Source organism: Panthera pardus, unplaced genomic scaffold, assembly GCF_024362965.1.
Source record: "Panthera pardus isolate Hobbes unplaced genomic scaffold, ASM2436296v1 HiC_scaffold_20, whole genome shotgun sequence".
NCBI classification, from domain to species: domain Eukaryota; kingdom Metazoa; phylum Chordata; class Mammalia; order Carnivora; family Felidae; genus Panthera; species Panthera pardus.
The window spans coordinates 20,844,842-21,133,199 of record NW_026526766.1 but is presented as its reverse complement, the minus strand read 5'-3'; the positions used below and the strand labels follow the sequence as shown (position 1 = coordinate 21,133,199).

At 42.8% G+C, this 288,358-nt stretch overlaps 1 protein-coding gene across 14 annotated transcripts; it reads right to left on the bottom strand.

The window, feature by feature from the left end:
* Positions 1-65,599: 65,599 nt before the first annotated feature.
* Positions 65,600-206,592, bottom strand: TLE4 (TLE family member 4, transcriptional corepressor). Of its 14 annotated transcripts, none has more exons than XM_019463534.2 (20): positions 205,422-206,590; positions 204,459-204,556; positions 203,300-203,363; positions 202,052-202,096; positions 171,921-171,983; positions 160,115-160,189; positions 136,329-136,533; positions 135,047-135,063; positions 89,035-89,154; positions 87,317-87,370; positions 86,219-86,371; positions 84,810-84,942; positions 84,340-84,533; positions 83,751-83,827; positions 74,300-74,549; positions 72,971-73,218; positions 70,508-70,655; positions 69,969-70,119; positions 69,553-69,629; positions 65,600-67,289 (listed from the first exon to the last, which is right to left on the bottom strand). In XM_019463534.2, the coding sequence occupies exons 1-20, from the start codon at positions 205,464-205,466 to the stop codon at positions 67,182-67,184; spliced, it is 2,325 nt and encodes a 774-aa protein (XP_019319079.1). In that variant the 5' UTR covers positions 205,467-206,590; the 3' UTR covers positions 65,600-67,181. The 14 variants fall into 14 exon arrangements, 13 of the variants coding, with proteins under 13 accessions (XP_019319079.1, XP_019319080.1, XP_019319081.1 ...); XM_019463535.2 differs by having other exon boundaries at positions 136,329-136,530; positions 205,422-206,588; XM_019463536.2 differs by lacking the exon at positions 205,422-206,590 and adding an exon at positions 204,877-205,059.
* Positions 206,593-288,358: the final 81,766 nt, after the last annotated feature.

The following is a 288,358-nucleotide window of genomic DNA, read 5'->3' as shown; positions in this document are numbered from 1 at the left end:
TTAAGCGTCTGACTTCAGCTCAGGTCACGATCTCTCGGTCGGTGAGTTCAAGCCCCGCATCAGGCTCTGGGCTGATGGCTCAGAGCCTGGAGCCTGCTTCCGATTCTGTGTCTCCTTCTCTCTCTGCCCCTCCCCCGTTCATGCTCTGTCCCTCTCTGTCTCAAAAATAAATAAATGTTAAAAAAAAAAAAAGAAAATAGTCACTTTAAAAAAATCAATCAATCAATCAGGTTCATATAAAAGATTCAACTTTTTGTGTTTATGCCCTGCACTTTTCATTTAAATTGTTCTTTGAATGCTGTGAACTTATTTTGTATTTCTTTGTATCCCATATGACACAGATGATCATTCAATAATATACGAGATGTCAAATTAAAACCTAAGAAGGATTTACTTTCTCAGTGAATGACTATACCCTAGAGTTATTTATGGCTTGAAAGATTTATCAAAAACTTAACTAATTTTTTAAAAGTAATATATGGGGATTAAAGCATTTTTACTTAAAATATTCATGGATATCAACAAGTTCCGAAATACTGAAATAATAACTCTTTATTTTATAGATGATTCAAAATACAATCCTTATTTTTATCTTTATACAAATCAGTTTATATTTGAAATTACTGATAGATGTGGTGATCTTTGGGAAAAAAAATTAATCCAATATCTATTAGTTAAAAGTTCAGAAATTATAGTCAATAAAATGATCAGTGATCACATAATTCCATTTATTTCTTCAAATTAAGGCATTTTGCCATTAAAGTCCCATATTACCTAACTGACTACTCTTCAATTAAAAGAATGCATTTTTAATTGAGTAAACAAGAAATTCAGTTTCACCAACGTGCTCTATTAAATAGTAACACTATACACAAACAAAACAACAAGATGAAAGAAGTATTCATTAACCTTAAGTGTTACAATGAAGCAAATATTAGTTGGATTATTTTTAATATCATAACACCAAAAAAAGATTTATGTAGTTTTTTTAATTAACAAAACGGAAATGATAAAAGGACTATGTGTTGACAAAGCCTCTATTTGTAGAAAACTCTTCCTCTTAAATTCAGAAAAACTATGCACCAAGATGTTCACATCAGTCTTATTTATAATAATTTGACTACAACCTAAATATTAGCTGTGGCTTGAAACATTTAGCAAATTACTTAACATGGATGGAATGGAATTTAATGATAAAAAAAAATCTTAATTATATTCTAACCTACAAAACACAATCAGTGCTACATTTGTGGGATAACCTTCCTAAAACTCCCGGAACCTCTTTTCAGAATTACCAGGCTAAAGCAGCACTCTAGAACCTTCCATGACTTGGGAAAATGAGAAACTGATTTAGACCGGGTATTCTTTGCGGCCTGTCCATGTAGGAAAGCTTTGCTCTATAAATTCTCAGAGCAGGGAGAGTACAAATGCTCTCTTATCATAATAGGATCAAGGTCAGGATTATTAGTTCACACTGAAATAAGTAAAAATATTGAAAAAGAAGAAAGAAAATTTGTCAAGTAGACCCTAGGGAAGTTTTGCAAATTAAATAAATTTAGACTGTAGTCCAAAGAGTCAAAAGCTCGTCTTCCTTCTCATCTCTGTCCTCCTTGAGCCCTCTGCAGAGCAAGCAGCAATCAGTCGAGATGGGGAATTTTTGACATTCATTGGCAGGTAAAGCTTGTAAAATTGGCAAAGTCCAAGAAAGTTCTCTGAACTTCACTATTTCTATATCAAGGAGTAGTCTGTTCTGGAAAACACAGGAGATGGGGAGAGAGAATCCTTGAGGGCACCACAGATGAACCAGCTATGGGTTGGGGAAAGCAAAGGAGAGAAGGGGCAAACTCAGAGAAGAAAAGTACAGGGAACTGTGGAATGTTTTATTAGGTGCTGCCTTGAGGTGACACTTGCCTTTTGGTATTAAGACTGATGACCCAGATTGAATAGAAGCCAGCTATGTATTGACTCAGGTGACAAACATGTCAGAAGGTCCTTCTGGATCTGTGCATAACAAAAGATCAATTCACTCAAGGAATTTTCACTCTCTCCAATCCAGTCTTCCCACCTAGTGCTTTAGTTCTAGAGGTTCTTGTGTCATACAGGGTAACTAGATTAGGGTGTAATACTTGATTTACCATCCACCTTCATCCTGCCCCACTCAATCTCTACAGGGTTTCAGTAATTACTAACTAAATCACTGCTTTTGGGGAAATGCTGATAGAGGAAATATCTGGCCCATGGAGAAGAATGGTCCCCTTTCTCCATGGTAACAGATAGATGTTAACCACACCTGTGGAGAGGCATTAATTTCTGTGAAGACCTATGGTCTTCTGGGTGTTGAGAAGTCTCTATCCATGGTCGGTTGACAAACCCACAGCAAATACAGTAAATGCAACATTTCTGAACTCCTACTTATCACATCTTCATAACTCAATAGCTAGAAATAACCCTGAGGGACAAAAGGGGTTCAATGAATTACAAATGCCAACAAAACAAAATTCATACTGTTCAAAGACATCAGGTTCAATCAAATAGCACAATATGTTTATTTATAAGCATGGTATGTCTTCCCACATAAGAAAAGTATTTTCAGGTACACGCTTCCTGTATCAGTGCACAACTCACTCTCTTTTCTTTTGTGTAATGTCAGGCTACTCAGCTTCACGGTCAGTGCCACTGAGGAGATGCTGGGGGAGAAGATAGGACCCAGAGGCCTAATAGAATGTGTATATATCTTTGTTGACCTATATAACTAAATGGTTAGTTGGTTAGTTATGCCATTTCCCCTCAATTTCTTCTGAGTCTAAAGGTTGGGGAATAGGAGTACAGCAGCAGGGCTCCTGGGTGACTCAGTCGGTTGGGCATCCAACTTTGGCTCAGGTCATGATCTCACAGTTTGTGGGCTCAAGCCCCACTTCGGGCTCAGAGCCTGGAGCCCGCTTCAAATTCTGTGTGTGTGTGTCTCTCTCTCTCAGTCCCTCCCCCACTAGCATTCTATCTTTCTCTCTCTCAAAAACAAATAAACATTAAAAAAAATTTTTAAAAAGCACTGCAGCAGAATTGAATGTGATTTTCCAGTAGGTGAATTGCCACCTTCTCCCTTTATTTTAGTACTGGAGACAGATTAGGAACATAAAATAAATACAGCAGAATTGCAGGGAGCTCCTCACAATTTCACAATTTTTCCTCAAATGTTTTTTTTTTTTTTTTAAGTTTGTTCATTTTTTGAGAGAGAGACAGAGTGTGAGCTGGAGAGGGGCAGTGAGAGAGGGAGGCACAGAATCCAAAGCAGGTTCCAGGCTCTGAGCCATTAGCACAGAGCCTGATGCGGGGCTTGAACTCATGAACCGCGAGATCATGACCTGAGCTGAAGTAGGCCCTTCAGGTGCCCCTTTTTTACTTTTTAAACAAACCACTCTGTTTAAGTGTGAACAAGACATGAGCAAGAAGACAAAAAACAAATCTCAGAAGAACAATATGGCTCTACCTACATATTATTTTAAAATTCTGTACGTAGAAAGAAAAAAAGACTGGAAGGAAATACAACCAGATAACATTGGTTTTCTTTGGGGTTTTCTTTGTGTTTTAGGACTCTGGGTGACCTTTATGTCTTCTTTTCATTGTTCTATTTGTCCTAAATTCCCTATGATGAATAAGTCTTACTCAAAGCATTTAATATTTTTAATAAAATGTAATAAACACTTGTTTAGAAACTAGCCTATGTGGTGCTTTCCAGTCTTTTTAATCTTTTTTTTTTTTTTGAGAGAGAGAGAGAGAACATGTGTGAGCAGGGGAGAGGGGCAGATGGAGAGGGAGAGAGAATCTTAAGCAGGTTCCTTACTGAGTGTGGAGCCCAACGAAGAGCTCGATCCCACGACCCTGGTATCATGACCTAAGCTGAAATGAAAAGTCAGACGCTCAACCAGCTGAACCACCTAGGCACCTCTACAGTCTTTTAAAATTGGCATTTTTAAGACTGTTTTTCTTTCAGGTGCCTGGGTGGCTCAGTTGGTTAAGCATCCAACTCTTGGTTTTGGCTCATGTCATGATCTCATGGTCCATGAGATCAAGCCCCATGTGAGCCTCTGCACTGAGCACAGTGCCTGCTTGGGATTCCCTCTCACCCTCTGCCCCACCTCTCAAAAAAAATGTTTTTCTTTATTAATAAGCAATCTCATTTTCATCACAATTTCATACATGTACTCTGAGAAGAATTCTGCCTCTTGGAATGAACACCTTTGCAATTTAAACTGGGCGTTTCTAATGGAAAACACTGAAATTTTTTTTAGCAACCTTGTTCTATCTTGTATATATGTGTACAATATAGTGAAAGAGGAGTTCTTGGAATTACATGAGAAAGGGTCCTTTCTGAGAATGAAAGTGTAAGTGGGATTCTAATGGCCTTGTAGACCAATAGTGGCAGTGAACTATTCATGAAACGTCACAGCTTCACCATAGAATGTTCTTTTTTTTTTTTTTTGAGGGGGGGCAGAGGGGCACACAGAGATAGAGAGAGAGAATCTTAAGCAGATTCCACAACTCATAAACCAGGAGATCATGATCTGAGCCAAAATCAAGAGTCAGATGCTTAACCAACTGAGCCACCCAGAAGCCCCAGCCATAGAATGTTCTTAAGAGTGCAACCACCAGGAGTCCTGACCTATATGTTTCTCAAGTGTCACTGTTCATGGGAGCAAATGCTTTTTCACAGTTTGTTATAGGCAGCATATTAAATACCCAATCTCTGGAATACTAATTTAATACTGTGTGGCCCCGAGATTGTATATTGGCTTTGCCTTAAGTTTCTTTTTTGTTCTTCTTGGTGTAATTTTAATTCTCGGAGGTGTTAAGGGAATTCAATAAAGCCAAGGATATGTTTTTTTAATGGGAGAGAGAAAATATAATTGTTTTTAGAAAGATCCCAGAGACCTCCTGGAGCACAGCCTCTCCCTTTTTAGATGTAGATCCACAATCCCAAAGGCTGGAAAGACTAGCATACTCCCAGAAGTATCCAGAGCAGTGATTTTGGCACTATTGTCTTTATTTTGCAACATTCAGGAGGCAGAATGGAAGGATCCTCCAATTATCTTAAGTCATGTCATAGAATTTTCGATAAATTATCAGAAAAGTGCAATAGCTCAGAATGCATTTTTAAGAGGAGTGGTAAAAGGAACGCTCTAAATAGCCAGTACGAGACTAAATATACAAATGGAAAGTGGCCAGATCACATGTAAAAATGGTACTCTGAACTCTGACCTACAACCTTCAGAAACCCTGCCCAGGAAACCGAGCCCTCATCTTCAGAAAACAGCCCAGGAAACCAGCCTACTATGAGACTTGCCGGAAGTCGGACTGCTATCTCTAGTAACAATCCAGGAAGCTAAACAATAACTTCTGTAACAATCATCCCCAAATGGCCAGATATTGATTAATAACTGACAACTTCCCTAATTGCTGTCCCTGCTTCCAATTTAGGAACAACCAGAGAAAGTCAAATATGCACCCCTAACCGGTCACATAGGATGCCCACCTTCTGATTATCCTGCCTCTGGCTCCCCCATGCCAGCAGCCTCCAAGCAGGGCACACCCAAAGCCTTTTCTTTTTTCTGCTCTAAAGCGTTCCCACTCCTCTGCCTGCCTTTGAGTCTCTGCCAAACACAAGTGATGGTGGTTGACTTCCTTGCTAAAACATGCCCTAAATAAATAGCCTCAGCTCTTCTCATCTGATTGGTCTTCATTAATTTCCACACCATGAAAGAACAGGGAAAATGCCGTGACCAACTTGCAGAAGAATTCATAAAAAAGCAAAGCAAGTTAGTTACTGCAAAGTGTGTATCATGGAATTTATACCTAAATATGACATGCATGGCAATAAGCAGTCAAGCATTAAAGAGCACCCCCTTTGAGAACCTCCATGGCATTTTTTTTCTAATATACCCGCTCACACACAGTGATCTCCAAGCATTCTTAATTCTGTACACCATTAATAAATTTTTGCAAGCATTCCCAAAATATAGATACCTATTTGTGCATTTTATACATGTAGAAAATTTAGACAATTTGAAGGATGATATCAAGTGAAATAAAACTACTTTTAAATATTCTGCGAGGGGTGCCTGGGTGGCTCAGTTAGTTAAGCATCCAACTCTTGATTTCAGCTCAGGTCATGATCTCACAGTTCATGAGTTCGAGCTTCTGCACTGTCAGCACAGAGCCTGCTTAGGATTCTCTCTCTCCCTCTCTCTCTCTCTCTCTCTCTTCCCCTGCCCTGCTTATGCATGTGTTCTTTCTCTCTCAAAATAAATAAAATTTTTAAAAACTTCCGGAAATCATGATGACTTCACACTGTGAAGTAGCTAATCCCTATGTTGCGAATTCATATGTGAAAATTGGTAAGTTTCAAGCCTTATATCCACTAGTCACTTGAGTAGATTGCTATTGTTTTTACCTCTTGAATGGCTAACCACACACTCACATTAGGAGTAGGTCTGCTCTGCCATGTTCTTGATGTTTGTCTCAGCTTAATCATAGATACTGTTTTATCTGTAGTGTCTTTCCAGGAATCTTTTTAGTTCACTTTCCTTTGAAAGATCGAGATTCAAGCAAGATACTACCTTCTATAAAGCCACACAAACAGACCCATATAGGCTATAAAAAGTTTGCAGGAAGCTTGAAAACAAGCAAATGGTCAACCATCTATCAACGTCCAATCTTTTTGGAGTGGAACGCTCCAAAATAAGGATGCAGGGTCAATCAAATTAAATATTCATAAGGCTAATTTATTTCTCACTTTAGATAATATGTTTGTAGAATTAGAAAATTAATAAATAAATAGAATTTCTAATATTTTCCTCCCACACCTCAATAGATACTTCTGTGGAGACACGCTTTATAGACTAGACATTCTACTATATTATTTCACAGAGTTTGATCAACGAATGAACAATTATTTTTTTCTTTTCTGGAATTATTTGGAGGGGAATAAAGGTGAGGAGGAAATGAGGTGGTATGTGTGCTTACATTTTGTTATCTTAAATTTACATCAGATAAGGGATTGTGCACAGTTTTTTGTGACTACTGGCCTTCTGAGCTATAGGAGAAGGATGGCCAATCTGAAAAATAAAATCATAGAAACCTTAAATTCTTGTGATTCCAGTTTCCCTGCTTTCCTTCTTTGAAAAGTGGCAAGTCTAGAGTTCAGTGCATTTAGAGATTTAGTTCACGTTAAATCCGCACAATTATCTTATAAAAATTACGCATAAGTGGTTTGGTAAGCACATTAGCTGATCCTCACATACTCAAGAGGAGGCATGTCAACCAGATGTGCTGATATATATAACTTCAAATTTTCCAAGTACAGTCACTTACCTGCATTTTTAGTAGCCATGTTTGCAATTTTATTATTTATTAGTGATCTAAAATTCCCTTCTTTATTTCTCCTAGTAATGACAGTTTAAACACCAATATTTCAACCATTATAGAGTCATTCATAGGATGCCTATCTCTACTGATGACTGAACTTTTTAAAAACTTTTATCTACTTCTTCTCTGATATATTTGTGAAAGTCCCATTATCATTATCTCCCTCTGCCAACAAACTCCATTTGCTTTTTGGCTATTATCTTTTCCTTGTCAGTCATAACTAATGGGGCAGGATCTTGTTTAATTTTTTTTTCATCTGTTCTATTCCTGTCACGTTTTTATTTCCCCCTACATATAGATCTTAAAATAAGTCAAAGGAACCAGTTCATTAAAAAATTATTTGAATGCTTCTCACAGCACACAGCCTTTCATTTGGGTGTCAGTTTAAATTCCTCATTTCATTCTTATTCTCCCAACTGGATCTTTCTCCCAGCACAGAATACAAGGAAACTCTTTAAAATAATCATTCTTACAATCTGATATCCAATGTCATGATCTGTAAAACCAATTTGAATGATAGTCAGCCTTCAGTTGGCCATGGTAACTGGGGAAATGTTGGCCTGTTATAATTAATTGAAGGCCCTTGAAAGGAGCCAGAATTCATGGAAGGCACAGCTGTTCACCAAACCTGCTCCAAATTATATGCATTTGAGAGGAGATATCCCAAACTTTCCCATCTATTTTCAGCAGGCGTGATAATACACGTTAAGTTAATTGAAGGCAAAGAGTTAGCAACAATAGCCAACAGAGCAATACAGAAAACTGACACCAAGTCTTAAAAGTGATTACTTCTTGAAAGGCACGCATGCTGATTGGGGGAGAAAAAAGTTGAAGGGGCACTCCAGTTCTATGTATCCCCTTGTGTACCACCTTAATATTTTAGGGCAAAGCATGTACTTTCAACAGATTAAAATAATATAAAGAAAAAGAAGGAATCATATGAAAATTAAGCACCTGCTTGAGGGGCGCCTGGGCGGCTCAGTCAGTTAAGTGTCCGACTCTTGAGTTCAGCTCAGGTCATGAGCTCACAGTAGTGAGATCAGCCACGCTCAGCGTGGAGCCTGCTTAAGATTCTGTCTCCCTCTCCCTCTGCCCCTCCCCTGCTTGCACGTGCGCACACGCACACACACACACACTCTCTCTCAAAAAAAAAAAAAAAAAAATTAAAAAATCACCTATTTAAGTGAACTACTGTAAAAACACATTAATTAATTGCCTATATAATTAGCTATTTCCAGCAAACACAATATATTCTGAAGTTATGGTTAAAGTACAATTTGTTTCTGTGAATTAAATACAGCTATAATATATTTAAAATATATTAAATTTACATTTGTAATATGTAAAGTATACTTAAAATAATATATTAAAATGTATGTGTTTGTGAGGTGTTTTTTTTTTTTTTTTTAATTTATTTATTTTTGAGAGAGTGCAAGCAGAGGCGGGCAGGGAATCTGAAACAGACTCTGCACCATCAGCTCAAAGCGGGACTCAAGGCTCAGACCCACCAACCGTGAGATCGTGACCTGAGCCAAAGTCGAATGCTCAACGGACTGAGCCACCCAGCGCCCCTACAATGTATGTTTTTAAGTCAAATATATATTTTATATACATTGCATGTTATGTTTTAGGACCTTTTACGGTTGTAGTCTGAATAGGCAGTCGTCCGATTTCCAGATGCCCGTTCTAGACGTTCGATTCCCACCTGCTCCATCTGAGAAAGAATGGATAGGTTTATCCAGCTCATGTACACCAGAAGCTCTGGACTTAGAAGTCCCAGGCTGAGCTGATCACTGGGATCATGCAGGAAATTGAAAAGACGGAGATGACAGTGAAAATGTACAGACGAAACAGTGATCTTCTGGTTGCCTTTCAGAACGCTGGCAGGCAGACTCCTAACCTGCCCCCATGTTAGCAAACACTGGAGAAATTTAGATGACTCAGCGAAAAGAGTTGGAGAACAACCCCCTCCCCCCACCCCGCCCCGCCCCGCTGCGAGGGCCACCACTGACAAAGCCCCACCACACCTGCAAAGCTGCCATTGACATTGAGTGCCTTGTTCTCAAATATGACAGTTCAGCCAGAGATCACCAGGGTTCACCAAGAACAAATGTGAAAATCCAAGATCAATAAACAAATAAGAAAAAAAAATTTTTTTTTTCTGTCAAAAAGTGAAGAACCCTTAAATAATTATAATAAATTTTCAGGACATTAGAAAAATTCATAAACATAGAACAAAAACAGAAGACGCTTTTTAAAAAGGACATGGAGAGAACTTTTTTAATGTTACAAATTAAAAACATGACAGGAAAAAAAATGAATGATCTAAAAAACTTAACCTCCTGTGCTCATTTATTCAGAAATCAAGCAGATGATGTATTCCACCAAAATGAAGAAATAAACTAAAAATGAGAAATACCTGTCAGATCATTCATCTTTGTCCTGATTTACATGTATCTATCTATCCATCTATCTATATATCCCTCTATCTTCTATCATCTTATTTTACATACTCTCTTGTGGTAATGATGTTATACTTTCTATTCTGTTTTTTTTTTAATTTTTTTTTAACGTTTATTTATTTTTGAGACAGAGAGAGACAGAGCATGAATGGGGGAGGGTCAGAGAGAGGGAGACACAGAATCTGAAACAGGCTCCAGGCTCTGAGCGGTCAGCACAGAGCCTGACGCGGGGCTCGAACCCACGGACCGCGAGATCATGACCTGAGCCGAAGTCGGACGCTCAACCGACTGAGCCACCCAGGCGCCCCTCTATACTGTTTTAAAACTCATTCTCTCATTGGGGCGCCTGGGTGGCGCAGTCGGTTAAGCGTCCGACTTCAGCCAGGTCACGATCTCGCGGCCCGTGAGTTCGAGCCCCGCGTCAGGCTCTGGGCTGATGGCTCGGAGCCTGGAGCCTGTTTCCGATTCTGTGTCTCCCTCTCTCTCTGCCCCTCCCCCGTTCATGCTCTGTCTCTCTCTGTCCCAAAAATAAATAAAAAACGTTGGAAAAAAAAAATTTAATAAAAAAAATAAATAAATAAACATTAAAAAATATTTAAAAAAAAAAAAAAAACAAAAAAACTCATTCTCTCACAAAATAACACACCAACATCCTCTCGTGGCACTAAGTACAGATTTACAGGTTTTCATCATTATGTTAAACCCTGTCCAGTAAAGCCTATAAGCATCATTGCATTTTATGAATCCCAATTTCATCTATGCACAAGAAAAAATGATATCAATATACATCATGGAGATGTTTTTAATTGGGCCTCCTGATGGATGTGAATGTGTGGGGACACAGGAATCATGGCGATCCCTCTGCTCTGTGATCTCTATGGCCACACGTTGGAAACTACAACCTTGCCGGGAAAAACAAGCCCCTTAGCAATGGGTAGGGATAAAAGTGCGTACGCGATGAAAGCAGCGTTTGTCATGTCACTTACTCATTTATCAAATATTCACTGTGAACCTACTATGTGTCCCAGCACAGTGCACCTGAAGGTGGTCGGATCCACAGGACTGTCAGGTACCGTGAGCGGCTGGGGGCCGATGGAAGCGGCGGGAAAAGGAAGAGAAGAGTTAAAATAATAACCAAACTATAACTGCGTCAAACTTTTGTGATTTTGACATTTTACTAAGGGCCAGCTCTGCTTGAGACTGGCCACATGGCCACCCAAATGACGTGACATTTCCTAGACTTTCTCCCTTCCTCAGAGGAGACAGGCATACTTTGGGACCAAACCCAGTGGAACATGTGCTACTTGTTAACTTTTTCTAAATTTTTTTTACTGTTTATTTATTTATTTTTGAGAGACAGTGTATGTGTGTGTGAGAGAGAGAGAGAGAGAGAGCATGTGTGTGTGTGTGTGAGAGAGAGAGAAAGAGAGAGAAAGAGTGGGGGAGTGGCAGAGAAAGGGAGAGAGAGAATCCCAAGCGGCCCTGCACTGTCAGCACAGAACCCGACACAGAGACCAATCTCATGAACCACGAGATCATGACCTGAGTCTAAATCAAGAGTCAGACGCTGAACCGACTGAGCCACCCAGGCGCCCCCATGCTACTGCTTATCTTCATGAGACCCTGCACCTGCATGGACTCAAGTCAGGATGTCTACAGTTCTGGGAATATTTTACGGGCCGTTGGTATAACCACCAATATCCTAGAAGGAATTTTTTTTTAATATCATAGAAGGAATTTTTTAAATATTTCCCCAGATGTCACAATTCCCTTCTTCGGAAAAATTTTACAAAGCAAATTCAGCTGCGGGGAGACAATCAGGGGACAGGGGTGATCAGAGAACCTCTCCTACTGTTAGTTGAGTTTTTGGAAAATGTTGAGTCAGACCTGGCCACAGTCCCGAGACAACATGTTTTGCGTATTTCTCAGCAACATAAAATAACAAGAACAAAACCTAAGTCAGAAATATGTGGAGCAAAGAGGGAGGCACTCCTCCTTCACTCAAAAAAAAAAAAAAAAAGAAAAAAATTAAGTTCTGGCAATTCTGTAAATCCATCCTGAAAATGACATCCTTATTTTGATGAGTGACAAATAACATCTTATGACTTAGAGCAGAAATTTATGTATATGTTCCCAGGATTAAATCACTCAGGATAGAGCATTTGAGAATTAAAAAAATTGCATCTCAGCCCCGTGCTCCTTATTAATTACGCTGCTAAGTTTGACATCAGTGTGCCTTAATGTTCTTCAGTGATGAAGGGGAAATTACACTGAGGTACATCAGGAAAAGTGTTGGCCTACTCTGATGGATATCAAATAGAAACTAGAACAATGTCGTCCAAGCAGTAATCAAAAAAAAAAAAAAAAAAAAAAAATGCTGCCTTTCCAATTGAGTTTCCTGAGAAAAAGACACTCTGATGATGAGAGCAGTTATTTAAAGACTGACTGACTGGAGGGGTTGGGAGCAGATACTATTTGATCTTTTGAACTGAGACGATTCGAGTAAAAATATCTGGCCAACGGGATCTTAGCGTGGTGCCTGCGTTTCTGTTTTGGTCAATCGATCAGTCGGTCAACATACCCTATGCCAAGCGTTCCATTTAATCCTTACAAACGAACCTATAAGCCAGGTTTAGTATCCCCACTTGCAAAATGAGGAGAATAAAACCAGAGAAGTTAAATAAGTTATTGAATGGGACAAATTTAAGAAAGAGCCCTTAAATACTACCAACTTTTCCTTCCCTGACCCTTGACAATATCTGAGGCAGATTCCATAGCTTTCCAGTCATTTTTAGGCATTAAAAGAGTTTCGACTTCAGGTGTTAAGAAGTCCAACCCGGTCCAAATCAAAAGGTCAATACTCAGGCTCCCGGGTGGCTCAGACGGTTAAGCGTCGAACTTGGGCTCAGGTCATGATCTCACGGTTCGTGAGTTCGAGCCCCACATCAGGGTCTCTGGTGTCAGAGCAGAGCCTGCTTCAGATCCTTCGTCCTCCTCTCTCTCTGCTCCCTGCCCACCCCACCCCTGCTTCTTGTGCGCTCTCTCCCTCAAAAATAAGTAAACTTAAAAAAAAAATAAAAAGGTCAATATCTCAACTTTCAATCTCTCAGAATGTCCCTCCCCCGCCCCACAGAGATCACAGCAATGGTCATTTTACTTTTCATGCATTTTAAGTGAAAATTCTAAAACAGTGAAAGAAACCTGGCCATTGTAGGGAGGTGGGAAAGACTGAACTGTTTGGCAAACTTTTGGAGCAAATGCAGGCATGAAGCGGAGAGGTATTGGAGACATTTAAGAACTTCTCGCCTCCTGCACCACTAATCCTAACCCACGATTTTACAGACATGAGTGAAGAGGGAAGACAGCATACTCTCTTTTCCTCTCTTTAATCCAGCTCCTCACTTATTCGTGGTCACCTTACCTCCTCCAAGGTCAAGAGAACTAACTAGAATAAGTGGTAAGGGACTAAAAGCTTCTTTTTTTTTTTTTTTTTTTTTAAATTGGTGCTTTTTACAGTTGTCTTTTATGTCTAATGGTCTTTGCAAAGCAGTCATCAAATTCTGGCCCTTCTATGGGGTTCACCGTCAGTTTTTCCAGGTCCTTCTCGGAGGCCTCCCATTGGACCAATCCTCAGGGCGGGGAGTGAAATTTCAAGCTGACCTCCTTTACTCCAGCTCTATTCCAGCCTCTGTCGGTACACCTCCTGCGATCTCTTTCTGTCAGGGCCGCTTCACCCCAGCAGACCGTCCTCCAGGACGGTATCCTTCCAACAGGGTTCACTCCCGCCTATCCTGCTCTGAGTCAACGTGGCCTCCGGGAAACTCTGGATGCTTGTCTAGCAAACAATGGAAATACAAGTCCCTCCCTGTCTTAGCCTACGTTCCGCAAAAGTAGGGCCGGACCCAGAGGCTGGCATACGGGTAGTTCATGGACGGTCATGATGCCAGGGAGCCAGAGAGCTGGAGAACAAGAGAGCAACAGAGGGAGGAAATGCCTATACAGCTGCGGTTCATCAACTTGGCCCCCGCGAAAGACAAAGATGTGCCTCCTGTGAGGACAGACCACGGACCTTTATGAAATGCATCTCGGAGCTGGGGGTGGGGGAAACTGAGGAAAATAGGAAGCATCTATCCATTGTCTCTCATCACCCATTGGCCAAGTGTGACCCCACCGGTATCAACTCTCCAGTATTCCAAGATAAGCACAACGAATTCACGGCCATTATATCAGAGAAGCCCCAGGGCAGGAAGAGAAGGCTGTACAGGGCGGGCCTGAGGCCAGGCCTTATCTCCCGCTACCTGCAGAAAACAGAGGAGACTGAAGCTAGGGGAAAGTGGCCAAGACTATCCCAAAGGGATGCGGGAAAGGTGCTCAGCACGCGTCCTCTAGTGCTCTCTCTCCTTTCCTGGGCGTTAAAGGACAAAATCACCGCTCTTAACGCAAACCTAAAATGAACATTTGTCAAAAATGGTCCTTAACTCATTAATTAATGAGGGAACACTGAAGACATTAGAACCAGTTCATAGGAGTATCAAAAGTGCAGTTACATATGCAGCTCCCCAGAAATCTGGAATGAAAGGAATTTGCAGAATGGTTCTAAAACTGGTGTCTTTGGAGGAAAAGACCAGGGAGCCAATTGAATACCCGTCAGACAAAATTCACTTGCATCTTTATGGACAGAAATCATTTGTATTACTACTAGTCAGTTTCCTGTAATTGACAGAAACTATAGAATTAAATGAGAACACAAATATATAATACAAATTAAATTAGAAAGAGAAATTATCTCTTTATAACTTAAAGAGAATGAAAACTTCAGATCCCAGAGAATCACATAACCTGGGAGAGTGTTCCAGACGATGCCTGGCTTCCATTTCAAAAGACTCAGTTATCTTTTCTGCCCATTTCAAGTCTTCCACAACTTTTCCTAACCAGTCCATTATGGGATACTCTGGTCTTTATTTTCTCATATGCCCATCAGACACTCTACCAGAAATTCACTTGTGATCCAACCCAAACTAATAGGTAAATCTCTACATCAGGGTCCACACACTACAACCCACAGGCCAAATATGACCAGTAGATGTTTAAAGATGAAGTTTTATTGGAATACAGCCACATTTACCTATTGTCTAGGACTCCCGTCCCTCTATAATGGCAGAGTGGAATTGTTGCAACTGGGACCATGTGGCCCACAACGCCTAAAATATTTACTATTTGGTTCTGTGTAGAAAAAAACGTGCCCATCGCTGTTCTAGGTCATCAAGCAAATAGCAGGATTGTGAATGTCAATTTTCCTTTCCATCAGATGGCCCCTGTCTTTAACAACGATTTTCCAGGGTTTGAGGCCAAGAAGGAAGCCAGCATTTTCTAATGCCGCGTGGGGGAGAAAAACCCAGCATTTTCTAATCCCACGTGGACTCTTCAGAGAATTCTCCTGTTCTCTACCACATCAGCTCATTTTTCTCTTGCATAGACTGGAGCTGGGCAATGGGGACAGAGTTCAAAGACTAGTTTTACTACTTCCTAAAATATCTACAAAGAAATGTCTAGACCTTCCTTACAAAGCATGGGCACCCATCATCTTCAGTCCGTGAGCCTTAATTAAAATTCCGAGATCACAGGAAAGGTGATGCAGAACAAGTTCTGTCCTGTAAGTATCCAAAGACAAAACTGCTTATAAACCATTATGGCTGAGATTCAAATCCAGGTCTGACCCGGCCCCAACGTTTCTCTGCTCCTGGGATAGGCATGACTCACAAGCTTAGAGTCCACGCCATCTACTTCCAGAGCCATTTTGCTGTTATTTTAAAAGACACTGGATGTGGCAAGAGCATTGGGGTGAGAAAAAAATGTTTCAGGCAGAATGTTTGATATCTCCTCGCTGCTTCCCCCGCCGTTCAGATGGGGAAGGAAACACGGGTCGGCTTCCACACCAGCCTGGCGGTGCAAACGGACATCTGTCTCAGGACGGGATTTCTTACTCTTGATGGCAGCCAGGAGTGCTTTCTGATCCAAAAGAAAAACTGTGCCCGAGCTAAGAAATATGAGATTAAAATTCAAGCATATTGAAACTCAACTTTGAATTAAGTTTCTTTCTTTAAAAAGACAAAACACACACACACACACGCACACACACACACACAAAACCCTGCCTCACAACAACAGAAAAAAATCTTCATCTTGCTAAAGCACCAGGTGGGATGTTCCTAAGTAGGTGTTGGAGGGAAAGCATTCCGAAGCCAATGAGTGGAAGGTGAGAGGCGAACCATGCCATCGAGATGCCACATCCTTACAACCAGCCACTTTTTTCTTTCTTTTCATCCACGCAGAAACCCATGCCACGCTTCCTTGTTTCTCTAGTTCTACCAAGACAATAAGAGGCTCAGCTTTTCAGCTGGTTGTCTGATGCCACAGATGAGGACTGTCAATCTGTGTGTTAAGACTGTTTCTTGGGCTGTCTGGAGACCGTAAATGGTTTTCCTAATTTTCTGTGAAGGTCATTCATCCAAGTGTTTTCACTTAGGGAGGTGAGATGTTACATTGCCAGCAATTACAAGGACACTTTGGCCCACTCTTTCTTGACGCATCATGAAATCGAATAGTCAATGGGTAGCATGCATCATTTGGGATTCGTGGTGTGCTGGAAAAATGCAAGGCTTCTGGCTTCAGATTTGGGTTCAAATCCCGGCCCCGTCATTTACGAGCTGGGTGATCTGGTGCAGATTGTCTCACATCTTTGAACTTGCACTTTCTCATCTGTGAGTTAGGGATGATAATCACTCCCTAATTTTGTTGTGAGATGTGAATAAGAAAGGTTAGGAAAATCTTTGCACAGAGACTGACACATGCTAGGTGTTTTGATGTGTTCCCTCCTTCCTAGAAATTTTATGAGTTTTGATATCGCTCCTACCCAAACATGCCCTCCACTGTGTTAATTTCTCCTGCCTATTTTCTATCCCATCCCTATCACAGATGCATTTGTGTTTCTCATCGGTTTAACTGGAAGCTTCTTGACCAAGCAAAATAAAAGGAAACTCAAAGTAGCTGCCTGCAATAAAACCCGTCACTATGGTTGGGTGTGATTTAATAATTGGCCTAAAGGTCTTTGGTATTAAAATACCAGAGAGTACCTCAGGAGACACAGTTGAAGATGATTAGTCCTGACTGGCATTAGAGAACAGCAGAACGGGGATAGAAGAAGAGGATGGGAAGCTTTGTAAAAGTTAAGCACCTCTTTGTGTTTAACAGATCACCAGCTGCTTTGGTGGAAAACAATTTCAGAACAAGGCCGTTTGGTGTCTTGAGTTCAAAAGGAAGAAGAGTCCTAAACAGCATGCCAATAAAAGATAAAAAACAGAGGTGCCCGGGTCGCTCAGTCAGTTAAGCGTCTGACTCTTGATTTCAGCTCAGGTCATGATCTTACAGTTCGTGGGTTCAAGCCCCATATCAGGCTCTGTGCTGACAGCATGGAGTCTGCTTGAGATTCGCTCTCTCCCCCTCTCTCTGTCCCTCCTGCACATGCTCTCTTTCTCTCTCTCAAAATAAGTAAATAAACTCAAAAAAGAGAAAGAAAAAACACAAAGTCTAGAAGCAAATAGTCTAGGAAAAGATGTTGGCTGTTTGTTTTGATTTTGATGGACCTTTTTTTTTTTTTAAAGATGAACTGTTTTGCATTTCTTTAACTTCATGTTGATTTTTAAGCTCCTCAATGGATAGAAAGTAAAAACTACGTGACAATTTAAAATTTGCTTTTCCACGTCTTTCCAAACCAAATAATTTTGCAAATTACATTAGGGTTAGAATTCTGGAAGCCAAGAATGTCTTTATACATAACCCAAAATAAGGCACAGTCTCTCTGCCCAATATAAATATCACCAAAGATGTCTGCTTTCAACTGCATGAATGGTTTTATGCTATTTTTCCTAGTTATTCCTCTGGAAAGTCCCTATGAACATTACCAAATAACTCCAGTCCAAGAAAGAAGTCAATCAAGATAATCTAAAGTCCAGAAACCTGGCCCACAGGGATCTGGTACAATCCACAACGTGCGAGAGCCAAGTAGACCAGAGTAAAAGACGACACTTCCTAGTTCTTTCCCTCCTGGCATCTGCCTCAAACAGGTTTTCTGCCATTAATAGCTGTCATCACAGGGGACTTCCCAACTGCATCCTACCCAGTGCAATATGTGTCAAAAAGGGAAAATTATTTTCTCATCAATCATGCTACCTTAATACCAAGGATAAACAGATACTCTTTCCAAGTTAAGAGGTAGGAAAAAGTCTGCTGGCTCAAGCTGTTAACCAGTTTCTCAGTTTTTCCTAAACATTCGTCGTCTTCAGAACACATATTTTATGTTAATGTAAATTTATACAATAATATTTGAATTTCTGCGATGATCATTGCCAGTTGAAAATAAAATTCACAAGCATAAAACCACTAAAAATGTTAAGCTATAACTGTATCCCCGGCTCTCAGAAGAATGCCTGGCACACAGAAGGCACTCAATAAATGCTTGTGGAGTTAATGACAATCCACAAGAAATAGTAGTTAAGCCCAGAGAGAGGACAAGATCACCCTTGGAGCGTGGGGAGGGAGAAAGGGAAAATATGGGAAGAAAAAGGAATAAACAGGAAGGAAAAGAGGGCCTAGGGAGTAACCATGGAAACCAGCAATAAGTAAGGGATGGACAGAGCAAAAAATGGCAATAAAAAAACTGAGCCTGAGAAACCAGAGAGATAGAGAAAAGCCTCAAAACATAAGATTGTGGAGGGATAAACATTAACTTCATTTAGGACGGGGCACAACATTGCCCTTGTCCACCAGTCTTTTTCTTTCTGTACAGTCTTTTTTTGTCTTTTTTTTTTTTTAATGCTTATTTATTTTGATAGAGAGAGAGAGAGAATGGGGGAGGGGCAGAGAGAGACAGAGAATCCCAAGCAAGCTCAGCACTGTCCGCATAGAGCCTGACTCAGGGCTCCAACTCACGAACTGTGAGATCATGACCTGAGCGGAAATCAAGAGTCAGACACTTAACCAACTGAGCCGCCCAGGGGCCCCTGTGCAGTCTTCTTAATAAATAAACAGATCTATTTTCAACTTCAACTTTTATTTCTGACCCTGTGTATCAACAAATTTAACATATCCATAATGTGACTCTAATAGAAAAGAAAGAAAAAGAAAGAAAGAAAGAAAGAAAGAGTAAAATAGAACTAATGTAGAAACATTTTCTCTCATATTAAGAGAGATATATGATAGATGGATAGATGATTAGATAGATGATAGATAGATAGACAGATAATAGAGATCATCAGAGAGAAGAGATACATCAGTGGTTCATCCTTGGAGTATTGATGTTATTTTTTATGGAAAGTAGCCCGAATAAAGTAAAAGCGTCCCAGCAAACAATGCTGTCTACCTTTTTGCAACCAGTCCTGGAAATCACAGCATCCCTTTTAAATACTCTATTGTTTAAGGCACTCACAAGTTCACCCAAATTCCAGGGAAGAATTAGACTCAACCTCTCGATAGTGGAACAGAAGGTTCCTGTTAAGGAGCATGGGGAACAAAGGACATCGCTGTGGCCATCTCTGGAAAATACCATCTGCCACAATGACTGTCTGAAGCTTCAGGTGGGGGCAAAGGCTGGAGTCATCATTACCTCTAGAGGCTTTACCCCTCCTGCCTTTCACTGGGAGCGCCCCTTACACCCAGACCTTGAATTCCTCAATTGCCACAGACTTTCTTGCTCAGCTAGAGTGGCTGCGTTCAATACCATCAATTCAATTCCTCAATCACTCAGTTTCCTGACCACGGGGGAAACAAACACAGCAAAACCACTTACTCTTCTTTTTTTTTTTAAACATTTATTTATTATTGAGAGACAGAGAGAGACAGAGCATGAGAAGGGGAGGGGCAGAGAGAGGAGGAGACACAGAATTGGAAGCAGGCTCCAGGCTCTGAGCTGTCAGCGCAGAGCCCGGCGCAGGGCTGGAACTCACAGACTGAGTGATCATGACCTGAGCCCAAGTCAGACGGTTAAGCTTAACCGACTGAGCCACCCAGGTGCCCCAAACACTTCCTCCTCTACGTTCAGGCCTTGTGGAAGAGAAAAACTACCACGGACCGAAACTCCTTCTTGTCATGACGGGAGCTTACGCTCTTCCCCGCTCCCAATCCCGACAGAATTAGGCCCCCCTTCCCTTGCACCCTCATTCTGCAGCTCCTATCCTGGTCCTTACCAAACCGTACCGCAAAGCACGCTTTGATTTGTCTCCCAGTGAACTTCCCAACGAGCCCTGGAAAACAGGGATGATGTCTCATTCATCTTTGTGTATTCAGGCCTCACCCTAACTAACCACTTCTGTCTTAGAAGTCATAACGCTGTAACGTAAAAAGTCGGGACTTAGCGGCAGAAAACCTGGATTCCTATCCTACTTCTCCAATATACCAGGATGACACTGGCAAATTCACCCAACCTCTCTGAGCTTCAGTTTTCTCATCATGGACAGGGGGATATGGCTACCTCACTGCCTATATCACACAAGGGTTATTTTGAGAATCAACTAGATGATACGCTATAAAATTACAAGGCATTATTTTCCAATATTAGTTTCTAAATGAATATAGATCTTTACCCTTTATTGTCAAAGCTTACAAAATGTCATTACTTTGCACTACATAGTCTCTGACACGTTGTTGACTTTAAGTGTTTGGGGTCATAAGTCCAAGCTACGCAAAAACTCTTAGAAATGAATTTTAATGAACTGATCAGGAGGGTAATACAGATATATAAAGTGGTTTCTCCACAGAGTATTTCCATTTAAAGCAGGAAAAAGAAAAATAGATAAAGTATTTCTATCTATAAATAGATAAAGGATTTCTAAGGCGCACAGACAAAATGGAAAAGGTACAGTGAACCACTATGAACACACTGAAGAAATATGCAGCTTCTTCCCAAGAATTTGCTTGGCATTTTACATTTAGAGATAGTCTTTTGTTTTTTTAAAACGTTTATTTACTTTTGAGAGAGAGAGAGAGACAGAGCACTAGCAGGGGAAGGGAGAGAGGGAGGGAGACACAGAATCCGAAGCAGGCTCCAGGCTCTGAGCTGTCAGCGCAGAGCTCGATGCGGGGCTCAAACTCACAGACCGCGAGATCATGACCTGAGCCGAAGCCGGATGCTCAACCGACTGAGCCTCCCAGGCACCCCCAGAAATAGTCTTCTTAAGGGGCGCCTGGGTGGCTCAGTCGGTTGAGCGTCCGACTCCGGCTCAGGTCCTGATCTCACGATTCATGAGTTAGACACCGTGTCGGGCTCTGTGCTGACAGTTCAGAGCCTGGAGCCTGCTTCGGATTCTGTGTCTCCCTCTCTCTCTCCCCTCCTCCGCTGGTGCTCTGTCTCTCTGTCTCTCAAAACTAGATACTAAAAAAAAAAAAACTTGTTTTTGAAGAAAAGAAATAGTCTTCTTAAAAGTACTTGCCAAGAAAACACATCATCGGCCGTCACTCGTGTACTACAGTTTTTCAGAGAAATAAAATAATTTGTCTGCAAGTCAATGAACATTTGCTACTCCAAAAGCAATAAAATTAAATCATGCTAATAGCTACTCCCTCTTCTTCCAGTCCTCACATCGTACTGTTTTAACGAAACAAATACTTAAATATCAGAAAAATTCTGACTATTCCACACTAACACCAAACCGGTACACTATCTCTCTGGGGGAATGTGCAGAGGCAAAAATGTAAGCAAATATATGAAAAGTCAAACACAACTTTTGTAATCATTATCTCTAATGCAGAGAGATAGTGGCCATAAAATTAATGAAATACAGCTGAGAAAAAGAGTTTAAGAATTACGTGCAATTAGTTTTCACGGAGGGAGGTTTCCAGCCAATCTTAATTCCATCAAAGGGTATGATCCCACTAACACTGACGTGGAGAAAACCTGAGGAACTGGATTTCTGTCTCTAAGATTGATAAATACTAGGAGTCCCCAGTCCTCACAGGGACCTAAGGAATGTAGAATATCACCAGGTGATTCGGGTGGTTAAGCAGGCTTGGAAACCATGACCTGAGTTACAATCTCGTTGCCAGCTTCTTCCTGCCACCCCTTGGCTCTGTCTTCCAAAGTCTGTAGCCCCCATTTGGCTCTGTGCCTCTTTCTTCCCTCTCACTTGTCATTCTTACTCACCAGTGATCCTGGCACAATAATACCCTGATATTGTCAGAGTTCACAGTTACCGTTTTTGACTCTTTGGGACCAAAAGGGCCAAAAGTGATGAAATTCATCACGGTGCCAAAGCAGGACTTTGAATCATCTGTTTGCAAAGCTTTTGCGAGGGCAGGAGTCACTTTAGCAAGGGAGTATGGCCACTTACAAAGTCAATGTCAACTGTAAGCAATGCAGGTGAAGGGACCATGAGGGAGACCACTATAAATACGACTGTCCTTAGCCAGAAAGACAAAAGTTTATAGAAAAGCCCAGGGGGTAGGTTGGTTGCATTTCTAGCCATCCCTAGGTCCTTGCCCTTTGCCAGGTAACTGCAAGGCTTTCTGCTGTGGGCAGGGCGATCTGCCCTGCCCCTCCCCTTTGGGCTCAGCCACAGGACTTATCTGGGCCAGTAGAATGAAATATAGGGTTGCCAGATTTGGCAAATAAGAAACACAGGACGTCCAAGTTGAAAATAAGAGTGCCAGGAGCACCTGGGTGGCTCAGTCGGTTAAGCATCCGATGGGCTCAGGTCATGATCTCACCGTTCATCAGTTCGAGTCCCACATCAGGCTGTATGCTGACAATGCAGAGCCTGCTTGGGATTTCATGTCTCTTCCTCTCTCTTTCTGCCTCTGTCTCTGTCTCTGTCTCTCCCTCTCTCTGTCTCAAAAATAAATAAACTGAAAAGAAAAGAAAAGAAAAGAAAAGTGTGCCAGTTCCAAGAACTCGGCCTCAAGAGTTCCTGCAGATTTCCACCCACTTTTACACCTGTATCTGCCTGAGCTAGCCTGCTATAGGAGAAGATTTATGTGAAACAGAGCCAGATCTCCTGTCAATCCCAGACGAGGTGGGCCTAGATTGGCCAGCATTCACTCAACCTCCATTGAAGAGTGAGCCCAGCCAGATCAGCAGAACCATCTGGCCAATCCCCAGGAGAACTCTCTGACATATACATAAACAACAGACATTGCCTCATAGAGGCCCCGAGCTTGTGGTTGTTTGTAATGTAGCATGATGATGTTAACAGAGAGCACAGTAGCCCACAAAGTGAAGTATGCCACAGTGGGATTTGTGACCTGGCTGACTGCGGGTTGTGATTCGTTACCGGGGTGACCAGTGAGTTCCCTCTAAATGCCAAGGAATATGCACCTCTCCCTTCCCACCTCACCCTGTACCTTGAAACACCGGGGCCAAAAAAGATAAAAATTAATTTCTCTTCCTCCCCTCAATGAGCTGAAACCCCCTACCCGCCCATTACCCAACCTGTTAGAAGTGCTGGCATTGTCTAGGACAATATAAATATAAATAAAAAGGACTGGTCCCAACAGGCTTATTCTTCTGTGGCTCTGAGGCTGCCAGGCCCAAATCGTGTACCTCATGTCCCTGGGCAGGGGCAGAAAAGAGGCACATATCTAGTTGATCAGAGCTACTTGGGATAATACGCACGACAGCGTGTTAGCATTGAATTCTTCCAGCCTCTGCTTCTACAGGGTGATACAACTGATGTAATATGTCAAAGTGGAAGCAAGGTAAGACCTTCAGCTTCACATACAACCATTTGGAAAGGCCTCGAAAACTTGTCCCATGAATCTTGAAGCTTTCAGTCAGATCAAAAGTATAAAAGGAGACCAAGGAGATTAGCAAGGTTTTTCCTTCCCTTTCCATTTTTCTTTTCCTTTTCGCAAGAAGTGCTACAATCGTGTGAACGCCCATCCTCTTTATCTGGGAGAATGGCAGGGGTACCATCTTCCACCCTGAAGGGTGTAGAGCGAGAGGCTGCTAGAGAGTTTCAGGGACCCCTCAGAAAATTTGGAAATGGCAACGGCTATACACGAAGGACCAGTTTCCAACTCATGACTAAGAATGCCAGGATGAAGTGTCACCTAAGGCCTGCCTTCTGCAGGGGCAATGTGTCCAAAGAGCAAGGAGCTGCCTCACTCTTCTGGTGCTAACACTGGGAGAGTGCTCTGTGATGGGGTCAGCCCGCATCCTCAGGGCTGGCGGGGCAGAGGATCCGGCGAGGTGGTGTGAGCCATGCCAGAGAGAGACCCAGCCCATCTGGCTGCCTACGGTAAGAATATCCCAGCAGAGGAGTTCACTGGACAGCCAGCAGCTAAGGGGAGATTCCACATGGCCCACTGGAACAGAGGTGAATCCACACGGGGAACGGAAGCTATGGGAGAAGAGCTCAGCGGAGTACTTCAAAGAGCCCAAAGACGTAGCCACGGAGGAAAGGTCTGTGTTAATCATCGGCAACCTAATTAGGGACGGTAGCTTCAGGCCCAGGGATAACTAAGCTCCCCTCCCTCCCTCTCCTCTCTTTGATGTTCACAAAAGTATACATGGAGGAAGAGGTGAGCAAGGAGGGCAAGGTGAGCAAGGGAGGTGAGCAGGGAGGGGGTGAGAAGGAAGGGAGATGAAGAGGGAGGAGATAAGACTAGAGGAGAGCAGGGAGGGGAGCAGAGAGAGGGTCAGGAGGTAGGGGAGGAGGCAAGGAGTAAGTGGGGAGGAGGGGTGAGGAGGGAAAAAAATGAGGAGAGAGGAAGGAGGAGGGAGGGGTGAATGGGGGGTGAGGAGGGACAGGAGTGAGCAGGGAGGGGAGTGACCAGGGGGGTGAGGAAGGAGGGGTGAGGAGGGAGGGGAGTGACAAAGGGATAAACAGGGAGGGGGGAAGGAGGGAGAGAGTGAGGAGGGAGGAGAACGAGAAGGGAGGGAGGTGAGCAGGGGGGTGAGCAGGGAGGGGGTGAGTAAGGAGGGAATGGGAAGGGAGGGAGGTGAGCAGAGAGTGAGTAGGGAGGGGATGAAGGAAGGGGGGAGGGAAGAGAGGGAGGAAGGAGGTCTGGGAGGTGATCAGAGAGGTGAGTGAGCAGGAGGTTGAACAGGGAGGAGGTAAGGAGGGGAATGGGAAGGGAGGGGAGTGAGCAGGGGGTGAGTAGGGAGAGGAGGAAGGATGCGGGAGGGAGGGCTGGGAGGTGAGCAGAGAGATGAGTGGACAGAGGTTGAACAGGGAAGGGGTGAGGAGGGAGGGGAGTGAAGAACGAGGGGTGTGAGAGGTAGGGAAGTGAGCAGGGATGAGTAGAAAAGGGAGGGAGGAAGAAAGGGAAGGAGGAGGGAGGGAGTGAAGAGGGAGGAGAGGAAAGAGGGAGGGAGGTAAGCAGGGAGGGGAGTGAGTAGGGGCTTGAGCAAGGAGAGGGTGAGGAGGGAGGGGAGTGAGCAGGGGGTGAGGAGGGAGGAGAGGGGGGAGGGAGTGAACAGGGAGGGGTGGAGACAAGAGGACCACGCCTGAAGCAGGTCAGAACTGAAGGAAGTCAGACAATTGGATGCCTTCACGTTCAAAGTTTTGATTAACATCTGCGCCATGACATTCTAATTACTGAATGGAGACTGTGTTTGCAACCTAAAGTGACCTTGGAGTATCTTTTATATAAGATTGGAGGCAAAAGCAGTAAGATGTGCCAGAGTTCACATCCCCGGGCAGGAGACAATTAATCCCACTGAATCAAGCTTAAAGGTTTGTTGGGGGAAAGACTGTCATGCTGTGTTTTGTTTATGTCACAAGCAGTCTTGTTACGCTCACCAGTTACATATGGTTGAAGCTGTGTTTTCTACTCTTGATGATTTACACGTGCTCTTTCCAGTGTCTTGCCCGCGCTCAGGAGTAAGTGAAATTCCTTTGTTTCCAGTCATTGGATCCGGGCTGCGATCAGAAAGAGCCTGTAGAAGATGAGAATTGTTGGGATCTAAACTGCACCCAGTGGACTGTAAGGACGAGGGGACATCTCACACCTCCGCCCACGTCTTTACTGACCACGTGGACTGAATGAGTCGTATCCGCTCTGGCCACCTACTTCCAAAGACCTCTCTTCTTCTGTGTCTTCCACAACCCACGTGGCCCAGCTGGGTCCCCAGCAGCTGAAGAAAAACCCTTTCACCCAAGCCCTTATTTTTCATCTCCATGTGTTTTTATAAGATTTACGCACTACAAGAATTCCATTGAATAGGCAAAAGCCAGGCTTTCTTGAGAAGGCAGAGATGAAAATTAGTATCCAGATCTAGAGACTGCCATTTAACTAGGGCCCCTTCCATATATAGAACATCCCATAGATCTTAAAACAAATGGCCAGAAATAATGAGAATACTAAGATAGAAAGAGAAGAATCACTTATTTTTGAACTATTGAGTCTTACCCTTAACATATACCAACTGATCATAGGTTAGTATTCTAAAACAGCAATGAGGGATGCCTGGGTGGCTCAGTCAATTAAGTGTCAGACTTCAGCTCAAGTCATGATCTCATGTCCATGAGTTCAAGCCCCCCGTTGAGCTCTGTGCTGACAGCTCAGAGCCTGAAGCCGGCTTCAGGTTCTGTGCCTCTCTCTCTCTCTCTCACTCTTACTCCCCACCCTCGCTTGTGTTCTCTCTCAAAAATAAATCAATAAACTTAAAACAATTAAAGAAAACTTTTCCCCTGGAAATTGCCACCTTCAAGTCAATAACCACAAACCAAAAACAATTTCTAGCAAAGAGGACACAAAGAAAGCTACACCTCCCTTTGCCTCAGTGTCTCTGTTTGTGCAGCGGGGATAAAAGTGGTGCCTGCCTCTGGAGGTGCTGTGAGGAATTAATGAGCTCAGACCAGCAGAGCGCTAAAAAATACTGTGTGGCACACAATAGGCACTCGGTAAACGTGCACACAGGACGGCTGGATAAGAGGCCAGCCAGCCATCTCTCTGCGGCAGCCTCTGATTCAGAATTGACACCCAGAACGCTGCAGAATGGCCCGCCTGGGCGGCATGGGGGACGCTGCGTGGGACCCAATTCCCACCTCTCTGCTCCTAACCCAAAGCACACACCAAGAGAAACGGGAGGGCTTTCTAAAGAAGGAATTCCTCTGCAGTAACGCGTCAGCTCCCCTTTGCACCCACAGCCACCTCTGGGAGCCGTTGCAGTCGCGGTCACAGGTGTGGTCATGTGGCTTTGTAAATGACCACAGGTCGCACCGGTCTTCTCCTTGGCTTAACAGGCGCCTTAGGTGCGCCCACCTTGCCTGGGATCACAGTGGAGGAGTTTGGAGAAGCTGTATGTGGATCCCCTTGTGCACCTGCTGTGCTCACTCCTGAACAGAATGAGATCAGGGGGATTTAACTTTACCCTTTCTGCTTCAAGGGAACACATATCCAGAAGGCTGCTCTGTAAAGGAAAACCCATGGGGTGCCGGGGTGGCTCAGTCAGTTAAGCGTCCCACTTCAGCTCAGGCCATGATCTCACCGCTCGTGAGTTCGAGCCCCACATCGGGCTCTGTGCTGACAGCTCAGAGCCTGGAGCCTGCTTTGGATTCTGTGTGTGTGTCTCTCTCTGCCTCTCTCTCTCTCTCTCTCTTTCTCAAAAATAAATAAACAAACATTAAAAAAAAAAAAAAAAAAGGAAAGAAACCCAATATTCTGAATGCCTTCCTGGGCATTTGATACTTTTCACTTTCTCTTCCCTGGTTTCCTAGAAACTTCCGTACCAGATCTGGAGATGAAAATGTGTCCTAAGGAAGAGAGAAGAGGGCTCACCTGTGGGGCCTCCACCAGGCACCCAGCGCTGCTGAATTGTTTTCTATCAAGTAATTCAATTAAACTGCACAACACATTATTAGAAATTCTCTAGATCTTCATGTCAGCTTCAGTTTCTACTTTCTTTTTTTTTTTAAGTTTATTTATTTATTTTGAAAGAGAGACAGAGCAAGCAGGGGAGGGGCAAAGATAGAGGGAGAGAGAGAGAGAGAGAGAGAGAGAGAGAGAGAGAGAGAATCCCAAGCAGGCTCCACGCTGTCACCACGAAGCCGGAATCGGTGCCCAATCTCACGAACCGTGAGATCATGACCTGAGCTGAAATCAAGAGTCAGACGCTTACCCAACTGAGTCACCGAGGTTCCCCTATTTCTGCTTTTTTAAAGGAGTCTGGTTTTTAGCTCTTAAGCAGAATACATGCGATAAATCTTTAAAAAATATATATATATATATGGAGACTAGGTCTGAGGGGAAATCTCTGGGGAAGGAGTTTCTGTTGGCCCCTGGTGACTGAGCAGGAGCACGTGGATGTCCATGTTACAGATGAAGAAACTGAGTCTCAGTGAGGTCAAATGACAACTAAAGGTCACGCAGACACTAAGGCCTCAGGCCGGGAGGATTAGAACTGCTATGACTTCAAGTTCAGAGCTCTCTCCTTTCCACTCCACTGTTCTCCACTCTCAACCAGCGTCTACGGTGCGGGCAGGAAGTAAACAAAAGGCAGAACGGAAAGTGGCTACCGGAGCTCGTGTCCAGGGGTCCGCCAGGCAGAAGAATGCAGGCCGGAAGCACCTGGCCTGTGGTTAGGTGGTCACTCCTGAAGCAGAGAGAGGGACTGTTTGAATTTTTCTCGGGTCTGCTTTGTGCAGCGTAAAGATAGACGGAGACAGGAGGTGAGCCAGCAACTCAATGGCAAGACAAAACAGCAAAGTGACGCTTCAGCAGTGAATCTGAATGGGGGTTCTCCGCGTCTTTCCTCCAGGCGGAGTGCACTATAATTCAGCCAGCACCACGGGGAAGCCGGAAACCGGGCGAGCCAAAACCCCGAGGAGGACGTCCGCTGGAGTCTTGGAGAAGTCTCCAGAAGGTCCGGCCAGGATAAAGCTGAACGTGTAAACCCCCGAGTGAGGCAGCCTCGGATGAGGCCTGGAAAGAGGAGGGCCGCCTGCTGCCCAGAGGCAGAGTGAGGTGAACCGGCCTTACGGCAGATATTCTAGGCAGAAAAGAGCTTATAGGTGTAAGAGTTGTGGGTATAGTCCTACATCGTCTGTATCTACATATGGTTTTCCCTCTGCTAATTGAATTTCCTTCTGTAAACTTGCATTTAGAGTGCTGATACGTTTTCCCACCCCTGCTTATCTGTAGAAGATACTCCCTGGGAACGGGAGAGAAGATAATAAACCAGAGAGCGGTTCTGAACGGTTCACTTCTCCCGGCCTAATCCGGTGGAGCTGGTACTCAACGCTCTTTGCGAACTTTGATTTTCTTGCTTGGTGTGCGGCCTTGGACAGCTGCCAGGGCCTTCCCTCCCCCACGAAGAGGCAGCTGGAGCTGCAAATGGGAGCTGTGGCTCCAAAGCTGATGAGGGACATAATTGCTCACAACAAGTGGACTTCTCCAGGATTCATGAGTTTAAAAAAGATGCAGCCTTCACATCCAGAAAAGCGTGCTTCCTGGAGAAAAGTGAGATAATAGATCATTAAAGCAGGTTTTTGTTTCTTTTGTTGTTGTTATTGTTAAGTTTATTCCTTTATTTTGAAAGATAAAGAGGGAGGAGGAAGAGGAGGAGGAGGGAGAGGAGGGAACGAGTGGGGGAGGGGCAGAGGGAGAGAGAGAATCTTAAGCGGACTCCATGCTCAGAGCCAGACTCAGGGCTCAATCTCACAGCCCTGGGATCATGACCTGAGCAGAAATCAAGAGTTAGATGCTCAGCTGACTAAGCCACCCAGGCACCCTTAAAGCAGTTTTATATTTATATTTATATATATATATATATTTTTTTTTTTCTTTCTTTTCTAAAAACTCATAATGAGAGACAGCCCAGATGAAAATCTTGGTTTCCCCTTCCAGGCACTTTTTCTATTTATCTCCCTGTGTTATTGGAAGTTCAAGCTGTTGTGTATGAAGGCTGGAGGTCTTGCCTTAAAGGATCATAATTAAGTGAGTTCCACCCTTCTGTGGTATCATAGCTACAGCGTGAGAAGGGAAATTGCCTAGAGTTGAGACTTGTTAAATGACATTAAAAATATACACAGTATAAACTATCAAGTACAGACAGTATAAACTCTAAAAGGTAGTGGAGGGCGGGGAAAGTGCCCAAACTGTGATAAAACATAACGGGAAGAAATGTGAAGTCTTGTCTTGTATAGACTGGACCACCATCTTAATTCCTTCACTGTTAGGTAATAGCTCCTTACTGTTCCTTCCTGGTTTTCTTTCTTGCTGTTACTGCCAGAGCAGTAACATTGGAAAAACAATATCACATGGATGAATTTCCAACTCTTTTATTTGGACCCAACATGGCTGTTTGGGCTGGGTATCTCATTTTGCGTAACAGATGGATTATGTGAACATTCGAGGTAATTTGGACACAATATTATAAATGTGTAAGGAGGGGAGCCTGGGTGGCTCAGTCAGTTAAGCGCCTGACTTCGGCTCAGGTCATGATCTCACGGCTCGTGAGTTCGAGCCCCGCATCGGGCTCTGTGCTGACCGCTCAGAGCCCGGAGCCTGCTTCGGATTCTGTGTCTCCCTCTCTCTCTGCCCCTCCCCAGGTTACACTCTGTCTCTCTCTCAAAAATAAATGAAGATTAAAAAAAAAAATGTGTCAGGCAATGTCACTGTTTAAAAGTATTTAGATACTCAGCAAATTATTAGGTGGACCACCTCTGCTTATTTTATAAAGGAATCAATCTTTTTGTACAGGCATTATCACTTCAAATATATCTGAATTTTCACACACCGAGATTTCCTACAGCAAGGCAGGACTGTGTTTTATCATCTCGTTACTTCTGATTGGCCTGATATTGTTTAAGAGTCTTGTACAATTTGTATTGCTAGTACATATAAGATGTTAAGTATACGGGGCCTGACCCTGTAAGTGAGAAGAGAATAAATTGGAAGCCACTGGGGTACAATTTGGTATATTAACTCACCCCTGATCTAAATTTTAGCATAATAGAATGAAGTCACAGCTGGGTGGAGAGAATAGTCCCCCGCCAGTCAGGGTAGCGGCTCGTGAGAGAGGGACCGCTCACTCCCCGGGGGGTAATAATATGGGCAGAGGGTAAAAGTTTCTGCAGCTTACACGTGGCCACACTCAGGCACTCCAGCCCGATTGCATCCCTTAGGATATAGGTCTACTTATAGATAACAAAGATCCAAAATAATGCACATTTTAAGAAAGTAATTTATTTCTCACACCTAAATGGGTGATTCATGCCTGCCTGGTAGCTCTGGGGGCGCCCGGGTGGCTCAGTCGGTTAAGCATCCAACTTCGGCTTAGCTCACGATCTCACAGCTCGTGGGTTCGAGGCCCGCGTCGGGCTCTGGGCTGACAGCTCAGAGCCTGGAGCCTGCTTCGGATTCCGTGTCTCCCTCTCTCTCTCTCCTCTTCCCCTGCTCACAATGGCGCCATTACCCCAGCCTTGCACGGCCCATTAAGATTTTTACAGGAGACAGAAATAAATTTTCTAGCTTTCCAGCCTCTGTCACTGGAGTCTCTGTTAAATGCTGATGCCACTACAACCCACCTAATACCCGCATCTTACGGGAGCTTTCCTGGGGGCTGGGGCAAGGTCAGTATTTTAATTACTAAGGTTCAGCGATTAGCCCCGAAGCCTCACCACTGGCCCTTAGCATGTGCACATTCAATAGCTATTTATCTAGCCTCCCATCTTCCCAACGGGGCTCCAGGCCCTTAGGGCGATGCGAAATGAATGCGCTCTGCTCTTTCCCTCAAGGAACGTATCAAATTGAGGAAGGAATGAAGGGAGCAAATGTTACTGAATGCTACGAACATGCCAGGCAGGCTGTAGTTGTTTTCCCGTGTGGTAGATCACCTCACTTGCCCCCAACAAAATTTCTGTGGAGTTTCACATCGTAGATGTGGGTGCTGAAGCTGAGGGTTGTGGAATGTTGCCCAGAGCTGCGCTTAGAACAAGCAACGGGATGGAGATCTGGGTTTTGGCTCCTGACTCATGAGTCAAGCAGTCACCAGGCTGCTTCGGGGACATGCATATGTGGAGCAAGAATGCAAGGCTCTGTGTGACAAGGGCCAAGCACTTCAGGTGCTTGACCTGGCGTGTCCCTAACTCTTCTTGGGAGGCCGCCCGCCATTACAGTTTTCTCAAGGTTTCTACGGGGCCATGAATAAGCAAGGAAGAGTAAGCCTCTTAAACATGATGGTGTTTACACCTGCATCATGGGCACGAGAATGTCACCTTGCGGGTCTTATAACAATGACTACAATCCTCATTTTCTTTTCTTATTGGAAAAAAATATATATATTCGATGGACAACTTCCCTTCTGACCATCATCTTGCCTGCTTATCTACTCTGGACTCCAGCCTTTTTCACTCTGGGCATTTCCCTCTCCACATTCCACAAACATAAAGTAGCATTTGGAACCTGTATCCTCCTTCATTCAATGGGCTTATTATGCCTAACTGACCCTAAAGCATATAAAGTAGCCTGTCCAGAAATTTACAGAATTCTTATATCATCTCTTAAATCATATCACACCTTCTGCTAAAAAATACCCAGCTCTTAAATCATTTGCAGAGGTAAGCCAAGGTTCAAAATCCCAGACAACCATAAAGTCTGAATGGAAAGAAAAATTTAAAATCAGTTGAAGCATTTATATGTGCTCGAATTATAATTTTAACTCTGAATGATCACCTACACATGAGCAGGCCTGGCTTGCCTACCCATTTTGAGAGTAGTAAAAAAAAAAGATGGCAAGCCTCTCTTATATACCAGGAGAACTCATTCCAGAGAAGTATCTGAATTCAGCCCAGCAGAGGTCTTTGCCAGCAGTAGCTTTGCAGAAAGGGGCTGTGGTCCCTTACATTATTTATAGTGAAGGAACACTACCTGATGAAACTAAAAACCCCCAGATCCTACCGGCTTCACGAAATAAAGGCTTATTTATTTCTCATATCATCATCCTCTTGGGTTTTCAGCGGCCAGCCTTCACTGAGGTGATTTGAGGACCCAGGCTCCTGCCATCTGCTTGCTTCCTCAGAACGGTTCCTCTGCTTTGGGCCCAAAGCCAAGGGAAGTCACAAAGTATGAGATACTGTGCTGCTCTTTTACGGCCAGGTCTGGACATCACATCATGTCCACCAGGATCCAGAATCCAGAATCCAGATTCCCTGACCCAAACCTAACTGCAGGGGAAGCTGGGGAACTCTGTCCCACCCCTGGGGGCAAGAGTTTGGCAGCTGGCCTCACCACCCATGTCTCTTGGGTGATACGTATTTTCTCACGCCTCTGATTGCCTGGATGCAGGTGTGTCTGACATCTACGAGGCACTGGAATTCTGACACAAAGGAAGGGGCAGATCTTGGCCATGAATTTGTAACTACTAGTGGCTACCTTTTCAAATAAGCATGGATTTCTGTTGGTATCCCTACCCACCATCCTCTACCCACCTTTACTGCCACCACAGCCTGACTTTCCCCAGTTCTGGGAAGTGGACCACTGACTGTCTTTCCCTTCGGCCTCCACAACGAGCAGAGAAGGCCCACAGATAAGAAGTTTTACTCCAAGTATATTGCTTTTGTTTGGAATAAAAGCATCCTATCTCCAGAAGGGATTCTCTGTTAAGACCATCGAGAAAGACCCCTTTCCGGGGGCACTTGGGTGGTTTAGTCGGTTAAGGGTCCAACTTCAGCTCAGGTCATAATCTCACAGTTTACGAGTTCGAGCCCCACATCAGGTTCTGTGCCGACAGCCCAGCACCTGCTTCGGATCCTCTGTCCCTTTCTCCTTCTGCCGCTCCCCCCTCTCTAAAATAAATAAACATTTGGGGCACCAGGGTGGCTCAGTCGGTTAAGCATCCAACTCTTGATTTAGGCTCAGGTCATGATCTCACAGTTCGTGAGTTCGAGCCCCACGTCGGCATCTGTGCTGACAGTGTGGAGCCTGCTCGGGATTCTCTGTCTCCCTCTCTCCCTCTCTGCTCCTCCCCCACTTGTGCCCTCTCTCTCAAATAAATAAAAAATTTTGATAAGTAAATAAACGAACAAACATTAAAAAAAAAAAATGAAGGCAAGAAGCGTTCCCAATTCGGCACTTTGTATCCTCATCAGAGGGAGACTGGCAACCAGGCCTAACTGTGTGTTCTTCTGCGGCTCTGGACGGGAGAAACAGCGATGAACTCAAAATTTGGCCGTTGTCCTACGGAAGTCATTAGGGTCATTGGGTCTGTTCACGAACATTCAGGTGCTCTTTCCAGCGACCCGGTACGATTGCACTTTCCTAACCACTTCGGTGGGCGTTAGCAGGGCCGCAGGGGTTCGCTTGGTCAATAAAGATGTGTTACCTGCACACACCGCTTCCAGGTAGGAATTGGAGGAGCCAGGGCGGGACTCACTGTGTTCCTTTTCCCCTCCCCCCATCCCCTTAGTAGGCGATGATCGGGCGATAATTTTTCCCAAAGACATTACTCATGAGGCCCTTCCCATAGCAGCTCTGTCAGCCTGGGTCCCTCAGTCACCACAATAGTCAGGAGTATCTGATGACTCTTGTTGGACACATAGCTGTGAAAGAAAAATAAACCTTGCTTCACTAAGCCAGTGTGAATTAGAGATGGCTTGTTACCCAGAATAACCTAATGGGACCTAACAGATACAGCGCTCGTGATTTCTTTCTAGGACATACCCTTTTTCCGGTTACTTTTATGGTGTTATGAAAAATTTCATGCTTGCAAATGATATATATACCACCTCTGTCTGATTTTTCACATGCACTCGTGTAAACATCATCCAGTTTCAGAAATAAAACAAGACCAGTTCCTTCCAGCTCCACCAAGCGACTCTCCATTGATTACTCCCTTCTTCCACCACCCGCCCCCCGCCCCCCGAAAGACGACAGTTATCTTTTTCTTTCTGTTAATAATTCACTTGTGTTTCTTGATCATTTTATCTCTCATGCATATTGCTTAGCTTTGCATATTAGGTAACTTCATTCGACTGAAATCCTACTGTCAGAATTTTTCTGGAACTTGCTCTTTCGCCTAATGTTATGTGTTTAAGATTCATCCGTGCAGATGCGTGGAGCTCTATTTTACTCACTCTTGCTGCAGTTGTGTGCATATAACAATACGAATTCGCCCCTTCTCCCGGTAGATGGCTTCGAATGTCCCGTTGGGAATTTTTGCCGTTAGAAACTACGCTAATAAAAATGTTCTCGTGTATATCCCCGTGCACATGTGCGAGAATATCTGTAGGGTGTACACCAGGAAGGAGAATGCTCTATTTTACTCCATAAGATCACATTGTTTTCCAAAGTAGCTGTTGCAATTCATACCGCCACCAGCTTGTGTGAGAGCTCCGTGTCTGACATTCCCACCAACACTCGTTACTGATGGCCTTTTTCTTTGTTTCCCCACTGTGGTGGCTGTAAATGGTAACTTATCATGGTTTTAAATTTCTTTAAGGCATACTTTCATCACAGGTGAATTCAAGAAACCAAGATGAGAAACTGTTCAAAACAGCTTGTCATAGATATGTTTATATGTTTATATATATATATATAGAGAGAGAGAGAGAGAGAGAGAGAGATTTATTTTTTAAGTTTATTTATTTATTTGGGGTAGGGGGAAGTGCAGAGAGAGGCAGAGACAGAATCCCAAACAGGCTTCATGCTGTCAGCACAGAGCCCGACATGGGGCTCAATCCCACGAACCGAGAGATCATGACCTGAGCCAAAATCAAGACGGAGCTTAACTGACTGAGCCACCCAGGCGCCCCGCCATAGGTATGTAGAAAAATTGGATAAACTTCATACATTAGGTCCCTTCTTATAGAGGAGGTCAAATAGCTGGAAAAGGCCCCATCGTTCATTTTTGGACATCAGAAAAATACCAAAGGGTTTATGCTACTGTTTGCGTTGTAGGTTAAACAGCTATTTCTTAAATGGTTCCTTTTAGAGGGCTAACAGTATTATCTAAAGCCATGGGAGAAACAAATACATTTCAGGGAAATTATAAACATTTCTTTTATCTTACCAGATAAAGAGATTTAGTATAAATCCTAATGTACCCACTTGGCTGTACACAATTTATAGCAGATGAAGAGTTTGAAACACTTTTATGTAAACAATCATAAATTTTTTTTGAAGGTTGCTAAAAGGCTGTGTGACACTCTTTGTAAGTGGGGAGCATCTCAGAATAAGAGCCGGTTCTGGATAATATCAGAATTCATTTCCCGCTAGCAAAGCATCTCCATTAAGCACTTTCTTCATCTCTGAAACCTTTACTTTTATGTAATGTTTACATCATTGACACCTCCTCTTACTGAATCCCTAATATAAACAAGAGATGTAATAAGCCCTAATGTACTTTAACAAGATTTTAAGAGATGTGCCTATGAGATGACGATAACCAAATGGGGTGCAAAGTAAAGCGAAATTTTTATAACACCTCAAGCCCATCTGACATTGACAACTCTGAAAGTTAAGTCCAGGAGAGAAACATTGTCCCTGTGTTTACTCATCAGTTAGAATTTGACGAACTCCAAATGTTATCTGGCCAGCCAAGTTCTGTAACACAGCCTTTAAGCAGAAAATTAGAAACTCAGTCCTATTTGGAAGACAGATGTGAAAATAAATTTACTTTGCTCCATATCTATGTACTCAGGGCAACTGTGAGTTTCATGAACCACAACAGTAATGCATGAAAAGCAAACCTTTGTAATTCACCATCTTAATCCCATAATGTAAGAAGGCAATCCATCCAAGACTAAAATTTTGCCTGGTCTGTTTTAGCTGAAAAGCGTTCTTTGAAAGTGAGCTTAGTAACTGACCAGCCTAGGTAGAAGGGGTAGGGGTGGTGGGTGGGGGGGGGCGATGTCTGGTCAGCAATCATCTCTATGATTCTATTCTCTTCTTACAAGATTGGAGGTATTCCGTGGCAGAGGTCCGTAAGGTCCAGGCAGCAACAGCGATCGTTCCAGACTGAGGAAGGCCAGTGTACTGGCTTACATGAGTGACACTCAAAGCGTGGTCTGTGGACGGGTGCAACCCCATGCAGCCTCCAATAAGAAAGGTAGAGAAGTTGAGAGTAAGCATCTAAAACTCGTATAGCGATGGACGCCCCTGCAACAGCATAGCAGGGAGAGCTGAATTTGTCTTGCCGAACAAGATGTTTTACAAAATAATGGGCTAGTGACAAATTTCTAAAAGTAGGAAAACAAAACACTTGCCCTTCATCACGGGTAGTTTGAGAAGCACGGGTCTCAGGGTATGGTTAAAACTCAGACTCTCGATCGCCAATCCCAGAGATTCTGATTCAGGGATTCGAGGTGAGATCCGCGAACCTGCATTTCTAACAAGAACCGAGGTGGTGCCGATAGTGCTGGTCAGGACCACATTTTATGTGGCGATGGTCTAGATCAGTCTTAATACCAGCTGCTCCCCACTCTTCGTCACTGCTGACTCACAAACCTGGACATTTTAATTTTGTGGTCCCAGAAGGTAAGACCTTTCAGATGTTTCTATTTGGCACCTTCTGTGTGTTCAGGAGAGTGTGGGAGTTACCATTTGTCACGCTCCCAGTGTTCTGCTCTTCAAGACTTTTCCATGTCATCCCCTTCTACCCTCTCAGAACTGGCATTATGGTGACATTCTCCTGAATTTTTAGAGCTTCCTCTTTCACTGTTTGAAAGCTTTGCCAATGTGTTAACAGCATACACATGCTGGGTCTCATAACCAGAGCAGGCAATGCCTTCTGGAAATAGGGATTATAACTGGCATCAGTACTGACCTGAATTTTAAGACAGACTCATAAAAGAAAGGAAAGGCTTGCTCTCCGGGACTGAAAACCCACAGTGCCTACCACCCAAGCTCCTCAAGTAATCTTTGAAGACTCACCTGAGTCTCTTTGCTGCTGCTTCTAGAACATCAGCCAATCTAAGTTCTCTTCCGAATGAACAAAGCCTTAGCACTTAGGAAATTAACTGTCTCTGGAGGCAGTTAGTCACCTTTTCTCCTGTGAATTTATAAGAAGAACAACTGGGAGCCCTTCCTGGGCCCTTCAAGACTTCCATCAGCACCCCTGCCATAGAAATGCAGGGGCTTTCTGCAGTGCAATTCTACAGCTCAATTATCACAGGGTGTGGCAGGCTTTTAGAGAGATTAAACTACCCTTTCTACCGGAAGAAAATGATGAATTCTCAAATGAAACCCCTGTAATAATAATCCATTTGCTCAGCTACGTTTACTCCTATTGGCCAATTATCTAGCTCGATCCCCATTGTTTGAACAGATGCCTTGGAATTCTGGGAAAGATGCACAATTCGGAGAGCCGCTTGTGCGTGCAAAAGGGGGCTGCGTCCTTAGAAGAGAACGTTCTCCAGAGTCTGAGAGATTGAAAACAAATCTGTAAAGAGAAGCCATTTCAAGGAAGTTCTGAAAGAGCATGCTTTAAATTCTGAGTATATCCCAATTATGACAGTTTCTTTACTTTGACGTAGCTGCTACTAAATATCCACTGATGCCCCTCTGTGCTTCCACCTCATCTGTAAAATGGGGATAATGGTAGTACCTACACCATAGGGTTGTGGCAAGGACTAAGCGAATTCATACATGTCAAGGCTTGAAAATAGTCCTTGGTGCCAAGTAAAGGCTGCATAAACTTTCCCGGGATCTCACCGTTATCAAGGGTCTTAATAACTAGGTGCACTTGGACCTCAGCCCACCCCACCCCATACCCACTCCTGGTAACTTGCATCCCCTAGTCTAAATACTGATATTATCCAGGCTGGTATATACTGGTAAGACCATAAACCAACTCCGTCCAACAGAAATATAATATGAGTCCTACATGTAATGTTCATATTTTTTAAAAGCTAAAAGGGGTGGAATTCATTTTAACATTTAAATATATAATAGGGGCGCCTGGGTGGCTCAGTCGGTTGAGCGTCCGACCTCGGCTCAGGTCACAATCTTACGGCCCGTGAGTTCGAGCCCCGCATCGGGCTCTGTGCTGACAGCTCGGAGCCTGGAGCCTGCTTCGGATTCTGTGTCTCCCTCTCTCTCTACCCCTCCCCCGCTCACACTCTCTCTCTCTCTCAAAATTAAAAAATCTAAAAAAAATTTAACAATTTAAAAATATAACCCAATGTATCCAAAATATTATTATGTCAACATTCCATCAATACAAAAAATTAGTGAGATAGTTGATGTTTTTTGTTTGTTTGTTTTTTTACAGTAAGTCTTCAAAATGTGTCTACCTTTACACTTAAAGCATATTCCAGTTTGAACGCTGCATTTCCGTTGGGTGTATTTGCTAAGCAGGTAGAGCTCATCAAACGTTCAGTTGAAGAAGTAGTTTCACTGACCCGAGTTGTTACCAACATACTTGACACTTTTCCAGTATCTGAAGGGAGTTTTCCAATCGCTGAATTCAGTATCAGTTTTTTTAAGTTTAAACGGAATAAAATTATACATTCAGTTCCTCAGTCACACTAGCCGTATTTCAAATGCTCACAAGCTACCTGTGGTGAGTAGGGACCATCTTAGGTAACATGGGTGTAGACTTTGAAAACAAACAGGTCTTCCACTTCATGATACGGTCCTGGACAAGTTATAGGACTTTTCTTCTTTCTTATTTACAACTTAGAAATCTACTAATTTGCAATAGAAGAAAATATAATCGATAAGTATATTAATACATTTATTCTCTTTAGTGTTAGAGAGGTTAATATATCTAAAACGCATAGCACAGTGACAAACAGACTGTAATAGGGACTATCAGTGAATAGGGACTATTTTTTTCCTTAACATTTTATTAAGAAAAAATTGAAATGTCAGAAATGCTAAAATTGTACAGGGAATCCCCACATACCCACCCCCTCGATTCTATTAATTGTTAACATTTGGTTATGTTGCTTTATCACATGTTTATGATACCTCCATTTTGACCTCAAACTTTCTAATTGAGTAAGTTCTTTCCAGCTTATCTCTCAACTCAGGCAAAGACCTTACAGGCAAAAGCACACCCTGATGGGAACCAAAATTACTCCCTCCAGCAATAGGGACTGCCCTGAGCCAGCAAGATCCTGTGTTATTAACCCCAAGACAGTGATCGACCTGACCTTTACTACCTACACACTCACCAACCTTCGTCGCACAATCTCCTTAAGTAAACCCAGAAGTACCTTCAGTGCTTTGGAAACAGTCTTTGAAACATTAGTCTGTCTTCCCCGTGTTGGCCTCACTGAAATAAAGTCCTTTCCTGTTTCGCCGGCACTGTCTGTCTGCCTTTGGATTTTGTCAGCAGCGATTGGCCAAACCTGGTCTGTTTGGGACCCCAGGACCGGGTGCTCTTGCCCCCCTGTGCCCCAGCTACATCTAGCTATGCATTCGTCAGCCAGCCTTACTTCTCATGTATCTCAAAGCAAATGCAGACATCAGTATCGTCCATCCTACAGCTCCAGCTTGTGTGTCATTAACTAAAGTTCAATATTTTCTCTTTCCTCTCTCCCTCCCCACCCTTCCCGCCTCCCTTTTTCTGTGACTCCCTGTCTTCCTGCCTTATTTATTTTTAGGTGAAAATACACATAGTGAAATGCACCATTGAATGAATGCTGACAGTGCATATACCTGTGTAAACCAAATCACTATCAAGATACAGAACATGTACATTATTCCAGAAAGTTCCCTCACACCCCTTCCTCAATCCTAGCCCTTCCTGTCCTGCTCCCTTCCCCAGGCAATCATTGTTCTGCTTATCCCCTACAGATTAGTTTTGCCCAATCTAGAATTTCAATCATACAAGATGTAGTCTTGTGTAAGGCTGCTTTCATGTAGCATAATGTGTTTGAGATTCATCCGTGTTGTTATATATTTACTCCTTTTTATTATTGAGTACTAATTGTGGCTATTTTTTTTTTATTTTTTTAATGTTTTACTTATTTTTGCGACAGAGAGAGACAGAGCATAAGCAGGGGAGGAGCAGAGAGAGAGGGAGATACAGAATCCAATGCAGGCTCCAGGCTCTGAGCCATCAGCACAGAGCCCAACGCGGGGCTCGAAACCATAAACCACGAGATCATGACCTGAGACCAAATCGGATGCTCAACCGACCGAGCCACCCAGGTGCCCCTAATTGTGGCTATTTTTAATCAATAGAGCTCTTGACCTGACCCACTCCTCCAAGCAAATCATTCCATTCCTTTACAACTTAAAAAAAAAAGTCTGCATCCTGTCAATCCAACATGGACCTCTCTAAGGCTTTTAGTTTTTGATACTCAGCCCCTTAGACTTCATGAAAGAACGTCTTCTTCATATGACATCCTTTAAAATGTATGTATAGTTGGGAGGTCTGAGCCTTCTATGGAGAAGGCAAAACCTTCCTAATTCCTTCAATTCTATGTACAATGATGTGTTAGTTTCTTTCAATGTCCTGGCCATTCTCTTGTGTTCACTCTCTTGGCACCATTTGTAATTCATATGTATTTGTTTTCTTATTTATTGAATCTCTTCCCTAATGAGTTGTAAGTTCCACTGGACAACATCTTGTCTATTTTATGCACCTGGATACACCCAGCACCTGGTACAATACCTGGTATTTAGAAGGCCCTTGACAAATATTTTTTGAATGAGTAAGTGAATATATAAAGAAGGAATTCTCCCATAAGCATGTTTAATTTTTTCTATACGTTAAGTATATATGGGGACAGTAGACAGGTGTTATGGGGGGGGGGGGTGAACACTGGAGCTTGACGAAAACACAAATTTCCAAGAGCCATCCCTCAGGGAATGTGCCAGACAAGGGCACTGACTCCATTCCTGGCTGGAAGTATTGATGGGATTTTGGAGTGATGGGGGGGTTCGGAGGCAACTGGCCAAGAAAGAAGTCTTGAAGACATCTTTGGTACAAAAAGGTGATTTTATTAAAGCATGGGGACAAGACCCGTGGGTAGAAAGAGCTGCACTGGGGTTGTGAAGAGTGACTGCTTGTATACTGTGGAGTTGGGGGAGGTGAGGTCAAGAGGAAGTTTCTTAAAAGGATTTCCATATGCTAAAGAGGGTTTACAGATTACTGGAGGCCTAGCTATTGTCAAGCTAAGGTTGTTTTTCCCTCTAGCAAAGCATTATCATGAAGATAGTAGGGAATTCCTGGAGATTAGACTAGTGATAAGATTAGCCTTTTCTTGTAATATTACTAAGATATTTGTAAACTGATGGAGATTCTACAGTTTAACCATTTGTTTTCTGTTCTTTCCTTTGTTCTTAGGCAGCCAGGAGTGCCTGAGGAATGTCACACATATCCCATCTGGGTTGGGGTGGGGTGGGGGTGGTGATGGGTTGGGGGGTGGGTGCTAGCTTGTGCTTGGCCCTCAGCTTATGGCCCCTCATCAGTATGCCCTTGAGTCCCTGTCTCCATCTCTTCTCCAGTGAGCTGAATGGATAGCCTGAAACTCCCCTTAAAATCTAAACTCAGTCATAATTAGCTGGGCCCTTACTTTTATTTTCCAAGCCTCCGTAGGTCCCCAGCATTAAGCATATGCTGTGCTCTTTTCCTCATGCCCCAAGTCCAACTGTGTGAGATAATTTTTTAAAATATTAATTTGTTTTTGCCATTCTTGTATTTTTCTTTCCCCTCTTCCAAGCAGATAGCCAGGATGCTGTGTTCAGCTCCTTGCTTTAGAGGAGTTTGTGATTCATAAAAGCAGACATTGCCTTTAGACATCGTGATCCTCTGGCTTGTTTTTCCAGAAGCATAGGATTCCTGAAGGAGTCATCTGGGGGTGGGGAGAGAGGGGGGAATCTTGGACTGTTGCTAAAGGAAGCAGAGATGTTTCCCCCAGACTGGAAAGGGGTTGGGGTTGGTAGACCCCTCAAAGAGTATGACCCACACCCAGCTCTCCCAGCACCCTGGAGGGGGCAGCACCCCAGAAGGGAAAGGCTGTGGTGCCCTGGAGAGCCTAGACTCCAACCACCAGGCTCCCATGAGCAATGCTGACACTGGCTTCCTGCTTTGCAACGAAGAAGCTGCAGAACTGCCTGCCTAGCTTGGATCACCTAGCTTGGGTTACCAAACGTCAGTGGTCAATGTGATGTCTGAGCGAGAGGGCCCTCTGATGCTGTGTAAGCTTTCCTAGAGAAAGAGAAGGTGGGAGAACATTCCATCTTTACACCCTTCTCCATAATAACAAAGATTAGATTTCTTGCCAGTGAGGAGAGATGAAGATTCAGGCATGCATTTGATTTGCTCTCAAAAAAATAAAGACTGCACTTTTTAAGCACTTGAGATTGTGCATAAGATTTCTACAAAGAGGAGAGAAGAGAGGAATAAGAGGGAGAAATTAGGCTGTATCAAAGGGAGGAGAACAGAAAAGTAGGGAGAAAACGAGGGGACAGAAGGCAAAATATGGCAAGAGTTCAAATGGAAGCCCATATGCCATAGATCTCAATAATTGTAAGATATAAAGCAAGTTAACGAACTATTAGAGAATACATATTCTATCTTCTTCCTTGACAAGTAAGTATTCACAATGATAGAATGAAAATTCTTTTTTAAGCTATGGTTTTTACATGACTGAAAGTCAACAAACTCTCAAAGACTGGATTTAATTATATTGTACATGTCTGAGTGTTTCCTTGATGGGCTAGTGATGTTTGATAAGTAATAAAATAACTCTCATTAATTCACAAATATATTCCATACAAATTTGCTTTTCTTGCCTTTGTTTCGCTAAAACACTAATTATATTGTAATCCACACTTTCATGTATTTGTATTCTATTGACAGTAATGGTAAAATAGATACATTTCTTGAAATATTATAGTTCTAAGGTAATTTCTTTATTATTAATTTCTGTTTGGAGAACATTCACTCTGCTAAAGCAGTAATAACTGGAGTTGTTAACAAAATTCCTTAATCTATCATGCGCAACCATGATATTTGGATTGTGTCCAATAGATTATTGTTACTACAAAAATTAGAAATTTTTTTTAGCATTTATTTATTTTTGAGACAGAGAGAGACAGAGCATGAACAGGGGAGGGGCAGAGAGAGAGGGAGACACAGAATCCGAAGCAGGCTCCAGGCTCTCAGCTGTCAGCACAGAGCCCGATGCGGGGCTCGAACTCACAAACCGTGAAATCATGACCTGAGCCAAAGTCGGACGCTTAACTGACTGAGTCACCCAGGCACCCCAGAAAAAAAATTTTTTTAATATTTATTTCTGGGAGAGAGTAAGTCGGGGAGGGGCAGAGACAGAGGGGGACAGAGGATCCAAAGCAGGATCTGAGCTATCAAGCTGGCAGCAGCGAGCCCGACGTGGGGCTCGAACCCACGAACCATGAGATCATGACCTGAGCTGAAGTCGGTGGCTCAACGGACTCAGCCACCCAGGAGCCCCAAAACACTATATCATATTTTAATTTCAATATATTAATCATCATATCATGGTTTTCATCATCTTTTAAAGCAATATCTAGAACCATGTAATAATGTAAAGAAAAATACTTCTCACATTTTATCTACCTCTACATCTATACAGATGTAGTAGTAATTTGGATTATTTAACTTTCAGAAAATGTTCCACAGACTCTATGTGCTAGCGCTCTGAACACTGTGCTAATTTGTAAATACCTCTGGAACCACAAAGAGGAATAAGAGAGTGGATGCTCGGCACTAATGGGAAATGATATTTGATCGCACGAGACGCTATCACACTCATGCTATCAGAGAACAATAATTTGACAAGTGAATTAATTTGTCTTTTCTTTTACCTAAGTGCTTCTGCCATTCAAATCTTGTCACCAGGTGCAATGCAATGTTTGTTTCCGATGTATCAGCAGTACAGCCCGGAGGTCTTTATGGCATTTTGATGGAGTCCTCTTTATCATTTTAAGGGCATAGGGCAAAGATGGGAGGTATTTCCCCGGGGCCTGAATGGTGTTAATACTGAGGGTGGATGTTCAGGCTTACGCTGACCCAGCACTGGACACGGGATCCCAAATGACAGAGGTGCCCCCGTGTTCTTTAATTCACTTATGTCTCTTTGAGACAAGTAGGGCTTTCTAAAGGGCGAGGCCCGAGAAGGACCACTTTGGTCTGGTGTAAGCTCAGTACTGATAAGGAGAAGGGAGAATGAAGAGAAGGAAGGAGACACGAGAAAGAAAGGAAAACAGGTGAGAAAATAGATGAGGAGGCCACCTCTCCCATCTCCAAGAAATTAAAGCCTCCCTCTGACTCAGTCGAAAATACTCCTATGTGCTAAGGGCATCCAGTGAAAACTCTTCAGCTCACCTCCATTCAAGAGCCTCTCTAAATAAATGCACATAAATATGTAAATACATATTCTCTGTAATTTTTACAAAGTACATATAACACATGATGTATTTTCTTCTTGTTTTTCTACAGCAAGTGGGGTTATTTTCTTCTTCCCAATTTTTCTTCTGCTTTCCCCTTCCGTCTAAGACTCTCTCCACTGATGGAGTTTGGGAGATGCAGGTGTAGGGTGGTGGAGACAAAAAACATTGTATGTGGCGTTGCTGGTTTCCAGAATCAGGATTTGAGGGAACAGTAGGAATTTGACCATTTGCTGAGGGGGAAGGGTAAAATAGGCCTTTAAAAATAAATACCAGCCCTCTGTAATGTCCATCAATTCCTGAGAAAGACATTTCTTTTTTTGTAAGTTTGTTTAATGCTTATTTATTTTTGAGAAAGAGAGAGAGAGAGAGTGAGGGAGAGCACAAGTCGGGGAGGGGCAGAGAGAAAGGGAAACAGAGGATCTGAAGTGGGCTCTGTGCTGACAGCAACGAGCCCCACGTGGGGCTGGCACTCACCAAGTGCGAAATCATGACCCGAGCCGACATTGGAAGCTTAATCGACTAAGCCACCCAGGCGCCCCGAGAAAGACATTTCTAACACAGATACACACAGGCATGAAGAACATACACTTAGACGAAAGACTACATCTTTAAACTGGTTAGTTTTTTGTTTTTGTTTTTGTTTTAACTCATTTATTGCATCTGTGTATTCATCTGTGCGTGTGTTCAAGATGTGGTGAAAGCTTCTTCAGGAACATGAGCTGGTCCTCGGACTGACTTTCGGGATCCAGCACCCACATGTGTCCAAACGAGCCGAGTGAGAGAAGCCCTCGCAAGATCTCCGTCGAAAGACCCCACAGAGGGTCTGATACCGCAGGACGCATTGTTCGTGCCCAGGTTGGTGAGATTATTGCCAAACTGATCAAAGTCTGGAAACCACCCAATATTATTCCTGGCATTGGCTTCTAAACATCCCCATGATGGTGGTTCCTGGAACGTTAAGCCATGAAGATGCGTTTGGCTTATTGAGGCTTTAAGCATAAGAAAAACAGCAGTGTACCCATCTCAGTGGAACCAGAGACTAGGAAAGACACACACACACACACACACACACACACAGCGGTCGCTGTGAGAAATATGGCCAGGGGAATAGCACAAACTCTCGTCCTCTAAGGGCCTGAATGAGAGCTGGACGACGGCAGTCCCGGAAGAATAAACAAACACTTTTCGCCCACCCTGAAAATTGAAAGGCTCGGACAGCATTGACAAATGGCTTCCCTCCCCTCTGTAAAGCGGGTCTGGTGCCCAACTCTACAGCAGGTGGCTCTGGACAGAACTGCCAGCAGGTGGCTGGCCACAGACTCCACCGCTTCTCTGTACAGGTGCAGAGATGAAAGCCACACCCCCGGCTACGTGGCAAAGGCTCACTGGTCCCCTGGGATGATTAGACTCTTGGGGCAACCCACAGGTGTGCTGACCGTGGGCTGGTGAGCTCCAGTTGGGTAGACTGGTCACACCAGCTCCTGGCTACAAACTTCGGGCCGATCACGTCACTTCCCCGAAGCTCCATTTCCCGGCCTTTCCGTTGGGCTGATACCGCCTATATGACTATGTTACTGTGGGCATTAAGTAAAAGGTCGTAAATGCAGTAACTTCTTCAGCAGGCACTCCTCCCTCTTTTCTAATGACATTATTTTCCTACCTCACTGTGAGTATCCCACAATTCTCCCCAAATTTCTATCGGCCCATCATCCCATAAAACGGTTACCACCGTCCAAAAATAAGGAGGAGGAAGAGAATGCCTGTCATCTGGGAGGATGTGTTGTTGCCAAAAACTAACGGGGATGGCTCCGAAGCCCTGTGACATTCCAGAGCTCCCGGGCCTCCTCCCCGCGCACTCTCGCCAACCCCACAACCCTAGCCCAAGGATGAGGATTATTGCGATGGGCACATCCCCGCTCTTCAAGGAGCACGTTCAGAGGGTGGCTATTTGCTTGGCCCCTTCCTTCCTGCCGTCGCTACTTGCCAGCTCACGACAGCTGAGGTGTCCCGTCGAATACCCAGTGACCGCCTTCACACTCACGGGAAAAATCACACGGAAGCCCCCGCCTCTGCAGCATGAACCAGATTCCTTCTATTTATAAGCAGCAGCCCCACGGGCAGGCTTCATTCTGTAACTTGCGGTTCTCAGCAAGCTGCACCAGAATAGAGATGTGTTCATACTTTCCAGTCACCCAGATTGCCACTTCAAAAAGAGAGTGATAGACAAATATGGTGCAACCCGTTTATAACATTTTCCCATGTTTAACTTCCAAATCTGAGAGTCTTGAGCGCAGTTGCCAAAAGCGATTTTTTTTTCTAAATGCAATATATATATATTTTTTCTTGGGCTCTTAAATGGTAAATGAGCTTTCCCCCTCCCCACCCCCCCCCCCCCCAGCCCCCTACTGTTTCTTCTTAGAGGCCAAGAGTTTTTCAATCTCGGTCTGCAATACCTTGCCTGGGCTATCACCCAAATGGCTTTCACACTTAAAGCGAGAAAGAATTAAGTGCTTCTGCGGTTGAAAAATGGTTCTGTCTGCCTTGGAGTCACAGAGCTCTCTTTACTGAACTATCGCTTTGAGGCTCCAAAGCCGAGTGTGCCAGTGAGCCCACGACGGTGCCAAGAAAGTACCCAGAGAATAAAGACAATCCCATTGTTTGTCCATCCGGAGCACATCCGGGTAGGTTCACCTCATTTTCACCCCCCCGATGTGTAGAGAAAGGCATTGTTCACAGCTGTTCTTTGGTTTTCCTACAGGGAGTCTAGTGCAAAACTCAAAAGCTCCCGTCTTAACATCATTTCCACACAGTAAGGACAAGCTGGCTGCTGACCACATTTTCCTAGTGAGTTAGTTACAAGGAGATCTCACCTGTGCTTCTAACATGACGGTGAACTTATTATTTTTTTTTTTAATTTGATAGAGAGGCGGAGAGAGAGAGCATGTGAACACGCACTAGTGGTGGAGAGGAGCAGAGGGAAAGAGAGAGAGAGAGAGAGAGAAGAATCTTAATCAGACTCGATGCTCAGCGTGGAACCTGATAGACCCAGGGTCTATCCCACGACCCTGGGAATGCGACATGAACTGAAATCAAGAGTCAGACACTCACCTGACTGAACCATCCAGGCACCCCAACGCTGAACATATTTTAATGGCAGGAAAAAGCAGTCATACTGATCTCCATCAATGATTATTCCCTTTGGAAGGCTAAACCAGTCTCTTCATATCTCGAAAGTATATATTATCTGGTCATCCACGTATATCTTTTATGAAACAAGCTTGTCAAGGGGAATAATTATTTGAATCAATTGGCCTTAAAATCTTTAACTATTTCACTAAGTGTTACTTATTGTTATGCCCCTGTAATGGTAACCTTATAAATTCTAAGTTTTGTTTAAGGTCAACCTTAGGGCTGCAGAAGGTGCCTTGCTTGTAAGAAACTCCAAATTTCACTTCTTTGTTGCCGTGTTTTCTTTTTTAAAAATTAACTGTAAGTGTTCCGGTAATCATTTCCTTTAAGTGTTTCCCCTTCCATAACTACTAAGCAAGCTTAATGATGTTTTCCAAAAGCAACTCAAAAAATTCAACAGGGATTAGTGAGGCCATTAAACAGTAAAAGAAGAAGAACAAGAACAAGAACAAGAAGAAGAACAAGAAGAACAAGAATAAGAAGAACAAGAAGAACAAGAAGAAGAAGGAAAGAAAAAAAAAAGTAGAGATCAGATCTATATTTGAAACTGAGAAAGGGACAGCCCTGAAAATCATAGAGTAGTCAGCTTAGTGTTCATACCTGGAAAAATACTAGAACCAATCATCAAAAAATAAATTTGCAAACACCTATCCGATCACAGAATACTAGGTAATAATCAACATTGCTTTGTAAAGAACAGTCTTGTCAGAACCATCTAATTTCCTTCTAAAACAGAGTGACAGGCCTGTTGGATCAGAGGAATGAAACAGGTATAAGAGACCTTGAATTTCACAAAGCTCTTGATTCTGTCTTCCATGATACGCTCATCGACAGATGACTTCAAACCAGAAGAAATTTGCTGCACAGGTTTACTAAAAAAGCACAGCTCTTAGTGTTTCTGCACCAAATGGGGGGCGGGGGGGGGGGGGTGGTTGGGCAGGGGATGTTGGGCACAGGATTGAGTGGCTCCTGGACACTTTAATATGTTCACCCGTCCCAAACATAGCCCTAGCAACTCACAATGGAAGAAGGACGCGTCTCATGGCTGCTGCTTGGTGCATTATCATGACTCTCAAAGGAATGGATGGTCAGAGACCAGCGTATTAGAGAAGACCACCTCCCTCTCCCTACGAAGAGCCAGTTCCCTAAGAACAATATTAAGTAAGGGATTGACGTTGTTTGAGAAAGATTTCGTTACAAATGACTCTGAAGGTTTTATAAATATGCAAAAATAATGGCATACATTTCATTTTGGAGATCAAACTACATAAACTTAAACCTTAGAAAATGCAAAAGGAGTGGTCTATGAAATGCAGGGCAAGTGAAAAACATGTCATATTCTTAAAATATCTCTGGGGTAAAATTTTGAGGAAGATGAGGAGCCAGAACCCAGCAGTCAGGGTTTGAGAAGTGACTTGGCTATTTACTAATTATACAATGTTGGGTAAGTTATTGACTGTTTCTTGGACTTCCATGTCCTTCTATGTAAAACGGACCTCCTAAATCTTCCAGAGTTGAAATCATAAAGGAAATTTCATATCTTATATATTTATATATACAAGATATGAATATATAAATATATATTCATATATACAATGTGTTTAGATATTTAGGTATATAGGTACTTTCTCCAGAGTTAGGCATACCGGAGGCATGTAATAAATATTAGTTCTTCACTTCCATTCACATGTTGGATAATCCACCTCGAGAAACCAACTTATAGTGGTAGATTCAGTGAGATACATATCAACTTCTTATCTTCTGCCATCAATCTGAAGTGACCAATGGCCATTTGATGTTTACCCCATGATTCTCATACTTCACCCCCAGTTTCCATATTTTAGATAACATACTCCATCTAGTGTTTGGCTTATCATATGGAAAAAACCCCAAATTTCCAGGGGATATCTATGGAGTTGCCTGCCCAATCACTATACCCTTCCCCTTTCTCCAAAGCCACATGACCATGACAGAAATGTATTATATCCTTGGCATCTTGACCACACCAACTCATCTGAATTGGGTATATGCATCAATATAGGCTAATCCTTACCACTGCAATTGACGATTCCATTGGTGAGTTTCTGAATGGGCCTTCAGAGTCTTTCTGCAGAATTGGATTTGAACTAGAACTCAGAGAATTTCAGATTAGTCAGCCTCTTTGTTGATGATGTCTATTGGGCCAATGGAGGTGTTTCCCACCGCAAGAAAAATCCAGTCTGTCCTAAAATAAGAGAATACTCTGAGAACAGCAAAGAAGACTGACAGGACAAGACCCGTCAACATTTAAACCCTGATTCTGGTTGTTGCAGTTGTATCCCTGCCTTCCATAACTCAGTTCTTCTAACTTTTGGATTCCCTTAGCCAATAAGCTCTCTGTTTCTACTTATGCCTTTTTAGGTTGGGTTTCTTTCACTTTGTAACCAGATTTCAAAAATCACTGTAACTAAAATCCTTTTAAAAAATTTTATTATACTGTCAGATATTTATGTAGAGTAAAATCAAAGAAATTGTAGTTTTGAGTCAAGGTTTATATATACTATCAAGATTATTTAAGCACATTTCCAAAAAGTCTTTCAGAGAAACTTCATTAATTTCAACTCCCCAACATATGAGAATATGTTATCTATATGTTCCTGCCATTGGATTGAAAAAAACATATATAGTTTCCCAGTTTGAAAGGTGAAAAATGGCATCTTTGTTTCATTTTTATTTGTACAGTTATAAGTGCTAATGATAGCTATTCACTTCTCGTATTTGCAGAACGTTCATTTGCGTCATTTGCCCAATTTTCTATTAGTATGCTCTCTAACTGATTTGTAAAATCCATTTATATAGAGAGAGAAATATTAAAGCTTCGTCATCAATGTTGCAAACATGTCATGCTATTTTGTTATTTGCCTGGATACCTGTGCTTTTCTCCATTAAGGGTGAGTTGAAGGTTAAATAAAGACCTACAATACCCATTCCTTTTTTGAGAAATAGTACTATAATTGTTCTTTCAGGGGATCCTCCAAAGCAACGATACCCACCAAGTTTTACATATATTAATTAATTAATTTATTTATTTACTTATTTTTAATTTTTTTTTAAGTAGGCTTCACGCCCAGCATGGAGCCCAATATGAGGCTTGAACTCACGACTCTGAGATCAAGATCTGAGGCGAGATCAAGAGTCAGAGACTTAACCGACTGAGCCATCCAGGTGCCCCTACATATCTTTAAATCATTTGAATATGATCAGAATATAATCAACACCTTAAAGTTTTCATTAGCCACTTCAAATCTCCAGATTTCTTTTCACTTCCACCCTCCCAGGGAAAAATAATGCAGTTGCCTTTTAAGAGTTGACCATTTTTCCATAAAGGAAAAGCTCCCATACCATTAGCAGGTTCTAACCAATCTTGACATCTTTCCTTGCTGACAATTGTTCTTCTTTCTTTCTAGCAGGTCAATGTCTTTGGTCCTCTTTCTTTCTGCATTGTAACTAAAGAAGGTCTCGTTTGTATAGCTTAGTCCTTTGATGTTAAAAAATCTATTTAACCAATAAAAATTCTAAGAAGTTACAGCTATAGGACTACTACCGTTACAGAGAAAAAATAAATAAATTTGGCTAGAAATGAACAAGGGACCCTGAAAGTCACTATTGGTTTCATAACAGTTTGCAGGGCGATTAGAAATAAAATGCTATGTGAAGAAAACTGAATAATAGAGCTGAATTAATGTCAGAGGAAAAACATTGACAAGATCCAAGTTCCCCAACTCACACCTGTCAGAATGGCTGAAATCAAAAACACAAGAAACAGGAAGTGTTGGTGAGGATGCGGAGAAAAAGGAACCTTTCGTGCACTGTTGGTGGGAATGCAAACCGGTACAGCCACTTTAGAAAACAGTATGGGGGTTCCTCAAAAATATTAAAAACAGAGTTATCCTACAATCGAGTAATTCCACTACTGGGTATTTACCCAAAGGATACAGAAAACACTAATTCAAAAGGATATAAGCACTATTTTTATCGCAACATTATTCACAATAGCCAAATGATGGAAGCAACCCAAGTGTCCATCAACAGATGAATGGATAAAGATGTGATATAACATATCCAATGGAATATTACTCAGCCATAAAAAAGAATGAAATCTTGCCATTTGCTATAACATGGATGGAACTAGAGAACGTAATGCTAAGTCAAATAAGTCAGTCCGAGAAAGACAAAGGCCTTATGATTTCACTCATATGTAGACTTTAAGAAACAAAAGGGAAAGACAAAGGGACAAATCCCCAAACAGACTCTTAACTATAGAGAACAGATGGTTGCCAGAGGGGAGGGAAGTGGGGGGATGAGTGAAATAAGTGAAAGGGATTAAGACTATACTTACCTCGGGGTGCCTGGATGGTTCAGCGGGTTAAGTGCCTGACTCTTGGTTGTAGCTCAGGTCATGATCTCATGGTCCGTAAGTTCAAGCCCGCGTGGGGCTCTGTGCTGACAGCATGGAACCTGCTTGGGATTCTCTCTCTCCCTCTCTCTCTGCCCCTCCCCGTCTCGTGCTTCCTCTCAAAATAAATTAATAAACTTAAAAAAAAAAAGTACACTTACCTTGACAAGCACACCTGAAACTAACATAACACTGTAGGTTCACTATGCTGGAATTAAAATTTGTTTAAAAATCCAGGTTACAGAGAGCTTTGTGCTTAGTATCTCTTGCTGTACGACAGGTTACCTCAAAACTCTGTGGTTTAAAACAGCAAAAAGTTATTATCTCACCATATCTGTGGTCATGAATCTAGGAGCAGCTCAGCCCGGTGATTTTGCTTCGGGATCTGTCATGAATCCCCCAGCAATGTGTGACCTGGGGCTGTAGTCACCTGGGCTTACCCAGGACTGGCGCACCTGCCTCCAAGCTCGGTCACATGGCAGCTGGCCAAAGGCCTGAACTGCTCATCGCATGGGCCTCTCGATGGGGCACTCACAACATGTCAGTGGGCGGAGGGAGAGATCCACGAGGGAGGGAGAGAGCAAAACAAAAGCCACCGTGTCCTGTAACCTAAAATGCCATCCCGTCTGCACATTCTGTTGGTGACGCGCATCAATTCCAGTACCATGGGGGAGGGAGCCCACACACGGGTGTGAATACCAGGAGGTGGGGACCGCTGGCCGCCATCTCCAAGGCTGGCAACACCAGCCTGGGTCAAACTTATTTTACCTCTGTTTCCTCTTAGATCTGCCCGTGTTAATTCCGAAGATTCTGTCCAAGCTTGTCTTCCCTCTCCTACTACACACTCTCCTTATACCCTCTTCTCCATCCCCGTGGATTTACCACCATGTGAGTACCGAGGACTATCTCCTCAGCCTAGATATTGTTCTCTTGGTTCAGACATGGATTTTCACTCTCCTGCAGACCTCTTCATGTGTGTGTTTGATATGAAATGCCACTCCCCACTCCTCTCTTCAAACCTGCCCCTTTTCCTGTCTCAGGGGATGACGCCCTCATCCACCCAGTTGCCCAGGTTGCGGACCTGGGCCTAAAGTTTCACTCCTCTCCCTGCCCCCCTCCATACTGTTGGGGCTACTGCTATGGTTGGCCCTCCTCCTTCCAGGTCACTGGTAAAAGAATATACCAACCCTGGCTGCTTGGGTTTTAGAGATGGGCTCTATGCTGGCCCATTCAGATTTCCTTTCCTGAGACTCTGAATTCTTTTTTTTTTTTTTTAAATATAACTTATTGTCAAGTTGGCTAACATACAGCGTATACAGTGTGCTCTTGATTTTGGGGGTAGATTCCCATGATTCATCGCTTACATAAAATACCCAGTGCTCATCGCAACAAGTGCCCTCCTCAATGCCCATCACCCATTTTCCCCTCTCCCCTCCCCTCCCCATGAACCCTCAGTTTGTTCTCTGTATTTAAGAGTCTCATGATTTGCCTCCCTCTCTCTCTGTTTGTAACTATTTTGTGCCCCTTCCCTTCCCCTATGGTCTTCTGTTAAGTTTCTCAAGATTCACATATGAGTGGAAACATATGATATCTGTCTTTCTCTGACTGACTTATTTCACTTAGCATAATACCTTCCAGTTCCATCCACGTTGCTGCAAAAGGCAGAATTTCATTCTTTCTCATTGCCAAGTAGTATTCCATTGTATATATAAACCACAACTTCTTTATCCATTCATCAGTTGATGGACATTTAGGCTCTTTCCATAGTTTGGCTATTGTTGAAAGTGCTGCTATAAACATTGGGGTACATGTGCCCCTATGCATCAGCACTCCTGTGTTCCTTTAGATAAATACCTAGTAGTGCTATTGCTGGGTTGTAGGGTAATTCTATTTTTAATTTTTTGAGGAACCTCCACACTGTTTTCCAGAGCAACTGCACCAGTTTGCATTCCCACCAACAGCGCAAGAGGGCTCCCGTTTCTCCACATCCTCGCCAGCATCTGTTGTTTCCTGAGTTGTTAATTTTAGCCACTCTGACTGGTGTGAGGTGGTATCTCAGGGTGGTTTTGATTTCTATTTCCCTGATGAGGAGTGATGTTGAGCATCTTTTCATGTATCTGTTGGCCATCTGGATCTGAGACTTTGAATTCTAAGTGAATATACTTGATAAGTCAGAGATGATTGGAACCAACCCATTTTATGGCAGCACTCCAAAAAAAAAAAAAAAAAAAAAAAGGCTCCTTGGGCTTTTGAAGATTCTGAAGAGTCAAAGCGCTCTGTTTCTTGGATCCCCAGACTGCTTGTTTAGCTCGCTCTTCTTCTGGTGACCTACACTGAGAGCCTTCCCAGAAATCCCATTTTTGCTTTAGTTGGTCAAAGACACTTTCTGTCGCTTGCCCAGTAGAACAGAAAAACAAACATAAAGACCTCATTCAGCATGCATGAAGTCACCCAGTCCTGGCCAGCTCCATCAATTACATCTTCAATGTCTCCAGAGCCCATTCACATCTCCATTGTCACTCTCTCTGTTCAGGTCACCATTGTCTCTCCCTTGAATCGCCCCACTTTCCGAAGCAGTCCCTGACTACAGTCCACTGTCTTTCTTGTCTATTCTCTTCATTTCATAGATCCTCATTGCCTTTAGTGGAAAGTTGTAAGTGCTTACGTTGTTCACAAGGGGCTTCATGGTCTAACTGCCCTTGGATTTGAAGCACGGCAGCCATGCCAAAGGGCTTCTGAGTTCTTTGACGTCTCCATGATGTCACCTCTGGGGATTTCCACTTATTTCTTCTGCACTGAGTGTTCACTCATATATGTGAATTCCTTATCTGACCAATCCCTACGTGTTCTTCAGCTTTGGGCTTATATATCACTTTTTCTGGAAGCCTATGCTTATCCTAACTTCCAGAATCTTACCCTGACCCTGTAAGTCTGGGCTATGTTCCCTTCCATGTGGTCCTAGAGTGTTCTGAGTGTCCCCGGCATCCTATCCATCCAACTACGTGGTAACCACAGAATGACTTACTTGAAGTTCTATTTCATTCCTAAGCTCTGTGAGGTCAGGGACCATCTCTTTTCTGTCCATTTCTGTATCTCCAGGGTCTAGCTCAGTCCCTCAAAACGTGGTGCAGCTATGTAACAAACATTTGTTGAATAAATGCGCAATAAGATTTTAACAACTCAGTTTCAGCAAACTTTATGTTTTAAAGTAAGATGTAATTTGAGCCACAAACATAATGCTAAAAGAGAGAAGCATCTCTTGTAAAGATATGTAGCAAAGAGGGTGACTTCTGAGTGAAAGACGCAAGTTTTTCCATCAATATCCCTTTAATATTGGGAGCTACCCACATCTGATGGGGGGGGGGGGCGGGGTGCATTTGCTTGGACATCAAGGTATGATCCTAGTGGAATAAAACCCAAGGTTTCATTTTTTAAAAATTTGTTTAAAAAATGTTTGTTTTTTGAGGGAGAGAGAGAGAGTGTGTGTGCTAGCGGGGAAGGGGCACAGAGAGAGGGAGACAGAGAATCCAAAGCAGGCTCTGTGCCACCAGCGCAAAGCCCCAGGTGGGGCTTGAATTGCAAGATCATAACCTGAGCCGAAGTTGGACGCTCAACCGAGCCACCCGGGCGCCCCAACCCAAGTTTTCTTTTAAAAAACTCTCCTCCATCTGCATTATAAAAAGTTGTACAAATATATTTTTTTCAACACCGTTGCCAAACGGCTTGATTAGTGCCACATTTTGCGTGGTCACTTCTATACGTATGAGTTAATCAAATCATAGCCCTGAGAGCAAACATCCACCGAAAAGGCTGTCTTATCACAGCATGAGGGAAGGTGGGTGATGCAAGGGGAGAGCTAACATTTACTGCCTCCTGCTGTGCCTGTCACTGGCATGGGATGCGATACATCATCTCCAAAGAGAGAAGCGAGCAAGGCATCTGTGTTCAGTTCCGGACGTAGCAATACCTCCCTGGACTGTTGGAGATTTCAGGGAGGATTTTTCAGAGACCACAGATGAACGGGATTATAGTTTTGCCACATCCCTAAAAGACGATCCTGAAAATACTTAAAACACTCATAGCTGCCCCGTTCTCCTCCAGGGAACCAATTATGCCCTTATCCAAACAGCTGTGCGTTTCTGCACTGGCCCTCTGGCAGCTCTTGTTTTTCACCGGAAAGCAATTCGGAGAGTACCTTAACCGGTCCAAGTCCTGTGATGAAATCTTAATTAAAACTCTGCAAAATCATCTCCCCGAATTCCCCAAGAATTCCTTTCTTGGCGGTCGAGAGCATTGACCTTTTTAATACAGGTGTGTGATATCCAGCACTCAAGAGTACATAGTCAAACTGTCCCCAGACTAGAGCAATAGATCAAAATGCCTTTTTGGGTCCAGAATAGCGGCTCCTAGGATTTCAAGCAACGTGTGTCCTTTGCCCCGCAGTTCAATCTGTCCTGTGAGCACGACTCCTGTTATCTCAGTACAATTTTAACATGAACGTAAACAATTCTGCTTTAACTACCATGGTTGGGCCTTTATGAGCCCATGAATCAAAACACACACCGGTAATCAAAGAAAATCTTCCCATGTGGTCCATCTTTCAAACAAGACTATTGTGCATACCACAAAGTGCTTTCCAAAAATAAAAGAGGGGCACCTGGGTGGCTCAGTCGGTTAAGCCTCCGACTTCAGCTTAGGTCATGATGTCACAGTTCGTGAGTTCAAGTCCCATGTCGGGCTCTGTGCTGACAGTTCAGAGCCTGGAATCTGCTTCAGATTCTGTCTCCCTCTCTTTCTACCCCTCCCCTGCTCATTCTCTCTCTCTCTCAAAAATAAACATTTAAAAAATTTTTTAAAAATAAAAAAGGGGCGCCTGGGTGGCTCAGTCGGTTAAGTGTCTGACTTCAGCTCAGGTCATGATCTCACGGTCCAGGAGTTTGAGCCCCACATCGGGGCTCCCTCTCTCTCTGCCCCTCCCCTGTTCATGCTCTGTCTCTCTCTGTCTCAAAAATAAATAAACGTTAAAAAAAAATTAAAAAAAAATTAAAAGAAGGCAAAAAAAAAAAAAAAGGAAAAACCCACAATATTATATCAAGAGTAATACGTAAGAATAACATCAAAAGTAAAAAAAGAAAAGTTTAACGTTTGGAAGAGAAAAAAACCCAAACATGGTTTAGGACATTTCCAACCAGAAAATTTGAAAGGTGCTTTTGCCATCACATGCTTTTTGCTGATGCTTTTGTTACCATTAAAGTGGACCGCTTTTAACAATGCCTCTTGTCTAAAGATCAGACTTTTAGTCACATAGAAAATAGCATCAAAGCAAGAAGCAAACTTCTCAGAGCTGAGAGCACTAGAGCAAAGCCCAGGCCTCTCTCTACCCTTTTTGTTTTGTTGTGTTTTGTTTTGTTTTGTTTTTAAGAAAAAGTATGGGATTTTTCTTGGGCTTAATGAAAGTAGTTTTCAGTAACTGATCTGAAGAAAGGATGCAGAGAGCATGTAGAAGTAGCCTAACCCAGGGAACATTCTGGGCAACCTTGTTCCGGTCCCTGATGTGCTACCAGTGGGGAGACGTGAAGGACACTGGCTCTGGTGTCATTCAAGCCACTCAGCCTCTGTGGATCTGATTTCTCATCTGTGAAATGGGGATAATAGGCCCACAAATCCCTTATTTACAATTCCAAGATGGAACATTCAAAGAATATCAGAATTTTTTTGTGATGCATTTGGAGCAAAACTGCCGTGAACGGAGTTGTGGGTGTTCATAGTCCTCACTTAACTCCGCTTGGTAGGAACATTCATGTTATCCTTAGAACTATGAGTGGGCTTCACTATGGAGCGCTGCTCATATGATGTCCTATATGGTGCATGTAACATCTGACCTTTTCAAAATCCAAAACCAATCTCTATTCTCAAATATATGTGGACCCAAGGATTTCCAGGAAGTTTTGAGAACTCATGCCTTTGCTTCGTGGGGTTGTTCTGCAGATAAACATGGGGTTCTGTGAATAAAGCCGTTAGCTTCGTGGTTGGCCATGTGGTAAGAGATTGACGTCACTTGCTCTAGTTTTCAGTAAAGAAAATAACAAAAGCATAGGTGCTACATAGAGCACAGCAAGGTAAGTCTTCTTTTGACTTTCTGCCACCAGGAAAGTTTCTAGCATCTTTTGGGGCACCTGGGTGGCTCAGTCGGTTAAGTGTCGGACTCTCTCGTGGTTCGTGGGATGGAGCCCCACGTCGGGCTCTCTGCGGACAGCACAAAGCCTGCTTGGGATTCTCTGTGCCCCCCTCTCTTTGCCCCTCCCCGTTTACAACATGTGCACTTTCTCTCTCTCTCTCTCAAAATAAATAAACATTAAAAAAAAGTAAAGTTTATAGCATCTTTTGAAGGCAATTAAAGGCAAAAGAGAGGTTCAATAGTGTTGGACATCTGCCCGTCTAAAAGGTTTTTTCTTTTGAGTTTTGGTTCTTGAGTAAACTTTGAGTTATTTGGAAAATTAAATAGCACGGACTTTTTCATTTTCTAAAATGCCAGGTAAATCACGATGCATTAAATCACTCACAGCCCAAAATGGAGAAATGTTAAAGTTTTTGAAAAGATAAAGCTTGGGAGGGTGATGTCAGCGAGGTGGCCGAATAAGTCCCTGGCTTGTGTCCCACCCTCAACAACAATGGCTAGGCATCTATCCACAGACGGAAGTGCCTTTGTGGGGGCTTTGAGGTCCAGGTAGGAGCCTGGGAAACCCCGGAGCCGCCCAAGATCGAGGAGAGCCGTCTTGAGAAGGCAGGTTGGCACCCAGAGGACTGCCGGGCCCACGGGGAGTCCTGGCAGCAGAATCAGCGGCAGCTACGGCCCCATTTGGCTTTGGTTCTGTCCCAGCGCCACCCAGCGACCCGGGAGGAGTTACGCCCACCTGTGCATCGGGTGATAGGCACGTAGACCTCGGGAAGTGGCCTGCGAACCAGCTCCAGCCGCTTGGCTGGAGCCCAGGAACCCTTGGAGATAAGCCCACCCAACTTAGTAGAATCTGAAAGGGCCCTGTAACTGGGCTGCATGAATAGTTCGGCTGCACCCCTGAAGGGCCTCATACAAAACTACCATAGTATCCAGCAATCCTACTCCTGGGTATATGTCCAAAGGAGATGAGTCACTACATTTTTTTAATGTTTATTTTTGGGAGACAGAGAGACAGAGTATGAGAAGGGGAGGGGCACAGAGAGAGAGAGAGGGAGACACAGAATCCAAAGCACAACTCCAGGCTCTGAGCTGTCAGCACAGAATCTGATGCGGGGCTCAAACTCACGAACCATGAGATCATGACCTGAGCCGAAGTCAGATGCTTAACCGACTGAGCCACCCAGGTGCCCCGAGATGAATCACTGTCTTGAAGAGACATCTGCAACTCCATTTTTATTGCAGCATTATTTATAACACCCAAGAAATAGAAACAACCTAAATGTCTGTCCATCCACACATGAATGGATAAAAGATGTGGTTTATATACACAATGGAGTATTATTTGGCCTTTACCAAGAAGGAAATTCTGCCACTTGCAACAACATGGATGGGCCTCGAGGGCATTATTCTAAGTGAAACCAGTCAGATGGAGAAAGACATATGCTGAACGATCTCACCTATATGTGGAATTTCCAAAAGGCCAAACTCATGGAGAAGAGTATAGAATAATGGTTGCCAGGGGCTGAGGGCAGGGCGTTGGTGGAAATGGGGAGATACTGGTCAAAGGGTACAAACAACTAATTAAAAGGTGAAGAAGGTCTGGGGAACCTACTATTCAGCATGGTGACTATAGGTGACAACACTGTCACGTACTTGAAAATGTGTCAAGAGAGATCTTACGTGTTTTCATCACACACACACACACACACACGCACCCCATTGTAACTAGGTGAGGGTGATGTGTTAACTAACCTTATTGTGGTGGTCACCCCCTAATACATGCATGTATCAACTCATCAAGTTGTAGATCTTCAACGTACACAATGTTATAGGTCAATTATATTGCAACATAAGTCGGGGGGAGGGTAAGATGAACCTATATAAGCTCCAACACCAACCTGCCTTATCTTATTCGACCGCGCAGCTCTGGGGTCAGGTTACAAGCTCCTATGAGTCTTAAAAACCAAACGGCAATCAGTGTGGGAAAGACTCCATAATAACACTGTTCTCTGTTAACTCCCAGGAAAACGAATCTCCGGCGCGAAAAGCACAGATTCAAGCAAACACAAAATGCTGGGGGCTGGAGATGCCGTCTGCCAAAAGTCCGGAGCTCAAGTCCTTTTGTACTCCAGCTCAAAGCTGCCCGCATGGGGGGATGTCTGCAGAGCCACATGGGCCCAGACCAAGCACCTCAGCCAAGCCTCTCAAGGGGAAAAGCAAGTCCGCCCCTGAGGGATCATCGCCAAATCCTTCACTTTTAGTCAGCCTGAGTCACTAAAGCTCCCATTGGGGGCACTTTCTGCCTTGTTTTTGAAGACCACAGCTCGGGAACGAGTGTCCGTGAACCAGGGCCTTTGTCCTCAGAGCAACCTTCACAGCCGATTTGTGCCCAAGAGGCTGTTCGTGTTCCACTAAAACACTGAGGCCTGCGGATGTCGTGCGCAGTGGCATTGACTGATTCTCGGTGTGGAAACTTGTGACTTTGAATTTCCTGACTCGGCCGTAAAGCCTGAAATCACATTTCGTTAACAGTGACTGTCTACTTGGAGGAAAAACAAAAGGGGCTGTTAATATCTGGAGGAGATTTAAGAACAAAGTTGAACGGATGGTTTCTTCAATTACTCCAGAGACCATCTCGTCTTCGTTCACCTGGCAAAGACCAGCTGGCTCCGGGGGAAGGTGCTTCCTTCTCAGCAGCACTAGGCTTTTCTGCATTAGATGCATGATGCTAAACACTTGACTTCACAGACGTTGAAGTGAATAGTATTTGTTTAAGCTGAACTCTTGAGGCCAAGAGGCATCCAACTGAAGTTCTTCCAAAAACAGGAGGTTGTCCTAAGGAAAACTCCTTTGCTGGATGCCTGGCGGTCCAGGGGTCTCGCTCCAATCCCCGATGATGGTTCCTGCCGGTGTCTCTTCCTGTCCCTGTGCTGCTGGCCTTGCGAGGAGGAAGGGCACACGCTCGGCCTGTTTTCTGTGATGGAGCCCTCGAGAGAGGGCCAGCAGCCTTCTCTTTGACTAAGATCCCACCATGACTCATTCTCTTGCTACTTCTCAGCCTCCTGGGAACACAAAATCTCTAGTTCAACTCATGCTTCCGGCCACATGACACAAGGGAGAGCCAGCGTGTTACCTCTGGTAGTTTCTTTTAGAAGCAGCTGTGGAGGTATCTGGTAGGTTGAGAAAAAGCCAGTGAGGTCTACCTAGGTCTGTGGAGAAACGCTGGGCCACTGAAAACCATTTGGGCATTATTTGAACTCCACCTCAATAGAGTCCAAAAATTTACTGCCTAAATTCTCAAAATTCGAATAGAACTCACTGGTACCTTCTGGCGTGTGTGTTAGTGTTGCTGGGCTCAAGTCAGTTTACGTCTTCTTCCAAGGTAACATAAACCTTGTTAGTTATGAATGTTCTCATCAAGCCATGATGTCACCTTAATGGTGACACCCAGGCTCAACAAGGGCATGAGGGTTGCCCTTGGGAAAGTCTACTCAGCCACAAGTGGGTTTTTGTCTTGCATGTACCACTCTCCACAGTAGGCACACACGTCCTAGGGACTCCAAAGATGATTTATGATTAAGGTTTTTTTTAATGTTTATTTATTTTTTGAGAGACAGAGAGGGAGGGAGAGAGACACAGAGCATGAGTGAGGGAGGGGCAGGAAGAGAGAGGGAGACAGAATCTGAAGCAGGCTCCAGGCTCTGTCAGCACAGAGCCCGACACGGGGCCTGAACTCCCGAACCGTGAGATCATGACCTAAGCCCAAGTCAGATGCTTAACTGCTTAACAGACTGAGCCACCCAGGCACCCCTGTGATGAAGTTTTTAAGAGATTCTGCGATGCCTAAATCCCAAGCCAGCTAGCTTGCGGGAAACTTGAAGGGCAGAGAGCAGCAGGTGGGTGGAAGACTCCAAATCTGCCACGCTGGGCAAATGGCACAGACTTCCAACTCCACATCTGGAGCCTTGGGGGTGGAGGTCGGCTAGCCCTCCTTGGGAGACAGAGGATTTGGACAAATTGTCTTCTTCTGCTTCTCTGGGTACTTTTGTGTAAATCCCATACTCTGGCACCCAGCCTGTCGAGGCTGTTGTGAGATCAGAAGGGACAATTTTTGTGAAAACGCTTGTACTCTTGGTTCTCCTCTGGACTAAAGGCAGCCCTAGGAATTCTCCTTCCCTGCAGGCCAAACACGTAAGACCCAGCAGAGGATCTCCTTCCCGGGGGACCAGAGACATCCCCCTACTAATTCCTATCTGGGACCCAAAAGATTGTCACTTGCTGCCAAAAACCCAAACGAAACGGAAACTGAAGTTTTTGATAGCAGCTTATAACGAGAGTTGGTTCGCACCATCAGGATAGCACTGTTGTTAAAATGTTGTAACGCGTTAGTGAGAGGTTTTCTGATGTGCTCGGGTTACCAAGCCTAAACCATTTCCATGGTCAGTCCTGAATCAAAGCTGGCACCGAAAGGCAAATAAATACAATTAGCTCAGAAGAGGTATGGTTGGGCCCCGCTGCTTCTACTGCCGATGCCCCGGCGAGAAGTGACCCGGAGCTTGTGGGACGCCGCTCCACGGATTGCTCAGGAGCTGGAGGGCTACAGAAATGAGCCTCCAAAAGTATCGAGACTTTTGTTTTGCTTTGTTTTGGTACCAACGTCTTTATAACTGTAATTTCTCACTTAATGCTGGGCAAGGAACTCTACACATTTCCTTACAGCTGCCAAAAAGACCCAAAGACAAATACTCTAAGTCGCATCTTTTGTTTCTGGGTTATACAGCCCCAGGGGAAGATCATCCAGATTGAGGATGCATATGGCCCATGATAATGGAGGGGACCACCGATGGTCTAGCTGCTTACGTGGGCACGGCCTCTCTGCCCAGAATGCCACCGTCTGACCGTGGGGCATCAATTTCCCCTGCTCGTGGCTGTGACGTCCCGGGATTTCGTGGCTGCGTGAGACGGTTTAAAGCTGAGTTTCTTGAGATCTCATGGCTTACAGGGCTGCAAGTTAGTGTCGGCACACACCCTCCAGAACAAGGCTGGACCTTTAGCAGCTTGTTGGACACGAAACCGCCTTGCTAAGAAGTGGCCCAAGAGTGAGGTGTTTCTCTGTAAAAACTTGAAAGATCTTGGACTTTGTCACGGCACGCTTTATCTGCCAATCTCGGCACAAAGTCTTGATGGCTTCTTCAGTCTGAGTTTCTATTTCTTGCTATTTCTACGTGAGTCAGTCTTCCGGTCCCACACCACTGTTCTTTGGCTGAACCAAGTTTTCTCTGGTTCTGGGTGTTTCCTATCTCAGTAGTTCTTCAGACTGCCAGACCATACTCGGAGAGAAAACCAACGTAAACCAAGGTATAATTACAACATCAAGATTTTTGTGTAGATCAATCCAGGCCTGAGATTTCTATCGAAGACATAAAAATCTAATCTGATAAAACCTGGGCAAAGAGAGGAAGCTGATGTTCATTAAGTTTCAAAGGCTGAGTCTATATGTGTGCATCCACCTCCACTTTTAATCCAGTAGAGAACAAGCCAGTATTTTGGATCTCCCTAAAGAGACAAGTGACGGGCAGCAGAGACTTCACCACCCGACACCAAAGGGGAAATTCTACCTCCTTGAGGCAGTACTTTCTCCTTCTAGAGGCATAAACGTGGTATTGTCATAGTCCTTGTACTCGAGGGATTTTTTAAAAACTCCGGATCTCTATACTTTTAAAGAAAGCTTAGTAAGGCTACACAGAAATGGGAGCTAAGAATCCTTTAAAATGTCATCATCTGATGCGGTAGCACTCACAGTACCCACACTCCGAAGCAATGCTTCCAACCGCGTGGGGGAACACCGCTGAAATCTGGCACCTAAAGAGTCCGTCTGGGTCACAGCTGATCACTGAGCCCACTCCAGTCCACGGTGGGGCCTCCAACCCCAGCCTTCTTTCTACCCAGTGGATCCCTACAATGCCAGGTTTTTGAGCCTCAGGAATTTAGAATTCTCTAAGCCCCTCCTCATGTCCAATGTTCACATGACCCACTAGAGGCAGCCCGTAGGGCCTCATGCTTTCAACGACTCCCGTGTATTACACCGGAAATGTTTCCCAAACCCAAGTGGCTAGACATGGTATGTGGGGGCTAAATCGAACAGTCCAATATGGTAGCCGTTAGCCACATGCAGCTACTGGATCCTTCAAATGCAGTTAGTGTGACTAACAAACTTACTACCCCCCCCCCCCCCAGTTGATTTCAACGGAGTGAAATTTAGCCACAAACGGCTAGTGGAACCATACCGAACAGCGCAGCTCTAAAGCATTCGAGTAACAATGACAACGTTTCGAGAGACCGTATTTGTACAAACCAAGGAGACACTCAATAACTGTTTGGTAGCAACACGTCCTCGATAACGTCCATCTGCTCTCCCCTCCCGTTCTTGTCAAGTGAAAATAAAAACAGAACTAAGACGGCGGTAACAATAAAGCCCACGCGACCCCCGTCTCCCTTGAATAAAACTAGTAATTTTTAGCATACAGGAGTGGCAAAGTCACAGACAAAAAACAAACCAAAGTCAGCACAGCAAAGAATTAGAAATAAGCGTCCTAGAAGTTATTTTATGTTTAATGCTTAAAAGTCTGAATGCACAAACAATCTACCGTTATAGAAGTACTGGTGGTCAATACGATGCATTAGAACTATGTACAATGCACAGTTTAGTATCAAAATCTTTCTACACTGTAGAGTTTTACGAAACTGTTAATGACATCAAACACTAAGCACTTAAGACACCATTTTTTTTTTCTGCTACCACATTAGGAACGTCAATGGACAGTCCATTTCAACTTGCAGCATCCATCCATTTCTAGTATGAAATTAAGTAATTTTCTACTTGTACAATAAAGTTTATCTACACAGTTCTCTTGATTTTGATCCATAGCAGCAAAGGCACTGTACATCAGCAGATCCACAGACTTAAAAGATTTTTAAAGCATTCAAACAAAAAATAATAATAATAAAAAAAAAAAGGAGTCACATATCATAGTTGAACAGCAACAACAACAACATAAAAGATAACACAATGTTTCTGGCACAATGGCACAGCCCGCGTCCATTTCGGGGACATCCAACTAAGACAGGGAAAGAACCGGAGGTAAAGAAAGCAAGTCCTCCTCCCAGGTGAGAGTCCATTCTTTCTGGTTTTCAGAGGGAGGTCCTTGCAAATCTCCTCTGCTGTCCTCGTTTTGTAAAAGACTTGCCTTGCACAGCAGGAGGAATCCTCCCCTGAGTCTGTGCAGTTCCCGAAGAACATGCCAAAAAATAGCCCATAATTTCTCGTTAATGACAAAATTGCCCAAAGGTATACATCTCCCTTTGCAAAGAAACGTGGCAAAAATATCCGGAAGGGATTAAGTTCTCTCTTTAGGCCAGATTTAATTTGTTCATCTGTCTATAATACAATAAAAAAAGGAATTAAAAACTTATTACAAAGACACTTGTCAACGAGTCAAAAAAGAAAAAGGAGAAGTCCAATTACTTTTATCAAATAGAATCTAAAGCTATAGATATATTTGTTAAAGTTGTCCAAATAGACTCAAATGAATACGACGTGGCCTGTCAGGTTCTAATCGTTCAAATTTCCAAACATTTAAAGTAGAAAACAAAAACAAAAACAAAAACCTAACAACACAGCAACATATTGCTTCCATATGTAATTATACATTTCACGTCTCTATACAGTCCTTAGTCTACATTTAGTGACATTTTTAATCAATTATTTTAAACCTTCCTTTCCCCTCCTTTGCCAAAAAAAGGAGGGGAGGGGTATCAAATACAACGCATCTTCATTATCAATGCAGGAGCAGACAGCTTTATTCAGTCAAAGTTAGAAAGCCTTCTTTAAACAAAATAAATATATTACAGATATAATACATAATTCAAGATTCCGTCACGGTTAAGTATGGTTCTTCCATGTTCTTCCGAGTAGAGAGCTGAAGATTTGGTATCACAGGTTCTTAATGGGTATTCACAATTCAACAGCGAGGAGGAAGTGGGGGTAAGAGGCGGGATCAAACCCCACAGCTGTAGCCAGCGTGTGGAATCCTTGGTTTTAGATGCAGGGGAAGAGGAGGACAGAACAAAGTGCTACAGGGAGAAGGGGTCCAGTTCGCATGAAGATTTGTCCTTAATAAATAACTTCATAAACCGTGGCCTTCTTGTCCCCAGAGCCAGTGACAATGTATTTGTCATCCACAGAGATGTCACAGCTAAGCACCGATGAGGATTCTTTGGACTAGGAAGGAAACAGACACAAAGGTTAGGTACTCAAGGACAAACCCACGAGGCAGGACTAGAAAACACACGGGGGAAGAGTGTGACACGTCCCGCTATCCCAACGGGAGCACCAAGGCAGGAAAGACGGGCCGGGCACCTCCTTAAATGGCGGGGCCAGGGGCACTCCTCCGGACGCCGCCCCGAGCTAGGCTACGGGCTCCTGCACTGGGGCCGTGGGGCAGCAGGCAGGCGGGGCCGAAGAAGCCACGCCCGGTTCCCGATCCTGTGCTCCACAAGGTCAAGGGCGGGAAACCCTCAACCTCAGTCAGTCGGCTTGGACTCAGGTCGAGCTGTGGAACACCGGACAAGTCACTCGACCCGTCTGAGCCTCCTTCCCTGACAAGCAGGTAAAGACATCTTGCCTGCCCGCCACCTCAGAGGGTTGCCTCAGAGTTCAAGTGGAAAATGGCATCAAAAACACCACACCTTTTGACATCGGGAATGTAAAAATATTTGTAATAGAAAGTCTCATTTTGTCCTGTGTGAAAAAAGAATGCCAGCTGTACACACTTAAGAGTTCTGGATACCGTCTTCAACTACACTACCTTCAAGGAGTTCAATGTCAACTTTGAACTGAACTGTGCTAAACAAAACCCCACAAGATTTTATTTTATTTTTTAAGTTTATTTGAGAGAGAGAGAGAGAGAGAGAGAGCGCGAGCGAGCATGTGGGGGAGGTGAGAAGGAAGGGGCAGAGAAAGAAGGGATGGAGAGGGAGAATCCCAAGCAGGCTCTGTGCTGTCAGCGTGGAGCCCAACAAGGGGCTCAATCTCACGAACTGTGAGATCATGACCTGAGCTGAAATCAAGAGTCAGATGCCGAACCGACTGAGCCACCCAGGCGCCTCTAAACTTCACAGGATTTTAACCGGAACTCTGAAAACACACACACACACATACACACACACAAAATCTGACATGCAGATGCTAACCCATTATCAGTGTTTCTCAAACTTTTTGGACTATAATCTGTAATAAATCCGTTTTACTTCACAACCCATTATACACATAAGATATTCACACACTTGTAAAACATCCAGGCGCCTGGGCGGCTCAGTCGGTTAAGCATCCGACTCCGGCTCAGGTCATGATCTCGTGGTTCGTGAGTTCAAGCCCCGCGTCGGGTCTGTGCTGACAGCTCAGAGCCTGGAGCCTGTTTCAGATTCTGTGTCTCCCTCTCTCTCTCTGACCCTCCCCCGTTCATGCTCTGTCGCTCTCTGTCTCAAAAATAAATAAACGTTAAAAAAAAAAAAAAAAGATCCACTCTAAGATTTTATAGATACACACACACATATATACACACACATACATATACACATACATGTACATATATTTAAGTCCTGGTTGGGACCACCAGAAAGGGTTTAACCCATAATACAAAAAAAATACTGTATTAAATTATAAACTTCATGGCAGCAAGAACTAGCTGTTTTTGTCCTGTTGATTATCTTGCACAGTATTTTCACTCAATATATATATTTTTGGATTCAACTGCATTGATCTACTCTATGATGACTTAGTACTACTCATTCGAGAAAACTGCAAATCTGTTTCTATTCCTAAAAAAAAAAAAAAAATTCGAAGTACAGGTTAAAAAAAGGTGGTCTTCTTTAACTTGTCTATGAGATTCACACGTGACAGCCAGAGAGCAGCGAGACTGTGCGTGAGCACACGGGGTACCATGCCTACCGTCTGGTCCTCCTAGAAATAATTTCACACTCTACACCAAGGACCACTGATTCAGTAAGAATACACATTTATGAAATTAATCAAGATTTACTAAACTTTTCCGGAACACTCTTCTTTGGGGAAAAAAGCCCAAAGAAATAACAATCCTAATACAAGTATTCAAGCAATACGCTCAAACTTTTTAAATGTAAGCATTTTAAAGATGTAACCCCCACACGAAAATCACAGAAGACGTAAAACCTCTACTCTCGTGTATAAACGGGACTGAGGTGTGAAGAGCTAGCGTATCAGGCTCGGTGTCTCGGCTCTGGGCTCACAGAGAACTGGAGACCATCCCCGCCCTCCACGGCTTGTGGCTAGGACACGAGCCTCCCTCACGCAGGGTATTCTGGTCTGTACGACAGGTGAATCACAGCACCTGCCCCTTAGAACACTGGGGGCCTTATTAACCTGACAGAACGCACAGAGCGAGCTTGGGTGAACCACTGCCATGCAGCGAGCACACAGAAGTGGTAGCGAAACAAGTTAATGTTACCTGGAATATACTGGCTCCGTAAGGTGTTCTCCAGGCATTCAGAAGGTTGTCCTTTCCAGTGCTTACAAACCATTTGCCTACAGAAAGAGGGGTTTTGTTCGTGTGACGTCATCAGATACCGGAGATGTGCTTTATATAGAGCACCCAACCATGCACAGAAAACCCATCTCATTTGCAACAAAAGTTTCTCTTCACGGGAAAAATAAAGCTCACTCTCCTAGATTTAGTGAGTTATTTATACTTACAAGAAGGGTAAAGTGGATTAGTACACAGCGTTACAGACATAGCAAGTATGTGTAAGAAAGTAATGTAATTTTGAAGAGGGACACGGTAATAAACTAAAGGGGTGGAGTAAAACGCATCAGCAGGAGGGCAGAAGGAGGGATTCTGGCGGCGGACGGGAGGGGACTACTCACCACAATGGGCAAACTTGAGCGACAGCACACAGCTCTCATGGAGATGCAGCTGGTATTTGTCTGGCTTGGTGACATGTAGCACTTCCACGTTACTGTTCTCCATCCCCACTGCGAGCCACTCTCCAGTTGGGCAGTAGCCGAGAGAAAAGATCTGGAATTAAAACAGGCGATAGTGACGGTGACTAGGGAAGAGCACCTCCTTTAACCGGGAGGTACTGTTTCTTCTGGGGATAGATACTACTCCAATTATGAAAGACGTCAAGATAATTTGAATTGTATGGGAAGAAATCGCAGCCAAATCCTAAGGTAATGCGATACATCTCCACAACAGAATTTATTAGCCATTTATGTAAAATCCAATATATTAATCCTTTAATAAAATAAACACTATGCTATTTTGACAGAAAACAATGAAATTTTCAGTTATCTAACCTAGAGTCAAAAGTGACTTCATCACCTGGTAAACGACTTAAACCTTAAGCACGTCCTGTATTTCACAAGACCATGGCGTCTAAAAGGTCATGGGCACAAGACCAGACCTGTGAGGTGAAGTCATGCTGCTGTAGCTGCCGCCCTTCGCGCAGGTCCCAGGACCTGACCGTGTTGTCCAGGCCGCCCGTCCAGAGCTTGGTGCCGTCATTAGAAATGTCAATACAGCTGGCCCCATCTGTGTGGCCCTGGAATTGCCTGAAAATGTCAAAATGGAGTGAAAACCCCTGAAAAGTTAGTTTTTAGGTGAACTCAACTCAGAGTTTGAAAAGTTAGTTTTTAGGTGAACTCAACTCAGGAGTTCGTCAGTGCAGCCACCGTGGAAAACAGTACGGAGCTTCCTCAAAAAATTAGAAGTAGAAACAGCATATGATTCAGGACTTCTACTACTACTGGTATTTACCCAAGGAAACACCAATTCAAAAAGATGTATGCACCCCTATGTTGACTGCAGCATTATTTATAATAGCCAAGATACGGAAGCAGCCCAAGTGTCCACTGATAAATGGACACGACGTGGTATAGATACACAGTGGAGTATTACTCAGCCATAAAAAAGTCCTTACCATTTGCCACAGCATGGATAGAGCTAGAGTATTATGCTAAGTGAAATAAGTCAAAGAAAGATAAACACCATATGATTTCACTCATATGTAGAATTTAAGAAACAAATGAATGAACAAAGAAAAAAAAAGGATGAACAAAAAACCAGACTCCTAGAAAACAAACTGGTGGTTGCCAGAAGGGAGGTGGGAGAGGGGACAGATAAGCAAAGATGTTTAAGGGTACACCCACATGATAAGCACTTAGTAATTGGTGAATCATTATTTTGCATATTGAAACTAATATAACACTGAATGTTAATTATACTTCAATAAAAAAATTTAGAATTCCTCAGGGAGCAATATCATTGCCAGTCTTATAGATTTCATTTGGAATTACTGTATTTTCTAATTATTCAAAGTAATAATAAAGCATATACATAGATTGAAGTTTAGTTAAGATGTTGTATTTCCTGCACTTTTTATTTCTGAATACTTAGGAAGTACTCTTCATACCAAAAAACGATTAATATAACCAATGGGAAAAAAAAAATCTCCAACACAAGTAAACAAAAGAGAACACACAGCTACATGTATATGCACTAACCAAAAATACTTTAAGACCTATTATATCATTGTGATATGAAGGAAAGAATTAAAAAAATTTTTTTTAACATTTATTTATTTTTGAGAGAGAAAGAGAGCATGAGCAGGGGTAGGGGCAGAGAAATAGATAGGGAGACACAGAACCCAAAGCAGGCTCCAGGCTCTGAGCTGTCAGCACGGAGCCCAACGCGGGGGGGCTCGAACTCACAAACCATGAGATCGTGACCTGAGCTGAAAGCGAACGCTTAACTGACTGAGCCACCCAGGCGCCCCCGAAGGAAAGAATTTAAGAAGTCAGGAACATCTTCCCTTCTACAAAAGCTATGAGGAGGGCAAGGGAGCGGCAGAGCGAATTTTGCCAGGGCACAACAATGCAACTGTACGAGGCCACGTAAGACAAAACGGCCATGCTCTCAGGTAAGGCACATGGAAAGAAACGCAGTGTGGTTCAGCTGCCCCAGGAGCTGGTGGAATGTACAAAAGACACTGGGGGAAGGAGAGATCAGAAGCAATTTCTTGTAAGAGCCTTACCCAAGATGAAACAAATGACAACTACTTTGTTTTTGGAATCATACTTAGAGCTCAGTCCTGCAAAATATCTGACGGATGGACAGTGGAGGCCTCTTCTCCTGACACACTCCCTCGAACTCACAGCTAGGCTTGATTACAATCCTCTCACACCCTTCGGCGGATCACACCTCTTGCTTTCTGCTCTTGTGGGTGCTGACATCTGGAGACTCATTTCGGGGCTTTACCTATCAACGCCAACCCTATACAATTTCACTTCTTAAAACAGAAACAGACATCTCAGTGCATCTATCCATCCTCCAACGTGGGACTACAGATAATCTAGACCATTTCAGAGCAAGTAGCACAAAGCCTGGGCCCATGGTAGGTGTTCGATGGTTATCTGCTGAACGAATGAATGTGTGGGCTACACGTGGCACAAAGGACAGTGCCATGCGCTGTGAATCTTCTCAGTGAGTGTCTATCCACAATAATGGCTGGTTAGCAAGCACAGATGGCAAATTACAGATGTCTAACGAGCTCATGAGGTCATGGGAACATTATGTACATTAATTATGTAAAAATGACCTCATTTTTTAAAAACCCAAGTTGGTGATGCTCAGGATAACATCCAAAAAAAGCAAAGAAAGAAAACAAGCCCTCATTTTTTAAGATCAGAAGTGTAGAAAATAAGATTCTACATTACTAATTTGTTTCCAGCATCTTAAAAGAGGCCTGTTCCTAACACTTTTTAGTACGGTAATTGTTATTTCATCTTTTTAAACGCACACAGCTCTTTGGCCCAGAGTGGTAAAATCGGCTCCCCTCGTGCCCTGGTAAGGGATCTTGCCGACTCACCTCACCAGCGTCTGGTTGTGCAGGTCCCAGACCGCGATGTTGCCGTCACTGCAGCACGAGAAGCAGACCTTGGAGTCGGGGCTGATGGCCAGGGCGTAGCACGCAGGGGCCGAGGACGTCAGCTCCGCCTTGATGCGCGGGGTCGGAGCCGCCAGGTCCCAGATGGACAGAGTGCTGGCTTCCCCTCCCACGATGAGGGTGCGACCGTCAGGGAGCAATCGGCAGGAACGGATGTAGTTATCCCTGTTCTGTAGAGACAAAAACCATCAAGAGATCACTCATGAGGAAAGGAAAACAGCATTAACATGAGAGCAGAAATCCATAAAAGTATTGTGTTCCCTCCTGGTTTTAATGAGCCATTTTTACTTATGACAATGATAAAGTGGATTAATGCTAGAAAATTACATGAAATTAGGGAAGTACTTAAACTTGATCTACAAATTTAGTGCTGAGATATTTAATCTTAATTAGCATGAAAATGCAAAGATCTAGACCCAACTCCCACCACCACCAAATCACCCAGCTGCCTCCGTCATTTGCACACAAAGACACATACACACAACGCGGGCGCCCTCACAATCCCGGAGCAGCCACATCTGGGGACCTGGGTCCCCTGGCACACTCGACCTGGCCAGTGAAAGGTCCTCCTGCCACCGCCAGAGGGTCAGGGGTCAGAGACGTGGAGTCTCCTCCCTTCCGGCCTGCGTTAGCTGGCTGACGGGCGGCCGGGGCTGATCAAGCATCATCAACCGGGGGCAAGACCCCATCGAGGACTGTTAAGGGACAGGAAAAAAAAGGCCCCTTCCAGCTCGTTAGGCTCTGGGAATGCTGTGTGCGTCAGGCATGTGACGCGGACCTAACACTGCGCTGCGGCGAGAGCGCTACCGCCGGTCTAAGGAAGAACGTCCAAGTGAGGTTTCAAACACAACACAGGGGCAGGTGCCCAGGAGACAGCTAAGGGGGTACTCTAGTCTCGTCTCACAATGTGACAGACTGAGAGAGCCAGGAGCATGCTCACAGAAACCCTCCCGGGCTTCGACTTTTCCTCACCTCCCTTACCAGACAGGAAAGCAGGTGGCGGGTCGGTGCCCGTGCCCTGGGCCGGGTGAATGGAAGATGCCCTGGGGCACGTGCCACCAAGACCTGCTGACTGAACTGAAAGATGCCTCCCGGGGAACTGAAAGATGCCTCCTCAGCAGCACTCTGAACCTCCACGCGAAAGGCCACCAAGCGGTGAGGACAATTACCCACTCGAGATCAACTCCGTGTGCTGCTTGTACACCCAAGTCTCTCACTGTCCCATCCTATTTCTGCATCAAGTTCGCTCACCAGACAGTCGAGCTGAGACACGGGGCTCTTGTTGCCGGGGTGGCTGATGTCCCAGACCTTGACGCAGCCCTTCCCGCCCGTGTACACGTGTCTCGTGGGGTTGCTGATGGTCACCGCGCACACCACCTCCCCGTGGTTCAGGGTGTTGATCTGGCGCGCGTGGCGGGGGATGCCGGGTCCGATGAGGGCGTCGGGGGGGAAAGGGACGGGCTGCATCTGACCGTCCGCGGTGACGTGGAAGGAGTATGCTCTATGGTAGTGGGGAGGAGAAAAAAATAGGAAGAGGGGAATGCAAAAAATGTTACTTAACTGATCGTCGTAACGAGATGAAAAATAAAACATTTGTGGTGCTACTTGTGATTTGCAAAGAAATCAAATTTACCTACTATAGTAGAAAGAACATCATTTTCAGAGTCACAGAGCTAGCTCTATGCCGACCCTTCACTAGCTGCTGTGTGACCTAAGTAGTTACTTAGCCTTTCTGAACCTCAGTTTTAAACTTCAAAAGGGGGAGCATGCTACCCACACTTCCTGGAGAATTAAACAGGACAGCCAACGTCTAGCATAACACCTACTCCTTCAGGGTGCTCAGCAAACCTGCACCGCTTTCTGCTATGGGTCATTCAGAAGCCTGTGAGAAGATTCTGCCTGTCTCTCAATTCGATCAAGTGGTTTACTAATGGGGATCAATAAGCCCAAGTTATCAAGCTTTAAGGAGTTAAGAGCATCTAGGCCTACGTTGTGAAATGACTGACGTGCCCTACACACAAACCACAGACTTGACCATCACTAATTCAAGTAATTCCCAAGGGAGCTGGAACCTGAAAAGGCACCCTGTGTGACCACCACAGAGGCCGACCTTGTGAGCACCTATCGGCAGCTCCTTTTCTAGTTCATTTCCAGGAAAAGCTCTATATGGGAAAGCATTTGGTTCCAAAATGCAACTTAAGTTAGAACATCTCCCTCAACACACCCCTGTTTTTAGGGTGCAGAGGTTAGGAAGGGCGCCTCAGTGAGGCTACTGTGAAGCAGGGGCTGGGGGGAGAGGGCTGGACCCATCCTCTACCACAGGCGATAGCTCATTTTGGAAATTATGTCATTCTACTTTGGCGTGAAGCTTTGGAATGCGCTCTGTTTATAGAAAGAAGTTAACAAAAGACGTACCCGGGGAAAGCGTCTGTGGGTACACAAAGGATTGGAGCTTGGACCGATCAGGGAAGTTTTAGAATCAAGCCAGTTTATGGTTCCTCAATGCAAAAATCTACAGGCTAGTCACCTAAATTCATCAAAATGCAGCCCATTACTGAGGGGCCCTGAGTGTCCTCAGAAAGGATGATGCGAACATGTGGCCGTGGAAGATGTGGTGCCAGGTAGTGGAGGGCTTTTTCTTTCTCTGTAAACAACAGAGAAAGGCACAGGACTGGGTTGTAGAAGAAAAGTAGTAGGTCAGATTGCTGAGGGGGAAGGAAGCAAGAAACTAGGAAGACAAGAGACAGAAGACATTGCCTTGTCAAATCAAAAGGACTTGGGAGATACATAGGAGGTGCAACCCGAGAGAGAAGCACTGAGGAGGGCTCTAAAGCTTGGAAGCCAGATGACTTAGGTAGCCCACGATACATCAGTCAAGTGTCAGGGAATCATGACTGAAAGGTATGCACGCAGGGAGGAAAATGGTTTGGTTTTCTCTAACGTGAGGGCAGTCAGGAACCCTAACAACTCAGAAGGAAGTCAAGTAATGTGATTCAGGAGAGAGGTTAGGTTAGAAGGACAATGTGTTAAGTTTTTTTTTTTAGTGTTTATTTTTGAGAGAGAGAGAGAGAGAGACAGAGCGCAAGCAGGGCAGGAGCAGAGACAGAGGGAGACACAATCTGAAGCAGGCTCCAGGCTCTGAACTGTCAGCCCAGAGCCCTAAGTGGGGCTTGAACCCACGAACTGTGAGACCATGACCTGAGATGAAGTCAGACGCTTAACCAACTGAGCCACCAGAGCGCCCCTGTGCGTGCTTATCGACTAAAAGTGACAGTTGAAACTAAGGGAACAGAAACAATAATCTTGCGGCAGATTACGCAGTCAACAGACTACATGCAGGATCTAAGGGAATGCTTCCGTCTACAGAACCTTGACCAGCAAGAGCAGTCAGAGACGTGGATAACTGAGAGAGATGATCAAGGTCGGGGAGGAGAGGATGGTCAATCAAAGAGATTCAACCATTCAACACGGACTTTGTAAGTTTCTTTATTTTGAGAGAGACAAAATTCCAAGCAGGCTCTGTACCGTCAGCACGGAGCCTGACATGGGGCTCAAACTCAGGAACCACGACATCATGACCTAAGCTGAGACCAAGAGTTGGATGCTTAACCAACCGAGACGCCCAGGGGCCCCTCAACTCGTACTTCTTGCGTACCCCAGCACACCAAGCACCATGCTGGCCGGACTGGGGTTACAACAGAAAGAAAAAAGCCATATGCCCGGTTCTCCTGAGGTTACAGCCTGCGGAGAGTGGGCGGCAGGTAGGCAGAGGGGCAGGTTCATTAATGAGATATTCACATAGAGAAGTATTAAAATGTTAGATGGTCAAGGCTATGAACAGTGGAAGTGCATGGTACCGTGACAATCTGACAGAGTGAGGAAATGGTGTAAAGAAGACGGTGTGAGGAGGTGTGTGACAAACATGAAGGCCAGAGTGAGACCGAATGCTTATTATCTACTCGGAAACTATTAATTAAGTGCCTAGTATGAACCAGGTGCTATCAGGTGCTGGGGAATCAGAGGTGAATAAAGTAGACCAAGCCCTATCCTCCAGGCCCACATCTAGAATGGAAAGCAGACATCATATATAAGGAGATAAATCAGTAACCTCAGACTCCATCAGATGCCGACACACACACACACACACACACACACACACACACACGAGCTGCACAGGTCTGGGGCAGTGTACGAGCACAGACATGAAGGAAGGACACAGGCCCTGCACACATCGAGGGGGGAACGTGCCAGGAAGAGGAACAAGACACAGTGCCTGAAGCAGAACCAAGTGGGAATGCTCGCGTGTACTCAGTGGAGAGGGGCAGGCTGGAGACGGGAAGGCAGCGTTAAAAAGGGCCTGGCAGGCTGTGAAGAGGAGTGTGGGTGTTATTCTGGGCAGAAGGGGAAGTCACAGGAGACTCAGGGGCAGGAGTGGCAGGATTCAGTTAATGTTTTCAAGTGCCGTTCTGGCTGCTGGGTGAGGAGCGGATTGTAGGGGGCACAACAGAAAAAGGGAAACCAGACAGGAGTTCTGTGCAGTGATCTAAGGCACAAGCCAGTGGCTAGGGTTTGGGAGACAGTGAGACAGCTGGGAACAGATTTGCAATGCAAAAGATCACTCTGGCCAGGTGGAGGTAGAGAAGGGTGTGCTGGATGGGACACTGGGACTCTGGAGATGACACAGGGAGGGGCAGGGACGACATCTTCCTTGTGACCCTGTAAGTAGGTAACTGAACTCAAAGGGAGAAGCTAGAGGGGACATGGTCCAAGCCACGACACGAGATTACTGGGGGTTGACCTTGTGAACACCAGAGTCACCTGGGATGATGGCAGGTTCCGAGTGGAGGAAGACCCTAAGCCAAGGGTCCAGTCTTTAATAAACTGGGAAAATCCCCCAACAAGGTGGAAGGGGGGGAGGGTACAATCCAATGGCACAAGCCTGAAAGGGTTAGAGTTTTCCCAAAAAGGTAAAGGAGTTCGGTTCTAGAACACACTGCAAGGGGTGCAGGGTGATGACAGCCTTTATTACCCCACCACTGGCCCTGAGGATTTTGGGATATGAAACAAATGAAGGGGCATCCCCTCAGAGAGGCTCCCCTTGGGAGAGAGCTGGGTGTCAATCAGGCAAGGAGGGAAAGGCAGCAATACTTGGAGAGAAAGGCTGAGATTCTGAGGGATGACGAAGGAGGAAAAGGCTAATTGATTTAGCAATTAAAGAGGTCATGAAGACTAAATCTTAAAAGAAGGCAGGGGAAGGTTATTCCAAGTTTAGATGGTGTTATACATTCTTAATGATAATTTACTTGAAAAGCCATCCCTTCTCTCCTCTCTAGTATCACTAAATGGTTTTTAAAGAGCTTTGAGAATTAAAATAGTTAAGAAACTAGGCACACAACTTCTTTTGAGGTTTTTGATAGGACATTCTTCAACTCAACCGCGACCACTCTGTGAACACCTACTATGTTCCTGGAGATCCTTTAAGAAGAATTTCAAGAACCTACTTGTGTTAAGGATATAATGTGGTCCTCTGTTTGCTGTTAGCACACGTTAAGATACTCAAGACTGGAAACGATAAAACTCTAGTACACACTTATCAGATTTCAGCAAACTCTTTGATGTGTAGCTAGCAAGGTGTACTGAAATGTGTACTGAAAGCCAATCTTTCTAAAACTCAGAGAAACCCAGGCTTGAAGCACTATTCTTTCTCTGTCTCATTAATTTCATCAGTAAGGACCTTTTAGCCACATGCTTGGATACAGACATCATGCTAAGAATACAAAATCAGGGAAGGCACTGGTCTTGCCCACTAGGGGCTTCTAACCTAGGAAGTATGATGAGAAAAGCATAGAAGTGAGCACAATACCAGGCGGAAGATAAGAAATATAGGTTCTGTGGTGGTTCAAAAAGAAAAGACAAAGCTGACATTTCAATAGTGACACGGTAGTAGAGATGGGTTTTGTGGAATGGAAGGATCTCACCAAAGAGGGAGGAAGACAGAAAAACAATTCCAGGGGTGGAAACGGCAGAGAGCAAGGGCTCTAAAAGGAGAAGGTACAATGATGGAAATTGCTGGACTGGTTTTAATCCAAGGATTCATTTATTTAATAATGATTACACAGAGGAGTGGTTGAGGGAGCTGGCCCGAGTACAGTCTGATCAAATGTGTACATACATGTATATATATTGATATGTATCTATATGTATAGAAACTCAATGTATCGACACCTAACGCTATAAAGGGGAGGGCCTAGAATGCCAGCCTGACAACTCGACAAACAGAATTCACTAAATTCTTTTATTTATTTTTTTTTGAAGTTCATTTTTTATTTTGAGAGAGAGGGAAAGAGAAAATCCCAAGCAGGTTCCATGCTCTGCACTGGGCCCAACACAGGGCTTGCTCTCAACCACCGTGAGATCATGACCTGAGCCAAAATCAAGAGTTGGACACTTACCCGATGGGAGTCACCCAGGCGCCCCTCACCACAGGGTTTTTGGAGCGAGAACAGGTAGGACATCACTGGGGCAACTGACAGAATAAATTTGACAGCAAGGAACACATGGGTAGGAGAAGTAAGAGACAATTATTCCAATAATCTAGATGCAAGGCAGTGGGGGACCTGAACTAGGCTAGGCTAAGGAAGCCACACTAACAGTAACAGCGGATATAAAATTCTGTAGGACATAATGAATGAGATGTGAGGAGGGAGCCAATAACTGAGTTTCTGAGCTTAGGAAACAAGAACCAGAATGCCAGTAGTCCTGATGGGCAATTCGGGAGGAAGACCCAGTGTGGGGAAGCATCGTGATACGATGAACCTGACGTGCGAATAACACACTCAAGATGTCCGAGATGTCCGGCCATTTAGTAGCAACGTAGGGCCGGAGGGAGAGGGTACAGGGTACCAGAGAATACGGTGACCCGCACTCTTCCAAAACACACACACACGCATACGCACATGTGTGCGCAGCAGGCAAAAGCACTAAGAACTAAGAATGGCTAAGGAAGACTGTAAGGAGAACAGAAGCAGCTTGGACTTTCTGACAGAACTATATACCTCGAACAGTCAAGGCATCTGCAAGTGGCTCTTTTTAAAACTTGTGCGCTGAAGATGCTATTTAATCCGAATCACTACCTTTCTAGGAAAAAGCAGCATATTTAAAGAAGGTCCCTGGCCTTCCCACCCCCACCTCCCTGACCCTCTCTAAAAGGCCCAGTTTTGTAACGGCGCACTTATCTTTCTCATACTTTGCAACACTTCAAGTTTCCAAGGTCTCACAAGACAGGACTAGGCCTTGAATTCACAACAAAAGGTCTGGCCACTGAACTTTATGAAGTATGACAGAAAATCAGGTTCTAAGTAGCATATGAACCCACTAGTAGGTTAGCCGACCAACAAATACTTGTTGGTGGCTTACTGTGTGTCAAGCATTGTTCCTATCTTGAAAAAGCCCGCTTTTATAAAAACAAACAAATACAACAACAGGGAAAGATTTCTGAATTGTGAGCAGCCTAAAACCCATAAACCTGAGGTCTTCTGTCACAGCTACATTCACATGCCATAAACTCATGATATAATTAGTACTAGGGTTTTGACTGAATAGTTGTATATATTTACAGATGCCTCCTTCAAGTAGCAGGTGAGGGAAAAAGTCCGTTTTGGGCTTATGTTGAAATTAAACTATGTTGTCGTTCTAATTACATATTGAGTGGAACTCCTGCGAATTCACCAGAACAGACAAGACGACCCAATGTGAATTATTCGAGAAAAGCTACTTTATTCATTAGTTTGGAACATGCATTTAATTATAACTTTTGATAACATCTAGCAACTCATTCTGTAAAAATAATTAGGATAGAGATACACGACTGTTTTAAGTCTGTCTGGAGAAAGGCCATTTACTTTGTGTGTGTGGTAGGGGAAAAGCCTTTAGGTGATTTATTATGTTTTGTGCTCTAGCACAAAAATATGAGTTGCTTCTGTTGAAAAATAAGCACAAAACAAAGTTTCACAATTCTGTACCTTAAGATCTGAAGAGCCACCTAATTGTTACAATCATTTCTTCGGTAAAAAATCTGTAATAAAAATATATTATCTCTATATGCATACATGAACGTGAATTTACACGTCTTGACGCCCTCTTGTATAAAGAGGCACCAATTGACAGGGATGTGGAGTCTAATTTACTCAATCTAATCATCTTGGGCCACTTCTGCCCGCTACTACATGTTCTATTGCAGAAGCCGCTGAAAAACTGATAATACCTTGGGGCAAAGCTAACCAGGAAATGATGCCGCAACTGACTGAACTGCGGCCCTATACCAAACACGGTGCTAAACGTACAACATCTTATCTTATTCCATCCTGACGCCCTGCCTGTCAGGGAGGTGCCACCCCTGGTTTACAGATGAGCTCACAAAGTTAACCAACTATCCCAAGGTTGCCCACTGGCAGAGTAAGAATTCAAATTTTCATCTGTCACACTCCACAACTCGCTCTGCTGACCACACCTTGCTCTCTCTGGGACTCCTAATGTCATTTGCCAATTGCATTGGATGTGGCTCTATCACCCCCAGGAACAAAACTTCACAACCATCCTCAAAGCCATCAATCTGCCCCAAAGGATCCCAACAATTGTACAATGCTAAGAATCAAAATGAGGGGAAGGAAAGGAGCCCAGCTTAAGGCTCCGAAGTGCCTCCTCAATCAGATTAGCTCTAACTCGACAGTGGTTGCAACGGCCCAAACCTAAACCAAGACGGGCATCTTCTTTCTATACTCCTGACACACCTCTGTCTCCCCGCCATGGCCCCTGGGCAGCAGCTGAGCCAAGAAGAACCAGCTCTTCTGTTCCCACGGTGATACGCCAGCTCCGGTGCAACAGCTAGTTAACCAAGTGGTGACTGTGCGGTACTTGAACCTGGGATCACACCTTTTCCCTACAAAAACCTCTCCCATCTCCATGGGTTCATATGGAACTCACAGGTACTGGAGTTATTTGATTAATCCTATGACCTTGTTATTTAGTCACTGCTTGAAATACACCAAATTTTCACCTTCAAATACATCAGAGTTCTTAGTCAACAAGACTTGTAAGTCAATCAACAACTATTTGCAGAACACAGGCAGGCACACAGAATTTTATGGTAATGGGTATTTATACCTTCGATTCTCAGGGAACTCAAAGTCTAATTTGCTTTGCCTCCCTTATTAATCAGTCAAATATTTACGGAGCAACTTGGCTATGGAGCCAGCATTGTGTCTGATGCAACGGGGAAGTTTAGCACAGATCTGGACAGAAGTAAATTACGCATGGGAAACAACAAGGTGAAAACTAAGTGCCTGAGTGTACAGGAGTGAATAAAGAAGCAATGGGAGATCAGAGAAGAAAGAGACCGGCTGGCCCACTTGTGCTCTCTCTCTCCCCCGCACCCCCATTCATTCACTCATTTAAAAACTATATACTGTGAGCACCAACTAGGAACCAGGTACCATTTCAGGCACTGGAGCTACTTCCGTAACTGAAGAGTAAAGCGTTCTGCTCTGCTCTCACGGAACTTCCATTCAAGCAGGGAGAGGCAGATGATGCCTACAGACAAGCATAAAAAAGGCGAGCAGTTGAAAAGAACAGTGATGGGGAGAGTAAGGGAGCGATGGATGCTATTTTAGATAGGGCTGTCAGGGCAGAACGCTCTAATAAGTGACATTTCAGCAGACACTTGAAGTTGAGACCATAAGCCACAGAAAAAGCACTGCAGGCCTTCCAGTAAGAGCAAATGCCCCGAGGCAGGCAAGCCACCGGGAAAGCCTCTGGGAGAAGGGACTTAGCTGCAACGGAGGGTCACGTGTGGACAGGAGAGGGCTGTGAGAAAGCAGCAGCCCGGGGAAGCAGCGTGTGCACGGCGTGGAGCGTGAGAGAGGCGGCCAGCACAAAGAGCTGTGAGAGTAAATACACACATGTGACTAATAAGGCGGGGAGGGTCCGCGGGGATGCTTCCCCAAGAGAGGACGGAGGAAGCAGGCTGCGATTTTAAGGAAGGAGCCAGTGTTATTTCACAGTAAAGTCTTTGTACCCGGAAGACGAAGCCAGAGAGCAGAGAGAACCGTGCACAGGTAGTAAGAAAAAGGTAAGCTGGACTGAAATGAAGGACGTGGAATGAGATAAGGCGAGAGAGTGGCACATACAAGAGGCCAGAAAAACCGATGTGTGCGTTTTGCCTTCGTAACCCAAGGGGCCTGTGAATACGGATGCTACAAATACCTCGCTCACGGGACAAGAAGCCAAATGAGCAAGCCACCTTTTCCACAAACACAACTGAGCATAAGACCACACTTCTTTCTTTTCACAGCCTTTGAAGTTTGGCACATCTTTTCCCAACACGCTCAAATTGTGAGCATCCAGGTTTGCACATAAGACGCTTTTTTTCAAGGCAACAAAAGAATTCAGTAACAGACGTGGAGAAGACCTGACTGCTGGAGATGCTTCGGTAATTTGCATTTCCATATTAGAAGCTCCAGATTTTAAATTGAAAATACAAAACCCCACCTCATTACTGCTTTCCTTGGGTGAAGAGAAAATGGAAAATTCTTCGCAAGGCAAAAGCGTGAGCCTCAAGAACTCCCCCACACTGCCTAGCAGTGCTCAATCTGAAGGGCGGGCAGGGGCCCGGGGCCCAGTGGGCACGAGGCACAGGGGTACTCACGGTTTTCCTCCCGGAATGCCGGTCAGGTTTGGAGGTATTGCTGGCACGCGCATGTGATGATGTGGGTCAAACCCAACCTGCAATTTTCCCAGGCAAGACAACAAAAACAAGCACGGTTACATGAACTCATCTCAGCCTACCCGCTATCTCCCTAAATCCTGGGAGAACACAGCCTTTAAAATAGGATTTTAAAAATATATATGCAGCAACATCTACTGGGGAAAAGAGAGGACGTTTATGATTTTAGTGGTAATCTATTGGGGGGGCGGGGGGGGGGGTGAACCATACATGAAAAAAAATTATTTGTGTAAGTTTTGAAGCTTATGATGGAAACAAAGGGTTCACTGCATTCATTATTATTTGCTCTGCTCTTGGGGGTTTAAAATTAAAAGAAAACATAAAATAACAAAGACAGTTCCTCACCTTAGGAAAGAAAATGGATCTCACGACAGAACTGCATGCAGTTTAATTTACAAGTATGACAGGTCCCCTTACAAATACCTCCACTTATATAGACCACATTCACAAATCTGTCTGGCAATCCCACGGGCTGAGGAAGAGCCTGATTCTGTAAGGGCCACACGCGTACCACTGGGGATCTCCCGTAGGCGGCGGCGGCGGCGGCAGCAGCGGCCGCCGCGCTCATCTGCGGAGAAATGTTGTGCAGCCCAGCGTAGGCAGCGCCTGGGCTGGTCAGCTCCCCATTCATCCCAGCGTGGGGCACGATCCCAAACGGGGTTGGGTATGGACAAGGGACTGCCATCGGGGTCCTTAGGCTTGAGGCTACAGACCGAAACGGAAGGAGGGAAGAGAAAAACCAAGAACACAGATAATAGTAAGTTAGTAAAATGTTAATACACACGTTAAAGGAGCCAGGATTCAAATGAACTTATTGTAATATTCTCAAAAGCCAAAAGGCATCAAGGTTCAGATTAAATAATTCTAACAACCTTACAATGCTGGTCATTACTGCTCTGAAGGTACTGCACTCTTTAAATTGCTTTAACTTCTTTAAAAACAAGAAGCATAAATATACAGAAAACCTTTCTTCTTACTAACCCAGGGGGTCGACTCCTGGTGGTTTTCCAGGCACAGGCCTCAATCCGGGAGTGGAGTTACTGCCTGGTGTGGGTGCATCGGTTCGTGGAGTAGGGGTATTGGATTTTGAAACAGGAGTGGTAGATTTTTCATTCTAACAAGAGATGGAATAGAATATAGTGGCAATTAGAGCACAGTTTTAACAATGACGTTAAACATTTAAAAAGGCAAATCAGAAGGAAGAAAAAAATGGAAAAGGTTCTTCAGCTTGGGCCTTCACTTTCATAATTAAAAGGAGCAAACCAACAAACAAAACAAGTTCACCGAGTTCATAAAACCAATGTTCAGGAGGACATAAACTGAAGCCGAATTTAGGGCAGAGTAGATGATTTCTAGGAAACTGGTCTGAGCCAGACAGACGCTGACAAATTGTGATGTCCTGACTGTGACCGACTGCTTGCTGGTTGCTCTGATTTAAAGCTGGTTGAGCTGGGTTCCTGGTGGACTGCTCACGTCACAAGGTTTCCTGGCTAACGGGTCCCGTTAAAACAGACCCAAGCCTGAACTGTCACAGAGATCAGCACAGAGGAGTTGCCAATACAAGAAGGCCAGAAGGCCAGGAGGAAACAACAGAAAAAAAGAACTTAACATAGCCCTGTGCCAGACACATCCCCTAGGTTGCGGACACACTGAGGAATTTTCTTTCCTTTAGCTGTAAACTCAGAGGTTAGATGAAAACCGAATTGTCTTTTTTTTTTTTTTTTTAATGTTATGTTACAAGGAAAAAACTGGTGAGGAAAAAGGAAGACATACTACACAAAAAATGCAATTAACTACACAGCCACAGAAGAAGGGGGTATGGAGAGATTATCCTGACTTGCAAGCAGTTTCATTTTTGCATCCATGATTTGTGGTGTGAGTCAAGGTAGACTTTTGTAAATGACAGATTACTTCTTAGATAGGAAGGGAAAATTATTGCAGTCGTATATAGCTTGGTAATTCAAACAAAGCTAGCAACAAAATCACATCTAAGCCAAAAACGAAATTTACCGTAAACCATAGGTGACAAAACCATCCCTGTAACCCCAGAGTGTATTTCTTCATCTTCCCTAAGACACGTTTCACTCAATTTCCCCATATCCCTCCCCTATCCTTGCAAAAAGAGTCATAAAACACACATCTATCACTGGTAAGTCAGTAAACCCATTCTGCTCCAAAAGTACTTTTGTCGATTAAACTTGAATACCCGGTAGAAAAAAAAAAAACAAAAAAACAAAACTATGTATGTTTACACACACACACACATATATATATATATATTTAGAAATAAGAGTCCTATAGAAAAATATGAAAAATAGAAAATTTTCAATAATCAAAGCCAACCATCTCGAAAGAGGCAACGCCGAGAAAGATGACGAAGACCAGCTTACAAGGCTAAGCTCTTTGGATTTGGAGGAAGGGGTGCTGCTGGAGGATGCGATAGACGCTGGACTGATGGGGGCATCTTTCTTGAGCAGGCGCGTCTTGTCCAGACCATTCTCCCTCGGGGAATGTGCTGGGCTCCCTCGAGGGGAAGATGGATCCTACAAAGGAACGAAGGGCATTAATGCAGGACGGCACATTTACAAGGTTGGAGTACTTGGGTGTGGACGTCTCTAGCGGAGAGCGTGGGGAAGTGCACAATGTTCTGTAATAGATAATAAAAGACTCACCAAGTTGCTCAAGAAAATACCTGGAACTGAGCTCAAAGAAAATACAAGATTTATGGTACAGTCACCCCTTGAACAACATGGGGGCAGATCTGTGCAGGTCCACTTATATGCAGATTTTTTTTTTGATAAATTAACAGTACAGTACTATAAACACATTTTCTCTTCCTTACGATTTTCTTAACATTTTTTTCCTCTGGCTTCTTTATGGTAGGAATACAGTATGTAACACATATAACACACAAAATATGTGTCAATCGACTGTTTATGTTATCAGTAAGGCTGCAGGTCAAAAGCAGGCTAAGTTTTGGAGGAACCAAAGTTCTACACGGCAGCATGATGTGTAGACTAGCTGAATCACTACGTGGTACACCTGAAACTAATAGAACACTGTGGGCTAACTATATACTTAAATTAAAAAAAAAAAAAAAAAAAAAAAGGCAAGTTACATGTGGACTTTTAATATGCGGGAGGCTGGCGCCCCTAAACACCCCCTCCACCACCTGCATTGTCCCTGGGTCAGCTGTACTTATTTGAAAACAAGAATCAGTACCCTACACATCTGCAAGCTGCCTGTCCGCGAGACCTGCAGGCTGACCACAGAGGTCTGGTGTGCATTCATGGTGATAGCAAAAGGCACTGATACTTCATGGAAAAGAATATCAATACAAAAAGGATTAAGACAGAAAACTAGTAATGCATAAATTCTTCACGTAAACAAAAAGCGGGTCCCTTTAGAAACTAGGCACACACTCTGCACACTAACTGCTTGGGCACGAGTCACTGGGACAGCGGGTGAGAGCAGGAGGTTGAACGTACCTCATTGGAAACGTCAACCACCAAGTTGTCGTCGCTCTTCTCAGCGTCGCTGTCCTGCATTGACAATGGACAAGCATTACCTCCTTCCCCAGTGCACAGGCACAAAGGACAGATTTACCCTAGATGAGTCCAGACTAATTCCTCACATCTTACAGAAATGAACTGCGCCAAACGGGGCTAAACACTTAACGATGTACTATGTTCTTTAATCCTCATGGTGATGATAATTATAAGGGAGGTAATATGATAATTCCGCTTCACAGGTAAAAAAACAAACAAAACAAAACAACACACAACAAACTGAAGCTTATGGCTTGCTTGTTACTCCAGAGCAGAAGTTAGCACGGCCGGCTAAATCCAGCCTATAGTTGTGTGTGATTTGTTCTCTCAGTGTTTTTGTGGGTAAGTAGCTACTCTTTTAAAATTGGGATTTCATTCTTACTCATTGCCAAATAGTATTCCATCGTGTATATATACACATCTTCTTTATCCATTCATCAGCTGATGGACATTTGGGCTCTTTCCATAATTTGGCTATTGTTGAAAGCGCTGCTATAAACATTGGGGTACATATGCCCCTATGAATCAGCACTCCTGTATCCTCTGGATAAACTCCTAGTAGTGCTATTGCTGGGTCACAGGGTAGTTTTACTTTTAAGTTTTTGAGGAACCTCCACACTGTGGATGGAACTGGAGTATTATGCTGAGTGAAATAAGTCCGTCAGAAAAAGATATCAAATGTTTTCACTCATGTGGAACTTGAGAAACTTATCAGAAGACCATGGGGGAAGGGAAGGGGAAAAAATAGTTACAAACAGAGAGGAAGGCAAACAATAGGAGACTCTTAAATACAGAGAACAAACTGAGGGTTGATTGCGGGAGAGGGGGAAAATGGGTGATGGGAATGGAGGAGGGCACTTGTTGGGATGAGCACTGGGGGTTGTACCTAAGCGATGAATCACGGGAATCTACCCCCAAAATCAAGAGCACACTGTATACGCTGTATGTTAGCCAACTTGACAATAAATTATATTTAAATAAATAAATAAATAAATAAATAAATAAATAAATAAAATTGGGAGATGTCACATGGGAATTCAAGCTTGCAGCCTTGTTTTGAGGCCTACAGTCTTGCAGGGCAGCTCCACAGTGGGCAGAGAGGGGACTGCCTGCATCCTCCCCAGTGCCATCCAGCTTGTTCCCTTCACTATGTGCCCTGGAGGGCCAGTCACCGAAGAAAAATGAGCTTCACCCATGCTGGACACACATTTGGGTGCCTCTGCAAGTTATAGTCAACAAAACCTGCTTTATTCCTTAGCACAAATTCATTTTAGGCATTTTACCAGGTTTTCTATGATTTTATATTTTTCCTTAACATTTCTAGTTGACCAGAGAAAATCCAGCCACCTTGAAATACACAGAGGGAAGTAAATACATCTATAGAAATGATATTATGGAACACCTAAGATGTCTTCTATTAGCTTCCAGATAAAGCACTGTGTTCACTCACGACACGTGTGCACGGACCTGCACGCACAGAGGACTTCAGCTAGCCCACTGAGATCCAGCTATAAATGCAATCACTAGCTTCTTCTCCTAGTAGATGTTTTTTTTCTCTTGTGTTCTAATTGTGGTTGATAACAGTCAAAGGGTAAAATAGCTGCTGATAAAAAGCAGAATAAACTGGCCTCCCCCAAAGCAAAGGTGAATGAACCTACATAACGAGCTGCGATTTCCTTTTCTTCAGTTTTCTGCTTTTTGCTATCAGAGGAGTAGTCAGTGGAGTTTCTGTGCTTCTCGGCACCTCGGAAACTGGCTGATGGGGATACTGAAGAACTCTGGAGTTAGAAAAGAAAGCAGCATTGAGAAATGACCATCCCTTTAACAGTGAGTTCTTCAGTCACTTAAGACTTAATGTTCCTCTTCTTCATTAGTATACACTTGCAAAACTGTTTAGGAGGAGACAGGAGAGAAGGCAGGAGGTGAAAGGAAGAAGGCAACAGAGGTGTAGAGAGAAAACCAAGGAGAAATGGAAAAGGGAATGAGGGATAAAAGGAACGAACCGTGTAGAGACGTGGCAGAGGGAGCCAAGGAATAAAAAAGGAGGCAGGGACAGCAAATCCAGAAGACAGAAGGGGTCTGATCCAAAGGAGATGTTGATTACACTGGCAAAGCATCTTTAGAAAAGTGAGAAAGGAAGCGGATAGGGAAAAAAAAAAAAAAAAAAAAAAAAAAAAAAAAAGGAATGGGGTGCCTGGGTGGCTCAGTTGGTTAAGCATCTGACTCTTGATTTCAGCTCAGGTCATGATCTCACAGTTCCTGACTTTGAGCCCCACATCGGGCTCTGTGCTGACAGTTAGGAGCTTGCTTGAGATTCTCTGTCTGCCTCTCTGCCCCTCCCCTACTTGCACTCTCTTTCTCAAAATAAATAAACAAACACTAAAAAAAGAAGAAGAAGAAAAGGAAAGAAGAAAAAGGCAAGCCACCCCCCCACCCCCACCAAGTTTGCTGGCTGATGGGAAGCCAGTATCTTAAGCCATTATAGAAACACTAAATACATTAGAGTTCAACCTGGAGAAAAATTAGTAAATCTTCAAAGAAAAGGGAAGAGAGGTACTCTTTGGGAATTTGAGCACCCAAAAATGGCGATCATGTGACACTAAGGTCCTATTTACAGAATTTTGCTTCGTCCCTTGTCTTGTGGGCATGGAAGATTCAGAGTGGCAAGTAATAAGAACAGAAACAAAACATCCGCAAAAATTCACTTTGTTCCTTTCTGACTCCTACAGTTTTCATAAGCTTGCTTTTTTTTTTTTTTTTTTTTATCTCTGGAAACCCTGGAACCCCCATTAGGACCAGGTAACAGAAAAAAACAGTCCCTCCCTCTTGGGAACACGGTCGGGAGCGACCCGTATGGGTTCAGGTGATGTCCGTCATTTCTGCCCTTCCAAAGAGGTCCCAGGTGGAGGAGGCCCACACGTCAAAAATAAGCACTGAAAGCACAGAGAATGGATGTGTCTGCCATTGAGGCCAGGTGGCTACTGGTAGGCATATTTAGATAGTATGACTAGTAGGCATATTTAGATAGTACCTAAAACCAGATATGAAGAAATGAATAAAGTGTCAATGGAACCGGGAAGCAACCTTACAAACTGGCTAGTGACTCAGCTCCAGACAGACCAAACAGGAGCTAGCTAGACATGAAGGTGAGGTGTGAGAGAGGGAGCAGGGCTGACCTGTGGAGGGTAGGTCGTAAAGGCCAGAGAAGCCAAGTCCTTCATCAGGGCACCAGCACAGGGCTCTGTGGTCTGATGGTATTATAAAGATACACAACACTGGAGCGCCTGTCAGCATGGAGCCTGCTTGGGATTCTCTCTCTCTCCCTCTCTCTTTGCCCGTCCCCCAGCTCATGCACTCTCTCAAAATACATAAACTTAAAAAGAAAAAAAGATACACATTTATAAGGGCTTTTAAATTAACTATGGGGGAGGGAGTGTGATATCCAGAACTTGTGGCCCTGTATTCCATTTCACTTCTTCCGAACCTTAACGCCACATTCTCTTCTGTGGCTAAACTTCCAAAGTGTGTTGTTAGAGGAAAACCAATTAACTTCCTTCCCTCCCCCCGCTCCCCACCCCCAGCCCCGCCAGTATCTCTACCAAGACACCACCCCCTAGTGGTCAGCTGTGCTGATGGCAACTCCACCAACAGCTTCAAAGGCAGGAAGGAGAGGGGGTAGGGGTTTGGTGGCAAAGGAAGACGAGAAGGACAGTGAGTGGGTTCCCAACGACAGGGCTGGGTATCTCTAAACCCTTCCTTTGGCATTCTCTCTCAGCGCTTTCAATGAATGCAATAAATTGTAGGCATCAAACCCTGTAACTATCCCTATTCATTCACCCTTAAGCTTAATGGCAGAAAAGATGGCACGCGTTACTCAGTAAGGCGGAAGGCTGAAACAAAACATTAGAAGCCAGATAATTTTTAAAACTGGACTGCTTCATTTTCACGTATTTCCACGCAGTTCCAATCCTTGTTCCTAAGCTGTAAAGACTCGGTTCAATGCTTCTGCTTTATTTTCACACCATGACTAGGTTTTTATGACCATTACTCCACTAAAATCATGCCTGCAAACATCATCTGTGAGCCACTACCTACCATATTTAATGTCAGAACCCCATATCTAGTTCCCCTGTCTCCAGTCTATCCTCCACATTTCTGGGGTTCGTATTTCCCCAAAGAGAGATTCAACCACTTCTCAGTCTTCCTTAAAAACAACAAATGGTTTCCCACTATCCTTAGGGGAAAACAAGAATCCCATATCTGAGCGTGGCTGTTTCCAAAGCCCTTCAGTCCATGCCCTAAACCAGAGCCCTGGCCTTAGAGCTCAGCGCCACGAGCTTGGTGTTGCCCAGTGCTCTGTGCATTTTCATTGTATCTGTAGCCTTTTTTCCTGGTTTATGAGAATGCCCATTTTCCCTCGGTATCTTTCTGTTGAAATCCTCATTCTTAAGAACCAGCTCTAATGTCACCTTTTAAAGCTCGCTCACACTGGCAGGCAGAATTAATCACTCCATTCCTCTTTGTTCCCTTAACACTTTGTTCACCCAGTGAGTAGAGCCCTAGCAATCAATATGTGGCTATTTGTTTACAAGGTTACTTCCCACCACGGTCTGTGGCTTACTTGGGGGTGGGGGCCCCCGGCACAGTGAGCAGCAGAGAACTGCCCAGAAATGTTTTTGAACATCAATGAGCAAATATCACTTTTGTGCTCCTCAATCTTAACCTAAAATTCAAGTGACACATGCCCTTTCAGAAGACCACTAGGCTGGACGGTTCCACAAGAAACCATGCATTGCAGTGAGAGCTGAGCAGTGACGCCCCTTGGAATTAGCAGCAGGGAAGTTCTGTGTCTCCTTCATCTCTATTCCTCTACCTACTCCCACATGCCTTCATCCGACTCATGTGATATCCTACAAAAAAAAAGAAAGAAAAAAAACTCTACGTGTGCATGATTATCAACAATCTGAGTCTTTTGATTCTGACACCCTCTACTGATAAAGTCATTTCCACTTTGTCCGAAAGGAAAAATTGATTTTTAAACAATTATGAAATGCTTTCTTAAAGATCAATACTTAAATGGTAATGTTTATTTATCTTTATGCTTTATACTTACTTATTGACATACATGTACAGACAGCTTTACTTAACTGGCTGGTTTCTGGCTCTGTGGGCAGTATTTTATTTGTGAATTTTACTGCAGAACAGAGTTATATGTTGGAGTCTCCTGGTAGAAGGATAAAGTAGTTAATTATCACTAGCATTTAAAGGTTAAGCTACACAATGGGCACCGGAGCAATCCGCGATGTTCCAATAACATAATTGCTCTGGAATCAAATTGGACTTGGCACAGACTGCCATCACGAATCTTACACCACCGTTCTGCCACTGGAAGGCCTCTTGGATCTTTGCTGAGCATGTGAACAGGAGGAGTTAAATAAATACTTGTAAAGACAAAGTCATGCTTTCACTACGAAGTACTTCTATTTCTCTATCACTACTTTACAAGCTTACCTACATTAGATTTCCCCTAGCTTGCTACACAGGAAACTTACTGGAGCTGCATCATGACTCTGTATAAATCTACAAACTCAGAAACATTTTCTCATTACCGTTTGATCATGTGAACGTATCAACAAATTCATTAAGAAAGGAGGGTCATAACAATCAGAAAAAGTGGCCTTTTTGCCTCAAAGGCAAAAGACCTTAAATGTGAATGCTTACTAAAAAGCTCTGTATTTTTAATTTTTTTTTTTAAATCTCTATTTATTTTTGAGAGAGACAGAGCACAAGCGCGGGAGGAACAGAGAGAGAGACACAGAATCTGAAGCAGGCTCCAGGCTCCAAGCTGTCAGCACAGAGCCTGACGTGGGGCTTGAACTCATCAACTGTGAGATCATGACCCGAGCTGAAGTCAGACGCTTAACTGAATGAGCCACCCAGGCGTCCCAAAAGCTCTGTATTTTTAAAAACAAAACACTTGTGTTGGGATATTAAAAAGAACAAAGCAGATGTTTAAGGAAAGAAAAGGAAGGAGGCAGACAAAAGACCAGGGGAAAAAATAATAAAAATCTGTAAGTCTTATGATATGGAGATCCCAATTGCTTTGGAAGCAAAAGGTAAGCTTTACAAGAGTTACTCCTAACATCATAAATCATATTTTATCTTCAAATGAGAAAAATGATAGATCCTGGTTTGAAACCCAACCAAGACTTTACTAAGGTTATTACTGACCAAGTCAGATGGAAAACAGACACGTCCCTCAATTGAAATGGATGGCCCCGTCCCTTCACCTTTACTCCTCTGCCACTTCAAAGACGACCACGTATGACAAAGAGTTCTATAAAGCACACCATCGCCCCCCAAAAAACCCCAAGAAATAGTGTTGTTACAATTAGCTAATTTTAATAACAGGTAGCACAGATTTTACTAGCAGGCAATAGCATCTGTCTGGAGTCAGACTGCCTGTCTAGATTTGAGTCTAGAGTTTTCCACTTAATAGCTGTGTAGCCCTGGGGATGCTGCCCAGTTTGTCTCTCTGTGGTCTGGGACAAGAACACCCCGCCCATTTCCTCACTGGGCTGCGCTGAGGACTAGGAGAAAGAACCTACGTAAAGAAGTACAAGGCAAGGTCCCAGACACAGAACTGAGCCCCTCAGCAGCAGCAACTCGGCACTATGACGGAGAACTGCATGCTATTTACTACAGAGCTGGTGTGGACCTTCTATTTGGAGCCCCACATAAGGATTATTCTTGGCATCTGTGTAGCACTAGCCCTCAGCACAGATATACAGATGGTCTGTGATGACAGGGTTTCAATAGACTGCTACGAACCAAAACACATCTCCTTTCAACAAAGTAAAGGTTTTGGTTCGATACTGCAGGCAGGACTAGAAATACCACCTCCACGTCGGACTTTCTAATTTGATTTCAAACGCACATCAAGCTAAGGCTGCTTGCCATTCACGAGGTGCAGTGGGTGTATGTCCCTGCCCACTTCCAAGATTCCAACCAGAAGGAATGGTTGAAGAACCATGATCAAAAACTCTCAAACACATTTGATATGGTCTGTTCATTAGCTACAGCCTTCGAACACCCCATCTACTTGGTACCAAAGAGTAAAACCATCAGATAAAGGGGATAATGATGGGACAAGAGGGTACCATGAAAATCCGGCTGGGGTTTTGCCCCTACCTTACAACTGCTGTCCAGGCCTCCTCTATTCTCAAAACCAGCCCGGTTTAGACCATTAATTATACTGTCAATCTGACTGTAGTTCATTCAGTATGGGAATTAGTTTAGATCAGGGACAATTCAGAGGAAGTCTGTTAATGGCAGTGGGGGAGGGAAGGATGGAGAAGTCAGGCTCAAGAGGCTGGCTGACCCTTCACTGGTGCCATAACTAAAGTCCTCAAGCATCATTTCCTCTGCCAAAAACAAAAACAAAAAAACAAACCCTAGATGACTAAAACAGACATGAATATTGTTGACTTTCTTGAGTTCAGAAAGGCCAAGGTACTGCTGGAGATCAGCAGGGACTCTGCCCACCCTGCATCCTCAGCAGAAGGGCCTTCAGGAGGAGCCCTTCAATCATGAGTCACCCTGCCATCGATATGTTCACTAGTCCTCAAAGCATTTCAGAGTTATGAAATACTTTAAGTTCTGAAGTGAAAGTAGCATCCTGAATCACCTATATTTACCAAACACAGTAGCATACCCCAGTGCATTCCTGACTGAGGTTTTATTGTACAGTATTACACAAAATGCTTATTATTTACATTCATACAGCTCTTTAAAACGGATACAACATTGTAACATTGATTATCCCACCCATTAGAAAAACAACCAGAAGAGATGGAGAAAATAATCCTCAATTTGGAAAAATTAAAACATAAAACATATTTGGCTAAAATATATACATCTTACATACTGACTCATAACACATGCAAATTTATGTAAATTAGCTTAAAATTTATAGCATGCTGCTGGTGAAAGACCTGAATATGGTGGGGCTCTAAGCCAGTCACCGGTGTCAGTTTACTGCTCATTACAGTAAGACTTTTTTAAAATAACCTGCTTGATTAAGGAAGTCATTAAAAACACAATCTGTATATAACCCTCACAGAACTTGCTTTTTTCAAATTAGCATAAATCAAAATTCACCTTCAAAAATGACTGGGACTTTCTGAAGACCTGCCCTTGTTAAAGTATAATCTCCATATAAAGTAATGAGTCTGTTCTTAATAAATGTTTCACCTTCCACAACATGACAAGAGCAACACATTCCTTAAAATGTTCTATTGTTGTCTTTGCCTTTCTGCTTCTCTCCTGGTAAGAGATACCTGGGTCAAGATAAATGTCTCTGGCAGATAATCAAAACTCGACCAAACAAGAGGAGCTGAAAGAGGAAAGATTCACAAGAGAGGCAGTGTCCACAGTGGGTACGGAACGGGTCCTAGAGTCAGCGCAGGTGGGCCAAACTAGGCTGTACCGCCCGCTGTGTGACCTTGGACGAGTTAATGAACGTCTCTAAGCTTCAGTTTCCCAGTGGGCAAACCAAGGCTGAGTGGAGTCCTTGCTGGGAAGGCTGCTGCCAAGATGAAAGGAGAGTGCATGTTGTGAACGCAGTAGCTAGCCTGTGAAGAGCCGCTACTCCTATGCTAATGTGGAACCACCACACAAGGTCAGTGTGCTCATGGACTCTTTCGGCAAGTATCTGCTGAATACCCACTAAGCACGGACAAACAAAGATGGATGAAACCTACACCTTGCCCTCCAGTAAGGCCCCGGGAGTTAAAAATACTTAGAATACAAAAGTCCCACATATCTTTTCCTTCGTGCAGTAAAATACACAGCACTTGCATATTCAGTCATTCATGTTTTGTTTCCATGGCCTCAGCATTATGTATTACTTGGTCAGGATAAAACGCTATAATAATTTATAAGGTATCAATAGAATTGATTTTAAATTAGGACATTATCTTAATGTCCTCCTGGGTTTTCTTGAATGTTATTTCCTCTTCCTGGAATAAAGCTGTTGGCTCCACCCCAGAAATTTCATTAAACACAGTTACTTTAGCTGGCGAGCTGAGCTGCTGCTGCTGTGTGATGCTCTGACACCAAAGACACAGGTCTGGTCCTTGTGTGGCCACCTCAGCTTCCCTCTCCGGACAGCCACTGTCTGCCCGTGGGCCAAACTGTGGGTTACATGAGGAAGCAACTGGGAGAATGAGAGGGGACAGGAGAAGTGAGCCCACAGATACTGCTCAGAAGTCCCATCTCTGATCCGGACTGATCGCCCCAAAGCCGCCGCATGCCCTTCAATCCAATGGGCCTCCTTAAAGTCCACAAGACCTAACATTCTTACGTGTGTCTGTCCTCCGTCAAGAGTTCCCTTCCCTCGTAAACAGACAAGATTTATAATCTTGTACGCGCTCTGTAAACTACAGTCACGAGCACCTGCCACCTTCCTCTGGGAATTTTTTTTTTTTTTTTTTTTTTTTTTAGTACAGCACCCATAAAATACATCCTAGATCATTCATTCACTGCTGCCTTATAATCAATGTTACCAAGTCGCGCTGACAACTACGACACGATACGTGAGTCTGACTGCCCTAAAAACAAAAAGGGGGGACTGGCAAAAATTTCCTTCCTACATTTTCTGGGAAGGTGACTGACTTTGGACCTACACTTGCACTGTGTTCTGTTCCTGAATCCAAATATCAACCGACTTCTACCAGCTGCTTTGAAAGAAGCTGAAGTAGAGCAGCTGCTCCGAGAAAAGAAGTGACTCAGCTCGAAGACTTGGCAAAAGCTATGTCTTAATGGACCAGAATCCTCATTTTAGTAACTATTAAAATTTATTGGAAAAGAAAGCCTTTTCATGTTGCTATTTTTTCCAGTAAACTGTTTTAATCTATTTCAAAGACTAAACCTTTTTTTCTTCCAAAGAGTGTTAACTCCACAGAGCCTCCTATATATCCTTATGTATTACGGATGCAAATATTCTCTACAACATCGGAGGGTAGTTCCGCAGGAACACGGAAGGAAACAACAGTGTATCAATTCAAAGGCAGGCTGCCTTACAGTTTTGAGGGGGCTCATCGGAAACTCCAGGTCTTTGTCTGCCACCTCAATACGGCAAAACAGTTTTCAGTGATGACTCAATTTGGTCGTAAGGTCCTTCACTAAAACACTCAAGTGTGTGCTCTAGAACAGACCCAACAAACATAAACATCATGTGAGCCACATACGTATTTAGACCTTTTCTAGTAGCCAGATTTTTAAGAATTGGAAACAGTAAAATTAGTTTTAGTCATACACTTAAACCGCCGTATCCCCAAATACCATTCAACGTACAATCCATATCGAAACCAGCACTGAGACATTTTACGTGATTTTTTTAGTACGAGGTCTTCAAAATCTGGCACGCGTTTCACACTTGCAGCCAGTCTCGATTTGGACTGGCCACGTTTCCAGGGCTTTAACAGCCACGTGTGGCTTGTGGCTACCATACTGGATGACAGAGGTCTCAAAGATCCTAAAGCCACAATGGGAATCATGCCTATTAATGTAAGAATCTGGCACTTCACAGAAGTACAACAGGCCTGACCCGGCCACTGCCTCCCTTCTCCAATCTGAGCTCAGAGTCTCTTTGTCAGAGAGCCGGACATCCCATACTCTTTCATCCCACAGCATGGGCTTCTGCCAAGAACTCTTCCCCAGTCCAAGTGGCTAGCGTTTTTTACCTTTTATGTCTCAGCTTAAATGCCACTTTCTCTGAAAGGTCTTGTTGGTGATATTACCCAAGAAGATCTCTCCTGGAAATCTCTATCATAGCCCCTTATTTACTTCCATCCTAGCATTTATACTACAGCCATTATTTTATTATTTTCTTGTCCCTTGTATTTGACTCGAGTTCCACGAAGGCAGGGACCATAACCCTGGTTTGGTGCCTCAATGAATAGCTGCTGAACAAATCAGTGAGTACAAAACTTGATCTGTTCCTGTATCCACACGCATGCCTACGTTTGCTTGTTCCCATATTATTTTCGTGTTACCCGGAGAGAAGAAGTTGTGCGTTACCAAAGGGCAAAAGCTACTGTGCCTTATTACTTTGTGTTCTCAGCACTCAGTATAATGACTGTCACAGCCAGAAGAGCAGCTGCCTGGGGCCGGGGGGCGGGGGGACGCCAGTGCAGGTGTGGTGTGTGTAGGCACACCAAAGGAAGGAGGCAGCCTTCAAAAGTCAAAAGTGGTAATTCTGAAAGTGATACAGTGACAAGACAATCTTCAGGATTATGCCGTAAAGCTACTAAGAGGAAGCAGTACAAAAATTAAAACTGGGACAGAGGGCGGAATGACGCCAGGTGGAAAGAGGGTCAAAGGTGGTAGCTTTACCCTGGTTGTTCCCCACCAGCAAGGGCACAGGATCTGACCTCTGGGTGAACACACAGGAAGTATTTGTTGTTGCATAAACGTGACACTATCAAGGCCACCAATTTTTCTTATTCTGAAAGAGATAAATCTTCTACACAAGGGAGACATTTTTCAACTGGCTCTTCTTCGTCTTTCATCATGTACTCATCACCTGCCTGTGACCAGGGAGAAACAAATCTTATTCAAGTCTGACCACTGAAAAGGCAAGATTTAAATGAATCCTGCCTGACAGACCGACCACAAGAAGAATGCAGGCATCAGCAGTTTTTCTGTGGCTGCTCATTTAGAGAATAGTGATCCCTGGGGATCTCCTAGAAATGTTTATCTCCCAAGGAGGGATGTGGTAAAAGGAAGGGGAAAAAAAAACCACCTTCAGTCCTCATGTTTTTTTAATGGATAGTAAGTCACCACACACAGGTGATGAAAGAAACAGCCCCGTATAGGGCAGACAGACATAATACTTGTTTTTTTAAAAAGAGCTTTACAGTGGCTGATTGTTCAGTCACAGATGACTAGAGTTTTATGTAAATTTTTAGCATGTAAAGCAACATACAGCATGAGTATCAATCAGCTTAACAAAGTGATTTCAGTATACTGACGAATGAAAACAAAAGAGACACAGACACTCGGAGATACAATTTCCAATCTTTCCCAAGAAATGATTTCAAGCAGCGGCTTTCATTTGACAAGCAGATCTAAAGATGCAGGGCTGACAAAACACATAAAACACTGGAGAAACAGGTTGATTCGCCAAGTGTGTGCCAAGCAAGATGAGTCTGGTCTAACCAGGAAACCACACTCCTTCCACTAACCAGCGCCGACATGTTGGTCGAATCCCCTCCCCTCCCACCACTCGATCATAGGTCAGAGAGCGAAACTGTAAGGGGCCTTGCAGAACACGTCTCAGAGGCGTCCACTTGCCACCGCAAACAACTGTGGGTGCTGGTCCCCGGCTCCTGTTCTCTGACCTTGACTTTTCCTTCCCTCCCACTCCTCACCTGGTCCCTGCCCTGCCATCAACACCTCTGTCAACGCTTAAGTCTTGCTGGTGGCAGCGTGGGCTAAAGAGGTTGTTGACCCTTATTCTAACATGTCCTTTTAGGTTAATTACTTTTGTATACTCGGTGTACCCAGTGACATTTAATCACTACGGCACTACTCGAGTAAACAGAAGTGAATGGCGCCAACTGCAATTTGGCATCGAGCTAAATGGTGCGGTAATAGCAGCATGCTGAAAACGGACGGCGAGAAAATGCTCTCACTCACCACGGTGAGAAATGAGGTGGACACCATTTGATCAATCACTATTTTATTAAAAAGCAAGCACACTAGCCCAGTGGTAGGCTTTTGCTATTTAATACTAAATACGGCTTAAAGGAATCCTGCACTTTGTAACATATGGACGGTCCAGTAAGTGCCAGCTGACTGCCTGGATGACGACAAAAGTAACTCAGAGTGTGGGTGTGACTTTCACGGTGTGGATGTGTCCCCTGTCTCCCTCTCCACAGGCACCCACGCATACACTCAAGCACATGTGTCCCGTGGCAGGATAGCCCTCTGCTAACACAGTCAACCGTCTATCCTCTTGCTAGCGTTTGGGTGTGTAAATACCCGGGGCACAGAAGTTAGATGCAGAATGTCCTAGAACTCTGTATATACATCAAAGCATCCAGTACTAGATTAATCAAATGTCATGCCATAGACCGTGAGCCACTGAAAGTCTGCGAAAACACATGGCCAAGGACTTCTACTGGGAACGGAGAGTGGGTCAGAGAGGCCATCCACAGCCCTGAACGGAACCAGCCAGAGCAGAGGGACGGAGGGTGATTTTGTCGAAGTGCTTTCAATACTGGCTGGCAGATGAAAACATGAGGCCTTACTCCTCTATCTAAGGAACAACAAAGACTTCGCAAGCACAGTCTCATGTAGCGATGCCAGTAAAATCCCACAACGTTAACCAAATGCTCCTTCTGTACCGGCAGTGTGGTGAGACACTGGGGACACGAAGTGAAGACGGCACCAGTGCTTCGGTGCTGTCGAGTCTAGAGGGAAGGGGATGGAATGGAATAATCACGAGCTGGACAGAGAGAGTGCTCTGGTTTCAAATCTCAGCTCCAGCAACTTAGTAGCTGTGTGATTCTGGCAAACTAACCCCGAGGCCTCAATTTTCATCCCTGTAAAATAAAGATACCTGTCCTACCAGATTGTCATGAAGATGAAATGAGATAGCCACATGAAATGGCAAGCATACTGACCTTTCTTTCATGCATATTTCTGGCATCTGCCCGAGAAGCCACAGGCCAAGGCTTCGCCAGCAGCCCAAGCAGGCAACGGGAGGCCTGGAGCGCGGCCGCACTGTCTCCTACTGGCCTGCCTTTTTGACAGAGGCAAATGGGCAGTTCTTCAGGTTCTGGGCAAAGGCCACCCCACTACTTGCCCAGATTCAAACGTTTCAGCCAGCAGATTCTCTAGTTTGGGCATCTACCTGCCCTATTGGCTTGGTGCCCTCTTCAGAAATTCTGCTCTTTTCTCTCATTCGTAGGATTCACGTCGAGCACACCTTCTGACATGACGGTGAGCCGGGGTAGTAGAATAAAGTCTACGCTCGCAACCCCAACCTCACCGAAGTTTGACAAATGACCCTAAGGTGAGTAAGGCATCAGGACTGGTGGGGTGGGGTGGGCCAGGTGCTCTGCTGGGCTGTAAGGCACTGACTGAGCACACAGTACCCCTCAGAGCACCCCTGTTGTAGTAGGGGGCATCAAAATAAACTTACTGATATAGTAATAAAAAATTAGTAAGTGCCAACGGCAACATGTTACAAAGGAGATAAACAGGATGCTAACCTTCAGCGTCCTGACAGGGTGGCCAGGGACTGGTTCTCAGAGAGATGACATTCAGCTGACAGTGGGAGCAAAAGCTGGAGCCAACCAGGTGGACGGCCAGGAGAACGCTGTGGACAGAGAGGCAGGAGGCCTGGGTGCCGACCCTGGAGGGCCAGCATGAGGGGCTGGTGCCGGACAGCGGGAGGGCTGGGCTGTGCGGGGCTCAGCAGGCCATGGGGAAGTCTGTTTAATTCTGAGTGCCACTGAGGAGAATGGGGGGAAGACACATGTTCTCAAAATCGGTCAGATCTCTGGAAAGTTCTATGTTAGAGGGGGACCAGAGTTAAGACTTTTCAGAGCACTTAAAACCGGAAAAGACCACCTTGCTTACTTACCTCCACCCCCTGGTAATTAAAAATAAAAACAATACTAGGTGCACAACACAAACCTTGCAATTATACTAAAATTAAAACAACAGCATTTTGCTTCAGATCATCAAAACTGAGCTTTCATCACTTCTGTGTCCCTGCTTTTACCAGCCCAGTTAGCAGGGAGGCAGTGATCCAGGGCAGATGCAGGTGACTCGGACTGGAGGGGGCACTGGAGAAGGGGCGAAGAGGATGGATTCGAGAGATGGGGAGGTATGATCCGGCGACTCACTTCACGCGATCGTGTATGTGTCACACACAGAAGTATGTGTATGTTGCAGGGTGTGTGTAGGTATATATATGTGTTTATAGAATCAGAATGGAAATCCAGCTTGTCCACATACTTCACTCATCTTCACCGTGACATACGTTTGTACTGGAAAAACAAAGAGCTCCTGTCCTTTCCTAGGTATCCCACAAGAATGCGCTTAACCTTAAGGTGCTCATGGGACGACGGGGAAACATGTGAATGGCATCCTCCAGGTTGATCACGGAAGGGGGTGGGGTGGGAACACACAATTGATCTAATCAACCAGAATTACATTTCCACAAAGTGGTACACTAGATATTTGAGAGAGACGCTGCAGAATAAATGCTGATCGTTACTCAAAGAAACTTAGAAAGAAGGAAGGAAGACCTGTATCTGTGATAAACAGAAAACCGGGTTATAAGAGCATGTGAGACATTTTGGGGGGTGAGATCTACCCACTGAGACTCCTATGGGAGAGTAGGCCAGGCACTGCCTGGGAAGGAGGAGACAGTGCTGCCAGGGTCCACACCTGGGCTGAGGGGATTTCAGGCATGGGGGGGAAGGCGAGGCTAAGTCCAGGAGGAAGAGGAGGAGAGTAAGACACAGAGCAGCGAGGACAGAAAGGTGCCCTTTCTCTGGGATAGTGTCACAGGATGAGACAAGCAGGTGGGGGGCAATTCAAGGACTAGGCAGTGGTTCTCAGCCCTGGCCTCATGACCGACTTGCCCAAAGAACTTAAAAAAAAAAAAAAAGAAAAAGAAAAAAAGCCTCACCTGTGCCCTGCCCTGGAGCAAAAGAGTCAGAATGGGGAGTGGGCCTGGCCAATTTTGCAAGCCCCCGGGTGGGTGGCTCTATCTTTGAGAACCTCTGACCTCAGGCGTATTCAGATAATCAGCAGTGCTGCCACTGCTGTCAATTAGCACTCCTAATCAACTAGAACCACCTACCTATTAATACCAAGTCACCTCCAGCCCTTTCAGAGGGCACAATTAGCCCAGCAGCAGCAACAGCATCCCAGACTTTATCTCCCTGTGGCTGTTCTTGCCGGGATGACCCACATTTAACCGGTAAGAAATAACATATTTCAAAATCATAGTTTGGAGTTGGGAGAGAGAAAACAATCACAACTGTGTCACAAGATGAGGCGACATGCTCTTTACCCATTTCTGAACGCCTGAATGTGGTGTTCCCATGCATGACTCTACAATGCTGACAAAGTGATGTATTTTGAGTGCCATAATTAAAACGATAATCTCAATAAAGTGGGCATTATGAGATAATTGGCCATCCTCAGGTATTAAGTAAACTGTGGTAAAAGCCAAGGATACTCATCGCCAAGGTCAATTACAATAATTGCTAATCTGAATCACATTATGCTATTGTAAACCCCGCTTGATTTAAAACACACACACACACACACACACACACACACACACACACACACACACACACACACACACACACACACCAAAAACTGATTTAACACACACCACAGGGAAATGACCTGAGAAGGAGTTCTTGTTGTTCTTGTTGCCTGACTCCTGGTCACTGAAGAATTCGTATAATCAACTTTGTAGGGTCCCCACTTACATCCTATCCCTTTAAACCACACCTGTTTCCTCAGCTCTGCAGTCTGAGCTCATTAAGGAAATGTGCCTCTCAGACGTTAGGTGGCTCAGAACGGTAACATATAGGAAGACAGAGTGGCTCCAAATTGATAATAAAATTAGTCCAACAGAAAAACAAATACCCATTACTCCTTGAGAGTAATTTTCCCTGCCTCGGCACGTTACAGGAAGTCTTCACTGACTTCTGCAGAAACCGAGTCTCTCAGATATGATGGGTTTTAGCTTGTGGGAAGTTATTTCACCCTCCACATGCCACTGTCAGCTTGCCTAGTAGATCGACACTCAGGCTCAAGTAACCAATGGTCAACCAGAAGTCAGGAAAAGCCTGGAAGACAAGCGGGAAAACAGAATGTGTGACCTTCCTTCGGCTAATTGGAATGTGTTTGGCAATCGAAGAGTATAAAACTTCTTTTTTAAGCTGTGATTAAACATCAAGACTTTGATGTTTTATACGGCATTCTTCCCCAGTAATTAACTGCACTAATGAAGTTAATTAGTGGGGAAGAATGCCGTATAAAACATCAAAGTCTTGATGTTTAGTGTCACCATCAGTTCAACTAAACAGTAATAAAGAAATAATTTCTTAAAGCGCATTTATGCATGCTCAGCACTTCGGTTTACAAGCTCCGATTGTAGGATAGGAACATTTTTCAAAATATCCAAAGATGCTATCCACGATGCAATCCAACTGCACTGACAGCAACAACATACCATTTAATGTAGTGTAATTAAGTGGCCAAGAACGCCACATAAAGCAAAAGAATTGAGACATTTAATCATAGTTATGAGGACAGTTATAAATCTACCATTACTGTGAGATGAAGGAATGGGGAAACCCAAGGCGAACAGCCACACGAAGAACTATGCAACCTGAAGGCTGATGCTAATTAAGCAGTGGATAGTGGGTTTACACAAGGGATCAAGACCCCATGGAGAGTGGGTCTAGACAAGGGATCAAGCTATCAAACAAGACGTGCAGACAGCAGGTCCTTTCAAGCACTCCTGGATGGCACCTCGTGTCCTCTGCCCTTTGGTGGAACACAGTGAGCGGGGATAGCAATACTGGGATGTGAAGTCCACCGTGGGCCTCCTCCACGTGAGGCTAATGGCCGCGACAGGCTCTGCTGAACAAGGCTGGTAAGTGCTCCTCTTTAGGGGACAACATCTAGTCCCCTACTGTCTTAAGTATGGCCCACTGTCCAGCACCGTGGAGATCCCCTTTGAGAGTCTGTCCAAAATACACTCCTGACGGCCCTGCCCTGTATCTAACTAAATCTGCAGTTAACTCACATTGTCTGTTTATCCTCATTAAAATATTTGACAAGCACCTGTCTACTTCAGCCTCCCCCCCACCCCCTCCTTATACAGGAAGAAACTCGAATCCCTAAGATGAAGGAGCTCAAACTAACAGGGCAGATACTGAAAGACGACCCTCTGATTTTAATAGGAGGCCCAGGAAATGGTGCCTGTGTGCTGTGTCAAAAGAAACCATATACAGAGCAACAAGGCATCGTCAATAAAAGAGGACAGAAGGAATGACAAGAGAATGACAAAGGGGATTGCTTCATTAGGTAGGACAGGTCTGAGTTCAAATCTATTCTACTTGGGCCAAGCAGTCTATGAAACAAGTATGAAGTGAAAATTTACAAACTCTAGAAATATAAAAGATGAAAAGGACATTAAAATGTGTATTGAGAAAGAAAAGCTCTAGAGAAGGAAAAGCTGTGGAGTCTCCACTTTACTTTTTTGAAGGGCGATGGAGACACGAGAGGAAACGTGGCATCCGCGGGGCCACCGCACAGGACTGTGGAGAAAGCGGATGGACCACCCCGGGCACCATGAATTGTGCTCCTGCACAACCGTACGTCGCCACACAAACTCACGAGGCGATGACAAGGACGCGCAGATTGTCGCATCACCTAAGGCTGCATTCTAAAGGTCAATCAGGATTCTAGACAATGACAAAAAAAAAAAAAAAGAACAAGAAGGCAGGCTGCATAAAAGTCACTGAGGCAATTTCATCATTAATCATAGAATGAATGTCTCTCTCCCCAGTGAAATGTGAGCTCCGTGAGGGTAGACACTGGTCTTTTTCAATACTATATCCCCAGAGCCTAAGTACGGTGCCTGTCCTTGGCTAGCCACTGAAGAGCAAAATTTTAACAACACTTAACAAAGAACAGTCCTGAGGCTTATTATGTGGAGATGCTCACTGTATTAAGCATCATTTAGCAGTTGCTACACTGAGTGATGGGACAAAACTGACAGATAAACTTGACTCTTGGAGGCTACATTAGTTTCCTAAGGCTGCTGTACGAATTCCCACAAACTGGATGGCTTAAAACAACAGAAATGGGGGCGCCTGGGTGGCTCAGTCGGCTGAGCGTCCGACTTCGGCTCAGGTCATGATCTCGCGGTTCATGGGTTCGAGCCCCGCATCGGGCTCTGTGCTGACAGCTCAGAGCCTGGAGCCTGTTTCGGATTCTCCATCTCCCTCTCTTTCTGCCCCTCCCTCACTCATGCTCTGTCTCTCTCTGTCTCTAAAATAAACATTAAAAAAAAAAAAAAAAGAAAAAAGCCCCACCACCAACTGAAATGTCTTCTCTCATGGAGGGGGAGGCTAGAAGTCATGGTCAAGGTGTCAGCAGGGTCAAGCTCCCAATGAAGTCTCTAAGGAAGAATCCTTTGCCACTCCAGCTTCTGGTGGTTGCTGGCAATCCTTAGTACTGCTCTATCTGTGGCTGCGTAACTCCAATCTCTGCTCGTCTTCATATGGCCTTCTTCTCTCTGTTTTTGTACTTCCCTGCCCCCACCCTCTGGAACAGTGGCAATGTCACTGAAATGTCTCAGGAACTATCCTATCTAGATGACTTTCTCACCACATGCACGTGGTCTCAGTGTCAAGGCAGAGGCACTGGCTTTTTAAAGGTTTCCCACCTCCTCCTAATTTCTTTCAGAGTTTTGCCTCATCTCCAGCATTTTAAAGTACTAAGGAATTCAACCTGTAGCATTTCTCCAAAGGAACAATATTTATATTGCAAAATGATGAACTTGGCCCTCCAAAACATCCTCTTACTCAAGAACTTGAATGAATGAGGGCAGCAGCAGACAAGATGCAACAGACCCATAAAAACACTCCTCATGTGATGCAGACACAGGGCTACTGGGTTGAGGGTGAACTAAGAACGTATGAGCTTTTTCCTTTAAAAAAAGTTTTTAAAAGATTAATGATATGCCTAAATAACTGAGTGATATAGAAACTGCCTAACAACGTGGAAGCCAATAGCTCAAATCAATAAAGTCTCAATCTCTGAGATCCTCTGGACTTGAAAATACTTTTTGGTAAGTAATAAGCAAACTCATTTTTAATTCAAGCCAAAGAAGCAAAAAACCAGAAATCATGCTCCCTTACACCCTAATATGCTGCCAAGTAGTTAAGTGTGATAACTGACTTTCAGACATATGACCTTCTGTTCAATTCAAATAAGTTATCTTTAGATGTTTTGTGATGACTATTCTTGTGATTTAAGTACCTCATAATAAAATCCATCTTTCATTTTGCTTTTGTTTAGGAAAGGCTTGAATAATACCCTTACAACAGTGTTCTGGCAAACACTTTTAAATTATGTAATTCACCAGGTTCAACTCTGCTGGTACAATCACTTTCAAAGAAGATGGTTATAATACATTATCATTACAGCTATACAATCCAAGTTGAATTTTCCTTGGCTGAATTCCTAACATTTTAATGCTGAAATTGATCTGTTTTAAAAACATCATGTGAAGGGTTTTTAAATACCATACATGCCCAAGCTCTTTATTTTAAATGCTTTAGAAATGAGCTTGCATAAACAGAAGAAAAAAAAAATCTGTTCTCTAATCTAGCATTAAGCATATTTTAAAGAACAACAGGCATGTTTCCAAACAAACTACTGTAGTATACAAATTACCCAGCAGGGATGAGGATAACAATGCTTCTTATGTGGGTTTAGAACCTAGAGAAAGCTGACATTTCATCAAAGTTGTCTTGGAAACAATATTCTTTGTATTATTTAAAACACATGAGGTGCGCATTTGGGCGTGGGCTATTTCTTGCAAAGCAGATTGTGAGGCTGCCAAGTTTCTAGTACAGTGACGAGGAAGAGGAGTGTGTAAGCACTGAAATTATGTAAGAGGTTCACAAGAACACAGGACCGCCAGGACTCTCGCATGCTATACTCTCTGGTTCCCACTCGGGAAGATTTTCCTTCACCGCTGAGACCACTGTGCAGACGTGACTGCAGTACTGGCCATGGCTTTCATACCTCCTTGTATCCACATTTGGTAGTGCCTTGTCATACTGATGCTAGATTCGGTCGTGTGAATTGCTTTGGTCAAGAGCACAGTATCAAACTTGATGCAAAGAACCCTACTCCTGCCAGAAAAAGAAGAAGAAAAAAAAAAAAAAGAACAAGGCTTGGCTAGCCTCCTGGATGGCTACAGGCGACATATGGGGAGCACCAGGTTATCTCAGCTGAAGACATTCTGGACCACCCAGCTGACTTCAGACACAAGAGCAAATTTGGACAAGCTCAGCAGACCAGCCAAGCCCGGCCAGGGTGGAAGAACTTGCCCCACAGCTAACACAAAGACTAAATTAAAGAGAAATGACAAATAGTTTTCACTTTATACCAGTAAGTTTTGGAAAAGATTATTACGCAGCATTGCTAACTGATATAGCCATTTAATTAAGAATTAGCACCATAAGAATATATGCCCCTTTCACTCTTTAAGCTATATTAAAAATAGATGAAAATAATGTAAATTAAAAAGCAAGCTCATTCCTTTCTGGTTCCCAGCCTTATCACTTCTAACACCTCAAGAAACGAATCAACATATGTATCAATGGTAAACTCTCATAAATTCATTATTGCTTCACCAACACCAATCACTCTATAATTTTCAAATCATTTCCACATATATCATCGTATTTGCCCTCTCCAAAACTTTGTTAGGACAGTATTATCACCATCATGTTAGTGATGAGCAAACAGAACTCTAGTGAGATTAAGGGACTGCTTGAGGGCGCACAGCTAGACACAAGTACAGCTGGGGCCGGAATACAGGGCTTCTGACTCCAGACTGGAACTGATTTTCACTAATACCCTGACACGAAGTCAGGAGAATAGGACAAGGTCAATGAGATTACTCACACTTGATCAATTCATGGAGTAAAAAGGCAAGACACAAAAAACTAGATATTGAGGTAACTGAAATAATTTAGAAAAAAAAAAACAGAACAGCTCACGGTATAAATCCTAAATTACACTGATATTCCAAGATTACGTAAGTTAGATATGTATTCAAATGCCACTTCTTTTCACAGCAATAAATATTTTCCCAGGTCATTATTTTTGAAATAGTTCTCAGTATGTGCGCACAATTTTGTGAATCAAAGGAATTTCGAAGAGAAAGGGGCCACGGTAATGATACCTCCATAAAACTAGTCAGGACAGGCACTGTGGAAGCTCTATAATTGGTTCTCTCCACACCTGAATATTAAAACAACTCTCAACTTCAAGTTTATGCTCAGCTTACTTCTACATCTCATCTTCATTTAAATTTCCTCCTGAGGGGATTTTCAAAAGGAAATAAAATAACCTTTTAGAGTTATCATTTCACATACACAAAAAGTACCCCGTAAGCCCTAGGAAGAAGGACCGTGGAGTCCACGGACTCCTGAAACCAAAAAAGAAGAGGCAGAGAGAAGCAAAGGATTCATCTGAAAGACAGGGAACAGTGAGCTGGGAGTTAAATTAATGGTCTATATCAAAGGTTGGCCAGCTTTTTCTATAAAGGGCTTGCTCCCATCATTTTAGGCTTTGCGGACCACATAGCAAAGCCTATGCATGTTATTTGTTTACAACCCTTTAAAAATGTAAAAAAACAGTCTGAGTTCATAGGCCACAAAAAAGGAAAGGAAAAAGAAAAATAAGAAATGAATTTGGCCATAGTTTGCCTGTGTCCTCGTCTACATAACTGCAAGAGAATGTGGTGTATTCCTACATTTTTATATGACCTGAAGCATATGACCACAACAATCCTATCAAGTTTCCAGCATTCTCTCCCCAGGGAGAGAGATGGGGTCTGCATGGTATGACCAGCTGCTCCACCTGGGGCCGTCCCGCCACTCTGAGATGCCTGGGCATTTAGATTTTTGTTATTTTAAATGCAAGAAGAAGGTCACAGGTGGTCATGTTAATAACTTCAGTTACCAGTCAACTCAGTCGCATGGCTGCACTTACTATGCCTGGGGACCCTGGACGGAAGCCCCTGGCGGACCAGTCTGGAGGAGAAGGAGACCAGTTGCCTCCCTTCACTGGTTTATTTGAGACAGTAACAAAGAAAGGACTGCTGTGACAGAGGCACCCTGACAGCAATCCCGGAATGCTCAAAGCAGAAAAGGACAAGGTCTTCCCCCTCAGAGCATTCTGTCCCTGGAAAAGCTCGAGATAAGATAAGCACACAAGTTCTAAGGCTGCACTTGAGAGCCTGCAAGTCAGGAAACCCTTCGAGCCAGATGTGCTTTCAAAGTCAGTATTCGGGCAATTTGAGAAAGGCAGTATCATACACTTACTGTACATGCTCTGGGATAACAGCCCAAGGCCAAACATTAATATTTCTATCGTCAACTCAGTTTTGTTACCAAATGAGACGCAAAGAAACACTTTGTTTTCAGAGCTCTTTGGATTTCGGGGTAGTGGGTATGGAACTGTCGTGGATAAGGGTAAGATGAGGCCTAATCCCAGAAGAGTCTGTAAACTTACTTTTTCTTTCTCTTTCTTTGAAAATAAAGTTTTAACTTAAGAAAACCACAGAATATGGTGATTCCAGAGCCAAACTCGAAGCAGCCGTCAACTTCTTATTATACCAGCACAGCCTTCTTTATGGCACCAGATCTTAGCAAAGACAACAAGTTACCTGAGATGCACGTGAGGGGAGTTCAAGCTCATCAAGATTTTACTCTTAGTAATGTTTTCTTGCATACCCAAAATCTATTAAAAAAATCAGACCGAAAAAATACATAAAATATTCCCCAGGAGGTAGTTAAGGAAAGAATATAATTTTCTTAATAAATTATCCATCAAATCACTAAGTACCCGTGGCTATGTGGCTAGAAAAGATAATACACTTCTAGAATGGGGCCACTGTAATGTGGACATTCGATCTTCAATTTCCAAGAGAACATGCTCCAAAACCCAATAATATGAAAGCTAGAGATCTTCTGACCTTCTCAGTATGTGTGTCCTGTCATTCTATGAGGAAAGAGCCTATGCCCAAATGACCTTTGCTTCCGCTACAGTGCCCTGTATGAAGCAAGCCCTTTGTCAAAACCTAACAAATCTATCCAAGCGATTTTCATTTGTACATCTAAACATGAAAAACAAACTATATTGTTCATTAAACCGGCAGACTTGGTAAGTTCTTTTCACCACAGTGGACGGAGTATATCCAAGACTCATTTGAATACATCAATACATTATTTTCCCCAGATTGAATCTGGTTTTTTAAATGCAGACAACAGATTTAGAGAACTCCCGGTCCAACTACTTTGGTTTTAATACTGAAATAAAAGCAGGGAGAAGGACTTGTCTGAGGGCCTATAACCAGTAAGAGGAGAAGCTCGGGCAGAATGAGGTCTGCATGTGGTTTCTGATTCAGGTAATGAAAATCTGCTGATAAACAAGGATGTTTACCCAAGACAATGTGTACAGATTAAAGCCTACACATTAGTTCTGGTCGTACTGCATTAGGCTCACAGAGGCAAGATTATGAGGAAACAAAGCTTCTAATTATCAAGGAGGCAGGTCCACACACAACTGGATGAAGCTCGTCACCCCTGAACTGAAGCATCCTGATCCTGGGCAAAGGCTGTGCCCAATTTCTTTCCTGCCTTATTTCATGTATTTCAGAATATGGCTAACATGATTTCCTGCTAATTTCTCTAACAAATACGCGGACTTTATACAATGTAAAACAGCTCTCTGAACTTGTGCAGCAAGTGCATCCCACTCACTACTTGCTTTGCCAACAAGCTTCTGATTTGATCTTCACCTTTATATACAAACAGGCATTCAAAAGAGAAGAAAGAAATTTTACCAAGAGCACCTGATAAGGTTAATCTCTCATTAATCTTCCTCCTTAAGTTTCCGAGTTTGGCAAACGTAAGGATCCTCCTCCTACACTGCCCACTTCCGATTGTATAGGCAAAAGAGTGCCCACCACTGGACCACATCGATACAGAGGTGAAATTAAGGACAAAATTAAATTCAAAACCCAGAGGGAGTTTAATTGTGAGGATGCCACATCTTAAAAGTTTGGGAGAGTAGAGGCTGGGTGTAAGTTTGTTTCCAGAAAACAAAGTAAAAAATTAAATCTGGCACTGGTCATATATAAATTCAAAATACAGAAGTGTCTTACAAAAAGCTTAATGAAGAAATCAGGTTATCAGGACCTGTGATTATCAACCTCAAATATTTTTTTTTAATTCCTGCCATGTCATCTTGTCTCTGCTATTACCATCGTCTAGTCCTTATAGGTAATTAAAATTAACATCTTGAAGGAAAAGAAAGGACACCCTAAAACGAGATAAAGCAGGAGAAGCACGTGGCCCACTAGTAAACTAAACTGGGGCTTCTGCACCATGGAGTACTGCCAGCAAATTGAATAAACAAATTTGAATAAACAAAATACTTCCACATATACAATACACAAACTTCACAATACTTCATTACACTTATCATATAATACTCCATAAACGCTAGGTCTTCAAGAACCCAAGCAGTCATGCAATGTGATGGCAAAACTGAGGCTGAGAGAGAATAGAGGACACCCCCAAGGTCAGATAACAGGAGCAGAATCCCTGAATCTCAGCCCAGTGCTCTTTCTACTGTATCACCAGTTGGCTTTTTTTTTTTCTTTCTACGTATTTTATTTTAAAAAATAATAAAGTATACTCAAGGAGTTAGACTTCTGAACCAAAATAGTTTCAGCAGTGACAAAAGCAATAATTTATTTACTTTATCTGTTGTATCCTTTGCTGGAAAAGACCTTGGGGAGCAAAAACAGTGAAGAATCCCATTAATTAGAGTCTCTAAAACAAACATCAGTGGCAATTAACAGGCCATCAAATATGGCAGTAGAATAAAACAGTATAAAATAGTGTTCCTTCACTGCCACTCTACCAGGGAAAACTAGCTTTAAGCATCTTGCAAGATGCCTGGGACCCAATCACATCAAAGTGGCCGGTGTAGGACGCTCAGGCACCATCTATCTCTCCTCACTGCAGTTCCCTAATGTAAAGCCAAGATTTGTGTTTAAAAGAAAAGCAGAATGACTAATCAGGGTGGCATAGACAGTGCTTCATAAACAAAAGAGGGATCCTGAAAATGATTCAAGCCCCCAGTCATAAATAGCTGTTAATGATGGGGCGCCTGGGTGGCTCAGACAGTAAAGCGTCCGACTTCGGCTCAGGTCATGATCTTGCAGTTTGTGGGTTCAAGCCCTACGTCGGGCTCTGTGCTGACAGCTCAGAGCCTGGAGCCTGCTTAGGCTTCTGTGTGTCCCTCTCTCTGCCCCTCCCACGCTCATGCTCTGTCTCTCAATAATAAATAAACGTTAAAAAAAAAAAAAACACAAAAACTGCCCATAAATAGCTGTTAATGAGTCCTCCACTGTGGACTGACAGGATAGTCTTGTATCATGCTTTATTTTCATTTTAAATAAATAAATGTAGAATAAAGGAGATTCCATTTCTGTTAATTCTTTTCAAGTGGATCCACAAATCGACACAAAATTGCTCTTGTCAGGCCGTGGGCCCCCTCCACCCCCCGCCCCCCACCCCGGGGTTTGGTATTTAAAAGCAGAAATCACCAGCATATGCAGCCCCTAACTTAATTCTCCGCATTATCCTCAACAAACTGATACAGCACTGCAATAAAGCATTCACTGCCCCGTGGTTCCTACCTAAGTGTCCCATGTGTTCTGTCCCGAAGGTACCAAGTCATCCTTTCCTGGAGGGGGGAGAGGCAGCAGCAGAGAGAAGGAAAGGACTGGAAAGGAAAACGCAGAACAGTCCAAAGAGGCCAAAGGGGCCTCTGAGTTATGAAATACAAGTGGTCCTTCCTCAATTTGTGTCATAAATCTCCAAGTCAGCTGATGAAAATAACAGCCAAAACAGTAAAAGCTTGAGCATTTGTGCATCAATTAAGGAGGAGAAGTAAGCATAAATAGATTTAAAAATTACAAATTATTGGGGTGCCTGAGTGGCTCAGTCACTTAAGCAATCCGACTTCGACTCAGGTCATGATCTCATGGTTCATGAGTTCAAGCCCTTCGTTGGGCTCTGTGCTGACAGCTCGGAGCCTGGAGCCTGCTTTGGATTCTGTGTCTCCCTCTCTCTCTGCCCCTCCCCTGCTCGTGCTCTGTCTCCCTTTCAAAAATAAACAAACATTAAAAAAAAATTACAAATTATTACAGACATTTAAGTTAGGAAGTACTGTATCATCACTAAATGCAGTTAGTGGTTATGTTAAAAAAAAAAAAAAAAGGCAAAACAACCCTTGCTTCTCCATGAAAGAAAAATGACAACAAACTATAAAACCCAAATTAGGGAATTCTATGACTGCAAGAGTATTCCTGTTAACCCCCAACAAGAGGATGAGGTGACAAGTTAAACTCTTTCTCCGATTTTCATCTGCATAAATTTTAATTAGTCAGATAACAGATTCTGAGCTGTAAGAGGAGGAGGATACATCTGCTGAATATGAGAAATTTAACAGAAAAACACACACAGGATTGTGTGATAACATTCCAAAATGTTGAGAAACAAAAATGGCCTCAAATCACCATTATTAAAAGCACATACCTTCCCCTGGTGAAGAGCTTCCACTCCTAAGGACATATGACAGCTAAGCCACACAGGCGAACACATCACAACAGCATCATTACACATGCACAAAATCACATCTATTTAGTGTGGATTTCCGTGCATGTGACAGACAAGAAAGGGAAGAAGCTCGGGAAGAAGCTCAGGTAGGAGCCCGGCTGTCTTCCTAAGGGGCGGGCACCGTGCCGGGTCTCCTCGAAAGCGTCTCTAATCCTCATACTAAAATCCTACACCAAGAAAGGTACACTCAGATGAGACTGAAACTGACCCTAGTGCAGAGACGAACAGGATGGGCCCTGGACACTAACCTGATTCTAATCAGCTCATCGGACAGATTACATTCCAGGTGACCACGGGCAAGTCTCTTAGCCTCGCTGTGTCCCACTTTCCTCAGCCTGTTAGGACTAAAGCAAAGGATGGGCGCAAGGTAAGGACTCGGCCAGCACGGAATAAATACACCCTCAGTGCTCATTATTTTTATTATTATTGTCCAAGCTCACAAAGCTGACAGGTGGCAGAGTTGCCTCTAGAACCAATGACAGTGGCTACAAAGCCCGGGTCGCTTCGCTCTATACTAAGCAGCTTTCCGGCAATTTTCATAAACATGGAGAAGAGCAAAAGGCCACCTCCCTCAACAGGAAGGGAAGCCTGAGGCATGTGTCCTATGAGGGGACTAGACAAGGTGAGGGCAATTAAGAGGAAGATTCCAGGGGTGATGGGCACAGGGACAGCCAGAGGCAAGAGCCAGAGCAACCAGAACTGCCCAGTCTCCAAGGCCATCTCACTGAGGAAGGCATAGCATACCTGGCCGGGATTGGAAGCAACGGCCACCAGGGCTCAGGGGCAAAACCCACTCATGTGTGACGATGACCATGCGCCCTAACTACATTTTGAGTCTATGTTTTGTTTCACATTTACTACTTTGGAGCAAGATGCAGCCTGTGGTTTTGGTGGCTGACAATGAGTAAAACATGAATTATACTGCAACTTTAATTTTTGTACGGGGAAGTTATTCATGAAAACTTTTCTAGATATAAAAATAAAAAAAACCTAAAATATGCAAAGTAGGAAATCAGACAGAAACATTTCACTTGAGGTGGAATCCTCCCACAAAAGCAAATACTTTGATATGGACCTTGCATAAAGTTATCTGAAAGGGAAACCACACTTTAAAAAATCATGTAGTATATTCTAAAGGCAAACAAACATTTCTGAAGTCACTCACTGCCAATTTACATACATGGGATTCCAGGAGGTAAATCATGAAGGAAAAACCTCTAAGACTTACCCACATTATTTTGCCTTAATGGAACTGGGTTACATTTAATATTGTTTTAAGTAAGTGGACTATTGGTTGGGGTCTAGAAATTGTTTGGTTGTAAGGATATTTTTGTTGTAATGGTATTTGTTATCATCAGATCTGATTAGCACATCTCCCAAAACAAATGTTGTGACAACCACCAAAAAAAAAAAAAAAAAAAAAAAATCAGGATCTCAGGCCAACAAAACCAGCACTTTAAAAATTTCCTTCCTTGTTGGATGCAAAGACTGTACAATTCTGATATTTATTCTGAATATTTCAGTGATGTATCCTGCACGTATTTGAAAGCCAAAGGCACATAATTTATAGCAGGGTTTCTGAAACCGTGCCCTTTTCACTGGTTGCTGGCATTTAAAGCATGTTTTCACACATCTTGCAATGTTCTAAGACTATCCAAATTGATTGGAATTACATTTTTAAAGCATTTTTAATTGAGTTCCTGGGCTGAGAGTGTTCTACACCCCACCTGCCCTCACTCGCACTTGTTTCTATAACAGAAGTCGAATGTGGCTGTAGAAAGTTTCCACTTAATCGAGTCCTTCTTCGCCGAGTATATTCCATTTTCTTATCTTTTAAATAAAATAAATCTCTACAGAGAAACATGGTTGCTGTTCAGTTTTGATAACCAGAAAAATATGAATTCTTCTTAATCAAATTTCAAACCTGAGCTAATAAGCACTCAAAAGTGGCATTTCAGGGAGCAAAAGGTAAAAAGACCCAAGAATTCTTGAGCATAGCTGATTCTTGAGCCTTCGCGGAGACATGACTTTCCTAAAAACAAAGGTTTGGTAATTAGGAAGAATGGACTGCCTCAACTTTGGCCTGATGGCTCCCAAATCCTCTGTCTCACAGGAAACAGATTATCCAAGAAAATGGCTCTAAACATCCAGATGGGGTAATTCTCTAGAAAGAGTCATCTGAAAGACACCTTCTAAAGCTTTGTGAGACCAGCTGTGACCCCTGTGGGGAGCTAAAGTCCTGTCTGCTCAGGGGCCCCTCACCTCCATCCCCAGTGGGAGACCTGCCTAGGCCAAAACTCTCCCCACCAGGGCAAGCACCACGCAATGCCCAGTTGTTACCTTGCTTTCCAAAACTCTGGCCCTTTTGTCATTCCTATTAAGAAAATTCAGAATTCCCTTGAATCCCGGTAGGACTCTCTGAGTAATGTGAATTCACAGTCTGGGCGCCCTCTCCCCACAACAGGAGGGGTCCCTCATTTTTGCAGGCTCTGGAGGACACGGGACACGCATAGCATCACGGAAACGGCACGTACCAAAAAATAAACAGGGAAGGTAAATACTGTTTCAACTGCCTAAAAAGCACAGGCTATACAAAAGCTTCTAGACTAACGTTCCAGAGAAACTGAGGTGAATCTATCTACTCTCTCTACTGAAGACACGGCAACCAGGTAGCATACTGAGCCTCTCTCTTCTCAACATTTGCCATTATGAGAGCACTTCTCAGATACGGGTGGTGGCAGTCCTGGGCCTCCCTCGCTGGACCCAGGCCCGCCGTCCGTCATCCCCCAGCACTCCGAATGCCGCTAACATCCTTTTTCCCCCTCAGATGCACCCCTGCCAAAGCCCTTACCAAGACTGACTCTTGTTGCCTCGTGAGATTTCTCTGTTAACTCAGCCTGCAGACAAGGAGCTGCAAATAAATCAGCATTATAGTGCAGGGATGTGTGTTCCTTCCCCGAACAGTCAACCTTATTGACAGGGATTAGGTGTATGAGTAGTAAAATAATGAAAAGCAGCAAGAGTCTCTCCTGCTCCACAAGCATCCACTGGGTATACTCCCTCTCCCCACACAATTAGAGGAACGCCGGAATTGTTACGGTTTACAACACTGGAGGGAGAGGTCCATTTTACAGATAATCTGACATGAAAGTAAAAAGAGGCTCTCTATAAAACGCAAGGTAAACCTCGGGACCACCGTCCTCAGGCCAGCCCTTCAGTGCTTGGAAGGCTGGTCAGGAATACCAGCAGAGTCACGTTGCGCTGGGACAGTAAGGGAATGCCTCTTAAAATGAGGATTCAGGCTGAGAGGAACCCACGAGGTTCTCCCCACTTGGTCTCCAATTTCATCTATTATGAGTGGCAAGAGGTTTTTGCTGTGAAATACATAAAAGTCACGCTCTCAGCTGAGGCTGAACTATACCGAAACACGAAATCCCCTTTGGAATTAAATGTGTGCTCAGATCAGCTAAAGTTAATTCTCAACCATCTGCACGTACAAGATCCATTTTGTAGATTTTTTTGCAGCAAAATTTTAATCCCAGAATAATTTCCCCCACAGCCTAACACATTTCTAGTTTGCTGCTTTCTGCTGTCAGTCTAGTGTTTGCTTGCGAAATGCAAGTTGATTTAAATATTAAATCCCAAAAGAATAAATGAAACTGAGTCATTTTCAAATTTTCCGTATTGTGCGCTAAAAAAATACTAACAGTAAGATTCACTGGGTGCCTACCAAGTGTTAAGCACCCATGAACCTTTACCACTACATTCACTTCTGTGTCCCAGGAACTGGAAGACAGAGAAAGAGGTTGCAGAGAGGTCACAAGGTTGGTAAATGGCAGAGGGCAGTGTTTGAAGCCAGGGTATCTGACCCCAGAGCTTAAGTTTCTAACCGGTATCCCTAACACTGCTTTTCACCAGTGGGATGGTTAGAGGTCACAGTGTGTCACACGCACAGATGTGGACAGGTCCCAACATACACCAGCTTCCCGACACGAAGAGATGTGGTTCAAACAGTGTACAAAGAGTCACCCTTTACGAGGATGTTATTTCAGCTTTAAGAGCACAGCAGACATGAACGAGGGGTGGGAAAGGAAGAGGAGGAGGGAAGACTGAGGCAGAGCTGACTGTAAAAAATGTCTCTTCCCAAATACGCTTACCCCTGCGGCCCCTCGGCCACTGCCTGAGGGATGCAGTGTACCAACCTACTTGTCTCAGCCTAAGTCAATTTCTCTTGAACTCCTTTCACTTCACTTGTGAGTCTTTTATGGTGTTTCTGCCCAGGTCTCTTATAATTTTGGAGTCCTGTTGAGTCAAGTCTGTGGAGTCTAGGTCTCTCTCTTTTCTTCTTCCAGCTTGTGAACGATGGTAAACTTCTTGCCTTCTTGTCTTTTCAAGTTTTCTAACCTGCATGAAGTCCCTGCCTCCTCCCTGGAGGACTAACCTCTGTCAGAAACCTCAACTGCTCAGGTTGGAGCATTTCCCCATTTCAGGGGAGGCATGTATCCCCACTCGATACCAATCCTTTCAGGCATTTCTTCCTTGCGAATTTCACATCTAGGTCCCTGCCCTTGATCATCTCTATTGAAATAACCAAATATCCAGGAGGTGAAACCTGGAGAGCATCTTGCAGTTCTTTTTCGTCAACTGCAGAGCACCATCACGTAATGCACTCCATTTTCCTCTACTCACAAAGTCCCCTCCGCTTCTCAAGTGACCAGACACGCTGCAAAGACAGAAGCAACCTGACATTCTCCCTTTTAACGTAAACTCGGTACTTGCCTAGTCTTTCCCACCAGAATTCCTTATGATTTGATCATGAGGTACTGGAACAATTACACAAAGGTGCAATCCATTCTTTCTGTCACTAGTAGGGGAGGGAAATCAGGAGAAGAGAACCCAGAAGAGGAAGCACCATTCTCCTTGCCCCAATAGCGGGTGAAGCAGTATCAACAAAAGGAGGTCTTAACTCAAGGTGCCCAGAGCACTTCGGACCAAAATGAAGGACCAGACACACAAAGGCATGGGTTAGTTTTTCTGGCCATTCACACACACTTTTAGCGAACTTTTCAATTATCCTACTGCTGAAATGCACTGCCCCAGAGGGCATCTGAACTTCCTATATACAGTTTCTGTCTCTCCCTGCTCAGGTTTTATAGACACTTTTCTGGCCTATGTATTCCAAACCCTCTGCTTGCCAGGGAAGGCAAGTTCGGCAGCGTCATCCGTCAACCATATTGCGGTCAAGTTTGCTGGTTGGTGCTTTTAGACAACTCCCACGGACCTATTTAGAGAGACCTTTCTCCCAAGCACACCCACCTCGACTGACCATCTGGCCACTGAAAACAGTCCACAGCTTTTGAATCAATACTCAAAGGGAACCTTCCCTTCCAGATATTTTTAGGGGAGAAGATGCATACAATCCTCAGCCAAGAAGATTTTGTATTTTGGTTTGTGACAGGGAAAATACATGCACAAATGAAGCCTGAGGAAGACTAAATGCAAAATGAAATCATCGAGCAGAAGGACAGCGGCTTCTCCAACACTCAATCATTTCCAGTCACACTATGTTGTCCAGTAACCTGCACTGATAATTCCTCATGAATAAAATGCCAACATTATCATCTGCAGCTATGTTGTTGACATGCTTTTGCTATTTCACTAAAAATACCATTAATTTTCTGGCTTCACAACAGCTGAGCTACTCCCCATTTGAATATACAAAAGAGTATTTTGTTTAAACCAAATTAAAAGCGTTCCAGTAAATGACTTCCATTTTGCTGGCTATACTATTTTAGCGTATACTGTGCTTCTTAATCCTCCCCACCTCAACGTCATGTCTGTCATCTCCCCAATCCAATATACTTCCACTATTAAAAGTGTCGTTTTTTTTTTTTTCAAGTTGGGAAACGGGGAGTCTAGAAACTATTTGGGTTACGGCATTCCTGACCAGCAAAACGGCTGAAGGGCAGTGGTCTAGTGTGGTTTTTTTAGGGTTTTCTAAAACATGGGGGCCTCCTTAAATCTCTCACCTCTGTGAGCCAAGGTACATAAACAGCAAACTATTTTCCTGTTTGGGATGTGAAAAGAAAACTACACACACACACACACACACACACACACCTTCCATTTCGCATCTAGATAAGTTCCGACAGCCCCGACAGCCCCCATTTAAGTCGGAATGAAAACCTCTACTCCTGCCAAGCCCTCCTGGCATCTCACCACTTTATTTGTTCCCATTTGTATCTAATGCTTTTGTCAACAGTTCAACAAAAGTCAAAGCAAACAACCCACTGCAAACACTGGGGGTAACAGCAACAAGCATGAATCCTTCACAATTATCCAGCCCAGCTGCTCCAAAGCTCTTCCGGGCCGCTTTCATTTACAACAATGTCAACAAAAGGCTGAAACCCAATAACCAGATGGGTCAATATGGCCACTGTGTACCCTCTGGAGGAGGAGACTGAGCTCCTCCTTTGCTGCTTCGGCAAACATGTAGAATAATTCAGTTAGATGGACAAGTGCTTGTCTAATCATTTGTTATGTGAATTATTCAATGACTTTCCACGTAAACTACTAAACAGGGCTCTTCAAATATTTCCACGGCGCCTCCAGCTGTCCGATGCAGAGGCACATAAAGGAACAAAAGCGGATGAAAACAGAAATCATGACCCGAGTGAGTTCCCAGTGATAATCTCTAGTCTAAGAAAGCCAAGTCTTTACAACTAATCCTTTTGGGTCTAACCTTGCCTGGCATTGTCACTGGAGGCCTAAGCTTCACTAGGACCCAGCCTGGGGGTAGAGCTGAGCAGAAAGCCACTTAACTCAGCCATTCAGGGCAACCCACGACCGACCATCTATCTTTGACCTTGTCCAACTTTAGAAGTTTCCCCCTGCCTTTCAGAACCACTGCCGAAAGGTACAACATGCATTTATGGTTTCTAATGGGGTATTTTAAAAGCATAATTAGAAATGTATTAACAAGCTGCAAAGCATAGTTTAAAAGTACCTGTTCCTAAAGACTGCATTTTAGAACATCAATGCCCTGGACTAATTTTGATAAAAATGTTGATGTTTATTTAACAAAGAATGACTCTGAGATGTAACTGTTCCAAATCCCCACTTTTCCTTTCTTTCATCTTAAATGTATGGCTTATAAAATCACACAAAAACCAAACAGCCTGGCAAGAGCGAACCCTGACTTGGGGTCTGGGCCCTAATCCAGCTGAACACCTCCCTCAGGACCAAAGGGACACACCCCCCCCCCCCCACTCTCTTACCTCCTCCCCCCTCCCCCGGCATGGGCCCTGAGCTGGGCACTAGGACCCCGAAATTCCTGACCCTCATACAGGGTTTACCAAAGTGTTCTTCTTGGAGCCTCTCAAGGGTAGACTAAATTGTCGGTCTGAGCATACCTGGACCTGAGGGCAGCCACTGAGGTGCAACGTTTTGAAGTGACAGCTGGGGTGTCTACTAGAAAAGCACATGTGAGGGGCCCATGTGGTTCCAGCATTGAACTCCAGGGGGCCTGAGAACTTTAAATTCAATGCTGGCCTTTCACATAATCATGAAGGTGTATTTATTAACTGGATTTATAACTCTTAAATATTTAGACACGTATTAGACATTTGCACCCTTTCCCAGGCCCGACAAATGTTCGGGGCAGGCCCAACAGGAAGTTGGCATGTAGTCTGGGGAACCCCATCTTTTGATGAGATCACTTCTACCACCAAACATTTCACTGCAATGCACCGAAAAACCATGCGAGAATTTTTTTCCCTTAAAAACCTTTCGATGTTTACAGATCCAGACACAATCCACAAGTGGAAGGAAAGTACTGATATTATTTCTATAAACGCTTTAAAAACACAAAAAGCTGAAGAGTTAAAAATTCAAGGATTATGTTGTTTGCTGGGCTAGTCCATACAGTAAGGAGGCCTTTTCCCTTCTAGATTATTTGTATTTGCTTTCCTTTTCCAGCCTTCAAATACCCAAGTTATAAAATTACTGCTTTTAACACACTTGGTTAAACACAGGTGAAGGGAACAAGAGATTCAAACTCGTGTCTTCTGCTCCCAACAGCCAGAGGACTCACTGCCATTTATTACTCTACTGTGGGATTCTCACTTCTTACCAGAAGTGTCTAAGAATTTTTAGTTCTCGGCATAAACAATTGTGCTTTCAAAAAATAAATACTAGTCTGGAATATGAAAAACAACTTGAGAATTCTACTTCCTTCTAAAGATCTTTAATAACCCCCATAACTGTTGTATTTCTGAGGCTGGCTTCCACGTATCAACTAGAAAGTTGGTAACTTTAAAAGATTCCTGAAAGAAGACCATTTCACCTGACCTGAAATGGAGCTATTTACTGGGAGCAGCAACAGAAAACCTCTTTTTTTTTTTTTTTTTTAATCAGAGAAACCACCTGAAAAGCAAGTTGAGGGGGCTCAAACACCATGAGTCTAACGATATAATGTTTTAGCCCTACAGTCCAATTGCTTTGCTGATTCCTACAAAACTATCGAAATACCGATAAAAAGGCACCATCATCAAGGCTGGGAGTCTACAGAATATTGCCACTGGCAATGCTGTCAGTGTCTGCGGGAAGGTTCCAGGTTTGCATGTGTTTGCACATCAGCCCTGGCAGTTTCCTGGGAAGAATGCCTTCAAAAGCTGTCCTCCAATCATTGTAGACTAGTTTTATATGTACATTTTAAAAGAATTCAGGACCAACCAGAAGCTCAGAAAAACGAAGGGGAACTGTCCAGTAATATATTTTATTCTACTCAGAAGGCAGCATATCTGTCCCATACTTTAATAGGAAAACAACTGGAGGGGAAGGGATTGTATCTAATCTCCACCACACACCCCCAAAGGCGCAGTGCAGGTCTATTTGCCCTCCAGCTGCCAAATCAATACCTACCAACAAACTTTCAATATTTTATTTTGACCGCATTGCTCAATTTTCAAGCTCATCTATCAACACCAACACCAACACAGGTTTCAAAGTCAGGAACCATTAAGATAATAATTTGGGGTAAGCTGGGTAAGCTGTCAAAAGAAAATCAGGAAAACTGTCCAGCTACAGAAGTTCAGCTGTGTGTTTTTAATATCCAAAGGCAAACATACCCAATGACAGTTCTTTCTACTTAGATGACCCTCAATATGAATGACAATCAAGCAAATCATATGGACTAGCAGGTACCATGGACTTTTATCTTTTTTTTTTTTTTAAGTTTATTTATTTATTTTTGACAGAAACAGTGGGAGCATGAGCTAGGAAGGGGCAGAGAGAGAGAGGGAGACACAGAATCCGAAGCAGGCTCCAGGCTCCAAGCTGTCAGCACAGAGCCCGACACGGGGCTCGAACCCACGAACCGCGAGATCATGACCTGGGCCAAAGTCGGACGCTTAATCGACTGAGCCACCCAGGCGCCCCACCATGGACTTATATCTTAACACACTTATTAAAGCAATTCCTCACCCTACATACTAAGCACAGACTACATCCAACCTGGGACACCTTTCATATGTAGTATTCTTTCATTCCTCCCCAGGAAGGAAACAGGTGGAGCCACAAAGAAGAATGGAGGGAGACCAAAATGAGGGAGAATAAGGAAAAAAGGAAGAGAAGAAGGGAATTGAAAACGACAAGGGTGAGCCAAACAGTTCACAAGTGAGCATCTGTCACTGACAGGAGGAACTGAGCACAGAGTCTGCGGAACGTGCTACAATCTGTAAGGAGGGCGCCAGTTTGAAAATGGGAAGAACTGAAGATAATCCTGTTAGGATTGGGGGTGTAACTTATCTAACCAAAGTATTATTGCTGGACGCCCCACTCTCTAATTCTCTATTAGTCATAGTTTGCTCGATGTTCCCAAGGGCAAAAATGTCACGAGCTCAGTTTAAAATTTCCTAAATAGGGGCAGACTAGGTTACTACCAGATTTTATTATGAAAACAGATTCCAGCCTAAGCACCCAATTCGGGAGCCTCCCTCTGACTAGCCCAATATGGTTTGGTTATAATCCCCGGGCAGAGGCTCGGCCTGAGGCTAGGGCAAGGGTGTGGGGGGTAACTCAGAGGCCGGTCAAGTCCTGATCACTGTGGTATAAACACAAGCGATTATTTCAATTTTCTCCAAAGATTATTTTTTCAGGGCAGCCCAATAAACCCAATAATGCCCAGATTTACTAGAAAATTTTTTATTCATTTCCCCATGCACCAGAAAGTAAGCTAATAACATCCCACCGAGAGTGCTGTCAGGCCAAATCCCTCTGCTGCTGAATGCACTGGCAGGATCAATCTCCCTTCGCTGGCCATCCCACCATCCACTTTAGGGCAAGACCCTGGGGACCGCTCCAGATTACCCCTCCACACACAGTGTCACAGGCACAAGCCAGAGTGGCCCAATCAGTGCCAAGAAAAGAACAAACTAAAAAAGATTAATTCACAGATGTTCATGCATTTCACATACACTGTGCCCCATGGTCCGTTGCTAGGGCAACGGGAGACCACCAGTGCGAGCTTTATTGGCTTTATGAAGTGCGTCTCGGGGACTATAGTCCGAGAAATGCTGCATAATAATAGTGTGGCTTTTCTGAAGCCTTGTTTTGTGCTTATCCACATTTAACCTTCTGAGCATTATGAAGAGGCATCGTTATGCACAGCCTTCAAACCCTCCCACCACCACCACCAAACTGCCCCAACTTTCTACCTAGAAGCATTAAAATGTATCTCCTGGGGGTCCATTTTGGGAAGATCCACGTTAAACTGCTCAACCAGTTGCACTAGGGAAAAAAAGACCTACAACCATTTAAAAATCCCTCTATTCGTAGTGCCGCCGACCACACCAACGATTTCTGAGCAGCACAGAAGCTACTACAAAAACCAAAACGTGCATATGCCCCCGACTTCCTATGCTCGGGAAAGACCCTTGCTGCTGAATATCACAGTTGGTTTTAACCAGCAGGACCAGCAAGCCTTGTCAGGCCAAAGTCTCTTCCCAGGGGAGAGAACTTTCTGTAATGATGGGACTGTTCCACACCTGCACTGGAAAGGCAGTCGCGGCAGCCACATACGCTACTGAGCACACGGAAGCGTGGCTAGCTGCTGCCACGAAGCTAGTTTTTAAAATTTTATTTCATTTCAACAAATTTAAATTTGTAATGCTTCACGTGGCCAGTGGCTACCGTTTTCAGGCAGTTTTAGAGGCTTACCGAAACAACTAGGTAGGTTTTCAAAAGTTCACGAAGTGCTGTCTCTTCACGCTTTTAGTTTCTGCTTAATTAACACAAATGTGACTCCAAGTAAACGTACACAGCACAGCATTCAGGGCTGGCCATGGCTCACCGTGCTGGCTCCAAACAGCCGCTGGCGGCGGCCTAATCAGCCCGGTTCTTTGTCCAACGGGCCCGGGATGGAGACTGACGTCCCCTCCCCCCACACCCCACCCCAGGGCGGGAGGTTAAAATCACAAATGTCACAACTCTCAGGGCAGTAGCACAGATCAAGTGTTAATCTAAAGGGAAGGGGTGGGTGAGGGGGAGAATACAGGCTGGCTGGGCGAGGGAGGATCTGGAATGAAGAGGAGAAAAATAAAGCCAGTGAATAGATCAATAGAAGCAACAGCTTACATTCAGATTCACAGGAGAAAGAACACACCGAGACAATCATTTCCTGGGAAAAGCTCAAGCCTAATGAGAATTTACTCTGCTCCTTTATGTGACAACCAGCCCTTTTGTGGCACGGGCTTCCTGACTGACAGGAACCCAGGGCCCCTTAATAGGATTTCCATATTATTTCCAACACCTGCCCAGAAGTTATTTGTTTACATTGAAGGAGGCAAGATTCTCAAATCAGACATCTGCTTCTAGTTCAGGCATATCTTAGGAAACCATCTAGAAAGCAGCTTTGTTACCATGGTGACATTTTTATTTTCCGCCTTTAGTTGGCTCAAAACATTAGCATTTCCAATTTTATTTTGTTGTTCAAAAGGCCAAATGTCGCTCAAGAAAACAGAAGTTTAAAGAAAGATAAATGAAGAGACTACTCAAAAATTTCTAGAATTAAAATGACCATAGGAAAGAGTAAATCAAAACAAGGCGTCATTACATTGCCTACTAGCTTCTCTCATTGGGTGGCATCGCTAAACCTGTTTACCTTCCCCCTCCCCTCTCCTCTTCCCCTTAAAAATCTGAATACTCAGCAACTTGGAAAACACCAATTTTGAAAGACAAATTCAAGAATCCTTAGGGTGTGATACAATTAAATAATGAGGCCATTTCCATGAAAAAGAATTCCCCTCGCTCGACCCTATCACCGTCTTAAGAAAGCTCACTTACAACAATAATGCTTAAGACATTTTAACTTCCACCTCACTGCAATTCAGTACGGGGGCGAGGGGTGTGAAGGAAAGGAAAGTGTAAGCTTTTCTTGAACATTCAGAGGTTGAGGAGGGGATGGAATATTAAACAGCGAGGGAAGAAAGGTAGATGACGCAGGGGTGGGTTTCGTGCAAGGGCATGCTGTTGTTCGCAGCCTGCGGCTGAAGCTGCACGGCTACGGGAGGCACTGGACCCGGGGGTGGGGGGGACCGTGTTTATCCACCACCTTCAGCCATCGCAAAGAAACAGGAATCTAACTAACTTACGGGACTAGTGCTGGAAGCCGGACATGCTTTCTAAAGCATACAGAAACAACTGGATTGGTTCCGAGTAATGCATCTGATAAAGCTAAAGTAACGGTACTTTTGTTCACTTTTTAGATTCAAAGGAAAACAAGGAAGCAGTTCAACGCTAACATTTAAACTTCCGATCTGGCAGATCTAAGCAGCATTTATTGAGTCTCAAAATACGATTTTATTACTGTCATTTAATGACAAGCTTATTTAAAGGAATCTAAAATTCTTGCAGAAAGCGCTTCTCAGCCCTCAGCACCCTTCCTTTCTACTCCTCTGTCACGACACCAGAATGGTGTTCAATCCTGCCCCAACGTGGCTGGCATGGCCATAATTAGATAAGACTCCTCTCTACACCTGACATTACAACCCTTAGTAGTGATGGCCCTCAGGCGTAGGGAGTCTTGAACTCCAGACACACATGAATTACTTTAAACCACCACAGAGTAAAATACGGAAGTTGGATACAAGTAAATACAATGATTTCCAGCAAAAATGATCCAACAAAGCATGAGAGGCACGAATGCACAGCCACCCTGAGTGGTTTTATAATTTTGCCAGAGTAGGTTATGGGTGTTACTGTAAAACACAAAAAAGATGGTGAACAATTCTTTGGAATACTTTTTTTGCAAGAACTATCTACATTTGAAGAAACAAACACTTTTGAAATTCAAGGGCCAGTAAAATTAATCTCAGGCCCTTCCACAAAACTGAAATGTTAGATATTAACTTTTCAAGAGATGAAATGCATTCTAAGTAAGCAAATTAGACACGTTAAACATCAGGATGAAAATGTCTAATAACGAAGAGGGATGGTTCATGGAGATAAAGAAACCACCCTTGCCAAAAATCAGCTGGGGAAGAAGCCCCCCACCCCCACCCCCCGTAATTATTCCTTCTGCCTGGGTGATCGGGGGAGGAGGGCACAGCAAAGGAGCGGCACCTCTCCCCCAGTCACATCATTAATCCATTTGTGCCTGCCACCTGAGGACCAGCTATGCCCTAAAGATATTTATTCATCCGTTCGACAAACAAACAATTACAACATATTTTCTGGAATTAGGGCACCTGTTACATTTCACACAGCTTACACGCCTGGAGGCAGGTATCAATTAATACTGAACAAATTACTGCATCATAAACCCACAGAACAAAAGTTCCCAGTTGTCCCTCGATAAGGTAACTCTACATAGTAAAATGCACATTAGAAACAAATACTTCTACAAAGAACAGAAAAGCAACAATGATACTCAAACATTTCATTACAAATTACCATCTTATTTTGGAAAACTGAAGAGTTAAACATTAAATGCTTGAGAAGCCTACTTTAAAACACTAAACTATCCCCTAGGCACCCCACTCCCAAAATGAAATAAAACTGCCACTTGTATTTATTTGGCTAATGGTGTGGCCAACTTTATTAATGAAACATACCCTATGGTATAAGATTTTTATTGTAAAGTTCACTTGTAGGGCAGAATTAAATTACCTAAGAAAACATCTACATTCCAAATGCTTGAAAAAAATACCTAGCAGAATAGCTTTGCGATCCAGGGACCTGCCACTGTGACACAGCTTAACCTAGAGGGAGAGAGGATTCCTAGCAGGGTCAGGATTTTCCTAACTCTATTACAATTCCCTTCTTAACTAATCCTTGATGTGTCATCCTATACAGTTCCACAAAGAAGATTAAGATTTTTGCCCTCAAGGAGCTAAAAATTTAGTGGGAGAGAACTTTATTCTGTTGGAGCACAGGGCATGTAGGACACCACGCACAAGGAAACAGATGTACTTAACATATTTTAAAAATCGTACTTAAAAACCTATTTTTGAAAGCCCATCTTGAGTCATATTTATGTTGGGAAAGTGGAGTTGGATTTCAAATACATCACAGTGTGTGTGTGAAGGTTAAGGGACACAAAGAGAATTCCATTTATCAACGATCAGCATCATTTGTAATACACCTTTGTGTATTAATAAACCTCATTAGATTGGTCATCGCCAACACGTACACGCAAACCAAGGGGTCATTCTTCTACCCATTCTCCCATCGTAAGAAAAAGACATTTCCCGGTACGATTCAGCAGAAAGTATTCTTGCCACCACCAGGAAGCACAAAGAGACATTTAGAATATGGACCGTTCTACAGGAAGCCCAGGCCAGGTTCGTCAACCAGTCAGTGGCAGAGGGAAAATTTTAAAAGTGAAGGAAACACCTAGATTAAAAGAAACCTGAGGGTATTACAACAAAATGAAATTGATCCTGTTTGGACCCCATTTCAAGCAAATAAATTATTGGAAATCATCAAAGAAGTTTGCTTGTAGGCTGGATATTAGAAGCTATCAAATAATTATTTTTACCGAGTGATTAAAGGCATTACGGTTACCAAAAAAATGCCCATTATTTAAAGAAATCCACCGTATTTTTCCCTACGTTAGAGCGGATAAGCTGCAGTGTCCGAGTTACAGCCCTTATTTAGATACATCCTTTTCTCAGAGTACTGATGCCTGAGGGGAAAAGAGGAGACAATGCAGGCTCCGGGAGAGTTTGGTTTAGTGCTGGTGGTGTTTTGTTTATACCGTCTCGCTAGTGTTTTATAGATTTCATCTACTCCTCTTTTTAATCTAGTCTCCTATCACTTTATGCCTTTGTCTTTCTATAACATGTCCTTCTAAAGTCTACAGTAATGAAAGATGGGAATCAATCCCATCAAGCTTTCTCCCACACGGTAATATGCCAAACATTCCCATCTTAAACAGGTGCATAGGGGCGGGGAGGGGGGGCAGCGTTAAAAACAAAACTGACTGGGCCATTGGGTTATCCCCTCTCGCACTGGTCCCCCTTTCTTCTTTCTCAAGTGGCTTCTTCTCCACTTTCCCCCACACGAGACATGCCAAAGGGTTAAACGTATAAAAGGCACGCTTTTTTCAGACTGATACTCCTTTGAGACAGGAAAAAAAAACATCATCAAATCATATAGGTCACACAAGATCCTGGAACAGAACCTTAACCATTAAGTCTTGGTGTACCAAGTAAAGTGGCAAACAGAAGTAATCATTCTGTTAATTCAAGCTAAAAGCCCACTTTCACCTGTAACACCCAACTAATGAGGTAAAAGTGCTTTCTTGGCCTGAATCATACACTTTAATTTTTATATAAAAACAGTCTTAGTCTAATTCTCCATTGACAAACCTTTACTGCCAACAGGAAAGAATTGGAAGCAAGAAGAAAAGCAACGTATGATGTTTTAATCATCTACATAGAATGAACACCAAAATAGAGCAGAGGCAGAATACACAAGCACTGCTTAGATACGACTAATGAGCAGATCATTCTGAAAACCGTGAAACAAACAAACAAAAAGAATTCACGTAGGAAATGGAGGGAAAACACAGTATATGCGCTCACCGAAAAGCATTTTGGTTGAAAAATAACTACGTGTAAGTTTAGAAAAATAAAGTGCACCACCCATACTTATGCTAGCAAGACTTACAAAAATTGTAAGTGCCATATTGGCGGACTGTGTGGAAACATAAACACGGCATTTTACGATGGCATGCTGTTTCTGGAGATTAATCTGGCAGTGTACAAGTCACTAAAGATGATCATACTCTCAAGATGAACATGGCATTTTGGGGAAAACAATCCAGTGAAAATAGTAAGATAAAACCACCACCACTTTGGAGGAAACAAATGTACTTGTGCTGTATTTTACCAAAAAACATGGCAAATCCTTCACAGGTCTGACTCGAGGAGGTTACTGCATTTGGGATACATAATATGTATTAAAAGGACTAATGAAATCACCAAGTTTGCACAATACCAATTTGAGAGGGGCCACGGACTTTACCAATAGTTGGTGAGAGTGAATTTTGCTATTTTTCTATTTCTATTTAAGCTGGTCTTGATTTGGGTATCTGTCATTTGCGAGACGGTAGCAGAGTTGTATAGACATTTGGGGGTAATAAGACTAATTGCTCAACCTCAAATTCCTACCAAGTGTTGGGTAACTTGGCCTTCATACCTCTGATTCATCATCCTCACCATCAGCCGCTCAGAGAAAAATGGGAGAGTGATGTGAGGAGCCTAATGATTTCTCTTCATGAACTGGTGCCACCAGCAACTGGGCAGCTCCTGGCAGTATACGGGAATGCCACTTTGGAGCCAACCAACTTTTACCCCTTTACCCTCAGGAGGCACGGGCAGTGCGAGGTTCCACCACACTAGAGAATGTTCCCTTGGTTTCGCTTATGATGCTTCAAGGCATGAGAGAAATGGTACCGTATGTGCCGGAAGATGGTGAGAAAGCCCCCGGTCAGGAGAGAGAAGTGGGAGCCCCACTGCGGGAGCTTCTTGGAGAGCTAAATTTGGGCCTTCCAACCTACCACTAAGGATAAGAGTGGATCACGGTCTGTGTTTCTGGGACCCAGGCTTGGGCATATGGAGTTAAAGAGAGCCAAACGAAAAGCAGGTGCCCTGGGCCCTCGCGTCAACAGCCCTACAATACACCCCGTTCTGGTTTCTCGTCACCAAATAAACCGATTCTTGGGCTTCTACAGTGCTTTCTCGTTTAGGTCCATATTTACCTTCTCCACCCTTGTTGAAAAACTTCAGATACAGATCTGTAAATAAAAGGCTTAGGAATGAACTTGGCTACTGGAGCTATAGAAAACAAGATCAATAAAGCCAATAGCATAGGTTTAGTGGCCACAGAACCTCCAAGAAGAGAAAGGAAAAGGAAGAAAAAGGCCCAACACTTTCACAAGTGAATTTTTCTCATTTTACTCGACATCTAAAAAGGTAAGGCACCTTAATTATCTGAATCTTTACAGTAAGTTTAAATTACATTTTATGAGCTATTCTGAAATCTGCCCTGTTTAATAATCTGTAACGTCAAGAAAACATTTTAAAGTGTCTCTCACAATTAAACCCATCCACAACCTTGTATAAATCAAAATTTTGCTACCATATCAAAATGTTACACTGGGGCTGTATAACATTGCCCACATCCTCATTACATGCAACACTAATTACTACCAGCAGATTCAGAATTTTCTGCACATTAGAGGCTTTTAGAGGAGCTATAAAAAATTTCAGGCACCATTAATTTAAATTTGTATTGAAATTTCCTTTTGACAGATGGCCAAAAATTACTTATTATTTAGAGCACCAGAGCTGCCTGTTTGCACATTAGAAGAGGAAAGGGAAAAATTAAAAGCAAGAAGGAAATTTATGTCACGTTCATTACCTGTTAAATGTTAAGGAGCATTATCCTGCATGAATAAATTATTTCATACAAGCCTGACTCCAGCTGCAGGCAACTGGCACGCTCCGGCTGATAAAAAACCATCTCGAGTCACACAGCAGACAATCATAAAAAGCCCCTCTTAACCAGGAGCCACTTAAGGGAGGATGAGGACGATCAATGGAACAAGCAACTAACTTTCCCTGAGCATCACAGAACACACTGCCGAAAATCAGCAAACTTGTTTCACCTTGCAAAGCCACAGCACAACCCCAAAGCTGACACAACTTCCAATTTGAGAACGGTAACCGACAAGAAACATCTATTTATAGCTACCATTCCATAATAAATCAAGGAAAATCATCCACTTCTATTTGCTTTTTGTTTTCCCCCTGGCTGCTGGCTATATAGACACTCACTCCCAGACTCATCCCGAATGATTATAGATGATTTCAAAATACACCCTACTCTGGCACAAGGGAATATAAAATGTAATTGACGCAAAAGTGTGCACTGGAGTATAAATATTTTCATAGTCTTCTGAGAGTGGGGCAGGACAGGAGCTTTTGTTTAGTTCACTGGCCTGCCTGAAGGTATGTATTTATCATAAGAAGGCAGGGAGTGTTTATATGCCTGGCCTCAGAGTAACTAGACAGGCTTTCCAAGGGCTGCTATCAGCTAATGCTGGTGGATGCATTTACTCACTACTTCTAAGTACACGTGTGTGGAACACTTACCACACTCAGATTAAAACTGCTCTTTTAAAAAATCTACATACTGATATGCATATTCTACAACAAAATACACAACTGTAAAAGCGTAAGTAAATAGTTCAGTGTGTGCAGTTTCAATTGTAAATGTTGACATTTCTATGGGTGTGCAGATGCCCTTTCAAATTACAAAGACTCTTGAAGGGTAAAATAGATACACTTAATTTTTATTTTCCATTATGTAAGGGTTTTGGAAAAAAGGACAAGGAGTCAAGAGGCGTTCAAAGGGAGAGCACATGTGGTTTCAGGGGAAGATTTTAGTCTTCATAAACATAACTTCATTAAAAACTACAAGAGACAGAGCTGCTTATAATCCACAACAATCAACTGTTGCAAAATATAAGGAAAAGAACTGACAGCATCTGTGCATTGGCCGATGCTTGAGAACTATGCTTTCCTTCTAATCTGTACAAAATACAGTACATATTACATATATAATTATGCATAACACACGGGCATATTTACACCGTGGCTGGCTCAAAAGTGATCGAACAATTTTCATATTTTCCTCATGTCCTGCCGTGGTGGCCTGTTTTTCTTGTTTGCTTACTATATAAATTCAGGCATCCTGAGTACATCCCATTCTGGGGTTACACAACCACATCCAAATTATTAGGCCCCCAATACTTTTCCTCTTTCCCTACAACTTGTCTATAAAGAGATATAGAGGCAGATAAGAGAGATGCAAAACTTAAGGAGAATACCTTATTATACCAGGAAACAAGATGTTATTAATGGGGTCATGCCTTTTAGATCCAAACAAAATTTTTTAAGTTTATTTATTTATTTTGAGAGAGAAAGAGAAAGAGAAAGAGAAAGAGAAAGAGAAAGAGAAAGAGAAAGAGAAAGAGGGAGAGAGAGAGAATCCCAAGCAGGCTCCACGCTCAGAGCAGAGTCCAAACGGGGCTCGATCCCACAACCCTGGGATCGTGACATGAGCCAATATTAAGAATTGGACGCTTAACCGACTGAGCTACTTCCGGCGCCCCGAAGAAAAACGCTTTAAAACAAATGTTTTGTTAAGGAGTTTTGTAGGATGGAATTGTTTTCTAAAATGAGACTAAGGTACATTTCTCATAAATCAATTTATTTACTCTTCATTATTATTTATCTTACAGCCAAAGCCTAAGTGAAAAGAAGTAGTTATTCTTCGTCACACAGCAAGACGTAATAAAATGAGCACTGCAAGCCAGATCTCCTGTAGGACAATCTTGGTCTATAAATCAGATTGTGACAGAAAAGTAAGACTGAGATTTTCAAAAACCTCCCACACACAACTGAAAACAGTCAAAAAATGCAGCTGACCACTATTTGGTAAAGCCCACCAAATCATTCTGTACATTTTGAAGACTCCATTTCTAGATTTATTCAAATCATTCAGAGACCTAGTAAGCCATTCCTTAATCTGTGGGTTTGAGTCCTACCTTGATGGAGTCTCTGTCTACAGGCAAAACGGCAGCAACACAGGTGGTGGGAAGAAGGGAAAAGAAAAGTACCAGTTAGTTTACATAAGATTATCCATTTATCAAACTTGATCTCTGCTAAATAATAAATGGCACAGATGGCAACTTTGCACTCAAGTTCATTATTAATGCCATTCGACCAGATCCACACGCAAAGTGCCAATCTACCTTTAACACAATTTAAGAGGCCAAAGCTGGATACTCAGATTATTTATACTCCTTATTGACTTGTCCACTTATAAAGATGTTTATAGTCACGCTTCAGCTCTGCATCACAGCATTTAGGTAACTGGATGACAATATTACAGTGTTTCCAACATCAGAGATGGGAAATTTATGTTTAGGTGATAAAAATCATTTACCCAAGATTGTAATTCATGGTAATGACACTGAAAGAGGAGTAGATATGAAGTTTTAATTACAACCACACCCTTCTAACGAATGAACCACCCTTGTGCTAACTAAATTCCCACAAAGGAATGCTGGGAGAAATCTCCTCGTTTACTTTTCTGCCACTGAATAATAAAAATTATCGGTAAGCACCATACAAACAGACGGTCACATCAAAATATCTCATATACTTTAACGGAGGGAAGAAACCAATCTAGAAGGAGCACAACTGTCCTTTAAATCAATTATTTGCATAAACAATTGTGCTGTTCTTCTAGGAAGAGATGAGTTCATTTCATGCTTCCAGACAGCCTGTGTGAGAGAGGTAGTTAAATCAACAGATTTAATTTGGGCTGCACTTTCTCAAGTACTAAGACTACTAAAATTGTTTTCTCACCTGCAAGATTTTTATCGCACCAGATAGGCTGATCTGATTTATAAATAATAATTGGCTCTGTTAAATTATCAAGTAGTTTCTATCAGTAAGTCTTTTCCCAAAACAGAGGAGGTCAAAATGAGCTATTAATGCCACTCACTATTTCAAACATGGAGCACTGTGGGATTTCATTACTGATCTAGACTTGGGGAACATAGGAGGTAGCACGGGGTCAAACGCAGTAACCAGGAAACAGGAGCCCTTGCCTTTGGGGACTGCATTAACTCTTGCTAACCGCTAGGGTATCATTTGGAAAAAGACTGCTTCCAATCATTAATTTCCCTTCCAGCAGAAATCCTGTGTCGAGTCAGTCACTGGTAAAGTTAAATCCAGAGCCAGAATGCACCACGGTATCCAGAACCCACCCTCAGTGGCAGGCAGGTAACAGCAGATTGACATCTTGAGGGAATCACTCACCTCTTTGGTGATCATTGTCATGGTGCTTCTTCTCATCTTTAATTGGAAGGTGGGACTGGCCTCCCAGGGCACTGGAGAGGGCCAGGAGGCCAGCGCTGCTCCCAATGGGAGGAATGGCAGGGGGCTGAAGGCCGGAAGGGTGTGGGGTCAGAGGCACCGGCAGACCATGTCCATGTGACAAATGCTGGGCCTGGAGTTGTTGCTGCTGTGAGAAATGAGACACAGATATTGAACTTGTTCCCCACCTCCACGTCCCCCCACCCCCCGCCAAAAGAAAAGAGGTGCAAACAGATCATGGAAAACCCAGCACCCATGAAGGAAAGGTTCCTCTTTTGTATACCTATTTTTTAGAAGGGGAGGGAGGGAGATGTATAATGGAGAAATGCCCTTAGATGTGGGGATTTTGCACTTCACTGTGAAGAACTTAATTCTCACTGAAATTAGCTAAGTAACTTTTAATAGCCCAAAGTCAGATTTCTTCAAAATGTTCATATTTTGTTCTCCAAAACATAAGGCCTTGCTATCATACATTTCTAATCAAAACATATACGTGACTAACTGTTAGAGCAGTTATGGCGAACCAAAAAAAAGCTGAAAATTGAGAAAATTAGCGTTAAACAGTTCTCCCAGAACCGCTGCACAGCATGCAGCAAGAGTTAATTTGAAAGAGAAAACCTGAATTAACAACCCAGAAAAGGAAACTGGTTGCAGCCACCGTTTTAAGCCCTTTAAGTGTCCTCAGCGGTACTTGAGCAAATTACTAAAGAAAATCTAATGTAGCAAGGCCTGGGTCCTCCTGTAGGCTTGCTCAATAATGCTGAAATAATTGGGCACTCTGTGCACGTTTAGTGATGCTCGAATGGAAAGCTAGAGGCCTGCCCTTGTACTCTTCTCTAGCGGCCGCCTCTGTGTTGTGACAGGTTTATCTGAGGGGGACTGTGATGCATGCACCAGTAACTGCGCTGACAAGAGTTTAAAGTCATTTTTACCAGCACACTGGCAACACATGGAGAAAGCCCTCGAGAGGCTGGAATGGGAGTGCTTGACCTCAGCAGAGGCCACATCAAGCTCAGCTACAGGAACTGCTCTGGGCAGGCCTTGCTGCCTCCCAGGAGTGGGCAGGAGGAGGGGGAGGTGACAGGAGGGCGTGAAGTTAAACATGTCCCTCAACAGGAACCCCCTTCCACTGGAGACCCTGCTTAACAGTGCTGGAGGAGAACAAGCGCTGAGAAATTCTCAGACTGACTTCTGTAGTGATTACATTTTAATTAATGCCTCTAAATAAATCACTTGTCAGGTCTATCCTATGACAGCCAAAGAGGCTTCTATAATCTTTCCAAGTAGGACTGCACAAAATAGCTTTTAAAAAAATATGTGGGGCGGTGTATGCTGCTGCCCTTCGCTGGCAAAAAGGATCCTGAAATGCTTTTTTTAAAATGTGTATGTAGGGGCGCCTGGGTGGCTCAGTCAGGAAGGCATCCGACTCCGGCTCAGGTCATGATCTCGCAGTTCACGAGTTCGAGCCTCGCGTCGGGCTCTGTGCTGACAGCTCGGAGCCTGGAGCCTGCTTCGGATTCTGTGTCTCCCTCTCTCTGCGCCTCCTCTGCTTGTGCTCTGCCTCTGTCTCTCTCTCAAATAAATAGATACTAAAAAATTAAAATTACGTATATTTATATGTAAAAAAATATTTCAATGAAAAAAGTATTTTTTTCTCCTCCCCAAGTGGCTTTTATTTCCTTCCTCTTCCCCTCTACGTGTCTTCCTGTGTCTGACTATAAAAGTCAAAGTATAGCACTAATTAGCTCTTTTCTCCAATTGACCCACAACTATTTTCTGGCTACATGCAGTTAAGATACAATCAATAAAGTAATGACACTTTCAAAGCAAGTTTACGTGTATAAAACAGAAAAGCTGGAGCAGCATTCCAGACTTTCCACCAACTCACACCCACCCTGTGGTCTTGCAAAGCACGGACTGTCTGGACAGTTCAAAGTTCAAAGTAATGTATTTTTTCATGTGAGTAGCCAAAATCATGTTCATGACTCTTTATGTACTGTCACTTAGTTGTGACCAAAAAAGTATGAGCACACGATCATATGTTCTAGATGTGCACGAAATAATGTCTATGATGAAAACAAGGCCTTTAGGTAAATATATGGCAAATTTATTTCAAAACCTCATTCCACTGAAATAACCACACAATGCTCCAATTCCCTTTCTCCTCTAAATCGCCTAATACTTCGTGGGTATGGGTCGGGCGTGTAGCCACTTTCTACCTCAGATCAGAGTTCAACTGGCAAGCATTTATTAAGAGCCTGCAAATGTGTCTCTCTTCTCACCTTCCCTCGACTCTAAACTCTGGGAGTCTACATCTGACTCAAACCCTAGCTCACTGCAGGCACCCAGACTCAGAATATCTGGGCAACTTCAAAATATATATGTCTATTTCATTAGACCAAAAAAAAAAAAAAAAAAAAGCAAAAGCAAAAGCAAAGAAAAAAAGCCCTCAGTCAAAAACAAACCTTCAAAGGTGCAGGTGTTTCACTGTTATTTTTTTTCTTGCAGGACAAAATAGAAACACTATCATCCTCATGTTTCCAGTCAACCAGGAACTTTTCAAAGGCAGAAAACACAGCCCTAGAGGCTGGTGCGCAATATGCACTCACTATTCTACCTCAAAGCAGCTCTGATACCACCTGATCCTCCCTCCTCCATGTCCACCTGTGAGGAAGGAGGGGCCCTTTTCCCTTCCAAGGCTGAGACCCTTCCCCACCTCCCCAGGCCATCAGGTTGTGGTCGGCCCCTCTTCCCTTCCATTGCTGTCGATTCTCCAGCTCCCTCCCCTACTCCTGCTCTGGTGGTTCTCTCACCCATCTTGTCCTTCTGCTAGCAAGCCGGGTACCAGCAACCCTAGCATTTGATTTAAGATGAACTGCCCGGTGAACGCTAAAAGAACCCGAGGTAGCGCTTTTTCAGGAGGGAAAAAAAACACTCTATTTTAATCACTTTTTGTGGCCTCCATTGCCCCTAACACAGTGCCCTGCACATAACTGGCATTTGATAAATGTTTGTTAAATTTAATTAAAATAACCTTCTTTTGCCCTCTTCAGCTGCTGGCCTGTATAGATATATCCTTGATTTTGCACAGCCAAACTTTTCTAAAAACTAGTGTAAATTTGCTCTCTCCACTTCTCAGCAACCCCCTCCTGTACACACATACACACACGCCCTCTTCCTCCTTAACCCCTATAATTTGGATTCCAGGCCCACCCTTCTCATACAACTGACCACCTAGACAGCAATTATTTCAGGATTTTACAATTTTCTTTCTCTCTGACACACATGCAGCCACAGACCGCACACCCTCCTTGCCGAAACCTTCCTTTACCTGCTTCAGGAATACTGTAATGACCCCACGGCCTCTCTTCACCTCTCTCAATGCTCAGCCGTTAGATTTCCTTTTCAGCTTTTTCTTTTCCTGCTCACTAAAGAGAACAGTCCACAACTGTCTGCTCCTCTCCCATACTCTAGTAGCCCAGGTCTAACTTCTTGCTAGACAACTCTACCTGACAGCCCAATATTCCTGGAAAATAAAAATGTTCAACACAAACGCCCTAGGTAACTTCCGCTGGCTCAAGTTCATCAACCACCATCGATTTGTTTTTCTTCTGCGCTCCTATATCCATTATCACCAAATCCTATCAATTCTCAAATAATTCCTTAAATTTCTACCACCACCATGCCCGGCAGACCCTTATCATACTTTGATGACAGCAAGCCTCCATTAGCTCACTTGAATTCATCCTGCATCACCACTGGGATGTTCTTCCCCTCAATTCCTGTCATCTCCCATCTCTTAAAACCACCTCACCCTGATTTCACCAAGTTGTAGTCAGTCACCCATCCCAGCTCACCTCCTGTTTCACCTGTTCTGCAAGGGCCTCTCAAATGTTCCGTGTCTACTATCTCACAAGGCTCCCTGCATCATTCACTGCGTGGGCTGCCTCGTAAAGGTACTGTCATTCACCTTTTTATGGCTAAGAAGACCTTGGGCTTGCCAGTGAGACTGAGAAGTTCTGCAGAGAAGAGACCAACCTCAAGCCTCTGTACCCCTGGCACCTAAACTCACCCCTGTTGAGTCACAGGACCATACATTTAAAGCTTTGGATAATTAGATTTCCACTACATACGAAAAGAGTTCCTACATACCTTTGACCTGGCTTCCATTAAAGTTGATAACTTACATAAACCACAGAAATGATCAAAACTAAAAACTTAACGCAGTAGTACCGCGTTACTATTAAGTAATTACCATGGTACTCCTGTTACTATCACGGACTTGGTTCAGATTGCTCTGGTTTTCCCACTAAATGCCATTGTTGTGTCCTAGGATGTCACATTGCACTGAGAAGTTGTGACTTTTCACATGTCAGCATACCAAAATTACAAAGCCCTTTCAAATATCCTAAGAATGGCAACATTCAAATTACAGTCACGTTGTTGACTAGAATATGCCTGGAGAGTAGGAGAGAAAAAAAAGAATGAGAAGGGGCTACCATGAACCCATTTCACAAGTCATCCACTATCCACACAAAATATCAAACAAAAAAGCACACTCAGTAGGGTACCCTGTAGAAAGGTGTGATTTTAAGCAAGTGTTTAAAATACAAAATTTTAAGTCAAAAAGGAAATTAAATAAGTCACCCAAAGATATACGACAAAAATGTAAAACATATGCAGAAATAATACAGTACGCTTGAAAATGTTTGCATCGATGAACAGACCACTTTCTGTATTAAGCGGTCACGTTTAGGCTTCTTTCTCAGTTCACACTTAGAAACTACCCTACAAGGAAGTGGAGTGGCAGTGCACACTGACACGAGTCAATAAAACAAACATACAAGACACCGTCTTCTTTAAATAAAAGCACTGAGTCACCAACCAACCAACGGAACCACACCCTTTCCTCGATTAAAAATAAAATGGCTTCAATCTGTCAAATTTCAAATAACATTCAAGAATTCAATACAAAAAAGAATCTCTTGTCAAGTCTTCTCATCAACAGAGGAAAACTCAAAGCAGGTTCCCAGGAAGAGGCCGCAGGTTTCACTGGATATTATTCCAGATCTGAGAGTTGCATAACCTAATGGCCTGCCCTACAACCTGAGCAAAGCTTGCTGATGGGGAATCCATGGCGTCCTCTGTCCTCTGATCTCTGCCCCATCCGTGCTAATTACAGAGCAATTAACCTGCAAAGGTTTACTACTTTATCCTACAGTCATGCTAAGAAACGTAAAACTTCCTTATTAAAGACAGAATGAAAAGAAATGTATGTAGAGTACATAGTTCAACACTGACCTGTCGCTAAAATAATTTAAGATAAATCACCATTCTAATTACAAACAAAAGTTGAAAAATAATGACTTGTAAGATAAAAAACAGTCAAAAATCAAAGAGAAGGGCATAGACTATAGTACCAATTAAACATTAAAAGAAAATATACTCTGTGTAACCATTAACTGAGAAAAAGGTACTGAGAAAGATACATACCTTGGAAAAATTCCTCTCATAGAGCTCTCTAGACTGTTACTATCTTTACGTTGCTTATTTAAAAGGGGGGTGGGGGTGGCGGAGAGGAAAAAAACAAACCCAAAACACTCTTATCTCAACCACAATACAAAATAAAAATCCTCCCCCCCTTCCCTTGATGGGCCATTGAAGAGAATAAACGTTAAAATGGAGTGAACTTTAAACTTAGACAAGTAAGCATTCCATTAAGATAATTAATTTAATTTTGAAAAATAGCCAGTAATTACTTCTGAAAATATACAGCAATGAGGTGGTAGACACAGCCTCAATTCCGTTAATAGCTTTTTACTGGAGTTTCTGTAACAAAGAATTATTTCCCTGCAGTTTCAAGTTTGGAACCAAGGGTAGAAAGGGACTTGCGAGGGAATCAAGTTCACAGGAAATGTCTTTTGAAATGTTGTCCTACTGCAAAAAAGGAGTTATTTTAATCAAATGACACCAGCTGCGGGAGCACCAGGGCCCGACAGGCCAGTGACCAAGTAGGAGCAGGTAAGTCAGAGCCTCCGTGCAACACAGATCCCTGGCAATCCTGGACAGCTCCAACTGGACACCAGACAGTTTTCTTATCCACCACCCCAGCGGCAATGAGCGTACTTAGTGCCTTCATTTCTTTAAAAAAAGAAAAAAAAAAAGTGCCTGGCGAGCCCACTATAGAGCGTTAAGAAAGCTACCTAAATTAATGGGGAGTGATAACTGGGACAATGAGCCAACTAGGAGGTTTTGTTGGGCTGGCGAAACTTGAGGCACGTAAAGCATTATGAAGAATAATAATTGTAATAGATTATAACACATCTTAAAAAACAAGTTTCCAGGAGTGGGATCCTCGGCACCCAAAGAAAGGTGGGGCTGGGGGTCATTCTGGGGCCCAGGACTAGGGAACGGCTTCCAAATTCACAACATCCTTCCTCCGGCTGGCCAAGGTGTGTGCAACGGAGCGGGTGTGACTTGAGCCAACCAGGAGCCACTGTGCTGACAGAGAAGCAACAGGGGACCCAGTGACCTTAAGAGAAGCCTGGGAAGGGGAGGCAGCAGACTGAAATGGAGCGAGTCCAGGGAGGGGCCCAAGACTGGGCTGGTGTCTACATTCTGTGAACTGTGAAGACGCCCTTCTGTGAGGACACTGCCTTGGGGGCTGGGCTGAGTCTGGGAAAAGAGATCCGGAATGGCACTCAGGGATGTACCACAACGAGGAGGCATCAGAGCCACCCAGCTGGGATCACTGCCATCTATGGAGGCAAGGGCCAGCCACTTAACATTTCTGAGCCTTAGTTTCTTCACGTAAAAAGTGGGAACAGTTTTAAAATCTATCCCCTGAGGGTGCTGGGAGAATTCTATGAGGTCACGCACATAAAACCTTTAGCACAGTGCTTGGCAAGTAATAAACACTCAATAAATGGTGACTGCTATCACTGGAAAAAGGTACCCAGAAGTACACACACACACACACACACACACACACACACACACACACACACGGTGGGGTGGGGGGATTCTTTTTTACAGAATATTAACTTACAAGGAGAAAGAATTTAAAATTTACCATTTTGCCGCTCCAAATGTGTTAACAGCATCAACAGAGGCTAAAGCCAATGGGTAAAAAATTGTTGGGGGGCCCAGTGATTCAAGTGTCAAGTATCAGCCCACAGATTACTGAGCTTCCCCAATAAAGTGATACAACTGTAAATATACAAGAGCACCTAGGTAGTATTTTTACGAAAAATACTTAACCTGAATCTACACATGAGGAAACAATCAGACAAATCCAGATTAGGAGACATGCCATTAAGACTGGTCTAGAATCTTCCAAAATGTCAAAGTCACAAAGTAAATGGTTCAGGGACTGCTGTACCTTAGAGAAGATGGTAACAAAGACAGCTGTGAGTATTGAGCCATAGACTGGGGGGAAACTGCTAGGAAGAAAATGTGCTACCACAGACATTTTGTGATGACTGAGAATTAGGAATACAAACAATACACTAGATATATACAGACGTGTGAACTGTATCGCCCTTCTATAGGAAAATATCCTTGTTCATACAAGATGCACGCTGACGTATCACAAGGCAAACCGCCCTTGTGACTTTCGGCACACACAAAAAGGCAAAATGTTAACTACCGAGTCTACGCGATGAGTATACGGTGTTGACTCAACTATTCTTTCCACTTCCCTGTAGTTGTTGGGGGGGGACAGTAAGATGTGCCCTCCTGGCCAAAAGATGGGGAGTTCTTGCTTCCAACAAGTATCTTTAGCAAAAGCTTGTAAGTGAATACGTGGAAAGAAACAAGAATAAAAAGAACAAAAGAAAAGAACTTTTCAACCGGAGTTTATCTGTAACTGACTCCAACAACTTAAAACATGAATGAGACTTACTGCCCTGGAAAGAACCTGCATTGAGAGCAACCCAAGGAAGATTATCACTGTGAGGTGGCTGTTTCTCACGGTCCCTGGGCTGGTCTTTAAGGGGAAGACATGTAACAAGCAAAGCAAGTAATCTTGTGACTCCTGTGCCAAGGACTCTATTGGATTACCTTGTAGTTTCATTCACAGAGTGATAACGGCAAGAAAAGCAGGGGAAAAAATCCCCCAAATCCGATTTATTATGTTAAATTTCCCATCTGAGATCCTGTCAGAATTTTTTCTGAATTGGTCCAAAGTTTACCAGGAAAGGTAATTCTAAGCAAATTAATAAGAGAAATATAATTTCCTGGAGACTTCTTTAAGCTTTTGAAAGAATTTTTTTTAGAGATTTTTTAATGTATTATCTCAATGAAACCAATGATTCTATTTTGTGTTTTAGTCATTAAAGTCACCAAGCTAGGGTGTCTTGCTCAGAGAAGTTTTCTTTAGTTATTTCAGAGTCCTTTTAAAAAGTCAAGCTGTGTTTAAAAAGCGATACGCATTAGGTTCTTCAAATAATCATGCAATTGACCTTCAAAAGTAGAATGAATCGCAGAAGATACCGAGATGTGCTGCTCTCCAAGATCTTGACCAAAGCTCCTATGTGTGCTATTTACATGTGTACACACGTGTATGTGCAGGGAATATACACATAAACAAAAGAAAATTTTAACAAACAATATCAAATAGTATGTGTAGCTCACTGTAATATTTTCTGTTCTCTTCTACTTCTTAATAGAAAATGTTGACTATGGTTCACTGAATTGATTTCACTGCACACTCAGTCTGACTCACAATTCGAAAAACACTGAACCAGGTTCTGTGATATGTGTGATATTGTGATTATAATAAGAATTATATATTTGGTCTCTGTCCACTATTTCTGGCACAGAGAATCCTTGAGAGATTTCCTAAGCAAGGAGACTGGAGCCAAGGTGTCTTTTGTTACGTTAATTAGGTGACTTTGGGAAACCACCTAAAGATGGATAGGGGTGGCTGCTAGGAGAACCAACCATGTGATCAGAAGATTAGAACTTTCAGCCTCACTCTCTGACCCCAAGGGAGAGGAGGGGGCTAGAGATGGAGTCACATCACCAGGGGCCAATGGTCTAATCAATCAGATTACAGATTACAGAGACCAAGCCTCTGTAAAAAGTCAAAAGGATAGGGGTAGGGAAACTTCCCAGTTGATGAACACATGGAGAGTTGGAGAGAATGTGCACTAGGAGAGGGCATGGAACCTCCACACGCTTTCCTCATACTTCGTCTTATGAATCTCTTCTATCTTTCTGTCCCTGAGTTATATCCTTTTATAATGCATATGGGTAATCTGGTTAGGTAAAATGTTTCTCTGAGTTCTGTGAGCTGCTGCAACAAATGAACAGAACCCAAGAAGGGAACTATCAGAAACACAGGTGACAACCTGGAGAGGGCAGTGGCGGAGGGAAGATGTCTTACGGGGCTGCGGCGGGAAGCTATGTCCAGGTAGACAGTGTCAGAAATGAGTTGGACTGCTGGAGAATCGCTTGGTGGAGTGGGAATCCTCCCACCCCACCGAATGGGGTATAGAATTTTATAGGCCAACACCCACACATGTGAGGCCCAAGGTAAGTGTCAGTAGACTTTAGTGACCAAGGAAGAAAATGAAGTCTGGTGGGGAAGCCCAGTGAGCAAGGGAGAAGTAGGATAGAATGTAAATATGGGAATCAGATCATGGACAGAAAGGACTTCAGACTTTCACGTAAAAATAAGGAGAACTTGAGGCTGTGATGAGTTTTTTTTTGGTTTTGTTTTGTCTTTCACATTGAACTTTTAGTTTTCCTTAATGAGCATAAGCTGGCTTGTAATCATTTGGTGGCTGCATGTGCTGGCCAGTACCTTCTCTCAGTTTCTGGGCTTGGCTTTCCATTTTAAGATACCTTTTAATACACAGATGTTTTTAATTTTAACTGGGTAACATTATCAATCTTTTTTTCTTACGGTTTGAGCTTTCTGTGACCCATTAAGAAATACTTCTCTACCCCAAGATAAAGATTCTTCTTGTTTTTTTCCCGAAAGTCATCAAGTTCTGTCTCTAATAAGCTTTTTGGATCGACACTGCAAATGATAAGTAGATCCAAGTTCACTTCTTGCACAAGAATAACCAACTATCCCCCCTCAGTAATAGTTACTAGTGGCCATCTTTCCCCTCATGGATCCGCGTGGCCCTCTGACGTATATGAATGGATCGATTTCTGAGTACTTTATTCCACTAGTCTAAAACAAAGACGAATCAGTATTGTGAGCCAGAGTATTAAATAATTTGAAAATGTTAGAAGTGCAGAATGCTTCTGTGAGACTGTGAGAGTGGCCACAATGAAAGAAGAGAGACGAGCTGGGAGGTAATACAGGGATTCAGATCAAAAAGCAAAAAGCGTTGCAGCAGTGTCAGCTGCCAGGAGTAGGAGTGAAGATAAGGTGAGGCAGCACTGCAAAGACACGGTTTTGGAAGGAGAAGGGATAACGGAGTCCAGAATCCCTTGTTAACACCAGGCCCCCAGTAACTGGGTGGAAGATTGGCCTGTTCACTCAGATGGGGCGGAAGTGACGAAGGGCGGGCCTACAGATACAATTTTATGACGTACTTTTTTCTTTTTTAATTACCTCATTTTCATAAAGCAATTTTAGGTTCACAGAAGTTATAACTTCTTTAGATTAGAACAGTTTTGTGCATGAGGAAGACAAGCAGAATATAAAAAAAATTAAAAGTCATGCAAAATCCTACCAGCCAAATTATGGCTAATGTAATCATGAGTCCGAGTATTTCTGTGAATGCACATATAAGCATTTTAAAACACAAATAACACCATGCTATCTGGAAGTTTAAAGTTCTTCTTTTCCTATTTAGTGTGAATCAAACAACTTTTTCCCATATTCCTACTTACTGTTTTGACTGCATCACTCGTAACGGCCGCATAGTATATGTCACTGCATAGCTATAGGAGAGTTCACTTCAGGGATCCTCATTTGTTTGGTTAAAATTTAGGTTGTTTTCGATTTTGATGTATATATGGAGTCACCATGGTGTTACAATGTATCAGTTAAGGCAGTTCCTCTGCAAGTCATGGAATACCCAAATCAAAGTGGTCTGAATAACAGAGGTTTTTATTTCTCACTTAACAAGTCCAGGGTTAGCTGATCACCTGGCAATATCAAGGTTTTGAGTCAACATGTCTCTGGTTCTCACGGCCTCTCTCATATCCCATTTCCACACCAAGATGACTGCCAAAGCTCCAAGTGTTATCTCATCCTCACACAACCATGTTCAAACGCAGAAAGAGGGCAGTTTTCTCTTTCTGGGTCCTTCTGTTAAGGAGAAAAAGGTATCTCCTTATATCTCACGGCTGGACTTGGACAGGGTCACTGGCCCACAGCTGGACAGAGCACCTAGATGGTGTAGCCTCCACAGCAGGAGGCAGGCTGAGCCTTCAAGAAACAACCAACAAAACCCGCCTTGACATCTATCTTTACTCACAAGCCGGTCTGTGCCTATTTGCTGAAAGAGACCCCAAACCGCCCAGGTAGACAGCAGCTGAAACTTCTCCTTGCAACGGTTCTTTCTCCCAGATATTCGTTTGTACAGATGCGTCTACAACCAAGAAACACCAGGGGTGAAAATGCACGACTGCCACTTTGCTTCGGAGCCACAGCGGCACTGCCCCTGCTGGTCAGAGAAGATAATTCGGGTGCCTGTGTGAACTGTCACCTTTTCATAAACCCGCCAAGGGAAAAAGATGTATAAAAATCACAAGGGACATAGAACAGCTGTGGAGCTGCCTTAAAAAGGGTTCAAGAATGTACCATTTTGAGTTTTCCTTAAAAGGTTTGTAAGGGTCAGTGCTAACGGTTGCTTATTAGAGCAACACGATTATTTCAGTGTGTAGTATTACGATACCTCATGAAGCCGTTACTGTTCACAAGCAGAATGGACAAGATTTTCTCCAGATGGAGAAATGGAAGCAGAAAAAAAAGTACACGGTTTATCCTAAGACAATAAAAAAATTTCAAAAATAGGACTCCCCCAAATATACTGGCAATCCCTATAGATTCTTACGTCCCTCTGCCTGGCCCTCCTCTGCCAGTATCCCCTTCCTTTTTCACTCACCCACGGCTGCCTATAGTTCACTTAGCCTCACACATCTGCTTTCACTGGGTAACTGCTACCCCGATGCTTGGTTCATTACCCAAGATTAACATGATTTATCCATCTTTGGATATACCCCTCCCATGAAATCATGAGCACCGAAGAGGCAGGGACCAATTTTTAATCGTCACTGTGTCCCCAGAACTTGAAAGGGTGCTTCTATGAACAGGAAACAAATACAGTATTCTGAAGGAATATTTACTTGCCTGTATTTTTTTAATAGGACTATATGAAGGGAGCTGCTAGCTCCAGTTAATGCCTCTTAATATAAACAATATTCCAGGCAGTCATTATCATTAACTGTCTGTTAAAGCTAAAATGTTAACGTGGCTAACTTATTTTCCATATCTGTGATGATATCAACAAAATGTAGCTTTGTTTTCTGTTGTTGTTTTGTTTTTGTCTTTAAATTTGAGTGAGAGGAAAAAAAAAACCATGAGCGGGGGAGGGGGAGAAAAGAAGGCGGGGTGGGGGGCGGAGAGAGAGAGAGAGAAAGAGAGAATCCCAACTAGGCGCCGTGCTCAGTGTGGAGCCCGTCACAGGGCTCAATCCCACGAACCGTGAGATCGTGACCTGAACCAAATCGAGAGGCAGGCACTCAAGTGACTGAGACACCCAGGTGCCCCTTTTTGCTTGTTTTTTTAAACCATCAACAGTTCAAAAAAATTCCCCCACCCCCTGGGCAATATGAGAAACAAATCCAGTAGAAGCTAGCTCCTGCTCTCCAGGCTTCTGAACAATTGTCTAGCAATGTCTCCTTTTATGTCTCCCGCTACAGACAACTGCTTTGTAGCTGCATGCATTCTGCCAGGTATTTTACTATTTCACATCAGGATTCTGCATGGCTCCACTCCCATTAAAACATAGGCTCATACATTTTTTGTGTCATGGGACCTTCCGGGAAAATAAGTCCAAAACTTCTCCTCTAGAGAATGTACACATATCCCATCCACCCACCCAGAACTGTGTCAAAATTTCAGGGAGCTAATGGACAGCCCATATCCAAGAAGATCCAAGGACCGGGTTTAAAATACCTGATTTGGTAGTGGTGTTTATAACAACTTTGATTCTTACGTGTGAGAGTACGTTACAAACAGACAGGGAGAAACACCGGATGAGTCAGGAGTAGCCAAATAATTTGTGCAACTCATACACTTCGGACAACTTAGACTAACCAATTAGCATGTGCATCAGGCACACCCCATTTCCATTTCCCTCGCTGAGCTCCGGGCACTGAACACTGGACAACCCTATAGTGGATCCTGGGATAAAGAGACCATTGATCCTAGTGTAAAAGAAAGAAGAACACAGAGTTGAGGGAACAAATAAGGGACAAGGTCAGATGTGTGAGCTCTGAAGTTGGTCTAAGTTTGGAGCCCAGTCCCACCACTTCCTCTCCTGTGCGGCCTGCAGAAAATGACTTATCCCTTCAGAGCCTTGGTTTCACTTTTGGTAAAGCTGAGAGGGTAATACTATCTTCCGCATGGGGTTGATGTGAAGATTAAACAAAATAATCCATGTGAATCCTTAACACAGTGTTAACCCAAGACAAATAAGAAACACTTGCTATTTTTTACTTATCTGTCTGGGGAAAAGAATATAAGCCTAGGGATGTAAATCTAGAGAAATAACTATGACTCAAAAGGCCTTCTAGTTTTAAAATAAAAAATTCAGTTACCAAAAAATAAGCTTAGAAACCATACATTAGAAAACCAGATAGTGTTTTAGTGGCTATCTGCTCCAGCCATGCAGCCTACAGGTGAGAAAACTGTTAAATGAAATTCCTAAGAGCAAATTACGAGTGACACTCAGGATTGTGTATTTTCTACCAGTCGGAGAGACAGGGGTCAAAACACAAAAACTGCTCAAAATGGAGTATTTGTTCACTTAACAAATATTTATTAACCAGATATTTATTAAACATAATAAACTGCTGCGTGTTTAGTGAACAAATAGTTACTGAGTACTTACTGTGCAAATATTTATTGAACACGATGAGCTACATTTGTTCTAGGCAACACGGCAGGAAAAGTGAACAAGATCTCACTTGCTAGTGAAGGGAGAGTGATGCATTCATGAACAAATAAACAGTAAATGCCGTGACAAAAATAGAACCGGCTAACGGGCCAGAAGATGAACTGGGTAAAAGAGCTAGTACAGCCTGCTGGCCAGGCAAGGCCTTTTGCAGGAGATGTCTGAGCTAGGACTTTAAGGCGCACGAGGACGACCATGTCAGGACGTGGAGGGCAGGCCTTCTAGGGGGTAAAAGAGCTGATGCACAAACCCTCAGTCACGAAGCAGCTGGGGTGACCCAGGGACAGACAAGGCCAACGTGGAAATGCGGGTGGAAGACAGTCAAATGAAGAGAATGAGCGCTATGTGAAGTCACAGAGGTGGGCGAAGAGTCAGCTCACACAGAGCTTTGTAGGCCACGGGAAGACACTTAGACTTCGTTCTAAGACAACCAGCAGCCCTCCCAGACACGTTTTAAGCAGGGGGCAGCACAGGATCCAAGCTGTATTTCCAAAGATCACTCCGGCTGCTGCAGGAAGAATGAAGTATAGACAGACAGATATGCAAACGAGAAGCCCTACTAGCAGGAAGCTGCAGGAGTCTAGGAGAGGGATACTTGGGACCAGGGGAGGGCAGCGAGCGCGGTCATCCTTGACAGGACAGTCTGGAGGTAGAATAGACACCATTTTTGACAGGAGAGGTTTTTTACTGAGCTTCGATTCTTTCCATTCTTCCCTCGGCCAGTCTCGAGGACACAGATAATAAAGACCTGAGTTCTGAGGGGTACTGGAAAGAGGGCAAACAAGAACAGCAAAGAACAGGCACAAAATGGAATGGCGAATATCAATAATGAAAGCTACAGACATCAAGATAGTATGTCATTGGTAAAAGAACAGACAGTTTAACGGAACAAAAGAGTCTAGAAGTGGACCCATGCACATATAGTCAGTAGATCTTCTATAATGGTGCAATGGCAATTTGATGGAGAAAAGAGTTATTTTAACAAATGTACTAGAACAACTGAATCAAATGTCCATCAGAAAGAAACAAACAAACTCGACCTATATCTCATACCATAAACAAAATTAACTCAAACTGGATCATAGGCCTAAACATGTAACTTCTAGAAGATAACCTACAACATTTTTGTGGTCTTGGGTGAGACAAAGATTACTGAGAGACAACACCAAAAGTTAAGAGTCATGAAAAAAAAAAATCATAAACCAGACTTCACCAGTGTTAAAAATTTCCACTCTTCAAAAGATACTGTTGAAAAAGATGAAAGGATGATTGCAGATTGGGAGAAAATATTTGCAAAATATATAAAGGACGTATATCCAGAGAACTTTTTTAAACACTCTCACAGCTTACTACTAATAAAAACCCAGACTCAAGGAAAAAGTGTGGCAAGGTATGAGCAGAAACTCCTCAAGGAAGATACAGAGATGGCAAGTGAGCACCCAGGCCCTCAAACAGCAGTGGCAGTTACGGAGATTCATGAAAACATGAGGCCACCATCACTTTTCGGAAATGGCTAACAGGCTCCGAAGCCTACAGTTCCTCGTGCTGCTCAAGAGGCAGAGCAAAAGTTCTCTCACATGTACTCGTGGGACTGCAAGACTGCACGGTCACTCTGGAAAGCCCTAGTCCAGTTACTTTGAAAATACACGAACCGTGTAACTCCACAATCCCGCTTCTAGGGATTACCCAGAAGAGAGGAAAGCTTCTATTCACTTACAAAAACTTTAAAAAGTCAGTATGTTATTACTAATTGGAACCTTGTTCACAGTCACCAAAAACCACAGCTAACTGAACTGTCCTTCAAGGAGTAAATGGCTAAGCAAACTAGTCCACCGGTACACTAGAGTATCGTTGGGCCATGCGAAGGGAACTATGGACACGGCAAGCACACGGACCAACCTCCAACGCGTTATGCTACATGAAGACGAAAATGGAGAAGACCACATGGTGTACCTACATAATTCCATTGATAGGACCTTCTCAAAAGGTTCGCTTTGGGGGAAAAAATATCATGGGCACGTGCCAAGGGCTGGGGTACGGAAAAGAACTGGCTATCCATACAGAACAAGGGAATCTGGGCAGCAGGGCAGTAGGGAAATATTCTCTATTTCAATAGTGGTGGTAGTTCCATGACTGTATTCGGCTGTCCGAACCCACAGAAGTGTATGTAAATTAGTGAAAAGATTCATCAATAATGAATGTGGATTGCTAGATTCCTAATTCCAAACATAAAAAATATAAACTTACAGATGTACGCAGCCTCATTTTTATTATGTTTTCTCCTATGTTTCTCTTTATTCTGTTGTCCTTGGAAACTCAAGTGTCATTAAAATTAAAATGTGTAAATTAAAAGTTGATTCTGTGTAGTAAAATGTAAAACCAGAAAGCTTACAACTACCAAAACCTTCTTAATAAGGGTGATTGATTCAAATGTAATTTGAGGACCATTTCAAAATACACTTCAGAAAACGTTTAACACTATCATTCAAAGAGAACATAAAATGTGCTCCTTTGATACGATGTGGTGAAGGTACTCAGCTGTTCGCTGAATGAATGGGGGAGCAGATGTAATCATTAAATTATTCTCACCATTCAATAAAAGGTTCTAACCTTTAGAAGAACGCTTAAGTTCACAAAGGCATTCTCAGGTAGAAGGTTCCGAAACGGAGTTCCTAGGGAGCTCTGAGGAGGACACAGAGCAATAGTCCTTTGAAGTCTAAGTCCTTAAGCCCTTGAGGTGCCTGTTTGGGGGGAGCCTGCCTCCTCTCCCCCCAGCTCTGAAGGCACAAGTTCTGGCTACACAGGAGTTGATGACGCTACTTGTAGGGTTGCTACCGGAAAGACGGAAAGACGTCAGTAAGAGAATCAGAAAAAGGGATGCAAAACAGCAAAACAAAACAAACTGCTGGCCAATAAACAGGGAAACCCAAATGTAAGCTTGTAAGCCGCCTCCAGTGAAACCTGCTCTTCTGTGTAACACTTCCACCCACACCCTGGACCTCTGCACAGGCTCAGCCTGCTGCGCTCGGGTGTGCTGGGCCTCCCGGATCTGGGAAGCTCCACTGTCTCCCCGGTAGTGGAAGCACCAAGCCCACAGGCCTTAAGCTAAGTCACATGCACCCACTCAGACACATTCTGCAACTCTTGTCACACTTTTGCTGAGCTCTGCCTTGAGCGGTGGAAACATATATTAACAGGAAGGATGGAGAGAGGGGCTCCTTCCTCAACAGAAAGAAAAAGAGTGGTAGCCCTTCTGGTTGCCAACAACAAGAAAAAGGGAAAAAAAGGAAAAGAAAGAAAGAAAAGAAAAGAAAAGAAAAGAAAAGAAAAGAAAGAAAGAAAGAAAGAAAGAAAGAAAGAAAGAAAGAAAGAAAGAAAAGCTGAAAGAAAAACCAACTAGCTTCCAGAAATGTCTCCCAGTAACAGAAATGTACAAAGTATACACCATAAATACAAATTAGAAATCTTGTTCTTTATCCAGGTTTCTCAGGGAGTTCTGAAGTGGAGACAGAGCTAAAAAAAATTACTTAAATATATGAGAGTCTTTGCTATGAGAGAAGGGAAATTACTGCCTCTTAGATCCTCATCAAATTGTAGCACAAAGATTAGATTATGACTGCATCGCTCAATAAGGTAGCCCCCTGATCCACAGTAAATGAATCAGTTAAAACAAAACAAAACAAAACAAAACAAAACAAAACAAAACAAAAGGCGAGGGGCAGGCACACCACCGTAAGATACAGAATGTGTAGACTTATAAAACTGCTTCGGCTGATGTGCAATCATGGGTTTATCACACTTGTGAGAGCAGGTGAGCAAAGCCCTACAAGTGCAGAAAACCAACCTCTTCCCCCCAGGCCCCAGCAAGTTGTGTCCATCGTGCAGTCAGCATATTTTATAAAGTCTTTAAACCCCAGGCACACTCTTTGGTAAAGACTGTAACAAAGGGGGAAAGACAACCTCTGATGAAACACGAATCTATTTTATAGCTTGTTTTTAACTTTATTCCCTATTATGTACGTTTAGAAAGTATCAGCAGCAATCAGCTAGAAGAAAGAGAAAGGGAAGCTCACCTATAAACTTATGGGAAAGTATTTACTTAAAAAACAACGTAAAAGCCGAGGTGTTAAGGAAAATGTTTTATGCACAGAACTCATGTCAGAAAACAAAGCAGGACTCTGGCACCTGAGAACATGTGCCTACCTATACCAGAAAGCCCCTGGAAGAGTGTGGGCCTATGAAGTGAGTATCCTTGTTCATCCAGGAAGGTGGACAGACAGGGCTCTGACTGCAAGTAATTTTGAGAAATGATCCCAGAACAGGAGAGGGACCTAGGGCAAGTGAATCAGGGAAGAAAAGAAACTCGTAACTAAAGCCGTATTCTTGAGTAGCTGTATTCTACCATGGGCGGCTAGCTGAAACCCCGTCCTGGCACCTCAAAACTGCCCACCAACGGGGCAGGAGGGGGGTCATTTCACGGGCTGTTTGCCTGTGGGCCCAGGACTACCCCACGGGGGTAGGTATCAATACCTCACCCTCTCACCCTGCACAGGCGTAAGTGAAGAGTGGATTCCCCACAAAGAGGGGAATGCAAGAGGTCTGCAGTGTCTGAGGGGAGGCGCTGTCAAACCCTGGGAAGCCTGTGGTTGCAATGGCAATGGCAATGGCAATGGCAATGAAAACGCCAGAAAGGAAGGCTGACCAGGGGAACGTGGTAACCCTGGAGGGACACCATTGCTTCGGCATGGCGGGACTGGCTATCTGTGTCCAAAAGAGGACAACAGCACGATTCCTGCACAATTGGCAGTGCCTCTAGAAAGCCCTTTACTGGGCAAAAACAGAGGGAGGATGAAAGCATGGCTCCTGATACTTAATACAGTTTTGCGTTTGTTAAGAAAGTGAAGTCTCTTTAATTTTACTTCAAATTTGTGTTACTGGAGGCTGTGATATAATGGGCAGGAACAAACGCACACACGTTTTTATAAATACCCGCATATTTATATCATTCAGTTTTTTGCCTAATGCCCAGTTAGCTTAAAAAGACAACAAGAGGGGGCACCTGGGTGGTTCAGTTGGTTAAGCATCTGACTTTGGCTCAGGTCATGATCTGGCCATTCTGGAGTTCGAGCCCTGCATCGGGCTCTATGCTGACAGCTCAGAGCCTGGAGCCTGCTTCCGATTCTGTGTCTCCCTCCCTCTCTCTCTCCCTCTCCTTCTCTCTCTCTCTCTCTCTCTCTCTCTCTGCCCCTCCCTCGCTCATTTCTATCTCCCTCGCTCAAAAACAAATAAACATTAAAAAAAAAAAAAAGCACAAGAAAAATTACCACAACAGCATGTCTAAATGCCTCTGAAACTTAAAATGGCAGTTTTGAAATCTACAATGGAAAAAGAGGGACACACATTTTAAAACTGTCATACTGTAAGACCCTCTGCCAAAATGCCAATCTGGAATATGTGTATGTGTGTGTGCACGTATACGTGTGCGTGTGTGTGTGTGTGTGTGTAATTTAAGGGCCAATCATATGACAAGGACAATAAAACAAAATGCTAAGAGGAAGAAAAAACCCTTGAAGGTATTGTCTTCCTTTTTTTAAACTAACTCAAACACATAGGATGGTAAAGGCAAAGTCATTTAAATCATTTCCTTAGTAATACAAGTAATATTTAAATAGATTTAATAGTGCTGCTCCAAACCAATGAATTATGGGTTTAAAACCTATTAAAATGTAATGTTTTTTTCCTGAGCTGAGAGGAGAGAGATTTAAATCCACTGAATTTTAATATTTCAGCTTGAGCTGCAGGAGGTAGAGAAAGTCCAAATGAACTATTCCATCAGCACCATTCAAGCATGAACATTTTAATCAGTTTTACTTCCTTGGAGTTCTCGAACACAGTTTACGCTGTCATTCTGAAAGCACTTAACACAGAGAGTGTGAAAAACCACCAAGGCTTGTTATTGCCTTCACAATTGATGGCAAATAATTTTGCAGACTTCCTATCATTAAAATGTCACTGCTAAAAATTGAGGTTCAGCATTTCTTGTGCTAAACTGCATTTTCCTACAAACGCCATGGCATACCTGTTCTTAAGGAATTTTTTTAAGAGGGTGGGTTTTTTTTTTTTTTAAATGCATATTTCTATCTTTTTTTTCCCCTCAAAGAGTTAGGTTAAAAAAAGGGTGGAGGGCAATCCAAAGGAACCCCACTTTCTATTTTTACAAGCCAAATATTTTCTTCTCCAATGTTCATACTAACAAAACTTTTTTTTCCCCTAATGGTAGCTTCTTTAGTGAAATTCTTCTGAGGTTCCAAGCCAGTCTCCTTTATGAAGCATAACCACATTCACACAGCATGTGCTGATTATATAGTGTAATGGATTTAAAAAGCATTTTAAGACAGTCAGATGACTCAATTTAATAATACAGGAAATGAAAACATCATTTCTAATTAGATCATATTACTGATTTAAAACTACAATTTGTGTGCTGTTCCAACAGTGTGATCTCGCAGAGATTCTAATTTAAAAACACAGTGGCTAGTAGGACACATGACAAGATCAAACTAGATACATAACATTCCCTCAGCCCATTTAGGGGAACTCCGGGAAAGCTTCAGGGAAATGTGAGATATGACCAACTCAAAACAAAACACAAAATATTGACTGTAAAATACAACACGGGAATTTTCCTGGGTTTTTTCCTTATAAATAAAAGATAAATGATATTTAACTTATTTCAATCTATCAACAGTTTTAAACTGAACATGACCTGTGAAAGAAATCATTATAACTGTGTTTCATTCCATTAAACACAACTAGCTTATTGTCAAGAGAACAAGCTGCCTCTCCAGGTTTCAGGCTCACTTCAGCATTTTGCATTTAAACTGCATGGATCACTGGTTTGGCTCATTTACCAATGAAGGTAGAATAATATTGCAGAGTTAAAAAGGTGCTTCATCAGATTTCATTAAATCTGGGAACATTTGCGCTTGTCTGGATGGTGTGCATACATATAAAACAGATACATACGTAGTGATAAACAAATGAAGGTCTGTCTGCAGGGGCTTTAGATGGGTCTTTGCCTCTTGAGAGGAAAATTTTCATTCCCTCAAGGGAGAAAACCATTGCCGACTACATTCCCAAAACCAAGTACAAAAATCTTAAGACTGACCCCCCTCATCACTTTGGGTAGCAAGTCAAAACAGCACCACCTAACAACACAAGCCATGAGAAGGGCAGGTGCACTGAGAATTCCACAATGTTACAAAACTGAAAACTACTGGACTGAAGGCACCACAGGGCTGAAACAGACAAAGACCACACACCTCAGAGAACAGTAGCAGCAGGAATGTATCAAGTCAGTTTGTCATGGGGCTCTTCCTTCTCACTTGGGTTGTGGCTCCCTAAAACTGCTGGGTTTGTTTTTCTATTTCTGCAATCTATTTTTCAGAACAGTCAGATTATGTGACTGTGACTCCACTTCCTGCTCAAACACAAATAATCTGGAATCCTCCCCGCCCCCCAGATTCACAAACCGCTCGTGCTGCTTTGACAGCTTGCCCCTCTACTGAGTTAGCTCTTCAAGTAAGTTTTTAGGTCACAAAATTAAATTTGCTGTATTTTAATAATTGGACCCATATATATACAATATGTCTGTCAGTAACTTGACTACCGTCTAATAAATCATCCTTTCCCTGAGAAAAGGCAATCTGCCATCCCATTCAAAACAAAGTATGTAAAATGAAATAGATATGAAACAGTATTAAAACTATACTTGATTTTGCACTGAAGGGAAAGGAACCTGTTCTGACTTTCAGATCTTCCCTCACATTTTTAAGCAACATTCAACATAAAACAATGGGTTTTCGATTTAGATTAATCTCTCCACTGTACAGACGGCAACTAATGAGACCGGAAAAAGAAACAAAACAGCCAGAAACAGCTGCTGCCAACCAGTCCTAAGTAAGGTAAGATGGCTACTTGCCTTGTAATAGTTCACAGGGACAATGAACACTAAGCCAGAAGTGACCCAGCACGGCCCCCGCCCGGAGTCCTCCCGTAAAGCATTCTCTCCTTCAACAGCAGACAGTGGTGGAGTGCGTGAGAAGGGCAAGCTCTCTATCCCTGGTGACCTTAGGAGGTCTGGTGACCAAAACACATCCCAATGGGAAGCCCACGCAGGCTTCAAGCAAACACAACTGGAATATACATATGGACCTAACTTTAACGCTTTTTCAACTTTTTAAAAAATGTGACATACTGCTATTTTCTGGAGATTTAGGAAATAAAAATTGTAAAATGTATTCATCTCTTCCCCATCCCCAGAGCTAGAAAACGTGCTCCAAACAAATCTACATGGCTTGTTCCGATTCAGCCTTCTTTCCGAGAGGGCACTTCCGAGGAACTAAAGGTTATTACCCCTTCCCATTTACTGTCTTCCAATTTACTACCCGTATTTTCTTGTGGTCAGAGGGACACACGGTAAGAGCTCAAAATAGGCCATTAAAAAACAAGCTCCAATCGGACTAGTGTTCCACCACCATCGCCAGTGAGCCCAGAGTTCTGATTTCCTTGTTAAAAGACAGAGGCATAATTGAAGCAATATCTTCACTCCAGATTGATTATCAGGCGACCCTTATCCGCATCTTCACTCAACAATTTGAATTTTAATGAAAGTAAATGGAATAATTAGCATTTCAAAGTGTGTTTGATACACTGAGGGGAAAAAAAAGAGAAAAGACTTTTGTGTATAACCTATACACAAAAGAAGTATTTGGGAGGGGGCAGAGAGAGGAAAGCATAGTTGTATTGTCTTCATTAGAATAATCTAAGGAAAGGCTTGTACCAGCTGCATAAATAGAGATGGATACCGTGCGCTTTTCAGCGAAGAGTTTCACCTTTATTATCCCTTAAGCTGTAGCACCTTATTTATTATTTGTTACCTTAATCCGAGAGAACAAAAATCTAAGTGGGGTCGGAGTGACTGTCCAAACTCATGAATTCCAGTAGGATTTCTATGCAACATTAATGCTACATTCGCCAGGAAGGGTTTTCTAACGGGGCCACGGATTCTGCCTAAAGGTGCACCTTTCACCTACTATTCCTACCACAAATGGCCACTAGCCCTTAAGAACCACTCATCACAGGGGAGGAAGAGGAGCAGGGAGATTAAAAAAAAACAAAAAACGTACAATTTATTTCACCTAAAATGGTATTAGTCTATATTTGTGGAAAGATCAAAGAAATCAATCAGGTCATTTTAACATCAGGGCAATCTCCATCTTTTTTTCAGGCCTAGCCCAGCAACAGGAACTGATTGCAAAGGTAAGAAATATTATGAAAAAAGAACTACCCAGGCTCCTTGGGGAGAATTTCTGCGAACATGTCCACTGGAACTGGTGAGAATGTGATCCAAAGTTTCTGAGGCAGCCATCCAATTTCACGAGACAGAAGGCAAAGTGCTTAATTCCACTTTGTGGTCCTCTATTGCCTTTTGCCCTTTTGATGGCACAAAATTTAAAAAGAGAGAGCAAGCGAGCTGATGACACACACTAAGATCAGAGCTAAAATGGAAAGGCCACGTACCCCAATGATGGCGTTCAGTTCGGCCATGGTCACCTGCTTGGCCCGTTCCACAGCCTGCACCACTTGTTGCTGGTGCTATAAATGAAGATCAGAAACAGAATACAATTATTTGCTTTCTAGTCAGTCAAGAACAGCTTTTCCTAACGCGTCCTCTAACTTCAATTACATGCAAAACAGGCTTTAGGGGTCTCCATACTTCACATAGAAGCCCCGTGGGGGCGGCTGACTGGACGTCTAGGGCAAGTTGGGTCTCTACTGCGGAGCAGGAACCGCAGGAACAGGGCATCTGACTGCGCCCCTACTACGGATAGAAGCAGCTTCGACTTCCCTCTGACGTCAGAGGTGCACTGTGACCCAACGTCTCCCACTGGCGCTGACAAACAAAACACACCCCGTCCCACCTGCTTTCTTTGTGCCCCCTTTTCTCTGCCCTCTACATAAAAAGTCTGAAAATATTTCCTAGCAGTACTTATTTTTAAAATTTCTCCTGGTATTTGTTAACAGTAAGGACTAGAAGGCCACTTAGAATTAAACGTTTATCTTCTGGAAATGTGAAAAGTGTTCACGTTTTAATTCCTGCCGTGAAGGGCTGCATATTTATAAAAGAGATTAAAAATGTACAGCTTTGACTAGCAGTCAAGTTTAAGGACTTCAGGGGTTGCTTTCACCTGCAACGGAAAAACTAAAACCTACAAGTGTGTTATTTTTCTTTTGGAAAACAGGATGGAAAGTAGAGGAAAATCACTCCGTCTAGCCATGGTTCAATTCTAAAGAGAAGGAGCAGGACCAGGGTATTGGTAAGTTTTGTAATATTAAGAAAAATTAAGTAGAACAGGAGTCCCTGCACGAGGCGCTCACTTGCATCTGGACATTCACGAGTGCTTGCACAAGTACCCCCAAATATAAATACTATTCTCCACCAAATGCACTGCAACACTCTAGTATCTACACACTCGAACAGGTCTCCTCTGGACTATTTTCAACTAGGTTTAGTGAATGAAGAGCCAAAAAAGACTGTGCTACGAAACAGGCACTCCTCTGCATGGCTAGGGAGAATCTGGTCCTGTGGGACCCCAGGTGAGAAATGTAGCTGAAATGCACAGGAAGCTTAGCTAACCTATTGTCATAATACATACAAAGAGGTAAGCCATCAATTATATATGAAATTTCCCTTGGGCTACCTGGTACTACATTCCAAAACTCTCAAAGATGCAGATACTGAGATTAACTAGGGTGACCAATATTTCCACCTCCCAGCTGTGTAGGGTTAAGGGGAGGGTGTGGGAAAGGAAACTGCCTTCGTTATCCACATGTAGTGTTTTCACCCTTGATTTCCTAACGGAGATGTATACTTTATGCCTATAATCTAATGGAAAGAAAATTGTCAAAAGATCACTGCATTTTAAGATTTTACTAAACTCTGAACATTAAACTATGTACCTTTGATTTTTTTTTTAATTGTAAGAGTTTCAAAACAAGGGCTTAAGTTACAATCCCAAAGTCTTTCTAGATATCTCCATCCACTCTTACTGTTGAATAAAATATCTGCCAAAGTGAAATAATTGATTTCCTTCTTTCTTTGAAGACAGTGAAAGTCCTAAAGATTTATAAAGACACGGGAAGGAACAGAGAGGCATACTCAATAAAATGACCAGTAACAGCAGTTTTTCCTTGAAGCTAGACTAAGCAGTGTGTTAACCAGTCAGTACAGAGCTCATGTCTAGATTTAAAGCAATCCAGTTGTCAATGTCGGGAAAAAAGCAGTACTTGGAAAACAGAGAAAAAGACAACATGTAAGACGACTCTGGGATTTTTCTCATATTCAAAGTGAGCATACAGACAGAAACTATTATGGGATTTTCCACCTTTTACTTTCCAACATTCAATAACGGCTGCTCCGAACGTCCAAGAAACTGAAAACCAAAGGACCACGCGAACATACATCCAACCAACCACATATCATTCATTCCACTCATGCAACCATCCACTCAACAAAAGCCTTTTAAAGCGCTTACTCTGTGCAATTTCTGTATATTACTGAACTACTTCCACATTAGTGAAATGTCATCTGCTTTTTGTTAAGCATTCAAAGAACAGTTCTGGAAGATATGCAGAAAATACATCTATTTAGGGGCCTTTCTACCATGAAGACTGTTCAACTCTTGCTTCATAAACTGGATTCCAACTGCCAAGATGGGCAAAGATGCCTTAGGCAGTAGGGATATCTTTCTGGCTCAGCATTAAAATATCAAGTGCATTTACCAAGAAAACCAGAAACACAGCAGTGAACCGTAACACTGACATCTGATGCTCCTATAGAAACTCTTGCTAAAAAGCTAAAATGACAATGGAAGTCATGATTCAGCTCCTTCGTTTTCTCTCCTGACAGTGGCCATGGGCTAATACCACATCTGAACTTTACCTGTCGTTCAGGATCTTACTTCCCTATTTCTGCTTACAACTGTGAATCATCTGCTGTTTAAGGACCTTTTGAACAGAAGCTCCCTAAGGCAAGGAGTGCCTCCTCCCCATGGCTCTGAAAGCACCAGAAACACCTCCACTTCGACATAGCTCACTCAGCCACATGGTAATAACACCAGGTAAGGTGAGAAAATTAAAACTCAGGAAAGAAGGGGCAAGCGGTCACAAAAGAAAAAAAAGGAACACTGGAGGAAGAAGCCCCAGATACCCTCAGAAACTGACCCAGAGGTGGCATTTTGTTTTCTGTTTCCAAATTTCAACAAATAAGCTGACTCAGAAAACAGAGCGAGTGTTTGCATCTTAGAATCCTGATGGCTTTCCCGTTCTGTGTGCCATCTCCTCCCCTTCTCTTCCCCTTCCGTCCCTCTTACTCCCACTCCACCCGCCATCTCCTTTCCTCTCCCACTGCCTGCTTCCCCTCTGCCACAAGTGACGACAGTGCCTCCAGCCCCAGGCCGGCCTGCAGAAGGCATCAGCGCTCTGGCCTCTTACTGCTCGAACTGCTCACTCATAGTGGGGCTCCCATCGCAACTTTCTACAGGCACCACCAAATAAAATGCTAAGGCAAATACATCGATAAAGTCTAAGGCAAGGGGGGGAGGGGGCTCTAACTGGGATTTGCAAGAGAAAAAAAATGCCCAATTATTTATTCTTTACAATACTGTGATTTATAATTTTAGAAAAGAAATCCTGAAAAAAACAAAACGTATAATGTGATATGGCTGTGCGACTCTAAATTTACTAAAAATCATTGAATTGTACACTTAGAACAAATGATGTGTAAGTTACATATCAATTACATACCGTAATTTAAGGAACACCAGCATGGATGGGGGGAGGGGAAGGCCACGAAAATGAAATTCTATACATTAATCACCTGCCTACTTAACTTTCATCATAATTTTTTTTTTTGCATTTGTTCAGCAAAGTACTGAGGGTAACTTTTTTTAACAAGAAAGAGACTGAAACAATAGAAGTCCTAAGTCCAACAAAGCCTGCTGAGAAACAGACCTTAACAAACCACCGAGATGTGCACGATAGATATTTAACATATGTTTTTGGGAAGACAAAATGACAATGCCCGCCAGGCCAATACTTTAGGGTATGGCGATAGATGTAGTCCTTCTAATAACAAGAAAAAAACCCTCTACATTACAACTTAGAATTTTGTTTTAATACTCACCCATCCTCCCTTACCTCCCTTACTAATAAGGGTAGTGGGGAGTTAAAGGCAGAGGTGTAAAATGAAGTAGGATTCCTCCAATGAACCACTGACATTCCTGACACGTGGAGATGCAAAAGTGAGCAACTGAGATATTGGCCCCACCACCGCTTGGAGAACTCCCGGACATCGAGCATCTTATACAACACAGGAGAGCAGGGTAGAAGGAATGCCTAGCGCACTTCCTGGAGCATTGGGAAAGGCTTTGCTTTCTTATTCACTCATTCAATTCTTTATTAAGAACCTACTGTGCACCAGGCAACTGTGGCAGGCACTAAGACGAGAGTCATGAACAAGACACTTGGTGAATGAGTAACATGGAGCTTGGTAATTACAACCGGAGAGTAATCTCCATGACGAAAATTACAGGATGCTATGCAATCACTTAGTGGGGAAATATCTCGTGGGATCTTAGGGCTGAGGGAAGATTCCCTATGGAACCGAGACGTGAAGGATGTGCAGGAGTTCTGTGGGGGAAGCAAGGAGAAAAGAACCCCAGGCAGAGAGAAGAGCATGGGCAAAGTCCCTGAAGGAGGAAGGAGTTTCTCAGTCAAGGAAGAGAATGAACGTGTGGCTGCAAGAGAAGAGTAGGGTAGGGGAAAAGTTGGGAGAGACAAACGTAAGGTAGGATTTTGAAAGCCTTCTTGGGCCTGGCAAGACACACGTGCAAAACTTTCAGGTGGAAGAGGCATCCACAGAAAGAGCCGAGGCCAGCACCCAGAGTCACGTGAGGACAGCACGGGCATACCCTACTGAACCCCCAGGGTAATCTGTAAGGTGGGAGGAGCCCAAAACGCTGCCGGGCTTTGCCTGACACGCAAAAAACTTGGACTTTATTCTGGTTAAAAGTCTTAAAGCAGCTGAGTGCTATCAGTTCTGCTCTTTAGGAAGATGGACCCGGAATAGTAAAGAACAGTAATGAAGCTGGATGACAGGGAGGTGAACCAGACAGGAGGGAGAACAGGTAGAAGGCTAAAGCAATTCTCCAGGGTGAAAGAGAAACCCGAACTTGGACCAAATGCCCCTCCCGCTCATGAGACTCATTAGCCACATGTACAGAGAAAGCCACTCAATCAGAACTAGAAAAGGCCTTCAGAAATCATGGACCCAGAAGGCTGTAGTGCCCCAGGCACTGTAACAACAAACCGACCCCCTTTCCCAAATGCCTACAGATTTCCAAATGCTGCCCCGGCGGAGGGCATCCGGGTGGTGGCGTCACAGTATCAACCACAACCCAAAAGCGTTTCCTCTGTCACACCCAACAAGCAGTCTCTGCTTCATCATATCCTCTGGAAGGGACCTCACTACCTCACGCACAAGCTTCTCCCACTTGGGGATAATGGGCTCTAATACTGATTAGAAATCTCTCCCTCCAGAACTTCTTCCCAGGGGACCCAATGTTGCCTCTACATTCTCCTCCCCTGGAGTGCACTTCAAAGTCATGAAAACGACATAATGGATGTTCTCACTTTCTCTACTCCAGGTTAAACATCCCCAGGCCGCTGGCTCTAGGCCACTTATCCTCTGACCACGCCTCTGGTCATGTCCTAGGTGACAAGAAAGAATAGTCCAGGTATGGCTAAAGGGGGTCAAATCTGAGTGAAAGGGTCACTCCGTATCCAGTAAGTCAGGCTAAAATCCTACTGGGCCTTTTCAGCAACTCTACCTAGTTTACTAGCACAAGTAAGCTTTAACTTCCAATCAGCCTTTCCTCAATGGTGGCCCAAGAAATGTTAGTCCCGCAAGAAATTAGGCGTTACTTGAAACACCTGTTTAATTTGGCTAATGCCTGGTGAATGGCAGATCTTCCCTGAGCTGCGAATCTCAAAGAGAGTGAATATACATGCAGGGTTTTCCAAACAATTTTGGCTGTGGAACCTGGGATTAAAGCTTGGGAAATGCTGCCCAAGGCTTTTTCCTACTGACCATTTAGCCTAACCTTCTCCGTTCTCAGCCACATGAGGACAGAGCATTCTTCACGGACCTGTCCAAGTTCTACAGTCCGTACTTTCCACCAGAACTTTCTGCAATGTTGGAAACATTCTAAATCTGTGCTAATAACATGGTAGCCACTGGCCACATACAGACGGATACTGAGCACATGAAATAGGGCTAATGTGACCGGGAAACTTAATTTGTAACCTTATTTAACTTTGATTAATTTTAATTTAAATCTAAATAGCTACGTATGGCTTTGGCTACTATATCAGACATTACAAGCTCTATTTAAAGTATTATAAAGCTTAGCTCCAGTAACAACCCAATCACTACCTACCTGAAAGTCAAAGAAATGAGGTTTCTCAAATGCACCTTAATTTTTTTAGACACACACAGATATAGAGCTTGGCACTGTTGCCTTTGAAAGGAGGCCGACGTGGAAACCTGCAGAAAAGTTCTCCCTCCTGGGAATCATTTACTTGCTGAGGGCAAGCAGGCCATAATGCCACCGTAAGGATCTCACCAGACATCCAACTGTCACCAAAATGCATGGTCACACAGAACGAGCCAACTGGTCAAACCGTGGAACACGGGACAGCATTATAATCCCCGATGCCTCATTCAGTATTGTGAGGAAGGAAAAATAAAACAAAACAGATTTTAAATGAAAGGCTGTCTAATGTGAGTAATCAGAAAGCGAGACAAAATCCATTAAAGTCCCAATCTAGGCAGATTAGTCATTTTTGGACATTCCTTATATACACAGCACTGTCGTAACACGTTACCAGCACTGACAAAACGGCCCTGACTGGAAAGCAGACATGTCCTGTGAAGGCTGCTGGCATTTAATGAACGATCTCTGAAGATGGTCTTACGGGTGTCACATACTTATCAGGGGATCTCTGGTGATTTCAGCCAAGCTCACCTACATCAAACCATGTTATCACAAGCCACTGATTCCTTACAAAGTTAACAAGCAATAAGATGAGTTAACCTGGTGCCATTATGAGGCGAGAACACTGCCACCAGTGCATGTAACCACTGTATTTTGTTCATTTCCTCCCTGAGGCGCAATATGAAAGTGACTGATCACATTTTTCAACTTCCATTTTACAATTATTCTATACATGCAAAATGTGGTTCAGAGTAATTCAGTCCCCTATTAACCCAGGTACCAACAAGACAGCATTTGAGAAACACTCCTATCTCGTATTATAGAAGGGGTATGTTTTCCATTAAATCAAAAGGACCAAATTTATGGCATGTCCAAAATAGAAATCGATGCATCATGGCTATTCTTGCCTTTTGAAATTGGAATTTAAATCAACATGTATTATCACTATTATGTAATTGTATACTATTTTCTACTATTTAAGCGCAATGAGCAACCAAATAAATCTACAGAATTCTAGAGGAAAACACTATTTGGTTCTACTCATTAGATAAGCTAACAGGGTAATAAAAACCAAGTTATGAGTTAAAATTATATTTGCACCAGAAAGCATTCAACTTGGAATGGTCTCTTTTCCCTAGGTAAAGAGAAGAATAAAAATAAAAGGCTGAAAAATTTCACTCTTAATTTCCCTTTTATACCCTAAAATTTCCAATGACCAGAGAACTCTTGTCAAATGTGGTCAAAAGAATGATTTAAATTCTTTATTTCATTTACTAAATCAAAATTTTCACGCACAAGGGAAGAAACAGCCAGTTGCTGGTAAGCCCAGGCCCCAAAGCCGGGCCCCGCCATGACCTCGCCTCAGCTTGGAGAGGACGAGTCCACAGGGGTCCTCCACCAGCCTTCTAAGCAGTCCTGCTCCCACTTAAGTAACTCAAGAAACAAGAAACGGGGGTTGAGAGAACGGGCACTGAAGGGGAGTCCGAATTTACTAGCATCTTTCAATGTTGCTGAGGCCCCGTAAGATCTACAGGTCTACAAGATAGCTCCTGAAATCACTGATGAAGACAGAGTCCGCCCATAAGCTACTCATAAGAACAAAACTAACTTCAACTAAGCAACCAGGTATTTTGACCATAGCCAGTCCCCAAATGGACTGACAAGTTTGTTTTTCTAGATAGCTTCGCAGGTGAAATACAGACCCCGTCCAAGACCACGGCGCCTCTGGAGGTGAGTCTACAGGGTAAACTCCGTTTGGATCTTTGCTTGCTGGCTGAGAAGATTCGGGTGTTGCTAAACTGGAAAATTAATTTTTGGAGCTAGAAGGGAATTACCCTCGGGGCTACCTAATATGCCTCACTGAGATTTTTAGCTAGTTGACAGCCCTGGGTTCGGTTTTAATTTACATTTCTTTTCCTCTCTAAGAAGGACATTGGAGAGGAAGATAACTAATTCATTCTTCCAAAAGGCAATGACTAAACGGTGGGGGGGCGGGGGGGGGGGGGGAGGCTTGGTTCCAGGTCTTCTCAAAAAGGAAACTCAGAGCTTTGCTGCTCCGCTGCACCGATCCCTACTGCCGCCCAACAGCAGGAGGGGTTATGGTGTGCTAAGCTGAACGTGGGTAATCCCAAGTAATCCTCGCGGTGACGGCATGCCGCCCAGGCTATTAGTAACCTCATGTACAGATAAGGAAACTGAGGCTTAGAGAGGCGAACCACTGGCTAAAGGTCACCCAGCTTTACTTGGTTAGAGTAAGCCTTGCAATTTGTAACAGGGAGGCCAGGACTCAACCCAGATCCAACTGTCATCATTCTGGCATCTCCTGCTTATGGAACTGCCAATGGGGAGTTGATTATTTATAGCTCCTCCCCTGCAAATGAGACCCAAAGCGGGAGAAAGAAGAACTTCCTACTTACTACACTGAGGTCTGCCTTTTAAAGAAAAAACTTGTAGGCTGGAGAACAGAGATCAGTCCTACCCATTCCTAAGAGCCAAAAGAAAGTGGGAGAAAAAAACAGCTTCAGACAAGTGAGGACTCACTCATAAGCTTTCCTTAAATTCTGGTATTAAGGCTCTTACAAAATTTTGAGAACTTTTATGTGATAGTGACTCACTTTAATGACAAAAGTTGGCAATATCTTTGTCTAATGTCTGGGACTTCGGAAGTAGCCGTATATGATTGCAACAAGCACATCGTTAAAATATACATTGGCTGTAACTCTAAAAAATGTTTTTGTGAAATCTAACAGGAAAATGTTTTTTTCTGTGATTGTTTCCTGCGATATGTAGACACGTTTCAAGTGCTTCTGAACTACAATTATGCAACTCATTTCTAAAAAAAAGGTCTTGCAGGGGCGCCTGGGTGGCTCAGTCAGTTGAGCATCCGACTTCGGCTCAGGTCACGATCTCAAGGTCTGTGAGTTCGAGCCCCGCGTCGGGCTCTGTGCTGACAGCTCAGAGCCTGGAGCCTGCTTCGGATTCTGTGTCTCCCTCTCTCTCTGCCCCTCCCCGGCTCACGCTCTGGCTCTCTGTCAAAAATAAATAAACATTAAAGAAAAATTATAAAAAATAAAAAAAATTTAAAAAAATAAAAAAAAGTCTTGCAGTTAAAACTAAATGTATTTAATAACTGCCATTCAGTATTATACGTGTGTTTTTAAATTTTAGAAGATGGGGTACACTAGCCACAAGCAATAAATATTAAGCAGGTACACTAATGAGCATGTGGGGGCTAAATTAAAAACAGGCTTCTCAAAGTATGTGAATTTACCTCTTGTTCCTGTCAAACTCCAAAAAATCCCTTCAGCTACCGTCCTGTAGCTTATGTATTAGTCTTCAGGGAATGTTTTTCTTTTTTTCTAAATACAATCATTTAATTTTTAAATAAAAACGTTTTAAAATAAATTCTAATGCCACAGCTGCCGTTTTGGCAGTGAGACTGTCGCACAGAGAGCCGGTGTTAAAAGATCAGATTAAGAGCCTTCAGTCCTGGCACCGAGTGCCGCTCGCAGCCATGCAAGAGTGATTTTCCATGCCTCTGAAGAGACAGGAAATAGAATTCATCTTCCTCTAATAACCTGCCTCTTCCCCTCCCTCCAGATTACGGTCCATCTGGCCTCGGGACAGAAGCGAGGAGTCTGATGCTCGCAGAATGCCCAGAAGATGAGACAAGGTGGGCAATGTTCAGACACAAAACATCAGAGAGGCCTGGGTTAGACAGGAAGAAACGTGTCTGTGGCCCACACACGAAAAGATAGACACACACCTTAAGGAACTGAAAAGAGAGGAGCCAATTAAGTCCAAAGTAAGCAAAAGAAAAGATATACACAGAATTAGGATTCAGAAAATTATGACACACGTCATTCATAACACACAAGTCAAGGATTTCAACCAAGTAATGTGCAAAGTTTCGGGGAAATAAACAGTAAGTGGTGAGATCGTGACGCTGTCTCCCCAGCTAAAGCAGAGAAAAGGAGTTGTGAGTAGCTCCCCATGGCTTTCCTCTGCAGGGTCCAACTTCCTTGGCCAAGTGATTCCAGTCCAGTCTTGCTCAGAACCACTACAATTACACACTCCCTTCCTGCTGGGCCCGCTCACACAAACAACGTAACTCATGTGGGAAAGCAACCTATTTGCAAATGAGCTCCACCAACACCCCCACGACCTCCTTCCACGGCCGTGTATAAGCCCACAGATCCTGCAAAAAGGCCTCGGGAATAAGCTCTACCAGTGATTCTATATGGGGGTGTATGCCTGCAAAGGCCTCAAGTCTAATAGTACCTCAGGGATGGTTCAAACTCTCCCCTCTACCTTGGGGTGGAAGACCTCAGCGTGGCTGCAGCTCTGTGGGTTACACATCCTTCTCCTCCCCCGCCACGAGGCAGAGCGGCCTCCCGCACTGGTATGGACTGGGCAAAGCGTAGCTCTGCTTCCTAAAGAAATGCAAACAGGCCTCTTGACTCTGCCTCCCACTCCACCCAATCCAGTCACAAAAGCAAATCCTGAGAAGAAATAGGTAAATGGGGATATAGCGGGCAGTGGTTTTGTGGTCACAGCGAAAGGGGGAGAAAGACAACTCATCCTCTGTTGTTTGTGGTCCAGCAGAGCATTTGAAATCAGGATATTAACTCAGGTCCACGGTTTGTGAACGTGAGCACCTCCGTGGGATACGTATCCGATGAAAGGTACCCATGGTTACCGAGGTCTAACCTAGTTCAAACCAAGTAAGAAGTCGCAGAGGAATCCACGTACGTATGATACACGCCCATGCGCAAATGCCCGCTGCACGCTAACATCAGCACGTGCCCACTGGTAGGCAGGCAGAGGGACCGCTCTCCTGGACGGCAACGCCACAACACATCGGGAGAAGTGAAGGGTGGGACAGTGCTCCTAGCCCATGGCACAAAGCTCAGTGGCTGCGAGACCTGCAGACAGCCCGTGAGGTAGCTCCTTGCCTTCTGACGGCTGAGCTGACCCGAGCAAATGAAGGATTCAGTAATCCCGAAGCAAAAGTGATCTCTTTCTAGCACTTTCACCTCAACTTTGCTAACTACCAAAAGCCAGCGAGCAAACCAGAGGAGGGGGAAAAAGCCACAAGGAAGCCAACGCGCACTAGAAATGCACCTTCCTGTTCCCACACAAGCGTGTCTGCGGACAGCGTGCGCTTCCACGGTGGTGAGCAAGAGGAAGCGTGTGAGCCATCCAACAGGCCGTGGCCATGCATGAAGGCTGCGGTACCCAGAGCACGGAGCCCACGGAGCCCACCCCGCACGTCTTTTTCCAAGTGCACACACGTTGCTAAGACTTCATCGGGTAAGAAGTAACTTCTGTAAAGCAGCTGGCCAAAAGTTACATTACTTTGTCTGCTACGGAAAGCACTTTCTACGGACAGGTCTTCCGCCGGCTCTTAATGCCCGGTGACAAAAATGTAGGACAAGCCCTTCTGGGCGATTTTTCAATCTACCCTATTAGATGCCATTATGAAAACCAGTCATAATTCTGAGCAACACTGTATCGTCCAATGACAGCAACACATTTTAACAATTGGATTTTGCTTCACACATTAGAAAATGTTCCATTATATGAACACAATTATATTCCGCTGAATGTTAATAAGATGTAGAAGTTGGAATGTGAACACTGTATCTTAGAAATGTGCCATACAAACACCAAGAGACTGACAAGGCCAAAGAGACAGTTCCACGATCTCTTTTCTGCAAAACCACTAAAATGGCACCTTCTAGCCCAGCGCCTCAAACCAACTGCCTTACCTCTTGGGACAGGAAGGGAATGACTTGTGCACAGATAGCATTCAGCCTCTTGACAATCTCTGCCTGTATAAAAATAAAAATAAAAAATAAAATAAAAAGGAAAGGAAAGCAATAAAGAGAACAGTCAGCTGGTTACACATTCCCGAAATATTAACAGGATGATATTAAAACACACTTTATATTCTGACTGGCGTATTTCCTAAGGAAGAGGAAAACTCTCATCAGCGAGCCCATTAAAAGGAGGCAGTGACAACAGTGCCACATTAATAGCACGATTTATTAACCAGCATTCATCTTAAAAAGTCAACCTTCAAGCACCAGGACAACATAAAAAGGAATTTGATTTTCATGACTGGGAATCAGTTTTCAAAAGTCTTCAATAAGACCCTTGTTAATTCTGATGTGTTTACTCATAAAACCTTGAGTTTTTGGAGTTTTGATAGTAAAGATACATTCTTCCTCCATCCCAATTTCTCTCAGTTAGTAACTCATTGGATTTCTACAGCTGTGGTCTTTGCTTCAAGTCCCCAACCTCCCAAAAGAATAAGTCAGGTAAGTTGATTAATCCAGATCCTTAGTTATAAATTGTTGGGAAATAGTGTATTTTCTCCAATCGTGAAAATCTCCAAATGTGTCCCGCCAGGGCTTTCACCGTGCAGAGGTGTAGAATACAGTAAAATTTTCCTAGACTTAGCAGAAAGCAATTTGTATGTATATGAAAACTAACCTTGCGAACGTTAATTATTCCTATACTATAGAGCTGTGAAGTTCCAGCAATATCTGGTAATATAGTCTAATCTCTAATAATTTAAGTATAGAAATTTTCTATCAATAGGATACTACAGTAATTAAAAAAAAAAAAAAGACATACCCCCCCCCCCCCGCCAACTTTTCTTTAAAAATTTACCCAGAGCTTCACTCATGTTTATCTTAATTTGTATTATCAGATGGCTCCTTATACACTTCGGTACGGGACATGTAAGCACAGGGTTTTTGTATACACATATATGCAAAATAGCTTATATTTTAATAACGGGGTGGGGTGAAGGACAGGAGAGAAGTGTTGAGAGGCAGAAAATGTAAAGCAATTACTATTCCTGAGACATTCTTAAAATACATTCCATCCAGGGTCAGTTTCTCATTTTATAAGAGGACAAAAATGCTCTTTTTCTTGCGAAGTCATTACCAGAATGACAGCGACACTCTACTTGTGCAATCTAGGTTTCCTTCTTTCATCAGCAACCCTTTTGACTTTGCAGCTATGCAATCTTTTAAATGCCAGCACCTTAAAAACTCTGCCAGCCAAGAGAAAACACAAATTCACCATGAAGGAAGTTTCAAACCTAAGCTTTCCACCCCAGCCTGCATTCCTAACAGGATGGACAAAAACCCAGCACCAATATGCAGCAGTGAATAAGGACCCAACTGCGCTGACCTGATTTAATTTACTGCACTGGCCCCATGGAGCATTTAGCTACCCTTTAAGAATGCTTAAACCACCATGAAAAGCTGCAGTGGGAATCACCAAACCACTCTCCACCTGGACGGACATACCACAGTGGTTATGGGGTGAAATTCCTGTGTGAGCTGAGAAAATAGAGTAGCATTCACCAGACCGAAAGCACTGCATCTCAAAGGCATTTGGTTGTTAAGCTTTTTGTAGGGAGAGGTGGAGGGGGAGAGAATAAAAGATAATGAGACACTTTGGGGCAGACCAAACTGATGATTCTAATGCTTAGAACCATCTGCCAAGCATATTTTCCTCATTATGTTGTTTACATAAATAAAATAGTCCCTTGCTAGGAGGGTTTAAAAATGTGTGGGCACATAAGAAAACGGAGTTCTTTAGTTTGCCTACATAATCTAGGCAATAAAAACTACTCTAAGGAAACTTACCCATCAGGCAAAATAAAGACCAAAAGGTATTTATTTGGCCTCTTCAATTTTGGACCCAGGCTATTTTAAGTCTGAGCAACTTTGGGAGGAAAAACAGCACACTGAGTATTCTTAAGAATAAATTTAAAAAGTTCATTTATTCCCGTATATTTAACATACATAACAGAAAAAGGGGAGGATCTTCCAAACTTTTTCTCTACAGGTCTCCTTTTGTTCAAAAGACTTCTTAATTTCTTTAAGTTGTCATGCCAATGGATTTTTCATGGTCAGGCTAATTGGCAGCGGGGGGGGGGGGGGGTGTGATTTCATAAAATTAAGCAGGTCATTCCTCACTTTGAAAGCTAAAGTTGCCTCGGAAACACTGCTGCTTCCATGGTCAACTAATTTTGCCTCTTTTGTCCCACAGGACCCAGCTTTAGGGAGGCATCATTTATTTACAGGCCTTTCCACTGGGCTTCAGTGATCAGCCAATAATACTGTGGACACACACTTCTAATGGCCTGTGTTTTGAAACTGAGTCTAATCTAATGGCGAGGGGCCCAAACTCCTTTTCCAGCACAGCCATTAAAGGATGTAGGTTATTGCTGTTGTCACCATTGATATTTGTCATTGTAATGTAATTAGGGCCCTAAAATGATGCATTACAGCCCTTGGCACAGCTTCTATTAAAATCTTTTCTTCTGCTCACTGAACTGCGACCTGCTTTCTGATGAATAACAGACAGACAGCTTTAGGGTAAGGAGCAGATTCATCAAAGAAGTATTTTTCAGCTTTGGGGAAAGAGAGGGGAAAAAAAATAAAAAGGCAACCTAGGAGGAAAAGCACTAGGGGAGGAAAAGCCACAATACACATTTGAATTTCATCTGACCACTTGAAATTCTGATTGCGTCTGATGAATCTTGCTTAGACAATATATCCCCAGTCTTCGAATCACATGGTTAATCAGGGCTCTAATCTGCTATCCATCAGCCTACGCCAGGGCTGCAGCTTCCAATCAGATTGATAGGTGATGTGGCTCATGCTTCCCTGAGCAAGTACATTCACAGATAACCCATTTCAACAGGCAAGATTCTGAAATACTGCTGTCAGGGCTGCTGGCTCTGTTCTCGTGGTATTCGAGGCCTTACGGACACTGCCAGACTATTGTCTGTAGATGCCCACGATATTCCAAAATGGCATCAATGGCCCCAGTGAAAGGACGATTGTGCCAAAACAAGACAAAATCATTTGTTTTCACAGCCGTAATTTGTGAAATCCATTAATAATCTTTGATACTTCTATATTATGTCTTCCTCTAGCCATCAAGACGGTCATTTAAAAATAAGTTTTACATATATTTTCCTTCTCTCAATTCACTACCATTCTATGAACTGCTCCTGTAATTTCCCACCTTTATGCCACCCTCCAATAAAAAGAACCAACAAATGACCACCCCCCCACACACATGCACACAAAACCAACAAATTGGGCAAAATATTTTAGAAAAGGGCATCCTATGAAAATACCTTGGCTGCGCACTCAGCACTTGGCAAATGAATGCTGACAGTCTAACTAACTAGTTAGTAATGGAACAGAAAAACACAGGCAAAAAGCTTTCATCCCTTTTTCCTTCACACTCCAACTCAGTAACTATCGGAAGATGTATTAACTACCTTGCAACATGGGAAAGCAACATCAGGCATTGAAAAGAATGCCACATTTCAGTCATTAGATTAAAAAAGTAACAAATCCTGGAGAACACGATATCAAATACATATTTTCTTTATCACTTACAACAAATGACATTAGTCATTTAAGTAAGACAAAAAAACTGGCTAAGCCTACCCTTGAATTGAATTACATCCCCTCAAATAGTTGTAATATAATAAAAATCTAATTTTTATTTAGATTACTTCCACCTAGATGATTTCCTTAAAAAATTAAACAAATTTTATTTTTATGACATAATAAACTTGAAAGAAAGTACAGATAACTTTATTTTAGTAATCAAAGAGATGTATTAGAAGCAATTATTGGCTTAAAAAAACATTTCTTGGAGTTTTAGTCTCTCATCAAAATAGGAGCCATACTACTACCCAGTACTGTTGAAATAAAACAGAATAACAAAACATTACTAAGAAACCATTTTAGCAGCCCAATCAGAAAACAACAACAAAACACAACCAATTATAGTTTCAGAAGAACATTCTTGAAGAATAACATTTCACAATTAATTTGCTTTCTACACAGGTTTCTTTGCCAAAAACATTTTCAAGGGAGACTCCGTTATTTTTTAAGTTTTTATCAGGAACATACATTCACCAATTATATAAAACACTTCTAAAAAGTGATGAAAACGTTCTTCTTATTCCATCTGAAATCCTTTCTGGAGGACGTACAAATAATCTTGCAAGCCTCTCCTTCACCCAGAACCAAAGATTGTAATTTTTTATTTCAATCAGAAAATCAATTATCTTCATTTGTTCATTGATCTGTTCCAAATTTTCTAGGAAATGGCCTAACTTCGGGAACTGATCCTGCTTGCCCCTAGATTAAAAAGTCAGAGGACTAGTGAGAAAGTCTTTCCGAATGACTAAAAATCCAGACTAAACATAAGGAAAAATACTCAAGTAGGACTATTTCTCTAAACTGACAATCCAGGTTTGATCTTGTCATCAAAACTGAACTTTACGTACGAAAGAAAGAACATGTAATGGACAAAACTAATTTTATGGATTAAAAAAAGAAAAGCCAGATTGGAATAAGGCATTGAGATCTAGATCAAAGGTACTGTCCACATTGCTGGCAAGCTGGTAAACTAGACGGCTAAGTTTTATTTTAGTTCACGTACTTATTTTGCACAAAATATCTTATATTGCTTAATAGAGCAATAAATGAAGTGGTACTGTTATAAGAAGCAAGTTAATAAAACATATATCAGTTTCCATAAAGGGCTGATTCAAACTAAGACTTTTTTTTTTTTTTTTTTTTTTTTTTTTGGCGCAACTATTAAGACTTTTAAAAGCTGTCATCATCCCGCTTCCTCTAATAAGAAAGAGGTACTATCTTGGAGTACTCAATTAGTCTTCCCTTGAACGATATGAAAGTGCCAATATTCAACTAATTTTTAGCCACCACCCAACCTCCGCCTCCCCTAGGGAGTTGAACTAAAGCAATGATTCTACTGACAATAATACCGCAAAGCGGTGTCAATCTGCTTTGTGCTTTGAACTCATATTTATGCTAATTTACTGAGCGCTAAGTACGCTATAAAGTACCCAGTATGTTGTTCAGTTAATTGCATACAATGAAGTACCTCATTTGTTTGTCCTAACAAGATATATGGGTGCTACCATTTGTGGCGCCGGTACAAGAATACTCAGGACAATGCCTTTCCTGAAGAGTATGGCGGTATGCCTGCGTTTCATGAAAACTATTCCAATCTGTCCCTAAAGGCAAGGCTGTATTTTATTGAAGCTTTTTTGCAATGATTAGAAAAAAGTGCCCTTTCCTCTCATCTCTTGAGCTTTCTAGGTCTTTAAGGGAAATCCAGATAGTTGCCTATTATCCTTACTACACCTTCTGGGCTCTCGTTATTGTGTTTAAATACTACTCCGAGCGTTGAGAGTGATGTATTATCAAGGTTAAGAACAATGATCGTTGTGCCAGACATCCAATTACTCCTACAAGGTCAAATCATTTCGGCTCTCAAGTCTGAAAAACACTGTAACCGATGTTATCGTGATTATGTTCCATTCCACCAGAGGGGAGCGGCAGGGAAAATGGGGGAAAAAGATGGGAGGGACAAGTGGGATGTCAGGAGTGGGAAGAGAAAATGACCTTCTCTGGTGGGCTTAACTTTAGCCTTCATGGAACACGGTGTGCTGGTCAGAGAACCTGATTACTCTGAGTCCTATGACACTCATGTCAGTGTGTCATAGCAAAGACCTGCCTGCTACTTTCTGATTTCTTTTTTCTCATTCCCTGTTTCCAAATCAATCTCTCACACGCTCTCTCTTTTCACCTTACTGTTTCCTACTGACATAAACATACAAATGCCTTCGTAAGTCGATTTACAAGTAAGCGTTTTCATACTTAGTGATAATATAAGGGGACAAATATTCCTTGTGCCCATGGTAGGTGAGTATCATTTACCTTGAGTTTTCCCAACACTATCTATGTGATTAAACGGTATGTGGGAAACTTTGGATACTGGAATAAAACCAGCAAGACAAATAAAAATATTAATGGTTCTTCAAGTTCTCGTCAAGGATATGTACCTCCACGAAAGCAATAAACTGCCTTTCATACACCGAGAGCCATGCTCTGCTTCTCAGTCTATCCTCTTACGTTAGACTAAAGGCTTCCTGGTCCGTTTTCTTCTTACCTCCATTTTGCATAAAGTCTGTCTATATCTACGTTCTTCAGTATTTCTTTTTCTCTCATCCTTTCAATTCTAGCACGGCCTCTACTGGCTTCCCCTCGCCCCTGCCAATCATATAAAATCTCAAGTCTCTGAAGCCATCACTGTCAAGATACCCTTCTAGCCCCTTAGACTCTTTTCTTGCCTTGCTAAATAGCCAGTTCCTATCAGAACCAGGCTGCACTCCTCTGCTGTTTGCACTCATACTGCTCGGCCAAACACCCCCACTACCAGCCGGGTCCAGGCAGAGCAGGCAAGTGAATCCATGGGCCTCTACCTGGCTAGAGCAGAAAAGAACAGCATCCCCAAGATGGGGGTGAATAACCCATGCAAGGATGAAGGAGAGACCCCGTGCCTGAAAGTCCCAGGACTCGCTGCCGACTCACCTTTTCTGTCTCAGCCCAAAGATACCTCAGGCATCTTCACTCCCCATCCTCTGATTCCTTCTCCCAGTCATTCTCTGGCCCACTACAGCCCTTTCTTCACTGCATTTATAATCATCTGAAATCATCTCACATGTTTTTGTTTACATGCAGGAGAGCAGTGCTCCTCAAACCTTAATGTGCATACTAATCACCCAGGAATCTTGTTAAAATCCAGACTGGAGTGAGGCCTGACCATCTACACTTCTAACAAACTGCAAAGAGACACAGGCGCTGCGGGTCTACAGGCCGCACCCTGAGCAGCAAGGCTCTCAGGGTGCGGTCTGCAGGCGGACCGCAGGCTCAGGGAAGGCAGAGATCTCGGTCTGCAGCCACCTTGAGGAGCGAGCAGAAGGCACTCACAAGGATCTGCTGAGTGGACAGAAGCAACCGCAGTTGAGTCAGGTGGCGGGATCTCCTCAGATCTCTTGCAAGCACACTAAAGTTGAGAATAGTCTGGAGCATTTCACCCAGAAAGGAGTATCTATCTGGAGGTCCTGCTTATACTCTGATTTGGTTTGTTTACCTTCCCAACACACATCTTTTCTGGCATTCGGGATGCCGTGCTGCTCAAAAAGAATAATAAGTAATCTCGGTGGGTGACAAGAGGAAATGCAAATCCACTCTGGACAATTCCTGGCTGATAAGTAAGTGACTAAAACTTCCATTCCAAAACCTTAGCAGGATATGTGTTTTAAAAAGTATTTGAGAAATACGATAAAGGCGATGCCACTCAAAGCTCCCTCCTGAGATTACTCACACCGGACTGATCACCTCACCCAGCTGAACTAGGCTATTTGTTAGACAGCACAGTGGGGGAGCACCTCGTATGCGGAGTTGGGTTAGATCTCCACAATGGTATCTTCAGAGTAAAACAGTGTGATAACTCTTAGAGTCCAAGGAAGGGCCCAGCCCGAGCCAGGCACTGGCAGCCATGCTCTCCAAGGAAGTACAAGAGCAGTTCCTGGTAATCAGCGCATAGTGGGTCACACGCACCCTCCCACACGTGCAGTGCCGTGCACACATGCCGACCCCACCCAGAAGGAGGACAGCCAGAGCCAAGCTTGGGGAGCCACGGTCACAGCCCCAGCACGAGGGCTCGTACAGAGAAGGCACCATTGGAATGCCTTCCAAACAAGGACCAGAAATCCCGGGGATCCATGCATAGATTCAAATATGCAAATCCCCTCCCCACCTTCCCTGACAAGCCTGTTTGAATACTCTCACTGGAGGGGGATGTTGTTCCCCTAGAACCTACTAACTCCTGATGCATTTTGTGTGTTCTTTGTCCTCCGTGCAACGTATCCCACACAGAAGTCCACCATCACTCAATGACTCCTCACCCAAACTCTCGTAATGACTCACATAGGTGTGAACCCCACAGGCTGGGAGAAGCCAGTGTTAGGCTGGTTAAGAAATTTAAAACAAAAAAAAAAAAAAGGAGTCCCACAGACTGTTGTCTCTCTATATTCAGAAAAATAGCATTATCTCTACAGTCAGGCTCATATCTTAAAAAAAATTTTTTTTAAATGTTTGTTTATTTTTGACAGAGAGAGAGAGAGAGAGAGAGAGAGAGAGTGGGAGAGGGGCAGAGAGAGAAGGAGACACAGAATCCGAAGCAGGCTCCAGGCTCTGAGCTATCAACACAGAGTCCGACACGGGGCTCGAACTCACGAACTGTGAGAATGTGACCCGAGCCAAAGCCGGAAACTCAACCGACTGAGCCACCCGGGCGCCCCTCTTTCTTTTCCTTTTTAATACTTTACTAGACAGGTTGAGAAAATTAAAAGTACAGGAAACTCCTACCATCCCCTTTTGCTCCCGTATCCCTAGTTACTTTTCAAATGTATTTCAAGCTGCTTTTAATTAAATTGCGCAGGCAGTTTAAACATTTAAACGTGTACCTTAGAAAAAGCCAAACCCACAAATGTATGGCTGCCTTTCTGTCCATTCAACAAATATTTGTTAGGCACCTACTATTTGTCAGGCCTATTTTAGGTGCTGAATGGAGACACGGGGGTGAACAAGACAAGTAAGTTCCTGCTGTCACAGAGTTCACAGTGCAGGAGGGGGAGACAGAACCAAACATAAAAGTATATGGAGAGGAATCTGAGAAACAAGAAGTGCTGAAGAAGGTAAAATGGGCGGGGGAGGGGGTCTAAAAGAGAAGCCTGGGATGGGACGTGGATCTGCTCTGGATGAGATGATTAAAGAAGGACAAATAAAGAACGGACTTGAGAGCGGAGATATGGCTGGAAGCAGCATCGCCCAAAGCAGGTTCCACACGGAGTTTGGCAGATGTTATTAACAAGTGTTGTATACGTAAAGCACTCCCTGACCAGATACCTCACGGAGCTCAAACAAAGTGAAACAGGTTCCTTTGCTGTTGGGACACCTCAGACCTTTCATTTGACAGTGTTTAGTCACAAAACTTTGGAAAGGAGGACAGAAAACACACGGCATCGATCAGACCTGTTTGCGGAAGCCTTTCCTCTCAAAGCTCTTAGAACGGATCCCATTTTGTGGGAAACACTGAGCTGGTTGAGGGTTTCCAGGCCTGACTTTACACTAGCATTACAAGTGGATCCTTCACAAACACCAACGCCCAGGCCTCACCCTAGACCCATGAACTCATGCTCTTGGAGGGTAGAACCCATACTTCAGTATATTATTTTACAGCTCCCCAGGTGATTCTAATGTACAGGCAGAATTGAAAACCATTAAGCTAGAGCACAGGATGCGTGAAGTAAAAAACAGAGTGGAAAATAAGGACAGAAAGGGCTCATGAGGTCAGACCGTGGAAGATCCTGAATGCCACACTAAAGAGCCTGAACTTTATTTGCAAGGCAGCAAGGACCTACCAAGGGCATTTCTAGGAAAGCTGTGATAAATACCAGACAGGAGGTCAAGACATGCCAGTGCATTTCTGCCCTCCACCCCTTTCTTGCCACTGATTATACTTGAGTGGCTGTGGAAGGATAGAAGAGATTTATAACCACAAAACATACCACAAAAGGAAAGATGGAGGATGAAAGATAACTTCAGAATAGGAACAATATGAATTCCCACAGCACCACAAACTTAGGAAATTCAACAAGACATTTTCAGATACCAGCTCATTCATTCACTCCTACTCTAAGCTAGCAGCTGTGGTAGAATTCAGCAGAGAATGCTGAACTGATCTGGACTCCAGTGTTTATAACCTAGGAAAAGCAAAGACCAAACGGAAATAAACGTGGTAACAGACAGCATGGGGCATCTAGGTGGTACACAAGAGAGCCCTAGATACGCAAGGGTGAGGACGAAAGAAATCCCTTCTGGCTGAAGTCTTTGAGGAAAGAGCCGCATGTGAACCAGGTTAATTCCGCAGTTCTCAATACCACTCTGCTATCCTACCAGGCACTGTGTCAGACACAGTCTGAGAAAAAGAGGAGTGAAACAAGACAGGATTCACAGAGCCCATAATCTAGCAAATGAAACAGACACTGAAAAAATACAAAATGCAGGGCATTTAAAAATGCTTAACAGAGGTCTCTGTTTCCCTGAGTAACTGAGGGTGAAATGAGTCTTATAGACAAAGGAGAGAGAGGCAGGGAAAAGGGCGACAACATTCCAAAAAGGATCGGCCTGTGGCACCCATGTGGGACATTCATATTCAACAAACAGGACAAGGGAAAGAAAGGGGGCAGCAGCAGCACAAGATGAGGCTGAAGAAGCAGATCCAGAACAGCCCAGCATATTGCGATTATCTCCACCCAGGTTAGCCTGTCATGAAAGTCACATATGGAGGCTAGATGTGCCAGTCACGATCATCATCGTCGTCCTAACATTCACCGAGTTTCCCCTGCACCAGATAGTTCACGTCAGTGCAGAACAATTCTAAGAGAACTACTCTGTCCTCATTTTACAGATAAAGCCAAAGAAGAACAACTCGGGTAAGTAATCTACCATGATCAGATAGCTGGAGAGAAGTAAACAGATGCAAGAATAACTGAGGGCAGATTCCAAGAGACTGACTGGGTGTGGCTAATGAGCAAGAAGGAAAGGCAATCATCACCTGCCTCCAGGTTTCTGGCTTGGCAAACTGGGTGGATGGTTCTGGCATTTCCTGAGATAGAGATCACTGGACCACGAGCAGGCTTGCGGGGGAAGATGTCGTTTGCAGACATGTTGAGTTTAAGTACTTGTGAGACACTGAAGGGAAATGAGGACTCGGTTACATACAACGGTCTCAGAGGAGAGATCCAGGCTGTAGAAAAAAATTGGGATTCGTCTACTAAGCAAAGTGGACAAGGTCACTGAGCAAAAAAGAGGATAAGAGCCATGATGGGAATACTGACTAGATTTCCAGGAGTGGAGAAGGGCCCCTAAAGAATAACCAAATACGGGGGCACGTGGGTGGCTCAAGTCGTTGAGCATCCGACTCTTGATTTCGGGTCTGGTCATGATCCCAGTGTCATGGGATCCAGCCCCAGGTCAGGCTCTGCACTGAGGGTGGAGTCTGCTTAAGATATATGTCTCCCCTCCCCAGCTCATGTGCATGTGCTCTCTCTCAAAAGAAGAAAGAAAGAAAGAAAGAAAGAAAGAAAGAAAGAAAGAAAGAAAGAAAGAAAGAGAAGAAGAAAAAAAGAAGAAGAAAAAAAGACCTAATATGAATGGATAGACATTCAAGTCTCCCTGAGTCCCATAAGCCCCCATAAGGCTTGGTGACGGTGGGAGGAAAGGAGACACACTGCAGAGGGAAAATCAGCAGCATGTTGTGACTTCCCTAGACCTGGACAATGAGAAGAAGTATGGAATCCATGACTCCAACATGTAAAGCCTAGGTATGGGGCTACCACTCATTAGGGTAGGGAAGTCCCAAGGCTAGTTTCAAGGTTTGTTGTGGGGGACAGTTATGAAAGGCAAGGGGAAAAAGCTGAACTCAAATGACAAAACATTCTGGAAAGCACACCGATACTGTGAATGATACAACTGTGGAGTCCCAAATCCTAAAATGACTCTATTTACTAGTCCAGCTGAACCATGACTTTAAGCAAACCCCTAAGTGATATGGGACTCTGCGTCTACACCCATGAAATGGGAAGAATACCCACTGCCCATATCTGGTGGGCAGAAATATTTACGAGGATACACTTATGAATAAAATCCCTTAAGGTAAGTAGTTCTGTTCTAAAACAGAACTGAGATTAGATAGTGCTACAAATTGAGTAACTGTATTGTTAGGTATCGATTCAAGCTTAGGCTCTTCCCGTCCCTCAATTAAGAAGCCATCCCTCACTAATTTATACTACACCAGGGAAGGGCTTCGGATCTAAAGGGGCAGGGTGGGGGGCAGACTCAATGGCACAGTAATAAGAGAATAGTGCCTCCCAATTGATCGGGAAGAGGAGAGAGGTCACAAGCCCAGCCCCAGAAAATGTGCTGCTTCTCCACTTTCTTGCACTATGACCCAGAAAAGACATTCTCAGTATTTATGTTTCGCTACTGGCAAAGGATCTCTCTTCCTCTTTTCTTGGTAAACAGATACTTGCCCTGGATGCAGTAAATTTTATATATAGTAGTAAAGAGTAAAGAATAGCAGGCTGCAGGGAAAGGAGGAGAGGTGCAGGGGAAGTCAGGCTTAATTTCAAAGCTTCTTGTAATTTAAGACTACAGAAAACAGGTGAGATTTATAGAAATATGTTCTTTCCATTAGATAGATGACGAAAACGAAAAACAAAAATTCTAAGTTATTAAATTAAGAATTCAGAAGTACTCAGAAGAATTTAAATGAGTTTTGCATTAACCAAAGAACAAACTGCAGTGACTGAACGGCTCCCCACTTGAGAATCTGTGTCAACTGCCTTGACTTAACTTACTATTTTTGCACATGTCCCTAACCAGCTTGAACTTGACTTTACCTTTCACCTAACTTGCTTTTAAATTTACTTTTTTTTATTTTTCAGGTTACACCTTCCTTTATCTTATGAACTCCAATTTTCTAGTCCTAATAAAACCGCCCTGATAAACCCACTGATTAAATATTGTAAAGCAGTGCTAATGAAAAGTAGTCAATCCTCACATTGTTATCCATCATCAAGAAGACAATGGTCTTGTGCCAGAATTAAATCAACTCAGAGTTGAGTTCAGCTTAACTAGGTGGAATTTTTGTTGTCGTCCTTTGGTTTTTTGAACAGTGAAGACATTCCCAATGAAGAAAGTAGTGTGCTGATTTACAGTCTGGTACAAACTCCTTACTGTTAACGCCCATCTGTGGCAAATTGTTCGCAGACCTGCACCAGTCCACAGACCACATGCACGAGCACTGTTCTAAAGCAACACTCCCACGTTGCAAACGATAATTTCTTATTGCCTGGGACTTTAGAAAGAGAGGTAAGTATATTCCTTCAAGGCAACAAAATTCTCCGACAGAGCCCTGAAAAATGGAGCATTCCTTGATCCCTTCCTGTGTTACGTGGAGAAGCTACGTGTCCACAGTTACACTCACTGGCTTAAGGGCAGGTGATGGCCTAGAAATCAGTTCTGCAGACACCCTAGACCTCAGTGGGGTCTTCCCACTGCATCATGCTGCCTGCTAGTCGGATGCTATGCTACAGCCAATTGTAAAGGACTACAATTATAAACAGTACTTTTTTCTTTCTAAATGACAGGGCTAAAGAAGACCATGGCAAACACTCAAGGATGTTTGTGCTTCTTCCACAACAAAATACACTTCAAAATTGGGAGTTTTGCTTGTTAAACTTAAGTTTGATAAATTTTCTGGGGACGCCTGGGTGGCTCAGTCGGTTAAGCGTCCGACTTCGGCTCAGGTCATGATCTCCAGGTTTGTGGGTTCGGGCCCTGTGTCTGGCTCTGTGCTGACAGCTCAGAGCCTGGAGTCAGTCTATGTCTGCCCCTCTCTCTCCCTCCCCTGCTTGCGCTCGGTCTCGGTCTCTCTCTCAAAATAAATGTTAAAAAAATAAATAAGTAAATAAATAAGTAAATAAATAAATAAATAAAATTTCTGCAGAGAATGTGCTCACATGACAAATCAAGTTAAAACAAAATGTACTACTGCATAACTTTTTTTTGCCCATTTACATAAAATACTGCTCAGGAATTAGAGGTCAATATGAGCAGGGCAGACACTGGAGGATGAGAAGAAAGAGGACAGAATTTGAAAGTGTAAGTACCTGTCACAGTGGGGTCTCAGAGAGCAGAGGAGGGAGAAATGGAAGTGTCTCCCTTCTCTGTAACAAGGTACCAACCCCACCAGTGACCAGCTGGAGTCCAGGCAGGCTACCTAAAACAAGGTACTATTAAAACGACTTCAATTTGCTGACCTGTTACAGAGACGCGGGTCTGGAATGTAAGCAAGGCCAGGTTATGCAGATATCACACTAGCTACCAATCCTGACATCCTAAATTGGGGGTGTCATTCAAGCAGCACATGGACTCCCCCATGTACGATATCGACTACATCATGGAGACAGTAACAACGAAACACAAGAAATTTTAAACATTCCTTGGCTCCTTGCTACTCAAAATGTGGTCGGTGGACCAGCAGCATCGGCATCACCTGTGCATCAGAAATGGTGAGTATCAGGCACCACTCCAGACCTGTGGAAACACAATCTGATTTTAACATGATCCTCAGTGACTTGTGCACACACCGAAGCTTGAGAAGTACCACTTTAGTTCACTGGTTCTCAACCCTGCTGCACATCGGAATCACCCTGGAGCTTTTAGAAAAATGCTGATGCCCAAGTCCCAGGTCGTGGGGCCTGGGAACCAGCATTTTATACAACACATCGATCCAGTTCTATCCCCTCGTTTTATAGGTATGGATGAGAACTGAGACTCAGAAAAGTTAGGTAATTTACCAAGATCACAGAAAGTTACCAGCTGAATTTAGAGGAAATCCTAAAAAAGTATTTAGGATCATGCTGCCCATAAAAATGATGAAGAAACCATTAAGTTAGCAATAAACCAAAATTAATTTTAAAGAACTAAGGTTTCATTTTACTACACATATACTTTTTTGTACTTTTATTTTTTCATTTTGTTAATGTTTATTTATTTTTGAGGGGGGGGGGCACAAGTGGAGGAGGCACAGAAAGAGAGGGGGACAGAGGATCTGAAGCGGGCTCTGCAATGACAGCTGCGAGCCTGACGAGGGGCTTAAACTCACAACCGCAAGATCATGACCTGAGCCGAAGTTGGACACTCAACCGACTGAGCCACCCAGGCACCCCAACTGTTTTGCACTTTAAAAAGAAACTGAACATACACCTGTCTATTTTATGTATCTTTGAACCCTGCCCAGTATTTTTCGACGGTGGGTAGGCAGACATAATTTTCCATCGGCCACAGAACAACCGGTAGAGACAGCGAAGCCTCAGCCTTGGATGGGCTTCTGCCTAGGTCAGCAGTTAGCTTCAGAGTGGAAGGATCATGTGTGATTCTTTTTCTAAAATGTCTGTAATATGAATATACTACTTTTTTAGCAAAAAAAAAGAAAAAAGAAAAGCAAAAGCACTTTGAAACTGCCTTTTAAAGGTCTTTATTTTACTTACATTGAAAAGTTCAAAAACAAGGACAGTCGCTATGTGCTGATTATGAAAGTTTCCAAAAGCACAGCACTGGCTCGGGGCACATGGGAGACGAGAAACTTTTGCCACAACTGCTGACCCCTCTGGTGGTTGATGATTATGTCATGACATTTCACCCATAAATTCGCACAAGATGCGTAGAGGTGTGGTGGGAGGTGGGGGTGGAGCGGAGGAAATTAAAAGCTGTGGTCAGACTTGAAAAAAAAAATTACCCCAGAAAAGCAACGTATGTTTCTGACAGTTGAAAACAGACTGCATGACAGACAGCAAAACCACATTTCCGCATGTTTTTTTTTTTTTTTTTTGGAATGGATCTGTGGTTTTATGCCACCAAGCAATATTTTGGTTTACCAAAATGTACACTATGGCCTTTTTAATTTCATGTTTACTTAACTTTCCTTACTATCATTGCTGTTCTCACTCAACTACAGCAGTTGAGTCTAGGGCGGGGGTTTAAACTACAGAATATGCCACATTACAAAAAAAGAAGAAAATTAACCACACACATTAATTTGCACTAAAAGCATCCATTGTAATTTCAGTATTTAGCTCATACATAATAAACAATGGAGATAATTACTTGTTTTGAAATACAGTAGTTTCTCCAGACAATTACAGACTCAGCCTCACGTTTCCACGAAATTTCTCAAGACAAAAAGGATATGGAATCACTGACCTATCCAGTTGCTGGCCAAATGATATAAAAATTGAAAGGAAACAGGAAAAAAAAAGAATGACTGGAGCAAAGTCTCCACAGCGGATGCATAATTTAGAAGATTCTGTACCTATTTTTAATGTTTAAAAAAAAAAAAAACTTTAAAAAGGAAAAAGTCAAAAATCAGGTAATTTGCAAACTCCCACTAGTACGTCTATAAAGGTAATGGCAGTAATCAAGCAAAATGACGAAGAACAACACTCGCTCTCATACACTGCCACAAAGGTCAAACATGTTCCCTAAAATGGTAAGTTCCTAAACCCACTGTCCACAAAGAGCTGCCTGGCAAAGCCCATCGTGGCCTGGGTATAGAATAATAAGGCACAAATACAAGTCTTATGAAAAAGAATCCTTGAGGTTCTTGGCAGGAATACAGATTTGGCAGGAGATGAAGGGAAGATGCGGCTATGAAGACATGGAAGGCCAGAGAAGCAACAAACTCACTTTTCTTTCCTCCTCTTCCTTCTAGCACTCCCTCCTCCCTAGGCACCTCACTGCCAGCATAATCAGGAGCAATTCCCCTCCCCCTCCCGGAGGTTTCCTTTTCTATCAGTGGTACCATGATTCTGCCAGGCTGCAGTGGTCAATGTCTTAGGAACGAATGCATTTACACACCCGCCGTCCAATGAACTGCTAGGTCACTTGGGTTCCTCCTCGCCAGTCCCACATCCCTCCTCAACCCTGTCCCTCTCCAGTCCTGTGCCTCTCCACTCAAATCATTTCAGCTAAAATTCATTGAACATCTGCTGTCAGGGCCCATGCTAGCTGCTACACCCTCGCCCTCCTGGCTGATTAAAACTTCGTTTTGCCTTCGTCCAACAGCTCACATAATATACTAGCATTCAAGGCCTTCTGTAGATGAATCCCACATCTGCCTTCTCAACCATTCTCTCCCCCTATCCCAACCAAGCTAGAAATGCTAACCAGAACCTGAACAGACACGGCCCTTTCCCATCCATGTATGTGGCTTCCACTTGGAATCATCCCCTTTCCCTTCTTCTTAAAGTGCTCCCCCCGCTGCCCCCAAGGTCCAACTGAAATGTCCCTGAATCTGTCTCAAGAACAGCGCTCTTAATCACTCCTGACTGCCCCCCTTCCGTCTCTGTCAGAGTGCCATGTCAGAGAACTTGTTTTGTTCACACTGGTCCAAATGCCATAAAAAGATTAGAATCTCCACAGAGGCAAGCCTGTCCTCTCTTCTAACTCCCTAGACCTCAAAGTGTGCCCCGCAAGTAGTGGGAGGTCAATTAGCATTTGCTCAAAGAACAATTAAAAGCCATCAGGGCTTTTGCCTTAATTCCGAGGTCTCTTGACCAAGTAGCTCTCTCAATGTAGGAGGAATAAAACAACCTCAAGAGGGTTAAGTTCTTGCTCAGGTTTAAAGTCTTTAGATTATCATCTTAGCTTCTGTAGGTCTGGTTCTAGATATTTCTATTTGAGAAGCTACATATTTCCATTTCAGATAGTTAAAGCTTGGGGTGCGCCTCAAACAAACAAATGTGGCAGAAGTATGCCTTCAAACTGGAAAATCAAATACAGGCATACCTCATTTTACCATCTTACCATGCTTCGGTTTCCTGAGTTTCGCAGATACTGTATTTTTCTGCAAGCTGAAAGTCTGCGCCAGCCCATCAAGAAAGTCTATCAGCGCCATCTTCCCAACAACACTGGCTTGTTTTATGCCCGTGTCACATTTTGTTAATTCTCCCAATATTTCAAACTTTTTCATTATTCTTCTATTTCTTAGGGTGATCTGTGATCAGTAATTACAACTAACTGAAAACACAGATGATGGCTAGCATTTTTTACCAAAGGTGTTTTTCAATGTAAGTATGTGCATGGTTTTTTCAGACATAATGCTACTGCATACTTAATAAATACACTACAGTATAAGAGAAGCTTAATTTTTATATGCACTGGGAAACCAAAAAATTCATTTGACTTGATTTCAGTATTTGCTTTATAGTGATGGTCTGGAACTAAACCTGACAATACCTCCAAGATACGCCTGAATCAAAGAAAAAAGTGGGATGTATAAATCTAAGTGGGGAAGCTGGCATGAATACCATCTAACAACCCAAAAGCAACAAAGATCTTACCAGAATTTTTTCTATATGCATCCAAAATTGATGCAAAATATTCTGAATTCTTGCTTCGATTATAAGAAAATCCTATCAGTTCTGCTTAGATCTGGTTACAATAGGTCCCAACTACGAGCCATCTATGAGCATTTGGAAATACACAGCCATACTAAAAAGCCAGGTCTTTGTACATAAATGTATTATGCCTGACCCAGCCTCTCCTAAATCTGCCACCTTGTAAATGGAAGGAAAGGCTCACAAGGACACAGAGCTGCCAAACTGTCACCTCCACATTCCTGGAACCTACATAAAGGTAAAAGCTTAAGAAGGACATTCTGGAATTTTGCAGGACACAATTTCTCCATTAAGAAGCCCAAACAAGGATTCTGTGTTCTCCAAGTTAGCCAAAAAATACTCAAGCAAGTAAAACTGTGGAATTGCCACCATGTTTTTTATTGGCCACTTTAGGTTAACTATATTTTTTTGAGGTTAACCAACGTAGATGTACTTAGTGGTAATAAGCCACACTCCAAAACAATTCTATGTCCCAAAAAATCAAAAGCCTTTAAAATAGTCACCCACATTCACAGCACAGCTCAACGGAATATGGAGCGGGGGGAGAAGTAAGCCCAAAGTAAAACTTCGGCCCACTGACCAGTGCCGATGCATTCAAAAATAAAACAAATCCAGTTCGGGACTCATAGGCTACTGAGAAAACTCGGGGTTCCATTTTGTTTATTACAATGTAACCAGGACTAGACAAAGCCAAGATAATGCCCTTTGACCTCAGCAGGAGATGAAGTCAAAGGGTAGAAGGGCTATTTTCCAGCAAGATCTGCCCTGATCCCTGAACTGGCACAGATCAAGCCAAGGTATCGCGCTCAGTTCTCAAGTGGTTCCAGTCCATCATATACATCTTGGTACCAACCAGACGACCGTCCAAGACAATGGCTGAAATGACCGACAACATTCAGCATGGACAAACACAGGCTCACAAAGGGCAAAACTATTCCCTGCAAAAGGACTAACGCTAATTCTGGGGCCCTCAATGGGTAGTCAGGACAAATGGGCCTCACCTAAAGCCAATAAACTTCGACTAGCCCAATAGTCCCAATGAAAAAGCCTCCTTCTAAGAGAAAAGAAAAGAGAGTGGTTTACAGAAGACCATGTAATATCCCCATTCAGAACCTGAAATAAGAGCCTACTACCACCAACCCTACTGTGCTTGTCATCCCAAGAAAATCTGAAAAGATAAGCACGGCTTGACACGTTCTCTCAAACTGACTGAAGTAACTAGGGCAGCCAGGTAAGGCTGACTCTTGGCCTCTAGCCATCCCACGCCAACAGCGCCCCTAAGTTGTGACAACCAGAAACACGTGCAGACACGGCCAAAAACGTCCTTGGGAAAAAGGAACCGCCCCAGTTTGAGACCACTGCTCCAGAGAGTAGTTCTCAAACTCTTTCATTTGGGTCTGGGTTTCCTCACTGGATCGGTGGGTGCTTATGGACTCTTCTCCCACAGAAAAACTTCTGCAAAGAAGTTCAAGGACCGTGTGGATCCTTTAAAACCCAGTCAAGGAATTCTCCATCCCATTCTCATCCCAGGCTGGCTCTCAGTGCGTTAGCTCTCTGGACACTCCCATGTGGTTGTAAAAGGTACCGTCCCTGTCCTAGAGACTTCATAGTTAGAAGTACAAAAAAAATCAATAAGCCTGTGGTCATCAGTCCATGAACCAGCAATGAAAATCTGCAATAAAGATGAACCGATTGGTTCACTAGCCCAGTGCATGTGTTCATAAAAAAAAAAAAAAAAAATTTGTCGGAGCACCCTGGTGACTCAGTCGGTTAAACGTCTGACTCCTGATTTTGGCTCACGTCACCATCACACAGTTCATGAGGTCGAGCCAGGTGTCGGGCTCCACGCTGACAGTGTGGAGCCTACTGGGAATCTCTCTCTCCCTCTCTCTCTGCCCCTCCCCTGCTCATACTCTCTCTCAAAATAAATAAACTTAAAAAAAAAGCACTGGTATTACATACTTTTATATTATGTGTAATAGTAATATTACATGAATCAGTGAATTCTGACCAATCCACTAATTAACTGTGGGACTTAATCATTTGACTTTTGCATCTCATTTTATTCATCCACAGGATAGGGAAAACCCTTTAGCAAACATTATTGACTTAAATAATGGATGAGAAAGTACCTTGTAAAATATATAAAGTACTATATAAATTTAAATATTCATTCCGACTCCTAGTCTCATCAGGTTAATTTTGGGCTAAAACAAACAAACAAACTCAGAGAATAGATGTTTAAAGAGACTTGCTAAGACTAAAAAGAAGTGATAGTAAATCTCAATTTCTAGTCATACGGTCACAGAAAATAACAAACCAAAACCAAAGGGTCATTTTAGACCAAAGGAGCTAAAAGGGATCTCAATGTTGCTTTCTACTAATTGAAACTGAGAAAAGTGTGGTCCTGAGAAGTTAAGGTACTCAGCAGTATCACACAGATGGTCACTGGTAAGGTGAGAACAAGAACCTGAACCCCCTGAGTGGGTCAAGTATTTGGGGGGAGGGGGGGAGAAAGAGAGCGAGAGAGGAGAGAATGCTGGTAATAAGTGTATTCCAAACCCAGCGTTTGGAATATGGCAGAAATATCTATTATACCAATGATCTGAAAACGAAGCCAAACCCAGGACCTATTTCACTGGTTGGTTGATCTCAAGAAGTTACTTGATTTCTGTATCTCAGACTCTTCATATATAAAATGGAAATAATAATATACTATAATCTCATAAGACTATTGTGAGATTAAGTGAAGTATTATTCACACAATAAGCTCTCTAAAATCACTTACTGTTACAATCATGACTCTTTCAGTAACACTATACCATCTCCACTAATAAAAAACTAACATATCTTTAAAGTTCCTTGTCCCTGGAAAAGAACTAGACACTGGCATTTTTACTGACTTGGAGGGTAGTTAGCTAAGCACACCACAGACCCGTATCTCCCCACACTCATTCAAACCACACGTGCACAGACTTATTAATAGTAAAAGGGATTCTTCAGATTAACACTGACTAGTGATGTAGTGATGTTCAAACTGAATTTTAGATTCAGTTGGGACGCATTCATGTTTTCATCTTTAAAAAGGCAGATTCCACATGCTGAAATACATATATTCTACTTTATCCTAACTCGCTCCTGAAGGGCACGCCGAGCTAGGCCGCTTTTACTTCCCTTTCCATCTGTCATTTTTTCCACGAACTTAACAAGTAGGCACCACAGGCCTAACTAGGCTTGGAAACTCCACTTTTTGTTACCCTGCAACCTAACTATTAGGCCTTAAAAATAGGAGATCACACATATTCTTGGCTAACTCAATCTGAATGTGAGCATTCCCTCATCACCAGATATTTCTTGAGCACCTTCTGTGTGACAGGCACAGTCCTCAGTACCAGGGACACCACGGAGAATAAACACACTGTTCCCACGAAGCTTACATGCTAGTGGGACAGGGGACACTGGCGAGAAACAAGGCTGTATCAAGTACAGTGTGTGTGCATAGCATACTTGAAGAATGCAGGAAAAGCCAGTTTTATTAAGCACTTTGCTAAAAGTGGATCTGGGCTTCATACTTTAATCTTCGATGGTAAGCCTCCCTTTGGGCAGGGCCCAAGCACTGGAAGGGTAGAGAAGAAAAGAGAAAGGCTCTGTACTCACACACAAACGCCCAGATCAGAGCTCTAGCTCGAGAGGACCCCTAACACTCCCTGGAGCCAACAGCATTCCCGAGCTCTTCCCGCTGCATACAGCCAAGAACGTCACAGGAACAGCACACTATCTGTTGTCTGGAAACGGCACGGTCAGTGAAGGGAGCCCTGGAAGGGAAGTCAAGAAACCTACTTCCTTTTCTGCCAGTTACTCTCGCTATGCGACCTCAGGCATGTTCACCGACCTCCGTGAACCCTAGGCTCCCCGCCCGCATGCTGATCCTCCTGTACTGTGACACTGGGCTAGTCTCTTAAGCCCTTAAGCCTTAGTGTCATCTGTTCAAGGAGGCCAGCGGAATGACACTGCTTGGCAAACTGTCGAGTACTCCGCTGACAGAAGCTATTTAAATAAATACACGGATCCAAAGCTTGCTACTTGCTTTACAGGAACATCAGGAAGATTAAGGAGAACATATAAAATGCCTTAAGCTCTCTGTAAAGAGAGAGTGTTACGGGGTACTAGTGCTCATAATTTCTACAATTACTATTCTTTCCAGTTATATTTCCTTGTATTTTCAAATTCCTTAACCAAAATCATCCACAAACCCAGAGACGCAGAATACAGAGCGAAAATAAGAGCTGTGTCCTAATTAGAATACTGCTAAGTGGAATAAGCTTGCTAAGAAATCAGGAAGCAGATACCCATCTTCCCCTCCTCAACCTCTCCCTGCCAGGGCCGCTGCCCAGGACGGGTCCCCGCAGGGGTCCCAGGTACACCGCGGCCACCCAGACCACAGCCAGAGCTGGGGTCCCGAGCTGGGAGTGCAGCCACGCTTTCTTTCCAAGAAATGGGAGACGCTCCCTTCGCAACACAAATCCTGAAGTACCTGTGAACAAAGTCCTCAAAAATAATGACCAAGGGACACAACTCACCAGAAGACTGAGTCCCTAAGGGGCATTCAGGAGCATCTGTCTTTCGCTTCTCTGACAGTCCAGTTAAAAAACCCACACCTTGCCCTTCATCCACCTGCTGGATGGAGCACAGGCAACACAATGAAGCCCTCCGAAGAAAGTTTTGGCCGGGTGGTAGAGAACCAGCAAGGGCCTGGCACAAACACTGGGTCAATTCCAATGAAAACAGAGTATATAGATTTGTGTTGACGAATGCTGGCTAAGTCCCTCTTTACAGATATAAAGCAACTACCACTGACAGCTGTTACTGAGGCAAAGTCAAAAACCTGCAAAGCCCTTCTCACTTAAAGCACAGCAATATTAATTTCACGAATTCGGTCTGCAGTACACTTGGAACGAGTCAAGTCCTAAGCCTCACAAACTGTCCTTATCAGTGTAAACACTCTGATTTACAGAGTTGCTCCCCCACCCCCACCCCCACCCCACATGCTGTCTCCTGCTCTTCTCCAGTAGCCCAGTTCACAAAAGTGATAACCCAACCACAAGACTACTGGATGTGCCTCCCTTGCTGGTGTGCTGGGGCTTTTTAAGGGGAGGTGTGAAAGGGGATCGAGCCAAAGTACCTTCTAAAAATCACATCCCCTTCACTGGCTCCATGGCCGTCAAATACCTTCCTGCCATCCTGACGTAATAAGCCAGACTACCCAGTCACGTCAAAGGTAGTGAAAATGTCCTCGTTAAAAAACAGACCAAAAATAAATAAGTAAATAAATAAAGCCCACAAATAACTTTTCTAAGTCCACGTTCTAAACATCTAATCCCCAACGTACTTTACCTACTCCATAACACAAAAAGAAAAAAAAAAAAAAAAAAAAAGTGAAAATTCTAGGAGAGAAAAGGTGGAACCGAGGTGTGAGCACAATGGCCGCCGCCAGCAGGGTCTGACTTCACTAAGGCTGCAACATCACCTCAAGGCACGAGATAGTTCAACCCAGCTCAAAGGTATTATTACTTAGGTCACAAAGAACTCTGCCCAGAAAAACAAAAAATAAAATCAATATCCAGGAGGGATTAAGGGGCAGTGAGAAGGAAATATCCCTTTGTTTGAATGCTCTAAAGAAAATCTCTCACCAGTAAAAGCAAAATATTTACCTTCATTTAAAAGTTTTGAGTTGTATGTGATTTCCTGCATCTAAGAGCCTCTTTCTGAACTACAAAGAGGCCACAAAACATCACATTTTCCCCTCCCCATTTTCCCCTTCAAAAACCCACAAGATGGTGATTAAAAAACAGCCCCTTGTCTTCAGGCATAGTTTTAGAAGCCACAAGGAAAAGATAAAAGTTAAATGGAAGAACAAGTCTGTAAACAGATGAGAAATAGGTTGCCCACGGAGGAAGCAAACTCAGTCTTGATAAGCAGGCAGCTCTCCTTGCTCCATCCATGGGAGATTCCAAGCGAAAGAGACCCTCACCCCCTCCCCCACTGACAGAGTCTGAAGGACGCTCCAGGGGCTCTGGGCATGAGCCCGGAAGTTCAGTGACTTAAGGACAAACCCCAGGACTACACCAGTCTCCCAGGCGCTCTCCATTCCCAGAAGGCCCCGGGGGCCTGAATCTCCAACCCAGGGCAGACCTATCTCCCAAGAAACATCCTCCCAGGTAAATTCATCTGAAGTTCTGAATCCACTACCTAATAACGACATCACCTTGTGCAGATCTCATCCTGTTTAATCACCCTTTGATTGGACATAATCCCTTTCTTAGGATCACCGTGAGAATAAAGAATTCTGGCAGTGTGCCCAGATAAGTGCCCATGCCGGATACATAAAAAACGTTCACTTCCATTGAGAGGAAATCCCAGTTCCACTCAACGCTCACTACTTTAGGTGAACAATCTTCAGATACTCTAGAAGACCTCAAAAAAGAGAAAATTCAGAACTCAACGCATGAGAAGATGAGAAGAGAAAAGGGGGAAACCCACACCATTCAGAAAACACCCCTCATTATGCACCTACCCTGACAGGTTAAATTTCCTCCTCATACCTCTGTTTCTCTTCAAAGCCCTGTGAGAAGTAAAGTGACAGCTTACCGGGTCCTGCCCAAGGCACTGCCGCTTGTATCAATTGTCCTAATGCTAGATCCTCTCCGAGTTTTGGAAAAAAATACGTAATTTAAAATCTACAGACATCCAGATTTACTAAGCAGGACTGAAGTTGGGTCCTTATCCCCAAATGTCCAGATCAGACAGGCAAGGGGTAAGAAAACCCCACCATCTGGTTAATATTAATTGCGAAGTATTATCCAAGTATCACTGAAGGCTCAGTAACCCTGCACTAGAAGAGGTGGCTTTAAGCCTCGATGAAAAACACACACAAAATCACAAGAAGCCCCTCCCCCACCCGAGCATGCACACGCTCTTCTAACTGTATCTGGAGGTTTTCTGCACCATCGTCGAAATCTCACTTGTAATCTCTTTTGAGATTTTCCAGCGCCGTAGTGTCCACCCACTATCCACCAACCTCAAGACTATTACCCTAATGTTGATACAGCAAAAGAAAGCTCTGCCAGTAAAATTTTCATCGGCTTATTCCTTTCGGCTAGAACATCCCACCTTTCGTAATAGTTCACTTTCATTAGTATACAAGAGTTCGATCATTCATTTCTGGAAAAAATAATTAGTCACTGTGCGGGAAGACAAGACACATTTTTGCCTACATTCTCAAACACCTATTCGTGCACCTAATCCTCCTAATCCAAGCGCTTATTGTCCAAGACAAAAGGTGTGTAAGAAACTAGGAATATTTTTAAAAAATACTTTTCTTATGGGAAAGCTGCTCTAAGCAGAACTTTAAACAAATGGACCTCCATCGCAAGCACTGTTCCCAAATAAATTTACCGCACCCTCGCATCAAGACCACTCAAGGCTGGACTGTGATGCCAGTCATATATTACTTCAACCTCAATAAATCTCTTTTTATTCCTCAAATCCTGGGCTACTTTCTCAAATAGTTCACGAAAAAGCACCAACCTAATTAACAACAGCTTCCTCTGCAACAGTGGCCTTGATTTCACTTATTTACACATTAACTGCAGCCTCCTTTTGGCCAATCCAGTCTATTCTCTGTACCATGCCGAGCCTTTTATCTGCCCTGGACAGCATTTTCTCCAGCAGATGAAGTAGATGCCGATTGATTTGCTGTCGAGCATGGTAAATTAATAGCAACAAATTGCTGAGGGCCCGTCTCGCTGCTCCACCATGCTTCGGCAGTTTTGCTTTATTTGCTCCATGATGGGCAGCAGTCGGCCTCTTCAAGTCAATTTCTTCTTAACAACCTGCAATACTTTTCAATGGTGAAAATAGAGCTGTTCCTTGTAAGTCAGAAATCAATATCCTATTGCCCTTAGAAAATGCTAAACAAGCAGTATTGGCAATCCACTTGGTACTAGAGGGTATCAGATATAATGCAAATCCATACTGCTTCCCTCCTTGTAGTTATTACAGTTTGCTAAAAGGTTCCTAATGTCATTTATCATCATTTACCATCGACCAGAGAGGCTATGATTATGATATCCTATCAGTTGGCAAGGCCCTTTCATTTCTATTCAATTAATATTTTAGCAGCACTCAAATGGTTGTGGCCCAAGTCTCGTAATAAAATTTACATGGCTTGGAGTGAAACAGGAATTCTCCTGCTCTGATTAAAAAATAATAATTATATTTATATATAAAAATACACACACACACATATACACACATGCACAGAAACACACAAACGTGTATATTGAGAGTACAGTATTTACTTTTTTAGGTTCTAAGTGTTGTAGATTTCCAAACTTTTCTAATTCTAAAATTCAAATACTAAGCTAAGTTTTTTTAGAAGCAAAAAGACCTTCAGATTACAGAAGACTGACTATGAGAAAGTCACAAGATGTCCTCAAAACGTGGTATATTCATCTCCGTTCACAGCTCCTCTCGGTGGAATTCACATACCTACTGTTCCTAATCAACATCCGATATTCACTTTTTAAAGAGGTAACTGCTGCTGTCAGATTACATCAGGGAGGTCTTCTTTAATTACAGCATTACAGGTGAAGGATGGGAATGAGCAGCATTTAGCAATGTTATCAACTGCATGCATCACCCTGCTGTGCCCACAGTCACTGACCCATTTAGAAGCCACACTGCATTTATAAAGAGGAACAATCAATGGGGTGCCTGGGTGGCTCAGTCAGTTGACTGTCCGACTCTAGGTTTCGGCTCAGGTCATGATCTCACCATGGTTTCGTGGGTTTGAGCTCCACATGGAGCTCTGTGCTGGCAGCTCAGAGCCTGCTTGGCATTCTCTCTCTCCCCCTCTCACTGGCCCTCCCCCATTCGTGCCGTCTCTTTCTCAAAATAAATAAAACTTAAAAAAAAAAAAATCATCAAAAATAGTAACAAGTAAACCGTGAGCCAACTGTCCCATCCACCCCAAAAAATAAACACAAAACCCAAAAACCTCACTGGGAAATCCTTAGGGAACACAGGCCAATGTTCTTTCATTTAAAAAAATTCCATTATGCAGACATCACAGTAAAACATGTGCCATTTCTAACTATGTCCCATTTGTCATCTTCGTGTTCATGCTGGAACTTGAGACAGTGGTGAAGCATTAATTCACATTATGGCCTACAATGCTCCATTCTAACTTTTCTGGGTTTGTTTCCAGCTTCCTTGGCTCAGCTCTATCGATCCTACTAAAGAGTAGCAGAAATTAGATTCATATTTTATGCTCTAATTCCATGTCATGTCACCCAGTTCTCCTTTAAAAAAAAAAAAAAAAATCAACTAATTCTACCAGACTAATGCTATTTACTCAGTTACCAAAATTTAAATTAATTATGTTCTCAAACATAATTGTTAAAAATTGGCAACATTATGCAGGCTTAATTAAGATTAAATCCAATTTACTAAATGTACTTTAATTGGTACTAATTACATTAGCTTTCATTTCAGAATGACAAATTCCCCATAGATTTCACTCTATAGTCTTCTATCAGAATCAACACAGGGTGACTGACGACGAACATCATACAGAAAGGGGAGGGGCCATAATACCAGACCCCCACCCTGTCTGTCACCGCTCTATGCTTTTATCCTTTTATCAATTTGCTAAGTCACAGAGTCATGACTCCATCACAGCCATCATTTTCTGTTCCAATGAAAAATTTCTCTAAAAATAAATACTCTGTGGCTGGCAGCAGCCAAGAAGAACAGGAGCGTTAACCAAAAAATACACAAAGGTTTCAAATATCAGGGCCACCAATTACTAGGGTACTTCCAAGGACTCCGGGGACTCCTACTCTTGAACCCTTCAGAGACACAAATCTAATAAGTGAATAAGCCTAACCCGATCTTGAGAACTAGGCCCAATTATGCCGCAGGGCAACTGCCCTGCATTATTGCTGCTTTCCATTACGAGGGTATCCAGCGAGTGCATCTGGAAGAGAGGCCAAGAGGAACCAAGGCTGCCTGCCTAGGAAAACAAATAAAGACAGATATGCCTCTGTGCTTAAGGGGGGAAAGAAAGAAAATATAATAAGTAGGTGGTTTGCAGGGCTGTCTGTATTTCATAATGTGATAAACTGCCCTCAGGATTCTTGATATGATTGAATTTTAAAAGCAAGGGGGAAAAAAGAAAGGGAAAATGTACTCCATTCTCAATTTTAAACGGACGGCATGTGAGGCCACCTGGACAAGAGGATGACAGAATTACGGAGGTACAAAATGTGTAAAATTAAGGGATCCCACACACAATCCCCCCCTCCCCAGAGAAATGCATACAATCAAATACAAGCTCTGGGTCTCTCAGAACTGTAAATGTTATGTATAAAGAGATCTGGAAACTAAGTGTTACGGTAAATAAGACACAGGAGGAGAAATAAAGGAACATTAATCATCTGGTTCAATCTTTAAAAAGACACTAATTAATCCTGGGATGGTGGGGTGAGGACAAAAAAAAAAAAAAAGACACGTACAAGATCCAGACCTAAAATGACACGTAATGAGCATAATTAACAAACAATCTCTCTCATATAATTTACTCCTGTAAGGTACAGCTAAGAGGAGTCCATCCATAAGCTTGATGGATTTTTTTGAGGGGATATTTTAAGACGCAGCAAACTATATTGTATTAACCCTGACATACGTAAACAGCATATGATAAAAACAAAAGTACCTGAAATCAGGTCTTCAGCTTAAGTAACAACTCCCTTTTTCCAACTTTCTGTTTTCAAATACTGTTTATCTGATGGCTTTTTTAAAACACGCATCTTTTAAATATCTACTACCTGTAAGTATGTGATTATATCCAGAAAGGAATCCGTAAGTACTAAAAGCCTAATAATATGTGACCATTTTATAGGTTACAAACTTAGAAAATAAGGAGATCTACCACGAGCATAAACAAGAAATGAAGAGCATTAAGTTTTCCCTCATCTTTTCCCAGCAGGTAAACGCATACACACCTATTCTAAAGTAGCTGATGAAACAGACCTGAAGCACTTTCACCAGGAGATCACTAAAAATAAATTATTGCTGCCAAACAATATTTTTTACATATATGCTATTTTTCTATCTAGAAAATTTAAACCAAACCATTTAATTCAGTTGCCTGCATTTAAAAAAAAAAAAAAAAAAAAAAGCTGTTTGAGTCATACCTCTCAACACTTTCTGACTAATCATTATGGTTTTTGTTTTGTTTTGTTTTGTTTTTTGGCTGAACTAATTACTAGATTTGAAGACTCAGTGGTGTTGAACCTGATCACAACCTCCTATCTGGCTCAATTTACTGCACAAATTTTGGAAGTACAGTTACAATTCCTAGTAAGACCCAACTAAGTAGCCTCGGGGGACTGGTACAAGGATTTTATTTTACATCAATTTCTTTTGTAGCGCTACAGATTTCATTCTGATCCTCCCAGCTCACCCTCTATCCGTTCTTTCACACCAAGCCAAGGAAGGTTCCACACAATTTACAGTTTTCTTTTTAATATTCGCTAAGAAAAGCCCTGTCCTAGGACAAGTTTGCAATGCCTGAAATATACACATTAACTCTTTCAAAAGAAAAACAAAACCTATTTTAAAATTTAGCATCCTGCCTTTGAAAGTGTACAAAGTTTAATATGAATTCAGACACTTTAAGTCATGTTTTTAAATGATTAAAATTAGGGTAATATGCAAAAAGGATGGGGAACCACACCTGAAAAGATAGCATTGTTTCCCGTACAGTCTTTTAAAATACAGACAGCCACAAAAACGTGCAGAATAAAATTGCAAAACATACAATTTTCTTTCTAAAGTATACGGTATTACTGTCATTTCAAATGGTATAAAGAAGTAACTTACCTGCTTGTGCATTTCTATATTCAACCCATAGGACATCTCATAATACTGTCAAAGAAGGGAAAGCAATTAATTTCGTGCTTTTCATTGGTCTCCCTAGTTTGTTCCCAATGCTCCAACTGTGTTTAAAACAAACGTAAAAGCCTCACCTAAACCAAAATAACCATAATACTTATGCTGCTAAAAGAGGAACGCTTAGCTTAATAAACTAGAAGCCACCCTAAGACACAGACTCTAGGAAAATAACTCACAAAAATCAAGTTCACACATAGCATTCTTAACATCTCCAGTTCTCTTTATACATCACAAACAGATGCATCAAAAAGGTCTGATGAAAATTTGGTACCATATGGACTCTAATTCCTAGGCACAGCGGGCAAGTTAATGGCAAGAGTCTCCTACAAACGCTGACGCTTTGAAAGAACTGTTCAGAAATGTGATGCTACTTCAGAGTTCTCTCATTTTTAGTGTACTGCTCATGTTCATACATTCAAAGGAAAAGGGCTTGATAGGAAATGAATGAGTTACTCTGAAGCCTTTATGAACAAGCATAAAAACATGCTTGGTAAGACTTCTGAAAAAGCAGATCTGATTTTTTTTTTTCTTTTTTGGACGTGTAACGTAACTGTCATTACAGAAATTCTGGCAGAACAAATCAGTTACACAGGGGCCGACAACACTCCTCAAACCAATGGAACACCACAGAAATTGAAAACACACAAAACACATGCAAAGACACAGAAACTAGTAGCCTAAAAAGCGGGAAAAATTTGAAAAGGTGTCTGGTGTCTGGGTATCTGTCATTCTCTAAGAGAAATGAAACATTAAAAATATAACTGTGTACGGAAAAACTGGTTAAGATTGTTTGGAACAAGAACAATAAAACAACAAAGAAAACCACTAACAGAAAAACATTTTGCCTGTGACTCTACACAAAACATAAAGGAGGTTTGGGTTTGTTTGTTTGTTTTTTGGGTTTTTTTTTTTTCTTCCCCATCTATAAAAACAAAGCCCAGAGGATTATACCCCACACAGCTGAACTTTTTGAAAATGAAATCAAAGCTGGTTGTCAGAGGCAAGTTCTAACATCCTGGAATTACAGGTTGCTAATGGTCACATTCCCACAACCTCAACTACCCTGGCACGGAGACTGGATCTATCCTACAGCCTCCAGCAATCTGAACATACCCTTCCTTGCTTTCGGTATCCTAAACTAATAGGCACTTTGAATCTGTGACACAGTTTTCTTACCATGACATAATGCCGCTGCATCTCGGTCTTCTCACTGGCCAGTTTCTCACATTCCAGCTTCAGGCTGTTCAAGACATAATGAAATCTAAATACAATGCAGACCTTGACTCACGTTCTTCAAAAGTAAACACGCATTCCCTCCTCTAAATCATCACCTACAAAGCGCCAAATCAACTATCTTAAATACCGCCCTCATTACCGAAGGAGAGAAAGGGGTGACTGGAAGGAGCCTGGACTTGCCCTTTCAAGAAGGACCAAAAGTGGGGGTTTTGTTTAAAAAAAAAATCCTCTGGCCCATTTAATTCCAGAACCGCATTGAGAAACGAACGTTCACTAAATTCATTTAATGAAAAAAGAAGAAAATAAACATCAAGAATGTCTACACACCCAAACACAAATTTAAGTCCCCCAAAATGTCACAAGGGGTTTTTTTTCTTTCATGTTCCGCGAAGAGATTAACGAAAATATGAATCAAGCATGTCTTATGAATGATGTCTTATTTGTTCCCTCCAAAACAGAGACAAGTTTAATACCACCACCCAGGGGCAAAGTGTGGATCGGGTTCAGTGGCTTGCTTAGGTTCTTGCATTTAAGAAAGAATTCCACGTCATTAGAAAGCCAGTGAAAGAAAAATATTTCAAAGGCACTCCAAGTCCAACGGTCGTCTCTAAGAAGAAAACATTTTTTCAGCATAAAAGTAATGAAATCGCTCACTTGCGACTTCCCAGGGCTCTCAGCTCTCGGTATTTCAGTGGAATGGCAGAAAAAAAGTGAGACGGAATCAAGCCCGGAGTAATAAAGAACCAAGGAAGTCAAAAGGCCCCAGAATCTTCCCAACCTTCCATTCTCCTGGCCCCAATAAATCAATATCGAAAGTTTGGCCTCAGCATTTTCCAAGTCTCCCCAGTTTCGATTGTTCTGCCTCCTTTTTATTTATTTATTTACAGAAGGGAAGAATGCTTAATTTCTTTACACCTGCCTAAGGAAAAGAGGCCTTGCCTTGCCCTTTCTGCCCACAAGTAAAAATGATAATATCATCCCCGCGGCGGCCAAAAAAACAAGGGGGGGGGGGGTGTTTGTGTGTGTATGTGGGGCGGAAGGGGGGGGGAGAGACAAGAGCTAAGCAAACAGGAGGATCAGCTAAAGTCAATATCGTTACCTGTGGTATTGAGCCTGTAAAAACTGAAACTCTTCCTTAATCCGATCACAGGACTCGGAAATTGTAAATTTAAAGGGTTGAGCAGGCTGATGCGGTGCCTAAAGAACAATAAAATATTTAATTAGCCCACATCACAGGCGAGGCAGAGATGGAGAAAACACACCACGCGGCGCTAGCGGGGGTGGGGGGGGGGTCACCGCGCAGGCAGGCAAAGAGCGATTAAAACTCTCATCTAGCTCCCCCACCCCACCCCCGCCTCGCCGCACAGCCCGCCAGGGGCCGGTTTCGGGGTGGCCCCGGGCCCCCGCGTCCGCCGGCCCGCCCCGGACCCTGCGGGTTCGAAACCCCGCTCCGCTCCCTCGCCCACCGCAGACGCCCCCACCAGGCGTCCGGCGCGCCGCGCCCACTCCCTCCCCACCCGGAATCGAAACTGGCCCGTCGGGGGGACTCGCGCCATGGCGTCTGGCCGCGGTCAGGTCGGGGGAGGGGGGACGCAGCCGCCACCCTCCGCGGCCAGCTGGCGGGCTCGCTCGCGCGTCCCCGGGGCCCGCGGCGCGAGGGGCCGGCGCCCCGCACTCTCGAGCCGCAAGCGGGACCAGCCGCGCCGCCGCCGAGGGCGCCCTCCCCGCCCCGCCGCGGAGTCGCGCCTCCTCCATCGCTCGCCACCCCCCCCCCCTCCCCCGGAGGAGTCGCGGGGACGGCGAACCGCTCGGCGCGGCTTCCAGGGGCTTCAAAGACAACAATAAGAAAATGGCTACAACTCAATTGCCTCTCCGCACCCCCTCGGAGAGTGCCACCGCGCCGGGGGGTAGGGGGGATGACGGCGGGCGGCTCCCCGAGCGGGCCGCGGGGCGCGGGCCGCCCTCCCCGCCCCTCCGGCCCCAGACACAACTCGGCGCGCAGGGGGCGACGCGGGGAATCCCCCCGCGCTCGGCGAGCTCGCGCCCCGCCGCCCGCACTCACCGGGTGTCTGGTCTGCGGGTACATCTTGCTCAGATCGCGAATCATCCAAACCGATTTAGTTGGCTGCGCTGGGCAGAGGCGCGCGGCTCATTGGCTTTAATGGCCCCGAGGAGGAGGAGGAGGAGGAGGCGGCGGCGGAGGCGGCCGGCCAGGTCCGAGGGGCGGCTCGGGCGGTCCCGGCCCCCGCCGGGTCTCGCGTGACGCGGGCGGCAGGAACGCGCTGCGGCGGTGGCGGCGGCTGGGTGCGGGCGGCCGGGCCGCTCGGCATTCCTCGCGGGCGTCACTGGCCCGCCGCGGGCATTGTCCGGCGCGCGTCTCCCGCGGCAACGCTCCGACGTTCGCTCCGCCGAGGCGCGCCCGCCGAGCCCGGCGCCGCGGCCGCGCCGCTCCCCCGGGCCGGGAAAGTGCGAGCTCCGCGCACCAGCGCCCGCCGGCAGCGCCGCCCGCCCGCTCGCTCGTCCCACTCCAAACTTTTTTTTATTTGTCTTTTAATTGGTTGTTATTCCTCCGAATGAATGATCTCTCTCTTCTTTCCTAAAAGCAAACACAAACTCCTTTGGTTCGGAAGAGGTCTCGGCGGTGCTTTTTGGTTTCTCTGGAGATTTTTTCACTTCACAGCAACGATCTTTTAAAAGGCACCTTTTAGCTTCTTTTACCACATCTCATTTCCTTATTTTTCTTCCTTCCTGTTTTCTTGTCTTTTTTTTTTAACCCCAAATTGAAGGGGATTATAAAAATAAAAGAGAGTGAAACGCTTGCGGCTTTTTTTTTTTTAATTCTCTCTCCTTTCAAACTCTGCGAACACCACCTCAAAATAATATACAAGTGTGTGAGAGAGGGGGAAGAAAGCAGCCAACAGCCCAAACACCCGCTCAGAACAGCTCTAACAACACGCTCTGTGTAGGTGACTTCTTTGACCAAATTTAGCAGCAGCTAATCATTAACATTCTGATACATATTCACAACCGTCCGTGGAGGGACCGCAGAGCATCCCGGGAGATGTAGTCCACTCCCAGCGACCTCGGTTGAAGATTCGGCCAGATTGACTACAATCACCGGCCCGCCACGCGACTGCTCTGGGGCGCTCTTCAGGCGCCCCGCCCACCCTCGGCGCGGTAGGCGTCTCCAGCAACCAATCAGAGGTGGCTGAACATTAATCGCCGTTCTGTGTTACTGCCCATCATTTCACTGCTGACAAATGGCGAGCCAGAGGGGAGGAGCAGGCCGGGCTGGAGCCCACGTGGGGGCCGGGCGTCGTCTGCGGTTCGGGCCAATGAACGGAACGGGATGGGGTTAGCGGAGGCGGAGCGGAGACGGCCCGCCCAAGGCGGAGCTTCGCCTTGGCTGACGTTCCTTAGCGCGAGCGTTCGAACCGGGGAAACATTTGTTCAGCTGTCAATCAAAGTAACGTGGGCCTGGGAGTAGCGGCGGCGGCGGCGGCGGCGGCTGCTGCTGCTGCTGCTGCTGTTGCTGCTGCCCTGGTTGCATCTTCAGAACTGGGTGTTGGTGGCGGTGGTGGCGGCAAAATAAAGAGGGTGGAGGGGGCGGTAAGGCTAGAGGCTGGTCAGAAGATCTTCTTCCGAGTCTAGTCCTCCCTTCCGCCCCCCTCCAACCCAAACAACCCTCGGCCCCTTGCTCCTCGGCCTCGCCAGGAATGCGGACTAATTAGGGTCCAATGTCTCCTTAAAGAGACAAGCTCGGCCTTGTGTAACGCGCCGAAACCCCTGTTGAGACAAGAGAGGGAGGATCACACCGATCCCACTTCGTTCGGTTCACATCAATTTTACGCGCCGCTGGAGCCGGCATAATTTTCCGTGTGAACGCGGTCTCGGGCCCCTGTTCTTGTTTAGAGCAGGAGACGGAGCTGCGAGAGGCTTACTGGGGCAGGGGGCCGGCGTACGGGTGGGGAGGGCGCCCCTCCGAGGCCCGAGGGGCTGTGATTGTCGTTTAACCCCGAAGTGCGGCCGATTTTCTCAAGCAACTATGCGAGGAAGCGCCCCAAGTCGCTCTCCTCGAGAGCCGCGGGGGCGCAACCGTGGAGCCTCGGGGTGGGGCTGGAGGCCCGGGGGCAAGGGTCGCCAGATTCCCAAAAGAACTTTGTCGAGAGGGCCACTCTCACTCCGCAGACTGCAGTCGGTCAGCACTATGGCAGTGTCAAGGGGGTACCAGACGCAGGTACTGGACAGAAAACGCCCCTGCGCCCCTGAGATGCTCCTTCCCCCCCGGATCAGTAGGAAGGAGATTGCCCCTCTTTTTCCTGCTCTTGGGAGGAGCAAGTCAAGATTGACGCGGTTGAAACCCGCTAGAAGGCCAAGCGGACCACGAGAGAGGGTGGGTCGGCCACCCCTGGAACACGGTCCGGGAAAGTGGGGGTGGTGCAGGGGCAGAGGCCGGGGAAGGGGCATTTTTAGGAAAGGAGCTAACGAGGAGGGGACCGACTCTGTGACAAGGAGGGGCCCGAGGCAGTCAGCGCCTTCTTAGTCCTCATCCAGCTGGGGTTGCTCCCTGGTTTAAGGGTTGTCGGTGAAGCTGGTAGCCTTTCCTAGTAACCCGTAACCCTCTAGCCTTTTGGGGGTGTGCAGGAATTCAGAAAAAGTCAGATTGAGGGTTGACTAATTTAAGGGTCTGTTTTGGACGTTCATTTCTGAGTGTCTTTTGCCTACTCTATCTTGAGACGTTGGCAGAGATGGTTCAGCATTAGTGGAAAACCAGTCTTCTTAATGATATCCCACGCCTCAGTGGACAATCAATGACTTACTGTCCAAGTTAGCACATTCTATGGGCTTCTTCCTGTGCGGGCAGTGTGGAAGGCTGGTGCAAAGGAAGGCTTTGAACGTCTTCACAATGTAAACTCCATCCCCAAACACTTTCAGCAATTCAATTCAGCGAATACTTTCTCCGTCCCCCAAAATAAGAGGATGGGCAGTTTTCTGAACCTCCTCTGTCCGATGTGTCCAGTTCAAAATGAGATGTGCTGTAAGAACACACACGAATTCTGAAGAGTTAATTAAAAAAAAAGTAAAGTGAAATAGCTTTATAATTTATGATTACATGTTGAAATTCTAATATTTTAATATGATTGCTTAAACAAAACATGTTGCTATAGTTAATTTTTGTCTGTTTCTTTTTTACTTTTTTAACCCAGATACTAGGAGAGTTTCAATTACTTGATGGAGCCCACATATTTTCACTGGACAGCACTGTTTTTGAAACATTCCTAAGAACCCATAGTTAGAAGACTTAAGTGATACGGTTTCTACACTAGGACAGTGAATTTTCTAAGAACACCAGCAACAATCACGTTTTATTCTACGGTTGGTTATTTTCTCCCAGTGGAGCTTTTCAATAGTTGGTTAAATGACCCACAGCGCCTCTGTAGGAAGTTCCGTGCTATCTGTTCTTGCCAGAATGTTAGCAAGTTCCATAAGAACAAGAATTTGGTTATGCTCACAGCCACGCTCCAGATACTGTCCGGCACATAGTTGGTGCTCAGTAAATATTTGCTAATGGCATTAATGAGCAAACCCCAAGTTGTATCAGCATGGAAAGCTTCTGTATCTTTTGGGCCATATTTATTGAGATTCTGTGCAGTTATTTCCTAGTACGGGGAATGTGAATCCTAATAACGGAAACTGAAGAGCTCGGACAAAGGGAAACTGCTCTGTTAGGAAATCTCAAATAGCTTATGGCAGGGACCTCTCTCCCAAACTCTCTCAATAGTTCGTGTCAACAGAAAGGTGATAAGACATCAGGATGTTTCTTTACTTTTTATAAGTGCAGTTTTAGAATACTGCCCTTGGATATGTTTCACGTTTTGCTCATTTGGCAGATCTACATGACAGTGATGTCTCAGAAAGATGCCAAATGAAACAGCTGGTGACCCGGCAGAACACAGAAAGCAGGACACAAAAACAGCTGCTTTTGTCTCTTCTGCTCTCTGCTTGTGCTTCTCTCTCTCTCTCTCTCTCTCTCTCTGACTCTCTCTTTTAAAGTGTATTTATTTATTTATTTAGTTAGTTAGTTATTATTTATTATTTATTTATTGGAATCTGTACACCCAGTGTGGGGCTCAAACTCACGACCCTGAGATCAAAAGTCACGTGCTCTTCCAACTTAGGCAACCAGGCACCCCTGTGCTTCCCTTGATTGCCCTTTTTTCACAAACTGTTAAGCAAGCTGTGAAGTGGCCTGGCAGGGGTGGGGGTGTGGGGGGTGGGGCTCACCTTACACACAGTGGTGAGCTCCGGAATGTCTCTGTGGGCAGGGCTCAGCACAGCATGCCTGTTGGAAGCTAGGCCTGGAGGTTCCAATCTTAAAGTGATACATGCAAAGCAAGCACATTATTTTCTCTTATGTTATATGTTATAAATTACGTATTCCTCTTTCAAGCATTTATTGAAATAATTTTTTTTTTTTTTTACCTATTATGTGCCAGGATAAGGGAACTGAGCAATAAATGTGGGTATTTTTTTAAATTTATTGCCTCACAGCTTCAAATTCATCCTCGTTGCCTGCTGTGTGAAAATAGATCTGGGCCCTTTCAACACTTTTCTTTGCCAGCTGGTACCAAAACTTTGTCAATAGAGGGTGCTAGGGAGACATTACAAGGGGAAAGGGTTTTGCTTCCTGGTTCTGGTGTGCAGGCCAGGCAGATTGCCACAGCACAGGTGACAATCCATTGCACCCAGCAGCCAGGAGCTTCTTCCAGGACTCTCCTCACGTAGTTTCGGACCAGAGTGCCTCTGGGGAGACATTCCCTGAAACAGCTTTCTTTGGCACCCCAGAGGATGGATTTCTAGTAAGTTCTGGAATGTGGATTTCTGGCAAGTTCCAGAAAGCAGACTTCTATCAGGGTCCACCAGCTCCAGCTGTGCCATTTTGAGCAAGGTCTGGAATTCAGCTATAGGGTGTGTGTGGGTCCTGGGGAGGCTCCTGCTTGAGTCCTCTGTCTCAGCCCTAGAGGTACTGGCTGTTCCTTATATCTGCTATTTGTATATTCTTGAGGGTTCTCTTTACCTCTTACTCACCACACCCTCCTTACTCCCATGCCCTGTCATAATTAGTAAGTCTTTATATTGAACTTCTCTTGTTCAAATTACTGTGTAATTGGACTCAGGCTGATGCAGTAAACAACATATGCAGAGTCTCTCCCCTTCGGGGACTTCCATTCTGATTGAGAGAGGCAAACAGTTGAACGAGTAGCAGCATGATATGAAAGCCCCAGTGTGTGCTATGAAGAGACATAAAGCAAGGTGGGCAGAGAGGGGGTGACTGCAGTAGTGGAACCAGCTGGGATGGCAGGATGCTCCCCAGAGGAGACAGTTAAGCTGAGGCCTGAGTGCCGCGAAGGAGCCAGCCATGGCAGGGACCACCGAACAGCCTTCTTAGGGGGACTACAAAGTCCCCATCTGCAGAAATGTCGGTGAATTCATTAGGATTTCAAAAAGACTGGTATGTGTCAGGGTAAAAATAGCATAAGATCAGGTCACAGCCACATCGATGGGTCCGGATCACATGGAACTTTTGACATCTCGCAAAGGCATTTGTTTTGTATTCTGAGTGTAATGGAAAGCCATTGTAGGAGGAGGAAGGATGGTAAGAGGGAGTGACAGGATGATTACAAACATGAAAATGGTCTGTAAGTGCCCTTATTCACTCTTGGCCTAAGATTGAGAAAACATCCTTTTCCATATGGAAGAATACCTACTACTTTTATTTGGGGCAGCTAATACAGACTATGGAGATACACCTCCCCTTGGCATTGGCGCTGCCTCCCCTCACTGTTGAGTGATGGGTAAATTTTCATTTGAATAGAGGCCATTTATGCAATTCAGAAATGTCAAGCAGAACAGCAATAATCATAGAGAATTAAAGACATGGAGATTCATTTCTAGATCAGCAACTGATTTGCCTCATAACTGACTTGGCACCACCCTCCCAGCTATGATAAGATGGGCCTGACTGCATAGTGTACTCCTTATGTGAAAAGATTTAGTCTATCAATGTCAAAGAGAATGCCAAATTTCTGAACTTGCCTGGTGAGGTGGAGACTTTTCTTTGCCAGCTGCCTTCAGGTTTACTGGTAGAGATTGCCAAACTACCTTTTTGTTGTGATGTCTTTTCTCAACTTGGTTGAAAGGCAAGTGGGCACCCATTGCTTTTGGAGGGAAGGGTAGCACTTGGCTCAGGAGTAGGGTGGACAAATGCATATGGGGACTAAGGAGGTTTCCTGGGAGAAAAGAATTCTTCTTATTGAACTGCTACATTGTTTGAACCCCTTCAGATGGTCCCTGATTACGTTTATTGGCAAGAAGGAACACTGAAGCCTTTCTCTTCCCCCCCCCCGCCAGGGGTTGGGGCACAGACACAGTGGGGTATGGGGGGTTGTCTAGAACTCACCATGCAGTCTACAGGAGAATGGACCAGTGACCTAGGTTTGGCATCAGCAGCTACAGAGGCAGGGGGTTATGGGTCTTTCTCATTCTGAAAGAAGCCTGGGTTAAAGACAGGAATCCCCTTTGGCTTACTCATACTAGCACTAATGGAGTGCTTTGGGATAAATGGCTGTATGAGGATGATAGAAGTCAGTAGAGGACCTCCTTATGTCAGCAATAGTCCTGAGTTCTGGGAGAGAGCCTGGACTTATGGCTAGTCTGAACAATGAACAATTGACAATTTGTCTGAATATTTAAGAGGAGCTGTGAATTTATTTATATTCCAAGCTGATAAAGCAAACTATATTTAAGAAATACACTATTAAAAATGACCCTCTTGGGGCACCTGGGTGGCTCAGTCCATTAAGCATCCAACTCGGGATTTTGGCTCAGGTCATGATCTCACAGTTCGTGAGACAGAGTCCTGAGTCAAGCTCTGCGCTGACAGTGCAGAGACTGCTTTGGATTCTCTCTGCTCCTCCCCTACTTGCACACGTATGCGTGCGCAATGTCTCTCTCTCTCTCAAAATAAATGAACATTAAAAACAATTTTTTTATGACCCTCTTGCTCAAGAAAAGTTCACATTATATTTACTTTCCTGGAATCTAGAAGAGACCTTTAATAGATACATCTGTTCCATACCCCTGCCTTTAAGCAAATGGGGTATTATTATCCCCACTTTAAAGATTAATCAGCTGAGGCTCAGAAAGAAGTTACTTGCCTGAGGTTATACGGTTTACAGGTACAGTGGCAGAGATCAAAACTTCTGTCTCCTGCCTCCTTATTTCAGACCTGTCTAAAACCTGTTTTCCACAAGTGGGTATGTGATTTAAGCATGACCCATCTCACCTGCATGGTTTACTCCTTTTCAAGCAGAGGTTTTCTTGCTAAACTGGAGGTGGAGGGTGAATCAGGGAGATGACTGTGTTGCAGCTGCCAGTGGACAAAACTTGAACCCGAGGCTTCCCACGGATGCTTGAGGAGAACTTTGCTCCCTCCTTTCCTCCAGCCCCCACCCTCAGAGTCTCTGCAGGCTGGAGAAGCACAATTCGAGGGAGATCAAGGGTGCTGAGGCACAAGTCGTTCTCCACTTCCACAACAGCAGGGTTCACGGCCACTCAGCTGCTCCCGCAGCCTCCCGTAGGCCCCCCACTCGTGCTATCACAACAGCCTGTAACGCAGATATTCCAGGAACAAAAACTGGGTTTACTTTCTGAAGCGGGTGATACGGGAATGGGGTAGGGGTAGGAAAGTATAACTAGATACCATACTGCTTTGTATTAGAAAATGATTCATGAAAATCCAGTGTTCTTTTCACAACCAGGGCTCAGTTTACAATTTATCATGATCTGGTCCACTTTGGTTCGTCCTTTCCACCTTTCTGATTCCATCTGTATGGTGTCTCCTCCATAATGCGGGGAAACATTTCCCCACTAAATGCAAACGTTTGCAGCCCCCAGAAAGTTTTATATCATAATTTGGGAGTTGCGTGGATCATACAGAATGGATTTGGGTTGAGGATCCCCTGCTAAGCATGATCACTTTTTCTTTCCCCTTCTTTAATACTTTCAAAGAAATGAACTTCTGGAGGGAACGTTTATTGGGGGAAGTGGAAGCTGACACGTTTTGTTGAGAATCGATTAGTTGTCTTATAAAGTGACCAAAACTGTAAGGCTCTAGAATCTTAATGCCAGTATGTTGGCTCCCACTGCTGTAATTTAATTCAGGACTCGTCCTCAATATTATGGAGCCTGGAACAATTCTGGTAAGTCACATGACTTCCTTTAACAGAAATCCTTGTAAAATAGTGTGAAGGAGCCATCATTCATAGTGTAGTATCTAGTCTAGTGCACAACCACTTTTAGGAAAGACTAATTCTGGGAAATTTTCATTCATGGAGACACCTTATACATAACCACCACTGCTTGGCTTTATATAGAACAAGATTTAAATGGTTTTATTATGGATTTTTATTAAATATGTCCACAAGAGAGACTATTGGATACCTTATTTCTGTATGGACCACAAGCGTTTACATAGTGTTGTCACACATTATTATATCTGGTAATATGTAAAGACACTGAGAGATGGGAAGAATGGGTATTAAAACCCCCATTTTACAGACTAGGAAACTGATGTTCAGAGAAACCAATTGCCTCTTGAAGATTATACAACTAGTAAGCACATGGGACTCAAACTCGAGCTTTCAATTTCATTCTTCCCACTCCACAAGAGCTGCCTTTCAATATCCTAGGTTAATTATAAGGCTTTGTGCTTTCCAAAGTGCTCCCACGTGCCTCTTCCTTCCTTACAAAATGCTGGTAGGCAAGGAGGGCAGGTATTGTGACCACCTTACACATGTGAATACTGTAACTCAGAGAAAAGTGACGGGCTTGACTCATCTGTGTATAAATATAGGTACACGCCAACTCTACAATGTAAATTTTTATGTATAACCGTATATAATAACAGTTAATATCCTGAAATATATACAGCTAGAAAATATACAGGGGTGCCTGGGTGGCTCAGTAGGTTAAGTGTCGGACTCTTGATTTTGGCTTAGGTCATGATCTCATGGTTTGTGAGTTCGAGCCCTGCGTCAGACTCTGTGCTAACACCGTGGGATTCCCTGCCTGGGATTCTCTCTCTCTCTCTCTCTCTCTCTCTCTCTCTCTCTCTCTCCCTCCCACCTCAAAATAAATAAATAAACTTAAAAAGAAAAAAGAAAATATATAGAAAGGTGTTATCTGTATAACCCATGAATCAGCTAGCCCATGTCCCCATCTTGCAGACTGCTGGATTTCTTGCTCTTATAGCTTTCAACAGGAATGATTCACCACCAACCCATGTACAGTAAAATATTCAGCATCCTTCTCAGTAGCTCCAGGGATGCTGGAGGGTCTCTGTTTCTCTTTACCATCACTGCTGAAAGCTTGATCTCTATGTGATGCCTCCTGCTCATCTGTCCCTTTTCCACACGAGGCTATCCTTCCGGACATCCTTCAGTCTTCTGAAGTACCCTTGACACAAGCAGTCTGTGATGAACACTTTTACTGAAGGTTTGGGTGACAGAGGGAGTTAACAACTCAGTAGGGCAAACAAATGAAAATAGAGTATTAACCATCCCTGGCCCTTGGTTATCTCTACCCCCTTGACCAGCTCAATTGCGGACACCATCCAACTATTGTTCAGTCTAGCAATTCTCCTTCCCTCCTCCTGCCTCATTTCGTAGGACAGGCAGTGATAGCATGGTTGGCATACCTTTCCCTAGTGTAGTTACCACTGTGTAGCATTTTCACACTGGAAGGTTGATTTCTGAACCCAATTGTTGCAACATCTATGTAGGAAAGAGAGATGCACAGGAATAACTCACTCATTCTTCTCTTGATTTGTAACCCAAACCGAGGCACCTTTTTAAAAATAATTCAGTGAGAATTTAGAGCAAAATTAAGGCTTGTGAAAGGGAAGCCATGCTGGAAATAATCTTATAATCTCCAGGAATGACATTCATCAAGGATTTAAACAGCAGCATAAACTATTTCTCCTTTACAGGCTTACGAAATTTGGTACTTAACGCTTTCTTGAAAGGAAACAGTTTGTTTTTAATTCCTTGGAGGATTTTATATTCTGTGAAAATTTTAAGATGTGTAATTAATCATGCGGAAAATGATTTATTATGATGGTAATTGTCATGTATAAGTATAGTTTAATAAGACATTGAAAATGTAAACTAAAGAATTGTCAAATATTTATTACAAATTGTGTTTAGGAGCATTTTTACAACATTTAAATTGCTACGCAGCCCTGTTCCCTAACAACTTGCTCCAAAAGCAGTAAACACATGAAAAAATTAGTCAGCTTCAGAAATCAACTCTAAGCTATAAAAACACTGGATGGTAATAACTGTACTGGCAAAAGGTATGCTAACTGTACAGTTCCCATCAATTCTCAAGCAAACTGTTTACGATAGCCTAATACAAACAACCAGATTTAGCATTTACCTTTTGAAAATTTGCTTTCTCTTGAATGAAGTATGTTAGTCACATACATTTTTGAATTATTTATGCAATGCTTAGGAAACTTTATAATCAAAGTTGCATCAAAGTAAGTTTAATTAAATTTTTATTATCTGTAAAGCTACTGCATGCACAACTAGAACTTGACTAATTATTAAAGCCAAACATATACAAAATCATAGCTTAGAGAGGAAGCATAGCCAAATAAAATACTCACTAGTCAATTCAACTGAAAATTTAAATAGTGATCAAAAGGGATGTGTATTTTGTTTTTGACATCTCAAGTATCAAGACTTCCGGTGCTGGAAAGCTACTGATTTCTCTTACAAACCTTGCCGCATGGCCTTCTGTTATATCTTAAGAAGGACCTGTATTTATTTATTCCACAGCTGAGTTACATGTAATCGACCCCCACTGGTAGCTAATGTTTACTTCTCAAACCACATTCTTTGAGAAGTCCCACGAAGTGTGCCCAACACTGTCATATAAATGATCTAATACAATACCTTAAATTCCATCTCATGTTTATTTTAAAGGTGAGGCCATAGACTCTTGAACAAGTTCTCTAACTTGCATAAGTTCATCCAACCTGCAAATTGCACAGAAAGATTCAAACTCAGGACCGTTTCTCTAGACAGTTTTTCAGGTTTGTGGGTTGGTTTTTTTTTCTGCTGCTTCCGAACTACCCTTTTCTAGGTCAGAAAGGAGTAAGACATTTAGATACATACTTGTGAAATAAAATATCTTGTTTTCTTCATTTTGTTTTCAAGGAATAAGTTGTGGCTAATACTGCGTTTTATGTGTCTTTCTATATTGTGTGATCTTCTTTGGAAGAATTTTGATGTGAACCAATGAGTCAACAAATGTTTGCTAAGTTTTTATTTCCTCAATTGAACAAGATTAAATCCTAATTCATTCAAATTGTCTTGATGTTCCAATGAATAATCAAATGACCCATTCTCTAAGCCCATCATTTTTATTTTTAATTCTTGGCAGAGGAATAATCACTAAAATTAGTGTTTAAAATATACAACTAGGAACCACACTTAAGTAATTACCAAAGCCTATTGTCAACATGGTACCCTGAGAATTTCGGCATATTTTAAGTTTCAGGCGTGATGGCATGCAAAAAATCCAGTCATAAAGGAAGTTATGAATAGTAGAGACTAACACAAAAAGACACACATATCCATGTGAGTCTCAACAGTTGATTTCATAAATAATTTCCTGCCTGCTGATGACTGCACCCAAATCTTTCTTTAATTATAGAGGAAAACTGATAATAGTTAATAATATAGTTTCATTTGCTATCTTTCTTATATTTAGACTAATAATCAGTGTTCTAATATACTTGTTTTGATTAGATAAAAAATAAGCAAAGCAAGAACAAGACATTGTATTGTTTAAGAAGATCCTTGACATATTTTGGGTTAACTGTGTCAAAAAGATCCTTTTTTCTCAGCAAGGTTCATTTGAGTCTACTGAAAAGAAAGGAAGAAAGAAAGAAAGAGAAAGAAAGAAAAAGAATATCATATTCATAACTGTTTTTTGCTAACAAACTTAAATTTATGAGAGCTATAGATGTCAGAAAAATCAAAATTTCATATCAAAGTCGAGGACAGAAATTCAAGTGTTTGTTTTCTGAAGGGCCGCTGAATACATTGTCCAGATTGTACCACGGAAGGCTGAAAGCAAAACACGGGTGGGTCTATCAAACAATCCCTGACTCTGTTTATAACAACTGAAGCTGTGCCTTTCATATCAGAGTCCCATCAGAAAGGGGAGGGGGAGGAAGAGATAAGCTCCTGAGTGAAATAGTAGCCTTTAACAACAACCAGTTACTTCCTGCAATCAAAACCATGCTAGCATGTGGCTTGTTCAAATAAAAATTACTGGACTGGGGCCAAACAAGGAAAAAGTAATTGATAATGTGTTTTTTTTCAGAAACCATCCATCCATCAAATGTGTCAGTCCTTCATAATACTTTATTTCCCTTCTGAACAAAGATCTTTAAAATTCATTGTGTGCACTTAAAAACAAAGTGTCCTTGTGCTGGTTTATAAAGATTCTCTTTTACTTTGGGTTTGTTTTGTTATTTGATTACATTCCCTCCCATCCTGCATTTTTTTTTTTTCCAGATAGTTGCTGGAAATTTCTGCCATTCTTAAACAAAGCATCTTTGTGCTGTATCAGCTTGCATTTTCCTTGGATTGTATTTGGATGATGCCTTTTCACTGACTTCAGCACTAGAGTATTGTGGCCATAGCTTCAGCAAGTAGATTGTAACAAACAGATTCGTGGGCCCTTTTTGTGTGTCGCATCCTATTAACCTGCTGGTAGGAAATGTTACAGAAAGTGAGGCACAGGAGCGATTACAGAAAGAATAAAAACCTGATGAGGAAATACTGGATTATACTTGCAGCAGGAGAAAGCCATTAACAGTTAGTATTAAAACATTTTTCCCCTCACCTCAAGCAATCCCTCCAACATATGGGAAGATCTTCTAACTGAAACATTTCATTCATTTTCAGAATCCTAAAGATCAATTTGCAAAATTAACAATAGCTTAGCTCACCATCAGTCTCCCAAAGAAATTTCTATAATGTGAATTTCAGTGATATTCACTCACTTCTGTTCTTGATGACTTCCATATTAAAGTCAAGTGTAGGGGGATTTAGTGCCACACACACACAGACACACACACACACACACACACACACACACACACACAATTTTGCCCTAATGGTAAAGATCGCACTTCAAAATGCGTATTTAAGGAAATATGACGGTTCCCCTTAAATTATATTTTAAATGACGGTTCCGTGATTAAAACACTGCAACTGAAAATATGAGAAATAATTAATGAGGCTTCTGTGAAGAAAAATACGACGGAAAAAGTCTGTGGGGTTCTGTAAGTTTTTACTTCATTCAACTACCTATTTAAAGTCAATGCAATCATAGTATGCTCTCTTTTGTATTCTTGGAGTACTCTCAACCACTGACCTGCAATTACTTTAGGTTTCTATTTAGATTTTGTCACCAGTGTCTTGGGACAGGCTAGCCAGGAGAGGGGACCTTCGAGAGAGTTGTTCCTTGTGCAGCCAGCTAAGGCCTGGCTCCTATTAGCTCACCAAGCATCTCAATAAAGTTTCCTTTTAAAGAATGCCAGGAACAAAAAGCTTCAGTAGTTGGACAAAAGCTCTCCATTACACGAAGTCTTGCCCCTGGAATTACTCTTTGGGCCTTCTCCAAAATAATAATAATAATAATAATAATAAAAGTAATATTTATACAATATAATAATAACCATTTTCATGTGTAAACTCTACTCCGCCTATGAGATACCAATACTAGAATAGCAAAAAGAAGCAAATATTCACTCCTCATCCAAATATTGCGACACAGAGACGCACAAAAGTGTATAGGGCCTCAGGGTTATTTTTGGTGGGAGAGATATTATCTGTTTGGAAATGGTAAAGAGGTCAACTACTAAGTCAACTTCCACTGTGGGTCCCCTGAAAATGAGGTCTAATTTAGCTTTTTGTGGGAAATTGCCAAAAAAGTCAATGATACAAATTCTGCCTTCAGAAGTACTCATAAAAAGGAGCTTTGGGGACAAGTGCCAATATTTTCATTCTTTGTTTTTCTGCTAGGATTTACTGCATATCAATGTCGCCCATCACTCCATGCTAGGCCTTGTGGGGAGATAAAAATGAGAGAGCATCATTTTTTGGTAATATTTTCACGTGCTTTGATTTTTTTTTTTCCCCCTCGTTTGTTTTATTTCCCTTAAGGGAACTCCTCCCATGGTGCCACAGGCGTTCAAAAAGCTCACTTCCTAGAAGTTTAGGATTGTTACAGAAATCTTTCACAATGAAAAAAAAAAGTTAATATTCAATTGCTGATATCCAAAAGAAGATTTTGTCACAAGTCAATGTAGACTTGAAAGCCAGGCTCTGTTGAAACAGAAAGGACTTTCCAAATTCATTGTACCATTGTATCGAGAGCTAGGCTTGGCCAAATAGATGAGTCTCTTCCATGGGAGGGGAAGCCAGGCAGTGATGCTTACTGCCCTGAGGTAGCAGGACAATGCAGTGACAACAAAATTCCCCAAGCTTATTCCTGTTGGCCTGAGGGTTGTGGAGAGAAGGAAGTGAGAGAGGAAGGTTGGTAGTGGTCAGGCCCATGACTCCATCTTTGTTCTTGGGCTAACGTTCTGTCGACAGGAACATATGTTACACACATAAATCATTCACTCATTATGCACATATTTTCACACTTTTATATCTCTGAAATCAGGACCTATCAGGATGTGTCATATCTTCCAAAGAATTCTTTTCTTTTTTTTTTTTTTTTGGTGGTATATAGAACATTGGTATATCATAAAATCAATGGCATTGCGTATTCAAAGAAATGTTCTAAGTTGAAGGAAAAGGTGAAGAGAGGTGCTTCTCCCCTACTTTCCACTTGTGGCTCTGTGAGGACAGAGCAAGGATGGCCGTAGTAAAGTAAACTCACAGATACCCCAAAGTGAGGCAGAGGGCAAACCTCTTGAACCACTGTCTGCTTCTCAGTGGCATGAATGAGACCCAAAGGAACCAAAGAGAGGGAGTCTGAAAAGTTAAGGGAGAGTCTGACAGGAACTCTCTAGAAGGAGGATAGCCACTGTGTCAGGAGCAGCAGTTGAGTTCTGCCTGGTGGACTGGCTGGGCCAGTATTTCTTCGGGAGTCCTCAGCACTAGCAGAGCAAATGTGGGAAGAAGTCACCAGGGAGATGGCCAGTCCAGATCAAGAAAGAGAAGACTGACAGTCAGTTGCTGTAGCTTCCTACTCCAGGATGGCTTCACGGTAGAACCTCCTGGAAGGAGAGCCACTAACCCTCCGTGGTCATCAGTTCCCCAGAGAACTCCTTTGAGTCCCTCCGCAGCAAACCTCATGAGGATCCAAGATAGACTCTTTTGATCTGAGGACCTTGTCACCCCACTACCTCCACTAGCCACAGAAACCCCGGGACCTCTCCACAGGTACCCAGAGGCCATCTTGGCGAAAACAGGGAGAGGAAGCAGAAATCTGAAAGGTGTGGAGCATTTCTTCCAAAACAGGCTGAACCGTGAGGTAGAGAAAATGTCACAATTAAGGAAGAGGATGAAATGTTCTGGGTTGTTAGAATAAAATTGTTTTTTTTTTTTCTTTTTTTCCTTGCTGATCAGTTAGGCAATTATAAAAGGAGATGAGTTAACAGGAAAATAAAAGAAACTGTACTTTCCATTAACATCTGACTTGTACTGTGAGTAAATATGTGACTCCAGGCCCCAGAGTAATGACATCACTGCCCTCAAGAAGTCTAGAATCTAAAGAGGGATAATATGGGAACCTACGTAACACGAAGGAGCCAGTAGCATAAGAGTCTATGAGAGATACATCATGTTTCAATTATGCATAAATTAGCAAATTGTGATTCTATGACCTGTATTGTAATATTAAGGGTGTTTTAATTGAACCAAAGGATACTTTCATTATTAAAATTGTTTATACATATTAATATTATTGATCCTGATTAAGAAAGCAGCAGATCCGGGGAGCGTGGGTGGCTGTCAGGTGAGCATCCGACTTAGGCTCAGGTCATGATCTCTTACAGTTCCTGGGTTCGAGCCCCACATCAGGCTTTGTGCTAACAGTGTGGAGCCTGCTTTGGATGCTGTCTCCCTCTCTCTCTGCCTCTCCCCAGCTCGTGCCCTCCCTCCCTCCCTCCCTCTCTCTCTCTCTCTCTCTCAAAAATAAATAAACATTAAAAAAATTTTTTTAAAAAGAAAGCAGCAGATCCTTTGACTAACAATAGTCAAATATACGTGAAAACAGAAGTATCAGCATTGGAGCAGATTATTGTCCACCTGTTGCTGGGCCTTTTCCAGAAACGATACAAATTAGTTCAAGAAAAAAAAAAACAAAAAACAGCAGATGTCAGGGACACACGGACAAGTGGTTTTGAGACCTGGACAGCAGCACAGAACGACTTTATGGGAGGAGGTAAGCGGGCCTGGGAGGGAGACAGAAATGGCACGGACGTTCCTCTGGGACACATCAGCTCAGTGACCTACCCCAGACATCTGAAGTCCCCACCCATGTCCCCGCTCACAGCTGTGCTTCAAGGAGAGGCAGGCAGGGGCCCATGGCCTGCCACTCTGGGCCCCCCCAATCTCACCGGGGTCTCACCAGCTACCAGGAAATGCTTCCTTGGGCAGTGAATATAGCCTGCTTTGTTCTTCCCTCAGCCCAGGATTCCAGATTTCTATAGCTCTCCCACCACCCCAAAATGTGAGGGTGCTGGGTGAACAGGGTAGCTGCCCAGTGGAAGAATCATCCTGTCACAATGAGAAGGGGCACTCTGAACATCCTTTTTAATGCAAATGAATCCCCTCTTTAGAAAGCTGGGCCTATTGACTAAAAACCATTATCACGGTGAGAACAAATGAGAGGAAGCAGTTAAACATGTTCTCCCCCCCCCTTTGTGTTTATAGCTGCCCAGAAATGAACATCAATATTTAAATGTCTGAATTATCTCAGGCTTGTAAAAAACCAATTAGCTACTCCACGGGCCCAGTGTTTGGGGCCTCCGCAGGGCGTAGTATGGGGCTGTTTAGTTCTTGCGGTCAGAGGCAGGGAGTTCCAGGACAGGTCAGAGTGGCAGGGGTCATTGCTGGGTTAGTGGGGTCCCCAGGGACCATCTGTCCTAAAGGGGCAGGTCAGGGTGGGGTCAGGAGTCTGCAGCAGCCCTTGTAAGGCTGTCAGGAAGGATCCAGCAGGATTGTTGGCAACACACAGCATTTGACCAGAATGGCTGCATCCTGGAAAACGCGTCACAGACGGGTGCCTTCATTCTGGGCATTTGAGGGCCATCCAGGCGGAAACCTTTAGGCTTAGAAGACCTCAATTCACTATAGTAATCCTGGTTCCTCTGAAGAAAGGAGTCCAGCTCTCCAGCCAGAGCTTCCACGTTTGGGTCTGAAAGTAGCACCCCATCTTCAGACTTCACACATCCTCTGCAGGCACATCTTGCTTGGCCTGGGGCAGAGGGAATGGGCCATGGGGCCCAAGCCTCGTGTGTATTAGATCTCTTTCCGGCAGACATCATTGGTTGTCTACTCGATATCTATTAACCCACTTTCTCCTTACTCACAGAACCCCTATCTGTTTGTGGCAACAGAAGATCCACACCTATGTGGGATACATGATTTCCCAACCTCCATGGCCACTGGGGGTGGTGGTGAAAGAGAAGGAAGTAGGAGATATTGGGACAGTGGCTTCTGAGAAAGATTACCGCCCTCCCCGAAGAGGACAGACACTGTGGGCATGGCTCTTCCAGCTTTGAACTCTGACATGCTGTCTGGAGCTGCACTGGGATCTCCATGTGGCTGCTTAGAGCACAGAGGTCAGAGGTCAGTTGGATTCCATGCCTGCATTTCCTCCACAATTATCTATTGAGCACCCGCTACGTTTCAGGCTCGATGCACAAGACACAGACACATACGTGTCTGTGGTCCTCACTCATTACTTCTATCAGGTATTGTATCACCCACGGCTTCTGTTTGCAATAGATTTATTGCAATAAATACTTTAGAATATAAGATGAAATGGGGGAGGGGATTCATAGAAGATACTAGATAATGAGAGTTTCACTGGAAGACTGGAAAACGTGACTCGGAAAATGGACGGAAGACAAGGAGGAAGGCTGGGCGTCAGCAGGCACAGCCACAGTCGTCCCCAGGAATGACCAAGTCGTAATCAAGCCACGGCCACCTTCACAGTCTCCACTGAGTTTGTAACCACATCTTCCAGGGTTGCTGACTTCTGCCTGTATTCTAGAATTCTAGAGCCAGTTTCTCAGGAGCAGGCATCAGGTTCTGCTGAGCTTTCTCACATGCCTGCACACCGGCAATTGCAGAAATGAGTGGAAGCAGGATCCAATGCCCCCACTCTTGTCCTGTTGTTTGTGGACAATTAGTACCTTAATCCCCCTCCTGCAGAGGCCACACTCACAGTGCCTGAGGGCAACTCCCAAAAGAGACTGGGACACTCTGGGAAGAAAGACCAAAGCTAGGTAGCCAAAATAAAAAGGTGTATGATGGTAAGAATAATTTACATAGAGTATTACAGTTTCCAAAGTGGAAAACAGTAAAAATAGCTTTCATACACTATTTTAAGGTTTTCAAAGTACATCTGATCTTCACAAGACTGAGATGCAGGCAGAGCAGGTATTATATCTGAGCTTCAAAAAGATGAGATTGTTTTTATAGAATATAAGGTGTTCAGTGATTACCTGACTTTTTATTTTAAAAGAAAGAGATGTGTAACCTTAAGTATGTGACAGTTTCAACTGGGGGATGACTTTAGCATATTTAGAGTGCAAACGAAATCTTCTATCGACAGTGTTGATTTATATATACAAATGAACTAGTTTTCTGCAAAATGAAGGTCTTCTATTTGGAAGTTAAGGCGATTATTTTTCATATTGGACTCTTCTCAAAGTTTCTCTCAAATGCTTATCAAATTCTCAATTCTTATCTTATAAAGACAAAGCCACATAGCAGACCTAATCTTACATTTAATTGGTGTAGACCAAGGATGGCGAAACATGACATAATGTCTTGTTATTCTCCTATCTCTTGACCTTCACAGACATAACTAATTAATCATGGCATTCTTTCTCATAGAGTCAAGGCATGGTCTCAGAATTCCTTTCAACTTGGCCCTAAAAGCAGCCCCTACCAATCAGCCTACCAACCAATCCCCTACAGGAGCGGGGTTCAAAATGGAGTTGTAGTCATCAGAGACTTCTTTTGTTTGCCCAGAATATTGATGTTCCGGGAAGAGCACACTTCTTCCTCTAGAAAAGTCTTCCAAGCGTGTGGTTCAAATCCTGGGCTTTTATGCGGGTTTGAAGGTTTGGTTAAACTGCAGCCTGTGGTCTCTTGGAATTCAAAACCCATCTCCATCAAGACTAAAGTTTTAGAGGATGTGATAGAGGATATCATGATAGTGGAGTGTGGGGCTTCCTCTTATGGCACTCGGCATGGTGCTGCAAGAGAAAGACATGCTCTGCCCCTATTAAAGATTGAGTAGCAGGAGAACAAAATGGTTTTGCTAAGCGAATCGATTTCTGTCCTCAGCAGAGGGCCTATAACTGCGAAGGCCTGGTATTCAAGCACTGGTGAATTGCAAAAGTCTTTTTCTCAGCCCAAGCTAAAGTGGGAGATTGAGGAAAACCCAGGGAAACAAGGAAGTCTGATCTCCCAGGCCCTCTCCCCAGCATTAGATAAAGTTAGGGGAGAAAATAGTTTTTGCCTCCCTTCTCTACTCACCCCGCCTGACCACAAGACAGAGGCCGAGATCTACGATTTTAAACTGAAATCTAGGCAGATGGAAGGTAGGAGGAAAAAGTGATGGTGATGTTTAGTTCAACTATCAGGCTGGACCACAGTTCTGGCGCTGGTGACTGGGCCATTGTGATGTTGCCAGACAAATTTCAAATCTGGACACAGAAGCCAGTGATCGCTTAAGCACCGAGAAATCCTTACACCTCTAGGTGGGTGCCAATTGTAGGGATGCTGGATGCTTGAGGTGTCGAAACGTCCCCAAACCTCTCTCCCTTCTCTTGGGGATCCTGCTGACGAAAATGGAGGGGGGAAATCACCCAGCTGGCAGAACCCGAGCTACCAGATTGGCCAATTAAAGAACCCAACATACTGCCAGGGAAATGGTTCAACACATAGATGCCAGTGAGACCTACTAAAGCCATCATTTATCTTATTATGCCTGACCGGCAGGATTTTTTTTTTTTTTTTTTTTTTTTGTGGATGGAAAATGCTAGAAACACTCTCCTGCCAAGGCCACACACATACAAAGACTGAGAGCAATTCCCAAAGGAAATTGGAGCGCTCTGGGCCAGGATCAATAGCAATACTCAATGCTGGATCGCATTTGCCCCTGCATGTGGCTTCTATATCTGCTATTTCTAAGTGGAAACTTTTGATTAGCAGTATCTTAATTTTTTGCCACCATTAAATATTAATATCAGAAAAGTCACATTTAAACTTAATAAATAAGAACAGATATCATCCGATACTGCACATTCAGCTATTTGCATTGAGATGCGCCGAATACGTCTGTGTTTGTATGTGGCATTACTGCCTTTGTAAACCGGTGGCCGTATTGGTTTATCTATCTCCACAAAAAATCTGTTAACGTGAAACCACAAAATTCAGTGGCTTAAAACAACAACCATTTTATTTAGTTTATGAGTTTGTAGGTTGGTTGGGCAGTTCTTCAGTCTTGGCTAGGCTTGACTGATCTTGGCTGAACATACTCCTGTGTCTGCAACTTAGCTGGTGGGTTGGCCAGGGGATGCCTGGTCTAAAATGTCCTCACCTACAATGATCTGGCTCTGCCTCTAAAGTCCATCATCTTCCATCAGACTAGCCGGGGCTTGCTTTAGTGTTGGTGGAAGGTTGTAATATAAAGAACATAAGCACATGGAAACTTTTCAAGCCTACGGTCAACTAACCTACTGTTATTTCTGTCCTATTTTATTGGCCAGAGCAAGTCATGGACCAGCTCGGGTTCAAAGGTGGGGAAATAGACTCCACCTATTGATGAAAGCTGCTGCAAAGTTACATTGCAAAGAGTGTGGATAGAGGGCAAAGGGGGAATTGGAGCTATTTTTGCAATCAATCAACCACAGAGGCTGTGCAGGAAATTATTTAAATAGGAAGAAGAAGGTATATGAGAGAGCTAGGTGCCTAAGAGATAGACAGTGGTAGTGATTTGTATCTAAGATCTGTCCAGTGTTATTGTATTCTTACACCTCCGGTCTCCTAAGAAATAATTGTTTTGTGGCCCCTCTGTGGCTCAGTTGGTTAAGCATCCAACTTCAGCTCAGGCCATGATCACACAGTTTGGTTCTTGGGTTCAAGCTCCACATCAGGCTCTCTGCTGTGAGTGCAGAGTCCACATCGGATCCTCTGTCTCCCTCTCTCTCTGCCCCTCTCCCACTTGCACACACATGCACACACACATGCTCTCCCTGTCTCAAAAATAAAATAAACATTAAAAGAAAAAAGAAGGGGTGCCTGGGTGGCTCAGTCAGTTAAGCCTCCAACTTCGGCTCAGGTCATTATCTTGTGCGGTTCATGAGTTCAAGGTCCACATCAGGCTCTGTGATGATAGCTCCGAGCCTGGAGCCTCCTTCAGATTCTGTGTCTCCCTCTCTCTCTGCCCCTCCTCCACTCACACTCTGTTTCTCTCTCTCTCTCTCAAGAATAAATAAACATAAAAAAAAAAAAAAGAAATACTTGTTTTAACCATAGGACGTACTTAAGAGACTGCTGACATCTTCCTATTGACTCTGCTTCCTTGACCATAGTGATTAGGTAGAGGTGGGTCCTGTTCCAACTTAGGTTAATCAGAGCACTCCATATCTTGCCTTAGTGCTTGGTCTAGTTGTGGACAAGGACTAATTCAGGCTACTCGAAATGTTTCCACCGGTGGGAGGGCTGAACATCTATGAATGTAGGAACCTGTGACATCAGCCATGGCAACATGAACAAAGGAAGCTTATGGCAATGCAATTGACATTTGGGGAGAAGCAGAAAGAAAAGGAGGAGAATGGGGGCATTCCAGTTCCTGGTACAGTTATCCCTGAACCCTATCACATTCATCTTTCCTATTAGTTGGTTTTGGAAGAGAACTCTATTTTTTTTTTTAATAACTCAAGTTAGAAGTTGGTCCATTGCAACCAAAGTAGTCTACTAGAGTTGAAATTTGGGAAATAGCTGTACCCCAAAACTTGCTTTTATCCCCTCACAACTAAGACCTAGGCAGATAGAGTTGCCATTTTCTTTGCTCACAATTCATTCTTTGGGTTAGGAAAGTGTATAAACTGGAATGAGCCATACACTTTGATACCTCCATATATGGCCTGGAAGGGCTTACCTTGCAAACCTGTTCTCACATTTCAACACTCAGAGCAATGCTACCCACATTTTAAAGCTTCTTTCCCTCTTATTTTTCTGCCACTCCAAATTCGTGGACATTTCCCATTTGTGCTCCCCAAATACTTTAGATATATTTCTAGAATAGCACTCATATATCATATTCTATGCTTATAGTTCTATAGGCATCTCCCTAGTTAAATTATGATTCCTCGCTTTAGGCTAAATGTTATTTAAAACTTCTATTTACCTTTGTAATTTTGCATTGCTTTTAATAAAAATGCAAGTATTCTAAAGGTTAGTCTATTAAAACTTTAAGCCATTAATATCTTAGCTTGAATTCATTGATAAACATTATTTAAGAACATACTCATTCAACCATCAGTTCTAAATCTTGGCTGCACATTAGAATCACCTAGGGAGCTTTTTAAACATATTGATGCTTAAGCCTCACCCCAGACCAATTAAATCAGAATTTCTGGGATAGGGGCCCAGGCATCAATATTTTTAATAGATTTCCAAGTGGTTTTAATGTGCAGCCAGGATTAAGAACTACTGTCCTATATGTGGTTTCTATCTGTTACAAAGAGCTAAAGCCAAAGGAAAGATTCCATCTAGTTGGAAGGAAGCCTTCATGAAAGTGATGGCTTTTGAATTAAATCTTAATGAATGGGTAGAATTTCAGTAGGGAAACATAGGGAAAAAAAATGGAATGTGGGAACATGGGGGCACCGGCTATGTATAAGAAATTGTACATGGTACATTCAGCTTATCAGTTGTACAGGAGCGTAATGAGAGACAGCGTTTATTGAGTATTTACTCTTGTGCTAAACATTTTATACCCCTTTCTCAATTAATCCTCACAATTACTTTCTGAGGGAAACAATCATTTTGTGGATGAGAAGACTGAGGCATAGACAATTTACACACTTGCTTAAGACCACACCACTAGCTGGCGGTAGATCTGGGACTTAAGCCCAGGCCCGCGCTTACAATCCCACTCTGGAGCCGGAATCTATTGGTTGCGACAGCCACCATATTTCCCTGCCTCTCCTTTTCTCCAGCTGAAGGTAAAAGGTACTGAAGTGCTAATGCGCCAGGCTCAGGCCCATCGGACTTCTTGAGTGAATATCGACAAGGTTAGTGCATTTGGTAGTGACCTGTGTTCCCCTGCCAGGTGAGGCTTAACATGGCTGCTCTCCAGAGTAAGCTCCGGGGGCCCAACCAAATGACCAGCTGTCTGCCTGCAACCAGGCAGGACCAATGGAGTGGGAGAAACTAGTTTAGCCTTTGACCTGTAGTGTCACTGTTACTCCTTTTGATGACCCAGATTTCCCAGAATGATGTCTCTGAAGTATTTGTTTTATGTCTCTAATTGTCTCTAATTTATTTTACTCACGATTCTAGAAATGACCATAAGGCACTGCTCCCAGCCACCACGCTGTCCTCTCCCAAGCAGGCCATGGCCCTCTGACCACTTCTCACTAAGTCCTGTTTGTTCTTCCTCCCAACTGGCCTCATGCTGCTAAACCACATGCCTGAGCCAGCCAAGGTTAGGCAGAGAGCAGATTGTGCCTGTTAGGCTAAGTACTGAAGAGTCATTGTTAAATGTTCTTGAATAGGAGAGTGCTAGATCAAAAGGGAAATCAATAGCAGGATTTTTCTAGAACCAGAAGATGAGAATCATTGTAGATAAGAGATATATTGTTTAGAACTCTCTTGTTGCATGTGACAGAAAATCCGATTTAAACACATTACACAAAAAGAAGGATAAATTAACTAATATTATTGAAAGTTCAGTACTTATATTTTTAGGCATGGTTTGATCTAGGGGCTCAAACAGCATTATCAAGGATCAGTTTCTTGGCTTTTTCTGCATTACATTCATGGGCTTCATTCTTGAATTCCATAAAGATGCCCTGTAGTTCTAGGATTATATCATTGTTAGTGCTAGTCATCTAAGCAGGAAAGACTTTTCTGGTGTACCTTCCCCAAACTCTGAATTAACTATTATTGGATCAACTTGCATTTATGCCTGGCTCTAAACCAGTCAGTGTGCCAGAGGGACGGAATTTTGATGCTAGGACAGGCCTGGTTCAAGAATCCACGTCTGAACCAATCAGCCTGGCTAGGAAAATTGAGTGCTGGGTCACATAATCTGTCTCAAACCACTTGATCTGAGTTTGGGGATGGAGTAGCTTCCCAAAGGAAATATGAAGTATTGTAACACGGAGAAAAAGAATACAGATACCAGAGAGGCAAAAATAACAAATGACCATGACAGGAAACGACTTCAGAAGTCCAGGTCTGGCCCAGATAGGCTTTTCTAGTATGTAGCAAAGGCATGAGGTATTACAGGACCATGTTGAGCAGCCTACAATTCACATATCTATGCTAGTACATACTGGCACACAGCCACTAGGCAAATCAGATCACTTTGGAGCCAATATCTTCCTTCTCATCTTTTCTGCTGAAACTACGGGGCAGTCCAAGCTTTAGGAAATTTACAGCAACTTCTTAGCCTTCCATGCTAATGGATATCACGGATAATTGAATCCTACTGTTAACCTCCATATGTCACCTTCCATAAATATTGTAATGTCACCACCAACCTTTGTGTCAAAGCTGTTAACAAGTCATTAAATTAACTTACTGAAGGGTTCCATTTTTACATATTTTTCAGGACTATCCTCCAATAAATAGAAAAATGAGCCAAGCAGTGCAGAGATGGAGAGCTATCGAGCCTCAATAATCTATAATTGCCTATTTATTCCTTGATCTTCCAAAGTAGAGCGAGAGTTGTTTATTTACAATGTTTTAATGTTCTGAGCATTGAAGCCTGTGAAGTAATATGGATAACCCTTGGTTATCTATATTTGGTTGTCCATATGTGGTTTGGTTGATCAGAATGTTTTACAAAAGCAGCTTAATATGGTAGTGATGCTGTTCACACTGACAGACGCAATGTGGCCGTATGCACATTCCACAGTTTCATGACATTTCTCAGAATTCCACTAAACAAACCTGACACGGGATAAGTTTAAGGCCAATGGCAAAAACATTCTTTTACAGCTTTGTATGTAGGACCTTAATACAGATTCAACAAAACAATCAAACTCGGCTCCCAAGTGTCCAAAGCAATCATTCAGGAAAGGGAAGGACAGACATTCCAGTGGAGATGGAAAGGTGCAGAACAGAACATTCATGAATGGCAGGAGCCAGCAAGTAGACTGAGGTCTGTGTAGAACCTTCCTCAATTGACATTTCCCCTCAGCTCACTCTGCCTCTGATGTCTTTTCTTTTGTTCTTCCTTCATCTTTACCATCTTGCGTTTTATTTGCTGAGCTTTCAAGCAAAAGATTTTATTTATTTATTTTGAAAGAGAAAGAGAGCACAAGTAGGAGAGGGGAAGAGAGAGAGCGAGAGAGAAAGAATCCCAAGCAGGCTCTGCACTGTCAGTGCAGAGCCCGACGTGGGGGCTTGAACTCACAAACCGTGAGATCACGACCTGAGCCAAAGTCAAGAGCTGGATGCTTAACCAACTGAGCCATCCAAGCACCCCTTTCAAACAAAACTTTTAAAGAACCTCAATCATCTCTTCCAATATTAAAAAAAGGGTATAATGCAGTGTTTCTGGACAGGAGACAATAAAGTGTTTAAAATTTGGGGCTCGGGGCGCCTGGGTGGCTCAGTCGGTTAAGCGGCCGACTTCGGCTCAGGTCACGATCTCACAGTCTGTGAGTTCGAGCCCCGCGTCGGGCTCTGGGCTGATGGCTCAGAGCCTGGAGCCTGCTTCCGATTCTGTGTCTCCCTCTCTCTCTGCCCCTCCCCCGTTCATGCTCTGTCTCTCTCTGTCTCAAAAATAAATAAAAACGTTAAAAAAAAAATTAAAATTTGGGGCTCTGTAGTCTGGGTGTCTCCAAAACCCTAGTCATTTATTTCTGGTGATGTGACTAGAAGAGGTTAATGATCTTCCTTGAACCTTAATTCTTCTCCCATACGGTGTTAAAACAGAGACAATCAAAGCACAGGTACTTGGGCACCTAGTAAACATTCAGTAAGCGACCATCACCATCCTCACTATCCCCACTAACTTACACTTCTAGCAAAAAAAAAAAAAAAGGAGGGGGCATTGTTCTGGGGGAAATTTGGAAATCCAGAGAGCCTCAATGAGGGGCTAATAGTGATTTATTAATTTTATATAACATATATTCTCTCTATTATATAAAAGCTGATTAGGAGAGATTTTTAAACAAAGGTCTGACTGCGACTCTTCTTGTTTTAAGCTCCACGAGCTCCCGCTATTAACGCAAAGGAGAGCACAGGATGTCTTGGAACATTTTATTTTAGTCAAGCAAACACAGCATGAGCACCGTCGCACATAAGGAGAAATAAACATGTTTATGCAATGCTCTAGGTTTTCAGAAATGCCTTCGGCCATATTTTTCTTCATTAGCGTTAGCCTGAGCACTTAGCAGGTACCCGCACGAGCCCCCTCGCGTAAACGCACAGATCGCGCTTCTGCACCGCTACGGGCCTCTCCTTCTGCTTCTCTTCCACCTACCCCTACAGATCCACGTTCCGCACTTCTCTGGTCCTACTCCGGCCTGGGAAGCTGACCACCAACTAGCTCCCTTGTCCCGTGGCTGCGACTGGGGTGGACGGTCAGGGCGCAGGCGCCGGAGGTGAGAGGGGCAGGAGGAAGGTGAGGTCCAGGTGTCTCTGTCTCGGGCTTCCCCACCAGGATGCTGTGCCTTTGGTGCTTTAGTTGTCTGTCTCCGTCAGTAGCCATTTCCCTTGGGCTGCCCAACCTGGGTCCCTGTGACTACTCAGTCCTTTGTTCCTTCAGGCCCGATGATGACGACAGCACCCTCTCTGCTATCCCTCCTCCCCACCAGGACTGCCATAACCCTGCCCTCACCTCTGTAAATAGTCTAGTAAACTCTCCTCAAAGGTTCGCTTTGGGCTTGTCATCTCTTTTCTGCTGAGACTCTCCCCTGTTCCCTACGCGTTGCTTAGACTTATACACTCCACTGACTGGAGAGTTCTGATCAAGCAACATTTCTCCCACACCAACAGGTTAAAAAAAATTACCAAAACAAATATTTTTCTAATTCTCATGGACATAATTACTACCGTTTCCGCAGACCCATCAGCACGAGCTATCTTAAAATACTTATCTGCAATCTCATAATGTCTACCAATAGTGGAAATACAATATTAACGGAAGTCAAAATAAGGAAATAATGCATTCATGAGTCTATCACCCCACCTGCTAAACTTTTTTTTTCTTATTGTCTACTTATAGAAAAGATATACTTTCTTTTATTCTTATTTCACATAAAGCTATATCATGAATTTCTCTCAGATTATTAAAATGTTAAATGTCTTTTAAAATTATTTTTCCATTGAGAACATGTGGTGTGCCTTCTTTGACATTTCTCCTCTCACTAGCGTGAAGGTTGCGAATTATTTTTATTTAGGGATTGCTATGAGATTTTATCATAGAACCAAATATGTTACTTTGGAAACAGGTTCAAAGAATTCATTATTGGACTCAGATCTCATAATTGGAAACAAATTCACACATATCAAATTCCTTAATTAGCACATGCCAAACTTTCTCTCGTTTTCGTTGTTGGAAGTAACTTCAGTGATATTAACTTTTCATGCTCTCATAAGCTGATCTCCTTACGACCTTTCTACCTGATCTCACATGCCTTTATACTTTGTCAAAAAATTATGCTATAGAACCACTAGAATAGAGTGGGGAAAATTATTTCTTGAGAATAAGCCAAAGAAGTTCAAATTTTGAGCTAAGAGGAAACAAAGGAAGGAAAAGCATTTTTTTTTTCTGGAGAGAAAAAAGTGTAGCCATATTTAATCTAGAGTAGATAGGTAACAATCTGGTCGGATTAATACCTTGCACTGGGTTGAATCACGGACTATTTGTCAGTGTTCTTACTGAAGATCCCGACTCTTGTGTTTAAACTTATAAATTGGCAATAGGCTATATGATACAGAGTTCCCAAACTGATACCCATTTCTTTTTCTGGTTAGTAAACATGTCCCTAAATTCATCGGGTGATAATGAGAAATTCTGAAATCACCCTTAAATTGTCCAATATGAAGTTTGGGTCATTTTTTTTTCTAAAGATGTAATAAAAACTTATTTACAGTAACAAATCCTTACCTACCAATTGGCTGCATGCCTTAACACAATCATCATAAGCGTGATCAGCCTTTTTTAGATCCTGTATTGTCTAGACCCCTGCTACTCAAACAATGGTCTGCTATCACCTGGCAACCCATTAGAAATGCAGGGTATCAGGCCCTACATCGACGTAATCAAAATCTGCAGTTTAGCAAGATTCCCAGGTCTACGTTGAAGTTTAAGAAGCCTGAGTGTACTCACATTAGTCTAATAAATGAATGAGTATGTTTCTTACTTATTTTCAGACAGGTGAATCGTAGATGCATACAGGGATGTTAGAAATGATCTAGCCCTGCGTTTCCCCCTGTGTATTTCATGGAACACTCATTTCACAGAATGTCAATAGAGGTTATGCGGAAAAAATTTAGGAAATACTGCTAGTTAAATAATGCAAATAATTTTCTTTACCACAGGATTTCTCGGCGTCTTTAATAAACTTATGTGCATTGCGACTCTCCAGGGAAGGAGAGGGAATCAGATTTATACAGTGAGTTGTATTGCAGATATATTTGAATAAGGAACATTATTTTCACCAGATACAGCGCTAGCGTGTACCCTGATACATTTTGAAAATATTTATCTAATTCAATCCCCCATTTAACAGACTCATATTCTTTATTTTCATCATCTTATTTGGCAAAGATAAGGTAAGCGACTCTAATTTCTTATTGATTTTTCAATGGGAATGTGACTGCTGCTATATTAGTTCAGGCTCTAAGAAAAAGACCTAAAACGTAATGGTTCGCTCAGTTAAGAGTCCAGAGTTTCTGTGGCGTGAGAGAGTGGGCGGGTATTAAGAACTGTAAATATCTGGTCTTACCCCATGCAGAAGCTTATGAGGTAGCTAGCCTACCACAGTTTCATGGAAGCTGCCAGAAGACACAACTTGTGGGTTGGTGACCCGATTACTCATGCCACAGAAAGTGGCGTGAGCTTTATGTGTGTGTCATTTCTCCACGTCCTTCAAGTCTCACAGGAGGACAGAAAGTGTCCAGTGTGAACACTGCGTATAAAGCAAGTTTGAGTCAAAGCTAAGGATCCTTGAGCTTAGGGAACCTGGCTCTTTTATAATGAGCCACAAGCAAAACTGCCCTTTCCCCCCACGGGAAGATATGACCTTCACCATACCGGACGACAAAGCAAAACCTGCCCTTTGCTTCTCAGGGAGATGCGATCTCTGTCTTCCAAGGCTATGTTCACCGTATCGACGTCCTTGAAAAGATAGTCTGAAACACAGAGAGCCAGTGCCTCTGCTCACAGGACATGCAGAAACATGAGCAACCCAAGGAGAATTGCCATCCAACGTTCCTAGGGGGAGGACGGCCATAGGTGTTGTACTGCACAAAGGTGTTCAGAAATCCAGACGGATGGTGACTCGGGTATGTTCGCTATGTGGCCTCTAAGGTTACTCTAGGGAATGGGGATGCCACCATCCCAGACAGCTGGAAGGAGAGGGGTTGGGAGGCGTGCACATGGGAGGTTTTAGGAGGTAAGGTTAATCGTGGTGCACACCCCTTCCGAACGTTCCACCCCTAGGACTTGGACACGTGGCCACGCCTCACTGCGTTAGAGGAAGAGATACATAGCCTAACTCTGAGATATGTAGCCCTATTCCAGGAAGAAGGGGAGAGCATGTTTTGGAGGATACCAAGAAGTCTCTTCTATGTATTCAGTTCTGACAGTGATTTAGCTACAAGCTTCTCTGTTTTTATCTCAAGTTAAGATGAGCAAGTATACACATACATGCCTGGGGCTGGGACTTTGTATTTCCAGCATCACTGACTCTTAAAATTGGAAGGGCCTTTAGAATCATTAGTTCTAGCCACACCTCTCCCTTCACTTTAGGAGTGAAGAAACTGAAATTCAAAAGCTAAATGGCTTAGCTATGTGACTTACTAAATATAGCTAGCTAGCTGAGTTGAGATTTTCAGATCTCTGTTCTATAGCCCTTTAATGTGTATCAAACTGGCAAGCTCATAGCACCTTTTTGGTTTTTTTAAATTATCTTTCCCCAATTACCTGTTTTTTGTATTTAGAATTTTGTTTATTGGGATCTCTAAAATCACTGAATATATGGGGCACCTGGGTAGCTCTGTTGGTTGAGCGTCAGACTCTTGATTTCGGCTCAGGTCACATGGTTTTCATGAGTTTGAGCCCCAACTCAGACTCTGCCCTGACAATGCAGAGCCTGCTTGGGATTCTCTCTCTCTCTCTCTCTCTCTCTCTCTCTCTCTCTCTCTCTCTCTCAATAAATAAATAAATAAACTTAAAATAAAATAAAGTCACTGAATGTCTACCTGAACTGTTCATTCATTTATTCATTCCATAACCACTTATTGAGCCCTATTCTGGGCAGACATTGTTCTAGATACTGGGAATCCTGTTGTGATGGGCCAGGTAGGGTCTCATTCTCACAGAGCTATTGGAGTGATATTCCACGGTTTAGAATATGAGAGACATTACGGCTAGTTTATGATACAAGCTGTTATGTACAGATTCCAAACAATGTACACTTCTTATTGCCAGCAAAAATCAGAAAGCACAGACTTTATAGCTTTTAAGTTTCTTTACAATTAGTTTATAGCAATATTTCCTTTTGTATTTTATATAACAACTAATCTTTTAAAATAAGCCTTATGCATTACTCCTATAACAAGTTATTATTACTTTGTTGTTGCCTTTGGGTTAACAGGTTTTATTATGTTAAAGACAGAGGTTTATTTCAAGCCTCAAAACAGACTGGAACATTTTTAACAGAAATTTCTTTCACATGTTTTGATTTATCAAAGCATTTTATATTTACTTAAAAAAATTTCTTTCTGCTCCCTAGAGAAGTCCATAATGTACTCAGTGCAAATTGAACATCAGAAATATAACGTAGTCAAATGACAGAGTAAAATTCAAGAGAAACTGCTGAAGCTTTGCTCTTTAAAAGAAAAATCTATGTTTCTATGTTACATCGTGTGTATGTATTATGGAAATATCTGAAAGACATACAGCGCCCCATGCACACAACTATTGTTTATGAACAAGTATATGTAATGCAGCTTATTGAGAAAGGGTTCAATTTAAAGTAATAGTGCATGAAATAAGTATAATGTGGCATGTTGCAAAGAGGTCTAGATTGTGAGCCTCAAGAATCAGGATCTGATAGTGATGGTGCTTAAAAAATCTAAATGATATAAATATTTGTATAGCATTTTATGGTTGTGAGAGGTTGGTTTTTTCCCCCCATTTAACAATAGCTAACGGTAACTGAGCCCTTACCACGTGCCAGATGCGGTGATGTCATTTAATTCATGTAACACCTCTATGAGGTAAGTGTTTACTTTCTCTTCAACACCCTACTTTCCAACCTCACCCTCCTGGGGGATTATAAGGTCAGACTGACCCGAACAACTGATTGGCTGGAAGCCCCCATCCCAGACTGGGGCTCTAGGGTGAGCCTCTGCTCCTTCCTTCACATGGCTCCCTCCTTCTGGGACTCGGATCCAGTACGTGGTACTGATTAGTTGGCGAGGTGAGTAGGCAACCTAGATACACAGCCACATTATTTTTCAATTTTTGGATCTTACCCGGGTCGATGGGACAGGTCGACAGTTCCTCCAAAGTTCTCCTCTCTCTCTCTCTCTAAAAATAAATAAACTTAAAAAAATTGTATAAAGATTGAAGTATTTCCTTCCCATGGTATCTTTACTATTTTTTCTTTTTTCTCCCGTCCTCATAATATTTTTAAATGCCAGCCTGATTTTCTTCACTTATATCCATTTATTTCTCAATTACCATTGGACCACCTTTTATATTATAAATGTTTTCCCTTTTCCCCATAATATTACGCTGATTCTAAGATGCATACTATTTTTTTTTTTTTCACATTTTAACATTTTGAAATCAGCATGCATCTCACGGTGTAAGATTGCCATCTTACAATTAATTATAGCACTTTTAAAATTCCTTTGTGGAACATAAAATAATGGCTCATTTTAAACAATCTAAAGTCTCTTAGATTTGATAAAGTAAAGCTAATACAATCGTAACAAATGGGGATTCTGCAGTCTATGGAGGCCAGTCAACTTGCCCAAGAGCACGCACTGTGACAGGTGAAACTGAGCAGGACTTGTCCCTGAGCGAGCTGACCTTGAGCCCTTACTTTGTGCTCTGTACTATGGGGGGTGTGAGGTTCAGAGAGGCGAGTGACTTGCCCAAGGGCACCACGCTGCCATGGGATAGAATCATGATTTAACCCAAGGACACCATGCTGCCATGGGATAGAATCATGATTTAATCCAGAGCTCTTTCTTTCCATTGTAACATACTAGTTGGTCCTCTGACATTGAAGGTCACTTAAGGTCACTAATCTTCTGTTATAACATCTTAAATTCAGGAATTTGGCCTAGAAAAGTCTCTAAGGTCCCTGCTACTTCTGATATTCTGATTTGAAATAGAGCCAATTCTATTTCTTAAATGTTTAAAAAATATCATCCGGTGCAGGTAATGTGAGTATGTGGCACAAAATGTAAAAAGGAGCAAAAGGAAGTATAAGGAAAAGTTGTTTTTCCCTTTCATGGGCCAGCCACTCAGTTGTACTCCCTAGAGGCAAAAACCGTTATGACTCTCCTGTGCGTGTTTCAGAGACATTCTATGCATACCAAGCAAGTATATGTACCATTTGCACATTATCAACCATGACTTCACACTGATATCTCCAATCCTAACCCCATAAAACATGGCGCATTCTAGTGTTCTCCTTTTCCAAATTTTAATTCCCATTTCTAACACTATCCTCAATATATTTCCCTATTTGATCAATTGCCTTGTAAATGAGCAATCCCATCATCCCTCTACTTTAGGGATGTCCTTGTTATTTTCCTTAGCTCTGATACCATGTGTTAACCTGCCGCTTCCCCATGTGGATGCCCTTTTCATCTACGTTAGGTTCTGACATCCCACATTGGTAGTGTTGGCAAATAAAATATAGGACATTCAGTTAAATCTGAATTTCAGATAAACAAAAAATTTTTTGTGTAAGTATATCCCATGTAATATTTGGGATATACTTATACTAAAAGAAAAACATTCAGTGTTTCACTGAAATTCAAACCTAAGTAGGCTTCTCATAATTTTACTTGCTAAATTTGGTAACCTCACATGCTGGGTCACCAAGCATGACCATCCCCCAGTGTAGAACCCTCCTCACCTCACTGGAGTTTTGACAGCCTTTGCTGATTGTCTCCTCCCCCACTATCTGATAGCTTTTGGGCTGAACTGTTGGGGAAGAAAGGGAGGAGAATGGAAGGGAAGGAAAAGGGAGAAGAGGGAAGCTGGTAGAGAAAAAGAGGCAAGAGAGAAAAAAGGAAGAGTATTTTAAACTTTGAAAATTTACATTTATGAAAATAAATTTTTCATTTGCCTAAACCATTCAAAGTCTAATGATTAAAAAACAAAACCCACATGGGGGCATCTGGGTGGCTCAGTTGGTTAACCGACCGACTTCGGCTCAGGTCATGATCTCACAGTTTGTGAGTTCGAGCCCTGTGTCGGGCTCTATGCTGACAGCTCAGAGCCTGGAACCTACTTCAGATTCTGTGTCTCCCCCTCTCTCTACCCCTCCCCTGCTCATGCTCTGTGTCTCTCTGTCCCCCAATAATAAAAAACCCACATCAACAAAAATGCTACCTACAGTCAAGAAATACTAAGCTGTGTTAATCCTACATCAGCTAATACTAAGTTAATGAGGTCAACAAGCACTATACCAATGAGGTAAATTTGGAAGTTCAAGAGGATTATCAAGCCCTGCTTTGTACAAAATTAGGTGGGTAAAATTTATTGTTGGTGCTTACTACCTCTCTATTAAGGAAAAAAAAGTCTTATGCAGAAAAAAAATCTCAGAGCAATTAGCCTTTTCTTTTTTTTAAGTTTATTTATCTATTTTGAGGGAGTGACTGAGAGCACACTAGTGGGAGAGGAACAGAGGGAGAGGGAGAGAGAGAATCCCAAGCAGATTCTGCACCGTCAGCATGGAGCCCTATGCAGGGCTTGAACTCATGAACTGTGAGATCATGACCAAAGCCTAAGTGAGATGCTCAACCAACTGAGCCACCCAGCCCCATAGCCTGGAGCTGGGCACCCTAAGGTGCCCCATAGCCTTCTTCTGATGATTGCAGTAATGGAACACGTGCCTTGTAACTAATATAGAAAGAAAGAATTTGTAAAATTCCTCGAGCAAAACTTGCTACTGTACAGGTTGAATATTATGTTAAAAAACAGTAGGAATATGGGGCACCTGGGTGGCTCAGTCGGTTAAGCATCCGACTTTGGCTCAGGTCATGATCTCCTGGTTCATGTGCTAGAGCTCTGTGCTGACAGTTCAGAGCCTGGAACCTGCCTCAGATTCTCTCTCTCTCTTTCCCTCTCTCTCTGTCTCTTTTTGCCCCTCCCCCTGTCTCTCTTGCTCTCAAAAATAAATAAAACATTAAAAAATAAAACAGTGGCAATAAAGGAACACTGAGGGGCTGACTCAGTCAGTGGAAGCATGTGACTCTTTTTTTTGTTTGTTTGTTTATCGATTTATTTATTTATTTATTTATTTATGTTTTGAGAGAGAGTGTGAATGAACTGGGGAGGAGCAGAGAGAGAGGGAAAGAGAGAATCCAAGCAGGCTCCACACTGTCAGCATAGAGCCTGCTGTAGGGCATGACCTGAACTGAAACCAAAAGTCAGATGCTCAAACGACTGAGCCACCCAGGCAACCTGAGCGTATGACTCTTGATCTCGGAGTTGTGGGTTCAAACCCCATGCTGGGTGTAGAGATTACTTTAAAAAAATCTTTTTAAAAATTCTTTTAAATGTCTATTTTTGAGAGAGAGACAGAGTGTGAGCAGGGGAAGGAGCAGAGAGAGAGGGAGGCACAGAATCTGAAGCAGGCTCCAGGCTCTGAACAGTCAGCACAGAGCCCGACTTGGGGCTCGAACCCACGAACTCTGAGGTCGTGACCTGAGCTGAAGTTGGATGCTTAACTGACTGAGCCACCGAGACACCCCAAAAAATAAAATCTTAAAAAAAAGCCCAACAACAACGAAGGTATATTCAAAGGGAATGCTTACTTGGGGTGTTTGTTTTTTCTTGTTTTCTAGCTCATAGCGGACAACCAGCAAGTGAAGATGCTCACACAAATGATCTGAAGTCAGAAACAGGATTTGGCAGGACATCCATAGCATGTGGAAATGTTGAAAAAGGAAAAAAAGCAAAGACCTGCAGAGAGCACAGGGGGCAATTGCATATAAAACCCCTTGGTTGTGGTTGTGCTAAGAGTTAATAATGCAAGCTCAGGGGAAGCCGGAACTTACTGGAAAAAGCATCAAAGGCAAAACGTATGTGGGCAGATTGCAGACTTCCAAGCATTATGTTGTGTGTGGAACAGTTGGATGTTCACTTTGTACCCCTCTCAAGAAAATGTTCCGGGGGCAACTGCACAGGCAATGGCTCCATATCACCACCTGCGCCCTAGCTGGGAACCACAGCTTAAGGAGTTGAACGGTTTTTCTAGAAAAGGAAGTGCTCAGACATACACTATGTTCCTTTACATACTTAAGGATGTATGTAACCCTCACACTAAAGAGCTGTGGGCAGTTAGGACCCTGATGGGAAGGAAATAGCTTGGGAACTTGACCTGTTTTGCTTAAAGTCAGCTGTGGGGGAAAGGGAGCTGAGGTGAGAAAAACAGGGGCTTTTGAGCCCAACACGATCTGGCCCCAAAGCTTTGTTTTCTACTTACTAGTTGACCTAGGCCAGGGGACAGGTTACAAAGTCCTCCAAAAGTGATTTCCTCTTGTGTTGAATCAGTACCACCTTCCAGGTTATTGAGAGGAGCAAAGGGCACAAAATAGGACGACAAGCGATTCTCTAAGTATGGTCCCTGGCCCAACAGCCATCAGCCTCGCCTGGGCTTTTGGTTAGAATTGCAAATTATTGGTCCCACCCCAGACCTGTAGAATCAGAATTGCTGATTCTATGGTTTAATGAGCCCTCTAGGTGATTATAATGATTGGAGAACCACTGAATAGGAAATACTCCCAGCCCAGTGTTCCTGTGCAAAAGTGGTAACTACGTTTTTGTTATTAGAAGATATTCGTGTTGCCTTGGGTCTTCTCTCTTATAAGGAAAGGAAGGCTGAGAGCAGAACCTGGGGAGAGGCTGGGCTGCCCCAGTCAGACTCACCCCTGGGGGACCCTGACACCCCCTGGTGCTTTGTAAGTCTCCGGGACTCCCGCCGCATGCCCCCACTCTGGGTCCATACGCCAAGCAACCACCTCTGTGAAACCTCAAAGGAGAGGAGAAAGAAGCTTGCAGGGAGACTTGTTCTCAGCACCCAGCTGGATTTGTGACATTGCCGCCATCTATCCTCATCACTGCAGCTAGGTCATCTCCCTAAGGAAAAGATATCTGATCATGTCACTCCTCTAGTAAGACGTTCTGTAAGCTTCTATAAGATTTTGCCCTTAAGATAAAGCCAAGCTCTTGAGTCTATCGTGTAAAGCCCTTCCCAGTCCGGGCCCCAGAGGACCTCCTCAGCCTCATGCATTTCTCACTTCCTGTACACTCTCCTCTCTCTAGACCCCCCCCCACCCCCCACCCCCTCCTCCTCAACATGTTCAGGCACAGGTGCATATATGCTGGACTCGGCCAAGTGGGAAAGCCAGTGGTAAGAAGAGGCTTCCTGAAGGATACTACCCTTGAGCTGAGCATGAGAAACAGAGAAAATATTCTAGGCTAGAAGAATAGACAAGTGCAGCAGCGTGGGGAACCATAACGTGGCATTACGGGGATTATTTCTACAGTGTAATTTATGAGGGGAGGTGCGGAGACGGGTGAGGCTGGAAAAGCAGGCTCAGGGCAGTTCTTTAATCACACGCTAACTCAGACGCCCAACAAAAGTCAACATGCACACTCCTACACAAATTTCAATGCGTTGCAGACAGGGTACGAGTCGGATTTATACTACTTTTATTTAGGCCTTGGGTAGAAGGATGTGTTGTTATCTCGTTCAACAGCGAAAGAAACTGAGACTCAGAGAAGGTAAATCACCAACCCACCGAATGGTCACACTATAAAATACTGAGGATACGCCCCCAAGTCATCACGAGGCTCCCAACCACTGCCCTGTTCTACATCCAGGGCTTTGCCTGGCCCTTTAAAAACCAGAGACTGACCTCCAATTTGGACAAACCTCTAGCTCCAACTCCAAACCTTATCATGGAGGTCCTCAATTGAGAGGAATTACTTTTTTGACCTTAAGAGATTTATTTCCTGGTAAATTGGGGTCTTAATTGTTTGCCATTATTTACTCCTTAACAAGACTGTCTAGGAATATTCTGGGATTTACACTACGATTTATTTTGGGGAATCTCCTCGATAAATTCTTGATGGAGAGCCTCCTCCGTCTGCACAGCTGGTATCAATATCCATAAAAGGCCATTTATGCAATTTGTCAGTTCTGTTAAGTGTCAATTTCCTAGAGTGCCAGTCTTTAGTGGCCTCCACTTATGTTTGCAAATTTTTTATGAATGTATTTACTTCTAAATTCCTTTCTCAAAACATGTGGGAAAAACAACCTTGAAAATAATATTTCATTCTTGTGGAGATGGGCCACTGTTCCCCATCTTTCAGGAGATGGTTGACGCCCACGGAGGCTCAGCGAGACCTTGAAATGAAGGAAAAAAACAGACGACTCCGTGTGTCAAACTGCTAACGGGACTTAGCCGAAATCACCACAACAAAGATAATATTAGTAGATATAATATTTGTTTTAAACATTTTCTTTTATTTTTGAGACAGAGACAGTGTGAGTGGGGGGAGGGGCAGAGAGCGAGGGAGATACGGAATCCCAAGCAGGCTCCAGGCTCTGAGCTGTCAGCTCAGTTATATCACGTGTCACATGGTTTCAATTTACCTCATTACTGGTGATGTTGACTTTGATCCCTTGAGTAAGGTGATGAATGCCAGGTTTCTCCGCTGTCAAGTTATTTTCCCCTTTGTAATTAGTAAACGTTAATAAGGACAGAGCTAGGATTTGCAATATGAATTTACATCTCTATTTATTGTGTAGTTTGGGATAGCCTTAAGAGAGCACAGTTGTTTTTTATTCTAACATAACCTCTATCTACCCAGATATGGAGGCCCTGTTCTCCTTTCCTCTTTCTGTGTGGTATCTCAAAGTTAGTTCCCTCCCCCGCCCTTCTTTCATTTTTCTTGTTCTCATGTGATTTTTCCTTTTATTATTATTTTTGAAAATCCAAGTCCTTGAAAATACAGCAAAGGCACACAATGAAACAATGGGCGGGATGTGAGAAGCTGTGATATACTCTCAACACATAAGAGAACCCTCACACTTCTCAGAATATATGATTTCCTAAAATCGCATACGGCCATCTCTCTTCCCTCATGCTCCTAGTGTATCAGTTGGGTGTCACCCACGTAACAATCATTCCTGATGCCCTTCTTTCTTGCTAAAAGAACCCTGTTTTGTTCAGGTACAGCATAAAGATCCCTGGATCTCTGGGAGGATAGAATCCTACCTCAGCCCCTAGAGTCGATTGGTTTATTCGGGCCAAGTAACTGTATTCCTCCTGGCCTGTGATTAGTTTAGGAATGCGCATGTGATTCAGTTCTGGCCAATGGGGTGTAAGGGGAGGAGTGCCGGAGAGGATTTTCCTTCCTGAATAATAAATGATACAAAGCTGCTTGAAAGACAAGCTTTAGATAGTATCTAAGGGTGCAATGGCATCTTACAATGGCAAGGCGACAGCGCAAGGATAAAAGCCAGTTTTCAAGAATGGAAGCATGAAAAAACAAGATCCGGGTCCCTGATTCATTGTTGAACTGCTGACTCAATGCCAGCAACTGTCTACCTTGGGGGTTCTTGTTATAAGAGAAGAATACACTGCCTATTTGTTTGAGTCTCTGTAAATCAGGTTTCTGTTATCTGCAAGCTGTAGCCTTTCTAACTGAAACCCTGATTAAAGAACTCTGTTCTATAGTCCCAATCTCTGCTAAAAAAAAAAAAAAAAGAAAAAAAGATGACTGCTACTATTATATCCTTCAGTGTAAGATAGGAACTGGAGAATTTAGGGGAATAGGTAAAGGAATCTCTTTAAAAAAGCAATAAAGTACAAACGCAAGTACAGAGTTAGTGTCTATCTGTTACTTTTGCGTTTAAAAGAAGTTAAATAATGTATTCATATTTTTTGTACTCACATAAAGATGCACGTAAAGGACACACATGCACACAACCATGTAACTAAGAGGCAAGGCAGGGAAAGGTGGGGTAGTTTGGGAATGATGTGGGAATTAGAATAAAAACTAAACAAGAAATAGAGGAATAACTTAAGTTACGGAAAATTTGAAAATTGTGTTTCAGAAAAATACTTAAAAGATATTTATTTATTTTGAGAGAGACAGAGAGAGAGACAGTGCGTGAGTGGGGGAGAGGTAGAGAGAGAGAGAGAGAGAGAGAGAGAAAGAGAATCCCAGGCAGGCTTCGTGCTGGCAGCACAGAGCCTGACTCTTGGGGCTTGGTTCCACAAACTGTGAGATCGTGACCTGAGCCAAAATCAAGAGTCTAACGCTTCACAGACTGACCCACCCAGGCACCCCCAATCTAAAACTCTACAAGTCTATAATGTATCCTTCAATTATATCATCCCATACACGGTTAAAGTATTAAACTTCATAATTTAAATTTTTCTAGTTAAATTATTCCAGCTGGAAATTCTCACCTGGACAACTGTTGGGAGCACATTTGGAAGGCAGCCTGAGGATGGGTCAGATTGAACAATTCTGCCTTGTTCCCATCGCTAAACATTAAACTTACTCACACTAGTTAATACTGGGACCTCCCTTCCCTTCCTCTGTCTGCCATTCCTGATCCCTGCAGTCTACCCTCCTTCTCTTCTCCATAGCACTTGTGTCTTCTAGCATCCCCAATAATTAACTTATTAATTGTGCACTGTGTTAATGATCTCTCTCCCCACACTCTCAACTGTGCTCACTGTCTATATCAACTACTTGGCAAACAGTAAGTACTCAACAGGTATTGGCTGAAGAAGTGAACACATGAAGTCATGGCCGTGTACCAGATCCATCTCAATGTCCAGACAAGCTTTTATGTATTTGGGAAGAGCAGCGTGAAAGATAGCAGCAAATCATCAGGTTTTCACATCGGGATGGCTGGGCAGATTGTCAGGAAAACACACAGAATCTCGATTTGTTTGTTCCTACTTCATCTTTTGCAACCGAAAGTTACAAAGTACACGTAGGGATTTTAAGAACCCGATAATAGAAAGCAGATGTAACAGAGTGGTGTCTTCCATAGTAGCGTTAACTCAAATGTCCTCAGGTGACCAGAGCGCGTGGCTCTGAGGCTGAATCACTTTAAGACTACTCCTAAGTTACAGAACTCAAGAGCGCCTGACCTGCAAAGACAGAAACTCAGTCCTTCTGTGTTCTTGGGTCCCAGTTCAGGCTTCTAAGAAAGATTCACTCGGTGGGAAATGCTCACCATCCCTTGCCTGCTCCTTGCTCAGCCTGTCCCTCTTGGTGGCAGAGGGATGGGCTTTGAGGCCACCTGTGCTGATGTCAGCTGGATCCTGTTTTTTCATGCTTCTGTTCTTGAAAGCTGGCTTTTATCCTCATGCTGTTGCCTTGCCGTTGTGGGATGTCATTGTGCCTTTAGGTATTATCCAACGTGTGTCTCTCAAGCAGCTTTGTATTATTTATTATTCAGGAAGGAAAATCCTCCCCACCATCATCATCACCATCATCATCATCATTCTGGATCTAGCTGGACTTCTGTAACCCTAGATTTCCACCCAAACTCAATTACTTGATCTTGCCAACCCAGCAAGCGCATTATTTAGTTTCTTTTGAGGGAGAAGTTTTTAACTTTATTAATATCTTTCTTATTTAAAGCTTATTTATTTATTTTGAGAGAGACAGAGAGCAGAAGTGGGAGAAGGGCAGAGAGAGAGAGAGAGAGACAGGGCGAGAGAGAGTCCCAAGCAGGCTTCACTCTCAGCACAGAGCCTGACCTGGGGCTTAATCTCACGACCGGAAAATCACAACCTGAGATGACATCAAGCGTTGGACGCTAAGCCAACTAAGCCACGTAGGTGCCCAGTAGTTTTTAACTTTAAACAAAATTACTAATTAATCAGGAATTTGAAAACTTAGAAGAATGTGACACAGAAAAAGTATTGCTTGTGATAGTTTGTAACTCAAATAGGTATTGGAATTTACCAAGATTCCCCCTTAAAAAAAGTCATATCTAAAAGATAGTCTTAAACTTTAATCATGAAAATATCTAGAGTTAGAGAAAATCATAGAAAAAACATGAAACTGGCTGTATTGCAAAACTCCAAAGCTGACAAGAAACACCTCTGATATTATTCCTCTCTTCTGCCTACCATCTAAGGACTCCTTCTTTAAGTCCAAACTCTAGAGGAGGAACCATAATTTTTAGGTACAATGTCTCAAATTAAAATACTAGGTATTGTCTAGGGATTTAAAAATTTCTGTTTTCCTAGAGGGGACAGATATGATATGTGGTCATATTGAGAACATTTATAAAACTTTAGATGGATATTTGGAAGGTAGCCTCACCGAGAAATATTGGAAAGGGCGGAAGACTGCCAAAATGATTCTCTGAGAATCTAGAAATCAATAAATTGAAATACAGAAAAGTGAACATAAATTTGGAACCCAAATTTTGACATACATCTCCTGGGAGACAGAAGTGGGTAAAATACACAACTGTTTTCCTTGTTATGGTTTTGATAGTTTAATACAACCCTGAATTATTTTTTGTAGGTTTTATGGACCATTGCTTCTTACATTTATGTGTATGTGTTTTGTTTTGCTTTTTAAAGTCATGGTTTCATGTCCTTTTATTGAGAAGTGAGGAGAACTGAGTTTTTCTTTAACTTTTCATTTAGAAATGATTTTAAAATTATAGGAAAGGTGTAAAACAGTACAAAGATCTCTGATATACCCTTCAATCAGGTTCCCAGATATTTACATTTTAGTACATTTACTTTATCACTCTTTATCATGCACACACACACACACTATACATATATGTACACATTACAGTACATTTTTCTGAAGCATTTGAGATTAAGTTTCAGATATGTTACCCCATTACCGTTTAATACTTCAATGTAGGGTGCCTGGGTGGCTCAGTTGGTTAGGCATCTGACTTCGGCTCAGGTCATGATCTCACTGGGTTCAGGCCCCACATCTGGCTCTGTGCTGACAGGTCAGAGCCTGGAGCCTGCTTTGGATTCTGTGTGTGTGTGTCTCTCTCTGTCCCTCCACCCCCACCCACCCCCGCCGCAAAATGAATAAACATTAAAAAAATACTTCAACATACATTTTCTAAAAATGAGGACACTCTCCTACATCATCCCAGTCCAACTTTTAAAATCAGGAAATTGAAATTGATAAAATATTACCATCTAATCCGCAGGCCCATTCAAATTTTGCCAATTCTCTTAACAAGTTTCTTTATAAAGTACCAGGCCTAATCTAAGATCACATGTTGTATTTAGTCTCCTGTCTTCTTTGATCTGTAACAGTTCTTTGGTCTTGCCTTATTTTTCATGACCTTGAAAAGCTTGAAGAGCACAGGCCAAGTTTTGTAGAATGTCCCACAATCACAGTTTATCTGATGTTTGCCTGTGATTTACGGCCTTTGGGCAGAAGCATCATAGAAGTGAAGGGCGTTCTCAGTGCATCATTTCTGGAGGCAAATGATTTCCATGTCCCATTCTTGGTGCTATTAACTCTTCGTTTGCCTTAGACGATATTTTCCAGATATTTCCATGGAAACACTTAATAAGTGTTTTGTACCTATTAATTGATAAGTAATTAACTAATCTGTGGAGAAAAGTTTGAGACTATGTAAGTATCTTACTCCTTATCAAATCTTTACCCACCAGGTTTAGCATCCTTTGATAAATCTTGTTAAATCAATTCTTTCCATAATGGCCAGCAAATGGTGATATCGTAAGTTTGTTCTTTTAAAATATGTATGTCATCCTACTGCATGATAGAGTTTTCCTTTCACCATAAAAGCTAGATCAATCAAACTATCATGTATCTCCCTACCTACCATCTATCTATACCAGCTTTGACTCACATTCTCATTTTACTCAATGTTTTACAACCTATTATTATTATTATTTATTATTATATGTCTTGATGATCAAATTGTCCCTGTCTTAGCCAATGAAAGTCCCTCCAAGCTGGCTTCTGTGTCCTTTTGGCATACTTTTTTGGACATTATTTTACTTTTCTGGCACAAGATAGTCCATACTCATCTTGTTTCCCTGTCCCAACCCTACAGACAGCCATTTCCCCAGGACCCTTGGTTTCTTTTAAAGTAGAGAAAGCTACTTAGGAGTCAAGATCTGAGTACCTTGGATGCTTGTTGTTACCAGGGTGCCATTGCATCTAGGCCCTTTTAGCAGACAGAACTAAGGGTTATGTGCATGTATAAACACACCCACACATGGCTATATACAGTTTATATCTATTTCTATTTATATATATTTAAAAATCATGACTCCATACCAACACTTCCGATTTCAGTTTAGGACTACAATGTTACCTCCAGCATCCCCCCCTTTCCGTATTTGTAATTCCTTTCTTCAACAGTGGGAAATATGCTTCCCATTATCCTCAGTTCATTTATTTATGTATTTGTTCAGTACTCCTAGATAGCCAATATTCTGATCTCATAGGCTTTTCCCTCGGCCCTTACCATGACATCCAGCTCGGGCCCACTGAATGCACCAAGTGATTGCTCAGCTCCAACAAAGGGGAATGGGAAGGAGGTTGGAAATGTTATACCTTCTGCATTATTCATTAACAATTTTACGTAGAAAGAGGATAAAGAAAGAAAAACCTAAATGCCAATAAAAAAATGTTCAGATACATCAAATATTAAACCAAATATTTTGCCTGATTTATGCTAAGCATGATATTTTCTTTGTTATATAGGCTTTGGAGCTAGTCTACACTTAAATAATCTTCATTAGCAGTATAAATGGCAATTTAAACACATTTAAATTCATTCTAATAATTTTATAATCCAATTTTTTTCATGTATGATTGACAGATGGACTTATTCGGGGCAAAAACTATGATTTCAGTGTTGTAAGTGATTATGAACACTGGGCAAAGTAGGGCTTCTCACTGCCTTCCAGAAATATGTAAGTGCTGTCAAAGCTGTCTGCTTCTTCCTTCTCCTCTGAAGGAAACATACACCATAAAGTTGAAACTTGAAATTCTACTCTTGTGTCTTTTTTTTTTTTCCTCCTTACAAAGATGTCTCTCTTGGGGTGCCTGGGTGACTTAGTTGGTTAAGTGTCCGACTTGGGCTCAGGTCATGATCTCGCAGTTCGTGAATTTGAGCCCCATGTCGGGCTCCGCGCTGACAGTTCAGAGCCTGGAGCCTGCTTCAGATTCTGTGTCTCCCTCTCTCTCTGCCCCTGCCTCACTTGCTCTCTCTCTCTCTCTCTCTCTCTCCCCTTCTCCCTCTCAGCAATAAATAAACATTAAAAAATTTTTTAAAACAAAACAGAACAAATAAACAACAAAAACCCCCACAAAGGTGTCTCTCTTTCTAAGCATGCGGTGTGCTTAAGAATAGGAGGCATCTCCTTAGGACATTCCAAAATATGCTCTGTGTATCTCTCTCTTTTGTAACTGGGGTTGAGGTTCTCACTTATTCAGTGTTTGCTAAGGATGGTGGAAGATTTAAGAAGAAAAAGCATTTTCACATCTTTTCCTTCCCCTTTCTTCATTTTAGAGTGACACTAACAGGGAAACAAAGATGGGATCTAGAAACTTCGATGAATAAAGGATTATATCACACACAAGCAAATCTGTGAAGTAAATATTTTCTGGAGACCTACCCCTTCCAAATCATAGTCACAGTACGCCAAAAAGCTAGAGAACATTAAAATACTGTGATGACTGAGGGCCTCCGAGTAAACGATCACTTTATGGAAGATTTTGTACAATCCTGTTGACAAAATCAGTATTCATATGTTCATAGTCCTTAACAGCAGAATAATTACACAGAAGTAGTTTCATCTTACAGTGTCATGATGTCTTTTTAACTATTATTAACGATTTCAAGGAAATACAATAATGATCCCGCATCCTCACATTCACTGAATATTATTTTTTCTAGTCAAATCTGTTCAAATAAATTGAGTCCTCACAACAGGAATGACAATTACTATGAGTCTGTTATTGTAATGCTTGATGTTTTCGTGTTATTTTTACCCCTAATATTCTGAGAACCTCTTGGTTCTCTGAATTGGAAAATCTAGCTCTGGAGAATGTATCAATGCACCCAAGGAAATTTGGGTACGTAATTGTAAAGATATGGCTTGGTCTTTATCTGTTGTAACATCTACACATCGTTATTTTGTTTCAATATTGGGGTACATAGGGGAATGCATATTGTAGAATTTAGCTAATAGAGAATCTCTCAGGAATAGATTAATTAGTATCCAAGAAAGACTTGGAGATCTTTAAAGAAACAGGGCTCCAGATTATAGGTTGATCACTTGATGGCATATATACTTGAAAGGGTCAGTTGAGAAATGTTCCGTTAGCCAAGAAACAAAACACGTTGGATACAGACACTCTTACGGATCACTGGAGGGGATTAGATAGAATAGTGTCAATAACTTCTTTTTCGCTTTCTTTACTTGCAATAACAGTCCGATACATGAGTATTTATATCATTGTTGTGTAACATACATTTCATATACATTACCTTGTATAAGTCTGCAAGAGCATGTTTACAACAGGAAAAGCCAGAACCTTAGAAAGCTTAAATTCAAACAGAAGGATCTTCAAAGTAATATGATAATTTCTGCTTACAAATCTGGGATAGATATAAATGTTTCTTAGGGGATAACACATTGAACAAGGCTATAAGAATAGAAAAAAAAGAATATCAATTTAAAATATTTGTTACTTTTTTTTTCTTTCTTTCTTCCTTTCTTTCTTTCGTGGTGTGCTTTCTTTTGTTGACTTCTAATTGAGTTTCAGATACGTGTTGAAGTATATAAGACTTTTACAAAGGGAAATAGATAATTTTTCTTAGCAACGACAGAAGACGGAAATTAGTTTGGGAGGGGTTTAATTTGTTGTTTTTTGTTTTCTAATAAGTGTTGAAGAAATGTTTCCTCCATAACTGATCTCTTATGGTTGGCAATTTCATTACTTTTTGTTTTGCCAATAAAAGTGAAAATCAGATGAAAGTATGATGGAGATACGGTGCCATAGTGCCCAGGGCGCAGGTGGAGGCACAGAGTGATTGAATATTTTATGGATCGGGCTTGATCATCTTGGACAGTGGCTGAGCGGTCTTGGTACAGTTAATTGGGTGGGAGAGACTTGGAGGCCACATTTCAAGGAAAAGGTTCCAGAAGTTTAAAATGAGGAGTTTGTTCTGTTTTTATTTTACTTAAGGATGCCTGGTTTCCTATTCCTTGTGCTATAAACGAGAGGCTACAAAATTTCCCAATTAAATAGAAAATGCTCAGGCTGAGTTTATGAGTTTATTTCTTTTTTCCCCTTTATACTAACCTGACTGTCTCCCTTACCAGACTCTAAACTTCTTCAGTTTTCCTGTCTTACCTACTGCTCTATCCCTCATGTCTAGCATTGTGCCTAACCCATGTCGGTAGTCAATAATTATTTGCTGACTCAATTGGTGAACAAATTAGCGATAGTTTTGTTTTTCCTCGCTTTTCTTTCGGTCCTTAGTTCTTACACTGAGATGATCAGTGGACGTAGGGGAATTGTAGTAAATACATTTTCATTCATCCAGACAAATAATGTTTCTGGAGCACCTCTCATGTGCCAGTCAAGTTTATAGGCTGAAAGGATGAGCAAAACATAGTCCCTATCCCCAGCCATGTCCCTATATAATGCGAGACACCAAGAGAGGAAACTTTAGCTGAATCCTAAATAGAGAATGTAGTTGCTATCGGGAGAGAAGCAAGCCACAGCCTCCGAGATGAATGGAAGCCTGACATGTTGAAGAAACTGCAAGGAGGTCAGTATGGCGGAGTTGTTCAAACTGCATGAGGGTTGTAGGGGAGGGGGGAGCATCTAGGGAGGAGAGAGGCCACAGAGGTATGTAGACCCCAGGACCACATAGATCTTGGTTTCTGTATTAAGGAGTTTGGGCTTTATCCTAAAAGCAAACCACTACATGGATTCATCACAACCATCAACAAGAGAAAGTTGTAGGTTCACAGACATGTCCTCAAAGCACAGAGCCAATGCCTCTGTTCTATCTCCTGGTGTGCAGATCCATAGCTGAGGAAGACTCAGAAAACTCTTAGCTATGCTTGTTCCCAGGTATCTAAGCCTTAGTATTCTATAAGAGATATGGAACTGAATGCCAATTATTTTATTTATTTTATTTTATTTTATTTACTTTTAAATTTTATTTATTTTGAGAGAGAGAGAGAGAGAGAGGGAGAGAAAGAGAGCCGGGGAGGGGCAGAAAGAGAGGGAGAGAGAATCCCAAGCAGGCTCCAGGCTGTCAGCGAAGAGTGTATTGCAGGGCTCGAACTCACAAACCATGAGCTCGTGAGCCCAGCAGAGAGCCCCACGCGGGGCTGGAACCCACGAACCATGAGATCATGACCTGAGCCGAAGTCAGACGCTTAACTGACTGAGCCACCCAGGTGCCCCCTTAAAATTTTTTTTAATGTTTGTTTATTTTGAGAGAGAGACAGAGACAGAGACACAGCCTGAGTGGGGGAGGGGCAGAGAGAGAAGGAGACACAGAATCCAAAGCAGGTTCCAGGCTCTGAACCGTCCGCACAAAGCCCCATGTGGGGCTTGAACCCACAAACTGTGAGATCAAGACCTAAGCCAAAACCAAGAGTCCAACGCTTAACCAACTGAGCCACCAGGAGCCCCTAAAAGAGGTTATTCTTACTGACCCCACATCTGTAGGATGTCACTGGATGCTACTGATTCACAAGTAGATACTGATTATTTTGTCAACATATATTTCTTATTAACACAGAGGCAAAAATTCTAAACACAACTTCTGTAAATTAAATCCAGAAATATATAAAACGAATAAGAGAAAGCAAGTTAGAATTTTCCAGTAATACAAGTTCAGTTTAACATTTGAAAAATCAATCAATGAAATTCACTTAATTTATAGAATAAAGGAGAAAAAGAACACGATCGTCTCAATAGATGTGTTACCATTTGATAAAAATCCAGGTTGATTCATAAGAAAAGCTCAATAAACTTGGAATAGAAAAGAACTTCCTTGACCTGATTATAGATATCTTCAAAAACATGCAACCAATAATCACTTAAGTTTGAAATATTAAAAGCTTCAACCCTGGGTTTGGGGAAAAGCATAAAGATGTCAATTATCATTTCTTTTATTCACCATTGCACCAGAGGTCCTAATCAGCCAAAAAAAAAAAAAAGAAGGTAGAAGGATTGAAAAGAGGAGTAAACCATCTTATTTGCAGATGACCTGGTTGTGTATCATAGAAAATCTAAAAACATACTCAATAAGAAATTATTGTATATCTATATGTTAGCAATAAATTATTAGTTTTAAAATTTTTAAAAATACTTGTACAATAGCATGAAAAATAACAAATACCGAAGGATATATTTAACAAAGATGTATAAAATCTCTGTACAGATCACTAAAACAATTTTTTGAGACAAAAATTTAAATACCTAAATAAATGAAGGGACATATTATTTTTAAATATTATAAGACTGATTATTGTTAAAATGTGAATTCTTCCTAAAATTATCTAGAGATTCAATGAAATCCCAAATAAAATCCCAGATTTTTTTTTTGTGGAAATTGACAACCTGATTCTAAAATTTATATGAAGTGCAAATGGCCAAAATTAGCAAAGATAATTTTGAAGAAGAAGGAGAAAGAGGTCCTATCTAGGTATTTACAAAGACTACATTAACAAAAATAGTATTGACACAAAGATGGACAAAGAAATCACTGGAAAGAACAGAGTCTACACACAAATTTACATAATAAGATTTACAACAAATGTGCCACTTCAATGTAATGTAGAACAAAGTTTTTTTCTTTCTTTCAAAAAATAGTATTAAATCAATTTGATATCCCTATTAAAAGAATAAATGAATCTTGACCCTTAACTCACATCATACACAAAAATCAGTTCCATAAGCATCACAGAAACTAAAGGAACAAGTGAAAATCATATACCTTCTTAGAAGACACAGAAGTTTTATTTTTATACCTTGAGTTAGGCAGTTTTCTTAAATAGAATGTAAAGAACACTAGCTCTAAAAGGAAAGATTGATTAATTGGACCGTATTGCAATTCAGAATCATAATTCATGAAATGACATCATCCAGACAGTGAAAGAGACTAGGGAGACGGTGGACAAAGATAATTGCTATTAATGTATTTCCAACAAAAAATTCTCTCCCTCCTCTATCTTTCTCTCTGTATATGCATATACACATACCCACATATACATTATTATTGTACATGTACATATATATGTTTATATCTGCATATATGTTTACATGTACAAACTATGTACATCAATAAGAAAAAATAGGTAACACAATAGAAATGGGCAATAACTTGAAAAAAGCATTGTATCAAAAAGAATATCTACATGATCAAAAAATATATGAAAAGACGTTCAACATTGTTAGGTATTTGGGAAATGCAAAGAGAACCACACTGGGGCAACACTGCACCTTCACAAAGATGACTAAAATAAATGCAAACCAAAACACTTCAGAATATATCAAGTGTTTTATGTGTGTAGAGTGATTGAAACTTATTTGGGAAATTGTATGGCGGTACTTTCTAAAAATTAAAAATGTGCTTATCCTATAACCTGATAATTTCCCTTCTAATTATACACCCAACAGAAATGTTACACGCGTGCACCAAAACATGCACAAGATTGCTCATAACAGCCCCAAATTGAGATCCAAATGTCCATTAAAAACGAATGGATAAATAAACCGTGATAAACTAATACAATGGAATACTATACAGCAACAAGAATGAATGAATCACAGCCAGCAACAATGTGGATGAATCTCACAGACAAAGGACTGAGTGAAAGAACACAGACTCAGATGAGCCTACGCTGTGTCAACACATCTGTAAGAAGTGAAACATAGGCAAATGGACCTTTGGTAATAGATCTCAGAGTTTCTTTGCTGTGAGGTGGGAATGAGGTAAGTAACCAGTAGAAGAAAGTATGAGGGAGGCTTCTGATTTGCTGGTAATGATTTTTATGTGGGTTGCGGGGGTGGCTGTGTTTCTTTTGTAAAACTCATTACAGTGCTTGGGTTGATACTTACACTTTCTGGTATGCATGCTACACTGTAACGGAGGAAGAAAACAAAACAAATCTGTTGTTGTCTAACTAGAATGGAGGCATGCATTTGGGATTCCCTCCTATCCTACTTACTTGCTACTTTATTCTGTCTCAGAAGTACTTTTGCTAAATATGTAGGTAGTGAATAGTGTAATTAGTAGCTACTTTTCTTTTTAAAAAAAATTTTTTTAACGTTTTTTATTTATTTTTGAGACAGAGAGAGACAGAGCATGAACGGGGGAGGAGCAGAGAGAGAGGAAGACACAGAATCGGAAGCAGGCTCCAGGCTCCGAGCCATCAGCCCAGAGCCCGACGCGGGGCTCGAACTCACGGACCGCGAGATCGTGACCTGAGCTGAAGTCGGCCGCTTAACCGACTGAGCCACCCAGGCGCCCCAGTAGCTACTTTTCTTATGACAGGGTAGCTGGTACAGAAGAGAACACTGGGAGGCCAGGATCTGTCAAAGACTGGTAGCAAACCATGCGATGCTTGGCTCAGTTTGAATGGTGTTTGTCAGGCAATTTATTGATTCTCTTGAGTATCTAATTCTGTTGTGGCTTCATGTTTAGCTGAACAACTTTGACTCAGAATAGCAAATAATAAATGTATTTGTGAACATGCCAAAAGAGGGGCAACGGTGCAAGCAAGACTTGTAGGAGGGTTTTCCTATTCGAGGTTGATAGTGGCTTGAGATGTTTTCAAAGGACAAGCTTACAGGTGGGGAAACAGAGGGTAAAGTTCAACCCACACCAGCATGGGCAGAAGCCCTCAGACAGATAAACATCCCTGTAGACAGGGAGACAGACTGCAGCCGTGTGGCTCCTACCCACAAGAAACAATGTTGAAAGGTATGTGATGACTTCAGGGAAGCTGACGTGAATGGATCATCCATTCATTCATTCAACAAATATTTATTGAGTGTCTGCTCTGGGACAAGGACTATTTCAGGCACTGTTAATGATTGAACAATTGCCACTTAGGGACCACATGCTCAAAAGGGCCATGCCATGACGAACATGGAGGGTACTGATTCACTTAGCATTCCTATTTCCAGGAATGTGTTTCCTGTGCTAATGAGAATATGCCTATATTTACTTAAAATATACTTAAATATACGTAAAATTTACTTAAAAATTTTTTTAAAGATTTTATTTTTTTAAATAATCTCTACACCCAACATGGCGCTTGAACTCCCAGCCCTGAGATCAAGAGTCGCATGCTCTTCTGACTGAGCCAGCCAGGTGCCCCTATATTTACTTTTTTTAAAAGTGTTATCTTTATTTGTAAACTTCATCTATTGCTGACGTGTACAGAACACATGGTGAGGGAGTCTTGACTGAGTCATCTGCATTCTTATCTTGTCTCTCTATAGGCAACATTACACATTTGAAAGACTTTTGGACCACAAACTGTGGCCATGAGTTATAGTAAAATGCATCAGCTTATATGTGACCTGTACCAATGCCAACCGAATGCAGGACTCGCCTATATAGCACAGAATGGATTATTCAACAATTCTGTGTTAAATGGCCATTTTTGGAATCAAGTCTGTATATTTGAGATTTTGAGATTTTTGCATTTTAGGTGGCAGACTTAATTTGAGCCTATCCTGAAACTATAAGTGCGATTCTGACATGTTGCCTTTAGCAGAGGATGTACACTTATGTATGCAAAATGTATTTTAGAATAACAGAATGACTCCTCTAAACACATGCATCATACTAAATCGTTACCGTATAAATATATTGTGGCAATCCTGTCCACACTGCATATTCTGAAATATAATCATGTCTGAGGTTGCAGAGATTTTAGAAGTAAAACATAGGCGATAGGTGGTTTTTCCTCATTACAATATTTTTAAAAATGTGTGTGTTTAATGGATGTGTTGAAGCAGCTCCCAACCACAAGAATCAAAAAACTAGAAATATAAAGTGATGAACGTGGGCTGGGCTTGCAATCAGAAACAGCTAGGCTGTTCACTAGCCATGCAGTCTTGGCCAAGTGACGGAACCGTGCTCAGTTAGGCTCCAAAGGAAGCCTCCATTTCCTTCTAGGTGAAATGGGGGCTTTGACAGCACTCACCTCACAGGGTTATTGGGAAATTTAAATAATGTAGACAGAATTTCTGTCTCATAATCTGCATTTAAAAAACTATTAACTTTTAGGAGAAACTTCTATGCCACCCCGATTTATTTTAACACTGTCTGCTGATTTTAAGTGTTTCTTTTCTTTTAAGGTCCAGTTGTGATAAAATACTTCTAAAATGCTGTAGGACATTTTCACATTTCCCCTAGGAGATGAAAGTCCTTGTTGTCACATAGCCACTCCTAGCCTGTGTCTTCTGGGGTGTCTCTATGAGGTTTAAATGAAAAGAGAAGAGGGGCACCTGGGTGGCTCAGTCAGTTAAGCATCAGACTGGCTCAGGTCACGATCTCCTGGTTCGCGAGTTCAAGCCCTGTGTCGGGCTCCGTGCTGACAGCTCAGAGCCTGGAGCCTGCTTAGGATTCTGTGTCTCCCTCTCTCTCTGTCCCTCCCCTGCTTGTGCCCCATCTTTCTCTCTCTCTCTGGCAAAAATAAATAAACTTTAAATGAAAAGAGAAGATATTTTGTGCCACGATGTAGTATATTTCATCACCAGGTGAACTAATGAAATCGATTGAAGGGGGCGGAGGCATTGTGAACTGTAGTTAATCAAAATATACATCCTACCGATGTCTTTGGTAGTCAAGCCTGGAACTTCTTAGGAGCCAATTTTTATATTTTGAAAAATTTAACCACTGATTTCTGATTTAGGGTTCGTAGTTGACCCTGTAGATAAAATTTAATCGGCTCCTTTTTCTGGGCTCCCAGTAATCTATCCCTTCCTGTGTTCTTCAACCACTTTGCATGTATCATCTGAACTATTGTGTTTAAGACGAATATTTGGGTCCTGAATGAATGGGGGAGTAGAGATCTATTTTTTTTTTAAGTTTATTTCTTTATTTTGAGAGTGGAGGTGGGGGGGGGAACAGGGGCAGGGAGACAGAGAGAGAATCCCAAGCAGACTCTGGGCTATCAGTGCAGAGCCCAATGCAGGACTCAAACTCAGGAACTGTGGGGACGCTGAGCCACAATCAAGAGTCAGATCCTTAACCCACTGAGCCACCTGCCTCTAGAAGTCTATTTTTAAAATGAATTCTCCCAATTTATGCAAATACTTTTCTCTGTATACTTTCTGTTCAATCTTTTCAATCTAATTCCTCTGTTTTCCTTGGTTGTTGATTGAAATCTGGAAACGTTATAGAATCTCTCACCGAATCAAAAAACAAAGGTGGGGGGTGGGCAATTCAATAGCTTGCTCCTGGCTTCTCTAAGCGTATCTCTATGCCAACAGAAAATACTATCGTTAGGTGTGTTTTAGTCCATTCAGGCTGCTATGACAAAAATACCATAGACTGTGTGATTTCAGTGACAAACATTTATCTCCCACAGTTCTGGAGGCTGGGAAGTCTAAGATCAAAGTGAGGCAGATCTGAGGTCTCCTGAGGACCACTTCCTGGCTTGTAGATGGCCACCTTCTTGCCACTGTGTCCTCATAAGGGACAGGAAGAGGGGGGAAGGGAGGGTGGAGGTAAGGGAGGAGGGGGAGGGGAAGAGATAGGGGAAAGTCTCTTCCTATAAGGGCACTGATGTTATTTTGAGGGCTTCACCCTTCTGACCTAATCATCTCCCAAGGCCCTGTCTCCAAATACATCGCGTTAGGCATGTACTTAAGCTCCAACATATGAATTTTGGCAGGACGCTAACATGTGGTGTGTAACAGGAATGTTATTACCCTAATTGCTTTCCTCAGGTTCCCACTTCCCCATGGCAAAATAACCAAAATTTCAAGCCACCCCTGCCGCTAATACACAAAGCACAACAAAAAGTGATAACACGATTCTTAGCAACACTTGCTTGCTCTCTACTGTTCAGCTTGTTGGCAAGTGGAGAAAGCAAGAGACACAGATAAGTAAATTATGTTTGAAATAAAACTGCCTTCCGTCTAGCGAAGGCTTGTCAGAGAGGGTGTATTCTTTCTCTTGTTCTCATTCACCCAGAGTTTTCTCTGCAGTCTGAAGATTACCATTTGAAATGCTCTTTGAGTGATGTAAAAGCAACCCCGGGGATCCAAAGCTGCTTTGATGTGTGTGAGGGAAAGGCTTGCATGCTGGAGTTCTAGAGGGTTGCCACAGAACGTGGACAACTCCAGCCCCAGCTCCAGATAACCTTAGCAAAAACTCAGAGAGGAATTAAACACAAAGCAAATGCCTTTGGTAGAACCAAAAGCATTAGTATCTTTCTTAAAGGCTCGTCTGGAGGATTTTTCAACCCTTCTTCCTTAAGAAATATGTAGGCATTAAATTCAGTTCTTATTTCAAACAAAACATTTATATGTCAATTGCAAGAACTATGGAGAGGGGTGCAGTTGACTTTAATATCTTATTGAACAATGTGACAAGAATCTTTAAATGTACAAACTAACCACGGGATGACCTTTCAAAACTGAAATGTATAGGTGTGGATGACATTTTCTCATTCAGTTACTTATTCTGAAATCTAAATTAAAGCGCACACAGCACCAAATTAAATATCTCCTCCCCAGAGTGAATATCCCAATTATTTATAACTAAGCAACTTAAACATCCAGTAATCAACAAACATTAACATGTAAATACTTTGTTTTAATAAGCCATAAACATTAATAAGCACATGGCTGAAATTACTTCTGCTGAAATGATTCATCTGCAACCCAAAATATCAAATAAGGGCTGGAGAGAAATAAAACTGTTAAATTTGATTCTGAAAACATTCATGTGAGTTTGCATAAATCCTCTTTATTTTCTAGTGGATTTTTTTTTCAAGATTTTTTTTTTCCCTCCCCCTGCTAGGAGACTTATGAAACGGAAATGTCAAGTGAGGGTTGCTTTATATCATGTTCTGTCAATCAAAGGCAGGGAGGCTTTATGCATCTGTTGCTGGTATATTGGCACTTTTTGAAGAGTGTTTCGGTGGGAGCGAGAATAAATAAAGATCCTTCAGGCACTTTCTCATTTATGGATGAGGAATCAAAGCAGTCTGAAACTTCATTTTCAGCCTGATACCCTGAAGATTGTTGGCTGATAATTCTGGATGGAACAGCTTATCTTGGCGGATTAGGGAGAACATGGCCTTCCTATTACTTCTGGCTTCAGCCTATTCAGCTGGGTAGACTTTGTCACACAGTATCTGGGCCTTTACATATGTCACTAATCTTATCTATATCTTTTCAGCTCCTTCTGTTGGAGCTGTGGTTTCCCGTGCCTAAACCTCCCATTTCTTCATTACACCGTCTGTATAGGCATTAGCTTTCACTAACGGCCTTCCTACACCAATGCATTCAGTAATGGCCAAGTTTTGCAGATGTGCTGTTTTCGCGAGCAGTTTGGCACAGGATTTTAGCCCGAATCTACACACTCTCAACTTCAGGTATATTAAAAAGCTCCCCGTAGTCTCCAAACAAACTCATTTCTCCCCTTTACCCAATCCGCTTAACTCAACGAAGTAATCTCCACAGTGTATTATCTCTGCCATCATTAAAGATAACGTGGACATTTCCCTCGAGGCCCTGCCTGCCTGTGTCAGGTGTGCGGCTGACCTTGTCCTGTGACGCCAACAGGTGAACTCCTAGTGTGTGCAAGACATCCGGAGGCCACAGGGCTTCATAAGCGACTCTGGCCTCAAGATGCCCACAATCCACCGGGGAAAGGTGAATTCACAGAAATAACTATGAGGCAAGGTCAAAATCGTGCATACCCGAGAAAGGTACATAAAGTGCTTGGACAGTTCACAAGGGGACAAGTGAGACAAAGAACGAACAAGGCTGAGTGAAAGAGGTGGCATGTAAAGCAAGGTCTGAACTGTTGTGATGGGAGTCAGGGTTCTTCGACTGTTTTCCTGGTGTCTTTTAGAATGAGGGATCTAAGTCAAAAGTGGTAATGGAATTCGTGTCTGAGGCCAGAAGAGATCTGTGTCAAAGACTGCTCCCTGCCCATCAAATCCCCATTCTTCACTTCACTCTCAAATTAACCTAAAGTGTAGTTGGGCACACTTCTTCCTTGAATACAGACCCTATTTGTCAGTCTCCCTTGCATCCGTGTGTGACCATATACTTGAGATCTGGTCAATGAGATGCCAAGTGGAGGAAACTGTCTTTAAAGGCAGAGGGTAAGCCTTTTTATTCCCTCTGCCCTTCTGGTTCTTGGAATGTGGATATGAGGGCTGGATCTCCAGCAGCCATTTGGAATGTGAGGGCAAAGACCAAACCCTAAGGATAGTAGACTGAAAAACTGGAAGACGCCTAGGTCTCTGACTGTGGAGACACCACACCAGCCTTGCCTTGCTGATCCAGCCTGCTTCTGTGCAAGAGAGAAGTGAACTTGTGTTCTGTTTTAGGGATGATGTTTGTTTGTTTGTGGTAATCCTAACAGCCAAGCTAATCACAACCAATATAGACAAGCTAAAATACTTGTCTCACGAGCACATATCATGTAATGAGACCAGATAAAGTTTCTAGTTTCCCAGCATAGCATTAAGATGACACGATGCATCAGCCACAAAATATTTATTGGGTTCCTGCAGTATTCAGGGTGCTTTTCTAGGTAACAAAAACAAAATGATGGGGTTTGATCCCAGCCTTATGAAACTTAGATTCTTCTTAGGGGGGGTTAAAATATCCTTGCTAAGGGAGAATTACTCAAACACAGTTATTAAATACAAGTACTAAAGGAGGACTACAACCAGTCTGCAGCATCGTAGGACTTGAGAGAAGACAGAAAACAATGAAAGCAGGGGTAGATAGGGCTACTGGATGAAACGGGATTTCAGATTTAAAAAATATTTTTTAGTATAAACATATCCCAAATATCACATGGAACACACACACACACACACACACACACACACACACATATATACACATATATTTTTTAAATGTTATTTATTTTTGAGACACACACACACACACACACAGAGTGCGAGTGGAGGAGGGGCAGAGACAGAGGAAGACACAGAATCCAAAGCAGGCTCCAGGCTCTGAGCTGTCAGCACAGATCCTGAAATGGGGCTTGAACTCAACGAACTGCAAGACCATGACCTGAGCTGAAGTCGGACGCTTAACCGACCGAGCCACTCAGGCACCCCAGGACACACTTATATTTTAAGAAAATTATTTCTTGCTGAGGCTTGTGGGTTCAAGCCCCATGTCAGGCCCTGTGCTGACAGCTTAGAGCCCGGAGCCTGCTTTGGATTCTATGTCTCCCTCCCTCTCTGCTCCTCCCCCGCTCATGCTTGGTCTCTCTCTCTCTCTCTCTCTCTCTCAAAAATAAATAAACGTTAAAAAAAAATTTTTTTAAAGAGCCCAGGACAGAGCATCAGAAAAACATGACCTCATTTTCCTTCAGTGTCAGTTTCACTGGGGGTGGGGTGGGGGGGAGAAAACAAACAAAACTGAAACAAACATGTCAAATAACATTATGCTCAACATCGAGTGGAATGCAAAATAAATCTGCATGAATTTTGATGTAGAGCAGGGCTTCTCAACCTTGGTGCTGTTGACATTTTGGGCTGGATAATTCTTTGTTGTTGGGGAACCGACCTGTGCTTTGTAGGGGGTTTAGCAGCGTCCCTGACCTTCACCCCCTGGAAGTATATGCTCTTCCCAGTTGCAACAACCAAAAATGTTTCCAGATGTTGCCAAATGTCCTCTGGGGGAGGGGGCCAAAGTGATTCTTGGTGGAAAACCACTGGCATATGGCATGACACTTCCAAAACATTTTTGTGGTTGTGATGGATTATTTGGAGCTTTGTCCCCCTCCTGTCCATCACATGCTTTCATCCTCCTTATCACGGACGTTCTTTTATGGACAGTTTCATGATGGTGAGACAGGTAAGCACCTGATGATCAATTTAAGCCAGGATGTTACTTTTCCTTCTAATTCATTACCTTTTTTTCCTCCAATTTTCCTGTTTGTAAGCTCCCTAAGGCCACGAATCACCTCTCCAAGCACCTAATGCCTCCTACACCACAGGTTAGTCCATCAGCATGAACTGAATCATGGAATAAAAGTTTTTATCTTCCGCTTTGAGAATCCCGGGAAACAATGAATGAGGGTGGAGAGGGGAGAGAGGATTCTTTAAAATGACCTCAAGTGATATGCTAGATGAGGCGACACAGTCAGTATCAGCACCATGCAGAATTAATCTCAGCAGTAGGACTTGAACTTTGAGACCACCTCGCAAGTAGGTTCCCAGACACGTAAACTCTTAATTTGGCATCACCCACCGCGGTCTGCGCTTCCTATTTCCGCAAGAAGATTTTTCTAGCCTCTCCCCACCCAGTCAGTAGCAATGTTCCCACTACGCTGTGGGCCACGGAGGCCATACCAGCCCTCAATTACCACTTCCAGCCCTCAATTACCTATCTGTAATCTGCCACCCACTCAGCTCTCCTGGCAACACTTGGTGCCTAAAATGAAAGTAAGCTTCTAGGCCGGCACAGCATACTGGTAAGAAAACAGCCATGTTTTCAGCCCCAGGGCTGTGCAACCAATTCTTCCCTCAAAACGGGAGAATCCACGAGAAGGATGATGTTTCCGAGAAGTGTGAAAATCTGGGGGCCTGGGTGGCCCAGTTGGTTAAGCGTCCCACTTCACCCCAGGTCATGATCTTGTGGTTTGTGGGTTCGAGCCCTGTGTTGGCTCTGTGCTGACAGCTCGGAGCCTGGAGCCTACTTCGGATTCTGTGTCTCCCTCTCTCTCTGCCCCTCCCCCACTCATGCGCTGTCTCTCCATCTCTCAAAAATAAATAAATGTTAAAAATAAGTAAATTAAAAAAAAGTGGGAAAATCCATGAGGAATGGTGAAAAAAGGTAAGACCGTGTGTGTATTTGTGTGTGTGCATGTGTGTAGGACTGTTCTCACACACCTCGAGAGAATGGTGCAGTTACCAGAGATTTTTCCCTTAAACCCAGTTTATCTAAGAGCTGTTCCCATGAAGATTATGGACACAGAGAACGAAGTTTGCAGGTAGGAGATGTGCCTGAAAACGGTTCCTCTTGCTCAGGTGTTCCTCTCACTCTTTCCTCTTCTTTTATTTTACTTAAGTTTTATTTGAGAGAGAGAGAGAGAGTAGATGAGGGGGGAGAGAGGGGCAGAGGGAGTGAGAGAAAGGATCTTAAGAAGGCTCCATTGTCAGCGCAGAGCCTGACTCAGGGCTGGATCCCACCAGCCCGGGATCCTGACCTGAGCTGAAATCAAGAGTTAGATGCTCGACTGACTGAGCCACCCAGGCGCCCGACTCTCTCCTCTTCTGCTTCACTGTCAGGTCTGTTCTTTTTGTGTCGATTCCTTCCACCCACCCTCACGCACAACCCACCTTCTGGCCATCATTTCTCTCTTTCTTAGCGCAGACTGCGAGGGTGTTCTTCCTGGCTTGGGCCATGGGCACTCCCGTGTGCCTGAACGCCTGGTGACCTCAGCCCTCCAGCAACTGTGACACTGAGGGCAGGTCCTCCGTAGGTCTGGGGAGGGCCAAGCAGTACCTTCTAAGCACCTGGCTCCCTTTCCCTCCCAGGCGCATTGTAGACATTGTTCACGCTTTTTCTAAACAGGGCTCCCCTAGCAACGAGTACAATTCGGTTGGAGTTGGTACTCCAGATAAAAGTCCTTTGTCATCCTTTCCTGAGGTAGCAGGAAGTGGGATGGGATAGGAAGGGTGGAAGAAGTAACCAGGAATGAGAGAGGTGGGTGGAACAAGGGGCCCGGAGGCTAAGAGAGCGAAGCACGCAGAAAACTCTAGCTGTGGAGGAGGCCGACCTCAGAACTGTGTCTGGAAGTGAGCATGTGTGACTCTTGGCATGACCTGTGCTGTGTGACTACATAGGTCCCGATATACAGTGCACGTAAAACTACAGGACGTTAACAAAGGTAACATAGGTTGACATTGTTATAGGTACTGGTTAATTAATAAAGGAAAGACAAATTATGAAACCTTGGCTTTGCCACATAAGTTTAATAATAATTGTAGCCACGCACGTGACCTGCTTACTATCTTTGTTTTACTCCCCGTGCAGCGTGGCAAATAATAAGCATATCATTGATGGTGTAATCCGTTAACTTTGTGGTGCGTTTTACTTGATGACAACATTGAGCTCACACGATACAAAAATTAGATAAAAAGACATTTATAGTTCTCAGTAGTTTGCTTGGTGACAAAGCTTTGCTTACCTTATTCACTAGGGTGTTGCCATCTGTTCAGAGAACGTGGCCACCAGTTTACAAGTTAGAAGAGAGCCTAACAGATTATAGTGTCTCTCTCATGAAACAAAGGAACGAGATGACAATGTAATTTTCTGCAGTTGGAATCTAGCCTCCAACTGTTGCTGGTGAAGTCCCACCCTGCCTATGAGTCCACCTTCACGTTTCGACAGAAATGTCTTTCAAGTTTATTCGGATTTTCCCCGGCCCTTTCTCAGGGGGACGCTGATAGCTTTTCTGGCTAACTCACTGTGATGCAAGAAGACTGGATCTAGTCTTTTCCATCCCACTGAGGATGCAGCAGGACCAGGACCCGTGGGAGCAGAGCAGACATAGGTGCCAGGATGGCTTCGGAGCTTAGGTAAAGAGTTAAGGTTGGTAAAGAGTTAAGGTTGCATGAGCTTCAGTTCAAGAACATTCCTCTTTCTTATTTCCATTTCTCCCCCCTCTCTAATTCAGACTCTGGTTCGTTTACTGGAAGACTTCCTCAACTCTGTCTGCAAGCTCTGACATTTCAATTTGACAAGTATTCTCAAAGCAGGTGGCAAGCACTGAGAGCACCCTAATGAATAGGGTATGGTCCTGGCCCTCAGCAAACTGATGGTGGATTTGGAAAATAGTACTTAGGTATAGTTTTCGCTGTACACGATAAGTGGTAAGATAGAGGATCATGTAGGAATACAGACATTTCATCCTATCTCAATTTCCCATAAGACACTGCTTCTTTCATTGGGATGGATCTTGTCAATGGCATATCCAAGAGTCATCACTGTACTTCCTCCTTGCTAATGGAATCCTAAGTTTGTTTGGACCAAGGTGACAAGTGATTGCTATGGACTGAATGTTCGTGTCCCACCTAAATTCATATGTCAGTGTTTAAATTCCCAATGTGATGGGTGGAGTCTTTGGAGGTAATTAGGTCATGAGGGTGGAGCCCTCATAAACTGAATTACTGACCTTATAAGAAGAGACACAGGAGAGGTGATTGCTGTCTGCTCTCCATTATGGGAGGACACGGCAAAATGAACACTGTCCGTAAACCAGGAAGAGGGTTCTCACCAGTCACTGGATCGGCTGGTGCCTTGATTTTGGACTCCCAGCCTCCTGAACTGTGAGAAATAAATTCCCTTTGTTTAAGCCCCCTCAGTCTATGGTATTTTGTTATAGCAGCCTGATGGCAAATGATGATTGGCGCAGGCCAATGATGACAATTGCATTTTCCTTTGCAATGCAAAGATGTGGCCATATGGCCCAATTTCATCCAAGGGGTAGTCTGCTAAAGGGCTTTGTCAAAGCATTTGCTTTCACACAAAAGCGAATGGGACAGGGAGAGTTCCTGGTGAACAATGTTCTCCTTTCATGCTGGGGATGCTCCGGTGAGGACATGATGGAGCCATAGAAGCCATCTTAGGACTGTGAGATATCAAGAATAAATGTGGAAACTCAACATGCTATGAATGAAGAAACAAAAGAATGGAAAGATTCTGGGTCCCTGATGACACTCTTAAACCTCTGAGCAGACTTGGAATCTTCCCATTCAGATTTTTTGTTAATTGTACCATAAAATTGCCTGCTTTCCAACCCAATGTTACCTTTTTTTTTTTTTTTTTTGGTTTCTTTGCAGCCCAAAGCACTCCAAAACATAGTCTTGTAATCCTCTTGCTAATAAACCTTAGTGACATTGTGTTGCCCAGCAGACACTGAGTGAGTCAGCCACTTCATTATTTTTCATGGCTTCCTCGTGAGGGTCTGCAAACCACGCCCTGGGGACCCACTGCCTCGTTTTTTGGATGGCCTGTGAGTTAACAATGGTTTTTACATTTCTAAACGATTGAAATGAAAAATCAAAACAAGAATAATATTTTGTGATATGTGAAAATGATATCAAATTCAAATGTCAGCATCCGTAAGTAAAGTTTTGTGGGAATTCAGCCATGCTCATTTATTTACATGTTGTCCATGGCTGCTTTCATTCAGAGATATTTGAGAGAAAACAGATGGGCTGCAAAGTCTAAAATATTTGCTCTCTGGCCTTTTACGGAAGAAATCTGCAGACCCGTGCTCTACTAAATGAATCCCCACTCAAGTCAGCGTGGTCATACTGTATTTTAGGGATGTCACTCTCTCTCCACTCCATGCCGTTGGCCATTTGGATTCCTCCACTGAAATTGCCCTTTCTCTATTCTCTCTGAAAACTTCATATTCATTTATTGCTATATTGAGTTGATAAAAACACTTCTACAAATACTAGTTTATTTGATTCTTACAAACAATTCTTTGAGATGATAAAGCAGGGATTATTACGATCTTATGGAAAGGAAACAGATGTCGGGGGGGAAGTCCAATGTCAAGGATTTGGGAGCCAGATTGACATAAGTTGGATGTTAAAAACTCCACCCAGTAGCTGTGTGACTTCAAGTAAGTCACTTAATTTTTCCGAGCCTCAGATTTTCATCTATCAAATGTGGATAAGATACTTAACTCACTCGATATGAAACTATTACGTGACTGGCACAGGTTCCCAGAAGTGGAAAGAGCTAAGACTGGAAGTTGGAATCTGGTTGATAATCTTAAACCATGTACAAATTCACAGTTGGCTCTGAGGAAGATAAATGCCTCCTCGAAGATGACGAGGAATACACCTTAGAATTTCCATTTCTTCGACTGGAACTGATAAAACAGTTAAGAAGCTACTCGCTTGCCCGGAAAAATAGCACCTTACGAAAAAGAGAGAAAGGGAGAGAGGAAAGAGAATACGGTGTTCTCTTTCAACCAAAGTATACGTGCCTCACATAAATCAATCAGTGGTCCTTAGTGGTTTTCCAAAATGGTGTGCATACAAAACCCTCCAAGGCTTCCAACATTCCTTCTTCTGTGGTTGTTCTAGTTAAAAAATACAGCAACATAAAAGAGCTCACTCTTCCACTGAACTCCTTGGCCCTGAGACCTCTTTCTTCTTGCCTAAACTACTTCTCTGTCTGCCGCTGGGTGTCTTCTAGCTCCTACAGCATATTTTGAAATTGCATATTTCAATCACCAATACGAGCTAACTGCAGCAGAGTAATGAGTGTCTGGAAGGTTTGCACAAGGTTATTAAAAGTTTCTTAATCTGCCACCAACTTCTCTTTTTAATATTGTTTGTGGATTTCCTAAAGCACAGGAATAAATTCCCTTGACCCTCTTACTCATTAACTTGGAGAGTATGGCAGAAAATCAAAGGTACAAGGCTGTTAGGGTATTTGGTCCCTTTTAATAACCTCATGACTGTAGCATTGAGAAGATAAGGCTATCATGGCTGTTGATCAAAAAGGCAAGAAAAGGCAATGAGAGCAACAGACACATCATTATGCAAATAGTGGTTTTAAAACCATTGGCTCTCAATTCATTTTCCTAATAGTATCCTTTAATTAGGGGGCATTTTAAGAAAAAAAAAATACGATAGAGAAATGGCAGCTTTGGAATGTCTTTGTACTAGGAAACTTTGGGCCGACAACTTATTAGGGGTAACAAGGAATGGATTCATCTTAAAGGGGCATGTGCATAACAAGCGCAGAGCTTTTGCTTAGATTGTTGCTACTAGGGGAGGAAAATAGGAAGAGGTGAATTTTAAGGCAGAAGAATAGGGTTCATTTCTACTACTTGTAAGCTGTGAGTACCCGAACAGGTCATTTCATTTCCTTGGGATCCCATTTCCTCATTTGTAAATGAAAAACAACACCAAAATTAAAAATAGTCGCCACCTTTCCTTGAATACCAATCATATGCTTTAATTGAATCATTTCAATAAGACTAAGCGACTCTCCCCATCGTAGACCCATTGTACACACATTGTACAGCGACACTGGGACAGCTTCCCTGTGGTGTCCAAGTTTATATGGCCAGTAAGTGCTGGGGTCCAGACAACAACTCCTGGGTCTGTCCAACAGAGCTGTGGGGAAGAGTCTAGTGAGAAAACCAACAAACAAAAAAGAACAACAACACAAAGGGTGCCTTCTCAAACCCAAATTGCCAGCCCACAGCTCCTTTCTCAGAAGCACCCTCCAGAGAATTTTGCCTAGAACCTTCAAAGAGAAGGCAGTTAAACAGTACATTCTAAACACATTCACATTTTGGGGAGTGCAAGAAGGGAGGCCTGTGTGTTCTTTTAAATGTGTAAGTAATAAAGAATAAATAGAACATGTCCTCTTGGTTTGTTTAGTTTTCAAATCATTCCAGCGCAATTTGCAGTAAAAACTGCTTTCATTTTTATGTGATCAAAGCTGGTGCATGATCCAATCAGGTCAACAACTCTACAAGCCAGAACAATGCAAACATGCCTAAGCTCCCTGTTTACTAAAGATGTCCGCAGCAGATAATAATGTGCCTGTCCCAGGATATTTAAATAAAAATAAATACAAACTGAGGAAACCCGCTGGAAGAGGACTCTGAGGCAGTCACGCATCTGAAAGACGTAATTGTCATTTACTGCCCTCCTTGTGGTCAATTAAGATGGAGAGAAGTAGTTGGAATTCCTTCTTCTCTTTCTCCTTCCTTCTTCTGGAATTTCTCTTCCTTCCAGCACCCCCCCTCCCCCCTCCGCCGCAAGGGGAGTTTACTGCTGAGGAACCTAATTTTCTTTGAGTCACGGAGGCCTTTTGTGGCCCTGGGAGAAAACTCCTGCATAGTAACAAAATGCTCCGGCTTCTCACGTGTCCATTTGGGCGTCAGCAGGGCAAGAGGACTCAGCCAAAAGGTTAAGCAGGCCACCAAGAGCTCAGCTGTGAGCGTTTCATTTCTTATTCACACCAAATCCAGCGGTCGCTGCCCTGGAACAAGGATAATGGCGGCAGTGTGTGTGCTAGCCAAGTGCAAACAATGCGGCCCTGTCAAGAATAAAAGTAAAAATGGACTTTTGGGAGACTGTATTATTTGGAATTTTTAATCCAACTCTTGCAAGCCATCGCATTTTTGTCTTCTCACGCGTCCCTTTCAAAAACATTTTAATTCATAGACAGCCGGCCATCGCAGAAGGTTTAGACCTAAAAAGGCATGAATTGATGGGGAATGTGGGGCAAGCTGAGGGCAAGATACAGGCTGGCACCTCCCCCCCCTCTCCCTGCCCCAGGTGGAATCTGTGTGATGTTCCTTGGACACTCCTGGCTACCCAAGGACAAAGGAAAGGGGTTTAAGTGCTTGCCATGGTAACATGGGCAACTAAGTAAATGAGAAATTGAAGCCCTTACTGACAAGTCCTTGAGACCGAGAGTGACCTCCCTCTAGGAGCTCAGCTGCCTGTATGCCGCTTGGCTAGGGACAAAAAAGAACCTTAGCTTAACATGATCCCAACCTCGAGGATCCTTTAAGTCTACTTCCTTTATCTCAACCACCCAAGATATATGCTGGCAATCATGCTCCAAGCTCATGGCCCCCCGATATGCATCTGAGGTGTCTCATGATTGAGGTTTTATTAAATGGTAATAAGTGGCGTTTCCCTAGCAACAGCTAGCCCCTCAAGGTCCTGGAAACCTTGCTTCCAAAATTCCTTAGAGACTTACTCTATCCCTGACCCCCTCCCAATCTGAGGGTATATAATGAGTTACCCATCCCAATCCCATGCAGCTCTTCCTGCCATGGGTCCTGTCCCCATGCTTTAATAAAATCACCTTTTTGCACCAAAGATGTCTTCAGGAATTCTTTCTCGGCCGTTGGCTCCAGACCCCAAAAACCCCCCATTACCCCAAAACTTCATTGTGAATGATTGCTTAGAGACAATGGATGTAAAAGGCCAGAATAATGCCTAGCACATAGCAGGCCCTCAATCAAGGATATCATTACATTATTTTTAATGTTTTTATCATTTTATGTTGTTTTATCATTTACATTTTTGAAGGAGAGAGAGACAGAGTGTGGACGGGGGAGGGGCAGAGAGAGAGGAAGACACAGAATCCAAAGCAGACTCCAGGCTCTGAGCGGTCAGCACAGAGCCTGACATGGGGCTCAAACACACAAACCATGAGATCATGACCTGAGCCGAAGTTGGATGCTTAATCGACTGAGCCACTCAGGCGCCCCAATGATATCATTATGCTTAAATCACCCTCTTCTATTTGCAGTGGAGGAAACAGACTGAGAGAGGTAAATAATTGACTAATGTTAGAGACTGGTAATGGCAAAACCCATCCCGGTCTGTGTCTTTCGTGCAGGCATCATATCTCCTGCTTTATTTTTACCTGTCAATATTTTATGGTAAAATTGTTCTCGGTAGATGCCAGAAAAGGATCACTTTATTAATGAATTTCCTGGGAAAAATGAATAAGAAGCCTACCACTGATTCCCATTTGTGATCAGTATAAAACCTTGCTATAAAGGTACTCACCAGTGAGTACTCTTGAGAAATAGGAGAGAACAACTGTTAGGGTCCCAGAGTCTGGAGTCTGATCTGATTGTCAATACTGCCACTTACTGCTAGCTTTGCAACTTCCTCTAAATTGTTGAACCTCTCTCTGTCCCTGATTCATTCGTCCTCTGTAAAGTAGAAAAATCAAGATTCTATTAGAGGATTGGTGAGTGCATTAAATGAGATAATACAAAAAACACTTCGCATAATATCTGAAATGTGGCAAAGTACTAATCAGTGTAGGTGCTAATAACAGGAGTTTTGTTGTTATTTTAGTTATTATTGTAGAATAGCATTTGGTGGGGTTTTTTCAGGGTTTGGTCAGATAAATGCCAAGAAACAGTGTTTCACCTATAACTTGGTTCATGGCATCATTTTACCCGTGGCTGTCAGTGTTCTAGCGACTAGTAGGAAATATGTTCAAATGTGACCAAAGCAGTTGAATGAATGAAATTAAGGGAAATCAAGAGTATGTAATTTGCCATTATTATAAAATATACTTTTATATATGTATATATATAACATTTGTATAAATATGAATATATGTGAAATTTATATATATAAATATGTGATATTTATTCGAATGGTTGTAATGTAAAAATGCAAAGACAGTGGGCAGAATGTATGCCTCCAGATTTAGGAGGAGTTATCATATTTAGGGACATTGAGATGGTGAGTCCACAACTGGTGTCGCTGTTACTTAAGACTCTTTATATTGTAAAGTTGTTTTTTAAAGGTAGTAAGGTGGAACTTCCTGGTTCATGTAAGTGAGGAATCCAAGATTTAGGCACAATTTCATCTCAGTGATCAAATGATAGCATGAGGTTCTAGATTCTTTCTAGTTCTCAGTTGGTTGTATTCTGTATGTTGGTTTCTACTTCATGCATCCTGTTAACGGCAGCTTGGGCTAACAAACTCATAGCCCCAAGTCCAGCAGGAATAAAATGTATCTATTTCCCGTTTCTTCTAGCAAAATCCTGGCATTGGTTTGGCTCTGATTGGGACATGTGCCTATTGCCGATCTGTTCACTGATCAGTAATGAGGCCTAAGGGCATCAAGGTACTCACGGATCATATTTCATGCCTGTCCCTGGAGTCAGGTATGGCATTTTACCACATGGACCAGGAGTGGAAGAAAGATTGTCCCCCAAGGACAAAGTAGGTTCTGTCTTGAAAGGATGTATTTTGGATAAACAGAAATAACCCTTGTCCATTCTAGCATCCAAGTTGGGGATAGACATATTAGTGGGCATATCCCAAATGGGTACCATGTTTTATCTCCATTCATAGTCATTCTTCCATCTATCAATAAATGAACTCTTCAATTTCCCTGCCTCTGTAGGACTTAATCTTCCCAACTGTCACACCCTTAACATCTACTGCTTCAACCATCTTCATTTCTACTGTTTTTTTGTTTTTGTTTTTTGTTTTTTTTTAAGCAGAGCTGGTATAAGGAGGGAGAAGCCATAGCTAGTCAGTAAACCCAGCTGGCCATTAAGCATCTATATCTCATGCTGTCTTCACTATATACAATGTTGGAGCTTGAGGTGGCCCCCCAAATGGTAATCTTTCCTACCCAAGTTTAGAATGGACTGAGAGAGAGATTCAGGACTCAAGCAGAGGGATATGAAAATCTTCCCTCCCCACCCAAACTGACTTTAGGGAATGTAGATATATGGGTTTGCTATTACTCCCCAGACTTCAGGTACTACACTGTTGGTGGCAGATCCTGCCCCACTAATTGTATCCCATGAAATAGTGCAAACAGATGGAAATGTGTGTTCTTTGTAAGCACAAAGAGAAGGGGGGAAAAGGGGGCATGGGACTGGTTTAAGAATCCTCAACAACTTCTACTTCACACGACTCTTTCTCATCCTAGATCAGGGTTTCTCATATTGACACCACTGACATTTTGGGTCAGACAATTCTTTGTTGTAAGGGGCTGTCCTGTGCACCATAAGACGTTTAGGAGCATCCCTGGTCTCTACCCACTAGATGCCTGTTGTATCCCTCCTACCCCACCGGTGACAAATGTCTCTAGACACTGCCAAGGCCAAATCACCTCTGGTGGAGAATCACCACTCTAGAGTAAAAGAGAAAGGCCAAGGAATGTTATTCTATTAGGACTTCTAGGTGGAAAAAAAACCCAAAATGTCAGGGGTGGGAGTGCATACAGTAATTTCATGAAATGAGTAAAGCAAAGCAAAGCAAACAAATATTCCTTGTTTCTTTGTGCAAAAATTATCCTTACCAAAAAACCAACCCTTGGTACTGACCTGGAAGTGAAGAAATATAAGAAAGTGTTAAGCAAATATTTATTGAGCACACTTGCTGTATGTCTAGTGCTCTTAACAGGTCTCAGGTTTGTAGTGGTTTAAAAAAAAGAAGAGAGAGAGAAGGAGGAAGGAAAGGGGAGGAAGGGAGGAAAGGGGGAAGGAAGGAGAGGAGAGGAGAGGAGAGGAATGAAAAAAGAAAAAGAAAAGGAATAATGGGCTCTTGTGCACAACTAGGAGTTTTAGGAAAACAATTAAGTGCAATATTGATTTGGCAGTGACATAAGTAAATGAGGTAAACAAGACCATCATAAATTCTATATGGAAACCAGCAAATTAGATTCGTGAAACTGATCAGAAAAAACGTGCCAGCCACTGTCAAAATTACTAACTGAGCAAGATCTAAACTTCAAGGTTTGAAATAGTGATTTGATATGAAGATATATCCAAGAAACGTGTGACTCTCAAAAGAATGCCTGTATTAATATTTCTGAATTCACAAATTGGGAGATTCCAAAGGTCTCAGTCTGTATCCCTCATGAATGTCAAGTGTCTACTCTAATTACATATAATTACCACTGCATCTTCATTAATTTATTATTTAGGTCTGCAACACTGCTGGTATTTCTTCTTCACCTTTACTCATGTTGCTTTTTAATCAGGTTTCAAAGCATTTCACAAGATCACGTCACATTAAAACCCAATAAAACTAGTATCAGGGACAAGTCTAGGATAAAACCATTATATTTTCTCTTTAATTTACAAACTCCTAGCACTCCGTTTTCCAGATCTTCTCACTGTTTGGGATGCGTACTGTAGAGTAGGTAAAAATAATAATTACACCTCATTTTTCAATGAGGTATTAACTTTTCAAAGTGCTTTTGTATCTATTTGAGCCTCGAGACACCCGGGGAAGGGTATTATCAACTTTATTTTGTATATGAAAACACTGAAGCTCAGAGAGGTCTAAGCTTCGCTGAAGAGGTCACACAGCCAGCAAATGGCTCGTAACGCCCAAGGCCTGCTGCTTGTATCCATCATCCTTCCAGTGAGCAATTGTAAAAGAACCTCAACCACTTTTGGTCTACCATATTTAAGCTCTGTGGCAAACCTGGATCATCCGTGCTTTAGAGCTTTGCCTAAGGGCTGTATGGTGAAGACAGTGGTAAGGGGGTAATGGGTGAAATGGGGGGTATCTCAAGAGAGCTGGTCAGAAGGAAACATTTTACGGGTATGCATTCATGCATTTAATCATTCACTCAATAAATATTTACTGAGCATGCCCCCTGCATCAGCAACTCTCTAGGTATCTCAAAAACACAACACAGTCTTCAGTCTCTTTATAAATAGCAGAAAATAATCTCTGCCTGTAATCTAAGGGTATGATAGTCAGAAGTAGGTGACTCACTTTGCAGCTCATGAAATCAGTAAGTCTCACAGGGCATATACTTCAGGAGACTAACAGTATGTACACGCAGCATAGTGTAGAACTATACTGCTGATTGTATATTGGTTGGTTGTCTCAGCCACACTCAAATCCTAGAGCAGTAGTGACTGTCCAAAGTATCACAACCGACTCTATGGAACGGTGTCATGTTTGCCAAAAAAATATTTAACATACCAGTGAAGCAATTGGAAAGCAAATTTGGCAATACGTATCAAAGACCTTAAAACTCTACGAACTTTTCCATTTGTTTTATTTTGTTTTAACTTCTGGGAACTTAACCTCAAAAAAAAGAAAACACCCAATTCTAAATATTGCAAAATCTATTTGCATATGATGTTAAATTCTTAATTATTTATTATAACGAAAGATCTTACAACCTACCTATCTGACAATAATGGGATGGTTAAACCACTGTTTTCCAAAGTGTGCTCTAGGGAACACCAATGTTGTGCAACGCTCCATGGTGAAAACGGTTTGATGTTTAATTAAGTTGGAGAGATGAGCACACTAAGCTCCCCTCCTGGAGCCTCACAGAACATAATAGTATACAGGAGATGTTATAAGGTGACATCTTTAACCTTTTCCAACGAGGTGTATTCCAATCTGTTTATTTCTAGATCCCAGTTTTTTTTAAATACATATAATAATGTGGACTTAATGCCAGGTTAAATAAATTATAATCCATTCTCAAATAATATGCAGCTATTTAATTTTATTTTTTAAAGCACAGTATATGAGAATGATGAAAATATAATTTTATGGAGAAAAGATAGGACAGAAAATTTGTATATATATAAAATTTGTATAAATATAAATATATATAGAAGTATATATATAAATATGTAATATTTATATGAATGGTTATAATGTAAAAATCAAAGAAGAATTAAAGAACAGAAAGGCAAAAGGCCACACACCATCATTTTTAAGGTGGTCATGAGGTTATGTCTTAGGTACTTTTTGGTTCTCATTTTGCCTCCCGTCCGAATTTTTCATAATGTGGTTATATTAGTTTTATGATAAAAAATTCCTTTTAGACTCTGAAATAAAGGAAAATATGCAGCGGCAATAAATACCTTAGTCAAGCTCAAAAACACACTTTGATGAAGTTAATACCTTCCAGTATGTATGGATAATCAGCAAGTCAGTAGACTACAATTTAAATACCCATAGAGGTATGACACATAATTTTGCGAATCCCTGAATTATCGGCTGATTTCAACACATGAAATTTAGTATGAAAGGTACATAAAGCATTGTCTATGCGTTCTAAGTTGAGCTGAAGAGTAGCGCTTTATTCACTCCTGCCTAGGAGTTTTGTCCCAAGTGTTTATTCTATTACCTCTTCTCTCACCCTCACCCCCTTCTTGATCCATTTCTCCTCCACTTCTTACAGAATCAACAAGCATGTGTAACCAAATGCCCGCACCACGGAGTTTCCATTAGGATCCACTTGAGTGTACTTATCCAGTTCCTTGGAAATGTGCAGTCTTTGTTTTAACTTTGCACATGCTAGGTACTTATAATAGAAAGAGACAGGAACCAAGATGTTTGCTTTTTCTAGTGAGAGAAAATAAAACAAGAAGACAATCCAAAGGAAGCCATGGTGAGATCACCAGTAGATAAACATTTCACAAGAGAAATGATAACCACTATTATGAGAAGCAAATGTAGCCTTTTTTTTTTTCTTGGCCATAGAACTTTAAAACAGTCTCTGAAAACATCCCGTTATCCCTCAGCTAGCAGACACACATCTTCCAATATTTGACAAATACCATCTTGAATCTTTTTTAGTGCAGGTGGTTCTAACTATGTCATGCTGTTACTCTCTTCCCGGTTAAAGTCGCATGTCTTTTTCAAATTCCTTCTGCACAGCAGAAGAGAACCTTAGCAGATGGATTAGGGTAAAGGAAATGGTACATAATGAATCACATTTGAAACCTCAGCATGCAGATCAATATATAAATATATATATAGTCCTCCTCCTCTCTGCTTTCAGCGAATTTGAGTGTTTCACAGACTCAAGAGGACAGAATCCTGCTTTGTGCTAAGAAGGCTCACAGCAGCTGCATCTCTCTCCTTTAGACCGACTTCTTTATCCCCCACCCCACCCTGCCACTGTGCCAGAGATGCACAAGTATTGCCCTAGACAGCCTTCTGAGCACTTGCAGATACCTATGCCAGAATTATCATTTGCTGGAACTCCAGGGAAACATTTCCAATGATGCATTTGCTGGACACCGAATGTATTGCCCTCAAATTCATATGCTGAAACCTAATCCCCCGTGTGATGGTGTTGGGAAGCGGGGCCTTTGGGAGGTCAGGGGGTTTCATGGTGGAAGCCTCATGAATGGGATTAGTGCCTTTATAAAAAAGACTCCAGAAACCCCTCACCCCTTCTGCCATGTGAGGATGTGGCAAAACGATGGCCAGCTATGAACAAGGAACCGGTTCCTACCAGCACCTGCTCTTGGACTTCCAGCCCCTAGGGCCATGAGAAATAAATCTCTGTTGTTTGTAAGTCACCTTGGCATTTTGTCACAGCACGTATGTCACATATAGTATTTTGTTCTAGAAGCCTGAGTAGACTAAGACAGTCTTGTTTTCCCATTTTCACAAACGGGTGAGTTAAAGTGACTTGGCCAAAGTTGCAGAACATATACCAGCAGTCTACAACCGAACTCCAGAATAGTCATTGCCCATTTGACAAAAATGAGTTGCTTTAAAGTACGTTGGTAGGTTTTTTTCACCCTAAAGTTTTACTGTATGTGATTAATGCTTGTTTTTTTCTTTCGGTTTAACCTTAAGGTAAGTTAGCTAGAAGCTTTCCTTAATAACATAGCATGGAATAGCATGGAAAGCCAACCTTCAGGCATCTCACCAGCTATGTTCCCAGCATCTTGTTACCTGATTGGAATTTTGACAGATAGGACTTGAACACTAGGTGAGAGCATCATTACCGAGTCTATGTGAAGTCTAATCATGCATTTTAGTGTTAATAGGAGTAACTTTTAGGTGGGAGCAGCTGCTTAATGGGTCAATTTGTAGAATCCCACAGCTTTTGAAGTCAGCCAGTGGACTAGTGTTTTGGAGCGACTGCTATTTGCAAAATACTTTATTCTTAGTCCAACTGAGGAGGAAAATGTATGCATGTCTAGGAAAAAATGAGGGCTATAGTGCCTTTTTACTAAGAGAATGAAAGGAATCCCAACAATTGACAATAATTTTGTGATAAGCTCTCTTCAGTTTTTGATTTTTCGGCGTTCCAGTTAAGTGAATTCTGTTCCCTTCTCTCCTTGGTATCTTTGCATAGAAGTTTTGTCACTACTGGGACACCTGGGTGGCTCAACTGGTTAAGTGTCTGATTCTTAATTTTGGCTCAGGTCATGATCTCATGGTCTGTGAGTTTGAGCCCCATGTCAGGCTCCTCAAAGAGCCTGCTTGGGATTTTCTCTCTTCCTCTCTCTCTGCCCTTCCCCCATTCTCTCTCTCTCTCTCTCTCTCTCAAAATAAATAGATTAACTTAAAAAACTGTTTTGTAATCACCTAAGGAATTTTGCTATTACTTTTTTTTCTTCTTTCTTTCTTTCTTTCTTTCTTTCTCCTTCCTTCCTTCTTTCCTTCCTTTCTCCTTCCTTCCTTTTTCTCCTTTCTTTCTTTCTTTCTTTCTTTCTTTCTTTCTTTCTTTTCTTCTTCCTTCCTTCTTCCTTCACCTTCCTTCCTTCCTTCCTTCCTTCCTTCCTTCCTTCCTTCTTTCCTTCCTTCCTTCTCCTTCCTTCCTTCCTTCATTTGGGAACAAAGCTTCTTGGGAAGTTCAAGTGTGATTTATATCTAATTATGACAAACCAAACAATTTCCATTATGAGCTACCAAGGGCTTCTTTGAGTCAGGAGTGAGGCAGAAACTTGTCAGTTGCCTCCCATCAGAAGTTACCCAACAGGCAATGATGTTGATGATGGTACACATGAGGAAAGTATTCACTGTGACTAATAGTTTTGAAGAAACAATTTTTATGCCATAGTGGATAAAGTTGTGAGAAAGGCTTGACTCCCAGGGTCAATGGTAAAGCCGAAGGTAATTCTTGCTGCATATGGTACCAATAACCAACGAAAAGACTGAAATGTGTCCGGAGGTCAGGTTTGGGGGTCACTATTTAAAGAGCTTTGGGGTGGGGGCGAGGATAAAACAGCCCATTAGAGAAGCTCCACCAATAGGACACGTGCACATTTCAGCCTCGCTCCCACACAACATTTGAATACAAGGCACAAAGATGGACTTAATACTTCTTTTGTGAGTGCGCTAGCAAATAATGCTGAGAAAATCTGAAACAGAAGTGGGTGGGCCGCATATGATTTTATCAGACTTGCAGTCTCTGTTTCTCAGCCAGCACTCCATTCAATTCCTTCACCCTACATCAGCAAGAGAGTACTTGGTTGATAATACACCCTGCGTTTCCCACGGAGAGGGTGTTTTCTCCATAGAAAGCAAATCATAATGGCATAGAGAGGACAGGCGCAGGTAGTCCAGTGCCTGATTCTTTCAGAGCCCACTAAACCCAGCCTCTCCTTGTATGCCCGTGTAACTGACTCAGTTTCTCATTTCTATCACCTTCATCTTGCTTCCTTGTTGAAACCAGATGGGAGCATCTTGGCCGATGCCAGTAAACAAAATGGGTGGTAGAGATGGAGAGTCCCGAAGAAAGGTTGAAGACCAGTGAGAGTTCTGACAATTGGTAAACTCTAGTAATCAGGATATATATTTTTCTAATGGACAGGAAAAAAAAATGATTTCTAGGAGTCATTTTCAGTGTTTTCTGGGGTTAGGAGATGGTGTGGAAGAGAGGTAATGAGGATATGAAAGTCCAGTGATAGGACTGCTGCAACAGTCTGGTCATTCCTGGGGGTAGATTTGTTTAAATTGGACCTCCAACCCTGGATAGTGATATGTTGGTAAATGGGTAACAACTGGCTCTCTGATTTAAAAAAAAAAAAAAAAAAAGGTTTAAACCTTAATGTGCTTAAGTTGTAACTAACTCAAGGAGCACAGCAAATACACCAACCAAACACTAGTTAATGCTCCTACTAGGTTTTTTTTTTTTTTTTTAATGTTTATTGATTTTTGAGAGAAAGAGAGACAGACCACAAGTGGGGGAGGGGCAGAGAGAGAGGGAGACACAGAATCCGAGGCAGGCTCCAGGCTCCGAGCTGTCAGCACAGAGCCTGATGAGGGGTTCGAACCCACGAACTGCGAGAGCATGACCTGAGCTGAAGTCAGATGCTGAACTGACTGAGCCACCCAGGTGCCCTGCCTCTAGTAGTTTTTATGAGTCTATCAGTACAGTGGTAGGTTCAAGTTCCACTCGAGGGAGAGGTATAGAACACAAGACTGAGAATGGATTTTGAGGTCAGAAAACAGCTGCAGTGGAATCCTCTGGCCAGGTTACCTAGGGCAATTTTCTCTGACTTCCTAAAGTTTTCTGATAGGCAAAATAAAATAGAACCTCCTCCCTATGCGAGGAAGAGGCAAAACAGCAGGTCAAGTCCTGGCTTATAGCATTTGTGATTTTCGTGGTGCAAATACTCTCATTATGGCCGATTTCAGGTTACTGACGTGACATCGTAGGGGGAATGTGAAGTTGGGGAAAGATGTGCAGCAATGTGTTCTTATACCCTGTTTCCATCATACGAGATACACTAGACACAGATAACCTCAAGGGCATAGAGAACAGTACCATCTGGCAAAATACATCGGAAGTGATGAGTTTTGAGTATTTATTACCTTTTAAAATAGATAACTGATTTCATTAAAAGTTTATATGCTTTGATTTTTAATAACGGCTGTGCTTAGCAAACAGTTTTTAAGGTTCTTGAACAACTGACAACTGACCTCCATGAGGCTGGGATAGACCCCCGCCTTGCACCTTTTCTGGTCAGATGTGAATCGGCTTTTTTTGTGGAGGAACGGAGTGTCAAGAGGAGCATCGCTGGACTTGAATTGTTAAATACAGAGACTAGACTTGTTAGACCCAGCTCACAGGTGTTAATACTTACGCAATTAGCTTTTTCAGTTTCAAAACAACAATCCCAGTAATTCTCTCAGGCCGTCCCCACATCTGGGATCTGCCAAACCCTACCCAGATGCCAAGGGCCAATAGTTTATGAGGGGCTTCGGGATGAGGAAGAAGAAAGGTTACTTGTTAATTATGATTGTGAAGACCACACACACCATGAAAAGAAACATTATGTCCTAACCAGAGGATTTCCAGGTAGCCCAACTTGGAGTTGAGCCAATTCACTCTGCATTTCCTCTGCTCCGTGTAGCTCCAACCAGGGGCTTCCTATTTGCTTTTTTCCTAATCGAAAGCCCATCAATGAAATGTCTTAACAAAAACCCGAGCAACTGTGACGTTCTCGGGACCCAGCAGTTGACAAAGGCATTACAATACTGTGTCGTGCAGGCTGTTAAAGAAATCCAGCCCTGGTGATAATGTGTATATTCATTCTGTGTAAATGATTAAGTTCAAAAAACCATACAATGAATCATGGTAGCGAGGCCAGACTTGCTTTGATTAACTACACCGGTATAATGAAACCCAACAGAGCAATCACTGAAACATTTAGCTCCAAATGTAAATCTTCTTGAACTCTGAAAAAAAAAAAAAAAGAAAGAAAAAAACATGTTAGGCAAAGAGAGGTGGTGTAGAATACAGCCATGTTTCGAATAATGAAAGTGGAGGCAGTTGCAAAGAAAAGGGGATGTTTAAAAGTTGTTATGCTGTGTTTGGCAAGAATGAGTCATTTTAAAAGTGTCAATCATGATAATCCAACATATTTTTAATCTAAAGGTCAATAGAAGCAGTTTCCAAGGTGGTACAATAGTTACGCCAAATATGAAAGCAAGCAGTTCTGAGATGATTTCAAGTGTTAATACTGTACCATCATGTGTCTTGGAGAATTAATCTCAGCTCTAAATTGAAGAGCATGGATAGATCAAGGCAGAAGAATTTTTATTAAAAATCTACTTAAACAGCCAGTGACACAGTCATTCCAACCAAAGTGCTCTGCAGAGTTCTTATAAGTCAGATGTGGCTCAGTGAAGGCATGTGGTGTCGTCTACGGAGTAGTAGTTATTTTTTCTCCTGGGGGTAGAGATTATCTGCTGGCCCCAGTGTCTACAGAATGAAAACTCCTTCCTTCCAATGGCCTACATGTCATTTTCTCAAAGGCAAGAGAAAGGTATGCCTATGAGACGTGAAGCCAGTGTTCTCTGATGCAGTGGCCAGAAGCATTCAATCCCTATTTTCCGTTTTGTTCTTGAACAGCTTACAAATGTACCTTAAATGTGCTTGGGTCATGTTCGACGCTTAAGCATTAGAAATATTCCATGAGAGAAAAGTTAAGTTAGGTTCTGTCTTTAAGGTTTATGGGAACACGTGGTCTTCCTTCCAGGGAAAGCAACTGCTACCTCGGCAGGATTGGGCTTTCGTCTTGTGAGTTTCTGATGTACAGGTTAAACATACGAGAAGTTTTATAAGGCTATAGACATTGTGTCAGAGAAAACAATCTATAAGAGGTCTGAGCTATATAAAAACCAGTTGGCATATTCAGTTTCATGATAAAGCTCTTTCCAAAGTTCTTAGACTACCCAATTCAGTCTGTATTATCACAGGGGAACTTGGAACCAACCATTGTTGTAGATTATAGTAATAATTCTACATGCGCACGCTGGGACTACAGGAAAGCTCTCCAGGAATTCACGGTAGACTAGCACTAGGATAGTCTCTTGAATCTATTCTCACAAATCTAAGCAAATATTTGTGGTTTTGACTAGTTTATTTATTTGTTTTCAAGGTTTATTTACTTTGAGAGAGAGTGAGAGAGAGCAAGTGAGGGAGGGTCAGAGAGGAAGAGAGAGAATTGACCTGGGGCTCAAACTCACTAATCATGAGATCATGACCTGAGCCAAAATCAAGAGTCGGATGCTTAACTGACTGAGCCGCCCAGGCGCCCCCAAACATTTGTTTCTGTGACCACATGAATTAAAACCACCTTCATATTTAAAAATAAACAGCATGGGCATATTTACATATATTTCACTCTTTCTTTTAACCTCTCAAGAGCAAATTTTATGTAATGTGTCAGTTAAACAGGTAGTTGCTGATGGAGCTTTACTTGTGTTTTCAGAATGCTTTTGGTGGTTTGGTCAAATAAAAGAAAAGAAATCGAAGATGAAGGAACCACTCTATCATAATCTGTCTTTTTCCTAGGAACTTCTATGGGAGAAAATGATCACATTGAGAGTATTATAAACGCATTTGGACCTTCTGGTACGTCTTGTTACTCCTCTTTCCCTTTACTTCTTTCCTCCCTAGAGTCTTAAGACATATCATTTATCTTCAAAGTGTGGCCTCACGGCCATGATTCCAAGTAGCTGAATGTGTCCATGGTAGAATTCATCTACTACGTTGTACAGTGGACAGGTAGACACACAGTTTATTCTATTGTGTTTTATTTAAAATTTTTTTTCAACACAAAAGTAACACATGCTAATATTAGAAATATTGGAACAATCAGAAACAAGGAAGAAAATTAAAATGACATATAACCTTCCCTCACAGAGAACACCACTGTTAAAATCTGGGTGTGTAATTTTCTGGTGTCTTAAATATGCACACATATATGCACACATTACAAAACAAATGTGGGATCATATTGTACAGTGTATCCATAAAGTCTAGAACATAGGTGAAAAAAGATACCTATGCTAATATCAATACCAACATTATTAGATTTGCTGACATTAGTAAAGATATGTTAATATTAGTCCATATTATTTTATTGCTCTTAAAGACTGGAGATGTCATTGGTGGCATTACATGTGTTTACTTATGTTTCTTTAGTTTTACAGACACCCTGTATATGAATGGTATATACTTCTTGACATTTTTTTTCCTACATCAACTCGAGTTTCAGTCTTGGCATGACTATAAAAGGTCCTCAAATTGACAATGGCCGTAAATGAAGAAATATTCATACTAGCCATGCCAGAAAGGGAACATTTCACAAATATCCTAGATTGTTTTTTTTAACTAGCCAATTCACAAACTTTCTGTAGATTTATTTATCCATTTTGGGCTCACTGACCACAGTATAGAAATATACTGGCAAAAATCCAAGGACTTAGGGAGATTTAAAAGCAGCATATTTCCTTAAATCCTTCATCTTTTCCAAACACCGCTTATTGTAGAAAATTAGATGGGAGGGGTAAAAAGGTAGGGACAAAAGTGTTAGCCCTGACCTTGGCAGTCTCATAGTCAGACACGCTCACAGAGGGGAGCAAAAGGAAAGAGGCTGTGTAACCAATCCCCACACAGAGGTTCATGTTATATTGACTTTCACAAAACACGGCTGCCCTGTCATGCCAATGAAGTTATTAAAATTAAAATTAATCCCAGGCTCTTCTAAAACAGCTGCAAGACAAGGCCAGCCCGCCTCACCTTCTGAGTAAAGCCTTCATTTTCAGAGTAAAACTTCGCGAACTCTGTTCATCAGAGCGCTTACAGACTGAAAGCATATGTGTTCCCAAGCTGTATCTGTCCCAGTGTTTCTCTCTTCTAGATACTTCTCTCTCAAAAAAGCGTTATGATTCTCCGAGAGGCTACAGTCGCAATTACAATCTTTGTGCAGTGTTTCCATTTGGCCTGTGAGCATTGCAAATTGGATATTGGGAAAAATCTTCAGCATGAAATGGATTCAAATGTTTGGCGCTACCCTAATTGTGTGAAGTTTCAATTTTATATAGCATTCCTATCATTGCTGAAGAGAAAGATATGTTTCTATATAAGATGAGCCCATTCCCATCTATTGTTCAGGAGCCCCAAGCCTAAACCAATGAAAGTAGAAGGATCTTGGCTGTCAGCTGATTGTCTGAAATGTGGACAAGATACAAACTTGACCCCGGTCCCTCTGGAGTGCTGAAAGAGGGATTTTTAAAAGAGCTTTCTATTTAATTTGCATGGTTGTGAAATAGATATGTTTTTTTAAAAATGTTTATTTATTTTTGAGAGAGAGAGACAGAATGCAAGTGGGGGAGAGGCAGAGAAGGAGGGGGATGGAGGACCCAAAGCAGGCTCTGCACTGACGGCAGAGAGCCTGGTGTGGGGCTCGAACTCACAAACTGTGAGATTATGACCTGAGCCGAAGTCGGACGCTTGATCAACTGAGCCAGAAGGCGTCCCCTAGAGATGATGTTTTGAATTATCTCTCAATTTACATTCTGTGGTGGGCAAGTCCCTCACTACAGCTCAGGAACAAATATAACTTCAGAAAGTAGGGAGGACAGATGTCACTCTGAAAGCTGGAGATCTGAGAGCCGAGAGAGGAATGTGGGCAGTGCACAGACAGGGTCCCACCATGCCTGGCCTTCAGAGCTTTATTGGGTGGGCTAACGAGTCTGGTTTGCCCTCGGAGAGGAAGGAGATGCTGGGTCAAAAGTGGGGGGCTTCTTTGCTAGAACAAAGGAATCCTGTATCAGAGGCCAGGGAAGGACAGAGTCAGGGAGAAGAGAGGCTTTCTGGAAGACTGGCCAGCTATCATATCTCAAAGAGTCGGAGTCAAAATCTGCAATATTTTGGACCAGATTTTAAACAGTTCTTTCTTCCCCTTCCTCCCCATGAAAGTCATAGCAGCTTCGGGGAGTAAAGGATCTTTCTTTTCTCTGCACATCTGTGTTTAGTATGAATACTCTCACAATTTCAGGACACTTATTTACAAGTGAAGTATGGGGGAGCTTTTCGACTTCCTCCAAAAAGTTTGTCTGCCTTTGTTCTCATTATTCCCAGTACTTAAGATGTCATCCTCTTCTTCCTTCACCTACTGTCTAGCTATTTTTCCTGTTATTAATTGAGCCCCACCTGTTAAATTAGTTCTGTTTGGGGCCTTTTTTTTCTGGCCCACCCTCCCCTCACTCTTTTGAGCATGCAAAATCTCCTTATTTGGATTCTCTTAATGCTTTAAGTTCTGATTAGCATTCAATTTATCCATTAGCATTGGAGGTCGTCATTTGAAGACCTTTCTCCCAGACAGTAGAGTGATCCCCTGACAGGAGGAACCAGGATGTGAATGGCACTTGCCCATCAGCAGAGGGCAGAGGGTCAAGCCTAAAGGACTTTCCCAGTGGACAGGGCAATGAACAAGCCATGAATGTCTGGATGACAGAGAAGTTAAGCATGCTTTCTTCTGGCATATTATATTTGCCAGTGCAAATGACACTCTTCCTCCATCAGAGTTTAGTAGCTACAAAAATGTAGCTTGAGCAATAGCTTTCAAATCAAAGAGGATAAGAACAATCTGACACTTAATCTGTGCCGTTCTTCTGACTCTGAACACCTGTCCTATGTTCAAAGGGATAA

Bases quoted from the DNA above. Each gene is read 5' to 3' on its own strand.
- TLE4 (XM_019463534.2), bottom strand. From the start codon at position 205,466: ATGATTCGCGATCTGAGCAAGATGTACCCGCAGACCAGACACCCG. The intron at 202,097-203,299 runs GTAAGAAAACTG...CTTCTTTGACAG, and splicing joins TGCAGCGGCATTATGTCATG to TATTATGAGATGTCCTATGG. The intron at 84,943-86,218 runs GTAAGCTGGTCT...ATCTCTTGTTAG, and splicing joins AATCCAAAGAGCTTAGCCTT to AATGAAAAATCTACCACTCC.